Source organism: Hyaena hyaena, unplaced genomic scaffold (genome assembly GCF_003009895.1).
Source record: "Hyaena hyaena isolate Hyena2069 unplaced genomic scaffold, ASM300989v1 scaffold_213, whole genome shotgun sequence".
NCBI classification, from domain to species: domain Eukaryota; kingdom Metazoa; phylum Chordata; class Mammalia; order Carnivora; family Hyaenidae; genus Hyaena; species Hyaena hyaena.
Window position 1 is genome coordinate 2280638 of NW_024080843.1, and position 288358 is coordinate 2568995.

At 39.8% G+C, this 288358-nt stretch overlaps 4 protein-coding genes and 1 pseudogene across 9 annotated transcripts in view; 2 read left to right on the plus strand and 3 right to left on the minus strand.

Annotated features, from left to right (window-relative positions):
* Positions 1–52111: 52111 nt before the first annotated feature.
* On the plus strand, positions 52112–96425 carry KLHL24 (kelch like family member 24). 4 transcript variants are annotated; one of them, XM_039242328.1, is made up of 10 exons: positions 52112–52483; positions 59225–59355; positions 61091–61153; positions 65490–65590; positions 68081–69061; positions 80066–80250; positions 81622–81740; positions 85640–85828; positions 86800–86988; positions 91377–96425. In XM_039242328.1, exons 5-10 carry the CDS (start codon positions 68142–68144, stop codon positions 91575–91577), a joined length of 1803 nt encoding a protein of 600 aa, XP_039098259.1. In that variant the 5' UTR covers positions 52112–52483; positions 59225–59355; positions 61091–61153; positions 65490–65590; positions 68081–68141; the 3' UTR covers positions 91578–96425. The 4 variants fall into 4 exon arrangements, with proteins under 4 accessions (XP_039098259.1, XP_039098257.1, XP_039098260.1 ...); XM_039242326.1 differs by lacking the exon at positions 65490–65590; XM_039242327.1 differs by lacking the exons at positions 52112–52483; positions 65490–65590 and adding an exon at positions 52486–52560.
* Positions 96426–120499: 24074 nt separating this feature from the next.
* Positions 120500–234198, plus strand: YEATS2 (YEATS domain containing 2). Of its 2 annotated transcripts, none has more exons than XM_039242334.1 (31): positions 120500–120677; positions 142999–143116; positions 146949–147046; positions 147563–147655; positions 151222–151467; positions 153606–153721; positions 164050–164211; positions 170116–170227; positions 175883–175927; positions 178285–178465; positions 182725–182964; positions 184467–184625; positions 186240–186343; positions 187851–187958; positions 188561–188743; positions 197082–197340; positions 202090–202251; positions 203632–203834; positions 204621–204779; positions 208126–208302; positions 211010–211193; positions 217851–217979; positions 218446–218544; positions 223323–223425; positions 224137–224210; positions 226056–226135; positions 227276–227477; positions 228899–229125; positions 229992–230066; positions 230747–230820; positions 232462–234198. In XM_039242334.1, exons 2-31 carry the CDS (start codon positions 143017–143019, stop codon positions 232568–232570), a joined length of 4263 nt encoding a protein of 1420 aa, XP_039098265.1. In that variant the 5' UTR covers positions 120500–120677; positions 142999–143016; the 3' UTR covers positions 232571–234198. The 2 variants fall into 2 exon arrangements, with proteins under 2 accessions (XP_039098265.1, XP_039098264.1); XM_039242333.1 differs by lacking the exon at positions 120500–120677 and adding an exon at positions 124297–124337.
* LOC120238549 lies at positions 137247–137487 on the minus strand (annotated as a pseudogene).
* Positions 234199–236404: 2206 nt separating the features above from the next.
* Positions 236405–243118, minus strand: MAP6D1 (MAP6 domain containing 1). The gene is made up of 3 exons (XM_039242335.1): positions 242724–243118; positions 237983–238100; positions 236405–237465 (listed from the first exon to the last, which is right to left on the minus strand). Exons 1-3 carry the CDS (start codon positions 243098–243100, stop codon positions 237385–237387), a joined length of 576 nt encoding a protein of 191 aa, XP_039098266.1. The 5' UTR covers positions 243101–243118; the 3' UTR covers positions 236405–237384.
* A 3431-nt stretch (positions 243119–246549) lies between these two features.
* The window catches only part of PARL (presenilin associated rhomboid like), a 52330-nt gene continuing 10521 nt past the window's right edge, over positions 246550–288358 (minus strand). The window contains exons 2-10 of one of the 2 annotated variants that reach the window (XM_039242343.1): positions 285791–285986; positions 285166–285306; positions 282503–282551; positions 266950–267045; positions 265533–265682; positions 263790–263860; positions 250855–250956; positions 250618–250715; positions 246550–246877 (exon numbers count right to left, since the gene is read on the minus strand). In XM_039242343.1, coding sequence (XP_039098274.1) covers positions 246766–246877; positions 250618–250715; positions 250855–250956; positions 263790–263860; positions 265533–265682; positions 266950–267045; positions 282503–282551; positions 285166–285306; positions 285791–285986 — 1015 coding nt within the window. In that variant the 3' untranslated portion in view covers positions 246550–246765. The remainder of the gene's footprint in view (positions 246878–250617; positions 250716–250854; positions 250957–263789; positions 263861–265532; positions 265683–266949; positions 267046–282502; positions 282552–285165; positions 285307–285790; positions 285987–288358) is intronic. The other variant, XM_039242344.1, reaches the window with a different exon arrangement.

A 288358-nucleotide genomic window follows, 5' to 3' on the forward strand; every position in this document is an offset into this window, starting at 1 on the left:
GGGGTAGCGGTGTCTCTTTGAGATCCAGGGAAGACAGGTGTAAACCCCAATCCTGGGCCTATGGGAAAAGTCCAGGCTCTCCTGAGATGTCTGCAAATGATGTAGGGCAGGAAGGACTGTGCTCTCATAGCTCCTTCAGCCACTAATTCCCAGCCTCCCTGGCCATGCATTCTGCTCCTTTACCCTGGCCCTGGTGTGATTCACTTGGGACCAGCACTTGCACTTGGGACCCTGAGACGTGAGCACAGGCTGCTGTGGGGAGACACCAGCTGACACTCAGGCAGACAACCTGTTCTCAAAGGTCTCTCGGACACTCAGCACCAGATATATCACACCTCATCAGGGACATCCTGGCCTTGCTCATGCCTCTCTCTCTCCTCCTCTCCCCACTTTCCTGTCACCACCACACTCTAGGGCCAGATTCTCCACACAGCTTGAGGTGAGCCACTCAGCTCCTCCTTTCCGAGTCACCTCAGGCCCAACTTCAAGTAAACCCTTCAAGGGGCTCAGCTGAATAAACAGGCCATTTACTCTTTGAACAGAGGCCTTGACTTACAGTTGTTGTTATTTAACAACATTCACCATTCTTAAAGACAGTTGTGATTTCAAAGAGCCATTTCTCTTGGCCTTTTCTTTTCTAATGAATGATGCAATGGAAATCAGGTACTTGAACCTCCTTCTTCAGCTTGAATAAACAGTGGAAACCTTTTTTTTCCCTTCTTTTTATTGCAGGTGTTTAGTTTACGGTCAATGCATTCAAATTTTCCAAGCTTAGAATAAAGTTCCCGAATCACTAACCCACAGGTGGTTTAGCCCTACTGGTTTATTGTGCTAGCTACTTAGGCTAAAGACAGAAAGAGTTTTAGTATAAAATCTCAGTCAGGCCATGGCCTCAGATCTGACAGGCCCATTTGGTTGACAAGCTCTGTCTCAGGAATGCTGCCACACAGTGGCTCATGGCCTCCTAGATGTCTGATGGGCTACTCAAGGCAAAGGGCCAGGCTTGTTTACTTTCATAGCTTCTGCGGCTGACAGTCATTTTGCTTTTTCCTCTGATCCTTCCCTGCCATCCCTACTCACACATCAAAGGAAGAAAGGGGGCAGATTCTAATTTTCTACATTCTCTGAAAAAATGAAAAGGAACACTCTCTGATGTGTGTATATAGTCATACACATACATACATACATACATACATATGTTTGTATATGTACACTTTTTCATAGACTCCTAGAGTTGATCATAGTAATACTAAAGCCTGACAACATACCTAGAATTACCTCAAGAGCTTTTTTAAAAAGTCTGGTGCTTTGGCCAATTGTATTGCTACACCAATTGTATCATTAGAAGTAGGGCCCGGGCACCTGTAGTTTCTATGAGTTCTTTTTTAAACTCCCAAGAAGAAGGAGTTGGTTAAGCATCCAACTCTTGATTTTAACTCAGGTGATGATCTCACAGTTCAGTTCCTGAGTCTGAGCCCTGTATTAGGCTCCCCACTGACAGTGAGGAGGCTGCTTGGGATTCTTTCTCTCTCCCTCTCTCTCTGTTCACGTTCTCTGTCAATAAATAAATAAACAAATAAATAAACAAACAAACTCCCAAGAAAATCCTGAGGTAGAACCAAGATTGAGAACTCCATAAAGGCCTTCTAAGCCTTAACTATTCTAATCTGAATGGCAGAGTCTCATCACCCAGACCTACTGAATCAGCATCTGCATTTCAGTAAGATCCCAGTAATCTACCTGGTAGGTAGTAACATCACCATTTGAGAAGCACTGCTCTGATAGCTCGCTCATTTGATCATGAGGCCCCAAGAGACTAAGTTACTTCAGAGGTCATTCTGTTAACTGGAGACTCAAATGAGACCTCTTTATTACTAGATTCTTTGTTTTCATTACTTTAGTGGTTTTCATATTTAGCCAATAGTTAAGTATTCCTCAAAATATGTGTAATATGGTCTTTCTCAAGTTTATCAGAGCTCTCTCTAACTTGCCTTTCTTGTTTTTTTAACCGTAAAAGTTTTTAAAAAACATTTAAGACTTTCAGAGGCTTCCTTTTCTGCTAGTAGAGGACAAAACGGTTAGATGGCATGGCAAAAAATACTCCAGAAAGACATGGTGGAGCAGTTGCACAGAAAAGACAGAAGACATTTAACCAAATACTTGCACCTAAGCTGTGAATTAGCAGATTGCAAAAAGCCACACCAATGTTTATAGGACAGAGGTTGCCTATAAGCTAGCAAGAATGCATCCCATCACTCAGCTTAGAGGAGACACCAAAGCCTTCATCTGGCATCTGAAAAAGAGCACCTAAAAGAGGGGAGGCTGTTTATAGGCTTGCAAATTTCATAAGTGCCTTTCCTATGAGAACAGTCCATGCTACGGACAAACGAAATGAACAAAATTCCACAGATCCATATAAGACAAAGCTTTATTGTCAGGACAGCCAACTGTATCAGGAATCTCATCAACCCCACATTTCTACAGCCCTAGGAACTCGCGGGATTCCCCTTCCACCAGGTTCCAGGCTCCACATTCCATCTGTGTACCTGAACCCCTACTTCAAGCCCTCGCACCCCCAGAATCACACAGGCCCCTCATGGAAGGAGGACTCCCTCACAAACTTGCTGTACACAGCCTTCGTCTTGAACCAGTCTCCTTGACCCAGTTTTCATGCCTTATTCCATTCTGATTATGTATTTGTTTGGGAGGTGATTTTGATTCTCCACCCTGGCCACTGGACTCAGGCTGCTTCAAGCAAACAGCTCTCTGCCATCTGACCTGCCTATGACCCTTGTGCTCTGGCCCCTCTCCTGTAGTAGAACTACTTCCTGTCCTGAGAATGGCACCAGGCCACCAGGAATCCACTGTCCCAGGCCCAGGGGCATTTGCTCCTCCTTGGTTCCCTGTCCAACCCCCTTAAAACTTCTAGCAGGACCACACCCCAAGGCTGTTGACAGAGGCCTGAGAAGAGGCCTCAGGACTGTAGCCTGAGCACTGGCTGATGTGGCTTCACTGTCCCAGGGCTATTTCCTGCCCTAATGCCTTTGCAGGGGCATTTTCTGGCAAATTAATGCAGCTGCTTAGCTCTCCATGCATTGTATGCTTTCATGACTGTGACTCTCAGGAGAGACAGAATTGAGTGGTGTTTTGGTCCCTGCCTAACGAAAGTGATCCACATCCAAGGACACATTCCTTATGTGATATGCAGAGTTTCCAGCTATCTCTGGCAACGGTGAACTCAAATAGTAGAAAATGCCACTGCTAATAGCAAGGTTTACAGAAAAGAGACTCTGTAACTCAAAGAGGTCATACTATCAAGGCAAACGCCCCTCTGCAGAGACATGGAGAAATTTTTTTCCAGCTCTTTGGATGCCTGCTCTCCTGAAGCCAGCTGGAAGCCAGGCCCGGTTTGGGGCAACACCAGGAAAGGAGGCAGCAGCTGTTACAGGGTAATTAAAGTCAGGCAAAATGCAGAGGAGGCCAGAAAGCTGATGTGAGGTCAGGCAGGATACAGATCAGCTTGAGTCTGTAGCTGCTATTAGAGGCCAACAGACAGGCATGGCTCATCTAAACAGTGTCCAAAGACAAGAAAACTCTAACTTCAGGGATCCAGCAAAGTATTCCTTCATAGAACCCCACCACCAGATCCATTTCTTCACTCCCAAGCAGCTTCTACTGGGGGCTCCTTCAGGAAGGTTGAAGAATCCCTTCATGGATGATTTGACTAAGAGGAAATTATTTCCCTAGTTTGTGACACAATGGGTAGATGGGTGGACAAATGGATGGATGATGGATGGATGGATGGATGGATGGATGGATGGATGGAGAAAGAAAAGTAGGAACAGGTTTATTCCATAGATAGAACCAGCTGCAATTTAGGGCCAGGGTTTATCACCCTCCCCAAACTATCTCTGAGAACCACACTGACATTTGAGCTCCAGAAATGCCCCCACTGAGGCTAAGGGTATGATCTTTATGGACTGGTACCAACAGCAACAGTTATAATATTAGCAATCATTCTGTCAGAGAGCTGCTGCTATATACCAAGCATTGTATCATTTACTGCACTGCACAGGACTCTTGTGTGTTCTATGCAAGGTACTTTAAGAAGAGTGTTATTTTAGAGAATGGATGTGATAGCTCTTTTGTAATGCATTTCAAGAGGTATTTGTAAACACTTGTAATAATGGTTATAAAAGTGGTACCCACTTGGAACAAATAAAACAATACTATTTAAGTGGGAAAAAATAGTACTCTTGCTGTTACAAGTAACAAAACCCAACTCAAATTGACACAAGTGTGAAAAATGAAATTGTTACAGATACACAGAGATCACTTTGAACACATGCCCAGGAATGCTCCCAGACTCTCCAGGGCAGATACTATAAATAAACCAGTAAACATTCCTTCTCTTAACATCTGATTTATTATTTTTCTCAGACTGGCTCTTTTAGCTTCTTCATCCTTATGACAAAAAACATGGCTGCTACCACCACCCACATTCATATACAATTTTATCATCTCTTATGGCAAACAATTATCCAGTGCCAGTGCTTGAGGGGATAAAGAAGATGTCATTGGCAAACGGCTGGAAAACAGAGGCTTTGAGGAACCTGAATGACATGTGGAGTAATTAATATAGTCTCACGGCCTTTGGAAAATAGTTTTCCACTTGTCTATTGAGAAGTTGAACCAGGCTTAGATTGTCATTCCTTTGTTTAGACTTAATCTTTTAAGTCATGATTTAGCCTGCCACCTTTCACCCTGCTACTTCCTGGCAACCTCCTATCCCCTGGAATTAGATTGCCTTTTGTTTCCAGCATGGATCACAGAAACTTCCATGTCTTAAAATACACTAATAATATGCTGGATGTCAACCTTGACCCAAAAGAAATCACCTTCTTGCTTTACAGCATTCAGCTTCACTAAAAGACTCAGATCCTCTAAGGTTCACTATAGAGATGGGAGGAGAAAGGTAAGACAGGATTTTTCATTTTATTCTGCCTATGAAGTGTTTAGTACACTGAGCTGTAAGCAGAAAATCTCCCACCATAATGAACACACCATTTTTTTCAGGCCTTTTCCATGTATCGGATCCTTAAACCTGAATAACGTAACGAAGGTAATTATTCCTTAAATGGAGAAATAAAGATTCAAAGAGGTAACGAAGGTAATTATTCCTTAAATGGAGAAATAAAGATACAAAGAGGTTAAGTGACCTGGCCAAGATCATTAAGCCAGTGAGTGACAGAGATAGAATTCAAACCGATGTCTGACCAAGATGCTCATGTGTTTTCTGTCATACCATGGTGATCAAATAGTCATTGTCTTCTATTGCTATTTACAGTTTGAATTGGTTGTGGAGGAAGAGATGGAAGTTATAAACATAGGATGGTATACCAGAATTTCTCATCACTTCTGTGACTCACAGCACCTTATCCAAGCACCTTGGATCCTCTATTGGTTTGGTGTGCACTAAATAAGTTTTCAGCTTTATGAGGTCTTGAGGGTTCCAGTAGAGATGAGCACTCTGTCCCCAAGGAGGGAGGTCTTTACTTGGGCCCTCTGTACTGAAGGATCTGTTACTCAGTCTGACCATTACAAGGTGGAATGGTTAAAGTGTTGCCCTTTTAGCCATTCTAGTAGGATTTTCTGGGGGAGAGACTGCCCAAGCCTTAAGTTTCCTTCTCTATCATCTTCTGGCTGCAGAAAAGAGAAAACTAACACAGCTAACATCTATCTTCCCTGGACCATGAGGATACTATACCCCTTGTCCCAGGTAACATGGTGGAGTGGGGCAGTCGCCTCACCTTGCCCTCACCTTGAAAAACCTCAACTTGAAATAACATTTCCCCCTCTGAACAAACTTTAGGTTCCCTGTGCTTTCACTCTAGGCTCTTCTAATGCAGGTCCATCTGTTCCTTCAGAGGACACCTACCCATTGTTGGATGTTGTCCCTTTTATTCATTTATTCACTGAGTGTTTATTGAGCACCTTCTACCTTTCAGGAACTATTCTAGGTGCCAAGAATATTGGTGTGAACAAGATGGAAAGGTCTCTATCTTCATGAAATTTGCATTTGGGTAAAGGAACGAGAAAATAAAATAAGATCATTTAAATTTGTGTTAAGTGTCATAGATACAAGAAATAAAGTGATTAAATTATCTTAATGTTTATCTTTGAGAGAGGGAGAAAGAAAGTCAGAGTGCAAGTGGGGGAGGGGCAGAGAGAGAGGGACATAGAATCTGAAGCAGCCTCCACCCCCTGAACTGTCAGCACAGAGCCCAACGCAAGGCTCAAACTCATGAGCCATGAGATCATGACCTGAGCCAAAGTCGGATGCTCAACCGAATGATCCACCCAGGTGCCCCAAGAAATAAAGTGATTAGGTAGAGAGTAACAGAGGACTCAGGAGGAACCACTTTAGATGGGATGCTCAGCAAAAGCCTTCCCAAGGAGATGATATTTGAGCAGCGACACGAAGTCTGAGAGAGATCCAGCCTTATAAGTGCCAGTAAAAAAGCATTCAAGGCAGAAGGAACAGAAAGTGTGAAGTCCCTGAGGTAAGCAGAAGACTGGGCCATTCAAGGAAGAGTAGCTGCAGCACAGTGAACAAGGAGGTGCTCAATATGAACTCAAAAAGGAAGAGAAAGACTAGATCAGAAAGGCTTCTATAGACCATGATTAGGAGTTTTATTTTAGCTTTATGAAATAGGAAAATAATAGAGGATTTAAGGAGAACAGTAACATGTTTGGACTTAAATGCTCAAAATTCACTTTGGTGAAATAGAAAACAGACTAAACAGGAAGAGGATGGAAGAAGAGAGACCAGGTAGGAGAACTTGGAGCAGTCCAGGAAAAGCTGACGGTAACTTGGAGGAGGCAATGACAGTAGAGATGGAAAAAAGAGAACGGACTAGGGATTTTTCTTTGGGTAGAACTGATAAGACTTGGTTATGGGCTAGAAGTAAGGGATAAGGAAAAGGGGAAAATCCAAAATGACTTTTAGATTTGGGAGTTAAGCAACTGGTTGAAAGGTGATGCTCTTTAATATTATAGGAAAGAACTGGAGAAAAACAAATGGTGGAGATAAGACAGGGAACTCTGGGGCACATTAAGATGTCTATTAACAAGCAGCAAGTTGGTTTCATGATTCTGGGGCTCATAAAAAATTTTTGGGCCAGATACACATTTGGTACACATTTGGAAGTCATCAGCATAAAGTGGGTCAAAGCCATAAAATGGAAACGGATCACATATTAAGAAAATGTAGACAAAGACAATGAGAAGATCCAAGACAGGTCTTGGGCACAACTTCACTGCATAAAAGAGGAAAAAGTCTATCTTAATGATACATTGAGCAAGAGGGATGCACTTGGTATAATTAGAAAACCATTTTATTCTTTTCCTCCACTACCTGTTAAAACCACCCCATCGGTGGAACTTGTTCCCTGCTCCTTGAATAAAATCAAAGGCAATTCTGTGACTTCGGTAGACATTCTTTTTTTTATGTTTTATTTATTTCTGAGCGAGAGACAGTGTGAGCAGGGGAGGGAGGGTCAGACAGAGGGAGATACAAAATCTGAAACAGGCTCCAGGCTCTGAGCTGGCTGTCAGCACAGAGCCCAACGCAGGGCTCGAACCCACGAACGGTGAGATCATGACCTGAGCCGAAGCTGGACGCTTAACCGACTGTGCCACCCAGGCGCCCCTAGACATTCTTAATAAAAAGCAATCAGGTTACCTCTGGTAAGATACACACACAGAGAGTTTCATTTCAGTAAGTATTACAAGTGGCCCAAAGTAATAACAACTTCCAAATCAGTGAAGAGTTGAAGCTTCACCACCCCCTAGCTTGGGTGTGCCCCAATCTGGCTTCTCCAGTGGGAGAAGGCTATAGCTGGCTCTTTATTTCTCTCATCAAAACCTTCAGTCCCATTTCTCTGCTTCTGCTTTCTCCAGGGTTGAAGCAGTGTGGGGAGGGAGCAAAGGTATGGGACAGGAAAGATCTTAATTGACTTAAGAACTAAACAAAGCTACTTGGGCTTGGCAGGTATTTAGAGCTTATTCTTTATCTCCTGGCACTATTTTATCACTTTTTTGGAGCTCCATCATCTCAGGAAATCTTGCAATGGCTACTCCCTTGTAAATAAATGCATCTCCTAGGGCTGGTCACTTAAAACTTTCCCCTTACTACCCCAGAATCTAATGGTATATTTCCAGGGTTTGCTTGTTTGTTTTTGTGTTTTTCTGCAAGGAGCTCTCTAGGGCAGGATCTAAGAAAACCCCATGCCTACTCTCTATGTGTACTATATGAGGGAAGGTCTGAGCATCATTTGCCCAAAATTCTGGGAGAGCAGCCATCCCCAACACAGCATCACCTCTTTACCCTGCTATCAGAGGAGCTAGCCAGCCAGTCAGACTCCAGTCCTCTGTGTCCTCACTCTCCAAGTGCTCCCCAATAAAACCCCTTTCATTAAACTGGCAGAGGAGACCAAGCATCCCCACTGCCTCCCTACTGTGAGGGAAAACTTACATTGCAGATCTCTCTAAAGTAATTTTCTCTCCAACTTCCTATGCACTTTGGTCTCTTCAACTTCATTTATAAGTTTGGATTTGTAATCAGCTAACAGACATAAAGCCCACACTTAGCCACCTCCTTTGCAAGTCCTGGCTAATAGTCTCATTCCTCACTTTGACATATCAGAATCATCCAGGGCACCTGGGTGGCTCAGTCAATTAAGCATCTGACTTTGGCTCAGGTCATGGTCTCAGGGTTCCTGAGTTGGAGCCCCACATTGGGCTCTGTGCTGACAGCTCAGAGCCTGGAGCCTGCTTTAGATTCTGTCTCTCCCCTCTCTGTCTGCCCCGCCCACACATGAGCTCATCTCTCTCTTAAAAATAAATAAACACTAAAAATAATAATAATTTAAAAAAAGAAATATTGGAATCATCTGATTGTGATGGGAAGCTAAAGCTGAAGACAAAGATGGATCCTATTTTACAACCTTGTGTACCCAGAAAATCAAGAAAAAAAACACAGAGAGGGAAAAGAAAAACAAGATAACGTGATGGAGGAGAAGTTAAAGTGTACTCAAGTGGTCAAATGTTGCTAAAAGTGTAAGAAGATGAAGATAAAGAAATGCTCACTGAAATCTGGTTGCCTTGTGCTATTCCATTTCAGTGTAGTGTTGGGACAAGAGCTAAACTGACATGTTAGATACTTCCCCAGAATCTGTCCTCCACTTCTCTCAAATAGAATCCTGTGGCCAGCTCCAGTGTAAATTCTGATTGGTCCAAGCCAAACACTATAATCTACTTTCCTCTAGCAATGATATGTTTAAGAATGGGCATGTGATATAATTCTGTCTTAACAAAATGTGAGGGAAAGTTTTTTGGAGAATTTCTGTAGAGGCCTCTTTTTCCTTAAAAAGAGACATAAGAAAAAGACAGCTTCTTTTCTTCTATTGGCCATTGTCATTTCTGCATGTGACACCTAGTTCTGCAGAAACCATCTTGTTACCAGCCTGAGGATAAAGCCACCACCAGAGAAGGGCAGAGTCAAGAGAACTGTCACAAAGCAGAGCCAGAACTCATGCCTAAAGACTGCTCTACTGTGGGGTTCTTGTTATTTAAACTCAAAAATACTCACTTGATTCCCAGTTTTCTGTTATTTAATGCCAAAAGCATCCTAAAGAATAAAAAATAGGCTTAAGGGAGGTGAAAAGCTAAAGGCAGAGTGTAGGCAACTCTTTTGAGATGTTTTTATGGGAAGAAAGGCAGAGAGATGGTCTGACAGCTGACAGGGGATGAAGGATCAGTGAGGGCTTTTTGAAAGATGGGAAACATCGTACCCAGCTTGTAAGCAGATGGGAATGATCCAGTAGAAAAGGGAGTGGGCAAATCTGTAGGTACAAGCATCTTCCTGCTGCCTCACTTAAAATGCACAGCCACTCTGGGAGTCTCCCTCACTGATCTTGCTGATGCCCCAACAAGAAAGAGCCACCAATTCTCACACTACTATTTCTACTGTCTGACTCTAACTGCTCCCGTGCTCCCTCCCTGGCAGTCTGTTGGCAGAATCCCTCTAGTCATCTCTGAGCTCTTTCTCTGTCTGGAGAAAAGGCAATGGCTGATCTGTGAAGGGCTGGGCTCTTTAGGATGAACTGTGAGCTCAAGTGAAGTTGGCAGGAGCCCACCTTTTTATCTTCTTGAGGTTCTTCTCAAGGAAGGGCCAATCCTCCAAATTTTTACTTGCCCTCACATAGAGACCCAAGAGGCTAAGTTACCTAAGTACCTAGTTTGCAGTTATTTATTTATGCCCCAAGTTGAGCCCACCCCTAAGCAACACCTCACCCAGGGATTGCAGGCAGCTCAACTTGTCGAGCTTGTAATATAACTTGTTGTTACTTAACCCTCTCCCTCCTTAACGTTCCTACTTTCTAATTATAATTGTACAAAAGGGCACCCACGCCTGTTGGAGAATATAGTCTCTATCCTCAAATGTGGGAAGCCTCGTCCCCAAGGCAGCACTCTCTCCCTTTCCTAGCCACTTGAAGTCATATGCAAATGAACTTTCTATAGAACTTCTATAGGGCCTTTCCCCAGGGGAAAAGAAACATTCAGTTGCAGGCGGGGCTTGCACTATATCAGACATATATTTACTGATCAACTAAATGGTGGTCCAAAAGGGTATTATTATAAAGCATTTCCAGTAAAAATATAAAAACAATGCAAAGGACCAAGTCAAGAACAACGTTGATTTGCCTTTCTATTGTTTCCTGTCCAGAGTAATGATTTGTTCCGCATTTCACTTCCTCTACTCAGTTAGCAGTAAAACAAGATATGTAGCCTAAAACATGTAATATTCATGCTATAGGGTACAATTACCTAGAGTCATATAGAAACACCTGGTAAAGCCAGACAACTGGGTTTCATTTCCCTATGAAATTTCAACAATTCGTTAACCAGAATATTACAACTCACCAAGATATTTTAAATATCTAAAACCAGCTCCCTCTGTTAATTAAATTCAAAATGATTTACTAGTTCTTATTTTTATCATTTTTTTTGGGGGGGGGAGACAGCTCACTTGAACTGGGGAGGAGAAGGAGAAGGAGGAGGAGAAGGAGAGAGAGAGAGAGAGCGAGAGAGAGCGAGCGAGAGAAAGAGAGAGAGAGAGAGAGAGAGAGAGAGAGAGAGAATCTTAAGCAGGATCCATGCCCAGTAGGGAACCCAACACGGGGCATGATCCCACAACCATGAGATCATGACTTGAGCCAAAGTCAAGAGTTAGACACTTAGTTGACTGAACCACCCAGGAACCCTTATCACATTTTCTTACTAATGTAATTTTGGCTAAACTACAGACTGTGTTTAAGTAAAAAGAAACAAAGAAGCCAAATACTCACTTTTTAAAATCTCCACACTTACCTGTAATCACTGAGAGTAAAACTTTCCACTTAGAACAATAACTTAAATTAAGTCACACTTGAAATTTTCAATGATTTTGGAGTAAAGCATATTAATACTAAGTTTATGTATTTTCCAGGCTTATTATATTAAAGTCTGCACCTCTGCATACTTTAAGATTTAGCTGCCTCATATCCTTTTTTAGAATAAGGCAATTATTGGGGCATATAGGTGGCTCGGTCATTTGAGCGATTGATTCTTGATTTTTGCTTAGGTCATGATCCCAGGGTCAGGGGATCAAGCCCCATGTCAGGCTCCACACTCAGCGTGGAATGGGCATAAGATTCTCTCTCTCTCTCCCTCTGCCCCCCTCTCCTGCTCACATTCTCTCTCTCTCTCTAAAATAAAAAAAAAGTCTGGGTTGACAATAAACTATTTGAAAAAAAAAAAAAAAAAAAAAAAAATCTGGGGCGCCTGGGTGGCTTAGTCGGTTAAGCGTCTGACTTTCGCTTAGGTCATGATCTCGCGGTTTGTGGGTTCGAGCCCCAAATGGGGTTTTGTGCTGTCAGCTCAGAGCCTGGAGCCTGTTTCAGAGTCTGTGTCTCCCTCTCTCTCTGACCCTCCCCTGTTCATGCTGTCTCTCTCTCTCTCCTAGAAATAAATAAAAATATTTAAAAAAATAAAATAAAATAAGATAAAATAAAATAAAAAAAAGTCGGTTATTAATTAATTATTTTGTAATGATCTTTCTCTTGATGATGAGTTCTTGCAATGAACATCAATGACATATGATTATAAAAGACTTATTTGGGAGTTCTCCTTTGAGAATTGCCCTTTCTTATTGGCATAATTTCCATAGGTAAGTTCCTGTTGATTTCACTCTCCCAGACACATTTAAGTGGTCCAAGGATAGACACCTGGCCAAGCTGGGCTGATCAGATTGTCTTTTATGGAAATTTGGAATTGAATATAGCCATTCTAATCAGGCTGTCTGGATAATTAAGAGGATGGATGGGGGGCTGAGCAGACAGAAAAGCAAAGGAAAGAAAAGAATGAAGCATGCTTTCAAAGAGAATAGAAATAAAAGGCTATGGGGCCTCACAAAGAGAGGTAAAGAGGAAGAGACAGCCTGGTTTCTGGTGGCTTTCCAGAATCCGATCTGGTACCTCCTGGGGCTCTTGCTAGACCTTTGATTCTATGGAATACTTGTGGTCTTGTGTCTCTTTTTAGCTTATGCAAGTTTGAGGGAGTTTCTGGAACTCTGAATTAAGTTTTCTCTAAAATAACCACAAGGCCCTCAGGCCTATTAAATTATGGAGAATAATTGTCAACAATAATAACACTAAATTTCCACAATTTATGCTTGCTGAGTTCTTGGGTCTGTTCTTTCTTTCTCTGATGTGTTAAGCACCTATATAGACTGACTACTGCTTTCCAGTGTTTCTGACCACAACACACAGAGTGAAGTCATCAAAATGGTAAAATAAGAGTTTTCTAACATCTCCCCTCTACAGAACACTGACTCTGACAATCACCCATGGACAGGAGTGACTTTCTGGAAGTGCAGGAATCAAACGGAGAAGTTCCAGCACACTGTTGAAGCAAGAAAATATCGATGTTGGACACTGATGAGGGTAAGAGGAAACAGTTTCTCTTTACCACCTCTCCCTCAAGGCAGCACATGTCAGTGTCAGCCCATGATGTCTCCCACTGGGGAAAGTGGAGTGTGTGAGTAAATGCCCAGCATCCCCAGCTGTGCATGATGCCACCAAAGGGACCCACTTCTTTCTCACCCATCAAGAATACTGAAGAGTACTAATGACTGGCGATGAGAGAGTAGCTGATAGGCCAGCAGACAGGGCTCTTGAAGAGCATCAAAGGGACAGAGATTTTATTAATTGTGTCATGTACTCCATCAAAAAGCCCACCTATGAGCTCCTGGGCATGCCTCACCTGAGGCTCCCCCAACTGGTCCACAGGGACCCACAAAGCTCCATACCCCATGGCCAGCTCTCTGTGTGTGCTCAGAAGGGCAATGAGAGTGAACCTTTTCAGAGAGATAGTGAGCACACACAGAAAGCTGGCTAGCTCTGCAGGATTAGGTGAAAGCAAACAAACTTAAGCATTCACCACCCTAGGGAAAGCAAACAGAAGGCTATCAGGGCCCAGTCTGGCTTCGCACACAATCTTAAGAATCTCACCCACCCCCAAGAGGGAACAAGAAATGTGTATAAGGGATATCCATAGAAAAGATCTGAGAAAGCCTCAGAATCCTTAACAGGGCTGACAAAAGGTATTTCCAAAGCCAGTCAATAAAGACTGAAGGTGACTGCTTCTTCCGATGTGAAGACAGCAATGCAAAACTTCAGGAAACATTAAAAAAAAAAATCAAGGAAACAGAGGCACCTGGGTGGCTCAGTAGGTTAAGCACCCAATTCTTGGTTTCAGCTAAGGTCATGCTCTCACAGTTTGTGAGTTCAAGCCCCATGTTGGCTCCATGTTGACAGTGTGGAGTCTGCTTGGGATTCTCTCTCTCCTGTACTCCCCCACATGCTCTCCCTGTCTCACTCTCAAAAATAAATAAATAAGCTTAAAAAATTTTTTTTAAATCAAGGAAACATGATACTAGTAAAGAAGCACAATAATTTTCCAGTAAGTGATCCTAAAGAAATGGAGAACTGGGATTTGCCAATAAAGAATTCAAAATATTTGTTTTACGGAAGCTCAGTGAACTACAAGAAAACACAGAAAGACAATTCAACAAAATCAGGAAAATAATACATGAACAAAATGAGAAGTTTAAAAGAGACAGAAAAGAAAAAACAAAAACTCTAGAGGTAAAGAATACAATGAATGATGGGGCGTCCGGGTAGCTCAGCCAGTTAAGCGTCCTACTTTGGCTCAGGTCATGATCTCATGGTTCACGAGTTCCAGCCCTGCATCAGGCTCTGTGCTGACAGCTCAGAGCCTGGAGCCTGATTCAGATTCTGTGTCTCCCTTTCTCTCTGCCCCTCCCATGCTTGCACTCTGTCTCTTTCTGTCTCTCTCTCTCTCTCTCTCAAAAATAAATAAACATTAAAAAAAATTTTTTTAAAGAGTACAATGAATGAAATGAAAAACACAACAAAGAGCATCACCAGCATACTGGATCAAAAAAAAAAAAAAAAGAATCTGTGAAGTAGAAGACATGTCATTTGAAATTATACAGAGGAGAACAAAGGAAAAACAGAATGAAAAACAGTGAAGAAAGCCTAGGTGAACTATGGAACAGCATTAAGAAAAAATGTTCTTTGCATTGCTGGAGTCCTATGAGAAGAGAAAGAAGAGGGTAGAAAGATTATTTGAGTAAATAATGACTGAGACTTTACCAAACGTGGGGAGAGATTTAGACATACAAGTTCATGAAAATCATAAGGTTCCCTAAATAACATGGAAACATATGAAAATGTACAACATACTGGTAAAGGTAAGTATACAGTCAAATTCCAAATATTCTAATACTGTAATATGGTTATGTATTAACCATTTAACTCTAGTATAAAGGTTAAAGGACAAAAGTATTTTTAAAAAAGTAACTATGGGGCACCTGGTAGCTAGGTTAAGCTAGGTCAGGTCATGATCTCACGGTCTGTGAGTTTGAGTCCCATGTCAGGCTCTGTGCTGACAGCTCAGAGCCTAGAGACTGCTTCAGATTCTGTGTCTTCCTCTCTCTCTCTGCCCCTCTCCTGCTCACAATGTCTCTCTCTCTCTCTGTCTCTCAAAACTAAACATTAAAAAAATTGTTTTAATATCTAGGAATATATTTAACCAAAGAGCTGAAAGATCTCTACAAAGATCTGAAAACTATAAGACATTAATGAAAGAAACTGAAAAAGATATAAATAAATTGAAAAAGATATAAACATAATATTCACAGATTGGGAGAATTAATATTATTAAAATGTCCATACTACCCAAAACCATCTACAGATTCAATGCAATCCCTATCAAAATTCCAGTGGCATTTAGCACAGAAGTAGAATAAACAATCCTAAAATTTACATGGAACCACAAAAGACCCTGAATAGCCAAAACAAGCCTGAGAAAAAAGAATAAACCTGGAAGCATCACATTTCCTGACTTCAAACTATATAACAAAGCTATAGTAATCAAAAAAACATATTTTACTGGCATAAAAACAGATGCATAATATAAAATACAACAAAATCAGGAGCCCAGGGGCACCTGGCTGGCTCAGTTGGTAGAGCATGTGACTCTTGATCTCCAGGTCCTTAATTCAAGCCCTACCTTGGGTGTAGAGGTTATCTTTTAAAAAATCAGGAGTCCAAAACTAAACCTTACATATACAGTCAACTCATATTTGACAATAGAGGCCAGGATACTCAATAGGGAAAGAATGGTCTCTTCAATAAATGGTGTTGGGAAAACTGAATATTCACAAGCAAAAGAAAGAAATTGGACTCCTATCTTACTCCACTCACAAAAATTAACCTCAAATGTATTCAAGACTTAAATGTATGATCTGATTCCATAAAACTCCTAAAGAAAGAAAACATAGGGGGAAATTTCCTTGACATTGGTCTTGGCAATAACTTTTTGAATATGACACCAAAAGCACAAGCAATGAAAACAAAAATAAACAAATAGGACTACATAAAATTTAAAAGATTCTACACACTAAAAGAAACAATCAACAAAATGAAAAGGCAATCTATAGAACAGGAGAAAATATTTATAAACCATGTATCTGATAAGATGTTGAAGTCCAAAATCTATAAAGAACTCATACAACTCAATCAAAAAAAAAAAAAACAAAACATGAATAATCTGATTTTAAAATGGGCAGAGGACTCAAAGAGACATTTTTCCAAAGAAGACATTCAGATGACCGACAGGTACACGAAAAGATGCTCATCATTAGTAATCATCAGGGAAATGAAAATCAAAACCACAGAGGTATCGCCTCACACCTGTTAAATGTCCATTCTCAAAAAAACAAAAGGTGACAAGTGTTAGCACCATTGTGCACTGTTGGTAGGAATGTCAATCGGTACCATCACTATGGAAGACAGTATGGAGGTTCCTCAAAAACTAAAAATAGTGCTACCATATGATCCAGTAATGCCACCTCTGGGTATACATCCAAAGGAAATAAAATCATTATCTTGAAGAGATATTTGCACTCTTATGTTCATTGCAGTTTTATTCACAATAGCCAAGACATGGAAGCATCTTAAATGTCCATTGATCAATGAATGGATAAAGAAAATGGAGATACACACAAACATATATGTACAATTGGATATTATTCAACCATATAAAGGAAGGAAATGCTGCCAAATGCAACAACATCAATTGGCCTTGAGGGCATTATATGAAGTGAAATAAGTCAGAAAACGAAAGACAAATACTACATGATTTCACTTTTTGTAGATTCTAAAAAGGCCAAACTCACAGTAATGAGTAGAATAGTAGTTGTCAGGGGCTCAAGCTGGAGGAAATGGAGAGATACTGGTCAAAGGATACAAACTTCCAATTATAAGATGAGTAAGTTCTGGGAAGGTACTGCACAACATGATGATCATAGTTAAGATTTCTCTATTCTATATTTGAAATTTGCTAAGATCTTAAATATTCTCATAAAAACAATTGGTAATTAGGGTGCCTGGATGGCTTAGTCGGTTGAGTATGTGACTCCTATTTTCAGGGTTGCAGGTTGGACCCCATGTCGGGTGTAGAGATTACTTACAAATAAATCTTTTGGGGGCACCTAGGTGGCTCAGCTGGGTAAGCGTCTGACTTTAGTTCAGGTCATGATCTAGCAGTCTGTGAGTTTGAGCCCCGTGTCAGGCTCTGTGCTGACAGCTCAGAGCTGGAAGCCTGCTTCAGATTCTGTGTCTCCCTCTCCCCACCCTCTCCTCTCTCTCTCTCTCTCTCTCTCTCTCTCTCTCTCTCTCTCTGCCCCTCCCCAATCGCACTGTCTCTCAAAAATAAACACTAAAAAATTAAAGATAAATAAATAAAATTTTAAAAAATAAATGATCTTAAAAAGAAATAGAAAACAAGAATTTATTAAATAGAGTTCATAAATATTTTTAAAATTTGAAATGGAGAAAATCAAAATAAAAAAGTAAAGAAAAATAATGTTTAAGGCAAATAAAAAAGAATTAAAACTATAGAAATAAAAAACTACAGAAATCATCAATATTTGGTTTTACAAAATACTTAATAAAATTCAAAGTCAGCTGAATTTTGTAAGTAAAATCATAAATGAGAAAGAAAATCTTTTTTTAAGAACTACTATATTCTATTAAATGGAATGATCAACAAGAAATTTGTAAGTAGTTACACAGATATTAGTTTGCATAGTTTCTGATAAAAACTTTACTCTCAATCTTATCTTTGTTCCTCTTTATAATGTGTCCCTTTTACCAGTTTTTAAGACTGCTTTTTTTTTTCTCTTTACACTGGTTTTCAGCAATTTTATTATAATATGCTGTGGTGTGGTTTTCTTGACATTTGTTCTGTTTGGGGTTCTTTGTACACAAGTTTATTTATAGTTTCCATCAAATTTGGAAAAATTTTAGCCATTGTTTCTGCAATTATTTTTTCCTGTTTCTTCCTTTAGCCCCTCCTCACTGTCTTTCTGGGCTTCCAATTACACGTAAGCGAGACTGTTTATACTATACCACAAATCGTAATCACTCTATTCATATATTTTCCGTATTTTTTCCTCTCTGTGCCTCATTTTGAATTTGAATTACTATGATTTCAGATTTGCAAATTTATTTATATAGTAACTAATTTTATCTACTATATTTCTCATTTCATATATTTTTCATCTCTAGAATTTCCATTTGGAACTTTAATTTTGTATCTTCAATTTCTATCTCAGGTTTTCCCTCTATCTTATTGAAAATACGGAGTGTATTTATAAAAGCTGTTTTAACATCTTCTTATTCCTTCATGTCTGTTATTTCTGAGACTGTATCAGTTGATGACTTTTCTCTTATTTATGAGTCATGTTTTCCCACTTGGTTTTTTGTTTTGTTTTGTTGTTTTTCTGGTTTTGGGTTTTTTTTTTTGTTTTCTGGAGGTTTTTATTTTTATTTTTTATTTTTTGGATGCCTGACATGAATTTTATACCTGGGTGCTAAACTTTGTTGAATTTCCTCAATTAGTTTAGGATTGTGTTCTGGTGTAGTCACATAACTTAGCAGAAGCCAGAGCAACCTTTAATGTAGTCTAGGGCTAACTAATTCAGCCTTCCTGCTTTAGAAATACATTTCTGAGATGTCTACCTGATACCATGGATATTATGAGATCTTTCTACTCTGGCTGCTAGAGCACAAACTATTCCCAGCTCCATGTGAGGAATTGTTTGATTTACTGCTTTCTGGTGCTCTTTCCGTGGCCTCAGCAGTTTCCTCTTACAAACGTGTAGACCACTCAACCAAAGACTTAAGGGAGTCTCTATAAATATCCAGAGCTCTCTCTTTAAACAGTTTCCTCCTCTCCTTTACAAAGCCCACAAGCTCTAGCTGCATTAACCTCTCTGAACTCCAATTTATATTTATAGCCTGAAAGTTCCTTTTCCCTGCACTGAGCCCATCCTGGCAGTATGTTGAGTCACTTGTAAAATTCACCTCGTCTGTTTTCCTTCTCTCAGGGATCACAGATCTGTTCAATCTGCTGTCCACATTCCCAAAATGTTATATATTTTGTCCAGAGTTCTAGCTGTTTAAATCTGGAAGGTAAATCTAATCCCTATTATACTCTATCATGTCTGGAAGCAAAGTCAGCTCATTTCAACCAAAAACAGAAATGAGGAGCACCTGGGTGGCTCAGTCAGTTGCATATAGACTCTTATTTCAGCTCAGGGCATGATCTCAGAGTTCATAGGTCTAGCCCCGCATTGGGCTCTGCACTGTCAGGCAGAGCCTGCTTGGGATTCTCTCTCTCCCTCTCCCTCTCTCTCTCTCTTTCAAAAATGAACATTTTTAAAAACAGGAATCACTCCTTTTGTTTAATTCATGGCATTTGTTATTAGCACACAAAAAAAGAAAACAACAAATTCCAAGATGGCATTATGTATTTAGCAAATTCAAACAAACTACCTATATTGTGCTAAGACTATTCCTGGTGATGCAAGTCTTAATGTGATTCTTTGAGAGTTGTAGTTAAGAATAAACTGGGGGCGCCTGGGTGGCTTAGTCGGTTAAGTGTCCGACTTTCGCTTGGGTCATGATCTCGCAGTTCGTGGGTTCAAGCCCCGCGTCGGGCTCTGTGCTGACTGCCAGCTTGGAGCCTAGAGCCTGTTTCGGAGTCTGTGGCTCCCTCTCTCTATGACCCTCCCCTGCTCACGCTGTCTCTCTCTCTCTCTCTCCTAGAAATAAATAAAACATTAAAAAAAAAAAAAAAAAGAATAAACTGTTCCAGGGGCACCTGGGTGGCTCAGTTGGTTAAGTGTCCAACTTCGACTTGGGTCATGATCTCACAGTTTGTTGAGTCTGAGACCAGCGTCGGGCTCTGTACTGACAGCTGGGAGCCTGGAGCCTGCTTCGAACTCTGTGTCTCCTTCTCTCTCTGTTTCTGCCCCACCTGCACTCTGTCTCTCTGTCTCTTGCTCTCAAAAATAAGTAAAGATTAAAAATAATTTTTAAGGGGCGCCTGGGTGGCTTAGTCGGTTAAGCGACCGACTTTCGCTTGGGTCATGATCTCGCGGTTCGTGGGTTCGAGCCCCGCGTCGGGCTCTGTGCTGACTGCCAGCTCAGAGCCTGGAGCCTGTTTCAGTCTGTGACTCCCTCTCTCTCTGACCCTCCCCTGCTCACGCTGTCTCTCTCTCTCTCCTAGAAATAAATAAAACATTAAAAAAAAATTTAAAAAAAAATAATAATAATTTTTAAAAAAAGAATAGACTGTTCAGCCTTCAACAAACAGGAGAGCTTGGAGAATCTGTGTACAGAAACCAGTGAGACAATGACCCACACTTTCTGCCTATTTCAGTCAACACTTAGTCATGAAGTCATGAATCATGCAGCCGCCCTCTTGCATTTCATTACCACTAAAGATCTTTTATATCATATTTTTCTTATTTTTAAATGTATACTGTTTCTCCCTGTTCACTATGGAAAAAATTAGAACATACAGATAAACGAAATTAGGATGAACATTCACACAAACTTTAAATACAGATTGCAGGAGGTAACAATTAAAATACCATATTTCAAAAAACTAAAAGTCCTTGATGAATTTTAATAAAATAAAGCTAGCAAGAATATGATTATTTAAATAGACAATCATAATCAGCTGTGAGATGGGAGTATAATCAGGGAAAAAATAACAAATGAAAGTGAATCAAGATCCTAGAAATAGAGTCAAAATACCAGACCATAAGCACCAACTATACAAAATAATAACACAATGAAACATTAATTAATAAATCTTGGCAAATGGATTAATAATAAGTCTTTAATACCCAGTGTTAACTATTTAAAGCTGCAGATGTATTGACGGGAATGCAAACTGGTGTGGCCACTCTGGAGAACAGTATGGAGGTTCCTCAAAAAACTAAAAGGGGTGCCTGGGTGGCTCAGTTGGTTAAGCATCCAACTATGGCTCAGGTCATGATCTCACAGCTTGTGAGTTTGAGCCCCGCTTCGGGCTCTGTGCTGACAGCTCAGAGCCTGGAGCCTGCTTCTGATTCTGTGTCCCTCTCTTGCTCTGTCCCTCCCCCGCTCATTCTCTCTCTCTCTCTCTCTCTCTCTCTCTGTGTGCCTCAAGAATAAATCTTAAAAGAAATACTTTTAAACTAAAAATAGAACTACCCTATGATCCAGCAATTGCACTATTAGGTATTTACCCAAAGGATACAAAAATACAGACTCGAAGGGGTACATTCAACACAGAGGTTATAGCAGCACTATCAACAATAGCCAAACTATGGAGAGAACTCAAATGTCCCTTGACTGATGAATGGATAAAGAAGATGTGGTACATATTCAATGGAATATTACTCATCCATCAAAAAGAATGAAATCTTGCCATTTGCAATGATGTGGATGAAATTAAAATGTATTATGCTAAGCAAAGTAAGTCAATCAGAGAAAGACAAATACCATATGATTTCACTCATATGTGGAATTTAAGAAACAAAACAGATGAACACATAGGAAGGGGGTAGAGAGAAGAGAGGGAAAGAAACCACAAGAGACTCTTAACTATAGAGAACAAACAGAACTGATGGAGGGAGGTGAGTGAGAGATGTGCTAAATGGGTGATGGTTATTAAGGAGGGCACTTGCAGGGCACCTGAGTAGCTCTGTCAGTTAAGTGTCCGACTTTGGCTCAGGTCATGATCTTACAGTCTATGAGTTCAAGCCCTGCATTGGGCTCTGTGCTGACAGCTCAGAGCCTGGAGCCTGCTTCCAATTCTGTGTCTCCCTCTCTCTCTGTCCCTCTCCAGCTCATGCTCTGTCTCTCTTGCTCTCAAAAATAAATAAAACATTTTAAAAAGTTTAAGGAGGACACTTGTTGTGACGAGCACTGGGTGTTGTATGTAAGTGATGAATCACTGAAGTCTATTCCTGAAACCAATACTGCACTGTATGTTTAACTAAAATTTAAATTTTAAAAATAAATAATTTAAAAATTAAAAATAAAAATCCAGAAAAATTAAAATTAAATAAATAATAAAGTAGCAGTTGTGTTAAGGAATCAAATATTTTTAAATTTTTATTTTAATATATGATAGATAAATTTATGGCTATTAAAGAAAAATGAAGGGTGGGGTGCCTGGGAGGCTCAGTCAGTTGAGCATCCGAATTCAGCTCAGGTCATGATCTCATCGTTCATGGGTTCAAGCCCTGCATCAGGCTCTGTGGTGACAGCTCTGAGCCTGGAGCCTGCTTTGGATTCTGCCTCCCTCTCTCTCTGCCCTTCCCCTGCTCACACTCTGTCTCTCTCTCTCTTTCAAAAATAAATAAACATTAAAAAAGAAAGAAAAATGAGGAGCGCCTGGTTGACTCAGTTGTTTAAGCGTCTGACTCTTGATTTTGGCTCAGGTCATGATCTCATGGTTTGTGAGTTCAAGCCCCACATCGAGCTCTGTGTTGACGGTGCAGAGCCTACTTAAGATTCTCTGTCTCCTTCTGTCTGTGCCCCTCCCCTGCTCATTCTCTTTCTGTTTCTCTCTCCTAAAATAAACATTTTTTTAATATGAATATTTAAATCTTTTATAAAAGAGGTTTTAGCACCCATCACAAATTTAAATCTTTTAAAGGTATCATTATTGACTAGACTTTGGAAATAAATACACCCAGATATTGCACTGGCATTTCAAATTGGTCCAATGTCTCTAAGCACCAACTGGCAGGCTACAAAGCTGTTTACATCTCTCACCTAATCATTTCACTTCTAGGAATATAGCACTGAGGAAATATGCATTCTGGGCAAAAGCTTTTATAGTAATATGGTTTTGATAGTTCAGACAAACAAAACTTAGAAACCTTAGAAATGCCAAAAGATACAGCTACAGAAATAATCAAACTAAGATATTTTAACACGATGGAATACTATACAAAACAGTATTAACAAATTTAACCATTCATTAAGCACTTACTTGCTCTGTGCCAAGTAGTGTGCTCAGTGTTTTAAATACTCTATTTTGTGTTTGCATTTAATTGCTTAATAGTCTCAACATTAGATAGATAGATAGGTAGAAATAGAGAAATTAAGGCTCAAAGAAGTTATGTAATGGGCTCAAGTTTGCACTTAATAATAGCAGACAGACAACTCAGGTCTGTCTGACTTCAAAACCTTTCCGAAATTCCTTCCATTTTTATCGTGCAGTTGAAGGATCCAAATAGGGTAAACCCCATAGTTCATAGAAAAACTCAGAAGACATAAGCCTTTGAGACCGAAAGATGCAATAATCAAAATTATATTCCCTATTACCAGCCACCTATAGAGATCTTCCCATAAAGATCTGTAATTGTGATTACAATATAAATTTTCAGCACTGTACTCTTTAAGTGCCCAAATACTGGTGTTTTCATTGATGTAAGACCATTTCCAGTCAAAAGTTTCAAGCACCTGTCTTGGTCCTCTCTCCAAATCCTTTCTATCTTCTGTCTCCTTGACACCCTTTTCACAAACTCCTCCTCTTGTTCCATCAACTCCTGCCAGTCTCCTGCCTTCTCTCATCTCTTCCATCCATCGCCCATATGTCCCCTGCAAAGAGGCCAATCTCTCTGCCATGGAAGGAACCAAGTGCATCCCTCCAGAGTTGGGAAGGAAAATTCAAACCTGATGAAAGAAGTAGGCCCAAAGGCTCATTTCTGAGTGCTAAACTGAACAGAAAGATACTGAAGGGGTGGATCCAACTTCAGGAGACCACTGTTGACTGCTAATCCCCCCCTTTCCAGACAGAGGGGACTGAATCCACGGGAGCAGCCACACCAGGAGTAATCAGAAGAATGATATATAATAAAGTTAATTTTTCTTTTAATTTTTAAAAAAATATTTATTTTGGGGCGCCTGGGTGGCTTAGTCGGTTAAGCGTCTGACTTTCGCTTGGGTCATGATCTCGCGGTTCGTGGGTTCGAGCCCCGCATCAGGCTCTGTGCTGACTGCCAGCTCAGAGCCTGGAGCCTGTTTCAGAGTCTGTGATTCCCTCCCTCTCTGACCCTTCCCTGCTCGTGCTGTCTCTCTCTCTCCTAGAAATAAATAAAACATTAAAAAAAAATTTTTTTTAAGTCAAAGAACACAAACCTGGCTGNTATTTATTTTGAGAGAGAGAGAGAGAGAGAGAGAGAGAGAGAGAGAGAGAGGGAATCTCAAGCAGGCTCCACACTGTCAGCCTATCAGCACAGAGCCAAACTCTGGTCTCAGTCTCACAACTAAGAGATCATGATCTGAGCTGAAATCAAGAGTTGGACACTTAACCTACTGAGCTACCCAAGTTCCTAAACTTAACTGTTTTCTATTGAAATATAATGGATATGTAGTTTCCATGGGTTTTATTTTATTTTACAAATTCTGAGATAAATACAGAAATACCAGTGTTGCCATTATGCTGGCACTAACCTGTACATTTGTTGCTAATGAATTTAATTGCATCACCAATTATGAAGGGGCCCAGGATGCCTTCCCTATAGAGAAGGCATGAATTTAAAATGCAACTGGTGGGAGAAGAACCATTTATTTTTAAACGGTGTTATCAGGAAAAGCTTCACATACAGAATACTTCAGTGACTGATAAGTCCAAGAGGAGAGAGAAAATCTACCTGCATATACCTAGGACTGTCCACAGAAGAGAAACAGGACTTAATGACTTTTTTGTTTGTTTTTTAAATTTTGAGACAGAGACAGACAGAGCACGAGTGGCAGAGAAGCAGAGAGAGAGGGAGACACAGAATCTGAAACAGGTTCCAGGCCCTGAACTGTCAGCACAGAACCCGATGTGGGGCTCGAACCCACAGATGGTGAGATCCTGAGCCAACGTCGGATGCTTAACCGACTGAGCCACCCAGGTGCCCCAATGACTCCTAATCTCTGGAAAAGTGCACCTTGTAGAGGAGAAGAAATTCACACTCTGCCACAGCCTAGCTTAAGCAAAGGGCACACGCACGCGCGCGCGCGCACACACACACACACACACACACACTGGACTGTGCTCAAGAGGTACAAACAGGAAATGGTTTTTGCTTTTTCCTCCTAACAATGTCTTTCAACATGCCTAACTGGATCTCCTTTTTAAGCCCCATGGACAACCAACATCCCAGGAAGATCTGTGGAAGGGTTATATGAATAGCTTCTTTTGAGGACCTTAAAAAAAACCCAGTCCAAAGTAAACCAAAAAGAACTCACATCAAATTCAATACTTCTCCCCACTTCTCAGGTCTCATTTGTGGCTGGAGAATCCACACTGGGTAAGAAGGCATGTGTGGTCTGCAATTTCTTTCTCTTGCTACCTCATCCACCTCTCCTGGCTCCTGCAAGATTGGCTTGCGGAAAGGGAAACGGTTTTTTTTGTTTGTTTGTTTGCTTGCTTGCTTATGTATTTGGGGGTGGGGGGGAGCAGAGAGAAGGAGAAAGGGAAAGATCTTTTAACCTAGAATGTTGTGATCATTTGACTAACAGCGGGCTGATGTTTAAGCTTTAGGTCCCCCTTTTCTTCCTTCCCCTTCCCCTTCCTTCCCCCACCCCTTCCTGCCCCCTCCACTCCCCTCCCCGCTCCTCTCCACTCCACCGATAGTCCACTGCCACCTATTGTCCCCCACCGGCAGGAAGGTATTCAGAGACGCCAGGGCATGGAGGTGGGGTGCGGTATGCGCAAGCCTAGTGCATCGTGAGTGTCTGCGGTGGAGGCCATAGCCCTGTGGTGCCACAGGCTCCTCCCTTTGCCCCCCCCCCCCCCCCCCCCCCCCCCCCCCCCCCCCCCCCCCCCCCCGGACGCTTTACCGAGCACCCTGTGTTGCCTGGAAGTTCGTTTTCCCGGCAAAAAGGGAAGCGAACCCGACACACACGTCGGCCACACCATAGCTTTCAAAGACGGCCAGAGCGCCGCGTGGCTGTCTCTGCCCACCACCATCGCTCACAGCCGCGTGCAACCCGGCAAAGGTGACACGTGGTGCGCCAGTCACCTCGGCGCCCAGCGCGCGAGGAGATGACGAGGCACCGCCCGCAGAACCGGACGGGCGCGCCTACCTTACTTACTCCGGCCGCTGCTCGGAACCCCCCACCGCCGCGGCCGCCTGGGGAAGGGGCGGGTGCTGCGAAGAGGAAACCACGCCTGCGCTGGGCCGGCACCTAAGCAAAGACCTGAGGCGTTCTGGGTCACCACAGACGGCCGAGAGAAACAGGCGTCCCCGCCAAGGCGGCGCGCCTGGCTGCACGACCCTCGCCATCACACACCGCCGGGAGGTCAATAGAAGGTCTAGAGTCCAGGGAGAGCGCTGCGAGCGAGCACAACGCCCCCCCACCCCCCGGGCGGGGGTAGGCGGAGGGCGCCGAGTTTCCCACCCCCGCACACTCCCCCTACCGCCAACCCCACCTCCCCCTTCCACGGGCTGCCCATGCACCGTGAGCAGAGACGAGGGGTTGCGGGCTGAGCGAGAAGAGCTGCCCCATTCGCCTAAATGGCCTTCCCTCCTGTGTTGTGACTTAGGCCCAGCCAGGGAGTACTTGAAATCCTAGGTCTATAGAGAGGAAGCATTTGTGGGTTCTTCAGGGGCCCTGTGGTACCTTTGTAGTGCATGGTTCCCTGATGTGGGTGAGGCTCTCTGGGTAGTTTATTCTGATTCGCTCCCTGGCTCCACACCCCTAGAGATACCCACCCCACTTTGTCATACTCTTAGAGTCCTGGCAGATAGCCCTCTAGGATGGGACCCCATCAGCACAGCTCAAAGCCCACCGCTTACAGCTCAGTCTACTTGGCCAAGGACCTTACACATCTTCATGCCACCAAACTTGCCCTCTCTCCTTGCCCCTCCATCACCTTCTGGTCTCGCCTGCCTCTTACTTTCAGAATATTATTATTATAAATATTATTTCACTAGGACCACCCCTAACCCCCCACTACCCTCTACCTGGAACTCCTTTGTCTGTCTATCAGGCTTCCCCAAAACTCTTCTAGTCCCCAGCTCTGGCTCCAGGGAAACACAGGGGATGTGGTTATTTGTCAACCCATCACTTAATCACATCACAACCTCATAAGCAAACTCTGAAATAAGCCACCTTTGAAATCTTGCTTTCCTATGAGGCTGGAGGTGGAAGGCAAACAGATAGTCAAAGCACTATCTTCTGTTTAAGAAGCTCTGAAGGTATAATGACATTCTCTAGAAAGGGGGAGGTACTTATCGCCAGCTTTGGGAATTTAGCCAAAATTCTAAGACACTAGAAAAATTCCATTCCATATCCTTTAACATTAACAATTCAGTTCTGTTTCTTGACATAGTTGTTGGTTACTTCTGTGTATTCACACTGGGAAAAACTCATTGAGTTGTGTGTTTATGTTTTGGGTACTTGTCTTCATGTAAGCTATACCTGCATAAAAAGTTTATTTATAGGAAAGGATACTGAATCCCCTGTGCACTGAATTCTGTACCAGGCATTTTCTATATCTTATCTCATTTAATCAGACTGACTAATATTACTTAAGCACCAAATATATGTCAGCACATTATTACATTCTTTCTTTAAATTGTTATTGTGACATATAATATACAACCAGAATATGTTCAGTTTAACAAATAGTTATAAAGTGAACATGTAACCATCACCCACATCAAAAAATACATTGCCAGCACTCCAGAAGTCCCTCATATATCCATTCCTAATCACAACCCCCTGCAATAGTCTTCATGTGTGCATAATTTAATTTAATCCTTGGAGGAATCCTAGGAAATTAAAGTCAGTGGTTGTCACCTGAAAAATTCCAAGAGCTTACCCAGATCCAGAACACATTTGAGTTCCGATCACTCAGAGTGTAGAAACCTCACTGAGCACCTCAGACATTCAGTAAAGAATCCAAAAGGGTCACATCTTACAAGCAGGACTACACTGGTGCCTTTATATTATAGGCAACTGTAGACCTATAATAACAAAGCTTTAAAATAAGCTTCAAAAGTATCAAACTGATCTTCCAATAATTCAACTGCTTACTAGAAGAAAAGCCAGGATTCTTTAAAGGAAGAAAGAAAAACTACATGCTCAACAAATGTCAAATGTCCAACATCCAATCAAGTAATACAAGATATGCAAAGAAACCTTTAAAAAAGTTTAACTGTGACAAGGAGAAAAATCAGTTAAAAACAATTTAGAAATAACAGAGGGGATGGATTTGGTCAAATATGTAGGCTAAAACAACCAGTATAGTTATGTTAAAGTATTTAAAAGAAAAATGAGCATATTACAGAGAGAAATGGATATAAGAAAAACAAAAGGGAATTTCTGGAGATGAGAAATACAGTATCTAAAATAAAATTTACTGAAAGGGATTAACAAAAGATTAGACATTGCAGAAGAAAAGATCAATAACCTTGGAGACATAATAGTGAAAGCTATCTAAAGTACAGAAAGAGAAAAAGGAAAAAAAAAAACCAAACCCAGAGTCTCTGTGACCTATAATAGCAAGTAGTCTAACATATATATAATAGGGGAACAAGAGGAAAAAGTGAGAGAGTGACAGAAAAATATTAAATGGAGAAGTTGCTGAAATTTTCCAAATTTAATGAGAACTCTAAACTTACAGATCCAGAATCCGAACAAAACTCTATGCAGGATAAATACACACACACACACCCTACACACACACACACACACACACACACACACACACATTTAAAAACATATAAAAGCAAGCCATATCATAATAAAATTGCTGGAAAAAAGATTATAAGAAGTAAACATTAAAAGACAGAGAGGGGCACTTGGCTGGTTCAGTCCTAAAGTGAGAAACACGTGATCTCAGGGCCATGAGTTCAAGCCCCACATTGGGAGTAGAACTTACTTTTTAAAATTTTTAAATAAAGAATAAAAAGTAGAGAAACACACATTTTATCAGAGGGGGGAAAAATAGAGTGACCACTGACTTCTTATTAGAAACTAAGACATCTGTTAATGTGCTGAATATTTTTTTAAAAAGTTAACCTATTAATATCAACAGCATTTTTCATAGAATGAGAACAAATAATACTAAAATTTCAATTTCAGTTTCACTAAAGACCGTGAATAGCCAAGGCAATTTTGAAAATGAAGAACAAAACTGAAAGTATCACATTCTCAGATTTCAAGATATACTACAAAACTATAGTCAAAACAGTATGGCACTGGCATAAAAATAGACACATAGATCAATGAAACAGAAATAGAGAGTCCAGAAATAAACCCATGCTTATATGGTCAATTAATCTACGAAAAAAAAAAGTAAAAATATACAATAAGGAAAAGACTGTCTCTTCAATAAATGGTGCTAAGAAAAATGGGCAGCTACATGCCAAAGAATGAAACTGGACCACTTTCTAACACCCTAAACAAAATAAACTCAAAAGGGATTGAAGACATAAGTGTGAGACCTGAAACCATAAAACTCCTAGAAGAAAATAGGCAGTAAACAGGGGCACCTGGGTGGCTCAGTTGGTTAAACATTTGACTTCGGCTCAGGTCATGATCTCGAGGTTCCTGGGTTTGAGTCCCGCATCGGGCTCTGTGCTGACACCTCAGAGGCTGGAGCCTGCTTCTGATTCTGTGTCTCCTCTCTGCTCCTCTCCTGTGCACACTCTGTCTCTATCTCAAAAATAAACATTTTTAAAAAAATTTTTAAGAAAATAAGCAGTAATCCCTTTGATATTGGCCTTAGCAACATTTTCTAGATATGTCTACTGAAGCAAGGGAAATAAAAGCAAAAATAAACTATTGTGACTACACCAAAATATAGAGGTTTTGCACAGCAAAGAAAACCCAAAAATATAATAATAGTACTGAGTCAGCTGCCCCTCAACTCCAGTTTAAGAACAGGCAGAGCAGAACACATAACAACCTTTTGAAGCACATAAGGGACTAGAAAACTTTCTCGCTCTCTTAAAAAAAATAATAAATAGAAATATCATATGATCCAGTAATTTGGGGTGCCTAGGTGGCTCAGTCAGTTAACCATTCCACTCTTGATTTCACTCAGGTTGTGATATCATAGTTGGTGGGACTTAGCCTGGCACAGGGCTCTACACTGACAACCCAGACCCTGCTTGGGATTCTTTTTCTCCCTCTCTTTGCCCCTCACTCACTCATGAGCACTTTCGCACACTCTCTCTCGATATATATCAATAAACTTAAAAAAAAAATTAAAAAAAGAAAAGAAATCTCATATGATCCAGTAATTCCACTACTGGGCATCCACCCAAGGAAAATGAAAACACGAATTTGAGAAGATAGATCTACCTCTATGTTCATTGCAGCATTACTTACAATAGCCAAAATATAGACATAACCCAAGTATTCACTGAATGATGAATGGATAAAGACGTGGTGGTAAATATATACAATGGAATATTACTGAGCCATTACAAAAATGAGATCTTGTCATTTGCAACAACATGGGTGAACCTGGAAGGTATTACACTAAGTGAAATAAATCAGAGAAAGACAAATACCATATGATTTCATTTGTGTATAGAATCTAAAAAAAAAAAAAACAAATCAAATGAACAAACAAAAGCAGAAACAGACCCATAAATACAGTGAACCAAGTGATAGTTACAAGGTTGGCGGAGTGGGGACTGGACAAAATAGGTGAAAGGGAGAAGCACAGGCTTCCAGTTCTAGAATGAATAAGTCATGAGGATGAAAGGTGCAGCATTGGGAATATAGTCAATGGTATTGTAATAGCATTACAATGGTAGCTATACTTGTGAGCATAGCATACAGTTGTTGAATCACTATGTACACCTGAAACTAATGTAATGCTGTGTGTCAATTTTTTAAAAAAAGGCAAGAAGCACCTAGGTGGCTCAGTTGGTTATGCGTCCCACTCTTGATTTCAGCTCAGGTCATGATCTCAAAGTTCATGGGATCAATCTCTGCTGTCAATGCAGAGCCTGCTTGGGATTCTCTCTCTGTCTCTCTCTCTCTCTCTGTCTCTCTCTCTCGCTCTCTCTTTCTCAGTCTGCCTTTGTCCCTCCCCCATGGGTATGTGTGCAGTCTCTCTCTCTCAAAATAAATAAATAAATTTAAAAATAAAAAGGCAAGCAAAAAAAAAATTTCAAACTGGAATTCTGTATCCAGGAAACTCTATATTCTGTACTCTGTACTCTGAAAGTATCTTTACAAAATTAGGTTAAGTAGAACTTTTTTAGAGAAGCCAAAGCTGAGAGAATTTTCTACCAGTGGACCTGTCATATAATACATGTTAAAAAAAATTATTCAGGGGCGCCTGGGTGGCTTAGTCAGTTAAGCGTCTGACTTTCGCTTAGGTCATGATCTCGCGGTTTGTGGGTTCGAGCCCCGCGTCGGGCTCTGTGCTGACTGCCAGCTCAGGGCCTGGAGCCTGTTTCAGAGTCTGTGTCTTCCTCTCTCTCTGACCCTCCCCTGCTCATGCTGTCTCTCTCTCTCACCTAGAAATAAATAAAACATTAAAAAAATTATTCAAACAAAAGGAAAATTATACAAGATGGAAGCTTAAATAGACATAAAGAATAGAGAATGCCAAAAATGGTAAATATGTAGGTAAATACAAAATATTTTTTTCTCTCATATTTTAATTCTTATAAAATTCTTCTTTTTAGCTATTTAAAGCAAAAAATCTCCACAAAATATTGTAGAGTTTACAATACATGTAGAAGTAAAATGTATGACAATAACAGCATAAATGACAAAAAGGGGAAAATGGAAGTATACTGTTCTAAGTTTCTTACATTATACATGAAACAGTATAATATTATTTGAAAATAGACTATTCTAAATTAAAGATGTATATTGTAAATCTTATACCACTAAAAATAGACCAAAGAAAAGAGATGAAGATAATAAGCTTATTGTGGAAATAAAATACTCAACTTATCCAAAAGGAAACAGGAAAAGATGGGGGAAATGAGTAAAGCAAATGGGACAAATAGGAAATCTATGGTATACTGGTAGATTAAAACACAGCTATTTCTGAGGCATCTGGTGCACTCAGCACGGAGAGCATGCAATTCTTGATCTCAGGGCTGTGAGCTCAAACCCCACTTGGTAGAGATTACTAAAAATAAATAAACTTAAAAAAAATCAGAACACAGCTATATCAAATATTACATTAAATGTAAATTATCTACCACTGTACTTAAAGGATAGAGATTATCACATTGATAAAAAAGCAAGACTCAACCTTCAACTGTATGCTACCTACAAGAAGCTCATTTTAAATGTAAGCCTACAGAATTATTGTAAGTAAAAGGATGTCTCAACAAAGCTGATAAAGCTGTTTTTAAGAAAGTCAGAGGATTGGAGTGCCTGAGTGGCTCAGTTGGTTAAGCATCCAACTCTTCATTTTCAGCTTAAGTCATGACTTCAATGGCTTGAGATCAAGCTCCAAGTTGAGCTTGGTGCAGAGCTCAGAACCTGCTTGGGATTTTCTCTCTCTCTCTCTCTTTCTCTCTCTCTCTCTCTCTTCTTTCTGCTCCTCTCCTGCTTGTGCTTGCTCACTGTCTCTCTCTCTCTCAAGATAAATAAATTAAAAAAGAAAAAAAAAAAAGAGGGACACCTGAGTGGCTCAGTTAGTTAAGCCTTTGACTCTTGCTTTTGGCTCAGGTCATGATCTCACAGTTTGTGGAATGGAGCCCTATATTGGGCTCTGAGCTAACAGTGTGGAGCCTACTTGAGATTCTCTCTTTCTCCTTCTCTCTGGCCCTCTCCTGCTTGCACACTTTCTCTCTCTCAAAACAAACAAACAAAAAGAAAGTCAAAAGATTAAAAACATACCATGAAACATTAACCAAAACAGAGTTGGACAATGAAATGTCCTAAAATCAGATTTTATTGATGATTGCACAATCTAAAAAATAATAGAAAACAGTAACTGTACATTTTAAATTGGTAAATTGTGTAGTATATAAACAATATCTCCATAAAGCTGTTTTTAAAAAGGAAACCTAGAGTGACTATATTAAAATCAGATCGATTACACCTCTGAACCTTAGAATGAGATAAAGAGGAACATTTCATAATGAAAAAGCAATCAATTTTTCAAAAATACGTAACAATCCTTGATGTGTGTACAGCTAACATAGCTTCAAAATACATGAAGCAGGGGCGCCTGGGTGGCTTAGTCGGTTAAGCGTCCGACTTTCGCTTAGGTCATGATCTCGCAGTTCGTGGGTTCGAGCCCCGCGTCGGGCTCTGTGCTGACTGCCAGCTCAGAGCCTGGAGCTTATTTCGGAGTCTGTATCTCCCTCTCTCTCTGAACCTCCCCTGCTCACGCTGTCTCTTTCTCTTTTTCCTAGAACTAAATAAAACATTTTAAAAATTTTTTAAAAAATACATGAAACAAAACTAATTGAACTGAGAGAAGAAAGATAAATCTATAATTTTATTTGGAGGTATAAATTCTTCTCACTCAAATATTGACAGAACAAGTAAATAGAAAATCAAATCAAAGATTTGAACAACTCTATTGATTAACTAAGCCTAATTGACATTTATAGAACACACTACTCAATAAAAGAAGATATGTTCTTTTCAAGTGTACATGAAAGTCACCAAGATAGACCATATGTTTGAGCCATCAAACAATAATGGGACCACTAATGTTTTAAATCTTGTTTTTTGGGGGGCGCCTGGGTGGCTTAGTCGGTTAAGCGACCGACTTTCGCTTAGGTCATGATCTCGCGGTTCGTGGGTTCGAGCCCCGCATTGGGCTCTGTGCTGACTGCCAGCTCAGAGCCTGGAGCCTGTTTCAGTCTGTGNGGCTTCAGGCGAGTTAAAGCCAGAAATGCTGCTAGACATCCTACACACACACACAGGGCAGGCCCTGATGACAAAGAATTATCCCACCCCAAATGCCCATGTTGTTGAGGCTGAGAAGCTAAAAGTTAAGCTATTTGTCCGCAACCTATACTTTGGTCAGTTATCCAGCATCTAACACAGCACCGTGCCAGTCATAAACATTGAAAGCATACTGGGGCGCCTGGGTGGCTTAGTCGGTTGAGCGTCCGACTTTTGCTTAGGTCATGATCTCGCGGTTCGTGGGTTCGAGCCCCGCATTGGGCTCTGTGCTGACTGCCAGCTCAGAGCCTGGAGCCTGTTTCAGTCTGTGACTCCCTCTCTCTGATCTTCCCCTGTTCACGCTGTCTCTCTCTCTCCCTCCTAGAAATAAATAAAACATAAAAAAAAATTAAAAAAAAAATAATAATAAATCTTGTTTTTTGGATCAAGCAGCTTTTTGGGGGGGAAAGGGGAATTCCATAGTTTAATGAGGCATATATCGTGTCACCCCATCTATACAACAGAAAATGAAATTGCCAAATACTACAAATTTTTAGATATTTAAAGGTAAATGATGTTAAACACAAAAATACAACACTCCACCTACCTCCAGCAACCACTAATGTGATTTTTTTTTTTTTTGGTATGTATAAATTTGGGGGGTTTTTGTTGGTTTTGGTTTTTTAGATTCTACATGTAAGAGAGATCATATAGTATTTGTCTTTCTCCATCTGACTTATTTCATTTCACATAATACCCTCGAGGTCCATCTATATATAGATCAATCATCTTAATCAGAAATAGAGCCCTAAGTCCCTGCTCATTTTCTATGATTTTGGGTTCTTCCCTGTTCTCCATATCCCAGAGGGCAAACCAAGTTCCTCAGGTCCAGAACTTATACCAATAATTCCTGTAATGCTCTGCCTATCTCCCCGGCACTAAATTCCTAGATTTGTCTGGCCATTGGCCATTAAAACTTATTCCCTTTAACTGCCTCACTCTCATGAGTCACTAGGCTCTGTGTTCCAATTACCCAGGGTCTAGCTCACTCATCCATTCAACAAGCATTTATTGAGTACCTATTATGTACCAGGTACTGAGCAAGGCCCTGAAGATACAACCATGAACAGGACAGACATAGTCACTTTTCTAAAGTAATTACAGATATAGACAAGTAATAAGACAAATAATAAGACAATTACAGAACATTGTGATAAGTCCTATGAGCAAGCAAGCCCAGGGAGCTTTGAAAGTACAGGGGTGCCTGAGTGGCTCAGTTGGTTTGGCGTCTGACTTCAGCTCAGGTCATGATCTCGCAATCCGTGAGTTTATGCCTCGCATCGGGCTCTGTGCTGACAGCTCAGAGCCTGAAGGCTGTTGCGAATTCTGTCTCCCTCTCTCTCTCTGCCCCTCCCCAGCTCATGTTCTGTCTCTCTCTGTCTCAAAAATAAATAAAAACATTAAAAAAATATTTAAAATCACTATTAATGATTTCTCTCATGAGAAGATGGATCTAACTGCAAAGGAACTGGCAGAAGAAAAAGAAACTGCTTTTGAATTTCTCTCCTCTGCCTGACTAGACAATTATTTCGATGTTACTAAAGGCTCCAGAGCTGAAGAATCAAAATATCGTCTTTGACTCTCATACCAAATAACAATAACGCTATACTTAAACTACTTGTGAAAAACAACACATTTGAAAGATTGTGTGCTTCTTGGTATAAGTTTGTGACAGTTCATCATCATGCTGTTAGTATTGCATTCTAAATAAAATATATATTCAAATGAAAAAAATTAAAAAGTAAAAACGTTGAAATTTAAAAAAAAAAGAAAGTACAGAGGATAAATGTCTAGTTTGGACTTCGGGTTTAAGAAAGACTTTCTAGGGGTGCGTAGCTGGCTTAGTTGGTAGAGTATGTGAGCCTTGATCTTGGGGTTGTGAGTTTGAGCCCCACATTAGGTATAGAGATTACTTTAAAAAAATAAAGCATTAAAAAATACTTTCTCGAGGTAATAAAAATCAAATCTGAGACCTAAGGCCAGCACTTCTCAAAATGTGTTTCCAGACCAGCAGCAGTAGCAGCAACTGAGAACTTGTTAGAAATACAAGGTCCCAGACTCTTCCCCAAACCTATAGAATCAGAAATTCTAGGTAATCAGGCCCACCAATATTTGTTTTAACAAATCCTCCAGGTGATTCTGGTGCCTGGTAATGTCTGAGAATCACTGCTCTAGGCTGAGGAACAAAATGTCAAAGGCATAGAGAAAATGTGTAACCTTCTTGTCACACAAGTAATACTCCAGTTATGGGAATGATTCCAGTGCCTCATTTGAGATGGCAACTCCAGACCCAATCTAGCCCCTTCACAACTGAAAAAACAACAGGAAAGGACTATTATTTGTTAAATACATCACATACACCAGGCCCTATGCTTCATGTTGTTGGTTTGTTGTTGTTGTTTTTTTTAAATATTTGTTTATTTTTGAGAGAAAAGGAGCATAAATAGGGGAAGGGCAGAGAGGAAGGAGGCAGAGGATCCAAAGCGGACTCTGGGCTGACAGCAGAGAGCCCGATGCTGGGCTCAAAATCACAAACCGTGAGATCATGACCTGAGAAGAAACCAAGAGTCAGTCACCCAACTGACCGAGCTACCCACACACCCCCATTTTCTCTTTCATCTAATCCTCACCAAATCCCTGTTATTTTGCCATTTCACAGATACAGAAACTGAAGTTCAGACACATCAAAGAATTTTGTCCAACATCACTTAGCTAGTAAGTACCAGAACTGGAATTTGAATCCAGTTCTTATTGACTCCAGAACCCAAAGATTTTTCTATAGCCCACTGCTTCCAGGGAAAGGAATTCAAGTTTAAGAGATCAGGACAAGATCAGAACATGGGCTGGGCTCTTGACCAAACAGCACCAGATAGGGTAGAGGAAGGAAAGTCCAGTCTCTTCCTATGTTCCTTTCTCTCAGACTCTCCACTGCACAGAAAGGAGATGACCAACAGGTAAGAGCAAGGAGACAGAGGGGTGCCTAGTTGGCTCAGTCAGAGGAGGCTGTGACTCTTGACCTTGAGGTCATACATCCATCCCCACGTTGGGTGTAGAGATTATTTTTTTAAAGGCAAGGAGCACCTTGGTGTCTTAGTCGGTTGCGTGCCAGACTCTTGATTTAGGCTCAGGTAATGATCCCAGGGGGTGGGGTTGAGCCCCCATCAGGCTCTGAGCTGGGAGTAAAGCCTGCTTAAGATTCTCTCTCTCCCCCTCCCTCTACCTCTCCCTTGCTCCAGCATGTGTGCACCTTTTCTCTCTCTCTTTCTCAAAAAAATAATAAAATTAATTCAATTTCATTTTTTAAAAACCTGATCCAAGGCTATAGGGCTCTGACTTCTCTCAGGGAAATTTGAAATTTTCCTAATGCTGATGCTGTCTGTCCCCCAGCCTCCATTTCTGCCTTCTCCACTTCTGGTCCAGAATCTCTTTATAAACCAGGGAACCTAGCTTCCCTCTGATTGTTTACTGATCTGATACCTCAAATCCTGTCTGAGCCTGTTGACCCAGCCCTTGGCTTCCACCATGCCCCCCCCGCCCCCCCCCCCCCCCCCCCCCCCCCCGACTCCCTGCTCCCTGCCCCTGCTGGCCACCAACCCAGCCAGCGCCCTCACAGCAGCTCTCGGTCATGGCTTCAGCACACTTTTATAGACACAACATTTGTTAGCGAAGGTTGCAATCCAGAGGAGAAGTCAGATTTTATTTCTGGTGGTGACATCAGCAGGAGTTAGAGTAGCTCCTGGCTATAGTTAACAGCATAGAAACTAGCTCAGACAATTCCAGTGCTCTCTATTTTTGCCATTTCTCTTCGTCTGAACTTGCTGCTGCCTCTCTTTTCCCACCAAGCTTTGCTGTTACCATTAAATTTGTCTCATATAAAAGTTCTCTGGTAAAAAAAGAAAAAAAAGTTCTTTGATTCTAAATGGGGTCAGATCCACCGGTGGGACATTAAATGCCTCAGCTCCTAATGATTCTTTTTTTTTTTTTTTAAATGTTTATTTATTTTTGAAAGAGCTTGCATGGGGCAAGGGCAGATAGAGAGAGGGAGACAGAGGATCTGAAGCAGGCTCTGTGCTGACAGCAGTCAGCCCCCTCTGAGGTTTGAATTCACGAACTGTGAGATCATGACTTAAGCCCAAGTTAGATGTTCAACTGACTGAGCCACCCAGATGTCCCCAACGGTTCTTTTAATAAAATTTGGGTAATTATTTGCTGGAGGAAAATGTCTCCAGCAGCACTGCCCAGCTCCGTATTCTGCAGTGCTTTAAACTCTACCTCTTCTAGGCTGCAAATTCAGCCTAACCTTCCACTATAGGGCAAATTTCCCTTCGGGGCAATCTGAGGTACCTAGACCAATAATTAAGCCTTGTATATCCTAGTCTAGTGGCCGGTTCCATTCTGAACCTACTAAAAGAATGGGAATGACTTGTATCCAAGCCCCTGTCTTAAAACCTCAACGACCTTGATCCCCTGTCTGGGGATGAGCCAGCCTGGCATTCCACTAACTTGAAGGTATCTTATGGGATGCCTGAGTGGCTCAGTCAGTTAAGCAACCAACTTCAGCTCACAGTCTGTGAGTTCAAGCCCCGCATCAGGCTCTGTGCTGACAGCTCAGAACCTGGAGCCTGCTTTGGATTCTGTGTCTCCCTCTCTCTCTCTGCACCTCCCCTGTTCACACTCTGTCTCTTTCTCTCTCAAAATTAAAATAAAACATTTTTTAAAAAGATGTAAAAAAAAAAGGTAGTTATCTTGCAGGAGAGTCTTGTCTTCCTCAGATACTATCTCAAGAGCAGTGAGAGGTTCTGTTGTGAAATATTGTGAGCAGAGGTGAAAGGACTCAACCTGGGCTCTTGGGTCAGGTCTGGCCCAAGGTAAATAGGGTGGACTTTGGGTGCTAACCAAGGGGTGTCAGCCAGACCTCAATAGGCAGGGAACCTTAGAAGCTGATCCCAAGCCACTGGGTGCTGGGGCTCTGCCCTGTTTCCTGTCAGACTCTGAGATGGCTCCTAACTTAAGTTGGGCTTAGTCAGCAGAGGACATCTAGGATGACAGTTCAGAGGGATGGGATTAAACAAAGTCAGAACTTTCCTCCCCTCTGTTATAGTCTGAATTTCCTGGAGAAACAGAATGAATAGGGATAGATAGATAGATAGATAGATAGATAGATAGATGATAGATAGATAATAAGGAATCAACTCATACAATTATGGAAGCTGAGAAGCCCCAATATTTGCAGTTGGCAAGCTGGAGACCCAGAAGAGCCAATGGTATAGTTTCAGTCTGAGTCTGACCCAATGGCAGGGGAAGACCAATGTCCCATCTCAAAGACAATCAGGCAGAAAAAGTATTTTCTCTTACTTCATCTATTTGGTTCTGTTAAGGCCTTCAACCAATTGGATGAGGCCCACCCACGTTAGGAAATTCTGCTTTACTCAGTGCACAGATTCAAATGTTAATCTCATCCAGTAACACCTCACAGATAATACCCAGAAATGATGTTTGACCAAATATCTGGGCAACCCATGGCCCAAACAAAATGACACTTAAAATTAACCATCACCCCCTCCATGGGCCTCGGTTTCCTCAACTTTACAATGAGGAGATGGGTTCTGGTGATCTTCAGTTTTATTTCTGGTTCTATGAACTTACCAGAAGACCTAGCCCATTCTATAATCAGACAGGATAATAATGTCACCTGAAGATACACGTTATGAAAAGCAAATTAATTAATATGCATGAAAGTGTAAAGCAGTGAGATTATTATTACTTTTTGAGATTATTGAAGTGCTCTGTAAGATTATAAAATTATCATTGCTACTAATTATCATAATTATCATGCCGCTGATACCCATCATAACCTATAGTTAATGCCATTATTACTGTCAATTACATCTTGCAGGCCTACATTGTCACAATGTTTCAGCCATTATCTCAGTCATTGTCAACTTTAGTACCCTGTTTGAAAATGTAGGTTTCATTATTATTCAAGAATAGTGAGGGGGCACTTGGGTGGCTCTGTCAGTTAAGCGGCTGACTTTGGCTCAGGTCATGATCTCACGGTCTATAGGTTCAAGCCCTGCATCAGGCTCTGTGTTGACAGTTCAGAGCCTGGAGCCTGCTTCAGATTCTGTGTCTCTCTCTTTGCCTCTCCCATGCTGCTCTCTCTCTCTCTCAAAAATAAAGATTAAAAAAATTTAAAAATATGTTAAAAATTTTTTAATTAATAAAAAGTATAGTGAGGCCAACACATGAGCAGTTAACTGTCATTGAAAAGATAGTTACTCATAGTTCCCCACAAAGGGGGTACACCATGCCACATGGGGCCACATGCGGAAGCACTAGAATATATCAGGAGGTAGAGGAAGCAAGGGGAAAACATGACCCAGAACAGAAAGGAATAGGTGAGGCAGTGTAGTCAGATTTAGGATTGGCTAGTTCGAGTAATTTCAACAGACTCTAGAATTTTGGGGCTGTCTCTAGTAGCCACGCACCTAGCCCTGGAGTGATGAAGGGGTGGTGGGGGAATGGCCCAAAGGTGAGAGCCCTATGAGAAGCACTGGTTGGGATTTGGTCGGTTTACATATGAAAGATACTCTCCTAGTGAAGTTGTTTGCTGTCTGTAGGAGTTTGCTAACCCCAGGAGGGACAGCACCTTCTAGCAGGCAAGGCCCCAAAAGCACCAAAGTAGAAACACTTAATTAATACCCTTATTAGCCAGTACTTAATACATACCCTTAACAAAGTATTGATCTTTACCATCATAATTAATTTAATTGAAACTGAGAGTTCACAGTTAAGAGAGTTCTTTCTCTAGTCTTCATTTGTTCACTTGACAAGGATCCATTAAGCACATACTATGTATGAGACATTACACGAAGTCCTGGGTACAAAGAAGAAAAATAAACAGTGCTTTTAAGTGGGAGTAACAATATGAAACAAGTTAAAATGCCTGTGATAAATGTTATAAGAATAGAAAGTCCAGTAACAGGAGAGACACCAAACACAGCCTGAAAGGGACAAGATTCCTCAGTGCCATGTCCTCTACCCCACACTACAAACTTGGGGTGCTCAGGCTCAGAGCCTGTGGCAAAAGAACTGAATAAATTCTCCTTATCTTCTCCTAACAGCTCCTCCAATAAAGTCCTTTTGAATTAAAAAAAATTTTTTTTGAGAGTGGGGGAAGGGCCAAGGGAGAGAGAGAGAAAGGGAGTCTTTTTTTTTCCTAAGAGAGAGAGAGAATGCTCACCGGGAAGAGGCAGAGACAGTCTTAAGTAGGACCTGTTCCTATGTATAATATTAACTCAAATATGCAAAAAATATGTATAATAGCTATAGATACATTAATATATCATGACATGACATGAAATCCAGAGTTGGCGCCACCCAGGTGCCTCCTGAATAAATTTTTTTTAAGTTTATTTATTTATTTTTGAAAGCGAGATGGGGCGCCTGGGTGGCTTAGTCGGTTAAGCGTCCGACTTTCGCTTAGGTCATGATCTTGCGGTTCGTGGGTTCGAGCCCCGCGTCGGGCTCTGTGCTGACTGCCAGCTCAGAGCCTGGAGTCTGTTTCAGTGTGTGACTCCCTCTCTCTCTGACCCTCCCCTGCTCACGCTGTCTCTCTCTCTCTCCTAGAAATAAATAAAACATTAAAAAAAATTAAAAAAAAAAAAAGCGAGAGAGAGAGAGAAAGAGAGTGTGCACAAGTGGCAGAGGGGGCAGAGAGAGAGAGAGGGAGACACAGAATCTGAAGCAAGCTCCAGGCTCTGAGTTCTCAGCACAGAGCCTGGTGCAGGGCTTGAACTCACAAACCATGAGATCATGACCTGAGCAGAAGTCAGAGGCTTAACCGACTGAGCCACCCAGGCACCCCTTGAATAAAATTTTTGAACAAAATGATTTTCCCTTTCCATTTCTGAGAATTCATTATAAGAAAATCCTGCAGTAGAAGCAAAAATCTATATGCAGAAAGATGTCCATTGCAGAGTTATCAAAATTGGGGGAGGAAAAAAACTAGATGTAATATAATCCAAAACCAAAGGAGTAACTGAACAAAGTAGAGCACATCTACCAGTGCACGTTATGAAGCACAAAGAACTATAGAACTATATAATGGTTCACAAAGGAGCACAGACCCTAGAGTCAGCTTTTCTAAGCTTCAGCCTTTGTGCAAAGTAGTTACTGTTCCTGTTTCTCAGTTTTCACATTTGTAAAATGGGGCTAGCTAACAATAGATTGAATAAGATATTTCAAGTAAAGCATTTAACAAACATCTAGAGCAGTGCTTAGAAAATGTTGCCATTACTGTTATCATTGTTAATATGAAGCTAATTGGGTACAGTTAATAAAACATAGAATATGTTCCCAGTACAGTCTTAAGTGAAAAAAATATATGAAATACTATGTAAACAAATTCTGAGCCTCTAGAAATACATATGAAATGGTGGTATTGATAGCATAGTGACATTGTGAATTATATTTTAATGAAAGATTTTAATCTTATTGAAAACTTCCTTTTTACTAAAAAAGGAGAGGGATGAATATAAAAATAAAACTAGAAATATCAGGTAACACTAAAGTAGTTGTATGCTAGGAAATTCAAAAAACATCAAAAATAAAAATTGAATTCATGTTTGCAGAGTTGATGAGCTTTTATCACCCTAAATTTGGGGAGAGACATCTTTTTTTAGCATATAAAACTCCAACTGATCTCAATTATTTAGTAATAACTGCTGATGGAAGCTATTTCCAGGCTACAGGTCAGTGTCATTGGGACTGCCGAGAGGTTGAAAATCAAAACAGATCAGAGAGAAGGAAATAGAAAGCTGTATATTTAATGTTGATACATAAGAGTTTATTTTGTATGTATAGTGTTAACGTAAATATGCAAAAAATATGTATAAATAGCTGTAGATACATTAATATAAAGAAAAAGAAGTGAAAGATGGGAAATGTATTGATTGCTAAGAGTAGCTATCTTTGGGTTGGAAGAACGCAGATAATATCCAATTTCTTCTTTGTCCTTTCTAAAACTGTCTTCTAGGCATGTAATAGTTTTAAATTGGGGAAAAGGGAATTTTAAAAAATATTCGTTTCTTGTTTTTACAGCAAGGGATTTTTAATGAGAAGGTAAGAGTGCGAGCACAAGCCAGTAATGTCATAAATTCCCTAGTGCATGTGATTGTTTACACTAAAAAGTCCCTGAGTTGAGAGCTAAAAATAATAAGAGCTGGGGGCTGAATCTGGGGAGGCAATAAGTCCCACAAGAAAGGCTGTGAGTGGGGCAAACTGGAGTTCAGCACAGGACGGGGGTGACTAGGAGAAAGGGAAGGCTGGCTCAGGCTCTCCCTTAGGAGTGGGGACTGCATAGGGAGGAGGTGCTCAGCCAGGGGTGCAGCTTGAAGAGGTTTCGTGGGGAGCACTGCTTCATGAGTGGGAGAGTCATTTCGAAGGTCCGTTGGAGAAGCCACATTCAGTTTATCCTCCCCAATCTCATTAGCCTGTCAAGCAGGTTTTCCACTCCCAGACCTGGAACCTGATTTCTGGTCATGTGTAGCCTCTTATCCAACCAATTCCTTCCCAAAGAATGTTTTGTACCTGTAGGTATGTCCTAATTTGGGTGCTTCTTTAACTAAAAGAACTTTTCCAATGAAGTCCTTTCAATAAAGAAAAACACAGACTTTGAAAACTAGACAAGCCTTTGGAAACAGTTTAGCCAAATGCCTTCATGAGTGAAGGGCACTGTGCCTTTTAGAGATGAAACTGGGGCCCAAGGAGATTAGGTGATCTGTCCAGGGTGACTGGGTAAGGTATGGGCCCACCATGATCCTTCTTTTTTCTGTATATATATTTTTTCTTTTTCTTTTTCTTTTTTAATGTTTTATTTATTTCTAGGAGAGAGAGAGAGAGACAACGTGAGCAGGGGAGGGTCAGAGAGAGAGGGAGTCACAGACTGAAACAGACTCCAGGCTCTGAGCTGGCAGTCAGCACAGAGCCCGACGCGGGGCCCGAACCCACAAACCGGGAGATCATGACCTAAGCGAAAGTCGGACGCTTAACCGACTAAGCCACCCAAGTGCCCCTGTATATATATATTTTTCTATTATCCCATGTTGTTCCTTGTTAAACAGGAAGAATCTTTCTTCACTAGGATACATCAACACAAAGTTAGCTCCTGTCATAACAGGATTTATCATTATATCTTGACAAATAGTACTTACCATTATGTCCTGACTGAATAACATCCTTTATTGAGGCCTATGTGCTCTTTTTATAAGCTGTCATTTAATTCTCATAATAAAAAGGTATTATTAGAATGCATTTTCAGACAAAGCATCAAAGCAGTTAAATAAACCATCCACCATCACCCTACTAGCGGTAGCAGAGTCAGGATCTGAACCCAGTCCATCTGAATCCAAAGTTACCTTCTTGAAACTCCATGAAAACACCCTGATGTGTGTGTGTGTGTGTGTGTGTGTGTGTGTGTGTGTGTGTGTGAACACTATACTATATATTTAACTCAGCCTCAAAAAAAGAAGGAAGACCTGCCATTTGCAACAACATTGTTGAATCTGGAGGACATTATACTAAATGAATAAGCCAGACACAAAAAGACAGATATTGCATAATCTCACTTATATATGGAATCTAAAAGAAGTTGAAGCTATGGAAGCAGAGAACAAAATAGCATTACCAGGGGCTGGGGGCTGGGAAGATGGGAAGATGTTGACCAAAGTACAAAGTTATGGTTATGCAAGATGAATTAAGTTCTGAGATCCTAATGTATAACAATGTGACCATAGTTAACAATACTTTATTGTATTCTTGAAATTTCCTAAGAGGGAAGCTCTGAAGTGTTCTTATTAAAAAAAAAAAAAAAGAAGAAGAAGAAAACTATGGGAGCCTGGCTGGCTTAGTCAGTGGAACATGTGACTCTTGATCTCAGGGTTGTGAGTTCGAGCCCAACATTGAGCATAGAGATTACTTAAAAATAAAATCTTTAAAAAAATGGTAACTATCTGAGGTGATAGATATGTTAATTAGCTTGTTTGTAGTAATCATTTCACAGCATATATGTACATTAAATCATCAAGTTATATACCTTAAATATATGCAATTAATTTATTACTATTATGTTTTTAATTTTTTTTTTTTTTTGAGAGAGAAAGACAGAATGTGAGCCAGGTGGGTTAGAGAGAGAAGAAGGCATAGAATCTGAAGCAGGCTCCAGGCTCTGAGCTGATAGTACAGAGCCTGACATGGGGCTCAAACTCACAAACCCCAAAATCATGACCTGAGCTGAAGTTGGATGCTTAACCAATGAAACCACTCAGGAGCCCCAATATAATTTTTAATTATCAAATATATTCTAGTAGAAATTTAAAAATAATAAATAAAAATACCTTGACTGTCCTCCCCGCCAAAAAAAAAGAGAGAGAGAGAAAGAGGAGAGAGAGATATCCTGATGTAGCTGGTCTTTCAAGGAGCTGGTTTTTTATTAAAGCATCTTGACACTATATGAGAACTAAATTCCTAAAATGTATTAATTCTAAACACCTTCATAAAGCTACCAGGATAAAAAAATTTTACCCTGGACTTGTTTTCATTTCACTTGAGTGTGCAAAGTATTACTATGGTGTATTATTACTATAATATGGTAATATGGTAATAATATGGTAATGCTCTGCACACTCAAGTGGAAAAAAAAAAAAAAGGAAGCCAGGGTAAATTCCAGGGTAAAATTTCTGTAAAGGAGAAATGTTAGATACTCTCTGTGTTTTATTTTATTTTCCATTAATATGGTAATCTTCACAAGTTTTATATTATGGAACACCTACTCTGGTACTTGAATTAATAAATAAAAAGCAAGGTGCCCTCCAATTCCTTACTCATCTTCAGGACAAAGATCATTCAGAGTTCATCCTGAAAAGCATCTAAATTTAGAGATTTGCTGCAGGAGCAAAACTTTCATGTACCAGTAATAGAACCAGGCTGGCTACACAAGTTATGTCAGGCATGTGTTTGCGATGCTGTTACAAGCAGGGTCAAGAGTATTCTGTCCCTGTGCACTGGTGACCTAGGAGCCTTGCTGTTTCTAGGCCAGTCACAAAGAGATCTGGGCTGGAAGGAAAGGAGACTGCACAGTAGTGAGCACAGGAGCTTATTTGATCACATTTGTCAGGCAAGAGTTTTTAAAAATATTTTTGTTTGATTTGAAAAGTGTATATATGTACATAGTTGCTGTTTTTTCTTAATGTCAAAAACTTACTGAAAAAAAACATAGGTCTCCCTCAACCCCTGACCACTAGCCTCTTGATCTGCAACTCAGAGGAAATCACAGTTACGTGGCCTTTGAAGGTGGATATTTTAGAGCAGAGGCAATCTGCTTTCCTACATCTGGCAGTCAATCTCTTTCTTTTTTTAAATCTTCCGAATGCCCACTGGAAAAGACAAAAGAAGTTAGAGGACAGGACCCTGGTGAATGTTCAGAAAGGCTGCTTTGGCTTGTTTTTCATATATGGATAATTTAGAGGTTATAAGTTCTTTTATACTTCCTTTCTTTCAGTCTTTACCCCTCCTTATTTTTTTTTTCTTAATTTTTTATTTTTAGTGAGAGAGAGAAAGAGAGAGCGCACACCTGCACAGGGAGGGGCAGAGGGCAGAGGAGAGAGAATCTCAACTGCAGGGCTTGATTCCAAGGAGCCTGCAATCATGACCTGAGCTAAGATCAAGAGAGTCAACGACGAGCCACCCAGGTACCTTCACTCCTTCTATTCTTTTCTTTTCTTTTCTTTTTTTAACGTTTATTTATTTTTGAGACAGAGAGACAGAACTTGAGCAGGGGAGGGGCAGAGAGAGAGGGAGACATGGAATCTGAAGCAGGCTCCAGGCTCTGAGCTGTCCACACAGAGCCCCATTGGGAGCTCAAACCCACGGATCTCGAGATCATGACCTGAGCCAAAGTGGGCCACTTAGCCGACTGAGCCACCCAGGTGCCCCACCCTTCCTATTCTTAAAACAAAGGACACAGCATATAGGACTTAGCTAGAATTGGTGGGGGAGGGGACAATAATAACAACAGCAACAGCTTTGGTTGTTATTGAACCCTTGCTATATTCCAGGCACTATATATATATTTTGTTTTTCTCGTTTCATCTTCATAACAGTTCTATGGGGTAGGTATTTTTATCCTCATTTTCACAGATGAGGAAACTGGGAAAGAGAAAGTAATTTACTCAAGGATATGTAGCTACTAAGAAACAAAGATAAATTTTGACCTAGACTCTTCAACTCTGAAACCCCACCGGAAATATTTACATTTTCAGTCTTCACAGGCAGAAAAAGGACATGACTGGCAGAGTGCTGAGCATATGTAAGGAGTGAAAAATGGCATAGCACAAATTAGGGTGGTCCCTGGCCTGTCAGTGTGTGGGAACTGCTCTGAGGTCTGCATTAAAGTTTTGAGGAGGTTGCACTGTTCAAAATGAATGACACAGACAGAGGATCTGATGAGCAAGCCTCAAGTGAACCTACTAAAGTGAGAATTCTCAGGCTGGAGATTAGTGTGCCAGCCTCAACAGACACAGTTTCTTAAGAAACTGGATGGGGTCTTTCAAGAACAGGAATGGTCTGCTGCAGATATTCTTGGACAAGTCCAGCCCTTTCATACCTGTTGAAGAATTCCTGGGAAGGCTTCCAATCAGGCAAAAGGGAACCACAGAGGGACAAGACACTCTCAGAAACTGCAGTCATTTGGAAGGAGAGCAGTGCTAGGGACAGCAGAGAAAGATCAAGTTGGAATTATATATGCCTCTTAAATGTCACAGGGCAGCAAGAAACTGGAGATGGCATCAAAGTCCACTGGGGCCACAGCAGGAATTCTATATGGACTCACAGCCATCTGTGGGACAGATTGATGAGCAGAGCTTAGAGTGGAAAGAGTCATTTTTTAAACTGGCCTAAGCATGGGACCAGAGGCCACGAACAAAAGAAAACACTTTTCATATATGTTCATACCTTAAAGGGTTTCGCAGCAAGTCATGGGAAAAGGTCCTATGGTGGGGGGGTGGGGGGGAATGGTCCTTGGAGAATCAGGTTTACCTAGGGCAATCAGGGCAGGAGTAACTTATGACGAAACTTTTCCAAAATGTCAGGTTTCTTCTGGGACCAAAGGAAACATCTGAATTCTCACTACTGGGGAATTAATTAAGGAAGCAGAAAGGGAGGTGAAATCAGATGTCCTCAGGGCAGAAGAATGAAGAGTAGAGCAGAGACTGGCATCACAGAGCAGGGAGGGTGCAAGTTAGGCCTCAGCCCCCCGAAGTCAGAGCCCAGGAATCAACGATGAGGACCAGTCTCCTTTATCTGCACTAGTGTAGCAAGTTTGAGAACAGGATCACCAACTCTTGGCATCTCATTGACGTCAACCTGGGATAGTTTCAAGAACAAAGCAAGGAATGCCACCCCACCCACCAGCAGAAGCCAGGTTCGTTTCACCTGTAAGGAAAGACACCTTGTGGCAGACTGTGCTCATGAGGGGAAAACTCAGGGAAGGGGAGAGGGAGCTCACCTACCAGGTGGCAGACTTACCTCTTTTCCCAGATCTCAAAATGGAAAATTTTCCAGCTATATCTTTCCTTGTAGAATCCTAATGCTACTATGTTTGACCTTAAGCTTTAACTGGTCTAGTGGGACTAGACTGTCTGGGTTGGGATGGGAGTAAGACCTCAAGAAGACAATTCAAACCTTTCCCGGTAACTATATAGGCAGGGAGAGTCAGATCTCCGCATTCAAAGGGCTTCAGAGATGAGTCACATCTGACCTCACCAGAGAGGGAAGGTGTGGGCCTCAAGACTGGAGGAGACTCAGGTGCCAAGAGCAAATAGTATGTTGTGTTTACTCTCCCCTTCACTCAACACTCCAAGGTGGTATTGTGTAATAGACTTGCTAAGATGTTAAATAGTCTTTGGAGGAAAATGGGGTGGAGGTGGGGTGGGCCGAAAGCATTTTTTATTTATGCTATTCTCTGTCTTTTTTTTTTTAATGTTTATTTCTTTTTGAGAGAGAGAGCATGAGCAGGGGAGGGCGGAGAGAGAGAGAGAGGGACAGTGAGCAGGGCAAGGGGGCAGAGGGAGAAAGAGAGAGAGAGAGAGAGAGAGAGAATCCGAAGCAGGCTCTATGCTCAGCTGAGAGCCCTATATGAAGCTCCATCCCACAACCCTGAGATCATGACCTGAACCAAAATCAAGAGTCAGAACTCAAACAACTGAGCCACCCAGGTGCCCCTGCAATATTTTTTTCACTCAGATCCCTTTAACCTCAAGAAGTAGAGATCATTCCATCAGTTAACATATTGAACATCTACTAGGGAGGCTATGATACAAAATGAGTAAGACATGATCCCTGGGGCACTTGGCTGGCTCAGTCAGGGGAACATGTGACTCTTGATCCTAGGGTTGTGAGTTTGAGCTCCACATTGGGTATAGAAAATATTTTATTTTATTTTTTTTTAATTTTTTTAACGTTTTATTTATTTCTAGGTGACAGAGAGAGAGAGAGACAGCATGAGCAGGGGAGGGTGAGAGAGAGAGGGAGTCACAGACTGAAACAGGCTCCAGGCTCTGAGCTGGCAGTCAGCACAGAGCCCGACGAGGGGCTCGAACCCACGAACCGCGAGATCATGACCTAAGCGAAAGTCGGACGCTTAACCGACTAAGCCACCCAGGCGCCCCAGGTATAGAAAATATTTTTAAAAAATAATAAAAGACTTGGTCCCTGACCTCACGGATCTCAGTTTGAGAAAGACATGTAAATAAACATGGACAATTAACGTGTTAACTGCTGAGAAGGAGGTAAGGAAAGGGTGCGGTGGAAAGACAGAGTAGAGATACTTAGTTCCCTAGGACTCCTGGGAGGAAAAGCAGGAGTTAGCCCAGTGAAGTAATGGAGGTGGCATAAGAGGCATAGGGAGCAAGCTATGGATGCAAATGCCCTGGAGACAGAGGAAGTCCTTTGGGCAGCTGTGGGTAGTTCATTGAGGCTGGTGTTCAAGCTGCATAGGTAGACCCCAGGGTGCATCAAGAAGGATCTTGTATGTTTTGCCAGGGAATTGGGACTTTATAAAGGCAGTGAGAGCCATGGGTTCGCACTCCAGGAAAAACAAAAAGCCATAAGAGAGAAGAAATTGTATATTATTTGACTCTGCACTGAATAATACACAGTCTTCATAACATAAACATTAAATAAGAATTTAACCAGAAATTATAATATTAGAAAGATGGGGGAACAAGCATGGCAGCTTATTAACAAATAGCCATGTTATGTGAAAATATAGATACAAATAACCAGAATAGCTCATATAATTGTGGTTTGCTTCTAGAGACTGAGAAGTAGGGAAGGATGGGAGCTGGGACTGCTGTTTTACCACTAGCCTTGTGATATGTACTTGGTAAATGAGCTTTCTAGAAAGATAATTATGTACCTACATTAATATAAAAACTTTTTAAAGTATCTATCTATATTTAAGTATGTATCTGCAAATCGTAGCTTCACCACTCAATAACTGAGTGACCAGGGAACAACTCTTCATCCTATCTGTAGCTTAGTTTCTTCATCTGTAAGTTAGTATAATAACACCTATTTTGCAGGGTTATTATGAGGATTAAAGGATATATGTGAAGTGCATAGCACTGAGTCTGAAGCTTGATAATATTACTCAATATTTATTAAATACTTAATATATAAACTTAATGACAGGCATTTTCTTTCAAGTTTTTTAAATTTAAATAATCTTACACCTAAAGTGGTATTCAAACTCACCATCCTGAGATTAAGAGTCATGTGCTATTCTGATTGAGTCAACCAGGTGCCCCTGAGTATTTTTGGGTTTTTTTGGTTGTTTTTTTTTAATGTTTTATTTATTTCTAGGAGAGAGAGAGAGAGAGAGAGAGAGAGAGAGAGACAGCATGAGCAGGGGAGGGTCAGAGAGAGAGGGAGTCACAGACTGAAACAGGATCCAGGCTCTGAGCTGGCTGTCAGCACAGAGCCCGACGTGGGGCCCGAACCCACGCGGGGCCCGAACCCACGAACTGCGAGATCATGACCTAAGCGAAAGTCGGACGCTTAACCGACTAAGCCACCCAGGCGCCCCGAGTATTTTTGTTTTTAATAAAAGATGGAAAAGAGACCTAAAAAGCATGTTTAGAAGGTTTGGACACATGCCTTCTTTATTATTTCCACCTCTGGTCATTGGAACATATTCTATTATTTAACAAAAAGGCATGACTGTATTCATAAAGTATAGAAGGGAGAGAAGTTATTCCAATATCAGAAGCCAAAACCTAGTTAAATGTTTCAAATTATCAGGTGGTTGAAAAAAATATTTGCAGAAACAAAAGGACAAAATGACGTCTTTTGAGGTATCTATCTGCCTGAGAAAACAGAGATTTGTGACAACGTTGTTCACTTGCACATAGGTTTAAAATAAAAGGTGGGCGCCTGGTGGCTCAGTCGGTTAAGCGACCGACTCGGCTCAGGTCATGATCTCAGTTCGTGGGTTCGAGCGCCGCATTGGGCATCTGTGCTGACAGCCAGCTCAGAGCCTGAAGCCTGTTTCTGATTCTGTGTCTCCCTCTCTCTCTCTCTCTCTGACCCTCCCCTGCTCACGTTGCCCCCCCTTTTACTCTCAGAAATAAATAAAACATTAAAAAAATTTTTTTTAATAAAAGGTAAAGGTGCCTGGGTGGCTCAGTTGGTTAAGCCCCGCACTTCGCCGCAGGTCGTAATCTCTAGACGAGTTTGAGCTGCTGGGGTTCTGCTGACAGCTCGGAGCCTGGAGCCTGCTTGGGATTCTGTGTCTTCCTCTGTGTCTGCCCCGCCCCCCGTTCATGTTCTCTCTCTCAAAAATAAAATAAAATAAACAAACAAAAAAAAAAGGTAACCGCTAGCATTTGTTGAGTGATATGAACAGATTGGCAGAGAAAGACCGTTTCCCTGAGTTGTCTAGAAACCAGAGCTCTAGTCCCTTTCACCTCTCCCGCCCTCAAATTTCCAGATTGTGTTTAAAGGGGTCAAATAAAAAGATTTCTATGCCTCGGCCCACGCTCTAAGGTTTTATCTCAGTAACGCGCTTTTGCCTGCGGACGTGGCAATAAACAAATGACTCGGGTTTCTCACGATGCCCCGAACACGGATGTATTTCCGTAACCCGTTTCTACCAAAAACAAAGTGTTTCCGAATTTGCAACCCTTAGATTGGGTCTCCTCACACTTGGCACCGACACCCACCCTGTAGCGGGAAAACCAAGTGGCCCGGTAGGCGCCCCAGGAGTGGGAACTACATATCCCAGGGTGCTCCAGAGCGGGGGGCGCCCACTCGGATTGGCCAGGGGTCGGTGACGCTCAGTGTTTTGGCCCGGACGGTCACATGTTTCCTTTGTTGTGAGCTGCGGCAGACACTGGTGGTTGGAGGGAGACGCCGGCGCTGTGGAGAGAGCTGCGCCGCGGGCCGCTGAGGGAACGCGGGGGCTGCCGCTGCTGGCTGTTTCCAGCCGTCGCCGAGAGGTACCCGGGGTTGACAGCTCCGGGACTAGCCGGAAGGCGAGGAACCGGCCAGAGCCGGGAGCAGAGGGGCGACCGAGGTCGCGACCACTGGGGTGTCTGCGGGGGGAAGCCAGTGTTGGCCGGCGTCTCGCAGCCAGACGTGGGGTCTGAGGGGAGATTGAGGCTGGCGCTGCAAGGCCTCTGGCTGGGGTGCAGCGTCTCCAGGGCACCCAGGGGAGGGGGGGGGAGGTTCTTCAGTCCCGGCTCTGTAACGGCAGCTCTGAAGGGAGGGCACCTCCGCCTCTTGGCACTACCCTCCCGGAACCGCGGCGCTGCTGGCGCACCCCGCCGGGGGCGGGTTGGGAGAAGCATGGCCGCCTGGGCTGGGGGTAGCAGGTGCGGGTCACCCCTTCGCCTTGAGGGCAGGAGCAGCTGGCGGGCAGGGCTGGGCAGATGAGCCCCTGTTGCTGATGGGCTTTGTACGGGGCGCTGCTCTTTTTTAATCGAAGGAAGCACTGAGAATGCGAAGGTCTCAAGTCAAGCCTTTTCGTTTGGTGGGGGCCACCGTTGGTCCTGTCGGGGAGGCCTGACGGGGTCAAGGTGGGTCCCAGTGCAACGGGCCAGAGAAGCCCCATTAAAGCGGTTGCGAAATGTGCTCGGCACCGTCACCTGACCGTTACCCCCGCCCCCACCCCCTGCGAGCCTTTGTTTACCACGGATGGCGGCTGAGCCAGCGCCGGGAACCCAGCCCTGGAGCGACTGTCCCCGGGGAGTCGGGGCGGGCGGGGGCGCCGGCGTTCAGCCCGCGGAGTCCCCGCCTAACCTCCCCACCTTCCTACCAGTCCAGGACTCTGTTTCTTAATTTAGTTCCTAATGTCCCCGCCCCCAAATTCTGGACCCTTGGGCCAGACTGTTATCACAGCGGGGATTGGGCGCCGGCGGCTGCCTGCAGGCGGGACGGCTGGGCGAGTTCCGAGTGTTTATTGGCGGTTGTCTCGCCGCTGTGCCCCAGCAGCTCTTCCCCGCCCCCTTGAAGGTGATCTGGAGGACGCGCGGGAGCGCGCGCTCTCGCCTCGGGTGCTCCTGCGGCCCTACCGGGGCTAGTGACGCGCGTTCCCGCGCGGAAGGACTGGAGCGAGAGGCTGAGCCCTCGGTACTGTCCCTCCGAGACTGGCGCAGCTTCTGACAGAGCCTTAAGGCAGTTCTGGGACTGCGGAAGACCGCAGCGCGGCCGCCCTTGGAAGACCGGGAAATGAGCCCTTTCGCTAGTGTCCCCTTATTACCGAGGCGTTGGGAAGGAAGTCCTTATGCGAATTTGTGCTTGCTGGTTTTGTAAACAACGTATAAGTAGCTAAATAAGGACCATAACGCCATATTTTAGGATGCCTCCCTCAGCCCGAGTCAGTGACTGTTCACAATTGATTAATCACTTGCTTTCAAGCAGCATTTTAAAAATTACTTCTTAAATTTGCAGCTATAGCTTTTTAGGTCCATCAGCCGAGCTTGATTTCTATCAGGAATGTAAAATAGTTTGAAATCTCCCCGGTGTTGACTAAGATTAAAATTTGAATTCTACTTAAAAAACAAAACCAAAAAACGATAGCTTAAGGATATCGTCCTAAAAGTTAAGCGTCTTATATACCCCGGTTTACATTGTTTTCCTTGTTTGGAGGACTGTGGCACACTCCTATATTTATCCCCATTGTAATTAAAAATTTGATTGAATTACAAGTATGTTATTTTAAAATTGTGAATTAAGGGGCGCTTGGGTGGCTCAGTGGGTTAAGCCTCTGACTTTTGATTTCGGCTCAGGTCATGATCTCATGGTTGGAGGGATCTACCCCTGCTTAGGAGGGACACCACGGAGCCTGCTTTGGACTCTCATTCCCTCTTTCTCTGCCCTTCCACCCTTCAAATAAACATTTTAAAAGTGTAAATTAAGAAGACAATAATAAATCTACAAGAACAATTATTTTAGCTATAGTGTAGTATAGATATGGTTTGTCTAATTTCATGAATTAATAGGATACTTGACTTTTATCACATTTTCTTTCCTGGAAGTTTATAGGAATTCACCCAAGAGTAATGCATTTCTCTAGGAGGTAGATTGAGTTCCCTGGCTGAAGCAGAAATTGAATATGAACAGTTCTCATTTGTTATGCATTCTTAATATATTTTTAAAATTCAAGTGGACATGACTACACCAGAAGGGCAGCTTCTGAAATCGCACACCCCTCATCACTTGTGCGTTGAGGGCCTCTGACATATCTAAATAAGTACAGAATGCAAACCTCTAACCTTTTTTAAAATCAGCATTCAACAGCTTCCATATCTAGACAAAGCCAGTAACTTAGATCTGAACAGAAAAAAAGGAAATATTCTGAGTTAGGGCTATAAGCTTTAATATAATCTTTCTTGGCTTTTGTTCAAGTTGCTAAAACCTTAATGCTTTTTCAAAACACTTCCTTTTAACTTCCTTGTTTTTCTGCTATTTCATTAAAACCCAAAGGTCAAGACTATGACAAATAAATACTATTAAATGACCAGTTATTTTTGTATATGCTTTTACCTAGAAATTTGGGACATCCTTTTTCAATAAATAGGTATGGACTATATACTGAAAAATGTAAATAAAGCAGCCTCATAAGTATATCCATATAAATATATGAAAAATAGATTTTGTATGATTCTGATTGTGTTGTGACTAAAACAAAATGTGGTCACCTGACAACTATTGACATTTTAAAACCTTATTCTTTCTCCTGTTAAAAACAATACCCGAGCCTCATTGGTGGCTCAGTCAGTTAACCTTCTGACTCTTGATTTCAGCTAGGGCCATGATCTCATGATTCATGAGTTCGAGCCCCGCATAGGGCTCTGTGCTGATAGCACAAGCTGGGGCCATGATCTCATGATTCATGAGTTCAAGCCCCGCATAGGGCTCTGTGCTGATAGCATGAGGAGTGCTTGGGATTCTCTCTCTCTTTGCCCCTCCCCTACTCTCTCTCACGCTCTCTCTCAAAATAAATAAAGTTAAAAACAAACAAAAAAACACAATAGCTAAACTAACTTTTAATTTATGGATTTGTCACTCTGCCTAAATTCATCACCCAAGGCTTTACTCTGTACTGAGTAGTTTCTAAAAGTTATTCTGTAAATAATTTGTGTCACTACTCAGGTAAATAAAAATCACTGACTTACAAGTACTTTTATACATTGACAAATTGCACAAAATACTGGATCTCAAACCTGTTTGAGTGGCAGACCACCAGGTAGGGTCCTTGCAGATTTAATTTGCTTTTAAAATAAAATCATGCATTAAATACCTAAAAGAAACATGTTAGAATAAAACCAGATGACATTAAGTTTACATGTTAAGTCTAGTGAGAAGCATGAGTAGGCTCAATAGGGCAACTTGATAGCAGGTGTGATTTTATATGCATATAAAACTCACAAACTGTGATATCACGACCTGAGCCAAAGTCGGACGCTTAAACTACTGAACCACCCAAGCGCCTTAGCTGTGATGTTTGATAATTAACTTTTTTTTTTCCTTTGTGGGTTGGGAAATATTAGTAACCAAAAGGTTTAAAGCAAGGAAAAGAAACCAGAATTATGGGTTTTTTGTTCTGATTTGAGAGAAGATAGTATTCTTTTTAATTATAGAACCATATTATTAAGTCTGACACATTAAGCGCTGCTAAAGTTTTCATCCTTAGATACCTCTTACTTTTTTTCTCTCATTAGGGATAATCCCAATTGCTATAAACCTAGACAAAGAAATTTAAATGTTAGTTGGTTTCTGGTGTCTTATGGTGGGTAAATATGTTCTTGGTGGTTCCATTAAGAAATTAGAAACGTTAGGGGCGCCTGGGTGGCTCGGTTCATTAGGCCTTCAACTTTTGATTTTGTCTCAGGTCATGATTTCATGGTTTATGAGTTCAAGCCCTGCACTGGGCTCGGCACTGATGGCACGGAGCCTGCTTAGGATTCTCTCTCTCTCTGTCTCTCTCTGCCCCTCACCCACTCACATGCTCTCTCTCTCTCAAAATAAATACAGTTTAATAGGCGCATGGATGGCTCAGGTCAATTGAGCATCTGACTCTTGATTTTGGCTCAAGTCATGATCTCACAGTTTGGGAGTTTGAACGCTGTGTGGGGCTCTGTACTGGATATGGAGCCTGTTTGGGATTTTTTCTCTTCCTGTCTCTCTCAAAATAAATAAACTTTAACAAATAAATAAATAAACTTTAAAAGAATAGAAAAGAAATTAGAAATGTTGAAGATAATATCTTTATTTACTATTTCTTTTTTTAATTTTTATTATTTTTTTTTTTAATGCTTATTATTGAGAGAGACAGAGCATGAGGAGGGGAGGGGTAGAGAGAGGGAGAGATGCAGAATCTGAAGCAGGATCCAGGCTTTGAGCTGTCACCACAGAGCCCTACGCAGGGCTCGAACTCACAAACCGCGAAATCATGACCTGAGCTGAAGTCAGCCACTTAACTGCTTAACTGACTGAGCTACCCAGGTGCCCCTTACTATCTCTTGAATTGTTTTTCATTCAGCTATGTAAAATAAACTCCATCCTCTCTCCAGGAAGGAAGAAAGGAAGGAAGGAAGGGAGGGAGGGAGGGAGAGAGAGAGAGAGAAAGAAAGAAAGACTTTAAGACTGAACTTTAAATACTACACTTGTAAAACTTGCTTCAGGTCAGGAACCACTCACTGCTCCAAGAGTAAAGCTTTAAATTGAAATTTCAAGACTGTAAATTTATAGTTTTTAAAAAGTCATTAAATATAATGGTTCAAATAAATAAATTAGTTTTTAAGAATATAGAGAGGAAATATTTGACACTTATAAAAAGTACATGGAGGGTTTTTTTTTTTTTTAAGTTTTATTGGGGGGGGAGAGCCCATGTGAGTGGGGGATGGGCAAAGAAAAAGAGAGAGTCCCACACAGACCCAACTCCACAAATAGTGAGATCATGACTTGAGCGGAAATCAAGAGTCTGACCCTTAGCTGACTGAACCACCCAGGCGTTCTTCTAGTCATTTTTAAATAATGGGTTTACAATGTTGCACTTTTCTGGCTTTCCTTTTTTTTTTTTTCTTAATAATTTTTTTATTTTTTAATTTACACCCAAGTTAGTTAGCATATAGTGCAACAATGGTTTCAAGAGTAGATTCCTTAATGCCCTTTACCCATTTAGCCCATCCCCCCTCCCAGTAACCATCTGTTTGTTCTCCATATTTAAGAGTCTCTTCTGTTTTGTCCTCCTTCCTGTTTTTATATTATTTTTGCTTCCCTTCCCTTATGTTCATCTGTTTTGTATCTCAAAGTCCTCAAGTGAGTGAAGTCCTATATTTGTCTTTCTCTGACTAATTTCGCTTAGCATAATACCCTCCAGTTCTATCCATGCAGTTGCAAATGGCAAGATTTTATTCTTTTTGATTGCCGAGTAATACTCCATTGTGTGTATATACCACATCTTGTTTATCCATTCCTCTGTTGATGGAGATTTGGGCTCTTTCCATACTTTGGCTATTGTTGATAGTGCCGCTATAAACATTGGGGTGCATGTGCCCCTTCGAAACAGCACTCCTGTATCCCTTGGATAAATACCTAGTAGTACAATGGCTGGGTTATAGGTTAGTTCTACTTTTAATTTTTTGAGAAGCCTCCATACTGTTTTCCAGAGTGGCTTGACCAGCTTGCATTCCCACCAGCAGTGCAAAAGAGATCCTCTTTCTCCGCGTCCTCGCCAACATCTATTGTTGCCTGAGTTGTTAATGTTAGCCATTCTGACAGGTATGAGGTGGTATCTCATTGTGGATTTGTGTTTCCCTGATGATGAGTGATGTTGAGCATTTTTTCATGTGTCGGTTGGCCATCTGGATGTCTTCTTTGAAGAAGTGTCTATTCATGTCTTTTGCCCATTTCTTCACTGGATCATTTGTTTTTTGGGTGTTGAGTTTGGTAAGTTCTTTATAGATGTTGCATACTAACCATTTATCTGATCTGTCATTTGCAAATATCTTGTCCCATTCCATCAGTTGCCTTTTAGTTTTGCTGATTGTTTCCTTCGCTGTGCAGAAGCTTTTTATTTTGATGAGGTCCCAATCGTTCATTTTTGCTTTGTTTCCCTTGTCTCCGGAGATGTGTTGAGGAAGAAGTTGCTGCGGCCGAGGTCAAAGAGGTTTTTGCCTGCTTTCTCCTCTAGATTTTGAAGGCTTCCTGCCTTATATTTAGGTCTTTCATCCATTTTGAGTTTATGTTTGTGTATAGTATAAAGAAAGTGACCCAGGTTCATTTTTCTGTATGTCGCTGTCCTGTTTTCCCAGCACCACTTGCTGAAGAGACTGTCTTTATTCCATTGAGTGGTCTCTGTGAAAGATTAGTTGGCTGTATGTTTGTGGGTCCATTTCTGGGTTCTGTATTCTGTTCCATTGATCTGAGTGTCTCCTTTTGTGCCTGGCTTTCCTTCTTTTGATTTACTTTGCAACTTTATGTATCTTTAAAGATAAACCTCTTCTTATTTAGTCTTCTGGTTGTCTCCACTATGTTTTTCTTCACTTAAAGTTAAATTTGACAGAATGGAGTAGTGTAGAGCATAGTATGTGGCAAGTCACTACTGCTAGTTGTAGAGACCACATTAGTGAAAATGTTGGTTTCCTTTACTATTTGGTATTTATTAGTCTTTAAAGCTCCCCATTAATCCACACTATCTTTAAGACTGACTAGGAATTTCTTTCATTGTATAGGATTCCTGCACTCTAAAGGAAAATTAAGCTTGGTTGCAGCATAGCTACAGTCTAGATCAACTGTGATATTATAGCTCCTTTCAACTTTGTACATCGGCTTCCTCTATCCTTTGCCCTTATCTGTTAAAGTGGTAAGTATTACTTTAAAACCCTGCTCAAAATGCCGTAGTGAATTGCCTTGCCATTCTACTTCTTAAGGTAATGATTCTAGACCAAATCAGTCATGAGAAAATCTATTCCAATTTGTACCTGTGTTTTTTGCTGGTGAAACACTGAAAATTTGAATCTATTTTAGTGTCAGTTTTAGAGTTCTTTTTTGTTGTTGTTTTAACTAATTAGTTAATTAATTAAAGTAATCTTTACACCCAATGTGGGGCTCAAATTCACAACCCTGAGATCAAGAGTCACATGCTCTACTGACTGAGCCAGCCAGGGACCGCAACCCTGCAGAGTATTAAATTGGATCTGAATCCAGTATTTGCGACCCAAGTGCCAGACAGAGAGTAGGTGTTCAGAAATGTTTCTCCGTTTGACCTGGACCCCAACATTGGCTCGGGATCTTATTGTCCATTGGGAAAAAACACTTAACTTAGCTAGGATTAAAGACCCCCTAATTTGACCAGGTTGAAATATTTTTTACCAAGGGTACACACAATTTAACTTCTGGGAGTAAGGAAACTTCAAAATAACATTCACTTCACAATCACAGCATAATCAGGGCATAGAGATATGTGTTTATATACATATGTAGAAAAAAATCAACAGTCCATTTCTTCATTTTCATTATCAACTTTTGTTCTTTGCCTAAATTTATTAAGACTTTACAAGTTCTGTTTGTAGATATCTAGGCAAGAGACCAGAACCACTTGTGTTTAAGTGCTATTGCTATTCTGTGCACAGTTCAAGGTTCTAGTATGTTCTCTTAAGAGAAAATCCCTCTCCTCCCTCACTTCCACCAAAAGAAAAAAAAAAAAGAATTGTGTTGAATTAGTTGGTTTCTAAGGTACTAAGTTTTTAAGATTTAACAAAGCAGAAAAAATATGCATTTATGTACTAAAAGGTTTTAAAATAATTATTTGAGTTTCTATATGGATAATCTAGATAACTAAGGATTAAAAACTAAAATTTTTTTCCTGAATTACCCAGAAATTTTCTGATTTTCTCAAACTGATTCCATAGTTTTATAAAACTTAATGACTAAACTGTCAATCTTTGTTTTTTTAATTTTCTTTTAATGTAAATTTATCTTAGAGCACAAGTGAGCGAGGGGCAGAGAAAGAGGGAGACATAGAATCCAAATCAGGCTCCAGGATCCGAGCTGTCAGCAGAGTCTGACACCAGGCTCGAATCCAAGAACAGTGAGATCATGACCTGAGCCAAAGTCAGACACTCAACCAACTGAGCCACCCAGGCACCCCTAAACTGTTAATTTTTGTTAATATTGATAGGCCAACTCTATTATTTACTGGCTCCAAACTCAGATGAAACATCCATTTCAAGACACTCTTCAAATATCCATTGCAGAATTATCACAGGATATATATTTTGTCATTTCAGTGCCACCAATTAGCTTGCTGTTGACACAAATATTTGTTTACTCATGTTTCAAGAAACTTTACTCCAAGATAATATTGTCAAGTAAAGAAGTTGATAAATAAGGAAACTAATTCATATGTAAAACAGCATAAATTATTAATTTGTTTTAGGGCATTGTTATTCAGTAATGATTTTCTGTGCAAAACTTTTAAACTATGTGAAAGTCAGAAACTGAAATCTAAAACCTCTTTCAGTATACTTGTAAATAATGCCAACTATGCATGAAGTGACTATTATCTGATTTATATATTGCTGTTCTGTTTATTTTAGGTGTGGAAATTAAAACAACACAAATATTTTGGCCCGGGCTTTGATCAAGCAAATGCTAAAAAGGTATTTATAGTGTTTATAAACCACCTAAACATTGCTGTTAGAGAATCTAAACCATTTTCCTTTCTTTAACTAGGGACTACTTAGGTCAATCAGAGTAATGGGGAACAAATTCTATCCTCAAGATCATAAAGGAAGGCAGTGTCACTGTCATTTCTGTTAACAAATAAAGTATTTATCTACTCCTTTCAGTTCCTCCCTGATATCCCTAGCCCCTTTTCTACATTTTTCTCTAGTCTTACAAAAATAAGTTATCTCTCCTCATGTTTCTGTGACATAGGCCAAAAATATAACTTTAAATCTACCTAGCAATCAGGATCTAGGTCTACAACATGCATAAGTTCTACAGTTGGAAATAAACCCTAGAGTACCTTTATTTATTTATTTATTTATTTATTATTTTCTTAAGTTTATTTATTTACTTAGAGAGTGAGAAAGTGAGCAGGGAAGGGGCAGAGAGAAAAGGAGTGAGAAAGAATCCCAAGCAGGCTCTGCATTACCAGCATGGAGCCCAACAAGGGGCTCAAACTCATGAACCCATGAGATCATGACCTGAGCTGAAACCAAGAGTCGGGCTCTTAACCAACTGAGCCACCCAGGCGTCCCAAGCTTAGAGTACCTTTACCAGAAGACTCTTTCTCTTAAGAAAAGTCTTTCAAGTGAGAGTATAGCTTCAGGAGTAAAGATCCTGAAGAAATGAGGAGAAAAAGAAAGGGATACTAGCTTTTCTAGACAAATCATGTGACTCTGGCAGTCAGTTGTTGACATGGCAGTCTGATCACCCTTGTATTCACTACCTTTACCTAGATAAAACATCCTGTCATTATATTTCTTTGGAACCAACATTTTCCACTCTTGTTTTATCTAGAGATGCTTATTTTTTTTAATGTTTGTTTATTTTTGAGAGAACTTTGAGCTGGGGAGGAATGGAGGTGTGGGGGGTGGGACACAGGATCCAAAGCAGGCTCCACACCAACAGCAGGGAGCCAGATATGGGGCTTGAACTCATGAACCTTTATATCATGATCTGAGCAGAAGTCAGACACTCAACTGACTGAACCGCCCGGGTGCGCTGCATTGCTTTCTTAGTTGCTTACTTTTTCCTGAAAGGAATGATGATACTTTGATATTTGCTCAGTTTTTAGAAGAATTCAATCTGTACGTTATATTTTGTTTGCTTGATTGTATATGAGTTCATTTATTATAAATCTTGAACCTATGTTAGATACTCTACTTTCTGATGTGGTTAAATGTAACTTTACATTTTTAAACATTACGAGTTAAAATAAAATACTTTATAAAATGGGAAAACAACAGCTATTAAATTATACCTGGAAGCCCAAAAGATACACTTTGAAATGCATTTCATATTTCTAAGACTCTCCTGTGTGAATTATTTACCCTGTCATCAATAGGAACAGTTTACATTTTGTGTTGTGCAGACTGGTTACTGGGAAAGTTCTCAAAAAGTCTAGAGAAAGTGAGGATGTGCGAAAAGCCAGGCCAAAGCTGCTTGGAACGAAATAGCCCAGATCTGGGGCTCCTGGGTGGCTTAGTCGGTTAAGCGTCCGACTTTCGCTCAGGTCATGATCTCGCGGTTCGTGGGTTTGAGCCCCGCGTCGGGCTCTGTGCTGACTGCCAGCTCAGAACCTGGAGCCTGTTTCAGAGTCTGTCACTCCCTCTCTCTCTGACCCTCCCCTGCTCACGCTGTCTCTCTCTCTCTCCTAGAAATAAATAANGGGTTTGAGCCCCGCGTCGGGCTCTGTGCTGACTGCCAGCTCAGAGCCTGGAGCCTGTTTCAGAGTCTGTCACTCCCTCTCTCTGACCCTCCCCTGCTCACGCTCTCTCTCTCTCCTAGAAATAAATAAAACATTAAAAAAAAAATTTTTTTTAAAAAAAAAAGAAATAGCCCAGATCTATGAGATAGTTTCTCTTACATACAAAGCAGTAAACAAGTATCTTTTTGCTGTTGAATACTTTGTAATACCAGGTGATTTTATAGCTATTCTAATCCAGGATTTTCAGTTTTACCTTGGTGGAGGACGTTCTGTCAGTCAAAAGTCAAGGAACCAGCTCTGAGAATAAGAGGCAGAAAATAGCATAAGAAGACAAACCCTTCTTAATTCACTGAATTTACTTAACTCATTGAATCTACTGTTCCTAAATTTATCAGATACAGATATCAGATAACAAATACCTGTATGATTTGTATGATTATTGGATACAGAAAGCAGAGTATCTTTTCATTTTTCTTACTTGTCCCTTTTAGCCAAAAGGAAATTCTTAGTTCTTGCAGTGTGTTATTTTGTTTTGCATTTTGTTTGCATTCTGTTGCATTCTTTTTGCGTTCATTTAAAGATTGAGAGAACAAAAATGTAAAAGAACAGAAAAGGCATAAAGTTCAAGATTTTTGTTGTCATTGATGCCAGTCATTAGATCACAAGTAAAAAAAAAAAAAAATAGTTTGTGAATTTTTTTGCTCTGAAATGCAGTAAGAATTTAAATTAAGTAAGCAGATTGAAGATAAATTCTTGATTTGGGAAGCTTTAAAACTTTGTAAAGCATTAAGATCAAAACAAGTTATATTCCATATCGTATTTGTTTATGTTTATCATAATTGAATGGTTATCATTTGTGATATTACATGCTTTGAACTTTTTTCGGTTTCAACAACAAAAAACTGGCATTCAGGCACAGTAGTGATTTATCATCTACGGGAGATAGGTTTCTATGTATTGAACCATTACTGAAATAACTTCAAATTAATTGTCCATTTGGAAGTGATTATGTATTATAAGGGAATTTTTCAATTTTAACCCATGTATATGGACATGTGTTCATGGATGGTGCACACGTGCATGGGCAACCATAACCCAAGAAGTTGAATGACCTTCTGGGAGGCAAACATGAACGCTCTAGTCAGGAAAATCTCAAAAGAAAATAGAAGAAACCTCTCCCCCCACCTTTTTTTTTTTTTTTTGGTTCTTGATAATACATTTTAAAACTGATAATAAAATATTTTAAATTTCTTTTTAATGTTTTTATTTCTGAGAGAGAGAGAGAGACAGCATTAGCAGGGGAGGGTCAGAGAGAGAGGGAGACATAGAATCTGAAACAGGCTCCAGGCTCTGAGCTGTCAGCACAGAGCCCGACGCGGGGCGCGGGGCTCGAACCCACGAACCCTGAGATCATGACCTGAGCCAAAGTCGGATGCCTAACCGACTAAGTCACCCAGGTACCCCTAAATTATTTTAAACCTGTGTAATTTTATTCATTTAGGTATTAGAAATAACAAAATGAAGATTTTATTCTTAGGCAAATCTGTTACCTGAAACCTCCAAAGCATAATGAGATTTCAGCTTAAAATCTAGCTTTCATGGACTATAACATATGTGTAGACAAATATTCTATATTCTCTCAAATTTAAGAAAAGCTAATTTTACTGACTAAATATCTGGTACTTGACATTGCTCCAAAAACAGTTACTCATAAACATTCTCTCCGGTTTATTTTTACTTGTTTATGTAAATAGGCCTTCTACATCAGTTCCCATGGCTATAACTGTTTCATTACTTTATAAACTTTGTTATACAGTTAGAAAATAAATTGCATGTATATTTGAATACTTATATTTTTCTGTTCTTTTTTTTTTTTAACTTAAAAGTGAGGGTAAAGTTTATCCCTATCAGACTTTCACTTACTTTGTAAATAGTTCTTGCCTATTTAGAAAAATCTGTTTTAATCCTGTATATAAAGCCCTAAGGCTGAAAACCAACTTTTTTGTTAATTGTAAGTAACAACCTTATAAGGTTGTTAGGAGGATTAAATTAAATCTGCATGAAGAATTTAGAAAGTGCCAGGCACATGGCAAGCAGTTAAAAAAAGAGAGAGAAAGAGATTAGTGTTGTTCTGTTTTGTTTTTTAATGCATATAAGGAAATACAGCTCCCATGGTATTCTCAAACCGTTAATAGACCATTAATTAGTACACGGGGTTGGCTCTTAATTCTTCCTGATAAATTTCCAAGAACTTCCTCAGTTTTTGCCAGAATTCTCAGAGGGGACCAAAATGGCCCTTCTCCAGCCATTTTATGATTTTTAAAACCACACAATCCACATGAACACAGCAGGAATTTCCCTATCAGCTTACTGCCTCTGAATCCCTACCTGCTGATCCCAAATGAAAATAGTTACTCGTATCTTTATTCCATTTGAGTGATAAAATTGCTTGAATTTTTTCTGACTTTACCTGCAAAATTGGGAGATGAAGAGAGGAATGGAAAAGCAAAGATTCTGTACATGGAAACATCTAAGTGTCCTTCAAATATTGTTACAACCAGGTGCTTTTTCCTAACAATTAGAATAGCCTGGCCTACATCTGCCCAGGGAAAACTCTATCATCTGGACTTCAGGAAGATTAAATGCTAATTTATATGAAGAGGTAAGAAACATTTAGAAACCTAAGTGGGAACTGTGCTGTCCATACCAGTGTGGCCTCATATCACCTATACTACCTTATTATTTATCTTTGTGTGAATATGTGTCTCAACTATATTTAAAATAAAAACCTCAACAGCCATGTCTAGTATAGTAATACTTAGATCTCTGAAAGCCGTAGGTGTAGCACAGTATCCTGACAATGGTAGGTGCACAATAAGTATTTGTTGATGATAATAGACATGGAAGTGACAGAATTAAATCAACTCAGTGAGCAAGTTGATGAAAATTGGAAGCATCTATTGAATATTGTAACTGGAATACCCAGGTCATTAGAGTGATGGAGAAAAGAAAGCAAATAGAATAAATAAGAATATGAAAAAAAATAATAGAATAAGTTGCTTCTTGATTTTGATATTTCATATTGTCTTGCTTATGTCACATGATTTTAAAAATGGAGCACACTTTAATATGTGATGGAGTATACAAAATACAGTTCTTTTTTTTTTATTTTTTTATTTTTTTTACAAATAGTTTATTGTCAAATTAGTTTCTACAACAAAATACAGTTCTAAATGAAGATTGTTAAACCTTGTCTCAACTTTATTTGTGGCTTGCAAATGTAGGATGGCATTTCATTTTGGGGGTTATCTCTGATGTTCTTAAGCCTTCTTTATGATGCCATAGTTAGGTCTGGATGTCTGACTGTTAAAATTTTTCAGAAAGAACCTGGGACCTTCAGAAGGAATTCTGTGTGATGGGGTGCGTGGGTGACTCATTAGGTTGAGCATCCGCTTCTTGATTTAGGCTCAGGTCATGATCCCAGGGTCAAGGTATCGAGTCCTGTGTCAGCATGGAGCCTGCTTAGGATTGTGTCTCTCTTTCTGTCTCTGTGTCTGTCTCTGTCTCTCTCCTTCTCCCTCCTTCTGCTCCCACCGCTTGCATGTACTCTCTCTCAAAAAAAAAAAAGAAGAATTCTTTGTGAGATTATGAGGGCATGGGAATAGTTGAGTGTTATTCTGAGTGCTTTTAAGCCAATTACAAATACATTTTAGATCACATATTAACTTATGGAGATGTGAAAAGAGTAGCAGTATTGGGGATGTTTCTTATTAGCAAAAGAGAAAAGGGCATAGATACATGTGTTTTAAAAATCTGAAAACAAGGGCGCCTGGGTGGCTCAGTTGGTTGAGCATCCGACTCACAGTTCATGAGTTTGAGCCCTACATCAGGCTTTGTGCTGGCAGCTCAGAGCCTGCTTCGGATTCTGTGTCTCCCTCTCTTTCTGCTCCTCCCCCACTCATGCTCTGTCTCTCTCTCTCTCTCTCAAAAATAAACTTAAAAATAAATAAAACTCTGAAAACAAAGTATACATATTATAGTGGAAATTGGGGAAAATAGAAAAAAACAGAAGGTAAATAAATCACTATTTTGGCATATGTGTTTACTTTTTTCTAAAAAAAAGGTTTAGGTTTCCCTAAAACCACTGATACATAATTTTTTCTGTTTTTTTAGCATATATTTTATGCTCTGTTTTTCACTTATACTCTGATAAATACTTGTCCATATCACTAAATAGTCTACATAATTTTTAAAATTTTTTAAGTTTATTTATTTATTTTGAAAGAGAGAGTGCACACATTAGTGGGGGAGGAGCAGAGAGAGAATCCCAAGCAGCCCCACGCAGGGCTCAGACCCACAAACCGGTGCTGAAACCGAGAGCCGGACACACAACTGACTGAGCCACCCAGGTGTCCCTAGTCTACATAATTTTAAATGGCTGCATAGACTATCTTCCACTCTTAAGATGTATTGTGATTTAACTAATCTCCTATTGGAGGGCATTTATGTTTTTAAAGTATTTTCTATTAATACATCATTGAACATCTCTGTAAATAAATCTTACCACATATTCCTGATTATTTCTTTAGAATAGATTGCTAGAAAGGGAGTTGCTGGTCAAAGAGTATACTTTTTTTTTTCCTTCTAAGTAATCTCTACACCCAGTGTGGGTACTTGGACTTAGAACCCTGAGATCAAGAGTTGTTTGCTTTACCAATTTAGCCGGCCAGATGCCCCAATATACATATATTTAAAGGCTATTGGTAGATAAAACTGAATTCCCCTCTAGCAATACTATATTAAGATAATAAATATTTATATTAGAATTCTGAATGTAGTCAAATTCTTTGCCTTACAGCATTCTGACTTAACTCTACAGTAAGTAGATGGAACCCAGCTGTGTAATAGGGGAGACAGAGGTTATTAGTATTAATAAACTACAGAATACCTTTAGAGGGTTGGCTTAAGGAGTACTATTGCAAATTATACCCATAATGCAAAATTTTATTTAGCAGTTTTCATTAAAATGAATAGTATCCTATGCTCCATATAAGATATGTGATTTTGTTGTAGCATTTACATCAAAATGAAACTATGTAGAGTGCTGAATTTGTTATATGTTGAAATGTTTTCATTTTTTTTTTACTTGTAGCCACATAAAGAAGATACTTAACAGTCATTTCTCAACAATTATATAGTCAACTGATGTAACAATGGTACTAATATTGGGACGAAGACTAAACAGAGAGGATCTCGGGGTGCGTGATTCCCCAGCAACTAAACGTAAAGTTTTTGAAATGGACCCTAAATCTCTGACAGGCCGTGAGTTTTTTGACTTCTCTTCAGGATCATCCCATGCTGAAAACATACTCCAGATATTCAATGAATTCCGAGACAGCCGCTTATTCACAGATGTTATCATTTGTGTGGAAGGCAAAGAATTTCCTTGCCATAGAGCTGTTCTCTCAGCCTGCAGTAGCTACTTCAGAGCTATGTTTTGTAATGACCACAGAGAAAGCAGAGAAATGTTGGTTGAGATCAATGGTATTTTAGCTGAAGCTATGGAATGTTTTTTGCAGTATGTTTATACTGGAAAAGTAAAGATCACTACAGAGAATGTACAGTATCTCTTTGAAACATCAAGCCTCTTTCAGATTAGTGTTCTCCGCGATGCATGTGCCAAGTTCTTAGAGGAGCAGCTTGATCCTTGTAACTGCTTAGGAATCCAGCGCTTTGCTGATACCCATTCCCTCAAAACACTCTTCACAAAATGCAAGAATTTTGCATTACAGACTTTTGAGGATGTGTCCCAACATGAAGAATTTCTTGAGCTTGACAAAGACGAACTTATTGATTATATTTGTAGTGATGAACTTGTTATTGGTAAAGAGGAGATGGTTTTTGAAGCCGTCATGCGTTGGGTCTATCGTGCTGTTGATCTGAGAAGACCACTGTTACATGAGCTCCTGACACATGTGAGACTCCCTCTGTTGCATCCCAACTACTTTGTCCAAACAGTTGAGGTGGACCAATTGATCCAGAATTCTCCTGAGTGTTATCAGTTGTTGCATGAAGCAAGACGGTACCACATACTCGGGAATGAAATGATGTCCCCAAGGACTAGGCCACGCAGGTGAGAAAACTGTAAATGAGCTACAACATAATTAACACAAGTTTTTATTTGTTTAATATTTTTAAACCTCCTGAGTGAAATCTCTGTCATTTTATGTATTGTCTACATGTAGCTTTATGTGATTTAAGATTTGTTACGGATTATACAAATCATTAAAATCCATCCCCTGCCCAAAATACATAAATGTCCCTGCAAGTGAAGACTAGATTCAACAGTAACATTTTTTGTTACTGTTCTGAGCTATGAAAGGATATGGCACAGGGTCTTTACAACTTTGCACATCTCAGCATATTTCTGCGTATTTTTCTTAACCTTTATAGGGTCCCAAATCATCTCACTTTTCTTTCCAGAGGGCCTTTGGGTATAAAGTAGACTAAAGACTTTGGTAGACTCTTGGATTGCCTCTACATGTAAAAAACAATTGGCAAATTTATAGACTCCCTTTTTTCCAAACAGACAACTTGAAATATAAATGTGAAGTAAATAAGCTGGTATATATTGAGTGGATTCTTGGACATAAAACCCCTGTTTCAGATCTCTTCTCATTACCACTGTTACTATATTTAATGTCAATCTTAATGTTTACATTTTTTTCTGGTTATGAAAATTATATCATTAGAATTTAGAAATTTATGTTTAGAGGTGGGAATTCAATTCATTATTATATTTGTATCATCTTACAACGTGTTATTTCTGTAAAACACATGTAGATTTTAATTCATAAGCCATAGAAAAATAATATCAATGCCTTAATAATTGAAGGAATAATACTAACTGTGCCAAACTGTGAATAAACAAGAAATGGCTATTGTGAGAAATACTACAGTAAAGAATCTTTCTAATGTTTTTCTAACAAAGCTAATTTTTTTAAATTGTGGTAAAAAAAACATATAACATAAGTTTTCCTTCTTAACCATTTTTAAGTATACCACACAGTAGTGTTAAATATATTCACATTGTTGTGAAATTGGTGTTTACTTTTATTTGTGCATAGCATCTCCACTTTCCCTGTACATTTACTAGAACATAGTTCTCAAACCAAATTTTTAGATTTGATTTTGATTATTTTTGTTTTATATGTGATTAAAATTCAGCATATTAGGAGATAGCATGGCTTTAAAATCTACACTAGTTTGGATATAGTAAGATTTAATATCTTTCCTCATACATAAGGTGAGAGTGATGATATAAATAGTACTTACATAACTATTAAATGCAATAAGTCTTTTTTTTAAAATGCAATAACTCTTAAGGTGCTCATCATCAGAAGTGATGCATAGAAGTACTTAAAAATTATTAGCAATTATTATTTATGTAGTATAGTGTATGTCTGACCCACTTTAAGAAAACTCCCAGACTGAACTTTTTTGGATACAGTATTGGGTAATTATAACTACATAAAAATTAATGTAATATCTCTTAGGATTAGAGTGCACCTTTTTCTTCAAAGTCAACTCATTTCATGAAAAGTAATAATTGCTTTATAAGAAAGAAATGTAAAATACTTTCAGTTTTTTTTTTTTTAATTTTTTAAGGTTTTTTTTATTTATTTCTAGAGAGAGAGAGAGCGTGAGCAGGGGAGGGTCAGAGAGAGAGGGAGTCACAGACTGAAACAGGCTCCAGGCTCTGAGCTGGCAGTCAGCACAGAGCCCGACACGGGGCTCGAACCCACGAACCGTGAGATCATGACCTAAGCGAAAGTCGGACGCTTAACCGACTAAGCCACCCAGGCGCCCCTACTCTCAGTTTTTTAACAAAGGACAAAAACATACAATTTTATTATAAAAAATACTGATTTTTTAGGCTGTTATTTTATTTAAGGACTTTTATGAAATTTTGGCTGAGCTTAGAAATGTGAAAGGCCAAGGTTCTTCACTGGGGATGCCTGGGTGGCTCAGCCAGGTAAGCACCAACTTTTGATTTTGGCTCAGGTCATGATATTATGGCTCATGGGATCAAGCCCCACATCAGGCTCTGAGCTAACAGTGGAGAACCTGCTTGGGATTCTTTCCCTCTCTCTCTGCCCCTGTCTTGCTTGTGCTCCCTCTCTCTCTCAAAATAAATAAAAACAAAACACTGAATAGCTTTGGGGCTGTTTTAGAACTTTTCTGGATACACAGTATTCCTCTAAGGGAAAAATTGTGTATCTTTCTTTTTTTTTTTTTAATGGTTGATTTATTTCTGAGAGGGAGGGAGAGAGAGAGAGAGAGAGAGCGTGAGCAAGGGAGGGTCAGAGAGAGAGGGAGACACAGAATCCGAAACAGACTCCGGGCTCTGAGCTGGTTTTCAGCACAGAGCCCAATGCAGGACTCGAATCCATGAATCGTGAGGTCATGACCTGAGCCGAAGTTGGACACTTAACCGACTGAGCCACCCAGGTGCCCCATCTTTCTTTTCTTTTAGAGAGAGAGAGAGTGCATGGGGGTGAGGGGCAGAGGGAGAGAGAATCTCAAGGAGGCTGTCACTTAGCACAGAGCCTGACATTGTGCTTGATCCCATGATCCTGGGATCATGATCTGACCTAAAATCAAGAGTTAGATCCTCAACTAACTGAGCCACCCATGTACCCCAAAATTGTGTAATTTTCTAAATAGAATCCCCTGATAGCAGACAGAATGGTTTGGGGTCAGATAGAGTTATTAATACTTTTCCTGCATATCTCCTATATCCACATAAGATTAGAATTAGGGACCAAGGGATATATGTTGTTAAATCAAACTAAGTTATTTTATTAACATTATTTATAAAATATGACATAAATGAAATCAGACTACAGCCTAAAGATAATTAAGCTTAGAATTTAAATAGATAATTTTCCCATTCACTTAATTATTTGATTTGTAGAAGTGTATTTTATATCCAATTTTTAAGGGGATCAATCCATTTCACACAGTGAAATACATGTCTGTAAGACTGCAATGTCATCTTTATTTAGGGGCAAGTAGGAAAAACCAAACTATAGTTATATTGAATTTGCTGACTATTGTAAATGTAATAGAAGATACTTATTTTATGTAGGTATTACTTGAGCTCTACCATTACCTCCTGTTCTTTATATTCTTTCACTTATCTGTTACTGCATATTACTACTAATCACTAGGAATTTCATTATCTGAACAATGTGTATTGTTTGTACAGGTTCTCATCTTTCTGAGAAACTCCAAACTTCTTTCAAAGAGGAGTGATGTCTCCACTTCAAGTACAGTTCACTCCTCTGACTTCCGCTCCGGTCACTCTACTGAAACTTCTCTCAATCAGGTCATCACTGACCTTCTATTTGTTGTTAGCTTCTTTGCAGTCTTTATGCACCTTGATCTCTCATTAGGATTTGACATTATCAATTTTACTTTTTCCTGAAGCTTTCTCCTCCACAAGCTTCTAAAACACTGTTTTCCTTATGGTCTTCTGCTCCAGCTGCTCTTTTCCAATTTGATGTTCTATATCTGGTCTTTGAAATGTTGATAATCCCCTTGGTTCACATCTCTCTGTCTTGCCTTATATTACATCTTCCTAGGTTATCTCATCTGTTCTCTTGGTTTTAATTACCATGTATGCTATTGATTATCAAACCTGTATCTCCCGCCGAGACTTTTCTCTTTCTTTTATTCATCCATTCATTTAGCCAATTAAAAAAAAACAACTGTTTGTTTGTTTTTACTTCAGGATGCATCTTTAAAACAGTAACATAGGGGTACCTGGGTGACTCAGTCAGTTGAGTGTCTAACTTCACCTCAGGTCATGAGCTGAAGTTTTTTGTTAATTTCTTAAATGTTTATTTATATTTGAGCCGGGGCAGCATGATGAGGGAGGGGCAGAGAGAGAGGAAGACACAAAATCCAGAGTAAGCTCCAGGCTCTGAGCTGTCAGCACAGATCCGACGTGGGGCTCCAACTCACAAATTGTGAGATCATGACCTGAGCTGAAGTTGGATGCTCAACTGACTGAGCCACCCAGGAGCCCCAATAATAATTCTTTCATATTAACTAATACCCAGTCCATATCCATATTTCCCCAATCCCCAAACTGTTATTTAACGAACCTTGATCCAATCAAGGACCACTCATTGCATCTGGTTATTGCCGTGAAATCTTTTATTCTAGAACAGTTTCTTTTTCATGATTTTAACTTTTTGATGGGCAAGTTGCCCAGGAAAATATTCCACCTTCTGTTTTAGGTTGCTTCCTTATGGTGTTACTTAAGCTGAATTTAGCCATGTTTCCTAGAGACTGGAAGTTAGCTCTACAAGCTTCAGTTTGATGGAGACAAGTTAAATATTTTTGACTAGAATTCATCCTAGGTAATGTGTATATATTGTATGGCATTACATTAAGAGACAGAGCATATCTGATCATCCCACCTTTAGTGATGCAAAAGTTAACTCTGGATTAGGGTGATGACAGTCTATTCCTATCACTGTACAGTTAGGTTATAGTCCTTACATCAGCCAGTATTTCTTCAATGCTTATCCTGTGCCAAGTATTCTCTGGAGCTCAATCTATACTGAATATTCTACCTATATATATCCACATGTCTCTCAGATGAGAGAGAAGACTCCAACAAACATTATATTAGAAACAGTATGATAGGGTTACTCAGAAAGAGGATATGGCCCAATCTAAGAGCATGAAAGTTTTTGTAATCTACACTGCAAGCTGTAAAGCCCTGGTCGAAAAAACACTAGAGACCAATCACAAGAGTAAAGCTTAGGAATAGTTGTCTTTTTATTAATATATATTATGCAACTTTAAATCTCTGTGCTAGTACATAATACTGTGTCTTAATAAACAAGTACAAGTATCATGATGTGTTCAGAATACTGGCTTCAGAATCAGGCTTGGACTAGGATCTGACTCTACTTAAATAGTTAATTCCATGACCCGAGGCAAACATTTTCACTTCTCTATCAGTTTCCTCATCTGTAAAATAAGCCTAATACTATTTTGTAGTATTGTGAGGATTGGAAATACCATATGAAAAGTACATATGCTAGTATTTTTTACAAAATGCACAATAAAAATTTTTACTTGTTTCATGAATACTCAAAATACATTACAAATTGGTGCTATACTTTTACAGAATAGGAAATGTGGTTTGAGAGAGAGAAATGCCTGATATAGCTTACTTTAAGCATAATTGGTTCATGTCTATGGAAAAATTTGATGCTCTTTGCCACATTCCATTTTGAAGAATAGAGATAGCGAAGATTTAATAAGCTTATCATTTTGAGGTTGGAATCAGTTAAGTACTTTTCTAATAATTGTCTATCTTGTCTAATAATTAGTTACTATATAATGAAAAAGGAAGACCAGGTTCAAGTTCCTGTTGGAAACCAATGAGAAGACAAAATTTATGATTAAGATTTTGGGCTGGCGGGGGTTGCTGGGTGGCTCACTCAGTTAAGCAGCCGACTCTTAATTTTGGCACAGGTCATGGCCTCACAGTCATGAGATTTGGCCTCATGTCCAGTTCTGTGCTGAACGTGGAGCTTGCTTGAAATTCTCCCTCTCCCTCTTTCTTTGCCTCTCCCCCACTCACACTGTCTCTGTCTCTCTCAAAATAAATAAATCTCCTAATTTTTTTTAAGAAATAGTATTTTAAGGGCATCTGGGTGGCTCAGTCAGTTGAGCATTCAACTCTTGATTTTGGCTCAGGTCATGATCCCAGGGTAGTGGGATCGAGCCCTGTATCAGGCTCTATGCTGAGCATGGAGCTTCTCTCTCTAACCCCCTGCCTCTCTTCCCCACTTATGCTCTCTCTGTCTCTCTCTCTAAAAAAAAAAGTATTTTAAAATTCAGTGTTCTCAATTTTTTCCAGTCCCTATTAAGAATAATAATCTATTGGGGCGCCTGGGTGGCTTAGTCGGTTAAGTGTCCGACTTTCGCTTAGGTCATGATCTCGCGGTTCGTGAGTTCAAGCCCCGCGTTGGGCTCTGTGCTGACTGCCAGCTCAGAGCCTGAAGCCTATTTCAGAGTCTGCATCTCCCTCTCTCTCTGACCCTCCCCTGCTCACGCTGTCTCTCTCTCTGTCTCTCTCCTAGAAATAAATAAAAATATAATTTAAAAAAAGAATAATAGGGGCGCCTGGGTGGCTTAGTCGGTTAAGCGTCTGACTTTCGCTTGGGTCATGATCTCGCAGTTCGTGGGTTCGAGCCCCGCGTCGGGCTCTGTGCTGACTGCCAGCTCAGAGCCTGGAGCCTGTTTCAGAGTCTGTGTCTCCCTCTCTCTCTGACCCTCCCCTGCTCACGCTGTCTCTCTCTCTCTCCTAGAAATAAATAAAACATTAAAAAAAAAAAAAAAGAATAATCTATTATACTGTAGGTTGCGTAGTTTACCATTTTCTCCATGTTAGTTTGTTTTTATTTTTAACTCAAACATTTTTACATAAACATATACATAGAAGTCTCCCTCTACCTGACCCTTGATATATCAGTTCTCCCCAAAGGATATCCATTGCCAGTTTTTTGAACTCTTTAGAAATATTCTTTGCATACAGAAGTGAGCGTGTATATATATGCACACATACCTGCCTATACTACTGCCTATATACTTCTTTTTATACACTCCACTCTGCACCTTGTTTTTAATCACTTGTAAGTATCTTGGAGATTATTCTGTATCGGCACATATAGATCTTCAAGTCAGTCTGTTTAGAATATTCTCTTAACAATGGACAGGTCACCAAGTGGGAAGATTTTCAAAGGTTGTTTGGCAAGGATGGAATCCAAACAAAGAGAGTTAGTAGATCTTTAGAATCGGAGTCTTCTCAGCTAGTATAACTTGAGCAAGTCTCCACAACCATAAAAATATTCTTAACCAGAGAACCAGTAATGTTCAAGTTAGCTAACCTAAGATTCTTTTTCCCTTAGAAATAATTTGAATGGGCACAGGAAATGTTTGCCTCTATGATGACTATTTACATTTTCTTTTTTTTTTTTTTTTTTTACAAATAGTTTATTGTCAAATTAGTTTCCACATAACACTCAGTGCTCATCCCCACATGTGTCCTCCTCCATGCCCATCCCCCCCTCCCCCCCACATCCATCAGTCCTCAGTTTTTGTCAGCATTCTATTATTTACATTTTCATTCATTTACTTGTTGCTTCTATAACTGACCAATCCTTCTCTTTTGATATATTAGTTCTTTTTTTTTAGATATATTAATGCATTGGGTTTAATAACTGTCATACCTTATAGACTAGAGAACCATGTTGTCTCTCTTTTTTTTTTTTTTTAATGTTTTATTTATTTCTAGGAGAGAGAGAGAGAGAGACAGCACGAGCAGGGGAGGGCCAGAGAGAGAGGGAGTCACAGACTGAAACAGGCTCCAGGCTCTGAGCTGGCAGTCAGCACAGAGCCTGATGCGGGGCTCGAACCCACGAACTGCGAGATCATGACCTAAGCGAAAGTCGGACGCTTAACCGACTAAGCCACCCAGGCGCCCCCCATGCGCCCCCCATGTTGTCTCTTTAGGGTGTTAATTTCTAAAGAGAAATTTCTATTTTAGTTATTTTGTTTCTTAGATCAGTTTTCAGATATTTTTGAGCCTTGGAACGGTGAATAGATTATATTACTAATATCTTTCCCTATTCCCTTCCCATTTCCTGCTATATGAAAATACTGCTTTTCCTAGTGTACTTTTTAAATATGTTCAGTTATTCTTCCCATTAACCATTTCCATTGACCTCTTTTTGTTGATGAGAGTTAGTTTGGCAATTCACCTATCTCTGACATATTTGGCATTAATAATAAGTAGGTCTGTTATTTTAGCTGACAAGTCCTATACTTTGCTTTTTAAGGTTCTTAACTGAACCTGATAATACACATTTTGTTCATCAGGTTTAATATCCTATGGAATTATAATTATTTTATCTTTCACATAAATCAAAGAATGTAGTCTTTTAATCTGATCTTAAATTCATGGTAAAAGAAGATGACGATTTTTTAACAATAATTACCATAGTAAATTTGAAAAAAGAATAATTTGGTTGTCATACATCCCCAGGAACGGCAAATATTTGTTATTTTATCACAGCAAAATCAGAATTTTCACTTTAAAGCATTAATAAAATAAAAATAACGAATTAAACATTAATAAAATAAAGTAACATTCACTCTAAAAATTAGATTGAGGAGCACCTGGGTGACTCAGTCAGTTGAGTGTCTGACTCTTGGTCTCAGCTCAGGTCATGATCTCAGGGTCATGAGATCAAGCCCAGAGTTTGGCTCTGTGCTGGGCATGGAGACTTATTGGGATTCTCTCTCTCTCTCTCTCTCTCTCACTCTCTCGCTCTCTCGCTCTCTCACTCTGACTCTCTCTCCCTACCTCCCTCCCTCCCCCCCTTCCCCTCTCTGTCTCCCTCTTCCCTCCACTGCTCACACATACACACTCTCAAAAATAAATGCACACATACATAAATAGATTGAATTGGATATCCAAACTTCTTTTTTTTTTTTTTTAATGTTTTATTTATTTCTAGGAGAGAGAGAGACAGCGTGAGCAGGGGAGGGTCAGAGAGAGAGGGAGTCACAGACTCTGAAACAGGCTCCAGGCTCTGAGCTGGCAGTCAGCACAGAGCCTGATGCGGGGCTCGAACCCATGAACCGCGAGATCATGACCTAAGCGAAAGTCGGACACTTAACCGACTAAGCCACCCAGGCGTCCCTGGATATCCAAACTTCTATTCATCCTACTATAGTATCATCTTGAATGCCTTTTTGTTCTAGTTGCCATCATCAGCTGGAGTAACTTATTTCCTTTAAGGCTGTCATTTCCTTTCCAGAGATAAAAACTTTTCCAAGCTCAAGAAATAAAAATAACTTTTACTAGGTTAACAGTCTCTATATTGAGAACACCAGACTTGTCTCTAATTAAGTTAAAAGCCATTGGTTGCAAATAAGACCTTCCGTACAAACAAAATTACTAGTTTATTGATCCTTTCCAATAAAAAGACATTCCAGTAGACCTGAAATTATCCTTTATTTAGTGGGACTAATTGTCTTTGTGTGTATTATTTTTTTAGTGGGACTAATTGTTTTAGCCATTAGCTTTATATGCTATTTTCTCTTCTTGTCCCAAGGTACAAAAACAGACAATATATGTTTATTAGGCTAAGAAGTCTTGAAAAAGGCAAGCAAGGTTAAGCAAAGGGAAACTATAAAACAAATAAAATGCTATAAGGAAAGTATAAAACACAATTCTATAATATATAATAGTTATATTGATTTTACATTAAAATAATTGGGAATGGTTAAACCCCAATTACAGTATTTAGCAATTTTTGTTTTGATCAATAAATAAGGCTTTAAGGAATATCACATAGATTTGTTTTAGAGGTATTTTAAGTGTAATTTTGGGAAATGATACTTTTATGGAAAGAAAGGTAAGTCTCATTTTGGAATTATTTGGAAAATAGTATTGATAATATTTCAGTCCTTCCAATAATGTTTTACCATATACTAAATTAGGGGTATATGATTTGCTGGGTTGCTAAAATTAGTAATTTTTATTTCATCTATGAACAAGATTCTTTTCTACAATATATTTTCTGATTTTATAATAGAAAAGTATGGCTGGCATGGAACAGGTGAATGATTATCAGCTGGAAAAGCTATGAGTGAATGCAGCTAGAATATAGTATTTCTGTTAGAGGAACATACCAGTATTGCTTAATTTTGTTTTTTTCTAGTATAATTGTGAAATATCATACTGACCAAAACTACAAATCAGTGTTCTGATGTGGTCTATTTTCCCTCCACATTTAAGTTAAGAGAAGAAGGATTGTTAGCATTTTGCTTCATGAGACTTAGAACTGTAACAACCATAAAATTTAGGTACATTTTTCATTTCATTTCTATTTGTGAAAAAAATATAAAAGCCAAATAAAGTTAAAATTACAAACTATCTATTGAGCTTTATGAACAACAACAACAAAACTTGGATAAGCTTTTAGTTTTTCCTGTATGTGTCTTAAATTTAAACTATGAAATGTTTAACATAGGCCTTAGAATTCTCTTAGTGCTCTGAAGATTGTTTTTTCTGCTCTAAAAATAGTCTGTGCTCATTATCATCTTGAAAATTTATGTTGATAGAAGGAAGCCACACTATCCAGAGATAACCATCATTAACACTTTGGTATATTCTTTCTTTGGTATATTTCTTACATAGTATTGATGAGACCTTCTGTATAATTTTTGTCTTGCTTTTTTCTGTTAACATTCTTTGTTATAAACTCAGTACCTTTAGTGACTGCTTAGTGTTTTGATTTGGATTACTTTAATTTACTTAACTTTAAAAAATTATTATAGGGGCACCTGGGTGGCTTAGTTGGTTAAGCGTCCGACTTTCGCTTAGGTCATGATCTCACGGTTCGTGGGTTCGAGCCCCGTGTCGGGCTCTGTGCTGACTGCCAGCACAGAGCCTGGAGCCTGTTTCAGTCTGTGACTCCCTCTCTCTCTGACCCTCCCCTGCTCACTCTGTCGCTCTCTCTCTCTCCTAGAAATAAATAAAAACATTTAAAAAAATTATCATAAAAAATAGTCTCTGAATAAGTACACATACTCCTTTAAAGGATACTTACATTATAGTATGAATTCGTTTTTTTAGAACTAACAGTCTGATGAAAAACACCATTTTTCTACATTATCTTACCTTCGGGTGATACATAACTGAACTGCTGCAAAACTGCATTTGAAAGTCATCCTTATTAATACCAGGATTCCAGTTGAGTTAGGTAGGATCTTTAGACTGCTTTACAATTTTTAAGGCAAAACTCATAGAAAAAAGTACCCATAGAAATTTTCTTTGGAAAATGATGTTACTAAATCCCTTTCAGATGTTCTCAAAGTAAGTCATTGGCGGCCTGTATTATTTGGCACATGCTCAGAGAATAAACTGTTTATTTTATAATCATGTTCTGCTTTCTTAATGATAATGGTATGTCTTTAGTGTTTTCAACAATCTTGAGTGTATTTTATTACTTATACATTCCTATAATAATTATTTTAGGTCAACTGGGTATTCTGAGGTGATTGTTGTTGTTGGAGGCTGTGAGCGGGTTGGAGGATTTAATCTTCCATACACTGAGTGCTATGATCCTGTGACAGGAGAATGGAAGTCTTTGGCTAAGCTTCCAGAATTTACCAAATCAGAGTATGCGGTCTGTGCTCTAAGGAATGACATTCTTGTTTCAGGTAAAGAATTATTACTGTAGCAACTTTTAATTTGAACATACCTTGGCCGTTTTAAATAATAGTGCCTAAAAAGAAAACAATGAAAGTGAATATGCCCACTTTAGGCAGATCAATTTATACAACAAATAAAACCTAGAATGGCTTTTTGCTCTTAAAAACAAGCTCAAGATGATCTAGAATGATTTATAAGAGATCCACTAGAAAAATGCCTGTAATCATCATATCTTAAATGCTATCAAATGCATATAGAATATAGTATAATTTTTTAAACTTTTACCTGTTAACTTTGTTTTAAGGAACATAGTAGGGGCATCTGGGTGGCTCCGTTAAGCATCTGACTTCAGCTCAGGTCATGATCTCGCGGTTCATGGGTTCAAGCTCTGCGTCAGGCTCTGTGCTGACAGCTTGGAGCCTGGAGCCTGCTTCAGATTATGTGTGTGTCTCTCTCTCTGCTCCTTTCCCACTCCTGCTCTCTCGGTCTCTCAAAAATGAATAAATGTTACAAAAAAATTTAAAAAGGAACACAGTAAAGTATGCAAGGTGGAAAATTACCCATGTAATTAATTAAGCATCTCCAGTCCACCCAGATTTTCTGAAATTCTTCCCAAAGTTTATGAAACATGATTTTCCTTAAAGTTCTTAACTTTTTTTAAAATTTCTTTTTAACATTTATTTTTGAGAGACAATGAGAGACAGAGTGCAAGTAGAGGAGGAGCAGAGAGAGGGAGACACAGAATCCAAAGCAGGCTCCAGGCTGTGAGCTGTCATCGCAGGGCCAGATACTGGCTCAAACTCACAAACCGTGAGATTGTGACCTGAGCCGAAGTCAGAAGCTCAACTGACAGAGCCACCCTGGTGCCCCAAAATTCTTAACTTCCTTTGTGTGATGTTAACATCTAAAATCAGAGACAATAAAATGACAGACTTATACAAAGTATAACTACTGTATCAATGGTCCTAAGTCTGTTCATTGGTTAGTAATTTTACCAGCTTTGCAGATTACTATATTACTACATGGTGAACAATGTAACAACACATACTTTATTTTGTACAGTAGTATAGTTTTGAAAAAAATGGGTGATTTTTAAAAATCTTTTAAAAATAATTCTGTTTAGTCTTATACATTTGTAAAATTCATATTCTGCATTTTATTTAGGGCCTATAATTATTATTTTTCAATAATCGGCAAAGTTTAAATCTGCTCTGTGGAACTATTTTCATTAAACTTTAAGAGGGTCTTTCATTTATTGAACTGAATTCACAAATTCTTAGACTGGATGAGTAAATCCTATGTTTTAATTATCTATGCCTTAAGCATAAGTCCCTTGGTGATATATATATTATTGAGTGTACATTGTTTTGCATTTAAAGGTGGAAGAATCAATGGCCGTGATGTGTGGATTTATAACTCACAGTTAAATATTTGGATCAGAGTTGCTTCTCTAAATAAAGGCAGATGGCGTCACAAAATGGCTGTCCTCCTTGGTAAAGTAAGAAAACCACTTTTTATTACTATTGCTGGTACATTTCCAAAATAAATACCACAGTTGAATCCTTCATTTTACTCACTCTCTGGGTACTTTGGATTCAAATTGTATTTCCTTCCATTTCTAACCTCAGTAGATAAACTGCAGATATAAACAATTTGACACTGTACTTTTTGAATGGATATTTTGTTTTTCCAATTTGGAATTTGTGGCAGTGAAGCACATTTCTCTTTTCATGCCCCATTGGAGTCTGAATGCCTGAGAAGCATTGGAAAATAAAGGAGTTACATCAAGTACAAAAACAGGCCAATGTCTAATCCAAGCAATCATTTTCCCTTTACTGACTTTGGCAGTCAGGAGAAGCTACATTATCTAGAGTGATGTTATTTTATCTTTTTTCTTTATATAGTTAGGTACAAAAAATTAAAGTAAGTGTTAAGATAAATTCAGCAACATATTTTAAAGAAAACTGATTACTGACTACAGCTAATACATTTTTAAAAATATATAATTTGAGGGAGCCTGGGTGGCTCAGTCAGTTTAGCATCTGACTTTACCTCAGGTCATGATCTTGCAGTTTAAGAATTTGAGCTCCGCTTTGGGCTCTGTGCTGACATCCTGGAGCCTGCTTCAGATTCTGTGTCTCTCTCTCCGCTCTTCCCCTGCGCGCGTGCACGCGCGCTCACACACACACACACACACACTCTTTTTCTCTCAAAAATAAATAAACATAGAAAAAATTAAAAATATGTAATTTAGGTTCTGAACCATTCTTTGTCCTTAGAAACTTGAGAAACATTTGTGGTCTAGTGGTTTCCAAACTTTTTAAAACCAGCTACATTCTCTCTCTCTTTTTTTTTTTTTTTTACATTTTTATTTATTTTTGAGAGAGAGTGCAAGCAGGAGAAGTACAGAGAGAGGAGGACAGAGGATCCAAAGCGGGCTCCACGCTGACAGCAGAAAGCCCAATATGGGGTTTGAACTCACAAACTGTGAGATCATGACCTGAGCCAAAGTTGGACACTCAGCTGACTGAGCCTACACCCTCTCTTTTTTAAAGTTAAATCTAACATAAAAAGCCATTACTTAGATAAAAATACAGCAATATATCAAGGGCTCATTAGCTTTTCACTGCCTCCATCTCTGTCGGCTCCTCCAAAGCTACATCAAATTAATGAGCAGTCTGAGCAAAAGCAGCATACTTGCTTGCACAGGTTTTTATGGGGGTTTTTTTGGTGAGGTTTTTTGTTTGTTTGTTTTGTTTTAACTTTTAGAGAGAGAGAGAGAGAGAGAGAGAGGACAGCAAGCATGGACAGAGGAGGGGGCAGAGGGAGAAAGAGAGAGAATCCCAAGCACCCAGCACAGAGCCCAACACAGGGCTTGATCCTACGACCATGACCTGAGCCAAAACAAAGAGTCATATACTTAACCAACTGAGCTACCCAGGCACCCCCTTGCTTCTGTACTTTTGACTGGTTCCCTGATACTCCCTTCTAAAAAGATTGCTGCCTCTTAGGTCCTCCTATAGAGACATTTTAGAGCCACCAATGAGAAAACAGAACTGCTTTAATTGAAACAGGTGGTGGTGGAACCCTTCCCATTCAACCTCCCATCAGCCTTCGTGCCCTCTTCCTATTTCCCCATAAAGGCTTCTTGAAATTTCTATACTGTAGAATACTAGAGTTTCTCAAAACACAGTTTGAAAGCTACATTTATTCCTAAGGATATCGATCTGTTGTGCTGCTACTGTTGACACAGTCAATGAAACATTGAGGACCTTGAGATAGATGTAATGGAAATAAAATATTAATTCAACTTGGATATTTTCCAAAATCACTAGTTTGTTAGTACCTAGTGTATTATTTTTAATGTTTATTTTTGAGAGAAAGTGTGGGAGAGGGGCAGAGAGAGAGGGTGACAGAGGATCTGAAGCAGGCTCTGTGCTGATAGCAGAGAGCCTGATGCAGGGTTCAAACTCATGTTCAGATCATCAGAGCCACCCAGGCACTCCAGTACTTCTTGTATTATATATGGTTTTGGTAGCCATGCATCTAGAATAATAAAATATTACTGAAAAGGGGCAGCCAAAATATTCAAGGGGGTGGAAAGAAAAGAGATACAACTAAAAAATTGTACTTATTTAGCCTGGAAGTACAAAGGCCAATGAAAATGATTGATGTCTCAAATATCATAATGGATTGGTAAGCAATAATTTATTTGACCAATGTTAGTATACTTGACTTGAAGTTACCTAAAACTTAGAAGCAGTAACTCAAGAAATGAAAGGAATCTTTCTTACATAGCATGTACTCATGGAAAATGTCCTAAAAAATTACAATATAAACTGAGTTCAAACCTATTAAATTATTTAAATTTATAAATTGTCACTATTAAGGTAGGATGGTAAGGATGATTTAGAATATAGAATCTAAGGAAAGAACTTTAGAGATTATTTAATGTAACTTTTTCAATTTATAAAGAAACCAAATTCAAAGAGATGAAGTCACTTGCCCAAGGTTACACAGAAAGTGATAAAGCAGAGCAAAGCAAAGCTCAGATTTTCTTAATCTAGAGGCCTTTCAGCTTAATGCTCGTAACATGTGTTTAATTTATGCATGTAGGGGAATGGTATTAAAGTTTAATCCTCAAAATTACATATGTGATAGGTATTATTACTGTCTACATTTTTAAATTGAGGAAATTAAAACTGAATGTCAGAGAACAGGTAAACTGCCCAAGGTGTGCATTTCATGGCAATGTTAGGTGTGAACCCTGCCTCTCGACTTTAAAGCCATGTTCTTAATTGCTGCATTTTGCCACAGTTGCCATACCTTTTCCAGTTGGGTGATCTTGAGTAAATTACTTAACTTCTCTGGACTTTATGGTGTTGGGAGAATAAACCTACCAAGAGATCATGTTAACATAATGTGAGAAGTGCAAGATTGAAATACGAAATAGCATTGGCTGCTCTGGAAATTTGGAGGAGCACAGAAAGATAAATTGTGGACAGACTAGAATGTCAGTGTATTAAGTTTGGCCTTGACCCTTAGTCATCTATTGTTGAACTGCTAAAAGGAGTTGAGATATTTTAGGAAGATTAATCTGTGGTTGAGGGAGCACAAGAGTGGAGAACAGGAGATTAATTGAAAAGTGTAAAATGGTGTGGACCCTGGCTTAGGATAGTGGCAATGGGAAACAAAGGGAAAGGACCAAAAGTTTCTTGTGTATCTCATGATTCTTCATGGGTTATTCGGCATATAGGTCATTTAATAAATAGCTTGTTGATTAGTTCACCTGTCTCATAAAGATATTAATCTGCCTACTTTCCTCATATTTGTGAAAGCCCATTGAAATATATAGTATAGAGTTCATTAGGTGTCAGGTACTTTGCTATGCACAGTAAGTACTAAAATGAAGAAAAAGATAAGCCCTGCCTTCAGTGATCTCACAGTCTAGTATTCCTTACCTAATATTTTAGTTTTATAGCTTTATTACTTCGTAATAATCAAATATTTTCATTATCCATGAATGTGAGTATTTAACCAATCATGTAATTCTCAACGCGACAGTATCACCCTTAAGGGGGCGAAGATAAGTTCTTGGAGTGGAGGAAGAATTATACTCTTTCATATATAAAGCACAGATATATATACAGTACATAAATGGATATACAATACATCTGTGGTATTAAAACTTCATTGAAGGGGGCTATTATGAAAAAATGAAAAGTATTGTTGGTGGTAAGAGGGTGCTAATAAAAAGTTTCAGAAACTGAGCTAAATATATTGCAATTTAGTTATCAAGGGCTTTTTAAAGAGGACAGATCCCTTCATTTCTTAGTCAATTACTTAAAAATTCAGATTTTTGACAATTAAGATTTTTTTCATGTATTTTGCATATAGGTATATGTTGTTGGAGGCTATGATGGGCAAAACAGACTTAGCAGCGTAGAATGTTATGATTCCTTTTCAAATCGCTGGACTGAAGTTGCTCCCCTTAAGGAAGCAGTGAGTTCTCCCGCAGTGACTAGCTGTGTAGGCAAATTGTTTGTGATTGGTGGAGGACCTGATGATAATACTTGTTCTGATAAGGTAAGTCATGTTCTCTTATAGAAATTACCAAATATGTATACAAGAAGAAAAATACATAAAGCTTATCAAATAGCTAGGTAATTTTTAGAACAAAATGAGGAAAGGAAACCTCTGTAACATAGAGGACAGCTCAAAGTTGCTGCAGTTCATTGAATTCCTGGGATAAAAGAATATGTGCCATCCTGACACCTCAGAAAATACCGTGTTTATTCTGGAAATGTCTAATACTTAATCCTTTTAGCAGTTGTTTACTGACTTTTGTCAATCAATCCTTTTTTTAAATTAAATTATAATATAATGTCAAATGTTACATATGTAGAATTCGGTAATACAGAATTTGTGATAATTCAGAGTACACTGAATTGAAATTTACTTGTGTTCTTTTGGAGAAATCCTAAAAGCATAAAGAAATTGTATTTGAATTGATGCATAGTTATCCTATAGGACACAATTTTTTTAAAAATCTAGAGTGTTAATTTTATTTTTTGTAATGTTTATTTATTTATTTTGAGAAAGAGCTGGTTAAGAGCAGAGAGAGAGAGAAAGGGAATCCCAATCAGGCTCCACACTCAGTGCAGAGCCCAATGTGGGGCTCGAGCTCACAGACCATGAGCTGAAACCAAGAGTCGGATGCTTAACTCTGGGTGACTGAGCCACCCAGGCACCCCAACTGTTAATTTTAATGGAAATAAGTAAAGAAACTGACCATGGTAGCCTAGCCATTCATCCTGGAAATAATCTGTGTGTGTTACTCTGTTCTGCTTGATAGTAATAAATTTACATTTGAGAATTCTGCAGTTCAGACATTTCCCTATTAAGCTAACTTTTCCTAATTCTGTGAATTAATTAAAATAAATTAATTAATGGGATTTAATTTTTAATCTTTTTTCTATGCATCGTACGACTTTTTTATTAAGTAAATTTGCATTTTTGTTTAGAAGTTTTAATTAAATATTTCTATATATTACTAGGTTCAATCTTATGATCCAGAAACAAATTCTTGGCTACTTCGTGCAGCTATCCCAATTGCCAAGCGGTGTATAACAGCCGTATCCTTAAACAACCTGATATATGTTGCTGGTGGGCTAACCAAGGCAATATATTGTTATGATCCAGTTGAAGATTACTGGATGCATGTACAGAATACATTCAGCCGACAGGTAATAACCTAAAACAGTCCAAAAGAAAAATCAATCTACAAGGGGCCAAGTACATGGCCATTATAAATTTACTGTAATTTCACTGTTAATGTATTTCATGTGTGCTTGAATTATTTCATAACTTTTAAAACTCCACGTAAAGCATATGGTATGACCGTTTTGAACTCCTTCCAGGGAATTGTTTCATTGAAGTAACTTAATTTTTACCATCCCATGGTGAAGCAGCTGTTGTATTTGAGTTGGCGAGTGTTTTCCCTTGACCTTCTTCAGAAGCTACTCTAGTCCTCATCCCTATTTCTTATGTATTTTGAAAGAGAAGAAATGTTCCCAAACTGGTTTCTTTCCTTCTGTGGTTTTTATCATAAAAGAAATGGCTGTGCTCAGGTCTCCTTCATCCTGTCTGTACTCCTACTCCATCGCCACCCTCTGCCTCCCCAAAAGCCTTATCTCAGCCTTTGATTCATGGTTCCAACCTCTCTGTTTCTACCACCAAAATGCTTGATGGTTCTGATGCTGGAAGTCTGGCTCTACCTATACCACTCTAATAATCTTAGTTTCATTCGTATGCTCTTATTTTTTCTATCCAACCCTTAAATATGGGTTTTCCTTGAGCCTCTTTCCTTGAGCCAGTTTATACTCAGTTCCTGAGTGATCACATTTATTGCCCAGTACTGATGACTTCAAGTCTTTATCATCATTAAAGCCTCTCTCTTGTGCTCCAGATTCAAATTTCCAACTGCCTATTTGATTTTTTTTATGATGTTCTAAGACTTCAGACTTAAAACAGAATTCATCTTCCCTAACCCTACTTTTTCTTTTTCCAGACAACCTAGTGAATAAAAAAAATGCTTCTTCCTTACTCACAGTCACTGCACACCTGGCACCAGATATGTGGGTTTATTCCCACACCAACCAATTCTCCATCTCCAGCTGGGTGTCTTACAGTTCAATTCAGTTCTAACACTATCTATTTGGAGTTAGAGTCAGATTCTTCAAGTTAAGGGCTCAGTCCCCAAGACTGCCACTGCCTCAGACACCAACCACTAGTTCCAGATTGTCCCCAGTACTTTAGGCTGACTGGCTATAAATTAACACTCCTACAACCCCTCCTTCAATAATTTATGAGAATAGCTCACAGAACTCAGGGAAACACTTGCGTTCACTGTTTTGGGTTTTTTTTTTTATATTAAAGAATATTATAAAGGGTACAGATGAACAGCCAGATGAAGAAGCACATAGGGTGAGGTCCAGAAGGGTCCGAAGCACACAGGAGCTTCTGTCCTTGAGTTGAGGTGCACCACTGCTCCTCAGTCCAGAAGCTGTTTGAATCCTATACTTCAGGAATTTTTATGGAGGCTTCATTATGTAATCATTAATTTAATTTCCAGCCCCTGTCCCCTCTCCAGAGAACAGGGAATGGGGATGAAAATTTTAAGATTCTAATTATGGCATGATCTTTTTGGTGACCAGCCCCCATCCAGGAACCGGCCAATAGTCACCTCATTAAATCAAAAGACATTCCTATCACTCAGGAAATTCCAAGGGATTTAGGAGCTCTGTGACAGGAACTGGAGGCAGAGACCAATTTATGTTTTTCTACTATTCTTAGATTTTTACCACTTTCTCCTAAATGGAATCAATCCAGCATATCAGTTCTGTGTCTCCAGAGTTTTTCCCATTCTTCTCCATTCCTGTGGTTCCTGCTTCTGTTCAAGTTCTTATGAGGTCTTCTCTAAACAAGAACAGTAATATTCTAATTAGTGTTTAATGTCTTGCTTCTCTTAAGTTATTTCCCAACAAATCCTATTGTGTTTCTCCTCTGATGGAAATATACTGAATAAAATCCTAAAAGGTTCCCACTTCATTCTATTCTAGGCCTTCTGTTGTCTGACCTCTGCTTGCCTTTTTAGCTTCACTTTCTACAACTTTATCCCAATTACATTAAGAATCTGTTAACTTGCATTTGCCATACAGATCATACATGTTCTTGATTTGGTTCATGATGTCCTCTTAGGTTCTGTGTCTTTTCTACCTTCTCTACTTGTAACACTACTCCTCTTTCAAGGACCATTTCATGGTTACAACAAACTGAAGTTTCCCTCTTCAGAATTAATCTGATCTGATCTGTCACTGCATTTACACCTCTATTATGACAGTCATATATCCTGTTGTGAGTATCAATATTTATTTCCGTACCAGAATTGGATCTACTTGACAATACTGTTTTTTCTTTTCCTATGTATCTTGCATTAATTGGTGCTCAGTATTTATTAAATAAGTAAACAAATGAGACAGTGAAGTAACAAAGAAACTAATATTAAGAGTCTTAAATGCAATATCCCTAACAGATATAGACTGTAAAGATAATGAATAGGGATTGAGTGTAACCCCATTTTTCTAAAGTTGTTGACATTGAGATATAGTCTCTAATTAGTAATGTATTCAAAATAACATTGCCTCAGCTGATGAAAGTTATCTTCAGCTTCATGGTACAGAGATAATGTAATCTTCTATCACTTTTATTTAAATAAAATGAATGACATTTCTCTGGCTCAGTGTCCTCTCCTGGAAAGGACAGTCTCCAGCTCTGTAGAGGTGAGAGTGTGCCCTACCATATAAGAACCCATATTATAGTCGTATTCACCTGTGTGACAAGTGTTTACACTTATTTCTAAAATTTTTTAAAATTATTTTTAATGTTACTCATTTTTTTGAGGGGAGAAGGGGTAGAGAGAAAGGGAAACACAGAACTAAAGCAGCTCCAGGCTCTGAACAGTCAGCATAGAGCCTGACATGGGGCTCAAACCCATGAACCACGAGATTGTGACCTAAGCCAAAATCGGACACCTAACTGACTGAGCCAGTCAGGTGCTCCAAATTTGTTTTTTAAAGTAAACTCTGCCCCCGACATAGGGCTTGAACTCATGATCCTGAGGTCAAGTCACATGCTCTACCAACTGAGCCATCTAGGTGTCCTAATTTGTAAATGTTTTAATCAAAGCTAATTTATTGGCTTATTACAGTGAATATTTTAAAGTATAATCCATTTTCACCAAGAACTACTGTTCATTCAGAACTTAGCTATATACCGTATAAAATGGTAACAACTTAGGAAGATAACTACTAGCATCTAGTATAATGCAGGGCATACCATGAATATGTTTTTAATTACATGATTGAGATAAAACTAAGAAAAACAACGGGACAAACATGGCACATTTTTTCTAATTAATGAATAAACTGACTTTGGAAATTTCAAAGAAAAAACATTTAGATCAGAAATGTATTAAATCTATTATGACAAAGACAAGTCATTGAAGTCCGTATCAAGTATTCTGTATCAAATCTCTCAAAGTAAAAAATAATGAGATTCCTAGGATTATCTTTCCTCCTCAGTCTATTCTTACTAACAGTAATTTATTATTAGCTAATTTTTGAACTATCTGTGTTTGCCTACCCTTTTCATGCTGATCAGTGAAAAAGGAAAAATTAGTTGTGATTTCATGTTAGACAGTTATTTGACTCAGACTATTTTTTTAAATGCTTAGAATATTAAGTGGCAAAATAAAAGCTTAAAAAATGAGCTCTTTGTTTTGCAGACCTAATGGACCTAATGCAGCCTTTTTCTTTTTCTGTTCCTTACCATTTTTGTGCTTCCTGACTCTACATAATTCCTAAAAGCCACAACTTGCTATTTTAAATATATTTTGCTTTTTAACTCTAGTCAAAAACATCCTTTGAAAAATTTTGGAGTCTTTTCTAGGTTAATCATATTTGTTTTTTATAGTAATTATGTTTTTGACAGAGAAGAATAAAATTTAGCTAAGAGTCCCATTATGTGCAAAGTTAAAATATTATTTAGGGAATTTCTATGTGCCAGCCAAGTCCCTAATAACAGTGCTTTGCTAATTTGTTTATAGCTCTTTCTCTCATTCATGTATTCAACTTGAGAGTAATCCCATATGATGAATAATGTTCCTACTCCTTGGTTATGTTTAACCAACTGAGCCACCCAGGCACCCCTCCTTGGTCATGTAATAGCCACTTTCTATAATAATGGAGCTTCCTGTAACAGGAGAAGCAAGCCATGCTCTTCAAAACTATTATTGTTCAACTACTGTTAAGTTAAAACCCTTCTCTCACTCAGGCCCCACTCCACCTCCCACATCTTGGCCCCAACAAATAACATATATTTTATCTTAACATTTCATTCATGCAGAATTATCTGACACTCCTACATAGAGCTGGAATTGGGCAAAAGGGAGCTTATTTCATGTCTCCTTTTTTTTTGTCCATTAAACAAGTCTTATTTTTCAGTTTGCTACCAAATCCCTTACCTTCAAGAATTAATTTTTTTTTTTTTTTTTTTTTTGTATTTGGTTAAACAGGAAAACTGTGGTATGTCTGTTTGTAATGGTAAAATATATATCCTGGGTGGAAGACGAGAAAATGGAGAAGCCACAGACACTATTCTCTGTTATGATCCTGCAACAAGTATCATCACAGGGGTAGCTGCAATGCCCAGGCCAGTGTCCTATCATGGTTGTGTGACTATTCATAGATACAATGAAAAATGCTTTAAGCTCTAAAGCCAGGATACCTCACCCAAGAAGCCACACCAATCCAAGATGAGAGGTTTGAAAAACTCCATAGTGGGAACTTGACATATCTCCTTTGTGCCATGTACTCAAAAAGTAAAGATAATAGTGGTGGTGCCTTTTCCCCCAAAATAATCTTTCAAACTGTAATAAAGCCTTTCCTGTAATTGGGAAAAAAATTTTATTGTTGTTGAAAGTAATAGTGGTTATTGCTTGGGTTTTGAGAGTGTACCTTTGTAAGTATTTGTAAGAAGCTTATGTGGAGTAGGAAATCACGTCTGCCTGCATAACTTTTAGGAATTTGTGAATGGTTTCTTCATTTATGTATGTTTATCTGCAAGCTTATATATTCTTTATTTTGTCATATTATGTATAGAAAACTGCATGACTTAGGCTTCATTAAGGTTGGATCACATAATGCTTAGAGTGCTTAGAATGCATTCTAAGGGGGGAATCAGTTTCAAAATTCTTTTTCACTAAAATATATCCAACCTGATTAATTTTATTGAAGGTTTTTTCACTAATTGATAAAAGCGTAATAACAATTTGAGTGTCATAAAATACTGAATTATCATGACTTCTTAGAATTGTTGTCTTGTATTAAACATATTTTTGGAAGAACATTGGATAGAAGATAGAAAAGCAAATGCCCCTAAGATGGGGATTAAAATTATAGGTTTATTCCTAAGAAAATATTATATAAGACCATTGAAGGGGAAAATGACCACAGTGGCTCTCAAAGTATTTATATATCATCTCTAAATCCTCTAAGGAAGCACCTTTTCTTGAACCTGGCAAAAGAGTTGGAGTCCATATTGCAATATTATTTTGTGGAAAACAGGGACAGATTTTTCTCCCTTTCCCAGTAGGGTTTGACTTCATTTGTATGGTGCTTTGGGTGAGGTCCTCTTCCCTGGTTATCCTCCTTTCCTGTGAACAGGTAAAAATCCTGGCGTCTCCACTGGTAAGTTGCCTTTGAAGGATAAAGCAGGGACCACCTATCAGTGGGTCCATTTTTCTTCTAAAATTAGCTATCCAAAAAACTAACCGTGGTATTTGCAGTTTTTTAAGATACATCTTTCATTTGGTACCCATTGTGGAAAATACTGGTCAGTGTTCTCAAGCTTCTATACAACAAATAAGTTGCTTTTGTCTAGGTTTTTCAGCTCCAGTTTATAAGCTTACTAGTCTTCAGAGAGGAATGTAAAATTTTTTTCTAAGGCAAATTGAATGGCAAGAACTGTAGCATAAGTGATTACTGTTATTCCTGAGTAAACAGATATAATTTACAGCATTTTAGGGATGTTCCAGGGATGTTTCAGGTAGCCTGCTGGATTTCAACTTCCCAGGCACTATTGTCATCTTACATCATAATTATGTACTTCTTGTCACAGGATGTTGCAAATATGTGATTATAGTGTCACCAGATTTCTATTAAAATCAAGTTAGTGATCAGAAACCTAACATTGATAAACCACTTGTTTTCTCATCTTAGAGTGATACAGAGATTTCTAATAAACTATACAGTGTCAATGTCAATGCTTAGCTGGAATCTGAATTCTGAGCAAAGCTCTAAAGATCTTAGAAATTTTTAGGAAATTTTAATTTTTCAAGTCATAATTTGAAATGATATGTACCTTTTTGTGATAATTATCAGAGCAATTCAGGAAACAATTTTTATCATTTTAGTTGAAAGACAATTGTACATACAATTGGGATACTTTAATTTTACAAATGTACATGTAAACATCTACATCTGCAATATACCTTTTGTAGATAATGGAAATTATTTAGTTCAGAAATTCTTTGCAGTAGATGAGACAATGTATGAGAAAAGTGTTTTGCAAATGCTAAGGATTATACAAATGATACTTGTTATTTTCTTGTGTATTTGTAAGATTGTGCCCATAATACAGACACTTCACACAAAAAAGACTTTCTTAAGATAACTTGTATCATAGTACTTTTGTCTATTGTAAAAGTGTTAACTATTGACTTGTATTTCATCATACATTTATTTTTAATATCCATGTGTTCATTTTGCTAAATTTTAAATTAAATCCTATAAAACAATTTGTTTAAACATAGACTTCGTACCAATATTGTTTAATTTTTCTACATAATTTTAAACTAAGTAGGCCACCAAGAATTTAGCTTGAATCCTATGAAATTAACAATTTTTGAAATTACCCAACTGATAATTCAGTATTCTTTATCTTTCTTTAGTGATTATTGATAAATAATGGTGTTAGTATTGGTAAAATAAAAAAAGAATTTTTGGGTATAATTAGTATATCAAAATATCAAAAGGGATTCATAAACCAGATTGTGCCAGATTATATTCATAGTGTCATCACATAGTTGACAGGCTTTTTTTTGATAGGAGATGCTCACATAAGCTTTGGGTTAGTATGTATGTATATACATGTGTATATAGATAGATAGTATGGTTATGTATACACATATATACAAACACCCAAGAAATTGATCAGTTTTTGATGATCAGAAAAAGCACATAAAGTAAAAATTGGTTGACCTTGTTAAATTCAATTCCAGAAGATTTTTTTTATTTGGGCATTTCTATAATACTTTTTTACATTTGAAAGTACATGATGAGGAGCGCCTGGCTGGCTCAGTCAGTAGAGCATGCAGCTCTTGATCTTGGGGTCATGAGGTCAAGCCCCATATTGGGTGTAGAGATTACTTTAAAAAGTTTGAAAGTACATGATGAGTGTTAGTGTAATGAATTGCATACAGTCAGAATCTATGTAATACATAAAGTTTCATAAGATCAGAAAACAAATTGGAAGTAGAGACGAGTTTGCTAAACCCAGCTGTGATACCTCAGTGGGAAAAGGAATTCAAGTGTATGTTTTGTAGATCAACAGGAAAGTATAGTTGTTTTTTGTTCATGAACATGTGTTTTCCTATATATGTGTGAGCTATAAAGTGGTCTAAGTTTTACAACAGAAGAACTTTTTCTACTTTAATCTTCCCACTGACTACACAGGTATGAAATAGTAGTTTATTCAATCTTCAGTAACCTTTTTCCCCCTAGATGACTGAAGTATAGATATTTAGTCCATTTAAACCAGGTGTTAAGAAAAAAAATGATGTAAATACTCAGGGAGGGTATTAACTTGTCATTTTTGCCTACTTGGGGTGTTTAAAATGCCATAAATAACCTTCAGTTCATGATTTTAGAGTAAATTTAATTTGGTTAAGGAGCTTCACACAGGCAGTGGTTGAACATTCATTCTTTTATATTTAGAAAGATGAAAATGTTTTGTGGACTGATACATTTTCTCTTAGTGAATATGAATTGTTTATGTATCTCTACTGTCATACACCCTTTTGAAACTCAGGAAAGACAAAGGTTCAATTACACTACTTTTGTCAATATGCAAACCAGGTGTGTGTGTTTCTTTTCCCTGTTGTCTGGATATGGCAGATAGTTTTTTTTAAATTGATGTGAGAACGCATACATGAAAAGAGAGGGGTTGAATAGTTGTGTGTGCCTTTTGTGTCTTGAGATTTATATGTGGAAAAGACATCTCCAGCCTGTATTTTCAAAGAGAAGAGATAACTATTTATGTGGTGCCAAGTGATAATGTCTCTTAAAGGCTTCCTGTGGAAGCCTTTATTTTACTAAACTCAAGACACCAGTTAACCTCAACATGATTTTGGCCTTATTCGAATTTCTTATGCATTATTTTGAAACCCAGGTTTACATCACCTCACCCCATTATTCTTTGTAGTTAAATACATAAATTCGCTGTATCAAGTAATCAGAATGAGGGCAATTTGGTGGCCTTTTAAAAGGTTAAACTAGGTAGCTATACTTATTGTCACATCCAGTGCTAGACGCCAGAAACCACTTGAGCCAGAGTGTGAATTGATGATTCCAGAGACATTTTCAACATACTTCAGAGATTTTTTAATGTTTTTATGAATGTTTTACATTTGTGTGATTGCCTTAGATATTAAATTTACTTAGTGCTAAAGATGATCATCATAAATAATTTTTTTTAAAAACAGCAGTAGTCATAACTTATTTTATATATTGTTATTGTTCCAAAGAAAAGAATTTGTTTTAATGTTTTCAAAATAACTGCATCTGAATTTGTTTATGTGCCTTAAGTTCTCTAGTGATTTCAACTTTTTTTTCATTCTAAATAAAGCTTACCTTCAACGAGTTTCATATCTGTTTCCTACAGTAAATAAACTTCCCTTCTTAAATTTTTTAATGAGCACCATGCGGTTTCTTGGCTGAATGAGAATGTTAAGATATCTTGAGCGTTTGGAGTTCTTATTATATTTGGGGGTATTGTTTGTTACCAAGGTGCTTTTTAAGATATTCAGACAAACATCTAACATTGATTAAAACTTTGTAAAATATCATTTATAATATATACGTCTAATTTCAAAAATGTAAACATACTTATTTCTGTTCCATTCTTATGTACTATTTTTTTCCTCCTACAGACTTTTTCATTTATCTTTCTTTAAAAAAAGTTCTTATTCTTCCATTTCCCCATCATCTCTCCTCATAGTTTATTTAAATTTTTGAGAATTTCTGGAGCTAAGACAACACGATTATAGAGTTGAGAAAAAGCATAACATGCTTTCCATCTTGTACAGACCTCTAGCAGCCAAATGTCATTGGCTTTCAGTGAGAGGCTCCAGAATCTCCACAGTGAAAAAAAAATGCTTTGTACTTCTTTGTTCTCAATTCAGTTGTAGCACAATAATACGTATATGTCTTGTTTAAATATAGTTTGTGCATAATTTCTTTAATTTTTTAAAAGTTGTGTCTAATAAAATGTCTTTTAACCATTATTATTTGACTATACAGTTGTATTAAATTTTGTTTACCAAAAACTGTTGTTTTATTTTTAAATATTGATTGATTGGTTTTGAGAGAGACAACCTGTGCACATGCATACATGAAAACACAAGCAGGGGAGGGGCAGAGAGAGAGGAAGAGAGAGAATCCCAAGCATTCTCCACCCTGTCAAGGCAGAGCCCATCTCAGGGCTTGATCTAAGGAACTGTGATATGAGATCATGACCTGAGCCAAAAATCATGAGTTGGACATTTAATCAACTGAGCCATCCAGGTACCCCATTGTTTTATTTTAAATATATCCAAATGCTTGTGCAAAAAAAGGGATGGAGGAAAATTCATATTAATATATGTGAGTATTTACTGGTATTATAAAGTAAGATAGGAAAGAAACTAGAAAGATAAAAGATAAAAAAAAAAAACCAAAAACATTGGTGTATATGAGGAAAGGAAATGATGGCTGAGGAACAAGTAAAAAGGAAATGCCACTGCATACTCATATGTAATTATGTATAAATAGGCATATAATCGAGGTTTTATTCTAAACTACATGGAAGTGTTACCTATCCAAAAAATAATTTAATTACCAGAAGGTTGTCTGTAACATGTACACTCTAGTGTTTCTTGATTAGGCTCTCAGGAGTACCCCTGTAGTAATGTTAAGAGTAAAGGACTTAAGAAATTTTCTTTCAGGTGTCAAAGAGGGCATATTATTTACTGGAGAGGCAATGTCTCAGTTTACATTAACAAAAGTAAAATTCTGAAAAGATACGTTACAGAACTATATGCAAGGCTTAGTTTATTCTGCTTAGTTTTTAAATTGTGCCATCAAAATAAAATGGCAAGTTAGAGTGCTTCTTAAATAATAAATGTTAAAGCCTTTCTCTTTGACTCAGTTCCTTTGTATCCGCATCTGGAAAGTGCATGGGCTTCATCAGACGTGATTCCAACTAGTGCTCCACTGTAAAGCCATTTGATCTCTGAACCATACTTTCCCTTACTCTAGGCAAGGTCATGATACCTCACAGACTTATTGTAAGGAGATGAGCTACTACTGGGATGTGTGTTAAAGGGTGAACAGTTCTGGCACAGAAGAGGAGAACATAAATGTTGGTTCCTTTTCCATGCAGCTAGTTGGGGACAAAAATGCAATATGCAAAAGCAGAGAAGGAGGTGAAAAAATTACAAGTATTTGTTAGCTTATAATTGGAAAATCATGGACAATGGGTAAAGATAGAAGCCCCTTGTACTCACCTGCACTCTTGGGGCATCTGACTGACTCAGTTGGTAGAGTATATGACTCTTGATGCCAGGGTCATGAATTTAAGCCTCACTTTGAATGTAGAGCTAACTTTAAACGCCTGCACTCATAATGGAATGAGGAAAAATGATTTAAACCTGCCTTCTGCTTCTCTGCTATTAACAAGAGACTTAGAAAATCAAAAGGCATGGTTTTCCTCTTAATTTTGTTGGAGTCTTTTTTATTTTGATATATTTTCTAATCTTTTTACATATTTGGGGGACCTTGCTGTTTAGGGGGAGACTGCTCTTCCTAGAACTAGCTAATTCCTGGAAACAGTAACCAACTTGTCAGTGAGCCTACCTTTCACATATCGTCCATGCCCCCAACTACCTCCTTTAACTCACACACCAAGCCATTATTTCCCCTGCCCTAAATCACCCCAGGGCCAGGTACCAGACCCTGAGAACAGCTCCTCTGTCCCAAAACCTGCTGGAATTACTCAAACTAGCCAGTCTTAAACTGTATACCCTGCCCTGTCTTGACTTGACTTGACTTTCTCATGGAAAAGCCACAGGCTCTAGCCTTTGCTCTCCCCTCATTTTTTTCTGCCTCCTGACACTGGTGCTTCCCCTGTGGCCCTGAATGACATACTGTTTGTCTTGTTTCTAGGGGAACTTTGAGTAACATTAAACTTTTATTTCAATGGCATTAACCTCTCTGTACTGTCAGTCATCTTTATAAATTAAGACTCACAAATCATTATTATATGCTCAGCAGAGGGGCTTAATGTTTTAGTGAGTAAAATGGAAGAAAAGAGGGTTTTAAAAGAACCTATTTATTTGTTTGCACACGTACTCCATTCTACTCAAATTTGGTAGATGATGCCAAAGATGGTAGAGCTTTATAGGAATTCAGTGTCCACATGTGTACAGAGGAGGTAAGACAAACCAGAAAGCCACCCTTCAAGAAGCTTGCTAGCATGGTGTGGCAGCCATGGAAATGGGCCTGACCTACCTCCAACCACAGGGAGCATAACTGACCAAATAATGCCATAGCTGCTGGCTTTGAAATCCATCTTGCATTTGTGCTGAGGCCACATGTCCCACCAGCTGCTCCCAGCCAATGCCTTATGGCAGGGCTACTAAGACACATGGGTTCCTGAAAGGTCCCTTTTGATGGTGGATTTTGGTTCCATGACTCCCTTTCTACTTTGTCCAACCTTCATTAGACTGCAAGGTAATGCAGGATATTTATATCCAACCTTCTTTCCCCCTTTCCATCACTTGCATTTAGGATCTAATGACTCTCCATGTTTTCTCTCCCAGGGTATTTCCTTCCTTGCATGTTGTTATTAAAATCTTTACATATTTGATCTCATCTTCTCAGAGGACACGGGACTAGCATAGATAGAAAAAAGTCCCTTGGGAATCATTGCTCTAATGATAAAGTTAGCACCATGGAGCCATTCACTAAGCCTGGTTTTCTGAAAAGTCCTAGTGGTTACACTTAGACTAGGCTTAGTGGCAATATAATGTGAAAATAAATTTTAAAACCAACTGTGTTCAGTGTTTTTCAGATATACATGTATGTCTTTGGGTAAGATATTTAACTTTTCTAAACTTTGGTTTACCCCTTTGCACTTAGGCTTGGTTTGAGGATTAAATTAGAATGTAAAAGCATTCAGCACAATACTTGGCAATGGTGCTTAATCAGGAATGGTAGTAATTAATAGCTTAGAGATTTCATTCATTCACTTATTCATTTATTTATTTGGCAAACATTGGAGTCCTTGATGTGGATCAGGCAGAATATTCCCTGCTGGGATTGCATTAGTGAATGTGACAGTCCCTGTTTGTTTATTTTTTTAAGTTTATTTATTTTTGAGAAAGAGAGAGAGCAAGTGGGGGAGGGGCAGAGAGAGAGAGACAGAATCCCAAACAGGCTCAACACTGTGAGTATGGAGGCCAATGCAGACTCGAACTCATGAACCATGACCTGAGCCAAAGTCAGATGCTTAACCAACTGAGCCACTCAGGTGCCCTAACCAGGCTGACAGGGAGACAGACGTGTGAACAGATCCATTCTGTATAGCGTGATAGAGGTAGTTACAGTCATTCCACTTACTGAGAACTGTGTAAGTGGAATTAAAACTCATCATTTTCCAGAGTAAAGAGATTATGGTATCTTCTTTCCAATTGTGCCAAGCACTGGGAAAGGTACTGAGGGATTAATACATCAAACAAGACAGTCCCTGTCCTCCAAAAGTGTTCTGTCAAGTGAGGAAACGCATAGCATCAAGGAAGGGCTGCTTGCTGAGACAGGGGAATAGCACTACACTAATGCCCTAGTTTTTGTTTTGTTTTATTTTTAAAGTGGTCTCCACACCCAACATTGGCTTAAACTCACAATCCTGAGATCAAGAGTCTCATGCTCTACCAACTGACCCAACCAGGTGCCCCCTAATGCCCTAATTCGTTGCATTTTCCACTTAACCTGTAGCTTCCATATACCTACCATTCAAAATGTTGTTTATAGCAAATTTAACATCTAACTCATGGTCTGGCTCTTTCATTTTGATTTCTGCTGTTATCCCGGGTCATTTTAGCATATAGAGCCTATCCCTTTGCTCTCACCTCACACTACTTTGACTTCTAGTCAATAGATCTTCACCCCCACTCAGCCCATTAACTCACAAGGCCTTTGCCTTAGATTGTTCTGTCACCAGAATTATTCTTCCTATGAAACCTTTCCTTCTAAATCCTTTCTGTTTTTAGCCATGCCTTCCCTTCTTTCCTTTCTCATTCCATGACTTTCCTTGTGACCTTGTCAGATCTCCAATCTTCCAACATTTCTTCATGCAGGCCCCTGGGTTGCCCAATTTCCCTACCTGGCCTATTCCATAGTTTTAATGATGTTCCAACCACACTCACCAGCACTCAGAATCTGCTCACCCTTTATTCTCCTATCCCACTTTAAATCAACCCAATTATCTGCCTTTTCTGCTCCTACTCCCAAGATGCTGAGTACTGATAGAGAAAATCAATTCACTACAAACTGATACCTCTAAAATGTTGTCGTTGCCAGCCTCAACTGGACAAAGGCACTATTGGCCAACCTTCAGTTCTCTTACTTGCTCTTTTATGACAGCTCATTTCCCACTCTCCTGGAGTACTGTAATGTCTTCTCTTGTGTTCTCAGCAATTGATCTTGCCTTTTCCTTCAAAGACTTAAAGACATGAAGTAGAATCTCTCTCCACATCTTGCCCTCCCAGACTTATTTCCCATCCTCTCTCTTTCATGATTTAGGTATCTGCCCTCCATTCAAACTCTGAATCACACGTGTCCAGCATTTTAGGGACTTCCTTCTACCTCCCTCTCTGATTTTCGACTTCTTCCTCTGTGTACTTTCCCAGAGCATTTAAACACACTCTAGCCTCTCTCATTTTTAAAATCCTTTCTGCAGGGCTCCTGGGTGGTTCAGTCAGTTGAGCATCTGACTCGTGTTTTGGCTCAGGTCATGAATTCATGACTCCTGAGTTCACGCCCCACATCAGGTTATATGCTGACAGAGTAGAACCTGCTATGGATTCTGCCTTCCTCTATTTCTGCCTCTACCCCGTTTACACTCTCTCTCTGTCTCAAAAATAAATAAACATTTAAAATCCTTTCTGCAGTTCTCAATTCCCTTCTAACTCTACCTTCTTTAAAAAAAAAAAAAAAAAAATCTCTCCTATCAGGGAGCCTGGCTGGTTCAGTTGATAGAGCATGCAACTTTTGATCTTGTGCGAGTTCAAGATGCCCTATGCTGGGCAAGGAGATCACTAAAAATAAATAAATAAATAAAAAATTTAAATCTCTCCTTTGCCTCATTTCTTACTGCAATCTGGCTCACCCCACTACAGAAATCACCCTTGCTAGGAGTTCCAGTTACATCTCGTTGCTAAACTCACAACCCCTTAATTTATTTAACTCCCTATAAATTTGATGTTCTTAATTACATGTTTTCTATCTTGGCTGTAGTCATACTTTTCCTTTTACTACTCTATCATGTTCTCTTCCTCTACCTTTGCCCTAAATCCCCAATCAGCAGGCTTTCTTCTTACCTTGCTGATAATTATCCTGGGTAATTTTATCTACTTCTATAGCTCTAGTAATGACTCTATTTATTTTTTTTAATGAATATAATTTATTGTCAACTTGGCTTACATACAACACTCAGTGCTCATCCCAACAAGTGCCCGCTTCAATGCCCATCACCCTTTTTCCCCAGCTCTCTCTCCCACCTGTACCCACCCTTAGTTTGTTCTCTTCATTTAATAGTCTCTTGTGATTTGCCACCCTCCCTATGTTTGTATCTATTTTTTCCCCTTCCCTTCCCCCGTGGTCTTCTGTTAAGCTTCTCAGGATCCACATATGAGTGAAGAAAACATATGATATCTGCCCTTTTCTTTTTTTTTTTTTAATATTTTTATTTATTTCTAGGAGAGAGAGAGAGAGAGAGAGAGAGAGAGAGATAGTGTGAAGAGGGGAGGGCCAGAGAGAGAGGGAGTCACAGACTGAAACAGGCTCCAGGCTCTGAGCTGGCAGTCAGCACAGAGCCGGACGCGGGGCTCGAACCCACTACCGCGAGATCATGACCTAAGCGAAAGTCGGACGCAAAACCGACTAAGCCACCCAGGTGCCCCGATATCTGCCCTTTTCTGACTGACTTATTTCACTCAGCATAATACCTTCCATTCCATCCGTGTTGCTGCAAATGACATGATTTCATTCTTTCTCACTGCCACGTAGTATTCCATTGAATATATAAATCACATCCTCTTTATCCATTCATCAGTTGATGGACGTAATGACTCTATTTAATGACTTCTAAATCTAAATATCCAATCAATGTACTTGTATGCAAATGCTTTTTTTTTAATTTAATATATATTTTTAGGTAACCTCTTCACCTGACACGGGGCTTGAACTTACCACTCCAAGATCAAGAGTTGTGTGCGCTACCAGCTGCCCCAACCAGGTACCCCTACTTGTATCCAAATGTCTTTTAGAAATTTCTACCTGAGAGGCACCTGGGTGGCTCAGTTGATTTAGCCTCCAACTCTTGATTTCGACTCAGGTCATGATCTTACAGTTGGTGACACTGAGCCCCACATCAGACTCTGCACTGTTAGTGCCTAGGATTTCCTCTCTCTCTGCCCCTCTCCCATTCTCCCTCCCTCTCTAAATAAATAAACTTTAAAAAAAAAATTTCTACCTGAATCCTTAAGATGAGACTACTAGCACTGAAACTCTAGAATCTCTTTCTCCAAAAGTACTCACTTATCTTGTATTCTCTCTTCTGCAACAAATAGCAACAAAATTTTTGTTGCTAAAATTTTGTTGAAAAAATTTTGACTGTGTTTCAAAGCCAGAAATCTAGGACTGATTTTTTCTGTTATTTAATCATGCATTCAAATACCTATTGCGTACCTATCTTATGCCAGGAACTCTACCTCTTTGATATCTCAATCTGTCTATCTAGCCACTTTTTTATCCTCCCTACCAATCTCTTAGTTCAGGCCTTCATCATCTCTTGTGTGGAAGAGCCTCTCAAATGGTTTTCCTAAAATCAAAGTTGGCATATGACTGAAACCAACCCTATCTGAATAAGGAATTTATCAGAAGGCAGCAGCGGCTCACAGAATTGATGAGAGAACAAAGTATCAGACCTGGAAAATAGGTAGAAACTGGGACAACTCCAAAGAGTTATGAAGCAGGACACACTACAATGATCTTTAAGCAGAAAGAATCTGCATAGAACATCCCTGCCATCCAACATAACTGCTAATAGGTTTATGTTTACCTCATTTACTCCTTGATTGAAATCCTTGGTGGAATAATCAACTGATTGACAATTGACTGACACTAGTTCACACATCTAGCTGGCTGCTACGGGCCAGAGAGAGACATCTGAATTCTTTAGGGAGAGGAAGGCATTACTTCTTGCCAAAATAAATACAATATGGAATTCCCCCAATCTTGGGGAGGTGGGGGAGAACAGGGGAGAGGAATGTTTCATGAGCTTACCATTCTCTGTGAACTGCTTTTCTTCTCCTGGAATGCCTGGCCTCCAGCTATGTCTCCCATTCTCCGAAAGACCTTAGATTTAATTTCCTCAGGAGAGCTCCCATGACCACCCTCTTCCCACCCCAATCTGAGTTAGATGAGCTCTTGGTATCCCCATTACCACCTTCATATACCTCTGTCATGGTATTTTTCTATTTGACTCTTTACCTCCCTTTACCAGGTTATGGACTCTTTAAAATCAGGAACCATTTCTTATTTGATGAGATGCAAGGATCTAGTCAAGAATCCAGTTCAAGGAAAAGGATCAGCTTGGGTAAGGTGCCTTAGTAGGTCATGTTAGAAAGCCCCAGGTCACTGAAAAGTGAAAAGAGAGAAAAGAAGTTCAAGTCCTAGTGAAAAATGACCTAGTCTGAATTTGCCTAGAACTGAAAAATCTCATCAATATATGTTAAGTCATATTCCTAATGGTTTCCTAGCATCTTACATAACAGTGACTTTCTTTCCCTGACCTTATCATTGGGCTTTGGGTTTCTGTCTAAATTTAGGTTTGGAGCAACCCTTCCCTTGCTTCTGAGTTCCAGGTCAAATGCTGCCTCTTCTATAAAGCCTTTCTGGATTTTCCAAGTGGATTTATCCTTCTCTCTTTGAGGGTAAGGACCAAGTCTGTCTTTATTAACCTAACTCTATTCCTAGGACCTGGCAAAGTACCTGGCACAGAGTAGGTAATGAATGTTTACATGACTGACAATCACTATGGGAAGCATAAAGGGTAAGTTGAAAAACAAAGGAATAGAGAAGTTATAAAGCCTTCAAAATTATTTACTGGTCCCAGGTTCAGTTCACAGCTACTGCCTCTCACTTGTTAATGCTAACTGGAAGTCCTAATTGATTGCCACTCAATCTTCTATTCCTGACTTACTCTGCTACTGCTATCCCTACCCCCAACCTATATCCTATCCCCACAGCAGCAATGATCCCATTTTCATCAAAATCTTATAAACTACTCCCAGAATACTAAGCAGTTTTGCAGACCCAAACCCCAGCAAAACAATGGTAATTGGTGAAAATGATTAAGAAAAACAGCAACAACGTTTAAAGTCTCTGGAAATTGTCCTAAGGGTATATAGCAAGTGACGAAATATTTATTCAAGAAAATCTACTAAAATTTAGTAAGAATAGATAGATTCTGTAGCACTTAAGCCACCCATTCTCAACCTCATACCCTCCTCACCCCCAACTCAATGAGACAAAGCTACACTTCCAGTGGTTATGGTCAAGAGGGGGAGCTCACCCCAGCTGCCGATCAAGGATATCTTCGTGGGAAGGGCAGGTCACCAGCATTCCTCATCCCCCACATCCCTGTTGCCTAGCTTAATTTCCAGGTAAGTATTACTGAGAGGTCAAGGCACCCTTCAACCAGGCTCAATTGCATGTTAGAGTTTCCGTGCCAAAAAAGGCAGACCAAGCAGATCAGAGTCTACCACTTCAGCCCAGCACTCTGTAAAACAAAGTGTGGGGAAGTTCAAGCCCAAGGGGTCTCACAGTTCATGGGTTCAAGCCCTGTGTCAGGCTTCACGCTGATAGCGCAGAGCCTGCTTGGGATCCACTCTCTCCCTCTCTCTGTTGCATGCGTGTGTGCTCTCTCTCTCAAAATAAATAAACTTAAAAATTAAATTTAAAAAAAATAATAAAATGCAGTAAGCTGGTTCAAAATGGGCAAAAAAATTTGAATAGATACTTCTCCAAGGAAGATAAACAAATGGCCAAGTACATGAAAAGATGCTCAATATTATATTATTCATTATTAGGGAAATGCAAATTAAAACCACAGTGAGATAGTACTTCATATTCACTAGAATGACTATAATCAAAAAAAGATTCTTTTTAGTTTAAATAAGTTGAATTTTTTTAAAAAGTCAAATAATGACAGATGTTGGCAAGTATGTGGAAAAAATGGAGTCCTCATATGACTGCTGCTGAGTATTTAAAATGTCCAGCTCCTTTAGAGAATAGCCTGGCAGTTCCTCAAATTTTTAAACACAGAGTTACCATATGACCTAGCAATTTCACTCCTAAGTATATAACCAAAGAAATGAAAACCTGTGTCCACACAAGAACGTGTACATCAATGTTCATAACAGCGTTATTTATAAGAGCCAAAAGGTGGAAGCGACTCAAGTGTCTATAAACTGATGAATGGAGAAATAAAAAGTGGTACATCCATACAATGATGTATCAAGAATAAAGAGAAGGGAAGCATTTATATGTGCTACAGCATGGCTGAATTTTTAAACATTACTCTAAGGGGATGCAGGGTTGCTCAGTCAGTTAAACTGACTTCAGCTCAGGTCATGATCTTGCAGTGTGTGAGTTCGAGCCCTGTGCTGGGCTCTGTGCTGACAGCTCAGAGCCTAGAGCCTGCTTTGGATTCCATGTCTCCCTCTCTCTCTGCCCATCCCCTGTTCGCACTCTGTCTCTCTGTCTCTCAAAAAATAAAATAAAATAAAAAGTTAAAAAAAAAATTTTTAAATAATGACCTTTAAATAAATAAATAATAAAACATTACCCTAATCTAGGGCACCTGGCTGACTGGCTCAGTCAATAGAACATGTGACTTGATGTCAGGGTCATGAGTTCGAGCCCCACATTGGGTGTAGAGATTACTTAAAAAATAAAATCTTAAAAAATATATAAAAATAAAAACAGTATGCTAAGCGAAAGAAGCCAGTCACAAAGGCCACCTATTGTACAATTCCATTCCTGTGAAACATCCAGAATAGATATATAGAGGGAGATAGATTGGTGGTTGCTTGGAGTTGGGGTGCTGGGGGTATGGAATAGAGAGTGACTGTTGATAGGCATGCAGCTTGTTGAGGGGGTGATGATTCATTTTAAAATTGATGGTGGTGATGGCTGCACACTTCTGTGACTATATTAACAAGAATTGTGCACTTTAAATGGGGTAATCATGTGGTATATGAATATCTCAATAAAGCTGTCATATTTTAAAAATTCTTATAAACTCTCCTTCAAGAAGCCCATCCTACCCAAAATTGCTATCAGATTTGGAGTTGACAGTGAGAAAGTTTCTTCCCTGTTTTTTTAAAACATTTTTTTTAATGTTTATTTATTTTTAAGAAAGAGGGAGAGGGAGGAGGAGAAAGACAGGGAGACACAGAATGTGAAAAAGACTGTCGGCCCAGAGCCAGACGCAGGGCTCAAATCCACAAACCATGAGATCATGACCTGAGCCAAAGTTGGAAGCTCAATGGACTGAGCCACCCAGGCGTTCCAGTTCCTCTTTGTTTTTATCCTTGAAGTGTAGAGATTTTGCCTTGCTCAGCATTTCCTTACATGGACAGGAAGACAGACCTATGGATAGATAATTACAATGCTATGTGTGAAGACCTGTAACAGGGAGACAATTGGTATAGCACAGCAAGCACAGGGTTTTTTTTTAACCAGATGGTCCGAAGTTTGAATCCCAGCTCTGCCTACTACCGACCTCCACTTCCTTTACAAATTGTGGGTAATAATAACGAGCCATGGCACTGCTGAAGAAATCAAAGGAAATATTGTCATCAAACCATCTATCACCATGCCTAGCATGAGGCCCTGCCCAGCAGTGCCTCTCACACTTCTTCATGCACAGGAATCATCTGGGAATCCTGTTAAATTGCAGATTCTGATTCAGTAGGTCTGGGGAGAAGCCTAAGAGTCTGCATTTCTAACAAACTCTCAGTGATGTCCCTGGTTGTTGAGGACCAGTTTAAGTAGCAAGACTGTAAAGTACCCTATGTATAGCGTGCCAAGGAATATAGAGGAGGAAGGAGTAAATTAATTACTTCTTCAAGAAAAAGGCCTTGGGGCACCTGAGTGGCTCAGTTGGTTAAGTGGCCAACTTGGGCTGATCTCACAGTCTGGATTCAAGCCCTGTGTCAGGCTCCATGATGACATCTCAGAGCCTAGAGCTGCTTTGGATTCTGTGTCTCCCTCATTCTCTGCCCCTCCTCACCCCTCTCTTTCAAAAGTGAATAAACATTTTAAAAATTTTTTAAAAAGAAAAAGAAAACAGAGGATCCACGCTGGACTTTCCTTGAAGAATTGGTAAGGAAATTTGCCAGGAAGGAGAAGGACAGCTTGCATTCCAGGAGGGGGGGAGAGAATGAGTTAAGATCGTAACTTTCCATAGAAGTAGAAGGTGACTTTGGAAAGAATTTCAGGAATGTGGTGAGCAGCAGCCAGAAACTTGCAAGGTAGATTGTAAATGATCTTAAACCTTATATTAATGAGTTTTCATTTTAACTTAGGCCAGTGGTTCTCAAAGTATGGTCCTTGATCAATATCATCCCTAAGTTTGTTAGAAATGCACATTTTAGGGAATGGGTGCCTGGCTGGCTCAGTGGGTAGAGCATGTGACTCTTGATCTCAGGGTCATGAGTTCAAGCCCCATGTTGGTTGTAGAGCCTACTTAAAATGGAAAAAAAAAAATGCACATTTAGGGTCCACCCCAGACCTACTGAATAAGATACACAGGAGAAGGACCCACCAATCTGTGTTTGAACAAGTCCTTCAGGTGATGCTGATGCTAAAATCTGAAGAACCCGCTAGCCCAAGGTAATGGGGGTGGGGCACTGGGAGGCCCCTTAAATGGGAAAATGAGGTGGTTAGATTTGTGTTGTAGAAAGTCGGCTTGACAGCTGAGATGCATTCAATGAGGAGAGTAAGGCGGCAATGCAACCAGTGAGGAGGTGTGGGAATCCAGGGTAGAGAAAATGAGACCTGGCCCAGGACGATGGCTGAGGGATGAAAAGAGAGCTGGCCTAAGAATTAAGAAGGTATACTCAGTAACACCTGGAGACCAATGGATGAGACCTGTGAGGGTGAATGCAGAGTAGAAGATTCCAAAGTTTCTATCTTAGATAACTGAGTGGTTGGTAAGAAAATTAATTTAATTGTGGATAGGCTAAACTTAACTGCTTCAGGGCCATGCAAGGTGAAATGTCTTAAAGGTACTTGAAAATAAAATATTCAAGAAAAAAATGGCCCAGGTTCAGAACAGAGGCCTAAATTCGTGGTCTAGGTTTGAAACTCATTGGTATATACTGGGCAGTTCAAGTTGTACCTTTGGGGGAAATTATTCAAGAAATGAGAACAGACCAATGATAGAAGACCTAGAAACCTCAGTATTTAGGCATTGGCAGAGAAAGAGGAGGCTAGGATGGAGGCTGAGAATGAATGATCAAAGAAGTTGATGAGAATAAGGAAAGAAACACATTGAAGAAATCTCGTGTGTCATACAGGAATGTTCTTGGCTAGAAATAATAGAAAACCTGGCTACAAGTTGTTTAAACAAATGACATTTTTCTCACAAAGCAAGTTGGCGGTCTAGACCTGGTACAGAGGCTCAATACTATCACCAAAGGCCCAGATTTCTGCTTTATTTCTGTGCTACCATTTTTAAGGTGTTGGCTTATAATCTTATAGTTGAAGGATGGCTGCTGTACCTTCAGGAATCACATCCAAATTCAGAGGCACAGAGGGGCCAAGTCAAGACTAGCTACAACACTCCTCCTTCTTCGGGAGTCTCTTTTCATTCATTGAACTATGGTTTCATCTTGTTGGCTACTGAGTCACATCGTCAGTCCTGGCTTTAAGGGAAGGTAAAAATTTGAGTGTTCAACCTTCCAGCTTCTACAGAAGAAGACAAGGGATTACAGGTCCGGAATGGATGTGAAATCTGCCAAGTCGCTGTGTATGCCACCTAAAAGGAATGAGTTCTGGAAGGAGAAAGACAGGGTGACAAAGGGGAAAGAGGAGAGGCACAGCTTCTTGTGCCTTTGTTGTTGCATAAATAAATCTTTTATGCAAAATATAAACGTCAACATTGTACAAGCAGTATAGAGTTAAGGGTCAAAGAAAAGTTTTCCCAGCTATTATACCCAATACTACGGGTTTGGGTTTTTTTTAATTTTTTAAAAATGTTTTTATTTATTTATTTTTTTAATTTTAATGTTTATTTTTTTTTTTTGAGAGACAGAGCATAAGTAGGGGAGGGGCAGAGAGAGAGAGGGAGACACAGAATCTGATGCAGCTCCAGACTCTGAGCTATCAGCACAGAGCCCGATGTGGGGCTCGAACTCACAACCCTGAGATCATGACCTGAGCTGAAGTCGGATGCTCAACCCACTGAGCCACCCAGGCGCCCCTAAAGGGTTTTGTTTTGTGGCTTTGGTTTTTCACTTTGAAACAGATTGCAAGTGGGCACTTGGGTGGCTCTGCTCAGCTGGTTTAGAGTCGAACTCTTGATTTCCGCTCAGATCATGATCTCACCATTCATGAGTTAGAGCCCCGCATTGAGCTCTGTGCTGACAGCTCAGAGCCTGTTTGGCATTCTCTCTCTCTCCCTCTATCTCTGCTCCTCGCACAGTTCTCCCTCTTCAAAATAAATAAATAAACTTTAAAAAAAAAACCCAGACTGCCTGCATTTTGGGCCATGAAGACCCAAATTCATTCTATACACAAACTCTGCTCAAATTCTCCACTTGATCTTATCTACAATGAACACAATACAAAACAGCAGGTAAAATTCCGGCAGTTTCTCCTCCTTCTGTTCCTTTTATAAGGTGAACAATTCTTCTCTAGGACACTTGATCTTATCTACAATGAACACAATACAAAACAGCAGGTAAAATTCCGGCAGTTTCTCCTCCTTCTGTTCCTTTTATAAGGTGAACAATTCTTCTCTAGGACACTTGATCTTATCTACAATGAACACAATACAAAACAGCAGGTAAAATTCCGGCAGTTTCTCCTCCTTCTGTTCCTTTTATAAGGTGAACAATTCTTCTCTAGGACACTTGATCTTATCTACAATGAACACAATACAAAACAGCAGGTAAAATTCCGGCAGTTTCTCCTCCTTCTGTTCCTTTTATAAGGTGAACAATTCTTCTCTAGGCACTGTCCTGACACTATATGTTGCTTAGTTGGAGAACACCAAATCCGGATGAGTTTACTCTGAACATATGAATAATGCATTTTAAAAGCATAGAAGGAAAAACATAATGGTCATACAATGTATAAGAGTTTGGAGAACTGTTTGGAGAATAAAAGTTATTACCCACATGGTTCGTATCACTGTCAAGGTCAGTTTGTAGAAGATTGCTCTTCCCAACTAAAATCCCCTGCTCACTTGCATTGGAGAAACTGAGAACTGATTACAGGGGCAACATCCCAAAACCTGCCATTGTGAAGGCTGATTAAGATTTCTAATATCAGGATCAACAGGATAGCACTCTGGGCAGCAATTGATTTTTGAAACCTGATATATGCAACATTCTTTGTTTTGGCTCAGTCAAGGTCACCAGAGACCTCTTATTATATTTGGGAATGAGGGCTATTTACAGTCAGGATTATACCTCTTGATGAAGGGCATTTGGGGGCATTTCTAGAACAGATGGATCATAAAATAGGAAGCCAGGAAACATCCTGATAAAAACTAGCAGAGGAAAATACACATCAATACCATCAAGCAAATCAAAGGATATTAAAAATCCTCTAAAAAATAAGCTCAGCACCAGTGTCATTAGTTCTCTTTCATAACAGAGCTGTAGTGTGGAAGTTCATTTCAAAAACAATAAGCAATAATGAAAATGTCTCATTACTGTATTAACTGGACACCTAAAAGCTAATTAAGGATATACGGAAATGTAACCAAAATAAAAACCAGAAGTCTTCAGGCTTTAGAAACTTGACCCAGAAGTTTCTAAGTAGAACTATTTTCATGGTACCTGGGTGGCTCAGGCGGTTAAGTGTCCCACTCTTGGTTTCAGTTCAGGTCATGACCTCACGGCTTGTGAGTTTAAGCCCCACGTCAGGCCCTACGCTGACAATACAGAGGCTGCTTGGGATCCTTTCCCTCTCCCTCTGCCTCTCCCCTGCTCATGCACTCTCAGGCGCTCTCAAAAAAAAAAAGGGGAATCCCTGGGTGGTTCAGTCAGTTGAACGTGGGGGTCATGATCTCCTGGTTGACAAGTTTGAGTCCCGGGTAGGGTTCTGTGCTGACAGCTCAGAGACTGGAGCCTGCTTCGGATTCTGTGTCTCCCTCTCTCTCTCTCCCACCCCACCCCCAATTACGCTCTGTCTCTGTCTCGAAAATAAATGAACATAAAAAAAAGAATAAAAATATAATTATTTTGTACATTCGCCTTTTTACATTGTATTCCACCCAAACCAACTTATATTGGTTGGTTGGAAATTTTATATTAATTTTGCTTTACCTTTACAAGTAACTTTCAGAAATTTTTAGCCTATGCTCAGAGACTTCTTTAAAATTTTTTTTAGTGTTTTATTTATTTCAGAGACAGGAGAGACAGTGTGAACAGGGGAGGGTCGGAGAGAGAGGGAGACACAGAATTCCAAACAGGCTCCAGGCTCTGAGCTGTCAGCACAGAGCCCGACGCGGGGCTCAAACCCATGAACCGTGAGATCATGACCTCAGCCGAAGTTGGAAGCTTAACTGACTAAGCCACCCAGGCGCCCAGAGACTTATTTTTTTAAACAACAACTTTATTTAGATACACATTTTTGCAATGAACATTCGCATACAGAAATGTGTGGACATATGCTTTCATTTCTTTTCAATATTTGCCTGGGAGTGTAACTGCTGAGTCATACAGTAACTCTGTGTTTAACATTTTGAGGAACTGCCCAGCTGTTTGCCAGAGGCTACACTCTTTTGTATGAGAGTTCCAATTTCTCCACATTTAGAGGCTTTACTTTTATATGAAACAAACACAGAGGACCCAACCACCAGTTCCAATCATAGAAAGTTTCTTTTCAGGACAAATAAATATTCTTTTTTTTTCTTTTTGCATGAATGGAAACATGTCTTGCGTTATCTTCCCCATTCCCAAAGTTTGTATTCTGTGGTAACTGCACAATCCACATAGATTAGAAGCAAGTAAGGGAGCATGGCTGGCTCAGTTGGTGGAACTGTTGATCTCGGGCCCATCAACAGTTATGGGTTGGGTTATGATAGGGTCCAATAAAATCTACAAGGATGGGATGTAGTTTTGCCAAAATTCAAATAGGCCAACCAGAAACTTGGTTTCTTGTTTGGGGATAATAATTTATTTGTTTGTTTTTATTAATGATTTTTTATTCTTGGTATGCTTGGCTAGATCAGTGAGAAGAACATGTGACCCTTGTTCTCAGGGTCATGAGTTCAAACCCCGTGTTGGATGTAGAGATTCCTTAAATAAATAAAACTTTTTTTACTTGAGTTTTCTTTTTTCTTTTCTTTTCTTTCTTTTTTTTTTTTTTAATAAATCTAAGCAGCCCAAAGTTCATTTATTTTTTTTTCAAATGTTTTTATTTATTTCAGAGAGAGAAAGACAGTGTGAGCAGGGAGGGGTCAGAGAGAGAGGGAGACACAGAATCTCAAACAAGCTCCAGGCTCTGTCAGCACAGAGCTTGACATGGGGCTCAAACCCATGAACCATGAGATCATGACCTGAGCCAAAGTCGGACGCTTAACCAGCTGAGCCACCCAGGAACCCCATTAAAACTTTTTTTTTTTTTAAAGATGCTTTTAATGTTTATTTTTGAGAGAGACAGAGACAGAGAGAGAGAGAGAGAGAGAGAGAGAGAGAGAGAGCAGGGAGAAGGGGCAGAGAAAGAGGAACACACAGAATCCGAAGCAGGATCCAGGTTCTGAGCTGTCAGCATAGAGCCCCACACAGGGCTTAAACTCATGGACTGAAAGATGATGACCTGAGCCAAAGTCAGATGCTTAACTGACTGAGCCACTGAGGCACCCCAGGATTTTTTATTCTTAAGTAAGCTCTACACCCAACATGGGGCTCAAACTCATGACCTTGAGATCAGGAGTCACCCACTCTACCAATTAAGCCAGCGCGGTGTCCCAATAATCACTTACTTTTTTTTTTTTCCAGAGGTCCCAAGGAGGAAAAAGATTATTTATCAGGTCTAGGAACCCAGGACGTCTTGGTGAAATTATGATTACATGCAGAATTTGATCATTAGAAATAAAGTCTATTCAGTTTCAGTCTACGGTTCTCATAGCTAGTCTGTAGACTTTTAACTGCCTGATTGTAATTCCCAGGCACTGACTATAGTTTGCTTGAGGCTGTAAAGAAGTGAGGTTCTCATTTAAGAAGTCTAATCAGTATCTGCAACTTATAAGGGAACATGAGTACTTTAAGGGGTCTAGGGGTCTCACACATGTTAATTTTAGGAAGGGTGGGTGGATTTCCCCGGGAGTAGGCCAGGGTACCTGAATCTCTGGGCCAGAGATTAGCAACAATTTTCCACCTGAGCCAGCTTCTGCCTCAGGCAGAACGTTGAGTTCACCATCTTTTCAGGCTTTCCTTATTTTCCCTGATTGTTGCTTTCAGTCTGCCCATAGGGCCCCTTGACACCGGAGCCTTGCACAAAGCTGCTTGGCACTTCTCCCAGAGCGAGGCACCTCCAACTATCCTGGGTCAATGTCAATGCTTTTGGAATGTTCTTGACAAACCTCAGTAATAGTTTTTTTTTTTCATTAATATTTTACATTTAACATCCATAGCCACACTTTTACTGAGAAAGAGCCTGGCGAGCAACTTAAACCACCCACCTCCCTTTCCTACCTCTCCTTTTCCCACCTGACAGGCTAGAAGACCCTAAATTGACTATATTATTTTCCCAAGACTTGAAAATAAGTTTAAGCGGGGCGCCTGGTTGGCTTAGTCGGTTAAGCGTCCGACTTTCGCTTAGGTCATGATCTCGCGGTTCGTGGGTTCGAGCCCCGCGTCGGGCCCTGTGCTGACTGCCAGCTCGAGCCTGGAGCCTGTTTCAGTCTGTGACTCCCTCTCTCTCTGGCCCTCCCCTGCNGAGCCTGGAGCCTGTTTCAGTCTGTGACTCCCTCTCTCTCTGGCCCTCCCCTGCTCACGCTGTCTCTCTCTCCTAGAAATAAATAAAACATTAAAAAAAAAAATTAAAAAAAAAAAAAAAAAGAAAATAAGTTTAAGCATATTGTCAAAATCTCCCTGACCTCAGTCTAAGGAGATCAACTTTATCTAAATAAAACTGTTCAAAATTTAAAACTTATTTAAAATTTTAGTTGCCTTGGCTCATTTTAATCTTATATACTTGGGAATAAGAGATCATCTCCAAAGTATGATTGTATCAGAAGCATGGAAACATAGTTAAGAGTTTCTCATACATATTTAATCTTAATATTAACCTGTTTTTACCAGTTTTATCTGATCAGATAACATACACAAATTTCACAAATGATTTTTAAATTCTTACCCATAGAAGTTAGATATCTAAGGGCGCCTGTGTGGCTCATTCGGTTAAGTGTCCGACTTCAACTCAGGTCATGATCTCACAGTTTGCGGGTTCAAGCCCCGCGTTGAGCTCTGTGCTGACAGCTAGCTCAGAGCCTGGAGCCTGTTTCGGATTCTGTGTCTCCCTCTCTCTCTGACCCTCCCTTGTTCATGCTGTCTCTCTCTCAGAAATAAATAAAGCATTAAAAGTTAAAAAAAAAAGAAGTTAGATATCTCAATTTAATATTTTTAACTTTCTACTTGGTATAGAGAAATAATTTTTTAACATCAGAAAATGGCAGCGCAATAAAACAATTAAGGGCAAAGGATGCTCTGTATGGAATGAGGATGGGCAGAAAGACAACAGGGAGTGATGTGATCATCCCCTGCAGGCAATAGTGTTTCTCTAAATGGAACTGTAGTTTCCCAGCTGCATCCATGGCATGGCAGCTAAGTTCTCAGACCGTGGTGCCAGATGACCAGGGTGTGCAACCCACCCCCTACCACTTCCTAGCTGTCTGACAAGTTACCCAATGTTTCTGTGCTTTCGTTTTTTCTTTCTTAATAGAGAGGAAAAAGAAGAAAGTTGTTATTTAGGTTAAATTTGTGATGTGCTTGGAGAACTGCCTGATACATACATAGTGTTAGCTAATACCTAATTATAGCAAGGTAGGTCCAGGATACACAGCTTCTGATTTTTCATAGAAAGAAAACTCCAAGTTATTATGTGAAATTTCTCAATGTTTGGAGTGTTGGCTTGTTTAAAGCAAAGTGTGACATTGTAGGCTGTGATTGTGCAAACTCTCTAAACTGTACTTTTCTTAAAATTATATTTAAGTTGACATACAGCACAATATTGGTTTCAGGAGTAGAATTCAGTGATTCATCACTTACATACAACACCCAGTGCTCATCACAAGTGCTCTCCTTAGTACCCATTACCCGTGTAGTCCATCTCCTCCTACCGTCTTCCATCAACCCTCAGTTTGTTCTCTATTGTTAAGTCTCTCCTCCCCTTACCTACCCATATTCATCTGCTTTGTTTCTTAAATTCCACATATGAATGAAATCATATGGTATTTGTCTTTCTCTGACTGACTTATTTTGCTTGGCATAATACATTCTAGCTCCATTCATATCATTGCAGATGGCAAGATTTCATTCTTTCCGATGGTTAATATTCCATTATATATTACATATACATATTGTATATAATACACACACACAACATCTTCTTAATCCATTTATTAGTCGATGGACATTTGGGCTCACTCCATAGTTTGGCTATTGTTGATAATCCTACTATAAACATTGAGGTACAGATAACCCTTCAGATCTGTATTTTTATATCCTTTGGGTAAATACCTAATAGTGCAATTGCAGAATTGTAGGGTAGCTCTATTTCCAGTTTTTTTTCTATTTTCAGTTTTTTGAGGGATATCCATATTGTTCTCTAGAATGGTTGCACCAGTTTGCATTCCTACCAACAATGTAAGAGGGTGCCCCTTTCTCCGAATCCTCACCAACACCTGTTGTTTCTTGTGTTGTTAATTTTAGCCATTCTGACAGATGTGAGGTGGTATGTCATCGTGCTTTTGATTTGTTATTTCCCTGATGATGAGTAATGAGCATCTTTTCATGTGACTGTTAGCTATCTAGATGTCTTATTTTTGAGAAAGAGAGAGAGAGAGAGAGAGAGGAAGTGCACAAGTGGGGAGAGAGTCAGGGAGAGAGGGGTACAAAGGGTCCAAAGTAGGCTCTATACTGATAGCAGAGAGCCTGATGTGGGGCTCAGACCCGCAAACTGTGAGATCATGAACTGAGCCAAAGTCAGACTCTTAACCAACTGAGGCACCCAGGTGTCCCTTTCTGGATGTCTTCTTTGGAAAAATGTCTATTCATGTCTTCTGCCCATTTCTTAACTAGGTTATTTGTTTTTTGGGTGTTGAGTTTGATAAGTTCTTTATAGATTTTGGATACTAACCCCTTATCCAGTATGTTATTTGTAAAAATCTCCCATTTCATAGGCTGCATTTAGTTTTGTTGATTGTCTCCTTTGCTGTACTGTCTTTCATTGCAATCTCATCAGCTCTCACCAACTACCTGTTAAAAGTTATGTTGTCACCTGCCAGTTCCCCTCTGAGCCCCAGGGTCCTATGTACATATGCCTGTTTTATCTTGTCAGGGGAATACTTAAAATGTCCCAAAGGGAATTATTGATTCACCCAATCCCCAAAACACAAAATCTGTTCTTCCTTCAGTGTTTCTCCTCTCAGTAAATGGCATCACTCTCCACTATTTGCCAATGCCAGAAACCTGAGAGTCACCCTCTATTTTTCTCCCTTATAATCTTCTCCTCCCAGGCCTACCTCGACTTGTGCAGGTGCATTCAAGCTGCAGAGGCCTGGCTAAGGAGGGGCCTGAAATCCACCCTCCAGCTGTACAGGACTGTGTCTGCCTAAAGGATGGGTCAGTTTTTCTTTCTGCATTTGACTTAGCAGAGTTCAGTCTCCTCTCAGTTCATTACCAAGTCTCTTGGTATTTTCTCCACAATTCTTGAATCTATTTCCCTCCATCTCCCGCTGTTCAGTGTAAGCCATCCTCATTTTTCATCTGGGGGACTCAAATTGCTTTCCAACTGCCTAGCTGCTTCTTTGTTCACACACCCCTCCAGTCATCCCCACACATTAGCCAAGGTAAGCAACCTTTTTAAGAGGGCAAATAAAATACATCACACCCCTGCTTAAAACCCTTTAATGACTTCCTGTTGTTCTTAAGGCAAAGATCAAAATCTTAACACTGCCTCCTGTGTGATCTTGCTCCCAGCCTCCTTCCCAGTCATTCTGCTCTTGCTTAAGTAAGTTACCCTGGGCTTTCTTCTCACCTTATTGGAGGCATTATCATGACTAAACAGCTTCTACTGCCTTCAAGTTTCACTTAATGTCTTTTCAGGGAGGCCTTTTCTACCTCCATATTAAATTGCTCCCTCTGTGCTGTGCTGTCTTCACTCTGCCCATTTCCTTTATAGAGCTTATCTCTGTTACGGAAATGTGCACACTGAGTGCATAGGTGTAGAAATCTGTCGCTATGTTATTTCTCATTAAACGAGCCAAACTTTTTTTTTTCAGAGGCTGTCATTACTATTGGGGACTGGGCTAAAGTTCAGCTTGCCAATTAAAGTTATCTGGTCTCATTTGGGGTAAACGTTCAGTCAGTTTAAAATTGCAGTCCTGCCAGAACTTTCCCTTCCACACCTTGACTTCCCAAGATGGTCTGCAAGATCAAAGGGAAACTTAGAAGCAATGGCCAGAGGGCTCTCAGATCTGTGTGCAGAGCTAAGAACTGCAGCCTGGGTCTTCACTGGGTTCTACTCCCTAGTCACTCCTCATCACCACAGCCCTGAGGTTGTCAGCTGGCAACCTTGTGATGTATTGCTTCAGCACCTTGAAATTTAGATGTCTCGCCTTCTCACTCCCACCCCTCGAATCCCTGCTCCTCTCATCAGCTGACTTGGGAGCACTTTAGCTCTTGCTGGGGACTTCAGCTCTGCTCATCCTTGGGGTCTTAGTCACATTCTCCAGTCATTCCCTGTCATTCAGTCCACCACTGCCCCTGGCTTAGGATCACTTAGTCCCTGGCACATTGTTCAATCCATGGCTCTCAACCATGCTATTTTGCTACCAGGAAGCATACAGAAAAATCTAGGTTTCTGGCACACCATCTGCAAGGTGTGGACAACTAGCCATCATTCTCTCTCCCCTCAATACCCCTGCTCCTGAGCCCTGCTCAATGTGAGATGTTTGCCAGAATTGTTCAGCCTTCTAAGCTGGGCTAGGGGAAGTGGGTTTCTAACCTCATCCTAATCCCCAGTTAGCTGGACACTTCTATGCCCCTGCCTCATGAGGGGTTAGACCTCAAAAACAGGGGAACACTGACACACGCATGCTGACCTCTTACCCTACTTCTTTCTCTATGAAACTTTTTACCTCCCCAATTCCTATTCTCTCTTTGGATCTTAGCTTCAGGATCAGGGAAGCTTTTCTTGACCTTTCAGATCAGATTGTCTGTAAAGTTCACAAGGACAGGAACGGTTTTGTTCCTTTCTGAACCTTACTGCCTAACATAGTGCTTGGCAGACAGGGCCAGAACAAAGAACAGAAACACAAGAAAAATTTGCTGAACAAATATTGTCAATCTGTCTTTATCCCTAAAAGACCTTAAGCGGGGGCGGGGGGCATCTGGGTGACTCATTCAGTTAAGCTTCCGACTTCGACTTCGGGTCAGGTCATGATCTCACAGTTTGTGGGTTGGAGCCCCGCATCGGTCTCTGTGCTGACAGCTAGCTCAGAGCCTGGAGCCTGCTTCTGATTCTGTATCTCCCTCTCTCTCTGACCCTCCCCTGCTCACACAGTCTGTCTGTCTGTCTCTCTCAGAAATTAAAAAAGAAAAAATTAAAAGTCCTTAAGGTCAGGGGGCCAGGGGTGACATGTTATAAATCCTTCAATTTCCTTATCATGCAGAGCTTTGGAGTCAGTTCCTGGTCCTACTATTCATTCATTGAATAAATTCTTTTTTAGTGCATGCCACATGCAATGCACTGGGCTTGCTATTGGGGATAAAGGAGTCAGTTTTTAAAAACATTTTTATTAAACATTAAATACATAAAAAATTGATAACATATGAAACCATAAAAATTATAAAGTGAAATCTCTCTAAATTTACCACTCAGCTCCAGTGGTAAATCTTTACATAGTGAGTTGAACAGATTGAAGGGAGACAGAAACAGATCCCTGGAATCTGGTTGGGCGGCTACAGCAGTCTTGGACAGAAGATGATGGGGTGTGGGGTAGGGCGGTACAGAGAGAAAGAAAGAGAAAGGTGGGCTCAAAAGATATTTACGGGGTAAACTGGACTTGACAGATTGTCACTCACTAGTTATGTAAACTAGATAAATCTCAACCTTTTGGAGCCCCAATTTCTGCACCTGTATCATAGATTAGTAATTACTATTGTTATTTGTATCCCTAGCACCTAGCACAAAGCTTGGTACAAGATGATACACGTACACAAATCATAGCTACTGCTATTACTGTAGAAGCTTCATATATGCCGGCAGAATGAATATTCTGTCAAACTTGAGGCTGGAAATCTCCATTTTCTAGGGAAGGAAATGATAAATGATAAATGATGGTGCCTTTGCCAGAACAGACATCCATACTCCCCAGGCAGTGCGGCAACACCGGCCAGGATCAGAACCTGGGTCACAGCCAACCACAGCTCCAGCCGACCTGGCCTCGGCCCCAGCACCAGCTGGAGCCCTGGCCCCGCCCACATGTCTGCAAGTCCCGCCCCCAGGGCCGCGCGCGCGCCGCCGCCATCGCCACCGCGCGCGTTCTGCCCCGCCCCGCCCCTGCTGCTGACGTACGGGGGCGAAAGGGACGGGCGGGCTCCGCCGAGCCTTGTGCTTCCGCGGGCTCTGGGGTCGCTGGGGCCTCGTGGAGGGGCGGCTCCGCGGGGCTTCGCCCGCTTTCGCACATTCCTCGTGGCCTCTCGCGGCGCCCAGCGGGCCCTGCGCTTCGGCGGGAGACCGGGGCTAGGGTGAGTGTTGGCGGGAGAGGGATCGGACCGGCCGGGCGCGCGCTCCGCTCTCTCGGGCATTGTCTGGGCGGGGGCGGCGCGGGCACGTGCGCTCCCCTCCCCCACCCTGCCGGCCGCGCGGCCTCGGGCGGAGCGGGAGCGGGGGCGGGAGCGGGTGACTGCTGAGGGGAGAGGACCCAGGCTGGTTCCGGGGTGAGTGTGTCTGTCGGAGGAGTCTTCGAAGCGGGAACCTGGAATTTGGGTGTACGAGGGGTCCTTTTCTAAGGAGCACAGCGCTCTCTGAGGGGATGGGGGTCCCTTTAGCCTCAGTGGCCGGAGCTTTCAAGATGTTAAGCTTGGTGGCCTGTGATGGGATTGGAGATGAGATTTGGCTCCGGCACCAGCAAGTTGTGGATTTACCAGCAGGAACCGTGAAATCTACCTCCAACCTGTCGCCATCCTTACCGCCCTCCTCCCTTGTGAAGGATGAGTGGGATTTAGAAAGGTTGGAGGATATTCCAGGAATATGCCCGAGTTAAAGCACCAGACGTGCGAGACAGTGCGAGGTTAGGGAAAGCTTGGGAAAGTGAGTACTTGGAAGAAAGGCTGGTTCGGTGGGTTGTAGCCAGATTGCAGGAGACAATGAATGAGGTTTTATCATCTTTTTTTCTTTTGTGAGTGTAATTATGTTAAAAAATAGAAAGTGGAGGAGGAAAATAACACCAATAATCCCACAGCCCTGACACATCATTCTTACAGTGTTTATGTTTGCTAGTATTTTCACCTAAGTTTGTAACAGTTATAATTAGAGTTTACCTACAATTTCCCATTTTCTTTCTTCCTTAAGGTGTAAAAATGCGGTGTAATATACAGTATTCAGCAATATCCTTTCCCCTTAATAAGCAAGTATTCATCGTAGAAAAGTTTAAAAATACAAGCAAAATGAGGAAGAGTATTCATAGTTTTACTGCCTGGAGATATTATTGTGTGCTTTTGGTTGTGTATTTTCTTTCAAAGATAGGAGCATATATATATATATATATATATTTTTTTTTTTTACAAATAGTTTATTGGAGCATATATTTCTTAATTAAGTAAATTCTGTGCCCATAGTGAGGCTTGAACTCCCGAGCCTGAGAGATGAAGAGTCGCATGCTCAACCGACTACTCACTGAACCAGCTGCATTCCCAGAGAATTCTATGCTTTTTGGTATTTGTTTTGAGCAACTATGAGTTGGTGGTATTTTCTGAGAGGGAGAAGAATGGAACAGAAGCTTGAGGTGGGAAAAATCATGAGATCTATTTTGGGTGTATTAAATGTGAGATGCATATCAGTTATGAAGATGGTAGATTGAGGAGGTAGTTGCATGAACAAGTTTGGAGCTCATGGAAGAGAGAGCCGAGAGGTTAGATAAAAATTTGGAGTACTGGATACATAGGTGATATCAAAAGGTATAGACTGTATGAGATCACCAAGGGAAAGAGTATAGATAGAGAAGTGAAAATTGGCACTTGGTCACTCCAATACTTAGAGGTGTGGTAGAGGAAGAAGATTGAACACAGGGCAGAAGAAACAGCCAGTGAGGTAGGAAAAAACCCAAAAGACTGGTGTAGTGGAAACCAAGAAAAGTAAGTTCACAGAAGATAAAGAATTGATCCATCCATGCTTCTGAGATGTTTGGTTTTGGAGGTTGTTGGTTTGGTCACTGGTATGATTATTTTTTAATTTTTTTTTTTTTAATATTTAAGTAATCTCTACACTCAACAGTGGGCTTGACTCATAACCCAGAGATCAAGAGTCACATGCTTCACTGACTGAACCAGCCAGGTACCCCTGGTCATTGGTATTATTATTTTTTAAGTGCATGTTTGTTTTTGAGAGACAATGTGCATGTGTGTGCAAGCGGAGGACACTCAAAGAGAGGGGGACAGAGGGGCGCCTGGGTGGCTCAGTTGGTTGAGTGTCGGACTTCGGCTCAGGTCATGGTCTCACGATTCGTGGGTTCCAGACATCCGGCTCTGTGCTGACAGCTAGCTCAGAGCCTGGAGCCTGCTTCAGATTCTGTGTCTCCCTCTCTCTCTGACTCTCCCCTGCTCACGCTGTCTCTCTCTCTCAGAAATAAATAAAAAAACATTAAAAAAAAAAAAAAGAAAAAGAGAGCGGGACAGAGTATCTCAACCTGGCTCTGCACTGACAGCACTGAGCCCAGTGTGGGGCTAGAACTGACTAACTGCAATGTCATGACCTGAAGTGAAGTCAGATGTTCAACCAACTGAGGCAGCCACATCCCCCCTTCATCATTGGTATTATTATCCAGAGTTCTAGATGTAGGAGGTGGAAACTAGATTGGAATAATTGATTGCAGCTTGCGGAAGTGAAGATAATGAATGTGAATTAGAAAAACCTGGCCCTTCTACAAGATACCTTATTTCCATCTGCTACACAACTAAATTTGATACGTGAAAAATGGTGTCTTGTTTAGTTTTTCATTCCTTGATTACTAGTGTGTTTGAAATTTTTTTCACATATATTGGTCACTGGTTAATTTGTTTCTGTCCTGTGTGTATCTTTTTGTGTTTCTCATTTTTGGGAATTGATTGTCGAGTTCTTTTAGATGTTGAAAATGTGTAGTTTGTCATAGAGCTTGCAGAATTGCCCCCTGTAAGTATTTTTCCTTTCTGGAAATTAATGAGTTTATTTCATATGCTCCATCAGGAGAGATGTGGTTAATCTCAAGTTAATACATGGTTAACTGGGGAGCCTGGGTGGCTCAGTTGGTTAAGCATCTGACTTCAGCTCAGGTCATGATCTCACAGTTTGTGGGTTTGAGCCCCACGCCGGGCTCTGTGCTGTCAGCTAGCTCAGAGCCTGGAGCCTGTCTTTGGATTCTCTGTCTCCCTCTCTCTCTGACCCTCCCCTGCTTGCGCTGTCTTTGTCTCTCAAAAAAAACACTTAAAAAAATACATGGTTAACTTCTGTGTATGCTTTTTTTTCAATTGTAAAATACACATAGCCTAAAATTTACCACCTTAATCATTTTTAAGTGTGCAGTTCAGAGGTATTAAATACATTTGTAACAGTGTGCAACTATCACCACCATCCATCTCCATCACTCTTTTCATCTTGCAAAACTGAAAATCTATACCCGTTAAACAGTAACTCCCCATTCCTCTTTTCTTCTAGTCCCTGGCAACCACCAATCTTTCTGTCTCTGTGATTGATTTTGACTACATTAAGTACCTCATATAAGTAGAATCATACAGTATTTATCTTTTTCTGATGGGTTTATTTCACTTAGTATAATGCCCTCAGGGTTCATCCATGTTGTAGCATGTGTCAGAATTTCCTTCCTTTTAAAAAATTATTTATTTTAATATATTTTTTATTTATTTTTTTTAAAGTAGCCTCTATGCCCAGCATGGAGCCCAATATGGGGTTGAACTCAGGACCCCTGAGATCAAGACCTAAGCTGAGATCAAGAGTTGACCACTTAACTAATTGAGGCCACTTACGTTCCCCTATTTCAGTTAATTTTTATTCCAGTTAACAAAGTGTTGTATTAATTTCAGGTGTATGATACAGTGATTCAGCAATTCCATACATCACCCATGCTCATCAGGACAAGTGACTCCTTAATCTCCATCACCTATTTCACTCATCGCCTCACCTCCTCCGCTGTGGTAACCATCAGTTCGTTCTCTATAGTTAAGAGTCTGTTTCTTGGTTTGTCTTTCTCTTCCCCTTTGCTCATTTGTTTCTTAACAATTTCACATGTGAGTAAAACCATAGGCTATTTGTTTTTCTTTGGCTTATTTCACTTAGCATAATAACCTCTAGGTTTATCTATGTCCTTGCAAATGGCAAGATTTCATTCTTTTTTATGGCTAAATATTCCATTGTGTTTATATACACCACATTTTCTTTATTCATTTATTCATTAGTGGACACGGGCTGCCTCCATATCTTAGCTATTATAATAATCTGTAAACATAGGGGTACATGTATCCCTTTGAATCAGTGTTTTTCTTTTAGTAAAGAACATCCCTTATTAAGGCTGAATGATATTCCAGTGTATATATATCCCACTTTGTTTCCCCATTCATCTGTTGAAGAACACTTGGATTGCTTCCATCTTTTGGCTCTTGTAAATAATGCTGCTAAGACCATGGGTATACAGATATCTCTTCGAGTTTCTGCTTTTCTTTTGGTTTGTATATACACAGAGATAGAATTCTTGGATCATACAGTAATGCTATTTTTAGTTTTTTGAGGAACTGCCATACTGTTTTCCACAGTGGCTTGCATGTATGTTCATATATTCCCACCAACATTGTACAAGGGTTCCAGTTTCTTCACATCTTTGCTAACACTTGTTTTCTAGTTCTTTGTTTGTTTTTTACAGCCATTCTAATGGGTGTGAAGTAATAATCTCACTGAGGTTTTGATTTGTACTTTTGTCCCTAGTATTAGTGATGTTGAGCATCTTTTCATGTGCTTATTGAGCACTTGTATATCTTTGGAGAAATGTTTATTCAAATCTTTTGTCTATTTTCAGTCAAGTTTTTTGTTGCTTTGAGTTTTAGGAGTTCTCTCTATATATATTCTGGATATTGATCCCTTATTGGATATGATTTGCAAATATTTTACCTTTCTGTGAATTGCCTTTTTACTCTGTTGATAGTGTCTTAATGCAAAAATTTTTAAATATTTATGAAGCCCAGTGTGTCTTTTTTTTTTTTAAACCTGTTCTTTTGGTGTCCTATCTAAGAAATCTTTGCCAATCCAATGTTGTGAAGCTTTTATAGTTTTATTGTTTTAAGTCTTATATTTAAGCCTTTGATCCATTCTGAGTTAAATTTTGTATATGTTAAGGGTCTGACTTCATTCTTTCATGTGTAGATATTCAGTTTTCCCAGCACCATTTGTGGAAAAGACTATCCTTTCCCCATAGAATGGTCTTGGCATTCTTGTCAAAAAATCATTTGACCATATGCAAGGCTTTGTTTCTGGGCTCTCTGTTTTATTCCATTGGTCTGTTTATGTCGGTACCAAACTGTTTTTGATTAGTGTAGTTTCTAGTAAGTCTTGAAATCAGGAGTGTAACTCCTTTAGTTTTGTTCTTTTTCAAAGTTGGTCAGGGTTCCTTGAGAGTCCATATGAATTTCAGGTTGGATTTTTCTATTTCTGCAGAAAGTGCCATTGGGATTGTGATAGGGATTGCATTGTAGGTGGCTTTGGGTATTACTTTTAAACAGTATTTTTCAATCTGTAAACATGAGATGTGTTTCCATTTAGTTATGTTGTATTTAATATCTTTCAGCAGTGTTTTGTAGTTTTCATTGTATTACTCTTCCACCTCCTTGGTTAAGTTAATTCCTAAGTACAGTTAAGCCTTGGACACCATGGGTTTGATACTACAGATCCACTTATATGTGAATTTTTTGGATACAGTTTAATACTGTGTGTTTTCTCTTCATGATTTTAATTTTTTCTCTATTATAAGAATACAGCATATAATGGGGCGCCTGGGTGGCTTAGTCGGTTAAGCGTCCGACTTTCGCTTAGGTCATGATCTCGCGGTTCGTGGGTTCGGGCCCCGCATCGGGCTCTGTGCTGACTCCCAGCTCAGAGCCTGGAGCCTGTTTCAGTCTGTGACTCTCTCTCTCTCTGACCACGCTGTCTCTCTCTCTCTCTCTCCTAGAAATAAATAAAACATTAAAAAAAAAAATACAGCATATAATACCTATAATATACAAGATAATTGTTAATTGTTACAGTAAGGCTTCTGGTCAACAGTAGCCTGTTAGTAATTAAGTTTTGGGGGAGTCAAAAGTTATAGGTGGATTTTTGACCATGTGGGGGTTGGTGCTCCCATTGCCTACATTGTTCAAGGGTCAACTGTGTTTCATTCATTTTGATGCTGTTATAAATGGAATTGTTTTTGTAGTTTACTTTGCAGATTTTTCAGTGTGGATAGAAATGTAACTGATTTTTGTGTGTTGACTTAGTATCCTGATGCTTTGCTGAGTTAATTTATTCTCACAGGTTTTTTTTGTGGAATCTTTAGGGTTTTTACATATAAGAGCATAGCACTCCATATTAAAAAGCTTTCATATTCATTCATTGGATGCACTGTAATTTGCGAGAGAGTACATCCAGTTTTTATTATAAAATATACAAGAGGAGAAGTAACATTTAAATTGTAGATCTGTAAGTGCAGCTCATATATGAGAGTAAATTGAGAGTAGTTTTTTAGGGTAGATTCTTAGAAAGAGGATTCTCTTATTATTTAAACAGATTTTTATTTGCATTTTGTTTTTTTAATAATTTTTAATGTTTATTTTTGAGAGAGACAGAGACAGAGCATGAGTGAGGGAGGGGCAGAGAGAGAGGAGGAGACACAGAATCCAAAGCAGGATCCAGGGTCCGAGCTGTCAGCACAGAGCCTACCATGGGGCTTGAACCCACCAACCGTGAGATCATGACCTGAGCCTGACGCCCAACCGACTGGGCCACCCAGGCGCCCCTTGAATTTTCATTGCCAATCCTTAAATTCACCCCCATCTCCCTACCTTTAATCCTGTCCCCCTTTTATCCTGTTTTCTACACTGCTACCAAGTGGTGGGTGAGGGTCAGTGCATTTTTCCCTTAGAAAACAAGGCTTATGAAGCAAATTGTTTCTGTAACATCTGTTCTTTGGGAGTTAGAAAAAAGTTTCTGAAGGCTGGCATGGATTTCATGGTTGAGTTGGAATTTGATTTCTTGAAAGGTGAATAGCATTTCAGTAAGCAAGAGAGAAGGTAGAGGTGAAATATGAATCCATTGAAAGGTAATTGTGAGATGTTCAGGCATGTGAACTTTGATGACTGCAGGCAAAGAGAGGTAGAAGAACTCGTTCTCCAGCCAAGGATTGTTTATTCTGTTTATCAGAAGAATGAGCTATGGAGGTGTGTGGTGTGGTGTGGGGGTGGGGGGAGACCTGTTATGTGTTGGTATTGAAGGCTGAGGGTAAGGAGAATGCCAGGGGGAATTCATCTGGATTTGTATGTTTTTAGTCATTGAGTTAATGAATATGTTGGTGATTGTTCTCTATTTAGTTTCTTTTTTTTTTTAATGTTTTTTATTTATTTCTGAGAGAGAGATAGAGAGAGCGAGCGAGCGAGCAGGAGAGGGTCAGAAAGAGAGAGAGACACAGAATCCGAAACAGGCTCCAGGCTCTGAGCTGTCAGCACAGAGCCCGACGTGGGGCTCAACCACGAACCATGAGATCATGACCTGAGCTGAAGTCGGACCCCCAACCGACTGAGCCACCCAGGTGCCCCTCTATTTTGTTTCTTAAAAATTAGTCTGAGAGTGTATATACTTTTAAAAATTAAGATATAGTCACATAATATAAAATTCATCATCTTAAAGTGTATAATTGAATGGTTTTAGTATATTTACAAGTTTGTGCAGCCGTTACCAACATCTAATTCCAAAGTATTTCCATCACCCCAGAAAGAAATCCATACCTATTAGCACTCAGTCCTGGTTCCCTGACCTCATCCCCTGGCAACCACACTTTGAGTCTATGGATTTGCCTGTTTCTGTACATGTCATATAAATAGAATCATATAACACATGGCCTTTAGTATCTGGCTTCTTTCACTTAACATGGTACATTCAGTCCATCTGTGATGTAGCATGTGTCAGTACCTTAGTATTTTTTACTGTTTAATTCTCCTGTCTGAATATACTACATTGTGTTTGTCCAGGCAGTGATCGATGGATATTTGGGTTGTTTATACTTTTTTGCTATTGTGCATAATGCTGTTATGAACATTTTTATGTGTAACTTTTTGTGTGAACATGTGTTTTCAGTTCTCTTGGATATATACCTAGGAATGGAGTTGCTAGGTCATTTGGTAAATCTGTTTAACAAAAAAAAATGTTTTTAAAGTTTATTTTGAGAGAGAGAGAGAGTGCGGAGGGGCAGGGAGAATCCCAAGTAGGGCACAGAGCCCCATGTGGGGCTCGAACTCATGAACCATGAGATGACCTGAGCTGAATTAAGAGTCAGACGTTTGACTGACTAAGCCACCCAGGCACCCCACTTTTTTTTTTTTTTTTTAAGTTTAGGGTTTTTTTGTTTTTGAGTAATCTCTACACCCGAGTTCAGGGCTTGAACTCATGACCTGAAATCAAGAGTTGCATATCCTTCTAGGTGAGCCTGTCAGACACCCCAGTTCTGTTTAACTTTTAAGGAACTGCCAAACTTTTCCACAGCAGCTGCACCATTTTACATTTCCACCAACAATGAATGAAGGATCCTTTTATCCTTTATATGTTTTTTTGGCAGATTATATTCTTAAAGTGTCATTAAGGTAAAATTAGCATCTACAAACTGCACACAATTGTAATTTGGGAGGTTTCAACTTATTTATACATCTATGAACCGTCACTACAATCAAGATAGTAAACGTATCATCCCACAAATTTTCTTTTTCTTTTTTAAATGTTTATTTATTTACTTTGAGAGAGAGGGAGAGAGTGTGTGTGAGCAGGATAGGGGCAGAGAGCGAGCGAGCAAGCGAGAGAGAGAGAGAGAGAGAGAGAATGAGAATCCCAGCTTCCACACTGTCTGTGCAGAGCCTTAACACTGGGCTTCCCCTCCCAAACATGAGATCATGACCTGAGCTGAAACCAAGAGTCAGACGCTTAACCGACTGAGCCACCCAGGCACCCTGGAAATTACTTACACTTTTAAATGTCTTTGTATTCTCCTCTCTGTTCACTTTATACTTTTTGAATATCTGAAATATTTTATGATCGAATTTAAAAGTACTACCAATTCATGTCCTCCCTACCCCAAACTAGTCTTCCTAATGTTGATTACCCAACTGACGGCTCTGCTCCTTTGCAAATGTGCCTATAGCATGCACTCACGTACTTGGGTAAGTATAATCTGTAAATAGATTTTTGTTTAAGGTTAATATATATTGGATTTGTCTTTTTTAATATTTTATTTTTTAAGTAATTTCTGCACCCATTTTGGGGCTTGAACCTACAATTCCAGTATCAAGTTGTGTACTCCACTGACTGAGCCAGTGAGGCACCCCTATCGTTGTTTTTTCTGATTTTTAAAAAATTTACATCCAAGTTAGCATATAGTGCAACAGTGATTTCAGGAGTAGATTCCGTAATGCTCCTTACCCATTTAGCCCATCCCCCCTCCCTCAAGCCCTCCCGCAACCCTCTCTTTGTTCTCCATATTTAAGAGTCTCATGTTTTGTCCCCCTCCCTGTTTTTATATTTTTTTGCTTCCCTTCTCTAATGTTCATCTGTTTTGTATCTTAAAGTCCTTATATGAGTGAAGTCATGATATTTGTCTTTCTCTGACTAATTTCGCTTAGTGTAATACCCTCTAGTTCCATCCACGCAGTTGCAGATGATAAGATTTCATTCTTTTTGATTGCCGAGTAATACTCCATTGTGTGTGTGTCTGTGTGTGTATACATACATATAATGTGTGTGTGTATATGTATATATTTATGCATATATATATACACACACATACACCCCACATCTTTTTTATCCATTCATCCATCGATGGACATTTGGGATCTTTCCATACTTTGGCTGTTGTTGATACTGCTGCTATAAACATTGGGGTGCATGTGCCCCTTTGAAACAGCATACTTGTATCCCTTGGATAAATACCTAGTAGTACAATTGCTGGGTTTTAGAGTAGTTCTATTTTTAATTTTTTGAGGAACCTCTATTGTTTTCCAGAGTGGTTTGACCAGTTTGTATCCCCACCAGCAGTGCAAAAGAGACCCTATTTTTCTGCATCCTCACCAGCATCTGTTGTTGCCTGAGTTGTTATTATTTTTTATAGTGACTTTTGAGATCTAATTCACAAACCGTAAATTTCACTTTTTTAAAATCATTTTTTAAATGTTTTTTTTATTTATGAGAGAGAGAGAGAGAGAGAGACAGAGTGAGCAGAGGAGGGTTAGAGAGAGGGAGACACAGAATCTGAAACAGGCTGTCAGCACAGAGCCTGACTCGGGGCTCAAACCCACGAACTGTGAGATCATGACCTGAGCCAAAGTCAGATGCTTAATCGACTGAGCACCCAGGCGCCCCAAATTTCACTCTTTAAAGTGTAAAACTCAGTGTGTTTTTTATTTTAGCAGATTCACAAAGTTGTGCAGCCATCACTATATCTAATTCCAGAAAATTTTTATCAGTAGGTAGATTTTTATAATGAGTTTTTTAGACTAGAGGGTGTTGACTTAAAGAAAAACCAGTTTCTAAAAAATGTCTCCTCTTTTAAGTTGCTTGTTTCCGTTTTAGAATCTCAGCTTCACACAGAAAAGCATGAGACTTATCCCCATTAGTGAAGTGTGCAAGATTTGACTCAGTTTATATATTCTGAGTTTGACCCAATCTTGATCCGGTCCAGTTCCTTCCTGTCTTTTTCAACCTGTAATTGTAGATCAGCTTTGTTTCCTTCTGCTTCTTTTGGGGGAAAGAAAAAAAAACCTTTTAGGGTGTCACAATTGAAACAGGATTCTCATATGAATCAGCTATCATTTCAGACTATTCCAGTGATCTTTGTCTGAAAGTGACACCGGGGAAGTCACTGGAAGGTTATATATCCTCCCTTGTTTCTTTTTCTCTCTTTTTTTTTAAGTTTGTTTATTTATTTACTCAAGCAATCCCCAGCTGTCTGGCCTCAAACCCATGACTCTGAGATCACGAGTTACGTGCTTCTCCAACTGGGCCAGCCAGGCACTCCTTACATGGTCTCCCTTCTGTCAACTTAAGAATTTGCTTATCTCAAAACCTTTAAACAACTCATGTAACTCACTCTGTCCAGAGAAAGTATGTTGAAGTCCTAGAGTAAAGGAAGGGTAAAGCTTCCTAAGGCCAGCTCTCCAGTTGTTGCAGTAATGAATAGAAGCACTGGCACGGATAATTTAGAGTAGTTGTTTTATTCTAGATTCTCTTTCAGGTTGCTTTGCACATTGGAGACAAAGTATTGGCCTGTGTGAATCCTGGGGCTGACCTTTATAGCAACTTATGTGGACTTTAGCAATTTCATTTATAATTGGAAAGTAGGTATTTTTGATCTGGAAATATATAGTACTTAAATAATAACTTTTTTTTTTTTTTTAGCTCAACTATCTAGCTTCTCCATGTTGCTAAGCTCTTTACATGTCATACTGAGCGATATCCCAGGGCACACGATCAGATCATGTTCCAGGGACTTTTTTTTTTTTAAGTAGGCTTCATGCTTGAACTCATGACCCTGAGATCAAGACCTGAACTGAGATCAAGAGTCAGATGCTAAACTGACTGAGCCAGCCAGGTGACCCTTATACTGGGAATAGCCCATGTTAGTATGATGCAAAGAACTGACCTCCATCAGCTCCCCACCATTCTGGTCTGTGTAAAATTGTGATCGTTTTTACTTAAAAGACCTCCCCCCACAGTACCAGATGAGTTGAAGAAACAGTGATTATGTTGACCAAGAAATGAGAGCGTATTCAAATCGTTTTGTGTAAAAGATCAGGCTTGGAATAATTAGGATACAGAGTTTTTGTCAGTACCAACTTAAAATGAGAACAGAATCTTCTCCCTTTTAGATTTCCCTTGATCTGAGTCTTTTGTATAAGCTACTTCAGATTGCTTGTATTGTGGGGAAAAAAAGCATGATTTTGGGAGAAAATTATTTGTGTCTATTTTCAGTTACCTATGTCAGTGGGAGATGACAGTTCTTCAGAAGAAAAAATTTAAATTGACATTTAAATATATTTAAGTTTTTTTTTAGTACCCAACATGGGGCTCAAACTCATGACCCAAAAATAAGAGTTGCATGCTCTTCCAACTAAGCCAGCCAGATGCCCCTTTATTTTGATTTTTTTTGATAAGACTTCATGCCAAATGATTTTTCTCAGTATAGGCTTTTTTTTTTTTTAATTTTAGAGAGCATCTTAAGCAGGCTCCACGCTGAGTGCAGAGCCGATGAGGGGCTCTATTCCACCACCCTGGGATCATGACCTGAGCCAAAGTCAAGAGTTAAATCCTCAACTGAGACACCCAGGTGCCCTTAAAAGCTGCTATATTTAATTCCAAATATATATTTATGAAATGGATCATGCATATTTGGATTACTGAAAGTCAGTTGCATTAATATTCTCCTAAAGGTTCAACATTAGACAAGTGCATTGCAAGTCACCTTGCTTCTGAATCTCCTAAATATCTTATTTATTGCTGGTAATAAAGGCTTCTAGGGGCACGTGGGTGGCACAGTTAAGCATCCAACTCTTGATTTTGGCTCCAGTCATGATCTCACAGGTTTGTGAGATGGAGCCCTGCCTTGGGCTCCACACTGATAGCATGGAACCCGCTTGGGGTTGTCTTTCTCCCTCTCTCTGCCCCTCTCCCTGCTCATGCAGGCGTACAGACGCGTGTGTGCACGTACACACACACACACTCAAAATAAGCATTAAAAAAAAGCTTCTAGTTATTTTTCTATTTTTTAAATACCCTGCTGGATTGGGTTTGTATCTGTATTCACAAATGAAAACTGGTCTGTCATTTTTCTCTCCTGATGCCTTTGACCACATCTTCTTAGGTTTAGAAATATTGTGTCCTGTTTATTGATAATTTTAAAATACTCTTATTTTAATTTTCTCTTTGAGCCACCTGGGTGGCTCAGTTGGTTAAGTGTCTGACACTTGGGTTTGGCTCAGGTTATGATCTTGTGATTGGTGAGTTAAAGCCCCACATCAGGCTCTTTGCTGGCAGCGTGGAGCCTGCTTAGGATTCTCTCGTGCTCTCTCTGTCTGTCTTTCTCCTGATTGTGTGTGCATGTGTGTGCGCTCGCTCTCTCTCTCTCTCTCTCTCTCTGTCTCTCACTTTTAGAAAATAAATAGAAGAGTATCTTGTTTCCCATATCATAGTGAGTTCTTGTTAATGATTTCCTGTTTAATTTTATTAGGATCAGAGAATATGGCTGTAACATCTCCATGTTTTGTAATAATTGTGACTTTCTTCATGTTCTATCTTATGATTTAATTTTAATGAATTTTTATGGGTATTTTAAATAGCATTCTCTGTTGTATTCAGACCGGTATCTGTTATACCTGGCTTGTGAATTGCATTATCTATATCATCTGTATTTTTATGTTTTCTTTTTTGATCTTTTAGATTTCTGAGAGACATTTGTTCAGATTCCTCTGTAATGATTGTGATTTTTCTTTAATTGTCCTAGTATTTCTGGTTTATTTTGTAGTTTTTGATATGTTGTTTGATGTCTAATTTATGGCATATGTTTGTGATTGTGTCCTTTAGTAGTAACATAATCTTTATTATTTTAAATGTTTTCTTGCCTTAAATTATCCTATTTGTTATTAATAATGCCATGCCAGCTATCTCTTCATCTGCATGTGCCTGTGTATAATAACTTTGCACATCCCATTATTTTAAAAATTTAGCTATTTTGGAATAGCTTTGGAAATGTAGCATTATCAAATAGATTTGTAAGTATTAGGCAAGAATGATAAAAGTTACCATAAGCTGGTAGTTATGTTCCCTTGGGTATTTATATTTTGGCATGTATTTAAGTTATACCTTTATTTATTTGACAAATAATTTATTGAGAGCTTCCAGGAACTTTAGAGGTGGAAGATGGGGAAAGCTATGTTGAATAGTATGATTAGGGAAGGACTTTGATAAGGTGGGCATTTGAGCCTGGGCTCTAGTAAAGCTCATCTGGGGGAAGAGCATTCCAGGTAGAGGGAACCTGAAGTCCAAAAGCCCTAATGAGGGGCACCTGTCTGGCTCAGTTGGTAGAGCATGTAATTATTTCAGGGTCATGAGTTCAAGCCCCACGTTGGGTGTAGAACTTACTTAAAAACAAACAAGTAAGGGGGCTAGGTGGCTCAGTTGGTTAAGCGACCTACTTCGGCTCAGGTCATGATCTCACCATTCTGAGTTTGAGCCCCGCATTGGTCTCTGTGCTGACAGCAAGCCTGGAGCCTGCTTCGGATTCTTTGTCTCCCTCTCTGCCCCTCTCCCCTCATGCTCTGTCTCTCTCTCAAAAATAGACATAAAAATTAAAAAAAAAACAAAAAACAAAAACCCCAAGAAAAGATTGAGGCATATTTGAGGAACAGAAAGAAAACCAGTGTGTCTTGATCCTAATGATTAAGGATGGTGGGGCACCTGGGTGGCTTAGTCGGTTAGGTGTCCGACTTCGGCTCAGGTCATGATCTCACCGTTCATGGGTTCGAGCCCCCGTTGGGCTCTGTGCTGACAGCTAGCTCAGAGCCTGGAGCCTGTCTTTGGATTCTGTATCTCCCTCTCTCTCTCTGACCCTCCCCTGCTCACGCTGTCTCTCTCTCAAAAATAGATAAAAAAACATTAAAAAAAAAAAAAAGGGATGGTGAGGGGGTAGGGTCCAATTCATGTAAGATCTTTTAGGTCATGTTAAGGAGTGTGATTTTATTCTGAAATAAATAAGTTGTGGAAGCCATTGGAAGATTTTGAGTAGGGGATAACATGATAAATATTTTTATAGCCCTTTTGTATATTGAGCTGTAATTTATATGCAGTGAAATGCACAGATTTTACGTGTACAATTGTATGAGTTTTCACATTGCATATGCCATGCAACTCCATACTCTTATTGAGGTAAAAAGTTTTCTCTTACCCCAGAAAGCTCCTTTATTCCTCTTCCCAATCAGTCCCCACCACTAGCACCTGAACAACTACTCTCTTTTCTTTTACCATAGATTAATTTGTCTGTTCTAGAACTTATAAGTGGAATCATTCACATATGTATTCTTGTGTCTGGCTTCTTTTACTTACCAAGATGATTTTGAGATTCATTTCTGTTCTTGCTTAGATCAGGAGTTCATTGGGTATACAAAGTTTGTATACCCATTTTTCTGCTTTTTTTTTTTTTTTTAAAGTAATTTATATGCCCATTGTGGGGCTTGAAATCACAACCCCAAGATTAAGAGTTGCATACTCTGTTGACTGAGCCAGCCAGGCTCCCCTCCAGTTTTTTTCCCCTATTTTGTTTGTTTTTGAAATGTCTCTGGCTAATGGAGAAGAATGGATTGTAGGTTTTCTCATTCAGACATTTAATAAAGGAACGCTGGTTGTCTTGTTTACAAAGGGGAAAACATTTTGTGTGAAATGAAGAATTTAGAAAGGATAGGGCCAAAGAATGATAAAGTCATTATTAACATCTTAGGAACATCTGTCTGTGTAGAGGCAGGTGGAAAATGATGGTACTGCTCCTCCCTGGCTCCCCTTTTAAATCAAATATGAAAAATTTCCTTCAGTGAGTGCAAAATTCAGTGGTTCTGATGAGATTCAAATGTATTAGGATCGTAGAATTTTATATTGAGAACATACCTAATAAAGTACATGGCAGATTTTTCAAGGACCTTATTTATAAGATTTTACTTTTTTCTCTGGAATTGACCACATCTTGTAAGATTATTTGCAAGACTGGATTGTAGGACTAGGTCTACTCTGACATGAGAACTAAGACCTTTTACTAAGAATTTCTAGTGACTGTATTACATTATTATATTTTTAATTATACAGTTCCATTAAAAATTTTTTTTTCTTATTTAAAGATAGAACATTACAAGGTTTAGTTTTGCTTTTGGTATTTAACTTTTTTCAAAAAGTCAGACTTATGTTATTTGAACAGGTATGATAGGGTAGTTTTGCTTTCTTACATTGTATGTAGGGAGAAATGTATTTTTTTTTAAGTTTAAATTGACAACATTTACTTATGTGTGTATGTATATATATGTGTATGTATATATTTAAGTTTATTTATTTTGAGAGAGAGAGTGTGTGTACAAGTGGGGGGAGGGGTAAAGAGAGAGGGAGAGAGAGATTCCCAAGCAGGCTCTGTGCTGTCAGTGTAAACCTGTATGTGGGGCTTGATCTCATGAACCCTGACATCATGACCTGAGCTGAAATCCAGAGTTGGATGCTTAACCCATTGAGCCACCCAGCCCCCCCCCTTTTTTTTTTTTTTTGATATAAGCTTTACACCCAGTGTGGGGCTTGAACTCAAACAACCCCAGGATCATGAGTCACATGTTCTATCAACTGAGCCAGTCAGGTGCCCTGACAATGTTTACCTTTTTCTTTTTTATCGAACATGTGTTTATTGCTGGGGTGCCTAGGTGGCTCAGTTGGTTAAGTGTCTGACTTTTTTTTTTTTGAAACTTTTTTTGTAAGGTTTATTTATTTTGAGAGAGAGAGAACACACAGGCAGGGAAGAGAGAGAATCCCAAGCAAGCATCGCACTGTCAGTGCAGAGCCCAACGCAGGGCTCAAACTCACAAACCTTGAGATCGTGACCTGAGCTGAAATCAACAGTTGGATGCTCAAGTGACTGAGCCACCCAGGCGCCATCTGACTTTTGATTTCAACTCAGGTTCTGATCTCAGGGTTGGGAGTTCAGGCCCCGCATTGGGCTCTGCACTGAGTGTGGAGTCTACTTAAAAACAAAACAAAATGTGTTTATTGGGATAGTGTTCCACTCATCTTGGTTCAGGGTACTTTTAGTGCTGCTTCCGTCTGAAGGAACAACTTCCTGTAGCCTTGCTCTTCCTCCTGCAAAGGACAGTAGAGCAGCCAACACATAAACTACTGTTTGTGCATGGCCAAGAGGATGGTGATTTTGTAGCATCCTCGGGACTTCACATCCATGATGTAGGAGTTGAGTTTCTGCACCAGGAGCTTCTTGTCCTTCCTCTTCTCTTCCAGGGACAATGAGTAGAGGAAGTCCTTTGCGAGGGGCATGTTCTTGTGGAGAGGTCCTCCTGGATGGAAAGGCCTTTACTTTTTATGAGTCTGTTTTCAGTGAGATAGAAATTCTAAATTAGAAGGATCAGCATTATGTATGTTTCTCTATGTTTCTGTATTTGGCTTTGGTCCCATGGTATGGAGAAAATCCTTTCTCACAAATTATAAACAGTAACAGATTTTTTTTAGCAGTTCACATTTACCATCTCCTTATTCTTTTCAGTTTCATCTGATTTAAAACTTAAGGAGGGTTAGTAGGACACTTTGTTTCAAAGTTGAATCTGACAATATCTAGCAACTGTTCATATTTTCTTTTCATAAATCTCAAAGACAAGAATCCAAAACTTAGTATGACCATGGGCATTTGTTACACATTCCGTTCATGTATTTATTACATCATGGTGAGAGCATGCCTCAGCAGTTGTGCCTAGCCTTAGCTAGCATATACTTCAATGTGGCATGTGTATACTTTAGGATTGTTCTTGCTAGACAGAAGCAGACCTGAATTATTAAAAAGTGCTCTGTGTGGACCTAAATCTTCCTAAACATGTTTATTGGAGGCTCAAATCTATGTCCAAATATGACAGGAAAAGCTTTATTACAAGGGCTGCATGAAATATGAATAACCTTGGCAGCACAAGTTAACTCATTGGTGGTTTCTTCTAACCCAGCCAACCCCTCTGCAACCAAATTCTTCTTTTTTTTCCCCCCTTCTGTTTTCCCAGTTTTAAAGCAAAAGCCAAAAGAGAGTTTTGCTTTTATCACTTAAGTGAAGGTGAAATAAAATACTGTTTTCTTCAAGGATCCCTAGCTTTTCTGGGGGAGGAGCCACTATTACTCTTGGGAAGTAGGAGGAGACTATTCAGATTATGAAGTCCATGGAATGGATGAGTGAAGATGATGCTGGACTGACTTATCTTTACAGAATAATCCCATAGGGCTCTGGCAAAGCTGTAGGAGACAGGTGGTCACTGAGGAAATGGTGTGGTGCAGAAATAGATTTGGAGATCTGCTAGGATGTGTCTGTCTCTGATTCTAGGTTTATTGGAGAATAGAAGGTATGTTTTTTCCCAACTGTATTAAAGAAGGAATGAGGTTTATTGATTTTTAGGAATGTATGCTTTTTTTTTTTTCTTTTTTAGAGTGTATTCTTTATGTAGTGATCCACGATTTTTTCAGGTTGTCTAAAACTAGTTGCAGGCTGAATGCGACCTTATTCTTATTTTTCAAAGAAATGTTTTATTATTATTATTATTTTAGTAAGTTCTGTGCCCAGAGTGGGGCTTGAATTCATGACCCCAAAGTCAAGAGTTGCATGCTCATCCATCTGAGCCAGTCAGGTGCCCCATTACTCTCACTTTTTATAAGGTTTAAAAAAAAAAAATAGTGGCATCTGGGTGGCTCAGTTGGTTAAGCATCTGACTTCAGCTCAGGTCATGATCTTATGGTTTGTGGGTTCGAGCCCCATGTCAGGCGCTGTGCTGACAGCTAGCTTGGAGCCTGGAGCCTGCTTTGGATTCTGTGTCTCCCTCTCTCTTTGATCTCCCCTCCTCATGCTGTCTGTCTGTCTCTCTCTCAGAAATAAATAAAACATTAAAAAATAATAATAAAAACAAAAAATAATAGTCAGATTCAAGGCCTCTGTAAAAGTAAAGATTCATTTATATTCTGGATTAAAGTACTTATATAATGATGGTGAACAAACATTAAGTGGCTTGATTCAGGATGTTTATAACTGCTAGAGATTTTAGAACATTTTTAAGCTTAGTGATATTACACAAGGTAGCAATTGCAGGAAAAATGATCTCTTAGATCTAGGATTTAAATATATATCATTACATAATGGGTCTCTCTCCCATCGGATTTAAGTGACCATATCTCTGAGATGGATGAAAGAACTGGACTAAGCTGAGAAACTTTTTTTTTAAGAAAATATTTTTAAGTAATTTTTAAAAAATGTTTTACTTATTTATAGGAGAGAGAGAGACAGCGTGAGCAGGGGAGTGTCAGAGAGAGAGGGAGTCAGACTCTGAAACAGGCTCCAAGCTCTGAGCTGGCAGTCAGCACAGAGCCCAATGCGGGGCTCGAACCCACGAACCGCGAGATCATGACCCAAGTGAAAGTCGGATGCTTAACCGACTAAGCCACCCCGGCACCCCTTTAGGTAATTTTTATATCCAGTGTGGGGCTCAAATCCACAACCTTGAGATTAAGAGTTATATGCTCTTAAAAAAAAAATGTTACTTGACCTAATTTTTTAATATCCGAGCTGTTCCCTTAAATGTGGAACATCTACATTTCAAGTATTTTACACTTGTAACTGTCAAGACTTAAAAAGTAGGTGGGTTTGTTGCAGGCAGTGAGATAAGGAATCCTTTCACAGTTTCTTAAGTTTAAAATGAGGGCTTTTCCGAGCCCTGCGTAGGCAGTGAAAGTGAGACCCGGCGTGCTTGCCCAGGAACAGACGGGCGGCCCGCCCAGGTGACAGGATCTCCTAGGAGGTCACAGCCCAGGGAACGCGTTCTCTTCCTACAAGATCACCAAGCACCTGGCTAAGTGCGCCGGAGGAGGGACTGAACAGAAACTTCCTTTTATGATTCAACACAAAGCTAAAATGGTTAAATATTATTACTGTGAAAATTGCTTTCTTTTAACAAGAGATCAGGTCCCTCCTTCAGCTTTGCGAATTTTTAAATAAAATCATACTGACCTAAAAAAAAAAAAAAAAAAAAAAAGAGTTATATGCTCCACCGACTGAGCCAGCCAGGTGCCCCTAAGCCAAGAAACTTGTAAATTGTTATTTCTATTTTAACTTTGAGTGAAAAGTTTTTGAGTTAATATTTTTATTAGTTTTATTTTAAAACTTTTTATTACCTTAAGGCACCTGGGTGGCTCAGTCAGTTGAGCGCCCAGCTCTTGATTTTGGCTCAGATTGTGATCCCAGTGTTGTGGGATCGAGTCCCACATCATGCTCTGTGCTGAGTGCAGAGCCTGCTTGGAATTCTCTCTCCCTTTGCCCCTCTCCTCCATTCACACTCTCTCTGTAAAAAAAAACAAAAACAAAAACAACCCACCCTTTATTACCTCAGTAAACACATATTGTGTGTTTTTGCTTTTAGTTAGATAAATAACCATTAGTAGTGGAACAGAGATCTGGAAATCAGGGAGCTCTCTCTTCTGTGTCATAGATTAAAGCTCTAAGGGCAACTAATGTAACCACCCTAGACCTGTTTTCTTATCTGTATACTGAATTCAGTAGGCCTTTGCTGCCCAGTAAGAGGGCTTCACTAGGCACAGGTGGTGCTAAGCCTTTGAAGTATGGCTAGTCTAAATTGAGATGCACTAGAAGTGTAAAATACATCCTGGATTTTAAAGACTTAGTACAAAGATAGGAATGTAAAACATCTTATTGCTAATTTGTTTATATTGATTACATTGTTGGAATGAATATTTTGGGTACATTGGTTAAGTAAAGATAATAAAATTAATTTCACCCCATCTCCCCCCCCCTTTTTTAAAAAGTAATCTCTATGCCCATTGTGGGGGCTCAAACTCATGACCCCAGAATCAAGAGTTGCATGCTCTACTGACTGAGCCAGCTAGGCTCCCTCTTTTTCGTTAAAAAACATTTTTTTAAGTTTATTTGTTTGGAGAGAGCGAGTGAACGGGGAGGGGCAGAGAGAGAGGGAGAGCGAGCCCAAGCAGGCTCCTAGCTCTCAGCACAGAGCTCAGTGTGGGGCTCCAACTCACAAACCATGAGATTATGACCTGAGCCAAAATCAAGAGTCGACGCTTAACTGACTGAGCTACCCAGATGCCCTTCTTTCCTTTTTTTTAATGTGACTGCTAGAGAATTTTAAATTCTACACATGGCTCACATTATATATCTTTTGGACAGTGCTGGTACAGACAGCATTTCCTAAACCAACTCATGAAATATAAATAAATGCTCTATGAAAGAGTTTGGAAGAGGAACGTGTCCCTTAGAACTTTTTGCAGTGATATAAATGTTCTGTATTTGTACTGTCCAATATCGTAGCTACTTGCTTCTGATGGCTACTGAGTACTTGGAATGTGGCTAGTTCTGAAATTGAAAAATTGAAATGTGGAAGAAAGGAACTGAATTTTTAATTTTTAATTAACTTTATTTTTTATGTTTATTATCTTGAGAGGTGGGGGGAGAGAGTGAGAGAACAGCAAGGGAGAGGCAAGAGAGGAGAGACAGAATCCCAAGCATGATCTCACAGTTTGTTGTGTTGGGGCCAATGTGGGTCTTGAACCCAACAAACTGTGAGATCATGACCTGAGCCGAGATCAAGAGTTGAATGCTTAACTGACTAAGCCAACCAGGCACCCCAACTTTGTTTTAATTTTGTTTTTTTAAATATTTTTATTTCTAGGAGAGAGAGCGAGAGAGCGTGAGCAGGAGAGGGTCAGAGAGAGAGGGAGATACAGACTCTGAAATAGGCTCCAGGCTCTGAGCTGGCAGTCAGCACAGAGCCCGACCTGGGGCTCGAACCCACGAACTGCGAGATCATGACCTTAGCGAAAGTCGGACGCTTAACCGACTAAGCCACCCAGGCGCCCCTGTTTTAATTTTTTAACTTTTAAAATTTTAATTAATACCAAATAGCCATATATAGGTAGTTGCTAACGTATTGGGACAGTGCAGATCTAGAAGATTTATGGAATTGTTTTGTTCAAAGACTTGTATTTGTAGGACTTGTTTACCATATGGAAAACTTGCTGTCTTAATATAAGCCTATGTGTTTATTATGAAAAATGATAAATGGTCAGTAACAATATTATTGAGTACCTGTTATGTAGCAGGCATGTTTAAGTACCAAAAAGAGGATTTGTATGATATATTATTTATTGAGGGCATAACTATATATATTACTCATTTTTTTAACAGTTAAAAAATTTATTTTGTTATTTTTTTAATTTTTGAGAGAGTGGGGGAGGGGCAGAGACAGAGGGACACAGTCTGAAGCTGACTCCAGGCTTTGAGCTGGCAGCATAGAGCCCGATGAGGGGTTGGAACCTGCAAACTGTGAGATAATGACCTGAGCCAAAGTCGGACACTTAACTGAGCCACCCAGGCACCGCTCATATTTTGTAATATGCTGGATATATTGTAAATTCTAAGATGCTATTTGGGCTTTACCATGTTTTCATCAAAGTCTCATTCTTTCCTTTCTTTATGGGTGCCCTTCTTTGAAAAACTGGCCCCTTTTGAAAAATCTGAGCAGTGTGCTGCCTTGTTAAAGGATTTTCTCTTGAAAGGCAAACCTACCCTTTGTAACAGATGATGATGACTTTTTTCTTTAAAAAGTTAACTTGAAGTTAGCTATGCTTTTGGCTTTAACAGAAACATGTACATGTTTACACAGAAACTTGTGAGTATCACCATTATGTAATATTTACTCTCTTTGTATGTTTGTGTACATATATTTATAAGTACTAGCATCAGGTAGTGTTGTTTATTTATTTATTATTCCTTCACAGTGAAAAACGAATGTCATCATGTCTGGAATCAAGCGGACAATCAAAGAAACCGACCCTGATTATGAGGATGTATCTGTGGCTATTCCAAATAAGCGGCATAAAGCAATTGAGAATTCAGGTAGAAATTCACCTGCCTTAGGAAATTATTTATTTCTTTGTTGAGATATGCATCCCTGTAAAACTTACAGGAACTAAAATAAAATGCAATTCCACTACTGTGTATAATTTGAAGAGGGATTAGTTAAATGCTCTGTTAATAGCAGTATGCCATTTGTGGTGTAAAAGGCCAGGAAGACAATCAGGTAGACAGTGAAGTGTCAGTAATGAGACTGGCTGTGAGTTTTGGCTATTGCTCTGTGTTAGATCTAATCATAAAGTCTTATAATATGTATACTTATGTATACAGTGTGGTAGATGATTATAGGTGGTACATTGGGTTAAGTTTTTTATTGTAATTGTTGCATATTTCAGTGTCTATTGGAAAGATGATGGTCTCATCAATCTGGTCGTTTTGTGACTACTTTTGCTTAGGATGAGGCTAAGAAAGTTTAAAAATATGATTTAATTATGCTAATTAGGTGTTTCATAGGGTTCTAAGATGTGGTGTAGGTAACTTAAAGGTGGTAAAGAATGATAAAAATTTGAAAAATAGTGATCTAGTTTAACCCCTGCACTTAGTTGCTAGTAGTTAAGAAGCATTAAATTACTTGCCCATGATCATATAATTGGTTGAAGAGCAAATCATCAACTGTGTGTAGCTACCCAGAATGTTTTAAGCTATCTCAGAAAAAGTTTTATTTTTGTTTATTATAATTTTCTTAATGTTTTATTTATTTCTGAGAGAGAGAGACAGCGCGAGCAGGGAAGGGTCAGAGAGAAAGGGAGATACAGAATCTGAAACAGGCTCCAAGCTCTGAGCTGGCAGTCAGCACAGAGTCCGATGCAGGGCTTGAAGCTACTAACTGTGAGGTCATGACCTGAGCCAAAGCTCTACGCTTAACTGACTGAGCCACCCAGGCGCCCCTATCTCAGAAAAAGTTTTAAATGTTCATTTTTGAGAGGGAGAGCATGAGCGGGAGAGCATGAGCGGGGGAGGGAGAGAAAGAGGGGGACAGAGGATCCAAAGTAGGTTCTACGCTGACAGTAGAGAGCCCAATGCGGGCAGAACTCACAAACTGCAAGATCATGACCTGAGCCAAAGTTGGATGCTTAACCAGTTGAGCTACCCAGATGCCCCTAAATTTGACTTCTTCTTTTTTTTTTTTTTTTTTTTTTACAAATAGTTTATTTAAATTTGACTTCTTAAAACAAATTATTGCTGAAATTCATTACCATTTATTTAGATAATAAGTGTATGTAAGTTAACATTTACAGCTGGGTAAAGAAGGCAACCAAGTCATAAAGTGTCGTAGCTCCACAAAGATTAGTGTTGCTAGAGTTGAAGTGGTGAAAGAAAATTCTTGTCTCTGAGTGCAGTCAAGTCATATGTACCCTAGAAAGTCTTTGTGGACCAAAAATTATTAAATTGAATTCCAAATAATGAAACCATTTCATTCACTGTAGCCTTTCCCTCATTCAGTTGAATTTTATTTATAAGGAAAAGCCACTTCCTTTCAGTAATAAACCAAATAAATGTGAAACTTCTATCCCTTACTCACATGGCATAATTTTTTTTTAAAGAAAACTAAGAGTAGGAAAAACTGATTGCTTTAGAAACATCATAATTTCAGTTTAAATCTAGTGCAGGTTCCATCCAAATACTCAGCCTAAGCAGGAATGGTTTTTTCTTACTGAGAGACAGTTTGCTGTTCTTCCTTTTGATGTCCATACTCTGCCTAATCCCAAGCCATGTTTTTATTTTTCAGAATTTTTCTCAAACTAGATTTGGTAGGATGTTTCCCTTTGCTTATATTGTTTTGTATGTTGTTTGTGTTTTTATTTATTCCATGAAAGAGATAATGTAGAAATGTTTCTCTCTGAGGAGCTTATAAAACAGCCTTCAGTGATCACAGTTTCTGACTTTCAGCCTTCCTTAAGAGTATCTGCTGGTTTCTACAAAGACATATATATAGCAATACTAGAAAATACTCTATTTTACGTGATGAGAAATATTAGTCATTTGCCTCCATACAGACATTTCCACAAGAATGTTCACTTATACCATTACTAGTATACACTGATCATTGAAGTTCAGTGGCAACATTGAAGTTGCCAATTTAATGGCATGTTTTACAGTGAGAAAGTGATAATGGCCATCAGAGTATCTAAATCTCTACAGTTTTTCATATACTCTAAAGCATGGGTGAAGATCATTTTTTCATATTATAAACCCCAGAATCTTTTTGCAAAATTCCAGGTTTTTCTTTCTTTTTAAAGATTTTACTTTTGGGGCGCCTGGGTGGCTTAGTCGGTTAAGTGTCCGACTTTCACTTAGGTCATGATCTCGCGGTTCGTGGGTTCAAGCCCCGCGTCAGGCTCTGTGCTGACTGCCAGCTCAGAGCCTGGAGCCTGTTTCAGTCTGTGACTCCCTCTCTCTCTGACCCTCCCCTGCTCACGCTGTCTCTCTCTCTCTCTCTTCTATAAATAAATAAAAACATTAAAAAAAAATTTTTTTTAAAAATAAAGATTTTACTTTTAAGCAATCTTTCCACCCAAAGTGGGACTTGAACTTACAACCCCAAGATCAAGAGTTGCGTGCTCTACTGACTGAGCCAGCTGCCCCCAAATGCCAGGTTTTTCAAGCAGTCATTTGGCTCTTTTTTCCCCCCTTGTATCTGATATTTTAGACTGAGTTGCATATTGAATAGTCATCATCTGAATTTTGTCACCTTTAGAGGCATTTTCTTTTGTTTTTGTTGCCACTGTTTTTTAAAGTTTTTAAAATCCCTGTTAGTTAACATACAGTGTAATATTAGCTTCAGGAGTAGGAGCATTTTCTTACTTTTGAATTCTTTCTTTGCTTATTCCTTTAGGTAATTGTGGTCAGAAAATGCTGAATTGCTTGCTAGATCCTTCTGTACAGAAGGAAGCTACATGCCTTTTTATGAACTGCTCTTATATCACAGACTGCCTCCCCTCTAGCTAACCAGTTTGCCCTTGGACTATGGTTTTTCACATGTCACCAAATGTTTCTCCCAGAGTTTTACTAGATTTCTTTTTTTTCTCAGTAATTTTATTTTTATATAATTCCAAACAGAATAATTGTAAGGAATGCTTTTATGTCTTTTATCCAGATTAATTTGCCAATTGTTTATGTTTGCCTCATTTGATTTATCAGTACCCTCTGCATACAAATGCATGCATTCAGGTATATATGCACATCATTGTTTTTAAATCATTGGAAAATAAATTGGACACCTTGTAAACACAGGTGTTATTTCCTAAGGAGATTCTCTTATGTTGATCACAGTACTGTTAACAGAAGCAGGAAATTTTAACATTCATTCATTACATTATGTAACCTGTAGTCCATATTCAACACTTGAATAACTAACAGGGACCTATTGTCCCAGTATTGTATTGTATAACTATTTTCCCCTCTCCAGGATCCAGTCCAGGATCTCACACAGTGCATTTTGTTGTCATGTCTCTTTAATCTCCTCAACCTTTCTGTCTTTCTTGACACTAATATTTGAATCATATAAGCCACTTATTTTGTGGAATGTCCTTCAGTTAGGTTTGTTTGATGTTCTCTGTGATTAGATTTAGCATTTGTGGCCAGAATACCATAGAGTGATGTAGACTACTCATTGCATTATGTCAGAAAACACATGAGGTCAGTTTGCCCCTGTATTAGTGATGTTAACTTTTCATCATTGCTCAGGGTGACAGCCACTAGGTTTCTCCACTTAGGAGTCACTGTTTCCTGGGTTTGTTCTTTTGCATGCTGACTTAAATCAAGATGGTCAGTGATTAACTAGACCTTGGATTATTTTATGTTCTTTTTGCAGCTCGAGATGCCGCTGTGCAGAAGATCGAGACTATTATCAAGGAACAGTTTGCACTTGAAATGAAGAATAAGGAACATGAAATTGAAGTCATTGACCAGGTATAATGGTGATAAATTTATAAAAATAACAAAGCTATTGCAAAAAAATCTATACATGATGAATTGAAAAAAATCTATTGTTATAAAATTATGGTTTTTCCCCACTGCCATTCTTTTAAGGAATGTTCTCATTCTGGAAAAAAGGCTTTTTTTTCCCCTATAAATAAAATTGGAGAAAAACATAACAAAAAAATTACCTGAAATTCCATCCCAAAAGATAATTCCTCTTTGTTCTTGTGCACAGTATTTTTGTGGATATTTCTTAGTGAATATGCATATATATACACACAAATGTTCATATTAATATGTCTATATTCTCTTGCAAACATTGGCTTTTGTCATACTTTTCAATCCTTTGCCAGTTTGATAGGTGGAAATGGTCATTTTTATTTGCTTTTCTTTGCTTATTAGAGAAGTAGAGCCTTTGGTCATTTGTGTTTCTTATTTTCTGAAAATTTTTATAGTGTATCTCTTCCGTCATTTCCATTTTTTTAATGAGTTAACATTTGTTTGTAGCGATTGATTGAGGCAAGAAGGATGATGGATAAACTTCGTGCCTGCATTGTTGCAAACTACTATGCTTCTGCAGGTCTTCTAAAAGTTTCTGAGGTAAGTCTTCCTCATATACAATCAGTTGTGGCCATCCATATTTGTTGGAAGGAGGGGAAATCAGTGTTGATGTGAAATTACTGCCTTTGAAATATATCTTGTATTGGCCTTTGGAATTTAAGAAGCCTAGCCTACCTTCCTGGGAAAATACATAAACTGTCAATAATCCCAAGTAACATTTTTTCCTTTTTATTTAATCCTTCTCCAGCTAATATTCAGCACTGTTGCTAGGATTTGCAGCTACAAAGTTGAATGAGACCCTGTTCTTTCCTTATTATTCACTTGATTATGTCCACTTTGGAGTAAATTATAGGTAGATTGATTTTCCTAATGAACAGCAATTTGTAGTTTCAGTAAATGTACCCTATTCGGGAAGCCCTGATTTTTTTCCCCACTCTTTATGAAAGAGTTCAAATACACTGAAAAGGTGAAATAAACACCTGTTTATTCATGCTTAGGTTCAGTAGTTTAACATTTTGCCATCTTTTGCTCTATCTGATTTTACTCTAGAACATTTGAAAATAAGTTCCAGGCATCATGACACTTCACCCCTAAGTACATAAATCATGTACTTCCTAAAGACCTTCTTCTATAACTTCCTGATATTATTTGGTAACTAGTCCATACTCAGATTTTCCCAATTGTCCCCAAAATATCTCTTAAAGATTTTTTTAATGTTTGTTTATTTTTGAGAGAGAGAGAGATTGAGAGAATGAGTGGGGGAGGGGCAGAGAGAGAGGAAGACACAGAATCTGAAGCAGGCTCCAGGCTCTGAGCTGTCAGCACAGAGCCCAGTGTGGGTCTCAAACTCATGAACTGAGATCATGACCTGAGCCAAAGTCGAACAGCCACCAGGTGCTCTGTCCCCAGAATATCTTTTTTTTTTTAAGGTTTTATTTATTTTTTGAGGGAGAGAGACAGCGTGAGCAGGGGAGAGTCAGAGAGAGAGGGAGACACAGAATCAGAAGCAGGCTCCAGGCTCTGAGCTGTCAGCACAGAGCCTGATGCAGGGCTCGAATCCACAAACCGGAGATCATGACCTGAGCCGAAGTCGGATGCCCAACCGACTGAGCCACTCAGGCGCCCCCCCAGAATATCTTTTAAAGCTGGTTTTTTGACATAGGATCTAATCAAGTTTCATGGGCTACATTTGGCTGTTTTGTTTCTGTAGATTCATTTTGTCTAAAATACGTCTTTCACCTTTTCCACATGATGCTGACTTATTTGAAGAGATTAGTTCATTCATGTTTATAGAATATCCCACATTTTCAGTTTATTAATTTTTCCCTTGAGTTATTCCTTCATTCCCTCTTTTTTTTTTTTTTTTTTTTTTTTTTTGCAAACTGGTAGTTGGGTATAAAGATTTTACTAAAGTTAGAGATTTTTGGCAATAATACATCATAGGTGATTCTGTATATCTCATGATTATATCATATCAGGAGCTCTAGTAATCAGGTCCTAGTAAAGATACTAAGTATAACCGCTTAGTTAATGGGATTGCCAAGAGATTGGACCAATTATAAAGGAATGGGGTTAGGGTTGAACTGAAGCAGAAGTGTTTCTTCTTTGACAGTTTGATAATTTCAGCATAACTTTTCGTTTTCATTTTAAAATTTCTTTTTCGTAAGTTTTCTCAGAATTAAGATCATTCTCTTGGATAGTACTGGCTCAGTGAGAATGGTGGCAGGGCTAGGGAAGGTGTGACAGCATACTGCTTTCTTTGCATTGTTCCCCATGGTTTTTACCAATAGGAGGTACTGTATTTTGAGTTTCATGTCATCTTGTGGAGCTTAGAGAACCTGGCATTGGTGGTACTTTTAATGTTGTCTTGGAGAAATCTGGAGCATTATTTGAGTTTAATCTTAGATGTTAGATCGTGGTTTCTTCTACTTTAGGAGTTTCCTAATACGTATCATTAGAGTCTGAACTATTTTTTAATTTCTCTTTTTCTAAATGTTTATTTTTGAGAGAGTGCATATGTTAGCTGGGGAGAGAGAGTGAGAGAGAGGGACACAAAATCCACAGCAGGCTCCAGGCTCTGAGCTGTCAGCACAGAGCCCGGACATGGGGCTTAAACCCACGAACCATGAGATTATGGCCTGAGCCGAAGTTGGACGCTTAACCAACTGAGCCACCCAGGTGCCCCTGAACTGTTTTTTTAGAGCTGTCATAACAAAGTACCACAAGCTTGGGGGCTTAAAACAGGAGGAATTTATTATCTCATGATTGTGGAGGCTAGCAGTCCAAAGTCAGGGCATTGGCTGGACCATGTTGTCTCTGAAGGTTCTAGGGAAGAATCCTTCCTTGCCTTCACCTACCTTCTGGCAGTTGCTGGTAAACCTTGGCATTCCTTGGCTTGTGGCTACATCAATCTAGTTTCTGTGTGTATCTTCACATGGATATTTTCCCCCTTGTGTGTCTTCTCAGTTTCTCTCTGTCCACATTTCCCTCTTATTAGATAGGCCCTAATCCAGTATGATTTCATCTTAACTTGATTGCATCTGCAAAGAGCTTGTTTCCAGAGTCACATTCATATTCACCACAAATTCAGGGTGCATATGAATTTTTGGGAGACACTCTTCAACTCAGGGTGGATTTTAATGTCGTCTCTTATAAGCTAGCAGTTGCATGACACAGGGCTTATAACTACTGTGTCTGAAGAGCTGGTTGTCCATTTAATGTTTTGTTGCCTTTTTTTTTTTTTTTTTTTAAAACCATTAACAGTTCTGAACTGTGTTATTTGGTGGTCTAGAAGTGCACTGATTTTTTTTTTTTTTTTCTGTTCTGATTAGGATTTATTCAAGGATATTTGGGTGTATTTTTGTCTACTATGATCTGCTATTTAATTATTTTTAGTTTGCTGTAACAAAATACATCACAGCTCAAAAAAATACCCTTTATTATTGAAATTCAACAATTTTGTTGCTTTGAAGCCCTAGTCTCTGTCTCCTTTTCTCTCACTAAATTATGTTAATAGCACAGTTTTTAAAAGCTGGGCTTCCTAGGAACTGTAGAGTGGATCATATTATGACAGAGTACACTGTATTTTGTATCTAAGTAACAAGATACACAAAAATACTCCAGGCTTCAGTACTGGTCTGATAGCAAATATTATATGTAAGTATTAATCCTTTTAAAGCATTCTGTACTGCATTTTACTCTATGTAGGAGCAATTTTATATACACATTTTAAAAATCTTTATATATCTTACAGGAATGTTTTATTTAGAGCAGTTGATGTGTTTGTGTTAAAGCATTGTGAGACTAATTTTTTAAAAGTCCAATCTTTCTATATGTTATTACCTATTCACCTTGATTTTTCATTTACAGAGAACTTGCGTCTTTAGCTTTTAGTGTTAGGACCTTCACATAATTATTTATCACTTTTTAGTTTTTGTTTTGTTGACTCAGACCACATTAAGGAGTTTGGACTTGATTTTACGGTATGGGGAGATTTTGAAGAATTTCAAGCATGACCTCTAAAGAGATAAGGGTTTTAGAAAGATTAAAATTTTGCTTTTGTGGATTTGATTAAAAGTTTGACTTGCTTGCTTTCATTTTTGCAGGGATCAAAGACATGTGATACAATGGTTTTTAATCATCCTGCCATCAAGAAATTTTTGGAGTCACCATCTAGGTCATCCTCTCCTGCCAATCAGAGATCAGAAACACCATCAGCCAATCATTCAGAAAGTGATTCTTTATCTCAACACAATGACTTCTTATCTGACAAAGACAATAACAGCAATATGGATTTAGAGGAAAGACTCTCAAACAACATGGAACAGAGACCAAGTCGAAATACTGGAAGGGTATAGTTGGATGGGAGGGAGGGAGTCAGAGAAGGGAACTAGTATTTACTAAGTATGTATTATTTCATTTTCCCTTCATAAGAACCCTAGGAAATAAGTTAATTATATCCCTTTTGGAGATGGGGAAACCATCTCGAAGAGGTTAAAGTTCTATTTGCCCACAGGTATCAGAACTGAGAATTAAACTGAATCAGAACTGTGCACAGCACAACTCCTAGATGCCATCCACATAGACAATGAGAGAAACCTTTAGGAATTGGCAATTCTGTGACCTTGTCCAAAGTCTTTCCATTCTGTCATGTTTTATTTTCTCTTCAGCATTTTCCTTTGTGGAACTTTAATGCTTTAAAAACTGGGGGAAACTTGACAATAAATAGAATTGAAAACCATTTATTCCTCTTTGATCCTGCCAGTTTCTTATTTGAGTTCTCATATCAAGCTGCTCTGAATTTCTTGGTATATATAATTTTTGGCTATGGAGCTCTTACTGGATGATTTTCCTAGCCAGGTGTTCTGTGGTAGAGGAGATCTCCAGGTTGCTTTTCACATAGACATCAAGGATTTGATTTATTTTTGATAAAAGTCAGATTTAAAAAATTTCTGATTGTGAATCTGTATTCATTGTTGAAAATTTTAAACTACAGGAAAGTAAAAAAGAGTAGAAAAGTCATTTATGATGCTGCCACACAAAAATGAAAACTCTTAGTGTTTGGATTTACTTGTTTCTAACCACTATTATTTCTGAGCAAACACTGCATTTGTGTGTGTGTGTGTGTGTGTGTGTGTGTGTGTGTGTGTGTGTGTTTTAAGATTTTATTTTTAAGTAATCTCTACACCCAGCATGGGGCTTTAACTTACAACCCCCAAATCTACCGACTGAGCCAGCCAGGCACTCCTTTTTTGTTGTTTTTTTTTGTTTTTATATGTATGTGTGTGTGTTTTAATGTTTTATTTTTGTGAGAAAGTGTGGGGGAGGGGCAGAGAGGGGAGACAGAGGATCTGAAGCAGACTCTGTGCTGCCAGTAGTGAGCCTGATGTGGGCTTGAGGTCAAGAACCATGAGATCAAAACCTGAGCCAAAGTCAGAGGCCTAACTGACTGAGCCACCCAGTGCCCCTGTTTTTTGTTTTAAATTAAAAAAAAATTAGGTAATACTGGTCATAGGATTTAAAAACTTACCATCTTGTATGTAATATACATGCTCATGTTTATGTAACAAATATTTAGTGTTTACTATGTACCAGGTTCTTCTCTGAGAACTGTACAAAATAATCATGTGACACAGGTACTGCTATCCTTAATTTTATTTTTTATTATTTTTTTTTAATGTTTATTCATTTTTGTGAGACAGAGAGTGCGAGTAGGAGTTGGGTAGAGCTAGAGGGAGACACAGAGTCTGAAGCAGGCTCTAAACTCTGACAGGAGCGAGACCCATGTTGGGCTCTAATCCACGAACCTTGAGATCATGACCTGAGCTGAAGCTGGACGCTTACCTGACTGAGCCTCATAGGCACCCCAGATTTTTATCTTTGAGTAATCTCTACACCCAATATGGGGATCAAACTTACAACCCCAAGATTAAGAGTCACATTCTCGACTGACTGACCCAGCCAGGCACCCCTGTTATCCTTATTTTATAGATGAGGAAATCGTGATAGAGAAGTCAAGTAATTAAACAAAACTTTCCATCTAGTAAAAGGAAGAGTAAGGATTTAAACCTTGGCAATCTATAGTCAAACTTTAAATTAATCATGTCTATGTTATTTCTCATTGAAAAAATTTTAATATAATAGGTTGAAAAGAAAGTAAATCCCATTGAGCTTTTCCCATTCCCATTTCCCAGAAGTAACCATTGTAATAGTTTCTTGTGTATCCTTCCATATCTTATTTGCATATACAAAGCAGAGATGTATGACTGTTAAAAACATACATATGTATGGAGTTACGTGAACAAATATAAACTAAGGCAAAAGATATAGTGAAACTACTCTTTATTGCTCTGAGAGGTAGGACAAAGCCAGAGAATTTGGTAATAAAAAAAATCTGAGTTATTCCATTCATACCTTCTGTGATTTTGTGGTTTCTGCCTATTGGAAATTGTCCACATTGATAGTGAACATTGATTATGATTTCTTTCAGGACACTACTAGTATGACTGGCTCTCACAAAACAGAGCAGCGGAATGCTGATCTTACAGGAGATGAGACTTCACGACTTTTTGTAAAGAAAACCATAGTAGTGGGCAATGTGTCCAAGTGAGTATCCAATTGAATTCTCTGGTTTTCAGCTATCTATTTATGTTAATACTCTGGCATGCTTTTATTATTATGGTATTACTGTAGGAGGAGGCCTTAAGGATTTTCCCCCCCATACTCTTAGTTGTTTTACAAGTAAACTGAGGTCTAGAGACTTGAAACTCTTGCCTCAGAGTGTCTGCTAATCTTTGACATAGAGTAAAATTGTGCTTGGTAAAAATTTTTAAGACGTGAGCTTTTATACAAATGGAGTGGGTTTTTTTTTTTAAGATTTTATTTTCAAGTAATCTCTATACCCAACGTGGGGCTCAAACTCACAATCCCAAGATTAAGAGTCGTACACTCCACCAACTGAGCCAGCCAGGCACCCCATATAAAATGGTGTATTTTATCAAGCATGTTAGTGTGGTTAAATTTGGAAGAAGTTTTGACTTTTTCTGATCTGTGATCTAGTTCTATCCTAAGGGGCCTTAGCTAATTGCTAAAAATATTTGTTGCTCAAATTGAAGTGTCTTAAATTTTTAACAAAAAATTGCAGAGCATGTCTTGACAGAATTTCTGCAAGCTGAGGGGCTAGCTCTTTAACTATGATAATGATTACATATATGATTATGTGTTATCTATGGTTATATACATGATTATATATTATAATTATGATCCCATGGTATCTTGTGGGAGCACCATCATTTTTGCCAAGTATTTAGGAATGGATGGCCATACATCTTCAAATACCATAAGAATGTTATTTCCTCACAAAGTCTTTATTTGCCCTTCTCCTCCCTCATGAAGTATATTTTCCCTGTGCTTTCTTGTCATCTTTATCGTATAATCATTTCCTATTTTTACATATTTTTCCCAAATCAGACTGGAATCTCTTTAGGGTAGAAAGTATATATTGTTTGTTTTGTACCTTATAGCAGTTGGTTTTCAGTAAATATTTGATTGTTGAATAAGTTGATATATTTATGAAAATTGTAATTAGATTCCATTATTGAAAGTAAGGGATTCAGGCAGACAGTAAATATTTTGGGGGGAATTTAGATTGGGGGGAAGTCTTTCAAATCCCAGTTAATGGATCACAGATAGCAAACAAGAAGTACATTAAAAAGTCTCAGGATAATAAAAATAACGATGTCTAATGGTCTCTGTGATGGTATCTAAATGGAGACCTAAGGGGGCGCCTTGGTTAGGTGTTTAGTACTTGATTTTGACTCAGGTCATGATCCCAGGGTCATAGGGTTGAGCTCTACATTAGGCTTCACACTGAGCATGGAGCCTACTTAGGGCGCGCGCTCTCTTTGTCTCTCTCTGTCTCTGTCTCTCTCTCTCTCTATCTCTCTTCCCCTCCCCTCTGCCCCCTCTCCTGCACTCAATAAATAAATAAGTAAATGGAAGCATAAAATATGATTAAGGCAGTTAGATTTCTGTTTTATAGATGATTTTAGAGTGAGCATGCATTTAGGTAGGGGAACTAATACACCATATGAAGTGTTACGAATTGGGTTCTTCAAACTGAGGGCTGATGTGGGTGGGGAGGAGGAGAAGGGGGGTGATGGGCATGGAGGAGGGCACTTGTGGGGATTAGCACTGGGTGTTATATGGGAACCAACTTGACAATAAACTATTTACAAAAAAAAAAAAAGAAGAATTGGGTTCTTAACAAGAGTACAAGAGGAAAGTCCTAAACTGGAAATCTAGATAGACCCACCAGGCCACAAGAATACTGGGGAGAAACAGTCATTGATATTTCAAACAAGTACATTTAATTTCAGGTTTTTGGATCTTTTAAACACCAGCTAGAACTAAAATACTTGGTAACTGTGGTTAATTATGGTAAAGAGGGAATGATTGACATGAGAGCTGTAAAGTCCTTGTTTGTTGTGGAAGAGGGAAAAATTATTGATTTACTTTAGACTTGTTAAGAATGCTTGTTAATCTGAGATAATAACTAAAAGAGCAGACATAGAGATATGTTTATTTATATTTTATATATTTATTTTTTAAGGTTTGTTTATTTTTGTGAGAGAGAGCAGAGGAGGGGCAGAGAGAGAGGGAGACAGGGGATTCAAAGCAGGCTCTGTGTTGACAGCAGAAAGCCCATTGTGGGCTTGAACTCACCAACCGCAAGATCATGACCTGAGCTGAAGTCTGATGCTTAATGGACCAAGCCACCCAGGCACCCCTGTTTATTTTCATTTTCTATTTTTTTTTAAAAGGCTCCACATGCACCATGTGAGCCCATCATGCAGATTGAACTCATGACCCTGAGATCAAGACCTAAGCTGACATCAACAGGTGGACCCTTAACTGTCTAAGCCACCCAGGCTTCTCTAGAGATTTAAACTTTAAAAGTAGTAAAAAGAAGGTGGGGAAATTGAATGAAAAAAGTTGAAAAAAACCCTGATTCCAAAAAAGGCAAGCAGGGTCAGGATGAGGGATTTGATGAAGCAATAAAACAAGGCAAATAGTGTAAAATAATTTAGTAACAACAAATCTGAATATATCAACAGTTATAAAAAATGTCTAGGGATTGAGTTACCTAGTTAAAAGATACTGTAGATAAAATCATCTAAAATTCAGTTCTCTTTTATCAGTTACACATCTAAATACAGAAAGATTGAAAGTAAGCAAACAAGTCAGATTTAGCTGGCAGATACTAACCAAAAGAAAACCAGTGTAGCATATTAATATCAGGGAAAATAGAATTTGAGAACAAAGGCACTCATAAAGGTAAAGAGTTATTCAATAATGTTTAAAGTTCTATTCAACAGGGAGATACTAGATAACAGTGTACTAGACAACAATCTTAAAGTGTCCAAACCAAAACTGAGTCACAGTAGAAATTTCTAAACGCATTAGTATACTGAGAGATTTTATGCACCTCTCTCAGTAATTTGATCAAGCAAAATACCTATATGAATATAAAATATTTGAACATCAGTTAACAATGCTTGATCTGATATACACACATAAACTATTACATGTAATATTTGAGCAAGGAACATTTATGAAAATGACTACAGAATAAGCCATAAAGCAAGCTTTAAGAAATATCGAAGGACTTGTTCATACCGACTTTTTTTTTTAAGATTTTATTTTTAATTAATCTCTACACCCAGCATGGGGTTTGAACCCAACCCTGAGATGAAGAGTCACAAGCTCCACTGACTGAGCCACCCAGGTGCCCCCAAGACTACTGTTTTTGAGCACTGTTACAGTAAAGTTAGAAGTCAAGGACAGTAGGGTGCCTGGGTGGCTCAGTCTGTTAAATGTCCGCCTTTGTCTCAGGTCATGATCTTGTGGTTTGTGGGTTTGAGCCCTGCGTTGGGCTCTATGCTAACAGCTCAGAGTGTGGATTCTGTCTCTGTCTTTCTGCCCCTCCCTCACTTGTTCTCTCTCTCAAAAATAAATGTTTAAAAAAAAATGAAAGTAGGATAAAACTAGAAAAGCTTTATGTCTAGAAATTCACACCACTTTCAAACAATTCATAGGTCCATGGAAAATCACACTAAAATATTCACAACTAGGATAAGACTAAAGGAATACAGGGAAATGTATAGTCTTAGATGTCTGCAGTAGAGGAAAAGCTTAAAATTTATGAACTAAACATCTCAATTAGATAGATTGATGCACTGGGGGAAGCAAAGAAATCAGAAAAAAAAACACCCATATGCAGAAATGTGATGAAATTAAGGAAAAAAGGTATAGCTACAAATGCTATCCTGTGAGGTAAGAAATAATGCACATCTTTATGCCAATACATTTGAAAATTTAGGTGAAATGGAGAGTTCCTAGAAAAATACTGCTTATGACTCAAGAAAGGAAGAACCTTGAATAGTCTTTGAACTACTAAGTAACTTTAATTAATTAAACTAAATTAAAACTTTAATTTAACTGATACTTAAAACATTCCAATCACAAAACCAAACCAAACTACTAGACTTAGATTGCTTTACAGGCTGAGTGAACATGTAATTTCAGTTGTATACAAAATCTTCTGGGGGCGCCTGGGTGGCTCAGTCGGTAAAGTGTCCGACTTCAGCTCAGGTCATGATCCCACAGTCTGTGGGTTCGAGCCCCACATCAGGCTCTGTGCTGACAGCCAGCTCAGAGTCTGGAGCCTGTTTTAGATTCTGTGTCTCCCACCTTCTCTGACCCTCCCCTGCTCATGCTGTTTCTCTCTCTCTCTCTCTCTCTCTCTCAGAAATTTAAAAAAAAAAAATCTTCTGGGGAGGGCATCTGGCTGGCTTAGTTGGTAGAGCATGTAGTTTTTGAACTTGGGATCATGAGTTCGAGCCCCGTGTTGGGTATGGAGATTGCTTAAAATAAGAAACAAAAAAAAAGTACCCCCCAAAAACCCAAAAAATCTTCTGAGGAGAAACAGATAACACTTATCAGATTGTTATGAGAATCCCCTAACTTTTTAATAAAGACAGACAGTTCATAAGAAAAGGAAAATTATAGGACATTCGCAGTTGTTAATAGAGGTACATAAATACAACAAAATCATCAGGAAACTGAATTCGGTAAGTACAGAAGTGATAGTATTCCTGCTCAAGAAATGCAAGTTTGGATTAACAGTAGAAATCAGTATAACTTGGCCCACTGCATTATTAAGGATAACCATAGGCACAGATAAATGTATAGAAGGCTGTGACCAGGGTGCCTGGGTGGCTCATCAGTTGGTTGAGTGTCCCAGGGTCATGGGATTTGGCCCCACATTGAGCTTCACACTGAATGGGGAGCATCCTTGGGATTCTTTTTCTCCCTCTGTCCCTATTCCCTGCTCATGCTCTTATCTCTCTCTGTCTCTGTCAAGGGGGCCATGACCAAATTTTCCAACAAAATATAATAAGGAGTCCCCATGAAATAAAGGGAGGGCTAAAGATACTAGTTTTATCATGGTCAGGACTTAAGGGGATGGTTTGTTTTGGCTTTATATAAATATAACATATATTTATTTATAATGTTTTGTTTATTTTTGAGAGAGAGACACTGTGAGCAAGGGAGGATCAGAGAGAGAAGGAGACACAGAATCTGACAGGTTCCAGGCACTGAGCTGTGAGCACAGAGCCCAATGTGGGGCTCGAACCCATGAACTGTGAGATCATGACCGAAGTCAAAGTCGGACACTTAACTGACTGAGCCACCCAGGCATCCCTCTTAATTTATTTTTTAAAACTTCATTTATTTTGAGAGAGAGAAAGCATGACAGTTGGAGAGAGGCAGAGAGAAGGAAAAAGATAGAATCCCAAGCAGGTTCCAGATTGTCAGCACAGAGCCCAGCACAGGGCTCGAACCCGTGAATGTGAGATCATGACCTGAGCTGAAACCAGGAGTTGACGCTTAACCGACTGAGCTACGTAGGTGCTTTTGTTTTGGCTTTTAAAAGGCAAGAGACCAGTTGCAACCTTCATGGCAGTATTCTAGCACCCTGAAACCTGAATGAAATCAACCCAAAGACTGGAGAGTCCCTAACCCAGGAATAAAATAGACCCATTTCTATCTATCTCATGTATTTACTTGGAAAATCAAAGTTGATTTTTTTTAAATTGGATGATCTGAAAATAAACTTTAAGAGAATGCTCCTTAGAAATCAAAATAAATAAATAAAAACATTTTTTAAATGATTGCGAAAGATTCACTTTGATTGGTTAGGTGATAGAACTATTAAGTCTTGCTGGAATTTAAATTTTTTTTTTTTTTATATTTTTATTTATTTCTAGGAGAGAGAGAGAGAGAGACAGCGTGAGCAGGGGAGGGTCAGAGAGAGAGAGGGAAACGCAGACTCTGAAACAGGCTCCAGGCTCTGAGCTGGCAGTCAGCACAGAGCCCGACGCGGGGCTCGAACCCACGAACCGCAAGATCATGACCTAAGCGAAAGTCGGATGCCTACCCAACTAAGCCACCCAGGCGCCCCCAGATAGCACTTTGATAACTCATTTTCATTTTCTTTGCATATATACACAGCAATGTGGTAGTTCTGTTTTCAGTTTTTTGAGGAACCTCCATATTGTTTTACATAGTAGCTATACCAATTTATGTTCCCACCAATAATTGGCCCTTTTCTCCATATTCTTGCCAACACTTGTTATTTCTCATATTTTTGATGACAGCCATTCTAACAGGTATACGATGATAACTCATTGTGGTTTTGATGTGCATTTTTCTCATGATTAGTGATGTTGACCACCATTCCATGTACCTGTAGACCATTTGTGTGTTTTGTTTGCAAAACATGTATTTTAGTTCCTTTGTCTATTTTTAAACAGATTTTTATGGGTTTCTTTCTTTCTTTTTTTTTTTTTCTCTTCAACCATATGTGAGTTCTTTATATATTTTCAATATTAACCTTTTTTCAGATACACAATTTGCAAATGTTTATTTTTCATTCCCTAGTTTGCCATTTTGTTTTGCTGGTGGTTTCCTGTCCTGTGCAGAAGCTTTATAGTTTGCTGTAGTCCCACTTGTTTATTTTTGCTTTTGTTGCCTTTGCTTTCACTGTCAAATCCAAAAAAATCATTTCCCAGACCTGTCATGGAGCTTACCCTTATGTTTTCTTCTAGGAGTTTTAGGATCTCAGGTCTTTTTCTTTCTTTTTCCTTTTTTGTTTTTTAATGGTATTAGGTCTTAAATTTAAGTCATACATCTGTTTTGAATTGATTTTTATGTGTGGTGTAGGATATGGGTCTGGTTTCATTCTTTTGTATTAGTTGTCCAATTTTCCCAGCACCATTTATTAAAGAGACTGTCCTTTCCCTATTGTATATCTTAGCTCCTTTATCATGTGTTAATTGACCATATGCATAGGCTTATTTTTGTGCTCTCATCTAGCCCATTGATCTATGTGCCTGTTTTTATGCCAGTACCATACTGTTTTATTACTGTAGCTTTGTAATATAATTTGAAATCAGGAAGTATGCCTCCTTTTTTTTTACCCTCAAAAAAGAGGCTATTTGGGATCTTTTATGATTCCATCCAGATTTTAGGTTTGTTTTTTTCTATTTCTGTGAAGAATGCTGGTAGCATTTTGATAGGGATTGCATTGAATCTATAGATTGCTTTGGGTAGTACAGACATTTTAACAGTACTCTTCCAGTCCATGTGCATGGAGTATCTTTTTATTTGTCTGATTCAGTTTTTTTCATCAGTGTCTTACAGTTTTCAGTGTACAGGCCTTTCATCTTCTTAGTTAAATTTATTGCTAAATATTGTATTGTTTTTGATGCAGTTATAAATGGGATAATTTTCTAGATTCTTTTTCTGATAGTTTGTTAGTGTATAGAAATAAAATTGACTTTTTTTAATGTTGACTTTATATTCTACAAACTTACTGAATTTGTTTATTAGTTTTAACAGTTTTTAGGTGGAGTCGTCAGGGTTTTCTGTATATAATAGTACATTATGTTTAGATAGTGACAGTTTTATTTTTTTTTAGTTTTTTTTAATGTTTTATTTATTTCTGAGAGAGAGCGAGAGAGCGAGTGCGTATGAACAGGGGAGGGTCAGAGAGAGAGAGGGAGACACAGAATCTGAAACAGGCTCCAGGCTCTGAGCTAGCTGTCAGCACAGAGCCTGATGCGGGGCTTGAACCCACGAACTGTGAGATCATGACCTGAGCCGAAGTCAGACGCTTAACCACTGAGCCATCCAGGCACCCCGAAACAGTTTTATTTCTTACTTTGCAGTCTGGATACCTTTTATTTCTTTTTCTTGCCTAATTGCTCTGGCTAGAATTTCCAGTACTGTGTTGAATAAAAGTTGTCAGAGGAGGTATCCTTGTCTTGTTCTTGATCTTAGAGGAAGAGCTTTAAATTTTTCACCATTATGGTGTTAGCTGTGGGCTTGTCATATATGGGCTCTGTTATTTGGAGGTATGTCTCTTTTATATCCAGTTTGTTGAGAGTTTTTTCAAGAATAGATGTTGAATTTTGTCAAGTGCTTTTTCTGCATCTTTTGAGATGATCATAGGAATTTTTTCTTTTTTTGTTAATGTAGTGTATCACACTGATACTTGTGTAGATATTGAACGATCCTTGCATCCCTGGAATAAATACCACTTGGTCATTGGGTTTTGAGTTTTTTTTAATTTTTTAATGTTTGTTTATTTTTGAGAGAGAGAGACAGAATACAAGTGGGGAATGGGCAGAGAGAGAGGGAGACTCAGAATCCAAAGTAGGCTCCAGGCTCTGCACTGTCAGTACAGAGCCTAACACGGAGCTCGAACTCAGGAACTGTGAGGTCATGATCTGAGCCGAAGTCAGACGCTTAACCAGGCGCCCCATGATCTTTTAATGTATTGTTGAATTTTGTTTGCTAAAATTTTGTTGAGGATTTTTTTCATCTATGTTTGTCAGTGATATTGGCCTAAAATTTTCTTGTAGTGTTTTTGTCCGGCTTTGGTATCAGGGTAATGCTAGCTTAGTAAAATGCATTTGTAAGTGTTCCATCTTCTATTTTTTTTGGAAGAGTTTGAGAAGGCTTGGTGTTCTTCAAATATTTGGTATAAATCATCTGATCCTGGAATTTTCTTTGTTGGGAGGTTTTTGATTACTGGTTCAGTCTCCTTACTAGTAATTGTTTTGTTCAGATTTTCTGTTTATGATTCAGTCTTGGCAGTGTGTATGTTTCTGGGAATGTATCTGTTTCTTCTAGGTTGTCCAGTTTGTTGACCTATAATTGTTCATAGCTTTTAAAAAAACACATTTTATTTATTTACTTTTAAGATTTTATTTAAAAAATTTTGTAATGCTCACTTAGTTTTGAGAGAGAGAAAGAGACAAAAAACACGAGCAGGGCAGGGGCAGAGAGAGACCAAGACACAGAATTCAAAGCAGACTCCAAGCTGTGAGCTGTCTGCGCAGAGTCGATGCAGGACTTAAACTCACAAGCCATGTTCTCATGACCTGAGCTGAAGTCAGACTAACTGACCAAGCCCCCCGGGGGCTCCTTAAGATTTTATTTTTAAGTAATCTGTATGTGGGGTCAAACAACCCTGAGATCAAGAGTCACATGCTCTACCAACTGAGCCAGCCAGGTGCCTCTGTAATTGTTCTTAGATTTATGATCCTTTGTATTTGTGTGGTATTGGGTTTTTTTTTTTTTAAGTTTATTTATTGTGTGTGTGCGTGTGTGAGAGAGAAAGAGATCGCGCATGCACGCAAGCAAGGGAGAGCCAGAGAGAGAGAGGGAAAGAGAATCCCAAGCAGGCTCCACACTGCCAGCATACAGCCTGACATGGGGCTCAAACTCACAAACCAGGAGATCATGACTTGAGCAAAACCTAGAATTCAACACTTAACTGACTGAGCCACCCAGCAGCTGTGTGGTATTAGTTGTAACACCTCTTTATAATATTATTTGAGTCCTTTCTATTTTTTTATTGGTAAGTCTAGCCAAACGTTTGTTTATTTTGTTTACCTTTAAAAAAATAGCTGTTTACTTTCTTTTTGTCTCTGTTTCTTTTGTTTCTACTCTCATCTTTGTTATTTCCTTTTTTCTACTAACTTTGGGCTTTGTTCCTTTGCTATCTTTCTTACTGTAAGCATTTATTGGTATAAATTTCCTTCTTAAAACCTCCTGCTGTGTTCACAGCAGCACTCTCAATAGCTAAAACATGGAAAGAGCCTAAGTGTCCATCAATGGACAAATGGATCAAGAAGATGTGGTTTATCTATACCATGGAATACTACATGGCAATGTAAAACAATGAAATCTGGCCATGTGTAGCAACATGGATGGACCTTGAGGGTGTTATGCTGAGCGAAATAAGTCAGGCGGAGAAGGACAAATATCATATGTTTGCACGTATAGGAGGACTAGGAGGAACTTAACGGAGGAACAAGGGGGAGAAGAAGGAGGGAAATAGTGGGGGAAAGGGAGAGAGGCAAACCATGAGAGACTCTTGAATGCTGACAAAAACTGAGAGCAAACCATGAGAGACTCTTGAATGCTGACAAAAACTGAGAGGACTGATGGGGGGGGGGGGGGGGGGGGTGATGGGCATGGAGGAGGGCACTTGTGGGGATGAGCACTGGGTGTTATATGGAAACCAATTTTACAATAAACTATTTGTAAAAAAACAAAACAAAACCTCCTGCTGTATCCCTTAAGTTTTGGTATGTTGTATTTCTATTTTCAGTTGTCTTAAGATATTTTTTTATTTCTCTTTGATTTCTTCTTTGACTCATTGGTTTTTCAGTAGCATGTTGTTTATTCTCGATATATTTGTGAATTCCCCGCTGTTTTCTTATAAGTTATTTTTAATCTTGTTTTAAGTAGGAGTTCAATGTTTTGTTATTCAGGTTTTTTCCTTTTTTCTCATCTAGGTACATACCTCCTGATAAGAGAGAAGAAAATGACCAGTCAACCCATAAGTGGATGGTATATGTCCGAGGGTCTCGTAGAGAACCCAGCATCAATCATTTTGTCAAGAAAGTTTGGTTCTTTCTTCATCCCAGCTATAAACCAAATGACCTTGTGGAAGTTAGGTGAGTACAATTGAGTAATTTAAGAAGTACAGATTTACTGATGAGGAAATAGAGTGTTTTAACTTGAGAAAATCCCTTTAATTATTATGTTAATAATATTTTACTTAGTTTTGGCCTTTAGTCACAATATACTTTTAATTGTGTTTCCTTCATGCAGATTACGGTCTCTCTGTAAGGGTACTATTTCCTCCTGTCAGGAGTACATTAGTGGATTCTCCTCCTTTCTGGAAATGCTGAACTTATTTATATAGATAGAGATAAACATAAACATTTCCTGTTTTTTTTTTAATATCAGAATATAACAGAAATAAACATAGGAGTATAACATTACAGAAATATTTAATGTTCCAAGTTCCCATGATCTCATCCTCTCAAAAGTAACCCCAGTGATATTTTTCCTACATATATTAACCTAGTCCAGTTGTTGTTTGCTATTGTTGGTATTATTATTTCACAAGGATGGATTGATTTTGTATGTACAGATTCTGAAATTTGTTTCATTTAGGTATCCTTTACATCTTTATGTGATATTGCATATCATGTATACACATTCATTCTATGAATGTATTGTAGAAGTGGTTTTGGTTTATTATCAGTGAAGTCTATATCTTCAGCCCTCTTCAGAACTTCCCTTCACTCGTGACTCTTAAACAGAACATGGCTGTCTCTTAAGAACACTGCTTCTCTGGGGCGCCTGGGTGGCTTAGTCGGTTAAGCGTCCGACTTTCACTTAGGTCATGATCTCGCGGTCCGTGGGTTCGTGCCCCGCGTCGGGCTCTGTGCTGATTGCCAGCTCAGAGCCTGGAGCCTGTTTCAGTCTGTGACTCCCTCTCTCTCTGACCCTCCCCTGCTCACACTGTCTCTCTCTCTGTCTCCTAGAAATAAATAAAAACATTAAAAAAAAAAAAAAAAAAGAACACTGCTTCTCAGAACAGCTTTCAAACAACAGTTGATTTTCTCTCTCATACCATATACCATTAGGTCCATGGGTGGGGTGTGTGTTTTTCTTGCACATAGTATGTGGCTTCTAGATCATATTTTCCTCTTTTCTGCCTAAAAACCCTCAGCTCCTTGTTGCAGACATCTCCTAATTTCCCAGTTACTCCCTCTTTCAAAACAGTTTTAGCTAGTGTCCTGATGTTTCTTCTTGATGTCATTCTCAAGGACTTTGACGTGGAAGTAGACAATTCACCCAAAATCCTAATTATTGATTAGGAAATCACTGATTTCCTCCCTTTTTAAATGAAGTTATCATGGTACTGATATACCATAGAATCTAGGTTAAGGAGAGACGGAAATTATATAAAGAGCAATGAAAGGTAGTGAAAATTGGTGTGGGTAAGAAGTGGAATTCCCAGTGGGTCAAAAATAGTTGGATTAGGAATGGAGCTGGAAAGATAGGAAATTATAGTTGGTCAGAAAGGCAAATCCTTGGAGATGGGATTTTTTATTTTCTTCATACGGATGATAGTTGTCCTGGTATCAATGATCAGCCATCTTTTCCTTACATTTTTTTTTTTAAGATTTTTTTTTTAATTTAAAGTTTATTTTAAGAGAGAGCAAGAGCATGAATGGGGGAAGGGCAGAGAGAGCGAGAATCTCAAGCAGACTCCGCATTGTCAGTTCAGAGCCTGATGTGGGGCTCAGTCCCACAGACTGTGAGATTGTGACCTGAGCCAAAATCAGGGGTCGGACATTTAACCAGCTGAGCCACCCAGGTGCCCCAACATGTATCCTGGATTTAATTGTAACTCTTTATGTTCTTTACAAGGATCTTAAGATGTTTCTTGCATCAGGTGTCTAAAGTAATTTGATGAGTAGGGGAGACTTAGGGTTAATCTTCCCTCTAGCTCCTAAGCAAATGTGTTGCTCATGTACTCTGAATTTCCTCATCACAGTACATTATTTGTAGATTCTCCTCTTATAAGAAGCATCTTTTTGACATTTGGTTCAGTTACCATGACCATCCTTAGTCCGCTTTCTAACAGCTCTGATAGTAAACTTTGCTTTTAGGTACTGGGCTCAGGATTTGATGCAGGGATTGCAAAGATGAAGAACACATGGTTCCTTCCTTTGAGAAGTTTAGTAGAGTATTCCGGTCCTAGTGCATGAGTGACTAAAGTTTGTTGTATCTGTTTCATTTAGCTTGAACATAGGAGCTCTTTAGAGCTACACTAATATTGTGACTCACGTAAGTAATTAAAAATTTTCTAATGACCACATTAGAAAAGTAAAAACCAAAAAGCAAAACCAGATCATTTCATGTGGTAATGCAGTCTTAGGCTGTTTTATTAGAAGTAAAGTAGACCTGCTATACCCTGCATTCTGACAATATCTAGCCAACTGTTACGCATTTGGAGGAAAGTTGTCTGGACAGTAAGGAGGTCTGACACCACAAGGATGTGGACAGCTAGCAGTTAAAGTGTGGGCCCTGGAGCTTGTTGCACGAATTTGAATCTCAGCTCTCCTACATATTTGCTGTGTGACCTTGGAGAAGCCAGTTATTCAACCTCACTATGTCTCAGAAGGTATATTTCATAGTGTGGTTGTAAAGATTAGATAAGTTAATAGATATGAAGGGCTTAAAACAGTGATTAGTTCATAGTAAACATTTAATTGTTTGCTTCTGCTGCTGTCATAGGGGATAGAATATATTCATCTTAAAAAGAAAAACGGGAATATTTTAGGTTTTTTGGGTTATGTGGAGAAAGAATTTGTGACTGCAAAAGGCATATAGTAGATCTAACATGTAGGAGGAAGGTGAAATATTTTTATAACAGTTATTCAGACAGTTCAGACATGGAGTAGAGAATCTCATTAAGTACTGAGTTTTAGGTCACTAGAAGTGACCTTGAAAGACTGGTTGTCTAGGAAACAATCCATAAAACTAGTAGGCAACCGACAGAATGGGAAAAGATAGTTGCAAATGACATATCAGATAAAGGGCTAATATCCAAAATCTATAAAGAACACATCAAACTCCACACCTGAAAAACAAGTAATCCAGCAAAGAAATGGGCAGAAGTCTCCAAAGAGAACATCCAGATGGCCAACAGACACATGAAATGATGCTCAGTGTCCTTCATTAGGGAAATACAAATCAAAACCACACTGAGATACCACCTCACGCCAGTCAGAGTGGCTAAAATGAACAAATCAGGAGACTATAGATGCTGGCGAGGATGTGGAGAAATGGGCACCCTCCTACACTGTTGGTGGGAATGTAAACTAGTGCAGCCCCTCTGGAACACAGTGTGGAGGTTCCTCAAAAAATTAACAATAGAACTCCCCTATGACCCAGCAATAGCACGGCTAGGAATGTACCCAAGGGATGTAGGAGTGCTGATCCATAGGGGCACATGGACCCCAATGTTCATAGCAGCACTCTCAACAGTAGCCCAAATATGGAAAGAGCCTAAGTGTCCATCAACTGACGAATGGATCAAGAAGATATGGTTTATCTATACAATGGAATACTACATGGCAATGAGAAAGAATGAAACCTGGCCATTTGTAGTAACATGGATGGAACTTGAGGGTGTTATGCTGAGTGGAAATAAGTCAGGCAGAGAAGGACAGATACCATATGTTTGCATGTATAGGTGAATTAGGAGGAACTTAACCGAGGACCATGGGGGACAAGAAGGGGAAAAATAGTTGGGGAGAGGGAGGGAAGCAAACCATGAGAGACTCTTAAATGCTGAGAACAAACTGAGGGCTAGTGGGGATGAGGGAGAGGGGAAGGGGGGTGATGGGCAAGAAGGAGGGCACTTATGGGGATGAGCACTGGGTGTTAATATGGAAACCAACTTGACAATAAACTATTAAAAAAAAAAAAGACTGGTTGACCATTTGAATTAATTAGTTGGACAAAGAGTTGTACTCCATGCTGTATTTCTAGTAGAGCCTCCCCCCCTTTTTTTTTTTTGAACCCAGTATTCTATGATTTTCATTCTTGGTCACTGACACATTTCACCTTCTATAAGGAATCCAGAAATAAAGTCTGGGGGAAGCAGTCTTTTTGTGTGTGACATACATATATCTTTTGAAGCTTAATTTTGCCATAGGTGATGTCTGTTGGTAAGTCTTATGTTCCTTTTTTTGCTTCAAAGAACATGGTTAGGGAGAAATTTCCTGTTAAAAGTGTTGTTCCTTTTTCCTGGCCTTTATGCTGTTTGTGTGTCTTCTCTGGCAGCAGTCCTTCCTGTTCATTCATGAGAGTTTAGCCAGTGTATATCAATTGAGGAACACTGCTAATTTGCAATACTGTTGTAAGAGAACTTCAGCATACAAACAGTATAATTGACGCATGTTGAAAAATGAATTTAGGCTGTCTACTTAGCTTTACTGGAATTTAAATGACCAAACATGTCATCAGTGGAACTTTAATTATTAAGTTCACCCTGCCTCGACCCCACTTCATCCCTTTTCAAATTACTGTCTCAAGTCAGCCTTCTTATTTGACCCCAAACTTTTAAATTTCTGTGTGGACCTATATTACCAACATCATAGCTACTTTACTTACTAACTTAGCTGGTGTTCAACTGGTTTCTCCCATCCAAGGCATTCTAGTTTTCTTTCTCTCTGGTTTATAATATAGCTATTGCTTTTTCTCCTTTCCACACTACTCTCATACTCAGGGATTTGTCCTGTCTTGAGCCTTCCTGGTAGCCTCTGGTTGTGTGCTTGATAATTCAGACCTGTTGTTAGACTTCTCTCAGGGTGTGTTCTTGGACTCTGCCGTTAACTGAATTCATGTCTCTTCTTAGTTTTCAAAAAGCACATCCAGCTGAATGTTCCTTCCTCCCTGTCATCTTGGCATCTTCTCTCATTATAGTAATTCCAAGGCAGTGATTCATAATGAACATTTTCATTTTAAAGCATTCTTTCTCCCCTGTTAACTTAAACCGTATTATTTTTTTTTAAACCGTATTATTTTTGAGTACATGAAGTTGTCTCAGTTAAGTTTAAAATATTTTTATATGGAGGCGCCTGGGTGTCTCAGTCGGTTAAGTGTCTGACTTCGGCCCAGTTCATGATCTCACGGTTTGTGGGTTTGAGCCCCGCGTCGGGCTCTGTGCTGACAGCTAGCTCAGAGCCTGGAACCTGTTTCAGATTCTGTCTCCCTCTCTCTCTGACCCTCCCCTGCTCATTCTCTCTCTCTCTCTCAGAAATAAATAAAACATTTTTTTAAAAAAGTAAAAAAAAAAAAAATTATACGGAAAATTCCAAACATATTCAAAAGTAGAGTATCTTGAACCCTCATATACCCAGCATTAGTTAACAATTTGCTAGTCTTTTTTTATCAGCTTTCCTTTTTTTCTTTCTTTCACAAATTCTATTTTGACTAAAAATTGTCTAAACCAGTTAGCATTCACACTATCCACTAAAATTATAATCACTGTTTGGGGAAGATCATAATGTGAACATTTGATCCTTTAAATCAGGTTAGTGTACAGTTTGAAATAAATTGTCACTCTCAGATTGAGCATTTGTGATTTATTTTGTTTTTGTCACAGTGGAGGAATAAATATGAATGTCTGGGGTAAGGAACATATTCCTCACAGCCTGTGTCTGTCAAGTAGCGGTCAAGGATTCTGGCTTCTAATATGTGATATCCATCAAATCACCTTGAATCCATGTCTGTGAAAATAATGATATTGGATTATATACTATAAATAACTTAGCTTTAACTGTTCAGTAATTAAGTTTAATGTAGGTTTGAGTTCAGTTTTTCTTTTAGCATCTTAGCAAAATTCAGCATACTGATTTAGCTTCAAATGAGGAAATGTAAATGATTGTCAGAGGCTCTGAATTTCTAACGTACCCAATATGAGAAAACTTTTCCTGTCTAGAATGAGAGACTGACTATGGCATAATGCATTAATATCTGCTTTTCCCTAGAGAGCCTCCTTTTCACCTCACCAGAAGAGGCTGGGGCGAGTTTCCTGTCAGAGTTCAAGTTCACTTTAAGGACAGCCAGAACAAACGAATAGATATCATACATAATCTGAAGGTATTGTTAACAAAACACTGCTTTTCAGAAATGAAGTACCTCTTCTTTTTTTTTTTTTTAAATTTTAGAGAGACTGTGTGAGGCGGGGTCGGGGTGTGGCATGGGGAAGGGAGAGAATATGAATCTTAATCAGGCCCCATGCCTGCTTAAAACTCAGTGTGGAGCCCGGCTCAATCCCACAACCCTGGGATCATGACCTGAGCTGAAATCAAAAGTCAGACACTCAATCAACTTATCTTACCCAGGTCAGGCACCCTTGAAGTTCCTCTTTTTGTTTGGAACATTACTTAAAGCAATGGATTAGGCCTTGAGAGAAGTGGCTAAAGACAGTGGAAGCAGGATTAATGTTTTTGATTGTGTTATTCATACTGCTACAAGACTCCTTTTTCTCTGAAGGTTGGGGGAGCGGTTGCATTATAGCAGAATGTATATTCTTTAAAAAGATGAACTGGTCAGATAATCAGAAGACTTGAGTCTCTGATCAAAGCTCACTGTTAACTGTGTTACCTGGGACTAAGTGAAAAAAATTTTTTTTTAAATGTTTTATTTATTTCTCGGAGAGAGAGAGGGAGTCACAGACTCCGAAACAGGCTCCAGGCTCTGAGCTGGCAGGTAGCACAGAGCCCGACGCGGGGCTCGAACCCACGAACCGCGAGATCATGACCTAAGCGAAAGTCGGACGCTTAACCGACTAAGCCACCCAGGCGCCCCTGAAATCCTTTTTTTAAAAAAAAGCTATTTACAGGACACCTGAGTGGCTCAATCAGTTAAACATCTATCTCTTGATTTTGGCTCAGGTCATGATCTCATGGTTTGTGAGATCAAGCCCCATGTTGGGCTCTGAACTGAGCATGGAGCCTGCTTGGGATTCTCTTGCCCTCTCTCTCTCTCTCACACACGATAAATAAACATTTTAAAAAACCTATTTACTTTTTTGTGTAAAATGAGGCAAATACTAAGCCTTATTTCATAAGGATATAGAATATGTTTATCTTGGAAATATTAGGACAGAAGTGAACATGTTTTAGAAAATTTAAAGTACTGTACAAAGTTGTAATTTTGTATTTTAAGAACTCCTTCATTGGTATATCCACATTTATTCAGCCATTGTAAGTTATATTTTATGAAGTGTTTTCTATACCTGGAGAAAAACTACCAACTATAGTAAGTGAAAAGCAAAATGTATGTATAGTATGAAGGTCAACTGTGATTTTAAATAGGTGGAAAAAACACAAAAGAAATATACCAAAATGTTAGCATAGTTGTAGTAATGACATTGTGGGCAATTTCTCCTGCCCCTATTTTCTGGTTTTTGTTTTTGTCTTTTTCTAATTTTACATAATCATGTTTAACTTTTATGATTGGAAAACCATTTTTAAAAAATGTTTACTAGTTCCTCTGTGTAATCTCATGTAGAGTTTCTCTACATAAGATAAAATTCTAATATTAAACTTCTCCCAAAGCATCTTTACTTTGTGGTTTACCACATTATTCCCATTACTGGCTCCCAAAATTGAACTAAATGAATGTCAATACATCTGCAGAATTCCCTTTTAGTTCCTTTTGTTTTACAAATACAACCTTTTCTTTCCTTTCCTTTCCTTTCCTTTCCTTTCCTTTCCTTTCCTTTCCTTTCCTTTTTTTTTTTTAATGCTTGTTTATTTTTGAGAGCACAAGAGACAGAATGTGAGCTGGAGAGGGGCAGAGAGAGAAGGAGACACAGAGTCTGAAGCAGGCTCCAGGCTCTGAGCTCTTAGCACAGAGTCCTGACGTGGGGCTTAAACTCACGAACTGTGAGATCATGACCAGAGTTGAAGTTGGACACTTAACCAACTGAGCCACCCTGGCACCCAACAAATACTTTCAACCTTAAGGCTAAAATTCGGTTTCCATTGGTGATAGATAGCACTGTTAAACTTTGTGTTTAAGTTATTTTTGAGAGATTACTCTAAGACTAGATTGCTTTATGACCTAGGAGAAGAACTGAAATGAGATAAAACACATACAGCCACTTTGTTCAGAGAGGGGCAATATATGGTCCCACTTAATTAGAGGAAGGTCTAAAATAGTTGCTTTCTTTTTATTTTAAGCACTGCACATACCATCTTATACTGCACTGGGCCCAGCCCTAATTTCTAAAATAAAAGGAATTGTTTACATAGTTCTCATGTTATTATAATGTCCCTATCACTTAGAGTTCCTGGTGGAAATTTGAGATACAGTGTTTATATTTTATTCATTCATTCATTCATTTAGAGGTTTTCATTAAAAAAAATTTGTTTCCTAATGTTTGTTTTTGAGAGAGAAAGAGAGAGACAGAGTGTGAGCAAGGAGGGGCAAAGAGAGAGGAAGACACAGAATCCAAAGTAGGCTCCAAGCTCTGAGCTGTCATCACACAGCCCAAGGCAGGGCTTGAACGCATGAACTGTGAGATCATGACCTCAGCTGAAGTCAGATGTGCAACTGACTGAGCCACCCGGGCACCCCTCTATTTTCATTTATTTTTGAGAGATAGAGAATGAGCTGGGGAGGGGCAGAGAGAGAGGGAGACATAGAATCTGAAGCAGGCTCCAGGGTCTGAGCTGTCAGCACAGAGCCCAATGCCAGGCTCAAATTGTGAACTGTGATACTGTGACCCGGGCCCAGTTGGATGCTCAGCCAACTGAGCCACCCAAGTGCCCTGAGGCACAGTGTTTTTAAAATGACAATATTTAAGTTTTCTTATCAGCTTTTCTAGGAAAGTTAATTTTATTATTTGTTATGTGTTGATTGGCCTTCAGGCCTTGAACACCTGTGTTGTGACCATGTGATCTTTGTTTATACTGGAATGTTTTCCCTTTTATTGCTTTGCTAAATCTCATAGCCATCTTGGATTCTTCCCTTTTTATCCTAAATATTTGTTCATTTGCAGAACATTATTCTTTCTTCATCATCTTAGATTCTACCCTTCACCTTTCCTGCTCTTGCCGAGGCCATTATTCTACTGTCTCCTGATTAACTTCTTTAATTCTAATCTGTCTCCTTTACCCTAAATCCATTCGTCACACCATCAGATTAGTCTTACTGAAATAGGAAAACCATTATGCTATTCCTCTCTAAGAAACCTTCATTGAATTCCCTTTACTCAAGTTCAGACTACCCTGACTACTATTCAGGGCTCTTCATATTTTGACTCCACACATTTCTCCTAAATTATCTCACACTAATCCCCTGCATGGACATCCTACTCCAGCCAGATCAGTTATTCATGTCCCAGAAATGCCCTGGACCACCTTCTCTTGTGTCTTTTTTCTTTTTTCTTTTTTGTAATGCTTGTTTGAATTCTTTCCATTCTTCAAGTTCAGATTCCTATGCAACTTTTCCTGACTAAACCTGTAGTGATCTCTCTGTGTTTTGAAATGCTGCAGTACTTAACCATCTATATTTGATCCTGTAATAATTACATTAAGTACTAAATACTCAAGTATTAGAGGTATGTGAAATTTAAAGGTCCCAGAATGTAGGAAATGCCCACATCCTGCATTTCTGATGTGCCATCACCATGGAGCACAGCAATTCCCAAAATAGCCCTTTTATTCATTTTGTAAATAAACTTTTGGAAGATTCTTTCATAAATTTAAGTAAAATTGCACTTTTTTTTTTTTAACCTTGATCTTCTTTGTCCTAGTTTGATTTCTGAAATAGCACAGGATGGGACTTAGTGTTGTTTATAAGAACTCTAAAAATGTTCAGTGACAGCCTTCATGGCTCTTCTTAAATCGGCTCTTCTTAAATCATCTCCAGGCAGAACCTATTCTTTTTTTTTTTTTTAATATTTTTATTTATTTCTAGGAGAGAGAGAGACAGCATGAGCAGGGGAGGGTCAGAGAGAGAGGGAGTCACAGACTGAAACAGGCTCCAGGCTCTGAGCTGGCAGTCAGCACAGAGCCCGACGCGGGGCTCAAACCCACGAACCGCGAGATTATGACCTAAGTGAAAGTCGGACGCTTAACCGACTAAGCCACCCAGGCGCCCCAGGCAGAACCTATTCTTGTAACATTCCTTGTACACTGTGCTTTCTAATTTCTCTTGCCATTTTGTTAACAGTTTTCATTTATCAATATCTCTCATAGAGTATAGTCCCAAGAATGAAACATAGGCTACTACAGATTACAGCGAGACTATTATTTCCATGCTGTGGAGAATATGAACATAAATTAAACAAAATAGGAACGGAAACTAAAAAAGGAAAAAAAGAAAATGGAATAGCCTAAAATTGACCACATCCTTTTAACAATCATACAATTGGCAAAGGTTTAAGTATTAAAACTCTAGATCTCCTCCATCGAACTAGTATGAATCCACCCTGTGTTGCCTTTTCTGTTATGAAACTAGATCTTATGACTGAGTTGTCATGTCCGTGTTGGCCGCTAAGGACCTCAGCCAGAACTTGAAATACACTTTTTGCAAGTCTTAGAGTTTTCTATTTACTAATTAGTAAATCATCTTTCTTTTTTTTTTTTTCCCCAAACGTAATAGTTTTCCACCATTGATCTTACTGTTTAATGTTTATATTGATCAGTTCCACAGATTTTTTTTTTTTTGGGGGGGGTGGGTGTTTGAGTGCTTATTGGTTCAAGCAAAGCAAAAATGTTGAGGAACAAATTGTTTATGTTAAACAAAAAGTTTTTCTGATTTTTATTTATTTTTATAGAAATACAGTTGACATATAGTGTTATCTGAGTTAAGGTATACAGCATAGTGATTTGACATTTCTGTACACAGTGCTCAACTTGATGAGTGTAGTCACTGTACACAGTTATTATAATATTATCAACTGTATTTCCTAAGCTGTACTTTTCATCCCTGTGACTTCTATAACTGGAAGTTTGTACCTCTTAATCTCCTTCACTTATTTTGCCCAACACTGTATCCCTGTCCTCTTTGGCAACCACCAGTTTGTTATCTGTATTCATAGGTCTGTTTCTGGTTTTTGTTCGTTCATTTGTTTTGATTTTTAGATTCTACATATCAGTGAAATCCTATGGTATTTGTCTTTCTCTGATTTATTTCACTTAGCATAATAACCTCGAGGTCCATCCAAATTGTTGCAAGTGGCAAGATTACATTCTTTTTTGTGACTAATATTCATGTGTGTGTGTGTACAGTTTTTTTTAATGAGATAAAATATAAATAAAATACAGGAATAAGAACTTAGCCTTTTTGTAGGTAAGTGTAAATTTTGTTTTTGTTACATTTTTTTACATCATCTTTGTAAACACCATCTAAATGGCTATGTAATACTTGTTGATGGTTCAAGATTTACTTAAGCATTCCTCTAAAGCTGGACTTTTATATCTCCAGCTATCACTAATGCTGTAGTAAACATCTTTTTGTGTAAAACTTACTCCATTTTTAGATAGTGTTTAGAATGTTTTTAGAAGTGTATAGTTTATATTAAACATACAATGACTACCTATATGCTTGAGGTTGTTTTATTAATTTTACTCATGCCTCCAATTAAGAGGGTTTTTATTGAACTGATGAATAGAAATATTATGAAAAAATAGATCCTGTGTTAGGAAGACGCGTGAAAGGGGTTTTAGATGAGATTGTATCCTCAGATTTATAATTAAGCCTAGTGAAACTAAGTACTCTTCTTTTGTCTTTCAATAGCTGGATAGAACTTATACTGGCTTGCAGACTCTTGGAGCAGAGACGGTAGGTTTTTTCCTATAGTATTATTTGGGAATAAGTAGAATGAAAATTGATCTTCATTTCTAATTACGAAAAAAATGAGTGCCAAATTTTTTAAACAGTTTTTCTTAATCCCTTTTAAAATTTTAAAACAGTGATAAAAGTGCACATAAAATGTATCATTTTAGCAATATTTGTACAATTAAGAGGTATTAAATATACTCCCATTTTTATGCACATACTGCTGTCATCCATCTCCCAAGCTCTCTCATCTTGGAAAACTGAAACTGTACCCATTTACATTAACTTCCATTACCCTTTCTATTCATCTCCTGGCAGCCACCCTTCTACTTTTGGTCTCTGTAAAGTTTTGACTACTCTAGGTATCATATAAGAGGAATTATACAGTCTGCTTTTTTTTTTTCTTGATTGGCACATTTTACTTAGCAGAATCTTCTCAAGGTTCCTCTGTGTTGTAGCATGCCTCAGAATTTCCTTCCTAAAAAAGGCTGAATATTATTCCATTGTATGTATATACATTTTGTTTATCCAGGTATCTGCTAATGAACACTTGAGTTGCTTACATCTTTTGGCTATTTGAGTAATCCTGCTAAGAACACCATACATGGGTGTATAGATATCTGTTTGAGTCTATGTGTTCAGCTCTTTTGGATATACCCAAGACAGTGGAATTGCTAGATCATATGGTAGCTCTGTTTTTTGTGGGGGTTTTTTTGGAAGATTTTTTTTTAAAGTAATCTTTACACCTAACATGGGGCTTGAACCCACAGTGCCAAGATAAGTAGTTGTACAGTCCACTGATAAAGCCATCCAGGCGCCCCATTGTAGTTCTGTTTTTAATATTTGAGGATAGCCACCCTTTCTATAGCAGCTGCACCATTTTACATTCCCACAAATAGTGCACAATGGTTCCAGTTTCTCCACATGTTTCCCAGCACTTACTGTTTTCTATTTTTTTGATAGTGGCCAAACTAACGAGTGTCAGGTGGTATTTCCTTGTGGTTTGCATTTTCCTAATGATTACTGATGTTGAGTATCTTTTCATTGTTTATTGGCTGCTTGATGTCTTCTCTGGAGAAATGTCCAATCAGATCCTTTGCCCATTTTTGAATCAGGTGTTTGGTTTTTCGTTTTTGAGTTTAAGGAGTTCTCTCTATATTCTTGATATTAATTTCTCATCAGATCATTCTGTGTATTATTGCCTTTTCTTTCTGTTGATTGTATCCTTTGATGCACAGAAGTTTTTAATTGTGATGTAGCCTAGTGTTTGTTTTTTCTTTTGATGCCTGTGCTTTTTGTGTCATATCCAAGAAATCATTGCCAAATCCGGTTCATTAAGCTTTGACCCTATATTTTCTTCTAAGTGTTTTATTGTTTTAGGTCTTATGTTTGGGTCTTTTGAGTTAATTTTTGTATATGGTGTGAAGTAAAGGTCCACTTTCATTCTAATGCATGTGGGTATCCAGTTTTCCCAGAACCATTTGTTGAAAAGATAGTTCTTTTCCCAGTGATCTTGGCTTCTTGTGAAAAATAATTTGGCCCTACATATGAGGGGACATTTTATTCCAGTGGTCTGTATGTCTTCTTGATGCCAGTACCAAATGGTTTTGATTACTATAGTTTTGTAATAATAAGTTTTGAAGTTTAGAAATGAGACCTCCAACTTTGTTCTTCTTCCCAATACCCTTCCTTGCACTTTGTTGTTGTTGTTGTTGTTATTCATGCTATCTCAGCAGTAGCCATTATAGGTAGAATTAGCTAATTAAGCCTTATTCTGTTTAGAGAAACGTGCTTTGTTGTATCAAAAGATACTTATTGAGCATGTATTATATAGGAGACACTGGTCCTGTACTAGGGATACAGAGAGATAGCTGCTGTTCTTAAGGAGTTATACTCTTGATTGTGTTGCGAATGGGAAGAAGATATATAGTAAACAAAAAGAAATGAGATAATTTCATTTAAAATAAGTGTTATAAAGAAGAGAGTAGCTGGGGGATAAGGGAGTTGCTTTAGCTAGGTTGGTTAGGAAAGACTCTGAGAAGGTGACATTTGATTGAGACTTAATGATGAGAAAGGGTCAGTCTTACAAAGATTTATGGGGGAAAAGTGTTCTAAGGCATAGAAATAGCAAATAGAAAGGCCCCAATAATATGATTGGTTTCACTGAGTTATCTATCTATTAAACCAAACTAGATTACATTCTGGGATAAGCCCTTTAGTTCTTAGATTGAAACTGCCTTTGAAGTATGATTAAAAATCATTTGTCACGTCTCTTAGAGTACTACGCTCTTAGACAAGTTTGGGGCTTTCTGTGACACTGATGATGGATTCATGAGCCCAATTGTTGCCTGATTGTGTAGGTAGTGGATGTTGAGCTCCACCGACATTCTCTTGGAGAAGACTCCATTTATCCTCAGTCTTCCGAGTCAGACATCTCTGATGCCCCACCATCTTTGCCTTTGACCATTCCAGCCCCAGTGAAAGCTTCCTCACCGATAAAGCAGTCAAATGAGCCAGTACCTGATACTTGTGTGGAGAAAGGTAATATATTTTTCCTTAAAGGGAAATGAATTTTTCCTTGTACAGAGGAATCACAGTCTCTGGGGCATTCCTTTCTCTCATTTGTATAATATGATATTGAACTGCTGCCTATAGAGATTGAGGAGTGTATGGAAATTAAATTTTCCATAAGTAGGCATGCTGCCTCTACCTACACAGTCCAGTTGTGAAAATAGCCAAATCCTTATTCTTCTTAGGAAAAATTTTTCCATGAAGCTCTACATGCTTTAATAACATAAAACTCATTAAAAGGCATTAAATGTTAATTTGTTAATGATTTTAATGGTTTCATATATTATGTTACAGGAAGACTTTTTGGTTGTATGTCTAGTTGTGTGAACAGAAACTGAATGTTATCTAATCTTATTTAAAGTGCATGTAACAACTGACACCATAGAAATACAAAGGATTATAAGAGGATATTATGAAAAATTATATGATAACAAATTGGATAACCTAGAAGAAATGAATAAATTCCTAGAAACATATAACCTCCCAAAACTGAATCAGGAAGAAACTGAAAATTTAAAAAAACCAGTTACCAGCATTGAAATTGAATCAGTAATCAAAAAATGCCCAGCAAACAAGTCCAGGGCCAGACAGCTTCACAGGTGAATTCTACCAAACGTTTAAAGAATTATTAATACCTATACTTCTCAAACTACTCTAAAAAATAAAGGAGGAAGGAAAGCTTCCTGAGGCCAGCATTCTCTGAGGCCAACATTGCCCTGATACTGAAACCAGATAAAGACACTACAAAAAAAGAGAACTGCAAGCCAGTATCTCTGATAAACATAGATGCAAAAATCCTCAACAAAATATTAGCAAATCAAATCCAGCAATTCATTAAAAAAATTATTCATCGTGATCAAATAGGATTCATTCCTGGGATGCATAGGTAGTTCAGTATTTGAAAATCAATCAGCATGATACATCACATCAACAACAGAAAGGATAAAAACCATCTGATCATTTCAATAGATGAAGAAAAAGCATTTGACAAAGTACATCACTCCTGATAAAAACCTTTAGCAGAGTAGGTTTAGAGGGAACATACATCAACATGATAAAGACCATTTTTGTGAAAACCCACAACTAACATCATACTCCATTCTCCTAAGGTCAGGAACAAGATAAGGATGTCCACTCTCACCACTTTTATTCAGCATAATACTGGAAGTCCTTGCCACAGCAATCAGACAAGAAAAATAAATCAAAGGCATCCAAATTGGTAAAGAAGAAGTAAAACTATCACTATTTGCAGTGTGCTGCATGGTACTATATATAAAAAACCCAAAAGACTCCACCAAAAAAACTACTAGAACTGATGAATTCAGTAAGGTCACAGGATACAAAATCAATATACAGAAGTCTGTTGCATTTCCACACACTAGTAATGAAGCAGCAGAAAAAGAAATCAAAGAAACAATCCCGTTTACAATTAACCTAAAAGAATAAAATACCTAGGAGTAAACTGAAGGAAATGAAAGATCTATACTCTGAAAACTATAAAACATTGATGAAAGAAATTGAAAATTACACAAACAAGTGGAAAGATACTCCATACTCATGGATGGAAGAACAAATATGTTAACGTGTCCATACTACCCAAAGCAATTTAATGCAATCCCGTTCAAATTACCAACAGCATTTTTCATAGAACTAGAACAAACCCAAAATTTGTATAGAACCCAAAGAGCCAAAGTAATCTTTTTTTTATTAAATTAAAAAAAATTTTTTTTAAATTTTTTCTGAGAGAGAGCAAGAGAGAGTGTGAACAGGGGAGGGTCAGAGAGACAGGGAGACACAGAATTCAAGGCAGGCTCCAGGCTCTGAGCTAGCTGTCAGCACAGAGCCCGACGCGGGGCTCATGGCGAGATCATGACCTGAGCCGAAGTCGGACGCCCAACCGACTGAGCCACCTAGGTGCCCCTGAAGCAAAGTAATCTTGAAAAAGAAGAATAAAATGTGTAGTGTCACAATCTCAGGTTTCAAGATCTACTACAAAGGAGTAATAACCAAAACACTATGGTACTGGGACAGCAGTAGACACATAGATGAATGGAACAGAATAGAAAACCCAGAAATAAACCCACACGTATATTGTCAATTAGTCTTTGATAAAGGAGGCCAGACTATGCAATGGGAAAAAGACAGTCTCTTCAACAAATGGTGTTGGGAAAACTGGACCGCAGCATAGAAAAGAATAAAACAGGACCACTTTCTTACACCATACACAAAAACTCAAAATGGACTAAGGACCTAAATGTGGGACCTGAAGCCATAAAAATTGTAGAAGGGAGTCCAGGCAATAATTTCTCTGACACCTGGAGTAGCAACACTTTCCTAGATATGTCTCCTAAGTCAAGAGGAACAAAAACAAAGTAAACTGTTGGGACCGCATCAATAGAAAAGCTCTGCACAGCAAAGGAAACTGTCAACAAAACCAAAAGACAACCTAGAGAATGGGAGAAAATACCTGAAAATGACCTATCAGATAAAGGGTTAGTATCCAAAATATATGAAGAACTGATACAACTCAACACCATAAAAACAAATAATTCAGTTAAAAAAAATGGGCAGAAGACATAAACAGACATTTCTCCAAAGAAGACATATAGATGGCCAACAGACACATGAAAAGATGCTCAACATCACCCATCGTCAGGGAAATGCAAATCAAAACTACCAGGGGATATCACTTCACACTGGTCAGAATGGCTAAAATCAACAGCACAAGAAACAGCAAGTGTGGGTGAGGATATGGAGAAAAGAGGACCCTTGTGCACTGTTGGGAGGAATGCAGCCATTGTGCAGCCACTGTGGAAGAAAACAGTATGAATTGTCCCTAAAAAATTAAAAATAGAATAACCATATGTGTGATGCAGTAATTCCACTACAGGGTATTTACCCAAAGAATGCAAAAGCACAAATTTGAAAAGATACACGCAGCATTATTTACAACAGCCAAATTAGGAAACAGCTCAAGTGTTCATTGACTGATGAATGGACAAAGATGTGGTATATATGTACAATGGAATATTACTCAGCCATAAAAAGAATCTGACTTGTCATTTGCAACAATATGAATGGATCTAGAGAGTATAATGCTAAGTGAAATAAGTCCGAGAAAAACAAATACCATGTGATTTCACTCATTTGTGGGGTTTTAGAAACAAACAAACGAAAAAAAGACCAACAAAAAAATAGACTCTTAATTATAGAGAACAAACTGATGGTTACCAGAGGGGAAATGGGTAGGTGGATGGATGAAATAGGTAATGAGGATTAAGGGTGCACTTGTCGTGATGAGCACTGAGTAAAGTTTAGAGTTGTTGAATCACTACATTGTACACCTGAAACTAATATAACACCATGCATTAAACCATACTGGAATTAAAAATACAATATAAGATTCATCATCAGCCAATGTATTTTGATTACGGTATTTTTTCATTTAATAACTTAAGTATATCATTAAATCACTTTTATTATAAGATATAAAACTGGTTCTAAATGGCATCAATCTCTAAGCCTACATTTTAATGTGATGTTAATATTTTAGTCCTTTTATAAATTTTAACTATTCTTTAAATTTTAGTTGCACCTTCTTCATGGGCATTTAGCAAAATAGGGCATTATTAGATTAAGCAAATGCTTTTTTCTTCTTTTTTTTTTTTAATGTATATTTTTGAGAGAGAGACACAGAACATAATCAGGGGAGGGGTAGAGAGAGAGGGAGACATAGAATCTGAAGGAGGATTCAGGCTCTCAGCTGTCAGTACAGAGCCTGACATGGGGCTCAAACTATGAGCTGTTAGATAATGACCTGAACTGAAGTCGGATGCTTAACCGACTGAGCCACTCAGGCTCCCCTAAGCAAATGCTTTCTTTTGAGTTTTTCTTTTTTTCTAAGTTAAAGTTTTTCAGTTTGTATAAAAAATGGCAGAACGTAATACACTTAACGTACTTTTTATATTATTCATGCTTTATAGTTAATATTTTCTAAATTTTGAAAGAAGCATTTTAGTAAAATGATTCTAAACGTGTTAATTTACATTTCACCCAAAAATGTATAAAAGACTCATATACACTGTCAATTGTGTATTTTCTCCTAGTAAGTGGTGTAAAAATGATTGTTGAAATGATAAGGGATTTTTATCATTTCATTCTTTATCCATGATGCTAAGGTTTTATTTCTAAGCAATTTATGACTTATTTGCTTGTTTCATTTCAAATAGGGTTCCCAGCCAACACTGAAGCTGAGAGGCACACTACATTTTATTCTTTGCCATCTTCATTGGAACGAACACCCACCAAAATGACAACATCCCAAAAAGTTACCTTTTGTTCTCATGGCAATTCAGCTTTTCAGCCAATAGCATCAAGCTGCAAAATTGTACCACAAAGTCAGATTCCTAATCCTGAGTCACCTGGAAAGTCCTTCCAACCCATCACCATGAGCTGCAAGATTGTTTCAGGTAGATAGATGATGTGTATCAAGTTGATGTGTATAAAAATTGTTGGAATGACAAAAACAAAGTATTATGGCTTTTTTTAAAGTTCTTTTAAGTAGGGTTTTTGTTTCTGTAACAAGTGAGTTATTGATTAGCAAAGCTGTCACAAAGCAAAAACAGAAGAAGTTCTTTCATATGAAAATAGTTACAAGGAAAAAAATGAAGTTCAAAGCACTCAAGTTTCATCTCCAAGAATTGTGCAGGTAAAATGTTTACTAGGATGTAACCAGCTAAGGATGTACCTTCAGCTAAGGTAGCAAAGTTTCTGGATTATATATGGAAACCTGAGTGACTAGTAATAAAAAAAATTTAGAGGCCTTTTGATGTGGAGTTAAAGTTTCAAAGGTGGGAATTGGCTTGGGATTGAAAGGTCTTTTATACTCTCTAACCACACTGGAAAATTACTCATTCCTGTTATCAGTGGGTAGTTCTGAGCCTTCACTTTTACTTTACTTGTCCACTGTCTCATGACAGTCTCGTGTTAGGTAGGCTTCTAGTAGGAATATACTTTATGGTCTTGGCTGTACCACTTCAGAAAAGACATGAAAGAGAGTCTGTAGAAATATCTAGGCAGTGGGAGGCCTCTGTATATGAAGGGAAAGAAAAGGAGTCTTCAGTGCTAAGAACAGACAACTGAGCAGAAATATCCAAGTTTTTGAAATTCATGAAAGGAGAAAGACATATAATTTTATCTACAAGTTAGAAGCATTTTGGAGCTTGCTGCTTCAGAGGTGAAATAGGCTGACATATAAATTGGTTTGAAATTTAGAGAAATTCATGGATGACAAATTTTCAGTCGATAAAAAAAACCATTGAGGATGTTTAGTGATACATGGGTAACCTTTGAGAGTGTTCTATGGAAACAGGTATCTCTGGATTGTAGCTCCGACATAGTATTGACAGACTTTTGGGTGGACGAATTTCATATTTTCCTATTGGAGATTAATTATAAATCAAGATTCCTGCCTGGTTTGTAAGTCTAGCTGTTCACTTCTTTCCTCTAATTTAGTGTCTTTGAATATAACCATTATTTACAACAATCTGCCCAAGTTGTTAAGAGTTTTATTATCTAGGGATTAAACGGTTCCACACTGTTAAATAAAGCGCTGCTTTTTGAACTTTAATGTGCCTTGGGATGAGTGTATAGGGGAGAATCTTGTTAAAGCACAGGTTTATATTTAGTGGGTCTGGGCTAGCACCTCAGAATCTATTTTTTAAAAACTCACTGCTGATGCAAAGATGTGAAGAGGGAAATACACTAACCCCCGCCTCAGCTACACTGCTGCTGTTGGTCAGTTGCTGAAATATACAGGCCCATTCTCTTTTCCCATTTAGCCCTGGTAGCTCTGCCCCTGTTTGCCCGGGTAGCCCTGCCCCTCTTGCATTATCTTCAGCATCTTCTTAGATGGATTGAGTATACCTCTTAGGCTTATTTTGTTTCTCTTTTCTCTTTTTTATTAATAAAGGTTCCCCCATATCCACTCCAAGTCCATCACCACTGCCTCGAACCCCAACTTCCACTCCAGTCCATGTGAAGCAAGGCACTGCCAGCTCTGTCATTAATAATCCCTATGTTATCCTGGACAAGCCAGGGCAGGTTATCGGAGCCACCACTCCCACCACAGGTGTGCGTTTGATCTGTATTTGTGCGATCCACAAGGTCTGATCTTGGGTAAAGATGAAATCTTAGTGTGGACTTAGTAGCCATGTAATAGAAGAAAGAAATCTTCATCTATAAAAAAGAGGCGGGGATCTGGAATAGTAACTCCAGTGCATTTTCTCTGAAGGAAGGTTTACTTTTCGTAGAAGTTATATTTTTTGGGAATTTACTTGTTTTCTTTTTAATTTCTAAAGAGTGAAAGTGAGGTATAATTAATTTTCAAAAAAAAAGTTGATTTTATTTTTATTTGGAATATATTCTTTTTGGGCCTGCAAGCAGTGTAGTTATTTTCTAAATTAAACTTTAGGACAAGAGTACCTTTGTGGACTATGTATGTGTTTCACTAGTCAAGTAAAAGTAATCTTTACCTTTCTGTGAATAAGGTAAATTTTGTGTGTGGGAGGGAAATTGAACTCTGCAGTTACAAAAAGGAACCTCTGATAGGAAGAATAAGAATTGGGTTCGTTGTGTTTGTCATCATAATCTATAACTAGAGAGTGCTTTTCAGGTTTTTTCCTCAGTATTTTCACTAACATTATTTTATGTAATGCCTTCAGTTAAACCATGTAAACACATGCGTCTATGTATAAACTTTTCTGTAGCTTTAAGAGAAATAGTGAAAAGAAAAGTGACCATAATGAGGCTGATTTTTTTTTTTAAACATAATTGATTTTAACACATGAATGTATGTTGGGTCTTTCTGGGTACTTTTTTGGAAAAGTTAGGCCCTTTAACAGTGACTATAATTGTGGAATTCCTTTAAAAAGTGCTGCTTTCAGGGGTGCCTAGGTGGCTTAGTTAAACATCTGACTCTTGATTTCAGCTCAGGTCATGATCTCATAGTTCATGAGTTTAAGCCTCACGTGGGCCTCCACACTGAGCATGGAGTCTGCTTAAGATTCTCTCCCTCCCTCTTCCTATGCTCCTCCCCTACTCCTGCATGTTCTCTTGCTCTCCCAAAATAAATAAACTTAAAAAAAAAAAAAAAAAGTGCTTCTTTCAGAAATTACTTAATAGCCTTTTGAATATGTTTAGAGATGCCAAATAGGTATTCTTTGAGGATGTTTAGTTTTAGGAATCAGCCAAAAGTCTTTGCAGGCAAGTTTGGTAAATGGAGCAGGTGATCAAATACCACTTTGTTCTTGATTTATTGTTGACTATAGATAATGAGACTTAGTGTTATCAGTCCCTAAAGGCAGTTGTACAGATGGAATATAAAATGTTTAGTGTTAGCGGCACTTTGGAATAGGTCTAGCCTCCTGAAACTACTTCGATGGAGCTAGCGTTCACTTGAATGCACACATACTCTAAACAAGTTGCAGAGTATATAATGTTTACTTACTTATTACTCTTCTACATGTCCTTACTAGCTTCTTGTCTATTTTTAGGTTAATGAGTTGGTCAACTTCTAGGAAGAATCTCTAAGTACTTTTTCTATAATAATTTCATGGTTGTGAGTTTCATCCCTTGAAAATGAAAAATATTGGGGGAAAAAGGGAAGGTTGGTGGAAAATGCCTTAAAGTTACATTTTGTACATTTTACTTTGTACTTTATTTTTAAATCTGCCTTGCCTATCAGGAAGTCCTACAAACAAGCTCTCTACTGCTTCTCAGGCCTCCCAAGGAACAGGTTCCCCTATTCCTAAAATTCATGGAAGCAGTTTTGTAACATCTACTGTCAAGGTAACACTCTTAGTGCATTATTACACTTGGCTAGTTTCTAAAGACAGTAAGTTCAAGCTTAGCAAGAATTTCAGTAGAATTTTCAAGCTAATGAGAATCTTGAAAGACTATCTGGTTCAGACTCCCCTACCTTTCTCTTGACGTTTTCCGAGTGTAGAAAGTGTTTCTAGACACTTGCATCAGTTGGACAGTTGGTATCTATTTGAAAACTTACTATGATGAGATGGCAGCTGTTTTGAGGGGGGAGGGGTCAGCTTTGTTACAAATTTTTCCTTATGCATCTGGCAGTATACTCCTTTTCCTATATTTTTACCAACAAGGAGTAAATCTATTTTTCTACATGTCAGCCTTGTAGTTACTTGGAAATAATTTTTCCACAACTTTTCTTTCTTTCTCCCCTCCCCCCACCTTCTTCAGAGTAAGAAGGCCTTTAAAATTAGAACTTCAGATATGATCTGACTTGTTCAGCTTAGAGTGCTAGGTATCTGGTCACTGTTTAGCAAAGACAGCCCCTACCATTAGGTTAGTTATTCAGCTTATTTGTCATGTTTGTGGCTGTCTAGAGACTGAGGGTGAGAAAGAACTAGGAATTCGGAAATTATCTCCTACATGACTAGTGCTAACACATTTCTTATATGTGGGCACTTTATGGTGATAATGATACTGAATAGTTTTCTGGTCCAATGTGACATTTTTCTCTGAGTTCATTGCTGCCTGTGAGCACTGTGTTACATGAATACCTAAATTGTAATAATTGCCTTGAAGGCTGTAATTCTCTGCCAGTCTGTTTTTTATTGTTGGTTGATCTTTCCATTACACAGTTAAGCAGTGTACTTAACTTTGTTGCTTGTCCCTAATTTGTGGCAAATTGCCTCTGAAATTTACAATTTGTATTTCAGAATTAGAGACATATGACAGTAATTTTGAATGTTGATCTATGTTGCTTTTGTATTTATTAACTCTTTAAGTTCTTTTTGTTGTCTTTTTAAAAAATCCTTATTGAAATATTTCTGCCTGTGTTGGGTATTTGGAGTAAAGATAACAAATCAAGTTGTGTGAGTACTATTGAAAGGGTATAAGTAGTAAAACACTCTAATGACCTGCTTCATGTATTTATTTAGTTCCTAGGCTCTAGGGATAGAAAAGAAATAAAGTACACTGCCGGTCCTTCTTTAGTGGATTACAGTATGGCAGGGGACTAGACACGTACACCAGTGAGTCAGTCAAATGTTAGAGGCATTTGATAGGAGTCTTTCCAGCACATGAGGAGCACAAATGAATAGGTTCTTGCCAGGTTATAGCCTTTCCTTGCTATTGGTTTCTAAGACAATATTAAGATGCAAGTGTGGAGGCTTGGAAGACTCCAAAGAGTTTTGAGCTTTTAGGTTTTTTTTTTTATGGTTATGTTGCTAGAGGATGTCACAGATTTATATTAAATATAAATGACTGGGATATCTGAAATCACTTATTTTATGTAATTGAACAGTGTGTATTTTTACATACACAGCAGGAGGATTCTTTGTTTGCATCTATGCCACCTCTTTGTCCAATTGGAAGTCACCCTAAGGTTCAGAGTCCCAAACCTATAACAGGAGGACTTGGAGCTTTCACAAAAGTGAGTATTTATTAGATCATTATCCCATGAGTTGATATGGTTTTGTTACATAGTAATTTTTGTGGCATACTGAAGTTGCTTGACACTACTTTACAACGTGTTACTTTTTAGTATGCCTTAATTCTAAGACCAGATCCTACACCTGCAACATGCTTTCATTTATTTAGTAATGTTCACAGAGCAGCCTTTGGAGTCCAGCCAGAGAGATGGATGGGTGTGTGTGTGTGTGTGTGTGTGTGTGTGTGTGTGGTAACATGCTTTCATTTATTTAGTAATGTTCACAGAGCAGCCTTTGGAGTCCAGCCAGAGAGATGGATGGGTGTGTGTGTGTGTGTCTGCTGTTTGCCACCAAAATCCAGAACAAATGGACTAGGTTGGGTTTGCAGAAACACAGGATCAAATCCAGATCCTACTTTTGGTCCCTTTGATAACTCTTATGGGCTATATTTAAGCAGTATTTTTTTTTTTTTTTAACTCTTCTGGTGGGGTTTTTTTTTATAGAGCTTCATTAATCATTCATTCCTACAAACTGAATAGATTCAGATATTAGTGGCTTTTTTCATGGAATGTTTATTTAGTGTCATTATCATGTTTTTTGATAGGTAATCATCAAACAGGAACCTGGTGAAGCCTCTCATGTGCCTGCAACAGGAGCTGCCAGCCAGTCACCACTCCCTCAGTATGTGACTGTGAAAGGGGGTCACATGATAGCTGTGTCCCCTCAAAAACAGGTCCTAACTGCAGGGGAAGGGACGTCCCAGTCACCAAAGATTCAGCCCTCCAAGGTTTGTGTTGGGTAGGGATGGAGAGGCCAATATGTAATTGAATGATATTTGCCTAAATAATAGGCAGGTGCTGACAGGATTCAAGTGATAGGGTTGCTGATTCCAGAAAAACCTGTAGATGGAAACCCTGTTGGTAAAGCAAGTCAGCCAGTGTTAAGCCCATCTGCTCTTGTAGTAATCTTTGACAAGAGCAGGGACGTGTCATGTAAAGGGCTCCAGAATAGTTGAAGAGTAAAGTGAGTAGCTGACAGGACCAAGGTCTGCTGTTTTCTTTATTTCTGGTAGGCAAGTTCTACAGTTTACACATCTGATGTTCAGGCTGCATGACACTTTACGGATTCTCGACTCTCCCCCCCCGCCCCCGATTCTTGACTCTTTAGAGAATTTGTTTTCTTATTTAGAGGTGTGAGGAATTAATATATTGAGAGAACTGTAAAAATGTCATGTAGATTCATGTTTTCCTGCATTAGTTGTGCTTATGAGTGCCTGTGTATGTCTACTTCTCACTTACACACTATCTGTAATTCTCAGACAACCTTGCAAGGTAGATACTCTCAACCCCATTTTACAAACAAGGAAGCTGTGGCTCTGAGAGGTCAGGCAGCTTCCTCAAGAGCAGATAGCTAATAAGTGACACAGGATTTGAACCCAAGTCTGCTGACTCAAAATCTGCCATTGCAGAGCTAATTAAAATTTGTGAGCCATTGTCTGGAACCTAAGTATGCTTTTAGAACATCCAGAGTTAAATTATCTCATTTTGGGGGCAGATATATATTGTAAAGCTATCAAGAATATTACATGAAGTGCTTGTTTTTCAACTTGAAAGCCAGTCTATCTAGGGATAGATGAATTGCTTCGAGAGGAGTACTTTAAGATAGAAAAATGGTTTTAGACATTTTGATTAGTCTAGATAGCTAGGTACACATGGATTGAGACAAAAATTCATGTTATGTTTCTGAAATCTACAGATTTTAGGATCTGTAGCTTTAGAATCTAGTTCTAAAATTTATAAGAATCCATTAACCACTTTCCCAAACTTAACTTGTCATGACTCATCTGATGATTAAATATATAGATATTGAGGCTTAACTTGGTTTCAGTGTCCAACTTCAGCTCAGGTAATTATCTTGTGGTTTGTGAGTTTGAGCCCTGCAATGTGCTCTGCACTGAAACCCGTCTGGGATTCTCTCTCTTTCTCTGCCCCTCTCCCACATGTGCACACTGTCTTTCTCTTTCTCTCTCTCTCTCAAAATAAATGAATTAATTAACTTTATTTTATTTTTTTTTATTTTATTTTTTTTTTATTTATTTCTAGGAGAGAGAGAGACACACACGGCGTGAGCAGGGGAGGGTCAGAGAGAGAGGGAGTCACAGACTGAAACAGGCTCCAGGCTCTGAGCTGGCAGCCAGCACAGAGCCCGACGCGGGGCTCGAACCCACGAAACGCGAGATCATGACCTAAGCGAAAGTCGGATGCTTAACTGACTAAGCCACCCAGGCGCCCCGAATTAATTAACTTTAAAACACACAAATAAAGATACTGAAGTCCCTATCTCAAACACTCTGAATCACAATCTTCTTCGGGGTGCTAGGAATCTGTATTTTTATTAAGCTCTCCTGCTGACTCGTGATTAGGCAAATTAGGAACCACAAGGCATCATATTTGACTTTGGGGCTCTCTAGCTAGAATCATTAAGACAGGCACCCCCAACTGCTTCCCAATGCTCCCTCTGTTGTTTTGGCCTTAGGGGTAAGCCTTTTGGCAAAGTCCTTTGTGTTATAGTTATCTGGGCTTTCTACTCAGACACATTGTATATGTTCTTCAGAATCTATTTTGCTTCACCAAAGATACATGGAATGGCTGATTGAGGTTTTTGAGTCAATATAGCATTACTATTTATGCTCAGAAGCTCTGAACAAGTTAGTTTTGCTTTTTTACACTTTGCATTTTGCAAATCCACTCCTCCGTGTTGCTGAACAACTGTATTGGCTTTCTTGTCACATTGCCACCTACCTAATGGCAATGTAGGACTAAGAAAAAATGGACGGGTCTGTGCTAGAATGTCCTGAATAGAGTTTAAAGGCACTTGAAAAGAAAAGGCACAGGAGAGTGTGAAAGAAATGTGCAAAATCAGAAGACCATGAGAAAAGACATTTCCTGTTTATCTAGGAAATTTAGGGCATGCTTTGGACTCCAGATAAGGAACTGTCTGCAAGTACAGACTGTCCCTGGTTATTGCTGAAGTGCCTGCCCAGAAACTATGCCAGAAAGCAGAAGGGTGAGCAAAAGCCTTTGCTCAACTTTGGCACAATAGAAATACAGCTTATCTTTTTTTCATGAAAGTAAAGAGGTGCTGTTTTTGCCATGAAAAGGGACAGCTGAGTACTTAGTGGGTTCATGTGAGAAAGAACCAGTGTGGCATAAAAGAATGTGAGCTTTGGAGTTAGAGCCTGTTCCAGGTCTCAGCCACTCATTGCTTGTGTGACCTGGGCAGGTTTATCTTTGTAAACTTGGTTTTTTCATCTAGTAAAAGGGAGTAATACCCTCCTCCGTCTTTCAGAGTTGTAGGAGAATTAGAGCTCATTGTACATGAAGGACTTAGCACAGAGCACATGGTCACTAAATGATAGTAGCTTAAATGATTAAGGACAAATCATGTGTAAATGTGCAGGAGTATGTACCATGGTAGTTCTTATCACTAAGTACTAAATTGTAACTGGCCATACTTTTCAGTGTATGGATAGAAAATAACATACACAGAATCCTCACTTTCTGGTTGTTAAATTCTGACTTGCAAAGGTCTGTAGAGAGCACAAACAAAAACATTGATTGAATGAATCAAAGCATGAATCAAAGCAAAATATTTACAACAATATAGAACAAAGGGGAGTCTGCTTTGTGAAACTAGAAAGAAGTTAGGAATGCAGAGAGAAGTGTTGTGAATGGGAAGAGTTCAAGTTCTAGGCCAAAGTGTTATATTGTTAAAAAAAAAAAAAAAAGAAAGAAAGAAAACTAATTTGGGGTTATAGTGGCCTTCTTAAGAGTCTTTCTTATGATGTCGGGAGACAGCTGTGTGTAGGATTTTCCCCAGTAGAATTCCAGACTTCCTCATTCTCTCCTTTTTCAAACAAATTAGGGGGGAGTGGGGGCAGGGCTCATCCTGTGAGTGGTATGCTCCTAATAGATACTCTCTGCTATCAAAACTGCCCTCCTGTGGCCTACTCGGGATACCACATTTCATTTAGTTCTTGGAGAGATTAAGTATGTCATATTTCGGAAATTTTGAAGCAGTTGAGTGAGAATAGAGGTTGGTACGAGATGGAAAAAGCAAGTTAAGATGCATGGAATTTTGGAAAAGAAAATAGGTCCAATCCTTGTGTTTTCCTTTAAGATATTTTGCTTCTTTGTTGGTTTAGGAACATAAAGATAGATGATGTGTAATTTAGTGTATGCAGTGAATTATTAAGTTTGATATATTCAGGAAGTGTAAAGACTCTTAGGAAAAAAGTTTGACTACTGTAACAGGAAATCCAAAAACCTGAAGCTTAAGTTTTTCTCTCACACGTAAAAGACCAGTAGGCTTTCTAATATGTTGCCTCCACAGGCATCAAAAATTTAGACACTCCTATCTTGTTGCTCTACCATTCTCAAAATTTGGTTCTCCGCTTGTAGGCTAAGATAACCATTTTATCTCATGACACAGTGTTTGCATTTCTGGCCAACAGGAAGAGAAAAGGAGGTGTAGGGAGGCATAACCCAAAAGTTGCACTCATCACTTCTCTTCCTATTCTTTTAACCAGAAATCAGAAGACCACCCCTAGGCTGAGAAATAATCTGTGTAGCCATGTCCATGTAGCTAAAAACTGGGGGCTCCCTTCCTATGAGAGAGAAAACAAGAATGGATATTGGGATTCAGCTGGCACTTTGTGCCATATTCCAAAAATGTTTTCCTATATTAAGAAACTTTTTTTTCCATAAATACACAGGGAAGTTCTTGATTGGGGTGCCTGGGTCACTCAGTTGATTGAGCGTCTGACTCTTAGTTTCAGCTCAGGTTATGATCTCATGGTGGTTTATGGGTTCAAGCTCTGCATCAAGCTCTGGAACATGCTTGAGATTCTCTCTCTCCCTCTCTCTCTCTGCCCCTCCCCTGCTTGCTTGTATGCCTGCTCCTTCTCTCTCTCTCTCTCACTCTCAAAAAGTAAATAAACTTTTTTTTAAAGATGATCAATAAGAAGAGTATATACTTCCACATCCATAGGGGGAGTGACTATGCCCAGCTCTATGGCCACAGCAATACTCTGTGTTGCCTACAGAATGAGGCTTATATAGTCAGAAGAGAGAGATTTGAATAATCATTAAGGGATTGTTTTAACCAAACCAGTATAGCTGGGAGGATTTTTCTTCTCCATTCTAAGTTAACTTGCTTCTGGGGTTCCTGGGCGGCTCAGTTGGTTAAGCATCCAACTTCAGCTCAGGTCATGATTTCACAGTTCGTGGGTTCAAGCCCTGCGTTGGGTTCTGTGCTGACAGCTCAGAGCCTGGAGCCTGATTCAGATTCTGTGTCCCCTCTCTCTCTACCCCTCCCCTACTCATCCTCTGTCTCTTTCTGTCTCAAAAATAAACTATAGGGACGCCTGTGTGGCTCAGTTGGTTGAGCTTCCCACTTTGGCTCAGGTCATGATCTCATGGTTTGTGGGTTCGAACCCCACGTTGGGCTCTGTGCTGACAGCTAGCTCAGAGCCCTGGAGCCTGTTTCAGATTCTGTGTCTCCCTCTCTCTCTGACCCTCCCCTGCTCACGCTGTCTCTATCTCTCTCAGAAATAAATAAAAACATTAAAAAAATTTTTTTAATTAAAAAAATAAACGATAAAAAATTTAAAAACTTGCTTTTTCCTCACTGGTTCTTTGAGTCTTTGTTTTTAGTTCCTTTCCATCCTTCCTTAAACTTACATAAAAGTGGAGAGACTTTTATAATGAATCCCATATGCCCATTACCCAGTTTCAATAATCATCAACAGTTTGCTAATCTTACTTCTTTTCCTAGGATATTTTAAAGCAGACGCCACTTATCATATACTTTAATTTCTGTTTGAGTCTAGGATTTAAGATTAAGGGCCCCTGCCCTAGCTGAATGCTTACCCTTCTGGCACTCTCTCCATTGCCTCTCCATGTAGCCTCACAGATTACTGTTCTTCAGTTAATAATAACCAGTGTCACGAGTAGTAGCAGCTGTCATGTACTGTTCATCACGTTGGCTAGGCATTTGATAAACTTATCCTCATTTATGCCTCATGATCTTATCCATATTTTATAAGTTAATTGTCTAAGGCTAAAGCTCAGAAACATTAAATAACTTACCCAGCTACAAACTAATGGAACAAAACTGGGAAACCAGGTCTGGCTGCGTATAAAATCCTGTACTCTTTGTTCTTTATTACACTGTGGTTTATAACACTATTGATTAGCGGACCGTTTTCTTTGTATCAGTCATATTGTCCAAGTATGTGGCCTGTGTGTTTTACTGTATACACATTCTTTGAAAAGAAACCATGTATGATTTAATAATTGTTTAACTTTAAAAAAACCTTGCATTCATCAATTGCATGTTTATCATTTTGTTCTACTTCTTAGGTAATCCTGTTATTTTTAGTTTAGAAAGATTCTAAAATTTCAGTAAAATACAGAGGATGTAATCAATACTCCTGTATCTTCCACCCCAAATTTATGTGTTCATATTTATTTCATCTCATATTTTCTCCTAGTAAAACAGGACAAAGTTGAAGTCTGCTTTCTTCTTCCCAAAAGCAACACTATCATGAATGTGGATGTGTAGCTTTCCAGTTCATACTTTTTATTGCATAAATCCATAGTCATAAATAACATGTAATGTGTATTTTCCAGATTTACATAAAATATATTTATACTCCTATTTTTCTGCAGCTTCCCTTCTATTCAGGATTTGTACTGCCAGTCTGTTGATGCTGATACATGTAGTTCTAGTGTATGCTATCCCTTTGTCTGTCTCATACCACCGTTTATCCATTACTTTACCTGTAGACATTAAGCATGTTGTTATATGTTATAGGCATTGAGTTTGTTGACAGTTTTTTGTAATTATAAATAATGCTGTCTTGGACATTATGTTCCCTTGAGCACATGTCCAAGATTTCTCTAGGATATATTTATAAAAGTAGAATTGTTACAATATGTGGTATGTGAATTTTCAATTTTTAGTAGATATGCCAGTGCCTTTCTGGACCATCTGTACAAACTTGCTTTTCTTTCAGCAGTGAACAGATGTTCCTTCTTCCCCATACCCTTTAGCCACTTCCTGGTGTTATCAGACTATAAAATTTTTGACTCCAATCTGATGGGTGAAGAATACTTATACTTTATAATTTTCACTTTTAGAAGGTAGATCTTTGGGTATTCTTTTAATCTTATAAAAGATTTTTCATTTAGTTTCTGGTGAGAAATCCTTTTTTATGAAATAAAGAACTGGGAAATGGGAAACACTGCCCTAATTTGCCATTAATTGAATTGTTTCTTGTAATTTAACACCTCTATTGACTTTGTCTTAAGAGTTCTGTAGTATTTTCTTACTTGAAAGAGTTTACTTTATAATATTTTCAGAAACAGATGTTTTCAATTTTCATAATTTGGGTATTGGGGACTTTTTAAAAACTTCAACTATATATTCTTCTTGCTTAGCCCTTTAACCAAATGTTTACCTTTAAGGAAAGGAAAAATTAGAAGTATATAGAAAAAGATGACCTTTCTTTTTTATTATTTTTTTTATGTTTATTTTTGGGAGAGAGCGAGAGCAAGCAAGCGTGTAGGAGGGGAGGGGCAGAGAGAGAGGGAGACACAGAATCTGAAGCAGGCTCCAGGCTCTGAGCTGTCAGCACAGCAGGGCTTGAACATACGAGCCATGAGATCCTGACCTGAGCCTAAGTTGGACGCTTAACTGATGGATCCATGCAGGTGCCCCAAAAAGATGACTTTTCTTAAAAATCAGTTGGAAGAAGGGACGCCCGGGTGGCTCAGTCGGTTAAGCATCCAACTTAGGCTCAGGTCATGATCTTCTGGTCCGGGAGTTCGAGCCCCATGTTAGGCTCCGTGCTGTCATAACAGCTCAGAGCCTGGAGCCTGCTTCAGATCTTGAGTCTCCCCATCTCTGCCTCTCCTCCATTTGTGCTCTGTCTCTCTGTCAAAAAATAAATAAATAAAACATTAAACAATTTTTTTAAGTAAAAAAAATCAGTTGGAAGAAGTGTCACATATACTATATAATAAATGACATGAATTGTTAGGAGTTCTAGAGATGAAGAAATAGTCGTTTCAGTGGGGATAACACAGAGTGGTTACTGGAAGAGGTGATCTTTAAGAGTTTGTGTTGGAGTTTCTAGTTTACATACTTGAATGTTTACTGCACACTTTTTCATAATGTGAAGTTTAAAATTACCTAGATATCCACACAGTAGTGAAATGTTTATTACATAGATATGGTGTATCTATTCTATATTTTAAAATGTTTTGAAAAATAACAACATTGGAAAATACTTGTAATCTGATGCTGAATTTAAAAATTACAGAACTGTATGTGTGATCCTGATCTGTGCTTTAAAAATGTACATTAAGGGGCACCTGGGTGGCTCAGTTGATTAAGCAACTGACTTTGGCTCAGGTCATGATCTCGTAGTTTGTGTGTTTGAGTCCCATGTCAGGCTCTGTGCTGACAGCTTGGGGCCTAGAGCTTCTTCAGATTCTGTGTCCCTCTCTCACTGCCTCTCCTCCACTCATGCTCCATCTCTCTCAAAAATAAATAAACATTAAAAAAATCTTTTTAAATGTACATTAAAAAGAATTAGAGCAAATATATTAAAAATATCAAGAGGTTGTTTTGAGGGCACCTGGCTGGCTCAGTTGGTAGAGCATGCAACTCGATCTTGGGGTGGTGACTTTGAGCCCCATGTTGGGAGTAGAGTTTACTTTAAAAATAAATTTAAAAATAGGTTATATCTGGAAAAGTAGAATTTTTTTCTTTATATACCTGTATTTTCTGAGTTTTTTTATTTAAAAAAAAAAACACATAAAGTAAGTTCTAGATAATAGCTGGGGTTAAGACAAAACCTATAGCCTTTTATTGTAATACTGCCCAAAATGTGAGAAAAGTTGTTCACATCTATCATAGGTAGCATTCCTAGAGGATTAAAGTAGATTAAAGTCATAGCTAGGACTTTGTTCTTTGCTAGAACAGTGACTGTTCTGTTCAAAGAGCCCTTGAAAGGACTGAGAAGAAGCACTGCTGAATTCTCCTTTCTATTTTCACAGGTCGTTGGGGTGCCAGTAGGGTCTGCTTTACCTTCAGCAGTGAAACAGGCTGTAGCAATCAGTGGTGGCCAAATCCTTGTAGCCAAGGCAAGCTCTTCTGTTGCCAAAGCAGTTGGTCCAAAGCAAGTTGTGACCCAAGGAGTTGCCAAGGCAATTGTGAGCGGAGGTGGAGGAACTATTGTTGCTCAGCCGGTACAAGCCGTAACCAAGGCTCAGGTCACTGCCTCCGGTCCTCAGAAGAGTGGATCCCAGGGTTCAGGTAACCGATACTGTTTGGGTGCCCTTTCAGCAGCAGCTCTTACTAAACTGTTCTTTGCTAGTGATTTTATTAGGAGTTTGGTTCTAAGAAAACTTTTTGGGTCAGTGCTATAAGGAATATATACAAACATGTTAATCTTCATGTAACGTTTTATGTAGAGGTCTGTAAGTAGTTTCAGAGGGGTATGTGTTTTAGCAAGAGTAATGGAAATAGAGGGTATTTCTTGATACTACTTTCAGGTCTGACAGATAATTTTCATTTGACCTTATCTCCACTTTGGGTTGTATTCAGACTTAAAATCTTGGGATGGTCATTTGTCAGCAGCATTTTGATATACTTGACTAATGTACTCTATATCAAACAGAAGTTTAACACCTTGCATGTGTTTTAGGCCTTGATGTGTTGTTTCTATGAGGGCATGAAAAAATAAACCTAAGACATTAGATCTATTTACTAATTTTTGAAGGTCTTGAGGCTGAAAAATTGTTGGCAGTGAGTTAGAAGGGTAAAAGGTAGCAGATGTCTGAATCATTATGTTGTGCACCTGAAGCACATGCTGTATGTTAATTGTACTTGAATAAAAAAAATAAATTAAAAAAAGAACTTAAAAATGAAATAATAGGGGTGCCTGGTTGGCTCAGTTGGTACAGCATGTAACTGTTAATCTCAGAGTTGAGTTTGAGCCCCATGTTAGGTGTAGAGATTACATAAAAAATAAAATCTTTAAAAAAAAAAAAAACCCTAAATAATTCCAGAACCAAGTTTATATATTAAAAATAAAATAGGGGCACCTGGGTGGCTCAAGTGGTTAAGCCACCAGCTTTTTTTTTCTTTTTTGTTTATATCCAAGTTAGCATACAGTACAACAATGATTTCAAGAGTAGATTCCTTAATGCCCCATACTCATTTACCCCACTCCCCCCGACCCCCTCCAGTAACGCTCTGTTTGTTCTCCATATTTAAAAGTCTCTTACGGTTTTGTCCCCCTCCCTGTTTTTGTTACTTCTTCTTCCCTTCCTTTCTGTTCTTCTGTTTTATATCTTAAAGTCCTCATATGAGTGAAGTCATATGATATTTGTCCTTCTCTGACTAATTTCACTTAGCATTGTACCCTCCAGTTCTATCCACATAGTTGCAAATGGCAAGATTTCATTCTTTTTGATTGCCGAGTAATACTCCGTGTGTGTGTGTGTGTGTGTGTGTGTGTGTGTACGTACGTGTATACACACACCACATCTTCTTTATCCATTCATCCATTGATAGACATTTGGGCTCTTTGCATACTTTGGCTATTGTTGATAGAGCTGCTATAAACATTGGGGTGCATGTGTCCCTTCGAAACAACATACCTGTATCCCTTGGATAAATACCTGGTAGTGCAATTGGTGGGTTGTAGAGTCATTCTGTTTTTAATTTTTTGAGGAATCTCCATACCAGTTTCCAGAGTTAAGCTACCAACTCTTGATTTCGGCTCAGGTCATGATCTTATGGTTCATGAGTTCAAGCCCCACGTTAGGCTCTGCCTTAATAGTGTGGAGCCTGCTTGGGTCGGTCTCTCTCTCTCTCTCTCTCTTCCTCCTCTTTGCCCTCCCTTCCTCTCTCTGCCCCTACTCCCTCAAAATAAATAAACTTGAAAAAATATAAAAGATTCAGAAGAAAGAAGAAAAAGAAGGTAGTAGATGTCCAAAATAAAAATTCCAGAGGTAATGAATTGCTGGTGATGACAAAGTCCATTTGTGGCATTAAAAATGAGTGCTTGAGATAAATTGAAAGATCTTCGGAGTATAGAAAATGAAGTACCTGAGAAGCTGGAGAATTAAACAGGTCATCTACAGTGCTGTCACTGAGAGTGACAGTTGTTGGCATACAGCAAGACTGAGTCAGGAGTCGGTCTTTAGCAAGTGAAGGGAAGTGACTAGGGGTTCAGTAAATGAAAGTAGAAAAACAAGGGCTTAGGTGGCAGAGTCATTCATGATCCTAACAGGAGCCAGCAGGCTTTTCTTCTGGAATGAGGGGGGATAATGGTTTGAAAGCCAAACTGGAGAGCAAAAAGGCTTTTCTTCTAGTCCCGACCTTCATATACTGAGGTAAGATTTAAAAAATGAAGAAACAAACAAAAAAACCAGCTTTCAGCCAAGGGGCTGCTGGAGAAGTTCTATCTTCAGAGGACTCAGTGTTTACTTACCACAAAAAGACACTAACATTGAAAGAGGTCGCTGAATGGGCGCCTGGGTGGCTCAGTCAGTTAAGCATCCGACTTCAGCTCAGGTCATGATCTCACGGTGCGTAGGTTCGAGCCCCACATCGGGCTCTGTGCTGACAGCTAGCTCAGAGCCTGGAGCCTGCTTCTGATTCTCTGTCTCCGTCTCTCTCTGACCCTCCCCTGCCCACGCTGTCTCCCTCTCTCTCTCAGAAAGAAATAAAACAAAAAAAAAAAAAAAAAAAAAAAACAAAGAAAAACATTTTAAAAAATTAAAAAAGGTCGTTGAAAGAGGTCGAGGTTCTAAAGGGTGTAATGACTGCAGCAGGAATTCCTGGGGGCTTGGTGAAAGAGCCGGGGGGAGGAGGGGCTGAAGTGGTAGGCTCTCAAATCAGGACTGGAGAGCAGTGTGGGGCTGGACTTCCAGGTACTGGTGACTAACCAGAGAGGTTTGCTGAGATGCACAGTGGTGTAAAGTGGGATTAGTTCTGGCAGTAGTGGAGAGGGAGGGATGGCACTCAGTTTTGTTTTTGTTTTTTCAATATTTAAGTTTATTAGGTTAGATCCAGCTGAAAAAAATCGTGAATAGAAACATGTTCAGAATGATATAACCAAATAAAGCACAGATATAGACAAGAGGGTAAGAATCACAGCACAGAAGTTGATCTAACATAACCTGTAAGTGGAGTTACAAAGGAAAGGATAGGGAAAAAAGCAATATTAGAACAAATAATGACTAAAAAATATCCACAACTGATAAATGGTCATTAAACTATAGACTCAAGAAGCCCAGCATGTGCAGAAGGTGGACACCCACATGAGAGAGGGGACAGCAATGTCAAGGAGACGGATTACATGTAGGTTCAAGGCAGATCAAAGAAATCTCTCCCCTGTTAAAGGAATTACAAATATGAAAAGGGAGAAATCCAGAACGAACTCTGCTGTGTTGGACTACAATTAGAGATACTGGTGTGAACACAGATTACTTAGCTCTCTCCACTCAGAGGGACATCTGGGCATACATAGCACCCAGACTAGCTTCTAAATATTATTCTGCAATAAAAAGGAACAGGACTCCTGGGAGAAATGGCTGATTCTAAGACTGAGGCAAAGAAAGTAGATGAGCCTGGAATATCTCTGTACTAGAAAACAAGGAGGTGGCACTCAGTTTTAATATCCGTCCCTGATGTTTTGGGGCAGCTTTCAGGGTTCTTCGTTCCCCAAGCCTTGCACAGTGAAGTGGTAATGAGGAGGAGGACTGGTCCAGCAGGCTGGAGGAGGCCATGGGAGTCCTTTGCCGGGGACTCACATGGTTCTGTAGGCTTCATTTTGTGGGGATTTGGATTCAAGAGTACAGAAATTTTGATGTGTAAGTCTCCATTTAAGAATCTCATTTAGGGGCACTTGGGTGGCTCAGTCGGTTAAGCGTCCAACTTCAGCTCAGGTCATGATCTCACAGTTCGTGGGTTCGAGCCCCGCGTCGGGCTCTGTGCTGACAGCTCAGAGCCTGGAGCCTGCTTCAGATTCTGTGTCTCCCTTTCTCTCTTACCCTCCCCTGCTCACACCGTCTCTCTCTCTCTCTCTCTCTCTCTCTCTCTCTCTCTCTCTCTCTCTCTCTCAAATAAATAAAACATTAAAAAAAAAAAAATCTCATTTAGAGGTTTACAACCCTGTGCATCGAGAAGTAAATTCTAAGGGATAAGTGAAAGCTCTTTGACATAGGTGAGACTTTAAAAAGATGAATTATAACTTCATAGTATATGTGCCAGTTGTTGACTGTGGCATTTCTTAGTTCTTAGAAAGTGAGAGAGGTTACAAGTCTTGTTTCAAATCAGTAGATTCATTGATCATGAGAAATTGATTAAAGGGACTTTAAACAGATGGGAGGAGGAAATATGTATTCATCCATAAATAAGGTGATTATTTTATTGACTGTCCAAACCACAGTACTTTTGAGGGTAAAAAGAGTCACTATTAATCATGATTGGGACATAGGTGTAAAAATGGGACACAGATGTAAACTGGAACTGATCTGGGGAAACTGGGACGTGTGGTCACCCTGTTTATGTACAAGTATTCCTTTGTAGTTTAGAGCAAGCTCTTCTAGTATATAGATTATTTTTCAGTTAGCGAGATCTTTAAGACTATCTGCCTTTATTTGTGTATTTAAGAAAACTGTGGAGGGGCACCTGGGTGGCTCAGTTGGTTGGGCGGCTGACTTCGGCTCAGGTCATGATCTTGCGGTTTGTGGGTTCGAGCCCGGCGTCAGGCTCTGTACTGACAGCTCAGAGCCTGGAGCCTGCTTCAGATTCTGTGTCTCCCTGTGTCTCTGACTCTCCCCTGCTCATGCTGTCTCTCTTGGAAGTGAATAAAACATTTTTAAAATGTTTAAAAAGAAAAGAAAATCGTAGAGTTTACTGTTTGGTGTTTTCTAGTATCTTATTACTCCATTTTAATTTTGGAGGAAGCATTGACCTCAGATCAAATTTATCATAACTGTTTTTCCTCTTTTTTTTTTTCCCCCCTTCTTTTTCCCTTTACCATTTTAGTAATGGCAACATTACAGCTACCAGCCACTAATTTGGCCAACTTGGCAAATTTGCCTCCTGGCACTAAACTCTACCTTACAACGAACAGCAAGAACCCTTCAGGAAAAGGAAAACTGCTGCTGATCCCTCAAGGAGCCATCCTGCGAGCTACCAACAATGCTAGTTAGTCCATCATTAAATCTTTGGTTCTTGGGCCTCTGGGTATGTTCATTTCACCCACCAAGTGTTAGCTCTCACCTGTTTCAGGAAGCATTTCCATAGCTCTGTGTAATGGTATGATGGTAATATTTGCCCACATGGATTTAAAACATACATATAGTTTAACTAGAAGTGGGTTTAAATGATCATAGTCCTAGGAGGTGATACTACTATTTCGAGTTTATCTACTCAGAGTTTGGGATCAGGAACAAATTACATTGGTGAGGTGTGGCTACTGAACCTGTCCACGTGAACTATAAACAACAGTTTTTCCTTTTCAGTGATATCTAGATATGTGACACCTGTGGAGAAGTTAGCTGAAAGCCTGTATTGGAGGGGATAGGGCTAGGAGTGGAATCAAGTGTCTCTGCCTGCCATTATTTAGATGTGCACCTTAAATTTGCTTGGTTTGAGATGGAAAGAGAAAGAGAGTCAGCCTTAGTGTACAAGCCTTAAAACCCCAAGGAAATTAAGTGATTTATCTAGATTTACAAACTTTTGTCTTGACATAGAGAAAAACAGTTTGGTGTTGGAAAGGAAAAAGTAAAGGGAATTATTTCCCTCTCAATCAGAAGTATAATTGGTATAATAATTAGGTTCACTAAAAATTAGCCACTTTTGTCAAAATGTAGTGTGTGAGCTAGTTGCCATTTTGTTTACTGACTATAATTGGTGATTTCTGCTCTCTCACCCTGGCATTTTTCCCTCCTACCTAAGCTGTGGTTATAAAAGATCTATAAGAAAAGGACAATGTGAGTATTCCAAAATTCACCTAGAGATCACTTAGGTTTTAGTCTGTGTATATTATATGTCACTCCGAGGGAAGTAAAAAGAATCCAAAGGCTTTAAAGTAGAATTTTAAAAGAGAAAAAAAAGAGGCCCTGGAGTCATTATAAATATGTAAGAAAATCAGTTTTTTCCAGGGCAGAGGGTGACAGAAACGGTAATGTAAAATTACACTAAATTCCAGCACTTTCACTGAAATCAAATGAGATGCCAAAATGTTTAGAAGCACTTCTCTGAGCACATTCCAGTCAGCTAGGAAGTGTCACTGTCAAACTTTCTTGATGTCCCACAACTAAGTCAAAACTCTTGTTAAAGTTAAGTTCTTCATTGTACTGTGTCAGCTGTCCTTCATTTGGAAGTAGATCATTTTCAGTCTTCAGTTCAAGGACATTCTCCTGACTCTTGTCACAGAATAGATATATTACAGAAAAGAAGGGAGAAAATAGGAGAGGGAAGGAATGTTGCTGTAAGGGAAACATCCCTCTGGGCTCATCTGTTTTTTATGTTAAGCCTCTTACTACTTTTTCTGATGTTGCTGTCATTTCATTGTATTTTCAGACCTCCAGTCAGGCTCAGCTGCAGGCGGTGGTGGTGGTGGTGGAGGCGGCGGTGGCGGCGGCGGCGGCGGCGGCGGCAGCACCGGTGGTGGTGGCAGCGGAGGTGGAGGAGGAGGGACAGGGGGACCTCAGAGCCCCGCAGGCCCTGGAGGGATATCCCAGCACCTGACTTACACATCTTACATCCTGAAGCAAACTCCTCAGGTCTGATCATTATGACTGGTAACTTTTAAATCCTTTAGTTACTTAATAACTGCCTGTAATTATAGTAGATTTATCTCTACATTTCTGGGATCAGGAGTCAATGCTAACATTTTAGTCATGTTATAAATCTACATTATTTTGGGCTTGTTTTATTTTGAGACAAGAGGTCCTAGACATTCAGAAAGACTTAAGTAACTTTTCCAAGATCTCTCTGCTAAGCCAGTCTAGAATTTGGATTTAAACCCAGATATTTCTGACTCGAAGGATTTTTGCTATGCTTTTGCCTCCCAAATCCATGAGGTAGTAGTGAGTAGTGTTCATTTGCAGTTGGAAATTTTCTCTTGGAAGGGAGTAAACGAAGAGATACTATCAAGTTAAAATATTTGGAGTTAGGTTGGATTCATCATTAGGAACAAATTTCTACTTTCTTTCCCCTCATTGCTAAAGTCTTGACTCCTCTTTAAGGTCATGGGATTTCTGTTCTTGATGTTCTTACTAAGGATGGGTAGTATGAATCTCAAAAATTTTGAATCCAGATTTAAAAACTAGGTTGTAAAACTTGAGTTTTCAGACAGCCTGCTCCATAGCTACTGAGCAGAGTTCCAGAAGTGGAGAGAGCTGTCGGGAGGGACAGCAGAGCTGTTCCTTGCAGTTATTTTGGCTGAGTTGCAGAATTCAAGGGGGGGCTTTGTAGCTTGTAACGTGGGACCTTGTGATTTAACAGGTCAGGACAAGTCACTTGAACTTAACAACTACTGAGTAGGTCTTTATTTGTTTCTAACATAGGGCACATTTTTAGTTGGTCAGCCGTCACCCCAGACATCTGGAAAACAGCTGACTACTGGGTCAGTGGTCCAAGGAACGCTGGGAGTCAGCACATCTTCTGCGCAAGGACAACAGACATTAAAAGTCATCTCCGGACAAAAAACCACTTTGTTTACCCAGGTAAATACGCACATATCCCCAATACAAGGTGGTCATTTATTTAAACTTTTAGAGCTTATCCCTTTCCACAAAGAAATTAAGGTTGCATGAGAAAATGAACAATAAAATAATATAGAAAAAGAAGAATAAAATCTTGAGATTTGGGAAAATACAAGTAGAATGAGAAGATAAGGCCAGAGAGTTATTAGATACGCAGTTATGTCCTCTATAATTAATACAATTTGTGGAAGCAAATCAGAAGCATGATCAATTATAAAATTCAGTTTGTGAGAGAGAAAAAAATACCTACATAATATTTCTTTAGAAGAAACAGAGGTTTTCTTGATACTTCATTCTAAAGTTTCTCTGGAGGAACTTCATATGGGAGATTCTGAATAGTGTAATAGGTGTGACAGCCACAGTATCCATGTACAGTTGATCCTTGAACAACACAGGGGTCTTGGGTGCCAACCCCACACAGTGGAGAATCACCATGTAATTTTTGACTCCTCCCACACTTAATAGCCTACAGTTGAGCAAGAGCCTTACCAATAACATAGTCTACTAGCACACATTTTATGTGTTGTATGTATTATATACTGTATTCTTACCATAAGATAAGCTAGAGGGTATTTGTTACTAAGAAAATGATTAAGAGGGCACCTGTTGGTGGAGCATGTGACTCTTGATCTCATGGTCGTGAGTTCAAGCCCCATGTTGGGGGATAGAGATTACTTAAAAGACCTTAAAAAAAAATTTTTTTTTTTTTTTTTTTTTTTTTTTTTAGTGTTAAATCAGCCCTGCATTCCTGGAATAAACCCCACTTGTTTGTGACATGTTATCCTCTTTTACTGTATTGTTTGGTTTCATTTGATAAAATTTTGTTTAGAGTTTTTGTAAGGATTATTGGTCAGTGGGTTTCTTTGTAATTCCTTTCTGATTGTGATATCATGTAAGTGAATGAGTTAGAAACTTTTCTCTCTAAAAAAAACTTTCCCTCATTCACTTTTTGGGGAAGATTTTATGTGATATTGGTATTATTTCTTCCTTAACTAGATTATGCCAGTGAGGCCATAATGGCCAGAGGTCTTCCTAATTAGGAAGGCTTTTAACTACAATTTAAATTTATTTAGTAGATACAGGGGCACCTGGGTGGCTCAGTCTGTTGAGCATCAGACTTCGGCTCAGGTCATGAACTTGCAGTTCGTGAGTTCAAGCCCTGCGTCGGGCTCTGTGCTGACAGCTCAGAGCCTGGAGCCTGCTGCAGATTCTGTGTCTCCCTCTCTCTCTACCCCTCCACCGCTCGCACTCTGTTTCTCCTTCTCTCAAAAACAAATATAAAAAAATTTTTTTAATAAATAAATTTATTTAGTAGATACAGAACTATTCAGGTTATTTGTTTTACCTTGAGGGAGGTTTGATAGGTTATAGCTGCAAAAAGAAATTTTTTCCTTGATCATTTATCTTTCATATTAGTAATGTTTGGTTTCTTTGAGTACTAATTTCCCTTTGGTCAGATCCACTTAGTATTTTAAACAGATATGAGGCCCCAAAATTCTTCAGGCAGTTGTTTAAAACCTTAGCTTATTTCAGGGCACCTGGGTGGCTCAGTCGGTTAAGCGGCCGACTTCAGCCCAGGTCATGATCTCATGGTCTGTGAGGTTGAGCCCCATGTCAGGCTCTGTGCTGACAGCTCAGAGCCTGGAGCCTTCTTCAGATGCTATGTCACCCTCTCTCTGCCTCTTCCCCACTCGAATTTGTCTCTCAAAAATAAACACTAAGAAATTAAAAAACAAAGACGTCAGCTTTAAAAAACAAACCCATTTCTTATGTTGCAGCTGGTTCGAGCCCTGGGTTGGGCTCTGTGCTGACAGCTCAGAGCCTGGAGCCTGCTTCAGATTCTGTGTCTCCCTGTCTCTCTGCGCCTCCCCTGCTCCTGCTTTGTCTCTCTCTCTCTGAAAAATAAATAAAACATTAAAAATAAGAAAGTTTATAAGAAACTGACAAATGGTTTGCAAAGTGGTTGTACCATTTGACTCTCCCATAAGTAATATGAGAGAGTTTCAGTTGCTGTTTATCCTCACCAACATGGCAGACTGTCATCCTTTCTTATTTTAGCCATTTTTGTGAGTATGAAGTGATACCTCATTGTGGTTTTAATTTGCATGAGGCTACAATGGCTACTGCTTCCAGATGCTAATCATACTAACTGTATGACCCTGGTAAAATTACTGAGCTTAACCTCTTCATCTATAAAATGAGACTGAAATCTACCCTATAAAGTTTATGAAAAGATTCAGTGACATAAGATACATAAAAGTATTTCTGCCATTATTGACACACAGTCCTCGGGACTGATAAATAGTATCTATTTGTGGGGTGTATTAATTTTGGGCAGTAAGCAATTATTTAGGCCATGGGTCAGTGAACTGTGTCCAAGGTGTCCTGTTTTTATAAATATTTTACTGGAACACAGCCACATTCATTTCATGCTATAACAGGGGGAGTTGAAGAGTTGAAACAAGGACCACATGGCCTACAATGCTGTAAATGCTTATGCCATTCACAGGAAAAGTTTGCTGAGCATTGATTTAACCCACTAAAACTATAATTTGTTGAATGGTACTACATTAGTTGAGCAATAATAAAATGCTAAGGTACTAGCCTAGAGCACTTACCATTTTTTTTTTTTTTACAAATAGTTTATTGTCAAATTAGTTTCCACATAACACTCAGTGCTCATCCCCAAAGTGCCCTCCTCCATGCCCATCCCCCCTCCCCCCCCATTCATCAGTCCTCAGTTTTTGTCAGCATTCAAGAGTCTCTCATGGTTTGCCTTTCTCCCTTTCCCCCACCATTTCAGCCCTTCTTCTCCCCCTTGTTCCTCCGTCAAGTTCCTCCTAATCCTCCTATACGTGCAAACATATGATATTTGTCCTTCTCTGCCTGACTTATTTCGCTCAGCATAACCCCCTCAAGGTCCATCCATGTTGCTACACAACTTACCATTTAAATCTGGCCCATATTGTTTAGATTTTCATGTTTAAAGATTACATTTATATTTAAGAGCGTTTTGGACTCAGTTATTTTGATAATAAATGACCTGGTATCTTTGAAGTCACTATTGCCAAAGAGTGACTTGTAAGTGCATTCATTTACTTGTTCTACATTAGAGGTAAAGCAACATTTGTATGTAAACATCATAAACTTGAGAGCTTACTGGAAAGGTGCACAAATGCCTCATATGTTTTTGATTAGCAAGACTTTCTTGGATGTGCTTTAATTCTTGGGGCCTGTGTAGGTAAGGAATAAATTGTGCCTATAAACCAGAGCAACGTTATTACTTCAACCTATTTTGTTTCTGCAGGCAGCCCCCGGGGGACAGGCATCGCTAATGAAAATATCTGATAGCACACTGAAATCTGTGCCAGCCACCTCACAACTCTCAAAGCCTGGAACCACAGTGCTGAGAGTGGCAGGAGGGGTTATCACAACCGCCACCTCCCCAGCTGTGACCCTCTCAGCAAATGGTCCTGCACAGCCGGTGAGAATTAGCACGACAGTAGAAAACTGTAATGAAACATGAAAGTATTAAGTATTTAGCAGGCATGACAGTGAGCCGTATTCTCTTCTTTTAAAAAATTGGAGAGTCACTGGGGTGGCTCAGTCAGTTAAGCATCCAACTCTGATTACGGCTCAGGGCATGATCTCAGGGTTCATGAGATCAAACCCCGTGTTGGGCTCTGTGCTGACAGTGCCTGCTTGGGATCTTCTCTCTCTCTCTCTCTCTCTCTCTCTGCTCCTGCCCTCCTCGTGCACTCTTTCTCAAAATAAACTTTAAAAAAAATTAAAAATTTAAAAATTGGAATATAATTCACATGCTATTTAAAGCATACAGTTCTGTGGTTTTTATTATAGTCTCAAGGTTTTGCAACCATCACCACTTTGTATTTTAGAACATTTTTTTAAGCATTCCTGAAAGAAACTCCATACCCAGTAGCAGTCACTTCCTATTCCCTCCTTCCCCTAGTATTAGGCAACTACTCTTTCTTGTGTCTGGCTTCTTTCTCCTAACAGCGTTTTCAATGTTCATCCAGGTTGTAGCACGCGTCAGTATTTTTTTATACCTGAACAGTCAGTATCCAATTTTATGGCCATACCACATTTTGTTTACACATTTATTTTACTTTATTTTTGAGAGAGAGAGACAGAGAGAGACAGACCGCGTGAACAGAGGAGGGCCAGTGAGAGAGGGAGACACAGAATCCGAAGCATGTTCCAGGCTCGGAGTTGTCAGCACAGAGCCTGATGTGGGGCTCCAACTCGGGAACCGTGAGATCATGACCTGAGCCAAAGTCGGATGCTTAACTGACTGTCACCCAGGCGCCGCTTGTTTATGCATTTATTAGTTGAAGGATATTTGGGTGGTTTCTACCTTTTGATTATAATCAGTAATGCTACTATGAACATTTATGTTCAAGTTTTTGTGTAATGATAGATTTTTGGTTTTTCTGGCTACGTGTAGGAAGGAATTGCTGGATCATATCATAAATTACGTTTAACACTTTGAGGAGCTGCCAGCCCATTTTTCTCAGGCAGCTACACCATTTTAGACTCCTCCCAGCAATGTACGAGGGCTCCCAATTTTCTACATCCTTGTTGACACTTGTTCTTGTCCGTTTTCTTGTTTGTTGTTACATCCGTTCTAGTGGGTGTGAAATGGTATGTCACTGTGGCTTTGAGTTGCATTTCTCTGATAGCTGATGATATTGAGCATCTTTTAATGTACTTAATATCCATTTGTGTATTTTCTTTGGAGAAATGTCTATTCAGATTCTCTGCCTGTTATTATTCTGATGCAAATCTCTTACCAGATTTGCAAAAATTTTCTCCCACTCTGTGGTCTGTCTTACCACTTCCTCGATGATACTCTGAACCACAAAACATTTTAATTTTGATGAAGTCCAGTGTATTTATGTTATTGCTTATGCTTTTGGTATCATAAGAAACCATTGCCAAATCCATTCAAGCCAACATTTTCATCTAAGAGTTTTATACTTTTAGCTCTTATATATAGACCTTTGATCCATTTTGAGTTAATCTTTATATGGTATGACGCAGAGGCCAATCTACATTCTTTTGTACTTTAGACAGCCAATTGGCCTACCAACATTTAAAGTCTGTTTCCCCTTTGAATTATCTTGGCACCCCAGGGAATTTTTTTGAAGCTGATTTTGCTTACTTTTTAGGCTTCATCTCCTACAACTACTACCTCTCTTATGCCTGTTACCACTCTACTTTGCATGTAGTTCCTTGAACATAACCATGTTCTTTCATGCCTCTCTTTCTGCCTACTACCTTCTGCCAAGAAAGATTCTTTCATTTCCCCCTTTTCCTATCTTGAACCTTGAAGATTCCCCTAAAGTGCCATATTTGTACATGAAGCTTTTCCCAATATTCTCCTCTCCCTACCCCTAGGCAGAAATAATAATTTTCCTCTCTGTTGTTGTTGTTTTTTAAGTGTACTTATTTATTTTGAAGGAGAGCATGGGTAAGGGAGGAGCAGAGAGAGGGAGGGAGAGAGAATCCCAACTAGGTCCATACTATCAGCACAGAGCCCGATGTAGGGCTCCATCTCACGAACCATGAGATCATGACCTGAGCCAAAATCAAGAATTGGATGCTTAACCAGCTTAGCCACCCAGCCCCCCTTTTCCTCTCAGTTTTAATGGTGCCTTGTACCTATGCCTACTATACCATCCATCACAGTCAACCTGTTTTCCTTGAGGGCTTTTATCTCTGGGCTTTAGGCTTTAACACTGTGCCTGCCATGAAGTAGATGTTGGTTGAATGAATGTGACAAATATTATAGTGATTTTTTAATAAAGCTTATTTTATTCCACTTTTATATTCTGAGATTAATGTCCTATTTTATTTGGTATTGAAATACCCTTTTATAAAGTGATGTAATAGGTCATGAGGTTTGGTTTGTTTTTTTTTTAATGTGGTAACCCAGTGATACCTCCTTGTTTTATAATTTTTAAAGTTTTTCTTGTTTGTGAAATCTTTAAAAGTGTAGGAAACACTGAACTAGAGAGGCACTCTTTTTAAATGTGTGGTATTTAATCGGTTGGTAAAATAATAGCTAATAGATAACATGTATTGAGTATGCTACCTGCCAGTTACTGTTCTGAGTAAGTTACATTGCTTTCTTCTTAATTTCTATTATTCTCCACCCTGTATGTGAGCAGTCGGAAGGAGCAGCCCCCAGTTCATCATCTGCTGTAGGCCCTGTAATAAAAACTTCTGGGCAGCAGCCAATGTGTGTGAGCCAGGCCCCCATGGGAACTTGCAAGGCTGCCACTCCCTCTGTCATCAGTGCCACGTCCCTGGTGCCCACACCAAACACCATCTCTGGAAAAGCCACCGTATCAGGTCAGTTGTATCATAATAATATGATTTCTCTCTCCCTTCCGTGGGCTAGAATATTTTGGTCTTAAACAGTATTTTGTATTAAGTTAAAAATAATTAACTCAGCAACATTTTCCATATAGCTGCTTTTTAGATAATTTATTTAAAATCTACATGAATGGGGCGCCCGAGTGGCTCATTTAGTTAAGCATTGGCCTCTTGATCCTCAGTTCAGGTCTTGATCTTAGGGTTGTGAGTTCAAGCCCCACATTGGGCTTCACACTGGGCATGGAGCCTACTTAAAAAATAATAATAAAACCTACATGTAAATTTTTAAGTCTGAGGTGGTTTCATTGATTGAATAATAATTTTTAAGTGATACAATAAAACGTTAGCCATCTGGAGCTCTGGAGTGTTTTAGTTGCTTTCATAATGTAATTTTGTAGAGACCTGAGAGTTTACTCTCCTTAAAGTAACACTTTCTTTCTTTTTAAAACATCAGTTTTAAATGAAACATGTTACAAAACTTCCATTTCTTTGCTTTTGTAAACAAAGTATATAAAATAGCCTTGATGACTCAAAGTCATGACAGTTAACATTAGTTATTATATTGGGTAGTGTTAGAGGGACATGCATGAGGTCTGGTAAGATGTATATTTTTGTGCCAACACTAAATGGTCCCAGAAGTGTGTGTCTTTTACTTCTTTGGTTAACGTGTAGCACAAATCCTGGATCCAGGTTGCCTTAGTTAAAATAACTTGCTTCATTTTCCTTGCTGTAAAATCAGGTTGATAATAATACCTACCTCATACAGTTGAGAGGTTGAAATAAGGTAATATCTAAATGCTTAGAATGCTCTCTGACATGTAGTAGCTATTGTGTAAATAATCACTGCTATTAGCATGGTTAGTGTTGTAGTCCATATTCCTTTTCATTTTAAGATCCAAAAAGCTGTGAAAACCAAAGGTGTTTTTTTTGTTTGTTCGCATAACTAAGTTTAGTCTGAAATCTGACCTCCATTGGCAAGCTATTTATGTGATTTAATATGAAAATTTGTGTTTTGCCACAAAAATACTAGTGTGCTTGACTCCATTGTGCAGCCCCGCATGCCCAGGGACTGATAGGACATACAGCGTTGTCTCTCAGTTTTTCTGCTTGTTTTTCTGCAATCCACTACAGACAGATACTTCTGTAAAATGCACTAAGAATGTCAGCAGGGGCTCTTGGGATGGCATTAGTCAGTTAAGCGTCCAACTCTTGGTTTTAGCTCAGGTCATGATCTTGCAGTTTCATGGGTTCAGGCCCCTCATTGGGCTCTGCACTGGCAGCACAGAGCTTACTTGGCACTCTCTGCCCCTCCCCCACTTGTGCTCTCTCTCTCTCTCTCTCTCTCAGATAAAGAAATAAACTTTTTATAAAAATTATTTTAAAGTCACCAGCAGTGTCACAGTGTTACAAAAGTTTCTAAGTACTCTTAGTTTCTGTATTGTCTTGTTATAGATTGATAACAGGTTATCAACCTGTACTGATACACAGAAAAAACTGAATGTCACTGAGATACATGTCACACACGCATGCATTAACATACATTAATACATGCACACACACACAACCTTAGTACCTTTGGATCAAAGATTGTGGATGTTGTTGTTCTTATGGTTGTTACTACTACATTCCAAACACAGCTCCAAACCAAGCCCCTATGTCCTGTTGTTTTTTTGGATAGTTCAAGACCAAAAGGTTAAGGCTGGTCGATTTTCCCATGACTTCCACCTACCCACCAGTTGCCATTGACGAAGTTCTAGTATAGGTAGTGCTGTTTTCTGCTCATGGAATGTTCGCAGGCACTGTGTTAAGACTGGAGTAGAAATTAGAGAAATAAATGGTTGCTTTCATGAGAAATAAATGCCCTCCCCTTTTCTGAATAAGTGTTTTACACGCAGTAAATGAAATCTTCCTGCTTTAAGTTCTCATTTCCTTGGATGCTGCTGATGAAATTTTCTGTATATGTTTTCATAAAGTAATCAAACTATTTACTGCTGCTTATTTTTTGTGTATATGTCTATGTTTATTGAGGTATAACTATTAATTTTTTAATTCAATTTTTTGTGTGTATTATGGACTGTTCTGAACAAGGTCATTATTATAACTGGAGTAGAATGAGCAAAGGAGTCAGAGTGATAGGGGCCAAATCCCACAGGGCCTGTGTAGGTCATTTTAAGAACTTTGGTTTTCAGGGGAGTCTGGGTGGCTTAGTCAGTTGAGCATCTGCATTTGATTTCAGCTCAGGTCATGATGCCAGGGTCGTGGGATTGAGCCCTATATCAGGCTCTGGGCTGAGCATGGAGCCTGGTTAAGATTCTCAGTGTCTCTGTGTCTCTTTCCATCCCTCTGCCCCTCTTTCCTGCTTGTGCGGTCACTCTCTAAAATTAAAAAAAAAAAAAAAAAGAACTTTGACTTTTACACCAAGGGAAGCCATTGGAGGGTTTTAAACTAAGGAGTACCATGATCTGCCTTACCTTTCAACAGAATCACTTGCTGCAGCATTTAGACTAAACTATGGGGCACACAGTAGAAGCAGAGAACAAACCAAGAAGTAGACACTAAGTAAGAAAATTCAGTGATATGTCAGGGAGTCCTTTCAAGGAGTTCCAGAAAGAAAACAGAAAAGAGTGGGAAGGAAATGATCCCAGAAATGAAACGGTTTATCTCAGAATTGAAGGGCACAAACTTCCAAGCTTAAAAGGCACAGTGTCAGGCACAGTGAATGAAAGGTGGCTCACACGGAGGCTCTGTTTCTTCATGAAATCAGAACATGAGGGAAAGGGGAAGGTCTTACAAGTTGTGAGAAGTAGAAAAACTCAAAAACTACATTATCACTGGGCTTCTCAGCAATGCAAGAAGCCATGATCACTGCTTTTCAGGATTCTAGGGGAAAATTACTTTCAGTTGAGAAATCTGTAGTCAGGCAGATTGTTATGGAGAGTGAGGGCAGAAATATTTTCTCACAGGCACAGTTCTAAATCTGTTTCCTATGCACCCTGTCTCAAGACATTACTAACACGTATATATTTTATCAGAGTGCAGAGGTGTAGACTTAAAGGAAGAAACAGCCCAGTATAGAAGGAAGGCAAAGGGAATTCCCATGGTAATGGTGAAGAAAGTTCCCAGAATGACCACTGAGCAGCAGGCCTAGAAAACAAAGTGGAGCAGATCAGAGCGCTTCAGAAAAGATACCTCTTATAAAAATGGAACTATAAGAGAGATTTGACTGTAGGGAGAATTATGTAAATGGGTGGTTTATGGCATTTTTGAAGGAAGTGGGAAGACTCAGTGGGATGTTGAAAGAGAGCTAAGCAACTGAAAAGGAGGAAATATTAACACCAGAGAACAAAATGGAATCACAGTGTTACCGTATTCTTTGAATCAGTAGAAAACATATTGGTGGACAGGCAAAGAGAAGGTTGCAAGTGCATTAAAATGCCCATATCTACACTAATAGTAAGTCAGTCTGTAACATCAAAATGTTACACCAAAATTAATCAAGGCCTATAGTATACACATTCTTCTAAAAATACTGAGATATGTGTTAAAAAAAACAAAGGGCCAAAAGGGTTGAAAGTGGGCGCTGCCAGGGAACTACATGAGGATAGGGAGGTGAAGGGAAGGGCAGCTGTATTTAATTAAAAGCCTTTTTGGCACTTTTTTACTTTTCAGCTGATAAGCTTGTAATACTTTGATAAAAATAAGAATTCAAAGATATGAAAAATCAGGTCATTGTGTGTTTTTTAATAGTTTATTTTTTAATTTACACCCAAGTTAGTTAGCATATAGTGTAACAGTGATTTCAAGAGTAGATTCCTTAAAGCCCTTTATCCATTTAGCCCATCGCCCCTCCCACAACCCCTCCAGCAACTGTCTGTTTGTTCTCCATATTTGAGTCTTTTCTGTTTTGTCCTCCTTCCTGTTTTTATTTTATTTTTGCTTCCCTTCCCTTATGTTCATCTGTTTTGTATCAAAGTCTTCATATGAGTGAAGTCATATGATATTTGTCTCTCTTTGACTAAATTTGCTTATTAGCATAATACCCTCCAGTTCCATCCATGCAGTTGCAAATGGCAAGATTTCATTCTTTTTGATTGCCGAGTAATACTCCATTGTGTTGTATATACCACATCTTTATCCTTTCCTCTGTTGATGGATATTTGGATTCTTCCATACTTTGGCTATTGTTGATAGTGCTGCTGTAAACATTGGGGTGCATGTGCCCCTTCGAAACAACACTCCTGTATCCCTTGGATAAATACCTAGTAGTGCGATGGCTGGGTTAAAGGGTAGTTCTACTTTTAATTTTTTGAGGAGCTTCCATACTGTTTTCCAAACTGGCTACACCAGTTTGCATTCCCACCAGCAGTGCAAAAGAGTTCCTCTTTCTCCGCATCCTCGCCAACATCTGTTGTTGCCTGAGTTGTTAATGTTGGCCATTCTGATTGGTGTGAGATGGTGTCTCATTGTGGTTTTGATTTGTATTTCCCTGATGATGAGTGATGTTGAGCATTTTTTCATGTGTCGGTTGGCCACCTGGATGTCTTCTTTGGAGAAGTGTCTATTCGTGTCTTTTGCCCATTTCTTCACTGGATCATTTGTTTTTTGGGTGTTGAGTTTGATAAGTTCTTTATAGATTTTGGATATTAACCCTTTATCTGATATGTCATTTGCAAATATCTTCTCCCATTCCATCGGTTGCCTTTTAGTTTTGCTGATTGTTTCCTTCACTGTGCAGAAGCTTTTTATTTTGATGAGGTCCCAACAGTTCATTTTTGCTTTGTTTCTCTTGTCTCCGGAGATGTGTTGAGGAAGAAGCTGCTGCGGCTGAGGTGAAAGAGGCTTTTGCTTGCTTTCTCCTCTAGGATTTTGACGGCTTCCTGTCTTACATTTAGCTCTTTCATCCATTTTTGAGTTTATTTTTTGTGTATAGTATAAAGAAAGTGGTCCAGGTTCATTTTTCTGCATGTCGCTGTTCAGTTTTCTCAGCACCACTTGCTGAAGAGACTGTCTTTATTCCATTGGGTGGTCTTTCCTGCTTTGTGAAAGATTAGTTGGCCATATGTTTGTGGGTTCATTTCTGCGTTCCCTATTCTGTTCTATTGATCTGAGAGTCCGTTGTGCCGTCATTGTTCTTTTTGAGGGTATATCTCAGTACAAACTTACTACCTAGGGGCACCTGGGTGGCTCAGTCAGTTAAGCACCCAATTTTGGCTCAGGAGATGATCTCCTGGTTGGTGGGATCGAGCCCTGCATTGGGCTTTTTGCTGACAGTGCGGAGTCTGCTTGGGATTCCCTGTCTCCCTCTCTCTTTTCCTCTCCTGCTTTTGTGCGATCTCTCTCTCTCAAAAATAAACAAACATTAAAAAAAAGAACTATGTGATTTGATACTCATCTGTTCCAAAGATTTTCATTTAAGGCTTTGTTTCAGAAAGTATTTAAGATTATTACTTGCCTTTTACACATATATACTCTCCGCTTTCCAGTGTCTGAAAATATCTTTAGCCTCTAAGCTGTTCTTTTTCCTAATGCTATTTTGAAGTGTGTGACAGCATGTGTTTGTGTTGTATCTTACGTGCTGTTTCACAGTAACAGCCTTTTCTTGTTTTTACTGACCTCTGAATGCCTCCAGTAGTTGAATAGTGGAAATGGGAATATGGAAGTTATATACCCTTAAAGGAAAATGGAAGAAGGTTACCCTTTCGAAAATGACAGACGGGCGCCTGGCTGACTTAGTTGGTAGAGCATGCAGCTCTTGATCTTGGAGTCGTGAGTTTGAGCCCCACATTGGGGGTAGAGTTTACATAAAAATATTAATAATAGGTGGAGAATATCTGGTGTTTGTAAGATGAGAGCTGCCCAGAAGTAGGAAATTAGAAGGCATGGTGCATACACAGATTGAAGTATTTGTTCTATAGGGATGGTGTGAAGGGGATGCAGATAAACTGGGACGAGCTTAAAATGGATTCTGAATACTTTGAAACTAATTTTGGAAACATTCTGTGGGCAGCCAGGAGGCAGAGTAGGTTTTAAAGTAAGAAAATGACAGCTATCCAAATACAAAATTTTATATCCAGTTTGTATCTGTCACAGCTATACACAAAACACAGAAATTGTCATAGAAAACAAACATGGAAAAGAACTTAGAATGTTAATACTGTTGTCTCTGTGGTTGTTCTTTGCATGACTTTTTCTCTCTTTTTAATGTTTTATTTATTTATTTTGAGAGAGAGACAGACCAATGTGGGGACTTGATCTCACAAACTGTGAGATCATGTCCTGAGCTGAAATCCAAAGTTGGATGCCCAACCAGCTGAGCCACACAGGCGCCCCTACTTTCTCTCTTTTTTTAATTAAAAAAATTTTTTTCTTTTACTTATTCTCTTATTAATTTTGCTTTGCCAAAAAATTTCTGTTACTTCATGATTGTGGGGCAAAAATAAATCGTCACGGTCACATTATTGTTTCATTGTGAAATCTGCCACACCCACTGCCTCCTGCTTCCAGCTCTCTGTTTACTGAAGAATTAGATGTCCTAAGAACTTCCTCCTGTGAGGAAAGGTGAATGCTGAAGAGGGCAGGACTTTCAGGAAGCATCTGATCTTCAGCTTGGCCTTATCTTCCAACTTATTTTAGGATTGCTAAAGATTCACTCCAGTCAATCCAATCCCCAGCAGGCTGTCCTGACGATCCCCAGCCAGCTCAAGCCACTCAGTGTAAATACATCTGGAGGTGTACAGACTATTCTGATGCCTGTGAATAAAGGTAAGCCCTTCACCCATGGGTTGCGGTTACCACCAGGACGTTGAGGGGGACAGCGAGGCGGTCTTCCCTTTAGCCATCAGAGTTGTCCTTGGCCCTTTGAACTCTGGAGCACCGTATACCACAGGTGACCCCTCGGCTTCGATATAACTCCCCCTTTCTGGAGTTGAGTAGCAGGGAAACATTTTAGGTGTTTAGGAGAGTTCCAAGCTAATTGGACTTTTATTTTCTTAGTGACAAGCCCCTATTTCCACAGTGGAAAATAATAAAAGCTCAGCTACCCGGGTACTAATAGTAAACAGCCTACCTACCTTGTCACATCACTGTAATAAATAAGGACTTTTTTAGTGTTGTACTGAAATTGTTCTTGTGCCCTTAGTCTAAAATGGGGCCATCACTTTGGAGTTAGATCATCGTTGTTAGAAAGATTTCTGTATTTCTTACATCCTCTCTCTTTTTTCCCTGTTAGTGGTTCAGTCATTTTCTGCCAACAAATCACCTACCATTCTGCCTGTAGCTGCCCCAAGCCCCATTGTCCCCAGCTCTGCTCCAGCAGCTGTTACAAAAGGTAGGTAGTTTCTCACAGTATTTTTGCCCAGAAGTTTCGTGCAAGACATTACTATAATCCGGGTCCCTTGAATTTCCAGTATCTGTGAATCAGTCCCTTCAGAATCAGTCCCTACTTACTGAGTATTAATATAGTAGATCTGATATTGAGGGGAAATGCAGAGATGTTTAAAGCATCATTTCTGTCCTCCAAGAACTTACAATCAGGCTGAACTGAGTTGTAGATAGCAGGCAGCGATTGATAATTGCAGGATAGGTGTGCTGGAAATGTGAATGTGAAGGGTTTCCGTCTAGGATGTCTGGTCAGGGTTGGTGGGGTGTGGAGTGGGTATGGAGGGGTAGGACTTTGTGCAGGGCATGGATTGTACCCCAGACTTAAGAAGAGTGAAGCATGTTAAGCTGTGGAGAGGGGAGAGGGCATACCAGATTGAGGGAGCAGTAGACTGAAATGGGGGACTCACCTAGGGTGTATAGTTGTGGTAAAGGAGCTTTAGGTGGGGCCAAACTTTGGCAGGTTGGCAAGGGGGACATTTCTGAGTAGATTGTAGTAGATATACTGAGTAGATTGAGATCATGCAGTGGGTTGAAGCAGCACATTTTGATATCTGTAACATCTGTAATAATGATAGCTACCATGGGTTAAGAGCCTGAAGGGCACCAGGCACCATGCTGGCTACTTTATATATGTCACTAATTGTCACAGTACTTTAGGATAGCTATTATGCCCATTTTGCAGATGAGAGTGAAGTTTGGAGATACTAAGTATCTGCTTCCCAAATCTTGAAAGTTCAAAAGCAGTGCAGTCAGAATTTGATGTAGATCTGCTTTTCAGGCATGCCAGAACTTTCACGGTAGTCTTAAGGAAAGATAGATTTGTATCTTAGAGCATGACCAACTAAAACAGGGATTTGCTGATTACAGTTCCCTGCCTGGTTTTTAAATAAAAGTAATTGGCACCCAGCCATTCCCATTTATTTGCATATTATCTGTAGATGCTCTGCCACCTCAGAGTTAATCAGTTCCAGCCAAGGCCATATGACCCACAGAGCCTATAAAATACTTCCTAATTGGTCCTTTATAGGAAAAGTGTGCCAACCTCTAATCAAAAGATACTGATAAAAGAATTGGATTAGTCTGGACCACTATTTTTCTATAGTAGTTATATTTCATAGGCCTTCCTTATGCAGATTCTGATTCAGTCCATTTTTTTTAGGTTTATTAATTTATTTTGAAAGAGAGATAGCGCAAGTGGAGGAGGGGCAGAGAGAGAGGAGGGGAGAGAGAATCCCAAGCAGGCTCCATGTTGCCTGTGCAGAGCACAACACGGGGCTCAAACTCACGAAACTATGAGATCATGACCTGAGCTGAAACCAAGAGTTGGACGTTCAACTGACTGAGCCATCCAGGTGCCCCTGACTCAGTTAATTTTGGACTGGGGTCAGAGCATCTCTGTTTTTGTTTTAATTGTAAAATTTTGTATATTGAAATGCAAAGATACTTACCATACCATTTGGTCAGTTTTGTTACAAGCCCACGTAATTCATTTTCCGTTCAAGATACAGAAATTTTCATCACCCTGTGCTCCTTCCAGTTAGCTTCCAGCCCCTGTAGGCCCACTGTTCTGATTTTCCTTAGAATAGATTAGTTGTGTCTATTTTTTTTAACTTTATATGAGTGGAGGCACATGCATTCTTCTACATGTGGTTTTATTTATTCACCATATTTTTCAGATTCATATATATTGTTACCTGAATAGTATTCCACACTGTAGGAATACATCATAATTTGTTTATCCTTTCTCCTGTTGGTGGACGTTAGGGTTGTTAACTCTTTGTCTATTTTCATTTTTTTAGTAGAATAGCTGTGTCAACATAAAAATGCTAATAGTATAATTCTGTAGTTGTTTGAGGGCCAGATTCATGTGCATGTACTTGTACCTGTAGAACTGGAACTTTTTCTGAGGCTTTCCTTCTGTTTTTTTTTTTGAAGTCTTAAAATCACTAGAGAGTGGGGGAATATGTATTGCCAACAGTGAAATTAAATTAGCAAGGTCATTCAATATAAGTCAATACATAAAAATTGAATTTTTATATAGAAATTAAGTGCTAACAACCTACTAAACAATTCTAAGAGAAATTTAAAAATCTAAATAAGTGGAAGGAGGATATACCATTATAAACATAATAAATTATAAATACGGTTGACCCTTAAACAACACAGGTTTGAACAATGCAGGTCCACTTATACACAGATTTTTTTCAGTACAGTGCTGTAAATGTATTTTCTTTTCCTTATGATTTTAATAGTTTTTTCTCTAGCTTATTCATTATAAGAACACAGTATATAATACATACAACATGCAAATATGTATTAATCAATGATGTTATTGGTAAGGCTTCCAGTCAATAGTAGGCTGTTAATGGTTAAGTTTTTGGGAAGTCAAAAGTTACACATGGGTTTTTGACTGTATGGGGGCTTGGCTCTCCAGTCCCCCAAGTTGTTCAAAGCTCAACTAATTTCTTACAAATATGATAAATTATGTTAACTTACTGAAAACCTGATGTGTTATCCTTTCTCCCCCCCACCCCCAAATGACTTAACAGAGTCAATTTAGTCCCACTCAAAATGCCTAGAGGTGTGTGTGTGTGTGTGTGTGTGTGTAGGAATGGACAAGCTAAATCTAAAATGTATGTGGAATTGCAAAAGCCTAGAAAATATATATATATATATATATATATATATCAATATCAGATATATATACACACTTTAAAGCTACAGTATTGAGATAGTGTTGTATTGGTTCAAAAATAGACAGAATAATGGAATAGATAAGAGAACCCAAAAATAGACTTCCAGGTATATGGTCACCTGATTATGACATTCAGTAGGGAAAGGATGTTCATTACCATACATAATGCTAGGTAAATTAGATATATCCATTTGGGAAAACAATGAACCTTACACGATAAACAAAAATTAATTTGAGTTGGATATAGACCTAAATGTGAAAGGTAAAACAGTAAAGCATGTAAAAGAAAAGAGAATATCTTCATGACTTTGGATAAAGGTGCTTTGTAAACAGAACATGTAGGAAAACTACCCATAAAAGAGAAGATCCATAACACTGGGAACCTCACTTCATTACAGGGACAAAATTAAGAGTAAAAGTCAAGCCACATACTCAGGATAGTGGTGATTGATACATCTAAGAAAGGAGTCATAACTAGAATATACATATGCAGACCATCTAAAAGTCAATATGAAAAATACGGACACTAATTTTTCTTTAAAGAACAGTGAACAGACACTGCACAGAAGAGGATATCCAGGTATCATAAAGTTATGAAAAGTTCAATGTCATTAGTCATCAAGAAAATGCAAATTAAAGCCATAGTGAGATGCTGTTATATCACCAAAATTTAAAACACTGGCCATTCAAGTTTTGGCAAGGTTGTGACACAGCTGGAACTCATATGCCCTGTTGGTGGGACTAGAAATTGATAAAATCATTTTGGAAAGCGGTTTGACATTCTTTAATAAATCTGCCAAACTGTAGATTAGATTCTAATAAACCTTACATTTAATAGATTAGGTTTCTAATTAAATTGGATTTCTAATAAGTCTTATTAGATTCTAATTAATAAATCTACATCTGCCCTATGTTCCAGCAAATACACTTCTAGGAAATGTACACTTATGTCCATCCACCAAAAGACATTCAGGAATGTCCGGTTGCATTGTTGTTTTTAATAGCTAAAAAGATGCTGATGCAAAGGATTATGTGCAGTCTGATTCCAGTTATGTGGAATCCAAAGTGGACAAAAGGTGGTTATCTTTGGCAGGGAGGAACTACCAAAAGCATGGTTGAGGACTAGAAATACTCTATTATCTTGATTGGAGTGGTGTACATGGGTGTAGACATGTAATTGAACCATACCCTTAATATTTGTACATCTTATGCAAGCTGTGCATCAATAAAAAGAGAGATGTATCAAGATGTATTTGTTGATCTCATTTGTAGATTCTTATTATATAGGAAGGTACTGAAGGGTGTTGAGTACAGAAATGACATTAAAAAGGTCACTTAGGAAAATTTTCTGGTCCGGATGTGCAAAGTGAGTTGAAAGGGAGGATTGAAGGCAAGGGAGCTGATGCAAAAGCAGAAAGTGTGTGGTCATGGTGTTTTGATCAAAAAGCCTGCAGAAATACAGGAGACACATGCACCTGAGACCTTGCTATCTTCCGTCAGTAGATTTAGTAAGATTAAAGCCTAATGTGACTGGCTTCGCTATTTCCAAGGACAGCAGATCTGAGTTTAGCTTTCGCCTTGTGTCTCAGAACACTAAGGTAATGCTGAAAGTTGATCAACTTAGCTGGAGAGATGATATCCAAAAGCATATTAGAACAGGCCAGCATTGTATTTTAATGTGACAGTTCGTGTGTGTGTGTGTGTGTGAGACAGAGAGAGAGAGAGTGAGTGTGATGGGGGGATCTCCCATAGCAGTGTGGTTGGCCCTTTAAGAAATACATAAAAAGCCATTTTATTGCCTTGTCATGAGCCTGGAGTTGCTCCCCCTGAGACCCAGGGTAACAGTTCTTCCCTTGTCTGCTGATCCTGTGATGATGGGCGCCATCTCAGCCCCCTGGCTGTGTCCCTGCAGCAGCTGGTGTGGCAGTTTTCCTCCCTGAGTTTCAGTGGAAGAGCTTTTGTTTCTGCCTGCACGTGTCCTTCCGTCATTGAAGACTCACAGCTCTCTTTTTGTTGCTCTTCCCTTGTAGTAAAGACTGAACCAGAAACACCTGGGCCAGGCTGCCTCTCTCAGGAGGGTCAGACACCAGTGAAAACAGAAGAAAGTTCTGAACTGGGAAACTATGTCATTAAGTAATTATTTCTGTCCTTTCTAAGGGAGTTGGGATTTTGGTGTTTTTATGATACTTTTTAAAACCCGTATCTGTGACAGCTGAGTATGTGTAGAGTTGTGTGTGTATAGAAGTAAGCCCCTTGATGGGTGGGGACCTTATGTCCATGTGTAGTGAACAAGTGCTACCACTTGATGCATAGCTCAGGAGTCCTCAGTTACTACACTGATGTCACCTAGGGGTGAATTTGTTGCCTCAGAAACCTCAGGTGGTACAGATCTTCTCCCTCCAGTGGAGCTTGACAGTGTGTACTTTCTTTGCTGAATCCTTGGGTATGAAGTTTCTGTGGTGTCATTACTCAGATGTGTATACATTTTATGTCTGAGTATCCACATACCTGCCTAACTTAAACAGCTGCCTTTTCACAGGCCATACATATAGAAATTTTCTGCTCTAATGGCATTGAATTGCAAAAGGTATGTGATTATTTAATTTTAAAATATAGACATATTTGCATAATTTGCCATTCCTGGGGTCTCATCTGGTTTATGTTTAGAAGGCTATCCATGAAAGGAAAGACCTGCCCAGCACAATTGGTTATGTTTTAATTCTCTTGGAAAGAGAATATATACATAAATTCGTGTGTGTGTGTATGTGTGTATGTGTGTATGTGTATGTGTGTGGCTAGAAACTGCAGTGTGTTTACTACCTTAATCTTTTTTTTTATTCTCAGGATAGACCATTTAGAGACTATCCAGCAACTCTTAACAGCAGTAGTAAAGAAGATTCCCTTAATCACTGCAAAAAGTAAGATAATCGTACTGAATATATGGATGCATTTTTAAAGCTGTGAACTACTTGGGATATTGAGTCAACCTAAATCATTTCGTAGTGTAAATTAATACTGATGTGGTACTTATCTTGGGAGATTTTAGTTACAACTGTAGCTCATTTGCAGGATTTTAGAATTCATAATGTCTTGGTCAACTAACTGGTTGGCCTTTTACTGTTTCCACTGTGATCTGTGGAAGGAATTTTTTACACTTACTGTTGTATGTAAATCTGTTGTGTATATAATTAAAACTGCATTAGTTTTTAATGTTTATTAAGGCAGATTAGCCTTTGCCTACAATGTGCCAGACTCGGTGCAGGCTCAGTACATTTACTGTCTCTTGTGGGATAGGTGGTATTATCTCCATTTTACAGATGAGAAAACTGAGAATAAACAAGGCTAAGTAACTTAACTCAGAGATCACTAGCAATAGGTAGTGAGGGAGGATGCTAACCTAGGTCTGTTTGACTCTAAAGCCATTAATCTTTTATCCCTCACTATCCCTCAATTTGTACAAATGCACAATCATCAAGACCCCCAACATTGAAGTCTGTTCTATCACTACCCATTGTTAGCAAGACTGAAAAACTTACCTCTCAGTTCTTTGCACAGAATCACCTGCCTTTAGGGGGCAGATAGCCTGTTGATACTCAGGCATATGCTCTCGGGCAAGATAACTGATAACTGCGAACATTTAAACTTCTTTGTTTGTTTGTTTGTTTGTTTATTTTTTTTTGAGAGCAAGAGGGAGGAGGGTGGAAGGGGCAGAGAGTGGGATAGTCCCAAGCAGGCTCCATACTGTCAGCACAGAGCCCAGTGTGGGGCTTGGACTCATGAACTGTGAGATCATGACCTGAGCTGAAATCAATAGCTGGACGTTCAGCTGACTGAGCCACCCAGGCACCCTGCAAACATTTATAGGGAAGGGATGAAATATTATATTACATTCATGGGAATATGAAAATGAGAGGCCAAGTACAGCCTGCCCTGCTTATTTTTTTCTAACAGCAAAGAAATTACCTCTTTTTTTCTTGGTTGAAGTCTGGGGGTCATTCTCAGGTAGTTCAAAGGAAACTTTCAGGGACATTTTCCTAGCCCGGCAGAAAAAATTTAGAAATCTGGTTTTTATTTATTTTTACTTAAAAAATTTTTTTTAGTGTTTATTTTTAAGAGACAAAGACTGCATAAGCAGGGGAGGGGCAGAGAGAGAGAGGGAGACACAGAATCTGAAGCAGGCGTTAGGCTCTCGGCTGTCAGAGCAGAGCCTCACGAGGAGCTCAGACCCACGGGCTGTGAGATCATGACCTGAGCCAATGTCGGACGCTTAACCGACTGAGCCACCCAGGCGCTCCGCCAAAATCCAGTTTTTAAAAACTTAGATACAAATACAGCATATTAGAGCTGGACAGCAGGTCAGAAACTATCTGTCCCAATGGTCTCATTTTACGGATCAGAGAACTGAAGCCCGAGAGGTGCTATAGGATGCCTGGCACCACTTAGTGAGTTCACGGCAAGGCCGGGGCTAGACCTCAGACCTCCTCTTCCTGGTGCAGTGCCGTCTCCACTGGTTGTAATAGGCAGTCTCCTGCCATGAAGCTTGCTCTGCCACAGAAGCCGATTTCCCAGAGAGGGGTGTTGTTTTGAATACACACCAATAATAAGAGGTCTTCTCTTTTAAGAAGCAAGTGAATTTGCCCAGTAAGGAACGTATATCCAATAAATAGGTCTAAAGAAATGTTGGAACATACCTTTTGCAGATAAGGTGTGATTTAAATCATAGCAACTTTATTCATAAAGTTTGGTGGATATGTGCATTCTAGGTGAAGATGCCAGCTGTTTTTCTGCAAAGTCTGTGGAGCAGTATTATGGCTGGAACATTGGAAAAAGGAGGGCTGCTGAGGTAATCCTGTGTCTGCCTATTGGCTGTGTGAGCTGCCACTGAGAGCCTGGGAAGAAAAGAACCAGAACACATGTGCATTCTGGGTGCTTCCATAAACCTTGTCTTGTGGAACAGTGACAAAATTTGCAGCATATTTTGTTAAATATTTAGTGGTAGAATTTTTTCTTTCATTAAAAATCTCATTCTTTAAACACTTGGAGCTAGCCTTTAAAAGGTCTACTTTTTTATCCTGCACTGGTAAAAATTTCTGAAAATCTTATATGAATTTCAGTATATTAAAATGAAAGCAGATATTTGTTGAGTACATCCAGTGTGGTAGCTCCTCTGCCAGATGGTGGAGTTTATAAGAGAAAGTGCACATGTGAAGGCATGCTCAGGAAGCTGCGAAAAAGTCAGTGTGATGGGTTTGGGGAAGGCTGAGGGGAAGTATGAGACCGTAGGTTGAGACCAGATGAAAAATCTAGGCCAAACCTTGGAGTTTCAGTATTCCTTCATAAACATCTGGTAGATGTTCTTTTCCTTCCTTAAAAAAATTTTTTTTGGGGGCGCCTGGGTGGCTTAGTCAGTTAAGCGTCCGACTTTCACTTAGGTCATGATCTCGCAGTCCGTGGGTTCGAGCCCCGCATCAGGCTCTGTGCTGACTGCCAGCTCAGAGCTTGGAGCCTATTTCAGTCTGTGACTCCCTCTGTCTCTGACCCTCCCCTGCTCACGCTGTCTCTCTCTCTCCTAAAAATAAATAAAAATATTAAAAAAATAAATTAATTAAAAAAAATTTTTTTTTAACATTTACTAATTTTTGAGAGAGAGACAGAGCGTGAGCAGGGGACAGGCAGAGAGAGGGAGACAGAATCACAAGCAGGCTCCAGGCTCTGGCCTGTCAGCACAGAGCCCGATACAGAGGGTTGGAAACCACAGCCCTAAGATCATAACCTGAGCTGAAGTCAGACGCTTAACCAGCTAGCCACCCAGGCGGCCCTCCTTTACTTCCTTTTAAAACTTTTTAAAAACACAATCAGATTAAAAAACAACAACAAAAAGCAATTCTGAGAAGTTAAGTTAGCATGGCAATTTACAGTTGGGTGATTTACTTGAATACATTTGCTAACTTGAAATTGATGGTTCAAAAAAAATTTTTTTAAGTGGCAAAGAGCAATGACAATGCGAAAAGTCTTACAAGAAATACTGGAGAAGAATCCGAGATTTCACCACCTGACTCCCCTTAAAACGAAGCACATTGCTCACTGGTGTCGCTGCCACGGCTACACCCCACCTGATCCCGAGACCCTGAGGAGTGATGGGGACTCTATTGAGGATGTGCTGACCCAGATCGACAGCGAGCCAGGTACACCTTCAGTGGGGCTCATTGGGCATCGTCTCAATAGCCCGAGAGGTGTTTCCATGGAACACGCTCTCACCTCTTCAGCCTCCATGGTCTTGGACCAGTTCAACCCCAGAGAACTTGAAGAGCTGCCTTGAAGAACAGGAGCGTTTGCTCACCTATAGCTGAGTGTCCCCAACATTGTGCCCCAGCCAGGAATGTTCCAGCTTGTGACATATAGGCAGTTAGCACCATTTCTTCTTTGAAGACGTTGCTAACCCACCCCCTTTCATCCAGATAGAACTGACTTCTCCTTCCTTTGTGACCTTAACAACCCCTCATAGACGAGTCTACCCAAATCTCTTTGAAGGTGGAGATGCCGCGTTCTCTGGTACTTTATCTCCAGGCCTTGCCAGGAAGTGCAGCACCCAGCAGCGGAGGCTCAGTTGGAAACAATAATGTTGCAAATGGGATGAATTGTCTGTTGGATGTGCTGTATGGGGTGGGAGCAGGGCATAAAAGATATTTTGAGTTTCACCTTCATAAGAAGGGCTGTTTCCCCCTCCCAGCCCTACTTGTATAGAAAAGCAGAAGTTCCACCACCCGTCTGAGGGAGTCGGGGGCCCAGGGACAGTGTGGGGGCCCTTTGAGACGCGGCACAAGTTCCGTGTTTTCCATGAGGCTTTCCGGAGAGCCCTCGTGCAAGACGACCTTCCTCTGAAATCCAGCAGCACTTAGTGTCAAACCTTCATAGTTTGTCAGAAAGAAATATCTCAGCTCTTTGGAGGACAGAAACCTTATTGATTACCTCCGTACTCATTGGTAGCACAGTACTTTACATAGACCAGGCTTTCTGCTAATATGACTGATTAATTTGTAAGTACCCAGTCAGTGAAGCAGAAGAAGCCAGGACCTGGTGCCCTGCCACCACCCTGCTGGGCACCCCTAAGCCCATCTTGTGCCTGGTCTGGACCTCACTTCCTTATGAAGTGAAAGGTGTGCCCTGGAAGGTTCCCAGGTCCTCTTCTGGCTCTCAAGTTCTAATACTCTTTGTTAGACTCCGTAAATCAACTTATTAAAGAGTAAAATGTTAACAGTACTTAACCTCTGAGCAGTGAGAGGTGCTCACGTGGGGTGATTTTTATTTTCTTCACTGTGCACTTTTAAATTTTCCAGATTTAAGATATGAAAACCAGTATGGTCATTAGTATTTGGGGGTTGAGGGGATGGCCTAGTTTTTGGTGGCTTAAGTCAGAAGTATGTGTCTATTTCGTCTTCAGTTGCAGTCACATCACATTTACATTAACACAAGATGTCAGTGTCCGTGCTTATCTGTCTCATGAATTACTAGTTTTCAGTTACAGATCCATAGAATTCTAGAACCTGAAGGGAGACCAGCTCCCCCGCTATTTCTCCCTTCCTAAGACTCATTTCTTCTCATGTAGAGTGCCCGTCATCATTCTCCTCTGCGGACAACCTCTGCCGGAAACTGGAGGACCTGCAGCAGTTCCAGAAGAGAGAGCCAGAGAATGAAGAGGAAGTCGATATCCTCAACCTCCCAGAGCCATTAAAGATCGACATCAAAAAAGAACAGGAAGAGAAACAGGAAGAAATGAAGTTCTACTTGCCACCAACACTGGGTTCTGAATTTATTGGTGACATCACACAGAAGGTAGGGGCTGTGGCCTCAGGTGTTTCTAGGTCACACACCAGGTGCTTCATGCTCAAACCCTCAGACTCAGAAACCGACACCAGGCTTTCCTGATAAAGTAAATGCATGAGTTACTTTTGCCTGACAGACTTGGAGTATGCTCTCTGGGCGTTTCCTTTGCCACATCTGGGCAGGAAAACTGCGTGTGGAAAGGTTGCTTGCTGGCCATGGAGCTGAAACAGAGACATTTAGGTGTAGACAGTTTTTTACTTTCATCTTTGTTATCATTTGCCTCAGTAGAGGCGCCTCTCCCTCCTGAGGCACACCGTAATATTGCGTGGGTCACCTTGCCCTGACATGTTATAGCTCCCACGTGCCCTGCCCATGGTGTGGGTGTGGCGGACACACTACCCTGTGGTGCCGGAGAGTTCTGTCTCCATCTCTGTGGAGCTCAGCAGCTCTTCAGCATCTGCCACCTGTACTTGGGACCTAAAGTGGAAGACAGTGTTTGTTTTCATTTACAGGAGAAAATGCAAAATGCGGCAAGACACAGTTTCCAAGTATGTGTTCATCACCTTGTGCAGATAAGGCCTGAAGTGTGATTCCAGGCTTTTCTATGTTTTGATCCCACTATTAGAACTCATGGCAAATTCTGACCATGATATTCATGAAGGAGATTTGGGGGTAAAGGCAGGATTATAATAGCTCCTTTAACAAAGAGAAATAGGATAGCATATTCTCCCAGTTGTCCCATTTTGTGTTACTTCCCATGAAAGGGTTATTCTTTCAACTGGACATCCCTCTGGGCAGCCAAGAGGTGTGCTTGCTTAGAGAGAGGTTGTTGTTAGTGTAGAAGAAGGAACAAATGCTTTCTTCTGCTCTTCCAGATTGGCATCACCCTGCAGCCCGTGGCCCTTCACAAGAACGTGTATGCGTCTGTGGTAGAGGACATGATTTTGAAGGTTGGTGCCTCCAGCACTGCGGTGCCAGTCAGGCAGGGTCGTCTGGGTCCCAGGCTGTTTTCAATGAGGGACAAAGGCAGAAATGGAACAGAGATGATACGTTTTAAGATTTTTCATCTTATTCAGGCTTAACATTTTCTCTCTTTTCCTACTCTGATTTTTAAATGAACTAAATCATGGGTCTTCTGAGTGTTAGAGCGTCTACAAGAGTTTTTGTGCTGGTGTCATGCTCATGATACTTCGTGCCTTTTGAAGCTCCCGAGGTGAGAGTGCTCTCAAAGCAGAGCCTTGGGTTTTCTCCACATGTCACAGCAACAGAGAAATAATCACAGTTGTGCCATCCCTGGGCAAGGGGATGACAAAATCGCTTCCTTACCTGGCCTGAAGCTGCTCCCTTCCTGCGACCCCTCTCGCAGCAGACATGACTCACCTGTTTTCCTTAAAAATAATGTCTGATTAATGAATGTTACCCCCATTCCCCATTCATAATTTCTCAAAATCATGGCCTCTATTTTTGTAATCTAATATTCGGTCTATTATTTGAACCTTCAGTTTTTTCTTAAGGACTTTTGGTCCTGAGATACAGTTGTTTCCAAAGTTTTGTGTATGGGACGGGGCCAGATGTGTCCCTTCTTAACAGCAGGTGGGTGTCCATTTTTGAACTGCCTCTTCTGTCATAGGCCACAGAGCAGCTGGTGAACGACATCCTGAGACAGGCTTTGGCCGTTGGATACCAGACAGCATCTCACAACAGGTACTCCTACCTCTTTAGTCAGTGGTACCAGTTAACAGATCTTTGCTGACAGTTCAGTTGCCCATTCAGAGGTTTTATACTTAGTGAAATCAATCCAGTTAGAGATGGAGGTGTCCGTGCGTGGGACATTCTCAGAGCCAGAAGGCTCATGGGTCTGTTTCTCATTTTGAGAGACTTCCTTGTTGTGAAAGCTCAGTGTTGCCCCAAGATCTGTATCTTCCCAATCACTACTTCAGACACACTGTTCCAACACTACAGGGTTGAACTAGTACCAGCTCTTTGCAATTAAAGATAACAATATCGTCCATTATGTGTTAGATGTTGGGGTCAGACATTGCATATATTACCTGATTTGTTTTCCACTGGAGAACTGTAACTCCATTTTTAGAAGTCAGGAAGCGGGGCTTTGAAAGTGAGTATTCCCTGCCTCTTCTGGCACGTACATTATAGAATCTACATTCACCTCAGACCTCATTGGTTCTGCAGCCCACAGGCTCACCTTTGCTGCTTCCCCCATTCTCACTGATTAGGACACTGAGTTTTGCCATTTTCTTAGGCTCTGAAGAATGGCAGACAGGCCTTTCTTTGTTCCACACCTTGGCATTCCTTTCAAAGGAAACAAGTATTTTATACCAGTATGTATGCTTAAAGCCTGTCATAAATTTGTAAGATTGTATCAGAGTGAGGACATGAAGAGGCCTAGATCAGAGGACTGTTAGGTCAGACTTCACAGGAGTATAATACATTGGGCAGGGTAGAAGACGTCTTTAAAAAGAAGAAACGGGACGGGGCGCCTGGGTGGCTTAGTCGGTTGAGCGTCCGACTTTCGCTTAGGTCATGATCTTGCGGTTCGTGGGTTCGAGCCCCGCGTCGGGCTCTGTGCTGACGGCCAGCTCAGAACCTGGAGCCTGTTTCAGTCTGTGACACCCTCTCTCTCTGACCCTCCCCTGCTCACGCTCTCTCTCTCTCTCTCCTAGAAATAAATAAAAAACATAAAAAAAAAAAGAAGAAACGGGAAAGAGGAGTTCTAGGAAAGCTCCTTTTCCGACATCAGGTCCAAGAGTGGGCTGAGTGCCTTCTGTGGCCCCTTCTCACGGCCACGGTCCTGGCTGTGCAGATGCGGGTAGCCTGGGTGCTTTTGATGAGAACATTTAACATTACACTCACCCTGGCAGGACTCTGTCTCCCATCTTTCCGGAAGATGGAAACATGGGCCCGCAGTACTGTGATCCTTTGACGTAGGTCTTAGTCTGCTAAGATTGAATTACATAAACATCATTCTGTTTTGCTGTCCTAAACTTTACTTCCTTCCCAGTCCTCAGAGTCTTTTTTCCCCATTCAACCAAGTTCTTGAAACCCATCTCATGCCTGTGACTGGGAAGTCAGATTTGAGCCCTAAAGAGGGCTGGCTGTGAAGAAGGCAAGCCAGTCTTGACCATAATGAAAGAAATTAATGAGGAAGGAGAGCAAGCAAAAGAACGCACTTGGCCTCTCCGCACCCCACGCGGCCCTGAACCTGGTGTCAGCACTGTCCTCTTCCAGTGGGGCCTGTGTACAGGGCGGTCTGCTTGATAAATGGATTGATTCAATTATTAAATGCTTGAGAAAATTGCACCTAATATCCTTTGTTTTTTTTGACAGGATTCCCAAAGAAATTACAGTGAGTAACATCCACCAGGCCATTTGCAACATTCCTTTTCTGGACTTCCTTACAAATAAACACATGGGGATATTGAATGAAGATCAGTGAATGAACGAAGATGCCCCTGGAAAAGCAGGATGTGAAGAAATAGCCGAAGCTTTGAACTGTAATGTCTCTTCTCCTTGGGGAAGGAGGTTATTTTCTGTGTGCCTCAGACCATTATGGCCACCAAACCATTGTCTCCACCTAATTCACTGTAACACCAGAGGGTTCAGTCCCAGATAAATCCCTTCAGGACAGAAGGTTGTTTCCTGATTCTAGAATGGAGCTGTGAGTGGATGTGTGCTCCTTCAGCTGGCATTTGCTCACTCTCTGTAAAGAAGAGTCTGAGAGCTGGGCCAGGCCATGTGCAGTGGGTCCTCCTCTCCTCCGGTCATCAGGGGGCACCTTGGGCTTGAGCCTAGGCAGAGAAGACTGTCAATCTAGAAGTTTTCACCCATTCTGAGGTTACAGGCAGCTCCAGCAGTTACCTGGGAACCTCTGGAGATGGATTGGGCTTCGGCACTTGGTGGCCGTGGCCTGGAGGACCCTGTCAGCTATAGGAATCCTTAATGCCTGTGGAAAACCAGAAGGCCAGGGAGCCTGCATGCCACACAGAAGTCTTTGTTCATGGAACACAGGAACATTACTACAGCCAGGGTCAGAGCATGGTCCAGGGTTAGACAGATTCCCAGCATAGGTCAGGGAGACGTTTGGTGTAGTCAGGAAGCTCTTAAATATGTTAGGAATCGAGAACACCCACAAATCCCAGGAACTTGGCAGACTTGTACCAGCTTTGCATACATGCGGGGCAGAGAGCTGGTCCCACCCCGTTTGTGGTATGTAGGAGCCACTGTGCCATGCTGAGTGGCCAGTGGGCGGGGGGGGGGGGGCAGCCTCTGGGGTAGGTCTGCTGGGATTGTACATCCTGACAGTGGATTCAGTGTCCTGTTCTTTCCCATTCAGCTTTTTCGAAAAAGAAAAGCGTTTCAAGGAAACACTGAGTGCCTTAAGGAGAAATGACTGGCAAAGCCGAGAGGCAGGAATGTCAGTACTCAGACGCGGTGAGAATGGATTGGAGCCCTCTCAGTAGAGAGGGGAACAGAAGGAAGGTTAGCAGTGCCCTGCGTGATGTCCAGTCCCATTAAAAATACCCTGCCCTACTAATCTTCCTAACATAGTCTGTGTCGAAGGAAAGGGAAGAATTTATTCTCAAACTTATCCAACCAATGTAATTCACATTTTCATGAGTTCATTAGGTGTTTGAGTCAGGAACGGAAGGCAGGGTGGTGACTTGAAAAATCTGCACTTCTTTATTCAGCATCTGATGATTGCAGATGCAGAGGGAAATCTATTCGGTAAGATTTGGGCAGGCCCGGGCTTAGTATAAACAATAGATTAGTCCATAAAGGCTCAGATACTCTGTGCATGAACTACTACAGGCGAGGTTAGTGGGCAAGTGCATAGATTTATTCAGCAGAGGACGGTGACAGCTACAGGATGGAGGTTTTGATCCAAGTGGCAACAAGTTCACTTAGTACATGTATGAAAGCCTAAGGTAATTCTTTTTCAAATGAAATATTAAATGATTTAACAGTTTCCATATGTGTTAATGTTTCAAATGTATTTGTATCATAATGTGTAACATAATTGTGTAACAAAAGTCTACAATAAATCTTTTAGTATTTGGGATAGGTTCTTCGAAGTTTGAAGCACTGCTCTTTGGTAGGAGTCTTATATTAGGAAGAACTGTAATGGGGAAGAGGTATAGGTATTTGTGTGTTTACATTAATTCTTCCACTTCTTCGCAACAAGAATTTGCAGCTCTGCAAGATAAAGGATTATAGTTACATAAAAATCTGAAAAAAAATGTAGAAGCTGCATGTTGACCGTGGAAGTAATTACTTCTGACAGCTTTGAGGCAAAGGAAAACTACCTAATTGAGCTCGGAGCCTCCTCAAAGCCAAGGCAAAGAGGGAAAACAGCTCCTGTCCTCTAACAAAGAAGCACACTTGGATTTTCCGGAAAGATAGGATTGGTCCGTGCTGAGGTCTGGAAGAAGTTCCTCCTGCGACACAGTCCTGCCGTGACCATCTGCTATCAGAATGGCTAAAAAAATTACCAAAGATGCGGAAATATTTCAGGACCGACCACTTTTTACATCCACCCTTAGTAAAAACTGAGGGCTTTGAAAGCTTTGGTTCTTCAAAGGCAAGAAGTTCTGCAGGGAGAAGAACAAGATGGAGTCCAGGTACGTAGCTTTCTTGGGACCAGACTTCACTTACTATCAACTTCTAGGGAAGTGTCTGGAGGAAGGAGAAGAGGGACAGTGCTGAGTCTCCTGTCCTCTGGGTCTCAGCCACAGTTTTGACCGAGCCACAGGACAGATATTCATGTCACAGGCAGGACCTCAGTTGGGGACCCCATCTTACTGAAGCCTGTGTGCACAGGGCTGGCAGAGTTGACCTCACTCAAAGGGCAGGTTCCCCTCTGCCCCAGGGTGGGCTGCAGGTTCCAGGTTTTCTCAAAAGCTGCTTCTTGGAGTTTGGCTTAAGATCCTGGTGTTAGTACTGGTATGAGAGTATTCCCATTTGTGATGGGTTTTTCTGAAGCACCACGGAGCAGAGGCCGGACCTTGGTCTCAATTCAAGTGAGGACTGTTGGGGGGCCTCCCTCTGGCTGGGCCTCACAGTTCATCCTCTAGGCTGATCAAGGTGGCTGCTGACAGTGCTAACATTGGTTATGAAATCATTGATTTTGAACTTTCTTTTGGCTGAAATTAGCTAGCAGATTGAACTTTTTATTTTTAAAAACATCGTTTTTACAGAATTACAAAAATGCTTATTAGGTAGAAACTTTAGCAAATATAGTAAGGTGTAAAAAAAATTTGTTACCCATAATTCCCCTTCCCAAAGATAACCTTAGTATTCCAATATATTTTTCTGTCTTTGTCTATTTTTGTACATATGTGTATGACAGAGACTACGGTCTCAGGTGCTCTGGAAGGCCATTCCAGTCACATGATGGTAGGCTTTACTGAGACCTAGCGTAGGTGAAGTTCCTTCTTCAGCACCCCAATCTCCTAATAATGAACTATGTTGAGGAAGATGATCGAGTTGGGGGGTTTTGTGAAAAGCTTTCTGTTTCAGTGCATTCCAGAAAGGTGCCTTGGGCATGCACTCTGCCTTCCAGAGGCCAGCGAGGTGGTGGGTGGCAGGTGCTTCGGCTGCTGCTGCAGTGCTAGGAAGGGCAGGCAGGCCCCTGTTACACCGCTGAGGTACCGCCCCCGGGGCCGGTGGGGAGGGCGGGGTGTCCCATGAAGTACCGCATCTGACACCAGTGTGGATGGCTGTCCACAGGGAGAGTCCCTAGGATTTGCAATCCTCTAGGGAGCCACCAGCAACAGCCATGACACCCTAAAGTCCTTATCACCAAGATGAAAAAGACCTATGAGAAGGTGCTCCATGTTTATAATTAAAACAGTGCATTTTCACGTTTTAGTAAAATCTGATTGTATGGTTAGTCTCTTCATTCCCCACAGAACGCAGAGCAGCAGGCAGTCTCTTCCCTTAGAAACATGCAAACCAATGAAGTCTGAAATAATGGAACTCTTTGTGTAAGCATATGGTTTTGCTTCTGCCTTTAAAATGATTCAGAGCATTTCCTTTGCAGGACTGAGGGGAAGGCTGTGCCAGCCAGAGCTAGCCCCTCCAAGGGACCAGGCCCCCTCCAGCTGTCAGGGCTGTGAAACCTGAGTGCCACCGGCTCGCCAGACAGAGCCCCTCGGGGCTGGAGAGGGATAAAGATCCCAAGGGACACCCTTGAGTTTCCTTTACCATAACTTATCCTTAGTTGTGCCCCCTTAATCTCTAAAAAGGGACAGAAATTCCTTCAAAGAGTTGTGCCCCCTTAATCTCTAAAAAGGGACAGAAATTCCTTCAAAGGTTTGACCACCAGCTGTGCAAACCGGCCACGCTGGCTCCCTGTGGCCACAGGGGCTGGGACTTAGCAGAGAAAGGAGGCAGCTGCCTCCTCACAGCTCCCTGTGACTGTGAGTGAGAGCACAGAGTGGGTGATTAGGGGCTGGTGTAGAGGACGCTTAAAAGTCTTTCAGGGAGGGAAGCTAATGCCACTTCTTCCCCCAGAAAGCTCCCAATCATAAGGGAAAAAACTGGAATAAGTAATAAAATATGGAGCTCCGAAACCTCAAGGTAAATGTCATTCATTCGGTAGTTTAAGCACTCAGCACAAGAAACCTTTCGTTAAAATACAGGAGCCTCTTGGCCCTAAATTCTTTGAAATTGAAACCATGTGATAACTGTTCCTTTTGGAAATGTCATCCTGGTTACTCGGCATCATCGTGAGTCACATGCAAGTGATTACCTAAGATTTCTTCTACAACCTGAATGAGTGGGGCCATTTGTAGGAATATCCAGGGACAGTACCTTGGGTGACCATAGGTTACAAAGTTACCATGCAGCCTGAGAAAACATCGTGGACCTTACTGGTTTCTTTCAAGCACCCGTTATGTCCATATTCCGCAGCCCTCATGGACCACAGCAGAATTGATCCTTAAGTTCTTCAGATTTAAAAACTGAAGAGTAGCCAAAAGAGGCCATTAAAAGATCCGAAGCCTTCTATACTCCTCTTGAGGAATGAGAGGAGGTTTGAGGCCCAGAGCCCAGCTGTATGGGGCCGTGTCCATCTGGGCCTCCGCTTTGCACGAGGCCTGCAGCCAGGGTGGCAGTGGGGTAGAGCGGTGCCCAAAGCAAGATGGGCCCTTCCCCTGGGACAGCAGGGGACCAGTCCCAAGATCTCACCGCAGTCCCCATCTCGGCAGCAGTGGGTTCTGGCTCCACCATGGCCCTCTCTTTGGCAGGCAGTCACACATTGAGGATCCGGGGAGCTGAAGCCTGAAAGATGGCTGATGGGTTAGGGGTGAACTTCTTCCTCCCCTCAGGGGCCTGAAAAATGAAATGTGGCCCCATATTAGTTAGTGTGCCTTTCCCTCAACTTTCCTCTTCCCCCAGCTCCAGGAAGAAAATCCACTCCTTCCTTCCATCCTCCAAAGGTTGAGACTGCTGACCTAAAGGTCCAAGGGGGAAACATCTGCCGGGGGACTTTCCATTCTGCTCTCTGAGGCCTGAATCACCTCCCTTCCATCTTGTCTTTCACACAAATGCTAGGGACTTGGAAGGCCCACCGCCAGTGCTCAGTGGTAAGGGGTAAGATGGATTTAGGAGGGGAAGGGACACCCAAGCCAGCACTAGGGTGACGCCCACCTGGCTAGCAACAAAGTACCATCTTGGTTCTCTGTTGAGTGATGACTGGGTGCTCAGACAGTGCTATCCGTAGCCATAGTGACATTTTGCACCATCAAAATCTGACTCAATCCCTCGCCTGGGAAAAAGGCCTCTGTTCCCACACCCTGTGCAGCCTGGAGCCTAGCTCCTTGCCTCACAGCTCCAGTTTCAGGCTGACCTGGAAGCTGACCCCAGGGCTGCCGTCCCATCCGGAGCTGTGGCTTGTGAGGACTGTGGCAGGTTTTGCTTTTGTGGATCTCGACGGCTTCACTCCAGTCCAGGCCTGGAATTCCTGTCTGTGAACAGAGAACAGAGGCCCCCCCCTTGCACAGGTCAGTTATCCCTCCTGACTCTTGAGGGGCCACTGCCATTGCCCTGTGCTTCCTGGAATGCCCCAGGCCAACCTCCACTGCTAAAATCCTGCTTTGGATCCTGATGCGAGCCCCAGGTATGTGCCGGGCAACAGAAACCACGTCCCAGCTCTTCCTTATGTGCTCCCTGTTTGGTCTCCAGGCCACGTTAAGGGGCCCTAGACACCCAGAACCCTGGACAGTCACCAGCAGCCCACTGGTGGCCCTTACGTCCGCAGGACGTGCCGGCCTACGTGGTGCCCAGCACAGCAAAAGTCTTCCATACCTGGTTACAACGAAGGAAAAAGAGGATTCAGTATCATGTTTACATTTTAATTATTTGTCTTATGAACTCCTACAAAAACAGGACATACTGTAGTGGTGACTCAAAAAACTACAAGCTGGTATGGCTTTTGCATGGCACCGTGCACATGGGCACGTCTGCCTGGATGCAGGAGGGAAGGTGGTGGGGAGGCCGGGGGCCGGCTCCCAGGAGAAAAGTGACCAGGTGGGCACAGACTCGCTCCCTGTTCCCGGAGTTACAGTTTTTGACAAAGATTTAATTCCTCAATTCCTCTGCACACACACAAAGCCCTATTTCCTTCAATTCTATCAACTCCCCTGCTAGACAGCCCAGGAAGGCAGAGACCTCCTGTGTCCATAGAAGCACCTGGCCCAGGCGGTGTTCGGTAGAAGAGTCCAGCTGCTGGCCAGGAGCAGCACCCACATGTGAGCTGGGTCCATTTCTTGTCTCATCCCAGAGCCCTGGCTGGGTTTCAGGCCCAGAGGTCAACAAAGCTGCCTGTTCTTGGCAGCACCACAGCTGGGCACCACTGGGCAGGCCGCTCGTGTAGGGAACAGCTGTGCCTGTCCGTGGTCAGCACTGGGCGGTGCCAGGAGGCGAGCGGGGCCAGGGCCCGATCACATCACTTTTGCTTCTGAAGCTGCAAGGTTCCAAAGACCAGCTGCCCGAGCCATCTGTTTCTCCTGGGGAAGCGGGTCCTCCCCTGGGCGGGCCCTTCTGTCCCCAAACTGAGCTGAGCATTGGGCCTGGCAGCCTAAGCCTGCCACCCCAGGGTGGCTGCAGGAGTCCCAGCACAGAAAGTGACCAGAGCCAGGAGTGAGAGTGATGCCCATGGCTGCTCCTGGAGCAGGACTGGTGCAGGAGACCAGTGAGAAATGACTGGGGGATGGAGAAGGGACCTCAGAGACAGGGCGACTGCCTGGGAGAGAAAGAGGGCAGAAATAGCTCTGGCAAAGAATAGAAACACAGCCGCATATGCCGTGCGCCTCCCCTGACCAGGCTCCACTCCCATCCAGCGTGGTTGGGCCTCAGTTGGACCCTGGGGGAGACAGTCCCACTGAGGGTCAGGGGCCATCTTTGGTAACACCAAGAGCCCTGGGTGCTTCCACCCAACAGGGCTTGAAACCCATTCATTGCTCTGAGCCTCAGTTTCCTCATGAAAAAGGCTACTGATCCACGTGTATGAGGTTATGATGAGCCTTTGTGCTGGGCACTTCGGTGGTTAGCCCTTTGACTCGCCCAGGCAGGAAAGAGGAAGATGACGGACTAAAGAGGTCGTGTAGAGTGGGTAGAGCTAGAACCTGGGGCAGAGGTGGCAACAGCACACTAGAGAATTCCAGAGGGGAGGCTCTGGGAGCTGCCCAGGAGAGACCCAGGCTGGCTGTGAGAGCAAGATCCTCTGCACCCGTCTGGCCAAGCAAGTGAGGGAAGTCAGCTTTCACAGGAGGGGCAGGGGTTGGCGAGTGGCCACAAATACTCTGGTATCTTTGGATTCCCTGGATCTTAATAGTCTCACTGAATTTCTGCAAACCATTCACTCAGATAACACCTGTCTTATGAGGAAGAGTCAGGATGGAGCTGCACCCACCAAGCCCTAGAGTTGGGAGGTGAGGGGTGCCAGAGGTCACCTGGCATGGTGTTGGGGGAGCCAAGTTCAGCGGTGGTCCTGGGTCTTGGCCAGAGTTGGGATATGGGGGTCGAGGGAGCCAAGCCCTGGCTATTTCTGTTTTACAAACAAGGAAAAGGTCAGAGAGACCAAGTGACCCACCAAGTTTATACCCCAGGGAAACAAGAACTCCAGTGAGTCCCAATCCCTGGCAGTACCTTTCTACCACTGCAGGACTCCTCAAGAAACTAAGGGAGATTATCTCCCCAAGGGAGATGGTCTATGGGAGGGCCTGAACCTGGGGCCTGGTATGGGGCAAGCAGAGAATAACAACTTCTACCTTTAGTATTACTGGAGCTGGGAGGGCCCAGCAAGACGTTCAAAGTCACCATCCACTCAAGACAAGAGAGGGGCCGCTTCTCAAAGCCCAGTCTTTGCCTGAACATTCCCAGTGAGAAGGACCTCAGCACCCGTGGGGGCAGCTCACACCATCCTCCTTCCGTGTGAATTATTAGAAAGCTCTTCCTTTCCCTGAGTTGAAGCTAGCTCCCCACAGGCTCTGCCCCTGGTCCTGTTCCAGGCCTGGAACATCAGCCATTCAAAGGGGCTGCACCCCCCGACCCTCTGGCCTTCCAGACCTCTCATCCTTCAGGCCCCTCCAGCCGCGCCCGGCACATAGCAGTCAGAACCATCCACAGCCCGGCTAGGGCCCAGCTCCGTGTTCGCTCGTTCCCCTGACCCTCCCCTGTGCATTTTAGTAGCTTGGCTAGAGCACACACCAGTGAACACGACCTATCTGGCAACTACCATTCCCCATTAAGTTCCTGAAAAACTGCATGCCCAGGAAGGAACCTCTGGGGAGATGGAATGTTCTACACATCTTGAAAATCACTGTATGGAAATTCTGCCTTAATACCTTTGATTTTAAGAATAATAAAACCAGGGTGCCCGGGTGGCTCCATTGGTTAAGTGCCTGACTCTTGTTATCAGCTCAGGTCATGATATCAGTTGGTGGGTTCAACCCCTGCGTCAGGCTCTATGCTGACAACATGGTGCCTGCTTGGGATTCTCTCCCTCCCTTTCTGTCTGCCCCTCCACCACTCATTCCCTCTCAAACAATAACAAACCGAGGGAAAAAGTTAATACCTTTTTGCCCCTTTATTTCCACAGGTAGGAGTCTATACTAAAGAAACTGATAAAAAGACAGCTGGGATACTTATCACAGAAGTTAATTTTTCTCTAAAAAACTTTTTTTGAAAGGTAATACGTCTACATGTTTAAAAATAAACAGTTCTTCAGAGAGTGAAAAGTCACTCAGTGCCCTTCCACCCGGCAGCATCCCTTCCTTCTCCCTCTTCTGTCTCTCCCCAGAGGTTCCTGTTTTCTCACACATCCATCCAGAGATAACCTATGCTTCTTTGAGCAGATAAGTATATATCAGTACCCTTTTTAAACACACAAATAGGCACACTGTTGTGTGTGCGCGCGCGTGTGTGTGTTGACATATACCCACACAAGATCTTCCACTTGAAGTACATTCTAGGCCTCCCAGTAGTAGCCCATCCTCTGGGCTTAATTAACAAGCCCCTACATCAGTAGGACAGTGGGATTGTTTCCATCTTCTACCCTACAATGTTACAACGTACCTTACATTCCTTAGCTCCCACCCCACCTTCAAGGATACTTGGATGGAAAATGCCTGGAAATTAAGTACTGGATCAAAGAAAGTGTTTTTAATGGTCCCAAATTAGAAACATTGTAACTATTCAATGATCTGAGAGCAGATTGATAACTGGACATACATATCAATACGTGGATAAATGTATATATCCCCAGGGTAAAATACTGTACATCTGTTAAATTCATGCTGTAAAAGAACATCTAGTAACATGCAGACACCCAAAACAGATGGAAAAATGTGTACAGTAAGAATCTAACCACAGAGGAATTACAAATGGATATACACTCAAATGTTAAGGATTAGAACTACCAGTTTGGGTGGGAGTAAGGGAATAATAATTTGTTGTATTTTCTACAATTTCCAGTTTTTCTATGGTGAGTTTACATTATTTTTATAATACGAGAAAGAAAAAAGACCTCTGTTGACCAGAGGCAGAGCTAAGGTGGGGGCAGGGTGGACCCACAGATCTGTCCTCGGAGAAAGCTAAGTCAGTGGCTCTGGGTCACTCAATGAGATCCCTGGAGAGACACCTACTGGAAGCCCCGTGTGGTCCTCACCAGTACGACCACAGTGCACTGGCCGAGGGAGCTCGGGCCGTTGGCCCGCACGCACCCTGCCTATAGTTAAGCCGCTTGGTGAAGTTAAAGCAGATTTTAACTCAGTCGAAGGCACGGCTTTCTGACACGGCTGCCCGAGAGGAGAGCGGGCTGTGAGCAAGGTAGTGAGCTCCCTGTCAGCAGAGGTGCTCGCTCATTCACTCAGGCTGCTCAGGGAGCAGCGAAGGCGACGCCTCCGGTGCTCTGGGACCAAAAGGGATGACCTCCGAGGCCGCCGCACCTCTCGCACCTCCCGGAGCGGTGGGTGATGGGGCTCCAGGTGCCTCCTCCCTCCCACCCAGCCTGGTCCCCCTGGCTCTCGGCCTGCTTCCTGCCGCGGCCGGCCCCGACTCCATGCGCCCCCCTGCCTGCAGCCCCATACCTGTACGACGTGGTCACCGCTGCAGCCGCGTCCGCGTCGCCGATGGGGAGCACGTAGATGCCCCGGCTGGGGCCCGCGGGAGGCCTGCTCCGGCGGCCGCTCGCAGCGGGCCCGCGCCCCTGCGGTGCATCTCGGGGCCCCGCGGGTGTCCACACACCGAAGTCCCGCTGGTACTGAGTGAGTGGCACGTCCCGGCCAGGGTCCCGGGCGCCTGCAGAAGACGGGCCCCTGCGCGAGGCACCACCGCCCGGGCCCGGCTCGTCGCTCTCGAGGTCCGAGTAGTTGTGCAGGGTCAGCGGCACCGCCACGTCGGAGCGGTCCAGCTGGTTCCAGCGCCGCGCCAGGCAGCAGAGGCGGCTGATGCAGGGCCACGCCATGCCGGCCCCGGGCCCTGGTGCCCGCCGCTCGGCTCCCCGGGCTCCGGGCCGCACCGCCCCCGCCCGGCGTCCCCGCGCCCGCGGCCCTCCCCGCGCCGCCGCAGCGCCTCCCCCTGGCTTGGGGGTGGCCGTCCGGGGAGGGGGAGGGCTCGGTGACAGCGCTTGACCTGGGCCGGAGCCAGAGCACAGCCGGACGGGCGCAGAGGCGGGGAGGAGGCTGCAGGAGGAGAGTGGGGGCAACCGAAACTGCCTGGAGGAATTTACTAGCGTCCAACTTGAAGGTCTCCTAATTTAATCAAGTTCCCTGTAACGCGGTCTTCTCAATCAGACCTGGTTTCACACAGAGCAAGGGCTGGGTGGCAACGATGCCTCGCTGCCCGGCCTCGGCCAGCGCGGGTGCAGTCTCCCCCCGTAAGGTGTCGGTCTCGCATGTGTGCTTGGCGGCTCCGCGGGGAGTTGCGGGCGGCGCACAGGACAGAGGTGCCGCGATGCAGGGATCGCGGGGCAGACGTGGGGCCATGCTTCGCAGAGAACATGTGGCTATTTGAATCAGCCAGTGAGTCACTACTTGCCTTTACGGTGCTAAATCTGTAACCACCAATCCAGTTTTCATTGAGAACTGACATTAGCCCTCCATTGACCTTTCCCTAGGTTCTAAAATCCCTAATTTTAAAGCACAGCAATAGAGGATTTAGTATTAATAAAGCTGCCAACAAATCTTTGGTCATTGTGCTTTAAAAATTCTCTTCCCTCCTGTGCAGGCATTCTTTTTTTATTGCAGAGCAAAGTTTGGGTAATCCCTCAGGCTAAAGGTCAGTCTGTTTAAAGCACGACAGGGCATCAGAAACAACTCCGGGCCACACTCAGTAGACTTCCTGAGCATTTGACCCGTGACCTCAATGTGCACTGCAGACCAATGACTAATTAAGCTACTGAAACGGCATGAATTACCCACGGCTCCATCTCAAGCACACACTTGGACACCATCCAGTCCGCGCCGTAGAGAGAGAACTGCAATACGGCCCTGACTCCTCCCAAATCATCTCCTCTCTCAGCCTCCAGTCACAGCAGGTGATGGGGCAGCTGCCCTACCAGGCCATGGCCCAAGGAGGGAGGGGCACACAGGAGCCACTAGGTGTGTAACTAGCACTTACACACCTGCTCTCCCTGGGCAGGGCAAGCTGTCTTTGTGTCACCTCCGTGCTCCAGGGCCCAGGGTTAGCCAGTTGGGACATCTGGTGACTACAGTATTTCATCCTGCAGGAAAAAGAAAAAAAAAATAGGTAGCTCTTTTTATTCCTTCGTTCATCACACAACAAAGAGCACTTCTATGTGCCTGGAATAACGCTGACCCGACCCCCCCCTCGCCCCCCGGAGGTTTAGTGTAGCAGGGCAACAACAGAACTGGATTCAGCCAAGTGGAAAGAGGGCAGGGAGGCCGGCCTCGTCACTTGTGATGAGGGACATTGGGTCAGGGTGGAAATGCAGGGTAGGGGGTTGGGAGGTTCAGCAAAAGGCAGGAGAGGTGAGGCCGGGAGAGCCTCAGGAGCCACACTTAAAGCTTTTCATGGGGGACAAATGGGAAGGACAGAAGTGTTTTAGCACTGTGCGGCCAGATGGAGACGCACAAGGAAATTTTAGAGACCGGCTGGAGAAAAGTCTCAACAGTCCAGATTAGAGACAAGGGGCTGAACTAAGGCGCAAGCACTGGGAATGGAAGGGGCATGGGAAGAAGAGATGACGGAAGGAAATCTAGAATGGCTCCCATGTCTCTGGCTTCCAGTTGGTGAGACTGCCCATTAAAGCCAGGACTGAGACCTGAGGTGCCTGAGCAGTGGGGCCCCAGCACCTGAAACCATACCTGGCACGCAGCGGATGCACGTACTGAGGAGAGGTGGTCCGTGGGCCTGGAGCTCAGAAGACAGCTCATGAAGAAAACTGAAGGCCAGGGAAGTGCAGGGAGAGGAGAGCTGCATTCCTGGGGATACCACACTTACCGGACCAGTAGGGGAGGCACAGCCCAAGAGGCACTGGAGCCAGGCGAGCATGGCCTTGGGGTGCTCACATGTCAGCAGAGAAGCCAAAATGAGGAAACACCCTAGTGGGCCAAGAGCAGAGACCACTGCCAAAGCCGCAGACACTAAGACTGGCACTTCCAGAGCTGGGCTCTGACCTTCACAACACTGCTCTGGGAGAAAATGGCACTTAGGCTGTTCAAATGCTCTAGCATTGAGGTATCTTATACACAGAGAAGTGACTTAAAGGATTTGACCTTCTCAGTGTTGCTTCCCTAACCATCACAAAGCAGGAAGAGACAGGTCTTCATGACCTGTGCGCCTAGTCTGCCCACAGCAAGACATAAATTTCATTTTGGACTCCATATAGAATGTCCATGTGATCTCAGCCTCCCATCCCAACTCTGAAAAATGCTTCTTGCCTCATCTGTAGGTCACAGGGTTGCTGGCGTCATATATTCAGAAATGTCAAAGCACAGCAGTGTGACCCTGCGCAGCTCCCACACACGGCCACTCTGGTTCCTTACTGGCAAAATGAGGGTTGGGTAAAAAAACAACTCTCTCCTGGAAGTGATATTAGAAGAGAATCCTTTCTGCCTGGTAATAACCAGCACTTCATACTAGAGAAGAATCTGGGGAAAAAACATAAAAGAATCGCCAAATCCTGGACAATTCTGACGTGCGGACACATGCTGCCATTCAGCTCTCAAAATCATGCGAGGCGGGCACGACTCACGCCTTTCCTTAAAGCCCGACGCTCCATGCCCAGCACCACACAAGACAGATGGCTGTGCTCCTCTCCTGTGCAAGGTCGAGATTTCATATCACCTTTTGAGGCCAGTGAAAGACTGAAAACTCCCCTGTAAATCTTCTCAGCAAATACTTTTAAATTCAAAAGGCATTTCCTAGAAGTAATTTTCAATCAGAGGGCAGTAAGAGTTCTACTATAGAGAAGCTGTTCCGATGACCACTATCTTTCAGTAAGATGTTCAAAGAAAGTAGGTTTTCAAACCTAAGATGCAGTTAGGCTCAGATTCAAGTCTGAATTTATCCAAGATAGTTCCTTCTAACTCTTAATTTAGCTACAATTTTAACCTAGAAAGCAAAGCCTAAAAATAGCTTTGTGTATATGCCACTCACTACCAGAAAACATTACCTTTCTTGGGAAAATTTAGAAAATACTACAGCTGTTGTTTCAGACCAAGCCAGACAGAAGATACTTTTTTTTTTTTTTTAAACCTGTTGACCAAGCAAAGAAAGGGGTAGGTGAGTAAGCAGAGATGAAAGAAGGCCAAAGCACAAACACAGGCATTTCTGAGGATCAGGTCTTTCCCTGTGCCCTCCCGCCAAGTTCACGACTCAAACTATGTCAAATGTAAGCACAGCAAAGATTCCGGGGCAGTGTTAGCACTCTCCAAAGGGACATACACCCTCTGTTTACAAACTAGAGATATAAACCTTTATTTCACAACTTTGTCATAATTCACTTTCTAGTAAGACATGTGTTGAGGACAGTTTAAAATACTGGGAAAGACAGATGCTGAGTGTCTTCCAGGCAGGAGCAAAGACGTGTTCACTCCAGGGCCGACGTGTTCCTGGGGCTCTCCAGGCAGCATGGGCCACACACACCAGTATCATCCAACCCCAGTTTTACTTGGAGCCACCTCCTTTTTTGGGGCCGTTAGTCCTCATTTCGTGCCAAATTTTCACTAGAGGCTCCCTGTTCTTCCAAATGAGTTCATGACCATAAGTAATATACCATCTGGAGAAAAAAAAAACAAACCAGGTTCAACATTCAGAGTATGACATACAAATGTTAAGTACAATGACAAGTTGACATTTAAAAAACAATGTCACTATCATTTACCATCTTATTAAAATAGGTAATGAGTTTATTTGATGGCAATCAATGATTTATCTTTAATATGGAACATGTAAAAGGTCAAAGTGGGATGGGTCTATGTGTGACACACTACCTTTGATTCACCACTGCAATTAAGCCTCACCTCCTTTCAAAAAAAGCAACTGGTTCAGGGGCTAACAGCTTTTAAGTGGTTGATCAAGGACTCACCTGAAGGTCAGATGAATTCTAAAACTGGACTCTTGCTTCTACATGAAGTGTACGAAATGTCAGAATTAGAGTTCACTAATGATGGTTTTAATGCTTTTAAGTTTACTTGCTTCTCATCACCTTCCACCTGGCTACACGAAGGGTCATCTCCTGATCCAAATTCTGCCCACCTCTTAAAATATAGTCCCAATCCCCATACTGATGTTAAAAACTGCCTACACAGCAGCCTGTGAGGCACCAACAGGTTTAGTAACGTAACTTGCCCAGCCCAAACAACGAGGGACCACCAGAACTGAGACGACAATGTAAATCTGCCTCTGAAAGCTATGCCCCGACCACTGCCGCAGCGTCCAGGGGGCGCCCTGCCCTGACCACCGTTGCAGCATCCAGGGAGCATCTGCTCTAAGTTCAAGGACACACAACTGAGTGACCAATGAGAAGGACCTGCCGTTAGAAGCCCAGGGGCCTAGGTACTGCAAGACCAGAAGCTCTACCTGGGAGGAAGCACAGGCTAGAAGCATAACTCAGGAGAATCTACCTCGTCGTCTCCTAGGCTAGTGGAAAGCTGAGGGCTTCCTGAAGGAGGTGGGGCTGATGTGGAATGGCTGTTTTTGAAAGCTACAATGACTGAAACCTTTATTTCTGCCCTGTTTTGCCCAGATTTCATGTTCCCTGAGGCAGAGACCAGATTGTGTTGATATCTGCATCTCCGCAGACACATGACTAAAAAAATGCTCTATTTAAATGGCTTAGATTAGTATCAGAATAGCAGTTCAATGTTTCGATTTTTTTAATGTTCTGAGTATGTTTATTATGGAGTACCTGAATCTTAATATTCACCAAATATAGTCAAAATATGAACATGAAAATGGTCACCATTAAAACTTTGAAAAACAGGGGCGCCTGGGTGGCTTAGTCGGTTAGGCATCCGACTTCCGCTCAGGTCATGATCTCATGGTTTGTGGGTTCGAGCCTCGCGTCGGGCTCTGTGCTGACAGCCAGCTCAGAGCCTGGAGCCTGTTTCAGATTCTGTATCTCCCTCTCTCTCTGACCCTCCCCTGCTCACGCTGTCTCTCTCTCTCCTAGAAATAAATAAAACATTAAAAAAATTAAAAAAAAAAAAAACTTTGAAAAACAAAGGAAAAAAAGACCTGTAACAGTCATGTTACAAAATTCTTTCAGACTTAATCAAATTCAGTGTGAAACTTAGAACAAAAGAAAAAGGATCACCTAAGATTCAAATGCAATTGTAAAACTCTTGCAAGAAATGAAATCATTTGTCAGGAACTCTCCATTAATAAAGTATCTTCCCAAATCTCTGTAACCCACTTATTTCAAGCATAGAGTCAAATACTTTAATATTACAGGTAAACTATTTTGATCCTACTTGGAAGTTCAAATATAATTGGTCATTTGGCTAAATTAAAATTAGGAAAACACTTTAAAATGACTGAATTCTGGGGCGCCTGGGTGGCTCAGTCGGTTAAGCGTCTGACTTTGGCTAAGGTCATCATCTCACTGTTCGTGGGTTCGAGCCCCGTGTCGGGCTCTGTGCTGACAGCTAGCTCAGAGCCTGGAGCCCGTTTCAGATTCTGTGTCTCCCTCTCTCTCTGACCCTCCCCTGCTCAAGCTGTCTCTCTCTCCCTCAGAAATGAATAAAACATTAAAAAAAATTTTTTTTTAATTTTAAATAAATAAAATGACCAAATTCTAAGTTTGTTTTTGCTTTTCTTTTTCATTTTGCAGCAGCCTCACAGCCTAGTGCTCACTCTGAAACTCCGCTCTGCAAGGACCAGCTGTGTGACCTCGATCAGTTCCTTTCTTCAAAGCAGTTCCCTTTCTGTAAAATGGAACTCCTCACAGGACTTCAGAGTATTAAGTCAGGACTTAGCTTGGGCTCACAGCAAATAGCCAATGGATGTAGCTATTATTACAAAAGCATAAGGTGAAGACCTTAACATCTGGTGAGGGAAACAGAGTCAAGGAAACATGCAGGAAGAAACTAACGGAATCTTTACCATTATTAAGGATTTCTAAATCCTTTGCTTTATAAGTCTAGTTAAAGATGTCAAAAAAGATGAATTCTGGATATGACTGAGATCTAGTAAATGAAAGGAGCTGGAATTAGAAACAGCAAAGAGAAAGGATTCCTTTGCCTTTCAGATTGTGGACTTTAAAATACATTTGATCCAATTATTGTCAGAATGGAAAAGGTCATCTAATTATAGTTCAGAAGAATAAAAACCTGCTGGGGAGGAAATCCTTTAAGTATACATGGGAGGATCCAGAGAGATAAATGTAGAGTTCATAAAACAGAACCCTTTTTCCTAACTCTTTATGTTTCTCATACTGTAATACCAGGTCAGTTTCTACTATTTATAATGTGCTGTTAAAGCTAGAGCTCGCATATGCTATTCTTTAATCATCACTGAAAATTATAAATGGCATAATGGCATTTAGTTCCACCGCCTACTGGGCAAAACTGCTCCACTTAGAATAGATTTTTTCCTTTTTCTCTTGTTTTAAATTAAAGAACTTCAGTTTTCTATTGTCATGAAAGAAGGTAAAAAGCAAGTACCGGCAAAAGGCAACATTTACACAGGAAAAGATGGTCTATCAGGGAAGCCAGTGTATCAGATAGACAATTACTATCCTGGTCAGATGGGCCCCCAGGAGTCCTGAGCAAGTTCTGTGATAGTCACTCCAGCACTACTAGGTTTTAGGCAAAAGTCCATGGTCTGAAGCACAAATGGAAGATCCGTGAACACAAAGCGACTGTACTCAATCTGGTGTAACGGGATAGGAAGGGCTTTGGATCTGAGCTTAACAGGGATCAGCTCTGTTCCCAGCTGTTTGACCTGGGGAAGACCACTTCTGGGCCTGTGTCCCATCAGTAAAATGAAAGTAGTAACACTAGATATAAACCACTAGCTGAGATGAGCCCGCCATGTAACAGGTGCCTAGTAAGTGGTCAACACTAGCTTATGATCCCTGGCCTCTACTCGTTCAGAGGGCACACAGCTACACACTTGCTACAGGCAGAGTGACAGGCAGGTGAGTGATGGAAGGAGAGAGGAGGCCTGTGGGGAAAGGAGAGGACAGGACACACCAGCAGCTGGGGAATGGTCTCCAAGCAGGGCTAGGAATCCTGGCTGCTCACGAGTTGGGGTGACCTGAGGTTAAGGGCCAAGTAAAGGCACAGTCTCTCTACAAACAACTGAGGCTGGGGCAGGATCAATCCTCTCTCCTCCCATCTCACAAGGTGAAAGTGGGCAAGGCCAAAGCAAACCATGTTGAAGTTTTCTCACCCTCTCAACCTGGCCTGCCCCTGCTTCCATCGCAGAGTTAACTGCCTTGCTCTGCCTTCCTAAAATGAGGGGATGGAGAGTACCTAAGGAGGCAGTGTAGCAATCAGTTATATTCAAACTTACATTCCAAAGAGAGCTCCCCCAAGATGTGCTGCATGATCAAAAAATTTCCATCCCAGGATCATTCCTGCTGTATCCATGGCAATAATGGCTTTTAGGGCCTGAAAGTCAGCAAAAGAGAATAGAACTGGTACAACTTTGATTCCTTCAGCATTGACATTTCTAATTTAAGGGCAAGAATTCAGTGAATGTAAAAATATCACCACTGTCCCCTGCACTTTACTTCATAAAAATACTCACATTCCCTGCTGTGAATGTGAACATTGGAAGGAAGATAATGGCAAGCCTCCCATCTGGGATCTTCGTGCACACAGCAGCAAGGACGGTCATGATAGCGCCTGACTACGAATGAACACACGTGAAAATGTCAAACTCTGAACGTGCAACCGTTTAGTGACTACAATCTAAAGTAGCAAAGCTTTTTCCTGAGAGTTTATAAGTCACACATTTCTAGGTGAACACAAAGCTTAAAAGCTTTTCAGTTTAACTCAAGTATAAAATATCAGGCAAAGGGGTTCCAGTCCATTGCACACTTAACAACCTGGAAAGAACGAGATGTGTAGTGAACAGCATGTGAATGCTTAATGAACTTCAGGGACAATGTTAAGCACGATTATGCATGATTTAATAACTATGAAAGAAATTCTCAAATTCCCACAAAGCAAAGCCATTTCAACCAGAGTGTGCACACCTGAATTTGCCCAAAGAAACCCACACGTGGAATTTCTTCCATGTAGAACGCTTTATCTTAAAAAAAAAAAAAAAAAAAAAAAAATCTCATGAAATTTGCATCCTACTTCATAATAAAACTAAGCATTTTCTTTAAAACCTTTGAGCAAATGCTCTGCTCCAGGAAAGCATGCCGTGTGTCTCATGGCTCCGCAAGACCCATCCCTCACAGCATCCTCCCAGGGACACACATGCACCTGCCTGAGAAACACTTCCTCCAACCACCTCAGATGAGACCATAAAAACCTCTGTCAGGGTACCTTGCTGGCCAGCTGGTAGAACATGCAACTCTTGATCTTGGGCTTATGATTTCAAGCCCCACATGGGGCCTACAGCTTACTTAAAAAAATATATAGGGGCAACCTGGTGACTGTCAATTAACCTGATGACTGTCTTGATTTTGGCTCTCATTGTGATCTCATGGTTTGTGGGTTTGAGCCCCATGTTGGGCTATGCGCTGGCAGTGCAGAGCCTGCTTGGGATTCTCTCTCTGCCCCTCCCTCACTCGCTCTCTCTCAAAATAAACATGAAAAAAATCTAAATGTCACAACCTTATGATCATCCATTTATTATAGCTGAAATTATAATGATTATTAAAGTACTATTTATTTAGAGACGAACAGTGAGAGAAGGGTGGAGACAAAAAGAGGGAGAGAATCCTAAGCAGGCTCCAGTCAGTGCGGAACCTGACACAGGGCTTGAACTCACAAATCATGAGATCATGACCTGAGCCAAAATCAAGAGTGGTACGCTTAAACAACAGAGACACCCAGGTGCCCCCTGGCTGTATTTTTTAAAAATCATGGGTTTTTCCATGATGCTCCATAGTCTTCATAAGCTAAATGTATAATTGCTAACAAATAATGCTAATTTAAACTCTCTTAATGTTAGACATGTTCCCACTTCTAGATGGTAGAATACTTGAAAAATTAGACCATTATCCCTAGTTAATATTAAATCTTACAATAATCATTCATCCAAATACTTGAGGCCTACTTTGTATCAGGCACTATGTAAATGTTGGGGATACAGAGAGGAACGAAACCCGCATCTTTTCCTTAATGGAGCTTACAGAGGAGAAGTTAACAACAAAACAAAATCAGCTATGATGGTAAAGCAGGGCATGCTCTGGCAGCACATAGAAGGGAGAGCTGACAGAAGCTGAGGCTTCATAAGGACATCATGTTTTGTATGAAAGGGTCACCAGGCACTGTAGAAGGGGAGATGAGAAGTATTCCAAGCAGAAAACCAAGTTGAACCAAGCCTGTGTGTGGCTAGAGACAAGTGGGAGAGCAAAGGGAGGCTGGTGCTTTAACTACATTTGTCTGCTGCCAAAATTCTCAGTTCTTAGTCACTTAATAAAAATAAGAAAACTGAGGCACCTGGGTGGCTCAGTCAGTTGAGTGCCACCTTCGGCTCATGTCATATCATGGTTTATGGGTTGAAGCCTCACAGCAGGCTCTATGCTGACAGCTCAGAGTCTGGAGCCTGCTTTGGATTCTGTGTTTCCCTCTCTCTGTCCCTCCCCTGTTCATGCTCTCTCTCAAAAATAAAATAAAAAACATTATGGGCGCCTGGGTGGCTCAGTCAGTTAAGCATCCAACTTCAGCTAAGGTCATGATCTTGTGTTCTCTAAGTTCAAGACCCACACTGGGCTCTGTGCTGACAGCTTGGAGCCTACAGCCTGCCCCTCCCCCAATGGTGCTCTCTCAAAAATAAAATGTAAACAACAACAACAACAACAAAACAAAAAAACCTCCAGGGTACCTGGCTGGCTCAGTCAGTGGAATGTGTAACTCTCGATCTTAGGGTTGTCAGTTCAAGCCCCAAGTTGGGTGTACAGATTACTTAAAAATAAAATCTTTAGGGGGCACCTGGGTGGCTCAGTCAGTTAGAGTCCCAACTCCTGGTTTTGGCTCAGATCATGGATCTCGTGGTTCGTGGGTTCAAGCCCCACACAGGACTCTGCACTGACAATGCAGAGCTTGCTTGGGATTCTCTCTTACACTCTGTCTCTCCCCACTTCTCTACCCCGCCCCCAAAATAAATAATAAAACCTTAAAAATAGTAATAATAGAACTTCCATGAGGGCCATTCTACACAATATCTTCCCACTATTCTTCAAAAGTTTCAAGGTCATGAAAGACAAAGACTGAAAAAGCATCACAGACTGGAGGATACTGAAAAGACGTGATAATTAAATGCAATGTAGTATCCTAGAACAAAACAAAGAACATCAAGGAAAAACGGGAAATCCAAATACAGTCTACAGTTTAGTAGTCCTATATTGGGGCGCCTGGGTGGCTCAGTCAGTTGAGCATCCAACTCTTCAATTCAGCTCAGGTCTTGATTACAGGGTTGAGGGAGAGCCCCATGTCAGCTCCACACTAAGCGTGGAGTCTGCTTAAAATTCTTTCTCTCCCTCTGCCCCTCTCCCCTGCTTATTCACTCTTTCTCTAAAATAAAAACTAAAAAAAAGGGCTATACCAATGTTAATCTCCTAAGTTAGATAAGTTATGGTTATAGAAGACATTTAACATTAGGGAAAACAAATGAGATGTACTGTACCAACGATCACAGCATTGTTACATTCACCACTGTAACAACAATAACAGCAAAAACTGAGTCAAGCTACAATAATCAATGGATGCTATTTCAGGGGGGTAAGGGGGGTTGATGATCAAGAGATCACAACACTTAGTAAATCACAAACTATCTTCTCACACACTACGCATTAATTTTAAAAGGTAAAGGAAAGCAGTAACTTTATAGTAGAGAAGCTGGATAACAACCAGACCACAACTGGACATTACTGCCTCCCACTGTGGTACCTAGGACATAAGCCCACTCATGTAGCATTCCAACTAAAAACACACAGTAAGAATCTCATCATGAGGAAACAGACACACCCAATAGATGACCATACTATAAAATAACTGGCCTGTATTGTTCAAAACTGTTAATGCTATGAAAAATTTTAAAAAGCTGACCAAAGGCAACAAAAGCAAAAACAGACAAGTGGGACTACATCAAACTCCTAAGCTTCTGCACAGCAAAGGAAACCATCAACAAAATGAAAAGGCAACCTACCAAATGGGAGAAAATATTTGCAAATCCTATCTAATAAGGGATTAATTTCTGATATATATAAAGAGCTCCTATAACTCAAAAGCAAAAAAACACAATCCAATTTAAAATGGGCAGAAAAAAATCACCTTTTTCCAAAGACATCCAGATGGCCAACAGACACATGAAAAGATGCCAACATCACTAATCATCAGGGAAATAAAGACCACCACCTCACCTCTGCTAGAATGGCTACTATCGAAAAGAAAATAACAAATGTTGGTGGGGATGTGGAGAAAAGGAAACCCGTGAATATAAAGTGGTGTAGCCACTACAGAAAACAGATTGAGGGTTTCTCAAAAACTTAAAAGGAGCATTAACATGAACCACCAATTCCACTTCTGGGTATTTATCCAAAGACACTAACTAAAAAAGGTAAATATATCCCCATGTTCGTTGCAGAGTTATTTACAATAGTCAAAATATAGAGAGGCGCCTCAGTCAGTTAAACGTCCGACTTCGGTTCAGGTCATGATCTCACGGTTCGTGGGTTCGAGCCCCGCGTTGGGCTCTGTGCTGACAGCTAGCTAGGAGCCTGGAGCCTGCTTCAGATTCTGTATCTCCCTCTCTCTCAGACCTTCCCCTGCTCACGCTGTCTCTCTCTCTCTCTCTCAGAAATAAAACTTTTAAAAAATATTTAAATTAAAAAAATATGGAAACAACCAAAGTGTCCAACAATGGATAAACAGATAAAGGAATATTATTCAGCCATAAAAACGTAAGGAAATCTTGCCATCTGTGACAACATGGACAGACCCTGAAGGCATTATGCTAAGTGAAATAAGTCAGGGAAAGACAAATACTGTATGATCTCACTTGTGTACAGAATCTTAAAAAAAACAAAAACAAAAACAAAAAAAGCCAGCCCATGTATGGAGACAACAGACTGGTGGTTGCAGAGTCGGGGGTGGAGAGGCCAAAACGGGTTAAAGGGGTCAAAAGGTGGAAACTTCCAATTATAAAATAGATAAGCCAGAGATGCAATGTACAGCATGGTGCCCATAGTTAAACAGTGATATGTGAAAGCTAAGAGAATAGATCTTTAATGGTCTTATCACAAGGAAAAAAATTTTTGTAACTATACATGGTGACAGACTTACTGGTAACTAAGTTAACTAGACTACCTCAGGTGATCACTTTGCAATATACACAAATATCGAATCATTGTGTTGTATACCTGAAACTAATACAATGTTATGGCAACCATGGAACTTATTTATTTGTTTTAAATGTTTTATTTATTTCTGGAGAGAAAGACAGCATGAGCAGGGGAGGGTCAGAGAGAGAGGTAGACAGAGAGGCAGGCACCCCCACAGGAGTTTTTATAAGAGTTAAAACTAGAAACAACCCACATTAAAAAAATATATATATAGAGTGGTGCCTGGGTGGTTCAGTCAGTTGAGCATCCGACTTCGGCTCAGGTCATGATCTCACGGTTCATGGGTTCGAGCCCCGCGTCGGGCTCTGTGCTGACAGCTAGCTCAGAGCCTAAAGCCTGTTTCGGATTCTGTGTCTCCCTCTCTCTGAGCCTCCTCTGCTCATGCAGTCAGTCGGTCTCTGTCTCTCTCTCAGAAATAAACATTAAAATTTTTTTAAAAAGAACAAAAAACTAGAAACAACCCAAGGTCCATTGGGTGAACAGATATACATATTCTGGCATATCCATACAATGGAATATTATTCACTCATACAAAAGAATAGAATGATACACACAACTTCCTAGATGAATTTCAAAATAAATTCAGAGTAAATGAAGCCAGAACAATAACAAATAGGAGTATATGGTGGATGATTCCATTAATATTAAATTCTAGGAACTAAGTACAAATGAAATTATCATGACAGAAAGTAGAGAAGCTGCTGCCCAGTAAGGGGGTGAGAAGCAGGAAGGAGGGACAGAGGACCGAGGAACACCCACTTTCAGGGATGACGACTATGTTCATTATCTTGATTCTGAGGATACATGGGTATCCACATGTCAAAGCTTTCCAAATTATAAACTTTATTTTTTATTATTTTTTTAATGTTGTATTTATTTCTAGGAGAGAGAGAGAGAGAGACAGCGTGAGCAGGGGAGGGTCAGAGAGAGAGGGAGTCACAGACTCTGAAATAGGCTCCAGGCTCTGAGCTGGCAGTCAGCACAGGGCCTGACGCGGGGCTCGAACCCACGAACCGCGAGATCATGACCTAAGCGAAAGTCGGACGCTTAACCGACCAAGCCACCCAGGCGCCCCTAAACTTTATTTTTTAAATGTCTCTCTCCCTCTCCCTCTCTTCTGCTCCCCTGCTCATGCTCGCTCCCTCTCTCAAAACTAATTCTAAGTAGGATGTTAAAAAAGACACCTCAAGAGAAGAATGGTTTTTTATAAAAGGTGTCCTATAACTGATTACCCCTATAAATTAAAGGTCCCTAAATTTTTATACTAAAAATGCTATTTCTGGAAAAAAAAAAAAAAAAGCATGTCTTTATTTTTTAGTGTTTATTTATTTGGTGGGGGGGAGGCAGAAAGAGGGAGAGAGAGAGGATCTCAATGCACAGCCCAACAAGAAGCTCAATCCTAGGACTGTAAGATCGTGACCTGAGCAGAAATCAATGGTTAGACCTCAACTGGCTGAGCCATCCAGGCACCCCTAGCATCCACGTCTCTTAACCACTGTTTGTACGAAGGGTTGCTTCAAAACACAGGATTATGTGACATTTTAGTAATTGCTAATACTTTAAAAGTGTTAAAGAGTCCCAGGGATCCCAGATATCCCAAATCCCTAATACACAGTTGCGAAGTGACCCAAATAGGGAAACTAGCTCAGGATGCATTCCCAGGAATGGGCTGGGGTAACTGCAGGATGGAAAGACAGCACGAGTATCCCTTGGAAGGAAAACCAAAGATCTCAGTGACAGTAAGTGGACAAAAAAACCTCAAAACAAAACAAAAAAAAACCCACCTAGTGCTCTCTATGTTAACTAACCTGGATTTAAATTTATAAATAGAAATATTTAAACATAATATTTTTTAAAAAACCCTAGTGCTTGGGCTGAAAAAGTGCAAAGAGCAACAAGGAAACAATAACCTCAACTGTATAGTAAAGGTGGGTGTTGGTGGTACCTGCAATTATGCAGTGGGGTTAGGGGTCAGAATTCTATCTTATTTTTTTCATTTTTAAGTAGTTCTATACCCAATGTGGGGCTCAAACTCACAACCTGAGATCAAGAGTCACATGGTTCACCAACTGAGCCAGTCAAATGCTCCCAGAATTCTATCTTCTATATTTAAGATCAACTGTCTATTATATACAGGACCACACTAGCTTTTTTATAAGTCTAACTGTTACATACAAGGTTCTTCCAAAATCCTGCCTTCCCTTAACAGGGAGATTACTGGTCATATGGAAACACATATATGCACATACACAGCCTCCATAATTTGTTCACCTTTCCCTGGTTCCCTACTCCAAGTCCTAAATGGGTTCACAGTAAATTTCCAGGCTATCAGAAGCACCTCAGAAGACTGCTGGCTTATTTCCCCACAAAACTTGCTGGGTCATGGTACAACATGTTATACTGGCCATATCTGTATTTATTCTGAAAGATCTGTTCTGCCTGGAACATCAACATCTGCCCCCCAAAACTATCAGCATATGCTGTATTAAGCACAGTAGAGGTCACTGTCACTAAGAATTGTAAAGTTGGAGTGAACGGTAGCTCATCACCTTCCAGGCTTTATTGCATATGAGCAACTCTAGTATCCTAGGTTTATTTGAGTTTATTTATCAAAACCTAAAAATGTCAATTCAATGAAACTCTAAGCGAATCAAGCTGAAACCTTATTTTCTGAAAGGAAAAAAACCAATGAAATTACACTTTCCCCCAAATGAGGCCAACAGAATTACTTGATGTGAAAGAAGAACATTGAAATTCTATGAGGTGCCTCTAGATTACTTCTCCATAGATGATTACTATTCTTCATCTAAAGTGCTCGTTATAGATATTTTAGTATGAAAGAAAATTCTCATTACTGTGCATTTCCGTGGAAAGCCAGTTTCTCTATATCTTATTGTTCTTACACATTAAAGATCGAAGGAAGTTCCACTGTCCATCTAGAAATTTCTCAAAGTGACCTTTACCTACACAAATATAAACATTTATGTATCTGAATAAATCCCAACTTCCTTTTTTGACAAATGTTTGGGCCTACCTCCATGCACAGATTATTTTTTTCTTCCCTTCTCTCCTTCCTTCCCTCATTTTTATTTATTTATTTTGACAGAGAGATTGCAGAAGGGGCAGAAAGAGGGACAGATAATCCCAGGCAGCCTCCACACCAGCAGCACAGAGCCCAACGCAGGGCTCAAACTCACAAACCACAAGATCATGACCTGAGTCAAAATCGAACACTTAACTGATGAAGCCCTTCTTCTTTCTTTTTCAGTTTTTATTTTGAGAGAGAGAGAGAGAGAGAGAAAGACAGAGAGAATATCTAAACTTAGCATGGAGCCTGACATCCATGGCATGGAGCCAGAAATCAAGAGTCTGCTGCTCAACCAACTGAGCTACCCAAACACCCCTATTTTTTTATTTTTTATTTTTTACTTTTTCTAGTCAGGGGCATTTACGAATACAGTGAACACGAACCATTTCTCCTCAGAAATATTTCACATTCATATATATTTTAGGTACAATTTCAGATATCAGAAACCCCAACTCACATAGACTTTAGAGATCTGCCTCCTTGGTTACAGGTGAAGATCTTTTATTCTCCACTAACAATTTATGTACACTGGTTATGTACTTACAGTCAATATATGCATATAATTTTACTTATTTCATAAGTAACCAATTTTCATAAACAATTTTCTATATCTATATAATCTTTGTATCATATTGTTTACATGTATGATTTTTTTTGCACCATGAATTTTAAATGAATTTGCTCTAAAGGGCTTTGTTCTTCCACAAGTTAAGGACAGCCAAAAACCTTGGCACTACTTGTAGAACAAATAGAAGATGACTCTGAAAGGCTTAGAAAGAAAAGCAGAGCAGCTAGGAACCTTGAGATCCAGGGAATGACACACTGGTGAATCCTCTGGGTTTTCTTTTGGCCTCATACTGCTCAGTCTTGGCTCTGGAGAAGCTCATCACCTGGAAATCCCCAAAATCCCTATGAACTCAGATACAATAGGTCTATTCCCCAAGCCCCAAAATGTTCTCTAGCCAAAGGACCAAGAAAGGGTAGCCTAAAAAGACAGTCAGCTTTTAGATAATAACCAATCTACTCCAGCCACACAACAGAAAAGGCTGTGGCCCAATCCTTGTCAACAAAGGCTGAATGGAGAGCTGAGACTTCTACCCTTGCAGACTCCAACGAGGCAGCTGACAGGGTAGGGTCAGTGACAGTCACGCGGAACAAGGCACCCTGTTCCTCCTAGCCAGGAGAGTTCTACAAAGGAGACTGAACTTCCAGAACTCCAAAGTCCTGCCCCCTGGTAACCAGAGCTCTTGTCCCTTATGTGTCAAAGGAGGCTGCGTAAAGAACCTGGGCTTTCACCTTGCCAGTAATGGTCAACCTTCCCCTCGTTAGAGCAGTGTCAGGGGCAGTCTCATGAACAGATGTAAGGAAGATTCAAAATCTCAATATCCAAAATGTCCAGGTTTCATTTAAAAATCACTCAACATACCAAGAACCAGAAAACCTCAACTTGAATGAGGAAAGACAACAGACACCAACAAGATGACACAGAGATATTAAAACTGCGTGACACATATTTTAAAGCAGCCATCATAAAAATGCTTTAATAAGCAGTTACAAACATGCTTGAAACAAGTGAAAAAAACAGCACAGAAACAGAAAGCCTCCAAGAAACAGAAGATACCAAGAACAATGTAAACTTTACAACTGAAAAATACAATAACCTAAATAAAAATACTCAATAAATAGGCCCAAGCAGAACTGAAAGGACAAAGAAAATAATCAGTGAACTTGAAACACAGTAGCAATTATCCAATCTGGACTACAGAAAGACAGGGACCCTAGAGATTATACTAACATCATGTCATCATTGTTCCAAAGAGAAAGGTGAGGCTGAAAAAGCATTCAAAGAAATAACAGGTGAAATTTTCCCCAAAGACATAAACCTCTAGTTTCACGAAGCTGAGAAAACTCCAAACAAGATCAACATAAGGAAATTGGTGACAACAGGGTCACACTTCTGAAAACTAAAGACAAAGCAAAAAATCTTCAGGGATCACCACCACCTTACCTATAGGGGAAAAGCTATATACATATTTTTTTAATGTTTATTTGCGTGTGTGTGTGTGTGTATGAGAGAGAGAGAGAGAGAGAGAGAGAGAGAGAGAGAGAGAGAGAGAGAGAAGGGGGGAGGGGCAGAGAGAGGGAGAAACAATCCGAAGCAGGCTCCAGGCTCTTAGCTGTCAGCACAGAGCCCGATGGGGGCAGTGAGATCATGACTTGAACTGAAGTCCAGCTATTTGAACAACAAAGAATTTCTCTTCAGAGACTATAGAAGCCAAAAAGAAACGGCACAACATTTTTCAAGTGCCAAGAGGTCAGTCTGGAATCTTTTATCCGGTGAAAATATCCTTTAGAAATGAAGGGGAAATCAAGACATTATCAAAGAAAAACTTAAAGAGAATTTGTCATACCTACCTAAAAGAATGGCTAAAGAAAATCCTCTAAACAAAAAGGAAATGACAGAAGACTCTTAGAACATCAAGAAAGAACAATGGACAAAAAAGAAGAAAAATTATGCATAAATACAATAGTTTTTTTCCCTCCCTTGGAATTTTCGAAATGATGTTTAATGGTTGAAGCATAAATGGTAATAACAGTGGCCAATATTCTAAATGCATGCAGTGGAAATATTTAGACAGTTATATACTATAATTTGGGGAGGACATAGGGATGAAAAGGGAGGTAAGGTTCACCTCAAACTGGTAAAATGACACTCCCACCAGTAGACTGTGATAACTGAAGTACAGATAGTGGAGCAGCTACTAAGAAAGTTATACAAGAGTTATACTCCCAACACTACAGATAAATGAAAATGGAATTCCAAATGAATCCATTCTAGTGAACATTTTATTTTACTTCCAATGCTATAATTAGATACTAAAGATCCTTTCCCGACTTAGAAAATTCACTTTAAGAATAGGTTAAATCAGTGATACTTAAATCAATGAAGTTACAGTAAGCAAGTTACCATATGTTAAGTAAGCTACAATTTGGCCTATGATATACTACAACGTCAAGCAAACAACGCTTCTCTAACATTTTAACAAATGCTGTTTCCTACCACAAAAACTTCATTGATCTTTAACATCTAAAGATTAAGGGTTACATTTCACAGAAAATAAATTTTTAAAAAGCAGATTAAAGTTGCCTACCAATAACTACTAAGAAACAATCTTTGTGAGATTCAGAATATGCAGAGCTCTAACTAAACAAAACCCTTACCAAAATCCAGTATTTTTACTCCCTAATGTCAATATGGTAACTGACAAATATTCTAGTAGTTCCCTTCATCCTTTAACAAAAAATTATGATGAAGCCAGTAAAACCAATACTTCACATTTTCTAACACACCTTTGTCAATCGTATTTTTTTCTAGATTTCTCATCAAAAATATCATTATACCTGGTGATTTAGTTGTCTTTAATTTTAACCAAAAAAAAATGAATGAAAATATTTGGGGATAATAATTTTATTCTGACATGGCTCTACAGAATTTTGATGACCGAACAGGAACTACCACTACCACATTTCTTAGCACATGCTCCTTACTATGCTATGCCACCTAACACACTTGCACTGCAGATCAAAAAGAGATGTGTTAGCCCCATTTTACATAGAAAAACAGAGAGGGTTGGTAGTATGTCCTAGAAATCACAGATAAGTGGCAGAGCTGGATTCAAACCCAACCTAATTCCAAATACCATCTGTCACATTCTTCTCATCTTGTACTTTAGTTTCTTATCTGTACAATGAGTAACCCCTGTAGCACATCAAAATGCCCTCCCGGATCCTCTCAGTTAATGAGAAAAGTACCTACACTCTCAGAAACCCCAAGTCCTCTAGAGAACACTCAGCCCTTTTAGTGTGTATTAGATATGTATTTAATGTTTTCTCCAACTAAACTCAGAGTCCATTTCTGATTCATCCCAGTGGTCTTCGCTGCCTTCACATAACAGGTGCTTAGGCTAAAATTATACCAGCACCAAATCTCGTACATAAAACATTCCTGAAGGAAAAAAGGAGGGCTTAAAAATCATGTAGGTGATAGGACAAGAGATAGGTCTCACTAGGAAAATTAAGTATAAAAAAAGAAAAATGAAGTATGCACAAATATGAGGAACACACACATTATGGGATGATTACATAAGAATTCTCTTCCAAACTGAACCTGGTTTCTTTAAATATGAGACTCCCTATTTGACTGTATTTAAGTGCATTAGCATTTAAATATGTACAAAATGAACATGTAGTCTTTAGAGAGGTGTTATGTAAAGATTCCCATGTGCCTAGAAATCTGCCATTAAGCTAAAAAATAAACAAAACACATTTTTTTTTGTTTTAAGTACCCATAACAGCTCCTCAAGAAAGGAACTGTGATCGTCTTGCTCACTGGCTATATCCCAAGTTTCTAGTACAGTGCCTACTAGTCTCATCTGCCCTATTTGAGTGCAAATAGTGACTACACAGAGGATATAGTACCAGATTCAAATCTATAATTATTGAGAATTTTCCAATGCTAGATTAGGCGGTCTAGTTTGGGGACTGGATACCCATTGTTCCAACTACCTCCTGATTTGTAGTCTGTTCTACTAAGTACAGTATATATAAATGACCTATGGTTAAAAGCTATAGCCTTAAGTTTACAAGACTCCATAAATTCTTTTTTATTCTTTAAAGTTTATTATTTTGAGACAGAGACAGTGCACCTGTGGGAAGGGCAAATAGAGAGGGGGACAGAGAATCTCAAGCAGGCTCCACACTGCCAGCAAGAAGCCCAACACAGGGCTTGAACCCACGAACCATGAGATCATGACCTGAGCCGAAATCAAGAGTCGGAAACTCAACTGATTGTTTAAAGGCTCTATAAACTTTAAATTAGACACAGATTAGTTAGTAGTATTTTTTCAGTGTTAATTTCCTGACTTTAATCATTTTACTGTGGTTCTGTACTTAACAGTTGGGTAAAGGGTATATAAAAACTCTGTAATAATTTTGAACTTTTCTAGAAGTCTAAAATTATTTCAAAATGAAGTTAAAGACTAAGTTAAGAAAATTTACATTACAAATACTTACTGCACCAAGTGATGGTCCATATCTTCCTGTGGCCACTTTACACACATAACTGACAAAATTGGAAATAACGCCTGAGAAATAAGTCACATTTCAATAATTTTAGTGTAGTATTATAAAAAGGGTTTCCATTTCTGATCTCCACCCCACATAGATTAACAATGTCCTATTTCTACCTGGTTCAGTACAAGGTGCAGGCATGAATACTTATCCGATCACTTCAGAAAGTGTGACCAACTGCACAACTTACTGAGTGACACAGAGTCCTTTACTTTAACTCTCAGTTCTCACTTCCCTCATCTATAACATAAAAGAGCTAAGTTCCAAACTCACCAACTGTCAGGGAATCCTCTGGGCTGCACTCCAAACACTAAATCAGATTCTTGGGAATGGGACCAGGGAATTTACATTTTACCCAGCTTGCCAAATGACTCTGCTGCAATCTAGACTAGATGCTCTTTTACAAGTCCCTTTGGCTCCAATGTCATCTAAGCTGAATGTGGCTCATTTTTAAAAACTTCCTATAGAGCAGGAATTAATGGTACCAGAAATAGACCCATGTGTACTTACAACAATACAACTAGTGCTTTAGGAAAAAACTACACACTTCTGGCACAGGCCAAAGATGTTGCTTAGTTTCTAGTTTTCAAGAACCAGATACATGGGTGTTTAATTAACAATGATTAAGTACCCTTTTGGGGCCTTGTGTAGATGTGTCTATTTAATTCTTTCTACAACCCCTTGTCAGAGAGGATCATTATCCTCAAAGAGGTGTATTACAGTCTTTTCTGCAATATCCCACAGCAAATAGAAAAATAGGATCTAATGAAACTAGGTTTTCTGTCTTCAAGCTCTCAAGTGCTTTTCTTTCCCCATACTATAGTATCACTTCCGGATACACTGTTTTTAAATAAAGGGATTTCAGGGATACCTGGCTGGCCTAGTGTGAAGAGCATGCAACTCATTTGATCTCAGGGTTGTGAGTTCGACCCCCATGTTGAGTGTAGAGACTACTAAAAAAAAAATAAACTTAAAAAAATCTAATAAAAAAATGAAGGGATTTCAGAAATGAATTTTTATGCCACGTGGTTTTTAATTCAGTACATTTTGCAAACAGAGAGGTAAAATTTAACAGACCAATTAATTGCCAGTTTAGTAGCATCTAGGAACCTGGAATCCTCTACTACCATTTCCTAGCTGAAATAAGGAAACGATGACACCCCCAGGACCACAACTGGAGTGGTTCCAGACTAAGATATACACTTGCAGAAAAGAGAATAAACTCATTCTTGACAATCTTAATACAAAGCTCTGATCTTAAGCTTTCTGGAAAATGAACACACTGTGGGAAATGAGCCTAAGATTATTTAACAAAGATCCAGATGATTGAGATAGCCAGGAAGTCTGGGAAGAACTTATCTATAAAACGTGGGCCTGAGCTAAAGTAGCGAAGGCCTAATGAGACAAAAATGACATGCTTAAATTCTACACTACATCTTAACTCCCATCTCTCCTAATATAAAACTAAACATACCTGAATAATTAATCTAAGAAATCAGCAAAACGAGAAGCAGGAAGCCAACAATCCAGCCAGCCTGCAGTGTCCTTCTCTACCACAGTGTGTACAATTCTTTACATACAATCCTCATATGCAGAATACAGCTATGATCCTTCCCTTTGTTCCTCCTCCAGATTGGCTAGTGTGCTTGTAATATGCCAAAAGATCCTGAGATTAAAGCTTATTACCTGCAGATAAGTACACTGCCATGAACTGTTCTTGACCCAGAATGTTCACAATACTGGAGGAGAAGCTCCACAAAACATACATATTTGCGGCCATATGAAACAAGGAGAAATGACTGAACGTTGACAGCAACATTGGAGAACAAAGGACCTCTACAAGAGATAGAAAAACAGTCTGTTAATCATAGGACACACAGCCATGACCTAAAAATTATCCGCGTTAGAGTTTTTTCATTTTTATTATGAAACAGCTCAAACACAGGAAACAAAAACAGAGCCAGTTCAAAAGCTTAAATAAGATGCTTTAAGCTAGCATTTTTCAAAATGGTAAAGAATTATCTTAAATCTCTCTTTTCTACTTAGTAAGCAACCAATAAAAATTCTCAGTTCAGGGGCGCCTGGGTGGCTCAGTCGGTTGAGCATCCGACTTCAGCTCAGGTCATGGTCTCACGGTTCGTGGGTTCGAGCCCCACGTCGGGCTCTGTGCTGACAGCTCAGAGCCTGGAGTCTGTTTCAGATTCTGTGCCTCCCTCTCTCTCTGATCCTCCCCTGCTCATGCTGTCTCTCTCTCCCAAAAATAAATAAAATATTAAAAAAAAAAAAAATTCTCAGTTCAATGAAAGCAACTTGTCCTCATGGCAAAAGTTAGTTAAAAAAAAAATTAGTAAATTATTTCAATTATAGATATAAAGTTGTATATATAATAGTCTCCTCAAAGAGTGAACTTGTGGGGCACCTGGGTGGCTCAGTCAGTTGAGCGTCTGACTTCGGCTCAGGTCATAATCTCATTGTTCGTGGGTTCAAGACCTGCATCAGGCTCTGTGCTGACAGCTAGCTCAGAGCCTGGAGTCAGTCTTCAGGTTCTGTGTCTCCCTTTCTCTCTGGCCCTTCCCTGTTCAGGCTGTCTCTATCTCAGAAATAAATAAAACATTTTTAAAAAATTAAAAAAAAGAGTTAACTTGTAGTGATCACGGATCTTATGTCATTAAAAAATACATATCTACTGGGGTGCCTGGGTGGCTCAGTCAGTTGAGCATCCAACTCTTGATTTCAGCTCAGGTCATGATCTCACAGTTTGGGAGATCGAGCCCTGTGTTGGGCTTTACATTGACAGTGCAGAGCCTGCCTAGGATTCTTGCTCTCTCCGCCTGTTCCCTGCCTGTGCTTGTTCTCTCAAAATAAATAAACATTAAAAAAAAAATACTTATCTACTATGTACAAGGCACATTTTAGGTACTTGGGACATAACACTAAGAGAGATGAGGTCCCTTTCCTCGAGGAGCTTCCCGTCTATTTTCTGGATTTTGCTTATAATTAATTGTTGACCAGTAACTCAACCTCTGTATAGCATTTCAATTAACACAAAGCTTCTTTCTTTCATATTACCTCTATCTCAAAATAAAGTCATAAGTAAACTTACTTGAGGCTGGGTTGGATGTGAAATATCTGATCATTGTCCGCTGTAGAGAAGGTACTCTCCATAAACAGAATACAAAAACATTTGCAGCTATGATACCTACAAAATAATGATTTACAATTTAAAGAGGTTAAAAATTGGAAGAAAGAAAGTCTGATCAAAAGTCCACCTGCCTAAGATTTTCAACCACAATTATGTAAGAATATATTCTTGGGGGGAGAGGGTGAGCTAAAGGAAAGTGAAATCAATGTTTTTAAGTATCAAACTGTTTGCATTTGTGTAGTCAGAAAATTCCTGGAAAATTACAAATGCTCTAGAAGCTGACTTCCCTCACTCAAATCCTTATTGTACTTCTTTTTTAATGTTCATTTATTTTTGAGAGAGAGAGAGAAAGAAAGAGGAAGAAAAAGAGAGAGAGAGAGAGAAAGAGAGAGAGAGGAAGGAAGGAAGGAAGGAAGGAAGGAAGGAAGGAAGGGAGGGAGGGAGGGAGGGAGGGAGGGAAGAGAAAATGAGTGGAGGAGGGTCAGAGAGAGGAAAACACAGAATCTGAAACAGCTCCATGCTCTGAGCTATCAGCAGAACCCGATGTGGGGCTCGAACTCACGAGCCACAAGATCATGACCTGAGCCAAAGTCGGATGCTTCATTGACTGAGCCACCCAGGCGCCCTCTTATTTTACAGTTTACACTCTTCTCAATAAACAATATATCCATAATTATTGTTTGAAAATGGCCAAGCTAAAGACCAGTAATGTACAGAATTGGGTTCTTTGGCCAAGACTAGAAAAGCTCTATTACATTGCACACTTCTTTTTCCACAAGGAATAATATACCTCTTAAACTTCTGCAAACACCTATGTATCATCTGGCCAAATAAAAATCCACTTGTCTGAGAAAAATACATGTTAGATAAGAACTCAGGAATAATGTGGAATTTTGCAACTGCTTTTGAAACTGTTAATATATGGGAGCTGGCGGACTTTTTTTTTTCTGCAAGAACAGATACTGCTACAACTACCACTAAACTGAGGTTTATTATTTAATGATAGAATTAACTTTTCAGTCACATTTTGGTGAACAAAATTATTCTTAAAAACTATAAACTTTAATAAACACACCAACTGCAATGTACCATAACTCCACGATCATATAGTAGGCACTCACCTGCTTGAATTAATTAAAGGAATTTAAACATTTATTCATTCTTCTAGTCTCTTTCGGCAGTAGGCAACTATCCCTTTCAACTCTTTCAATGACAGTAAGCATGGATTCCAGCAACATTCTGGTAAGAGGATTTATTTTAGAAGATATTCATCATATAATCCCCACCAGCTGCTACATCTTTGGCTCTCAGCTATCGCCTGGCATTACTAGTCTCTCCAGTTTTTCTCTCCCATCTGAGAGTTAGTTAGGAAAGGAAGCTACCATTTTTCAGATTCTAAGACATCTTCCCTTTTTTAATATCTGTAATCAGGATGCATCTTACACCTTGGTGGTATGTCATAGATGAGGTGTAAATATTTTTTCTTCATGGCACATGAAATGGTGCTTTATTCTATTTAACTGAATTGATTCCATCAATTTTATATTATGTCTTACTAGTGGGGACGGACAGCTCTCATACACCTTCAGTAAATAACTAGAACTCCTTCAAAGATGGTGAGAAGAATAGTATTCACGAAAGGATGGGGGAAAGGGGTCATAAGCAAGGCAAGCAAGAGTCCTATGCATACCTCCCAGTGAGGAGGAGCCTGGAACCCTGGGCAAGAGGTGGGCAAAGGGAGGATGGAGGCTCCCAAGATAGACGAACAGACCCTAGAGGGTTTATCCTAAGAAAGTGAGCAGGGATTTATTTAAACATCTTTATCCCAGAAAATTCTCTGAGGTCTAGATGCTGTACATAGTGATTGGTATCTGGGGATAAAGAAGAACTGAGAAGAGTTTGGCCCCAGGCTTCCATGATCATGAAAATAATTGGGGCCAAACAGTTTGCTCCAATTGTGGTACAATCCAAAGAAAGCAAACTGGGGTCCCTGATCCTGCCTGCTAGGCTGAAAAATGGCAACAACTACTCTGCATGTTCCACAGGCTACTTTCTGACACCAGTGATATAAGGCACACAATTCTGGAAACTGCAAGCAGCACAGCACCCTGGAGTAGAGAGTATCTCTGGCTGAAGAGATTACAACTAGGGAAAAGACTTTACAAGGGGAAAGATAATCAAAGATATCAAGGTTAATAGTAGCCAAAGAGTTAATACTGCCAAATTCTCAACCCAAAGAAGACTTTTTGGTAAATTAAGACAGAATATCAGCACCAGAACACACCTGCAGTCTACGGTTAAGAGGTTAAGAATCCCATCAGTAAGCAACTGAACACACACATCCAAATTATGTACACAAATCACTGTAATGCATTCTAAGATACACTAACAAATTTAAAATGAGAAAAGTAAAATGCAGTTATTTGCCTTTGCCATTTTGAAGGCCAATTAGATGGAAAAACTGAGGCTCCAAGAGATACAAATTTTTAGATAGCCAAATTCAGTGGCCAAGCCACAATTCTTAATCTAGGACTCTATTATACACAGACATAGGTAGCCAACAGATTTCTTTTGACTTTGGTCACTCTAGGATTTCAGATCAGACAAAGGGCTCCTTACATAGGAAACAGCAAGTTGGTCCCCAGAAGCCAGTGACCAGGACAGGATGTGTGGTAATCCTAGGCCTGAGGTAACACTGCACACTGCCTACAGGCATGGGTTAAGGAGTCCATCTGAACTGACTCTGTCCTACTTACACTCCAACTTAGGCAAGAGGCCCCTAACCTCTCAGCCTCAGTTTTCTCTTCTACATGTGAGTGTTTTCTCTTAAACATGTGACTGTGCTGAAATGAAAAAGCACAATTAAATGCAGCAGTCACATGGTGAAAACCCACAAATGAAAAATATAGTAGAAAGGGAATAGTCTTTCCCAGTCTGAATCCTAGGTATGACACTTAGTAGAGCTTTGTGGTCTGAGGCATTTCATCCCCTTCACCTCAGCATTTGTAAAATGAAGGTAAATACTTCTTATACCTTACAAAAGCTGTAGTGAGGCTTACACAAAATACACCACATGCAGCTAGTATGAAGAAGCTGACAACAGTTCCCTCCTTTCCCTGAGAAGCAGAAGTGCTTAAGGTCTTTGTATCTCCATTTAGAACGAGCATCACTTGCTTCCTCCCTCCTCAGTCAACTCCAGAACAAGCTCGATATTGCTGATTTAAGAAGACTGCTGCTGCCTCAACACATACCTTTACCAAAAGGAACACAATGGGTTACATCAATGAAAATAATGAAGTAAAGGACCTTGAAAAATACTCCCCTTCACAAAACAACAAAAAAATTGGCAAAAATCTGTTAGAAACAACTTTTTCACAACGCTGGAAACTAGCTAAAGGCTTGCAGCAACTCAACATTTAAGTAAAATGGCTGAATCTCCAAGAAGAACAGCAAGTTTGGGGCACTTTAACTTGCCCAGCTCCCACCCTCCGCTTTCCAGCTCTAAGTTGAAGCTAAAAGCTATGAAAACAACCCACATTTCTTGTACAGCCTAGCAAGCACTAGAGGTAGCACAATGTATCTGGAACTCTTTCAAAGCCTCCTTCCAAAGAATTGTTATCATCTGACCTATCTGAAATAGTTCCCTGCAACCCCCCAACTTGCAAGGCTGTCTATATGTGACTCATCTTGGAGCTCAAGTACACAATTCCTTTTCCCAGGGGGCACTTGTCAAAAACAATTACAGGCAAGTGTTTTAAGTCCATGGCTGCCTATGGTGGGGGATAATATATGGAGTAAACAAGAGACCAAACAAAAATCTTAAAAGGAAAGGCTGAGGAGTGAGATGTCCATAGAAGCTTATAAAACCTCAATATATTTCTGGGATCTTGTACACCATAAGCCTAATAAATAAATAGCCTAATAAATAAATAAATAATAATAAAATAGACTTTAAAACAAGAGGTCACTAGACACAAAGAAGGACATTAACAATAATAAAAGGATCAACTTGATATATCCATCAAGAAAATATGATAATTATAAACATATATGATCCTAACAAAAGAATCCCAAAATATATGAAGCAAAAACTGAACTCAAGAGAAAAACAAGTTTAAAAATAACAGTTGGAGACTTCAATACCTTATTTGCAATAATAGATGAGATGATCAACAAGGAAACAGAAGACTTGAACAGCACTATAAACCAGGTAGGCCTAACAGATATCTATAAACACTCAACACAAGACCATACATTCTTTTCAAGAGTACATGTGACATTAACCAGAATAGACCACATGTTCTGCCACAAAATTTCTCAATAAATTTTTTTTCCTTTTAGTTTTATTTATTTATTTGGGGGAGGGAGGAGAGAGAGGAAGAGAGAGATTCCCAAGAATCTGTCAATGCAAAGCCTAAGAGCACAGAGCCCGAAGTGGGACTTGATGTCACAAACCATGAGCTCATGACCTGAGCCAAAATCAAGAATTAGATGTTTAACCAACTGATCCACCTCAATAAATTTTAAAACACTGAAACTATACAATTATGTTTTCTGATCACAATGAAATTACAAATCAATAATACATGGGGAAAAGTCACAAATATGTGGAAATTAACACACTCCTAAATGCCCAATGGGCCAAAGAAGAAATCATAAGGGAGATCAGAAAATACTTTAAGATGAATGAAAACAAAAATGTAACAGGGACTGAACCATGTTCTGCTAAGATTCATATGTTTTAGCCCTAATGTGATGATGTCTGGGGAATGGGGACTGAGAGGTAATTAGATTTAGATGTGGTCATGAGGGTGGGACCCCCATGATGGGACCAATTTCCTTAGAAGAGAGATACCAGAGAGCTTGCTCTGGTTCTCTCCGCCTGCCAAATGAAGACACAGCAAAAAGGTGGCAGTCTATAAATCAAGAAGTGAGTACTCACCAGGAACCAACCATGATGGCACCTTGATCTTGGACTTCTACCCTCCCAGATTATGAGAAAATAAATTTCTGTTGTTTAAGCCACTATGCCAAAAAGTCTATGACATTTTGTTATGACAACCAAGCTGCTAAAACACTACAACTCAGAGGTACAGCAAAAGTATGCTGTGAATGCCTACATTAGAAAAGGAAAAAGATTTCAAATCAATAATCTAACCTTCCACTTTAAGAAACTGGAAAAACAGGGGCAGGTGGCTCAGTCAGCTGACCTGATCTCAGCTCAGGTCATGATCTCACCATTAGTGAGTTCAAGTTCCACATAGGGCTCTCAACTGACAGTGCAGGACCTGCCCGGGATTCTCTCTCCCTCTCTCTGCCCCTCCCCCACTTATACTCTCTTACACTCTTTCAATAAATAAACTTTAAAAAATAAATAAAACTTAAAAATACTTGTGCTTTCCACAATAGCTAAAACATGGAAAGAGCCTAAGTGTCCATCAACGGACGAATGGATCAAGAAGATGTGGTTTATCTATACCATGGAATACTACATGGCAATGAGAAACAATGAAATCTGGCCATGTGTAGCAACATGGATGGACCTTGAGGGTGTTATGCTGAGCGAAATAAGTCAGGCAGAGAAGGACAAATATCATATGTTTGCACGTACAGGAGGATTAGGAGGAACTTGACGGAGGAACAAGGGGGAGAAGAAGGGCGGAAATGGTGGGGGAAAAGGAGAGAGGCAAACCATGAGAGACTCTTGAATGCTGACAAAAACTGAGGACTGATGGATGTGGGGGGGAGGGGGGATGGGCATGGAGGAGGGCACTTTGGGGATGAGCACTGAGTGTTATGTGGAAACTAATTTGACAATAAACTATTTGTAAAAAAAAAAAAATACTTGTGCTTCATAGAACACTATTAACAAAGTGATAACTCATAGAATAGGAAAAAATATTTGTAAATCATCTTATCTAATAAGGATCTAGTATGCAGAATACATATAGAATTCCTACAATTCAATAAAAAGATAACTCAAAAAGTAGGCAAAGGATTTAAACAGACATTTCTCCAAATAAGAATGGACAACCACACACAAAAAGATGCTCAGCATTACTAACCACTAGGGAAATGCACGTTAAAACTAAGAAATACCAAACACACATATCAGGATGGCTATTTAAAAAACCTAACACCCATTAGGATGGCTAAGAAACAAGAAAAGAGAAAAGGAGAAAAAAAAAAAAAGAAAATCGGTATTAGCAAGACTATGGAGAAACTGAAACTCTTATACCTTGCTGATAGGAATGCAAAATGGTACAGTCACTCTAAAAATTCCAGTCCTCAAAAATTAAACATAGAGGGCACCGGGGTGGCTCGATCAGTTAAGCATCCTCTTGATTTTGGCTCAGGTCATGATCTCACAGTTCATGACATTAAGCCCCATGTAGGGCTCTGCACTAACAGCATGGAACCTACTTGGGATTCTCTCTCTCTCTCTCTCTCTCTCTCTCTCTCTCTCTCTCTCCCCCCCCCCCTTTCTGCCCCTCCCCTGCTCAGGCACAAGCACTCTAACATTAAAAAAAAAAAATTAAACACAGAATTATTATATGATCCACCAACTCAACGTCTAATTATATACCCCAAAGAATTGAAAGAAGAGACTCAAAATAGAGACTTGCACACAAATGTTCAGAGAAGCATTATTCATGATAGCGAAAGGTTGAAACAACCCAAATACCCACTGGCAGATGAACAAAATGTGATGTACATATACAATGCAAAAACAACTAAACCTTAAAAAAAATAGAAAAAGAAATTCTGATACGTGCTACAATATGAATGAACCTTAAAAACAGTATGCTAAAAAGCAAAAGAAGCCACACACAAAAAACATATAATTCCACTTATAGGAGATATAGGCAATTCACAGTGACAAACAGAATGGTGGTGACCAGGGGTTAAGGGGAAGGGGAAATGGGAAATTATTTAATGGGTACTGGGATGGGAGAATGAAAAAAGTTCTGGAAATGGACAGTGGTGATGTCTGCACAACACTGAATATATTTAATGCCACTGAATTGTACACATCAGAGCTAAAATGATAAAGTTTATATCATGTATATTTTACAAGAAGATACAAAAAATGTAGTTATTGATATACTAGAAAAAAAGACAAGCATTAAATGGAATCCTCATACTATTCTTAAAGAAACGTAAAATGGGGCAGCCACTTTAGAAAACAATTTGGCAGGTGCCTAGGTGGCTGTCAGTTAAGCAGCCAACTTCACCTCAGGTCACAATCTCATGGCTCCTGAGTTAGAGCCCCAAGTTGGGCTCTGTGCTGACAGCTTAGAGCCTGGAGCCTGCTTCAGATTCTGTGTCTCCCCCTCTCTCTGCCCCTCCCCTTTTCGTGTTCACTCGCTGTCTCTCAAAAAAAAATTTTTTTGACAGTTCTTCAAAAAGAAATTATGGGGAAAAGTAGATATCCACATGCAAGAGAATGAACCTGGGACTCTTACACCATATATAAAAACTAAAAATGGATTGAAGACATAAACATGAGCACAAAAACTATTAAAACACCTAGAAGAAAACACAGGGAAAAAGCATTAACACTGGACTTGGCAATTATTTCTCCAATAGGATGCCACAAATAATAAGCAACACAGGCAAAAATAGACAAATGAGACATCAAACCTAAAAGTTTGTCCAAAGTACACAATAAACAGTGAAAAGGCTATCTACAGAATAAGAGAAAATATTTACAAATCATTTATCTAAAAAATACATTAAAAAAAAAAGTCCTATAATCAGTCAAATAACCTGATTAATATAGGCAAAGAGGGCACCTGGGTGGCTCGGTCAGTTAAGCATCTGACTCTTGATTTCAGCTCAGGTCATGATCTCATGATTCATGGGATCAAGCTCTGTATGTATGGGGTTCTGCATGGACAGCACAGAGCCTACTTGGGATTCTCTCTTTCCCTTTCTCTTTGCCCCTCCCCCACTCGCACACGTGTGCACGTCTGTCTCTCAAAATAAATAAACTTTTTTAAAAAGTCCCTTAAAAAAATAAATAGGGGCACATAGGTGGCTTAGTGGGTTAAGCAACCAACTCTTGATTTCAGCTCAGGTCATGATCTCACGCTTTCAGGAGGTCGAGCACAGAGCCTGCTTCAGATTCTCCCTCTTCCTCTTCCAAGAAAATTTTTTTTATGTTTTATTTATTTCTCAGAGAGACAGAGAGAGAGAGACAGAGACAGAGAGAAAGACAGACAGACAGACAGCATGAGCAGGGGAGGGTCGGAGAGAGAGGGAAACACAGAGTCCGAAGCAGGCTCCAGGCTTTGAACTAGCTGTCAGCACAGAGCCCAACGCGGGGCTCGAACCCACGAACTGTGAAATCATGACCTGAGCCCAAGATGGACGCTTAACTGAGCCACCCAGGTGCCCCTCCTCTGCCTCTTCTGTGCTCACACTCTCTCTCAAATAAATAAACCTAAAAATTAAAATATAAATAAAAATAGGCAAAGGACTGGAATAGACATTTATCCAAATATAATACTCAAACGGCCAACAAGCATACAAAGAGATGTGCAACATCACTAACCACTACAGAAATACAAATTGAAACCAAAATGTGTCACCTCACACACCCATTAGGATGGCTACCATCAAAAAAACAGAAAGGAAGTGCTAGTGAGGATGTGGAGAAATCAGATCTCTTGTGCACTGTTGGTGGGACTGTAAAATGATGCAACCACTATGGAAAATAGTATGGAAATTCCTCAAAAAAATACCCTAAAAATAGAACTACCATATAATGCAGCAATTCCACTTCTGGGTAAATATCCAAAAGAACTGAAAGCAGGGTCTCAAAAAGGAATTGCACATCCATGTCCACAGCAGCACTATTCACAATAGCCAAGAGGCGGAAGGAACCCAAATGTCTATCAATAAGTTAATGCATAAACAAAATGTGATATATACAATGGAATAAAAATATACAGACAATAGCCTTCAAAAGGAAGGAAATCTTATCACATGCTACAACATGGATGAAACCTAAGGACATGCTAAGTGAAATAAGCCAGTCAAAAAAGATAAATACGGTTTGGTTCCACTTAAATGAGGCATATGGTCAAATGTGTAAAAATAAAGTGGCATGATGAGGAGGGGGAAAAGGAGAAATTGTGTTAATTGGCATAGAGTTTCAGTTTTACAAGACAAAAAAGAGTTCTGCAAGTATTTCACAACAACGTAAACATACCTAACACTACTGTACACTTAAAAATGGCCCACATGGTACATTTTATGTTTTTATCACAATTTTATAAAGTTAAAGAGTACCACATGACCCAGTGATTCCACTTAAGGTATATTAGCAAAAGAAATGACAACATGTCTACATGAAAATGTATACACAAAAATCCACAGCAGCATTATCATACTAACCAAAAAATGGAAATAACTCAAATGTCCATCAACAAATAAACAATATTATGGAATATTCAGCCACAAAAAGAAACGAGGGACTGATACATGCCACAACATAGGCGAACGCTGAAAACATTACAAGTGAATGAAGCAGACACAAAAGGCCACATATGTGATTCCATTTATATGAAATGTCCAGAACAGGCAAATCCATTGAGAAAGAAAATAAATTAGTGTCTGTCTAGGGCTGACGGGAGGAGGGGAATGGGGAGTGACTGTTAACAGGTATGGAATTTCTTTTCAGGATAATGACAATGTCCTGGGATTAGATGATGATAGTTGCACGACCCTGTGAATACAATAAAAACCACTTGAGCTGCATACTTTTATATGCCAAATTTTAAGATATGTGAATAATATCTTGATTAAAAGTAATATACGCTAATTTGGGAATCACTGTTTGGTTCAATAACCTCAGTCTATTTTCCTCCTTAGACCAAGGAAGGTAGTACAACCTTTTTTTCCTCTTTTCCTAAAAAAGAACCCACTATCCCACTTGGGGTATAGTAGCTAAGTAGAGGATCCCCTCTGCTGATGAGGTGGGCCAGCTTCCCACTCCACAGCTTCTCATCAGAAGGAAGCCAGACCTGGCCAGTACAGACACTGACTAGTATATACATCCAGGACAACCAGAGAACTGAGCTCAAGTGGCCCCCACCTCAGATTCCCTGGGAACCAGGACTATAGGCACAGGGATCATCCTGTTGGCTACACAGTGACTACAATTTCTCTTCCTGGGCACTATGGACAAAACTAGTTAAGGACTGGTCTCACAGCTTCCAGGAATCAACAGGAAATCCAGAAACACCATCCATCTTCAATCCTCCTACTGGGCGGCAAACAGAAACCGATAGGGGTAGATGAAAAGAACAGGGCAAATTCACAGTAAGAGAGACAAAGACTTTTACAAACCACAAAAGGGGTTATTTCTCTGCACCCTCCCTGTAGAGGAGAATATGTAACCTCCTCTGTGAGCAACTTTGAGAAATAAAGGACTTATTTAAATTCTGTATGTTGATGGAGGATGTTTAAATTGGTATACAACTTCAAGACAAGTTGACGATACATTCAATTTTAAACATAAATATTCTTTGACCCAGCAAATCTATTTCCAGTAGCTCTCCTAAAAATTAACTTGCCAAAGTGTGCAAATATCTCTTCTAAGGATATTCACCTTATTATTCATGGACTTTAACCAACTTAAATATCCATTAATAAAAGACATGCTACATAGTATTCATTTCCATGAAATACTACAATCTTATTAAAAAATAACATTCTGAGCCCGGAGTGCTGGTAATTTCCATTTCTTGATTTGGGTGCTAATTACAGTGATGTACTCAGTTTGTGAAAATTAGTTGTACATTTGACATGTGCATGCTCTTTTATGTACATTATACTTCAATGAAATATAAAGAAGCAATAGACCTACTCGTACTGATACAATGTCCTTTAAAATATCAAGGGAATAAAAAAACAAGGTGCAGAGAAGTATAAATGTCTATATACAAACAGATGTTTTGATAGAACATACAAGTTTAATTAAAAAGGAGTGGTTATTATGGGGAAACTGCAGAACTGGAAGCCTACAGCAGAAAGATTTATTTTTCACTTTATATATTCTTTACCACTATTTTAATCTGTTTACATGCACATTTATTTTACAACGACAAAGACTAATCAAAGCCAAAAAGGGCTCCCTTTTATCCCTGAGTGCCAGCCTACCATCTTGGGGCAATTTGCTGCAATTTGGGCTGTCAGTAAACACCCAAATCCCTGGGATGGGAGCAGGAAATGTGGTTTATCAGTAAGGTAATTTAGTGATGATCTGCTATAGTTGAAGTGAAAAGATGTAATAAAAAGCAATATTATTTAAACTAAGAATGGAGTGTGTTCCTTCTCCAGCCAGAGCTGTGTGATAGAAGTTATTTAACCTCTGAGCCTCAGTTACCCATTCTGAACAATAAGGATATCACTAATAAGGCACTAACAATGAAGACTAATAAGGATAATAATAGTATATACGTAAAGTACCTACCCAAGTGCTTGAAGCCTAAGTGGCACTCAACCATTAGTTTTTTCTTTACCTTATAAAAATAACTTGTCTGAAGACTGAGAAACCAAGAGTTTCAGGAAAAAGTGACAAATTAAAAGGTGAAGATTAACTAGAAGACCAAGTAAACATGGTCTTCTGAGAAACTTCAGGAGCAGGGAAGGAGACCTTAGTCAAGGAAGCATAGCTCAAAATCTTTGAAAGGTATAAGAGGAAAGAAAATTGAAACTAAAAAATAAAGTAGTTCTAGCAGAAGCAGAAAGCAAAGGAAAAACAGACTTTAGGGGCACCTTGTTAGCTCAGTTGGTTAATAAGCGTCTGACTTCAGCTCAGGTCATGATCTCATGGTTCATGAGTCTGAGTCCCACATCAGGCTCTCTGCTGTCAGCACAGAGCCTGCTTAGGATCCTCTGTCTTTTTCTCTGTCCCTCCCCTGCTTGTGCACACACTCATGCTCTCTCTCTCAAAAATAAACAAATGTTTAAAAAAAAAAAAAAACACACACTTTAGAGGTCGGGGCAGAAGGGTCAAGGCCCTAGGGTAGCAGTACGTAAACTCTGGAGCTGACAATAGATATGAACTAGTAAAGAAAATGGGGCACTGCTTTCTTGAGTTTTCTCTTCCCATTCTCCTTCTTCCTGTCTCCTCCTTCATCAGATACAATAATTTAGTAGGTTTCTCTCTCTCAGCTTTACCAAATAGTAAAGTCAGCATTCTGCTAAGTTAACAAGAAAACCTGGCAGGTGTCTGAAAGCTAGAAGGGTAGGGGAAATACTCTCCTTGGGGGCTGCCTAGGGACTTCAAATACAGGCTTAAAAGCCTTGCAGATCAAGGCAACAGAACAGGAGAAGAGCTTAAGTGTAAAAAGCATCAGGCACAAGTCTAACCTGAAGAATGTTATCTGATGCTCCTACAAGTACCAAGTGAACATACAAAAATTGTTCAAAGAAATGTGAAGTTTGGGGAGATATTTCTGTATAATAATTATGATTAATACCAAAAAAATTTTTTAATCCCCAAAATAACCAAACAGGGAGGGAAAAAAAGGAGCAAGACCAATTTTCTAGCACACTTGAAAAAGGGATTCCCAGAGACAGGCTGAGATGGAGTCAAAACCAGGGATTCCAAATGGGACATCATAACTCTTAAGATAAGGAGGCTTTTCACCTCACCACTGGACTCTACCTTAACAATAAATCACAGGTATTTTTTATGATTTGTTCTCATCTAAGCCTATGAATCAAAGAGATATGGGGAAATTTGACATACTCCTTGCTATCTCAAGCTTGGGAACCAAACATTTCCTATGCCTCAACTATGTGCCTGAGCTTCCTATATCCAAAATCTTGCCCTCCAAACTTAGGAGCTCATTAGATTCAGACAGCAAGGAGTCCTTATGTGAAATGTTCAATGTAACAATCAGACTTCTTTAATCTACCAGAGCTTTCATGTTGCCACTATCCAGGAGTGAATACTACAAAGTAAAAAAGCACACTGGTCTCAAAGAACTTTGAAATTCTCTAGGTCAGTGGCCTCCTAAGAACTTCTCAAGTTCTTTCAAAATACAAAAAGGAAAAAAAAAAAAAACCACTCAGAGCCTATCTGCTATCCAAGAAAGAGAGTGGTACAGAGTGAACCTGTCACCCCATAAATCAATCCTCAATTAAAATCAGGAGCTAAGCCAACCTCACCTAGGATCAGCCCAGAGGAAGCAACTGGGAGAGCTAAGCAAGGTAAGCTGGATGAACTGGCACTTGTGAAGAGACAGGACAGAACTGTAATCAGGAGAATAGCACACAAACAGGAGAATCTTAGTATATAGTTAATTTATTATGTAGTGCTAACAAATGTTGTAAAACTAGAGTCACTGCTACCAGAATAATGATTTCCTACAACAGAAGTCTGAGGTGACACTGAACAGATCAAAGAGCATTTCCTCAGCCTTTAAAAGTCACTTAGACAACCTCACAATAAGGATTTGGCATGACTGCTAATGTTTATGTTGTTCAAAAAACTATACATTCAAGCTGCTAGTTAAGATTAAAAACATGTCTCTCCCTACTGCTAGATCCTATGTGCCAAATAAAAGATTTGACTAAACGATAAAAAAGAAAGCTGGGGGAAATTCTGATTTTCAATTATCTCCAAATACCAACTTTTTTGAATAAGCTATGTACTGGCATGAGAAATATTTTATTTTTTTAATATCCTGAGAGAGCACATGCATGAGCAGGGGGATGGGCAGAGAAAAGGTGAGAGAGAATCCCCAGCAGGCTCCACGCTGTCAGCACAAAGCCCAACATGGGGCTTAAACCCACAAACCGCTAGATCACAACCAGAACCAAGAGTCAGATGTTTAACCAACCGTTACTTTCAGGAAACAAGCAAACAAACCAAAAACCCCTGTTAATCCTAATGGAAAGAGATGTGCTAGTACACAGCTATCTTTAAAGGTATCATATTTATTAAATCTCACTGACTAATCAACTCTACAATATGATAATATACTTTTGAAAAATCTCAGTCCTTTGATTCAAGAGCCCATTCAACATTCATTCACTTAAAGATTTTCATCAAGTGCCTTTACTGTGTGGAAGACATGTGGTAGTTGCTACAAAAAAATGAAAAAAAAAAAAAAGAAAGAAAAATCTCATCATTGTCCTTAAGGATGCTGCATGTACAATTACATAAGGCAGGCTATGTTATAAATGATTAAAAAGTGCAATGAGTTCAAAAAAATGAAAGTACTTCTGTTATTAGCAAGACTCCCTGAGTCACTGAACTCAGGAAATTCCCAGACGCTTCTGCCTAATGGTCACTTTCATCTTTTAGAAACTAATGAACTGCTGTAACAGGAGCAGAAACATGTGAGGGGAAAGCCTTAGCAGACGAATCACCAAGTACCTACAGAATATTCATCTCAAGCCCTGATGAAAGAAGCCTGCTTACCCCTGCTCATAGAGGCCTGGCTTCGGAAAGTACTCCCCAGTCTCCTTATTTGTACAAATAAGGATAACTCTTTGAGGCAACTCCACCTGGTGTACTCGGTTATAGCTCAGCAAGGAGCAGACCCACTTCAGTCCAGTAACACCTCCTACGGGAAGAAATGTCTGAACCATAAGCTTGAAAACCGGTTCAGGTTCCAACAAGGTGACAGAAAACAAACCTTCCAGAAAGAGTCCAAAGGAAGAAAATAAGCACCTTTTCCCCACTTAGGTAGGTTAAAAAAAATTAAGAGTACCATTAAGACTAACCATATTTGAGAAAAAGTATTTTGCTATTTCTGTAGGAAGATCTTTTTCCTACCTGTACAACTGTTAAACTTTCAAATCCATTTCTCCAAATTTCTCAGGTAACTAAGTCCATAAAATATTACACAAGTGTTACCTTGAAAAGCCAGCATAAAAATTTACAAAGAACAAAAACTAAATTATCACGGTGACATGCATGGCATGCTTACATTTATTTAAAGAGGTTTTATAAACAACATGGTACAGTAAAGAGAAAATCAGCTTTAGAATGAGACAGACCTGGGTTTTGAAGCTTAGCTCTACTACTTACTAGCAGTGTGACCTTTGAAAAGTTCCTTCTCTGAAAGCCATTCCTTATTGGTAAAAAGGGAGATAACTACCCGGTAAGCAACCCTGTGAGGTAGGGAGAGAATGTGTATAAAGCATTCTGCATAAAGAAGGTATAATCAATATCCCCTTTAATTTCTTTAACAGGGAAGTAATAAATACTCATAACCTATTTCACAAGCTAGGATTCTACAACAAAGATAGATTATTTCATCAGTGTCCTACTACATCAAAATTAGAAAGCAAGTGACCCAGAGTATCATGTATACCATTATGCCACACTACTTTTTATACTATTACATTAGCCTGAAGGTACAGAGACTCTGTCTTCTAAACCACTGATGAGCAGAGTACAAAAGCCATTGACTGTGACATACTGTTACCTTTTGGTTTGATTTCTCTTCCCTTGAATGGCTAAAACGTGTAAGCTAACACAAACCTGTCACAGTCCGCTGGCCATCACTTAGGTTATTCCACCACTTGTTAATCTAAAACAGAAGGAAAATTGCCTATCACCATATGGTAAATACTTTCAGGCTAGGAAAATGAAAAGCCAGAGAGAAAATGCTTTGTGCATAAAAAGATTCCTCATGTGTAAAAATACCCATAAACAGGGACACCTGGATGGCTCAGTCAGTTAAGTGTCCAACTTCAGCTCACAGCATGATCTCATGGTTCCTGAGTTCAAGCCCTGCCTTGGGCTCTGTGCTGACAACTCAGAGCCTGGAGTCTGCTTCGGGTTCTGTGTCTCCCTCTCTCTCTGCCCCATTCCCGCCTGCACTCTCTCAAAAACGAATAAACGTTAAAATGAATTTTTTTAATTACCAATAAACAGACATAACAAATATGTGGCAAAACAGAACACAGGTGCTTTACAGCTAGCCTACATTCTCTACACAGAGCAACTGCCTAGCTCTGTGACTTCAGACAAATTACTTCTAAACTTGTTTTCTGACATATGAAATGCAGACAGTAAATAGACACATAACAGTACTGTTGTGAGAAATAGCAGTAACAAAGCACCTAGCACACTATCAGATATAGATTTTATATATTTGATTTTATATATTTGATATAGATCAAGCTTAAATGATTATTCACCAAGGTCCAATCTACTTTTAAAATCCTAACCAAGAATATTTTCTAAAATTACCTTTTAAGGTATGATAATTTGAGGTTTAGAAAAAGGGAGACACATATCAAAATAAGCCTAGGATTTGCTTTACAGTCATCAGTGGTGGGTAGGGAAGGGAAACAAAGTTAGCTTTGTGTCTATAATCACTGAAGACGAATGACAGGGGTTCATTATACTTTTCTTTTATACTTGTTTGGAATTTTTCCGTGACTCAAGTTTTAAAGTAAAAAAACATTTTTTAAGTATATTTATGTGAGAGAGAGAGAGAGAGAGAGAAAAGCAAGCATGCATAGAGGGGGGGCAGAGAGGGAGAGAATCCCAAACAGGCTCTGCACTATCAGCACAGAACTCAACGTGGGGCTTGATCTCACAAACCATGAGATCGTGACCTGAGCCGAGATCACGAATTGGAAGCTTCATCAACTGAGCCACCCAGGCGCCCCTAAAAACATATTCTAACTATGAAATTGAACCATATCTTAGGTATACCAATACAGAAAGAAACCCAAATGTAAAAAAAAAAAAAAAGTTACAGATCAATATGTATATTGATCCATATACAATTATTCCATTTTTGTATTTATAATTCAATTGTCTAGGAGTTTTCAGACCTTACTCCCTACAATATATAGTGATGTAGGGGTTCCCTGGGCTTTTGCTCCCTGTGTTATATTTATGTATTGTTTTAATTTTCTTTAAAGGGCATGGATTTTATATTTTATAACCTATCATTTGTTTACCTAGTATAAGCAAATCCATCTTTGGAAAAGATTATGTATATTGCTTGTGTCACTTTTCACCATTCTAAGAACCAACTGGGCCATCAAATCTTTGTAATACAGACATGTGATGGAAACCTGTAGCATTCTGAGGAATCCAGAATTACGGAACAGGTCAGTGTTATTATCTTCTCAAACACACTGTACTGAATAAATCACTGTTAGCTATTGTAGCTTTCACCTGCAAATATTACACTCACTGTCCTTCTGACACCACGCCTCTCTAAACCAGGTAAGACTCGTGCTACTTGCATGTCTATGGGGAAATGAAGAATGAATACTTCTTTGTACCTTGAAGAACCCCGAGTTACCATTAGGAGAAAATTAAGAGGACATCAACCTTCTTTCCCAAGTAGAGGCACACATGTCACACACACAAAAAACCAAAGGTGCTTGAACACTAAATGAACCTGGGATCCACATATTAATTTAGGGCCTCAGTGCTCAATAAGTATTGTCAAGAGACATAAATATGTTTTATTTGAAAGGCAGTATTTGTGTAAAAAAAAAAAAACAAATCAGTTAAGAAACTGAAAGAGGGTCACCAACTTACATATGAAATAATAAAAAGTTCTAAATGCTTTATATTTATACTCTTTTCTTGCATCCTCATGCCCTGAGCAGTTAGAAATACTCCACAGCACGTACTTCTCAAAGGTATATAAACATCATGTCAGCGAGCTTCTTAAAATCCACATAATAGTGGTGCCTGGCAGGTCTGGTCAGTGGAGCATGTGACTCTTGATCTCAGGGTTTTAAATCTGAGCCCCACGTTGGGTATAGAGATTACTGAAAAATAAAATCTACATAATATTTCTACAGCTGAGGCATAAATGTTTTGAAAACCTGCTTATGATTCTAATATGTACTCTAAAACAATCCAGCAAAGTGATACAAAACAGTAGCCCGTAAACTTCAGTAAGGCTGAGAGAGACACCCCAACATTAATTTTTAGCAACTTGATTTTTGATACACATGGGCAGAGGGACAAACTTCCTGGAACACTGTCAAGTACACTATTACCCGACATACAAAGTGTAAGTAAATACCACAATGAAATGACTCTAAAGAATATTAAGTTCACTAACTTCATATTTACTGATCTAAGGGTGGTCAGTCACTAAAAACATTTCACAAATAACCAGACTTCAAAACTTATGATCAACTAGAAGAAAGCCACATCTTTACCTCCTTTCTGAAGTCTCCTTCCTTTTGTGGTCTTATGCTATCCAACCAATCAGCTTTTATACCATCAAAGTAACTCTGGACCCTGGATTTCAGTGATTCATATTGCCAAATGGCAGCTGATCCAAATGCACAGCCTGTAAACTACATAAAATTAATATATCACAAAATAAATTCAAAAGAGAAATAGATCTACACGTAGTTCCAAGGACAATATTTCATTTTCATTGCTTCTTACAAAGCAACAGAACATCTGGTACAATGAAACTTACTAGGTGAAAAGAACCTTTAATTGTTCCCACATTTTATTAAGTCCACAGTACCCTGGGGCCTGTTTACAGCCAGAAATTTTCAAACAAAATTCAAAGTATCAACTTAGTATCACATGAAAAGTTACCCCAAATAAGAAGCCCATAAATTTCTTATCCAGGGCTTACATAAGTGAACTAGATTCTAATAGTAATTATTAAATTCATGTTCTCACGAATGTAATCATTCATGACCCCAGATACCCAGATCCTTTAAATCCCCCTCCACTTGTCTTTAAGATCAACCAAATAGGACAAACAGTACTTCAACGCTCCACCAGCAGCAAGATAGGTAACTCCTAATTAACAGGAGCACTTACCCCAACAGTGAAAAACAAGGGCTTTACAAGGGTCCTTATAGGATAGGGAGAAGGATAAAAGACTGTTTCTTCTACAGGAGGAATCAAAGCACTTCTCTTGTATGCTTCACCACTTGTTCCGGGGTCTGATCTTCTAGGTTCAACCTTCCTGGGTGCTTTTCTGAATCCACATTTTTGCTGAATAAAAAAGTTAAACCTTTAAGAGGAAAATAAGAGATTAGCAACAGCACTGTCCTGCAAACATCAACCTCTACGAGCCTCACCCCTGGCCTGCCATCCTCAACATCTCGGTTCATTCTCACTCTGAAGCCCCAAGGGAGGCAAGATACCTACTCCCAGGTAGAATTCAAAGTCAAAACACTGAACTATGTGCCCTTCTGGAAAAGGGGGCACAAAAACTACAACAACTTTAAAGGGAACCCGTTTAGGTGGTTACTGTTTATCAATCAGCAAAATCATCTGCATCTTTCTCCACAGAGTTTGCAGTCAGATAAAAAGCTGGAGAGCTCCAAGCTGTCAGTATGAATTTGCACAGAATAGCTTTGCTACTTTAAGTTTGGTCAATTTCCAGAACAAATCTTTACATATGAATATTATTCTTAAAGTCACTCCAAATTCAATTAATTATTTTCTTTTATAGAAGCACTAATCATTCTAAGTTGATGGATTTTTCCCTACTTCTCTCCCTATATATTTCACTCAGTTCTGGGGACACTTCACCAAATGTTTTCTAAATGGTTTTGTTGTTTGACTCCTCAGCTTGACCTCAAAACATTTGACACTACTGGTCACATTTACCAACCCTGCCTAGTTCAGGTAAGACTGCCTTCCCTATATTTCAAATTCACTTTTCTCATGGCTCCTCCCCTTTTCCCCATCCCATAGTGACAGATATACTCAAAGGCTCCAACAGTACCTCTACACACCCTTCATTCAACCCATACAAATTCATCACAAACTGCTTCCCTTTTGTAAAACTCTAACTTCTCCTAAGCAGACAACTAGAGTGCCCTTCCTGTTTGTTCTCATCATACTCTAAGCATACCATCTTTCTAGACTTCAGACAGGCCTTCCAACACTCGGAAGAAAAAATATATTTCTGTAATCTGGATGACTTCTACATAAATGATTCAAATATATTTCTTTAGTCTTACTTCAACCTTCTTATATTGTATTTCCAACCATGTATTGAATATTTCCATTTGGATATGCTCCAAATTACTTTAAAACCAATATATTCAAAAGGAAACTCCGCCTCTATAAACAGCTCCATTTTCTGACATCCTCAATCTGTTAAAAATTAATCTTTTAATTTACATCCAAGTTAGTTAGCATATAGTACAACAATGATTTCAGGAGTAGATTCCTTAATGCCCTTTATCCATTTAGCCCATCCTCCCTCCCACAACCCCTCCAGTAACCCTGTTTGCTCTCCATATTTAAAAGTCTCTTATGTTTTGTCTCCCTCCTTGTTTTTATATTATTTTTGCTTTCCTTCCCTTATGCTCATCTGTTTTGTATCTTAAATTTCTCATAAAAGTGAAGTCCTATGATATTTGTCTTTCTCTGACTAATTTCTCTTAGCATAGTTAATACCCTCTAGTTCCATCCATGTAGTTGCAAATAGCTGACATCCTCAGTCTTTTGGAGGAACCATAGCTTTCAATCACTGAGGTTAAAAAAATCAAGATGTCATTTTGGAGTTCTCTTTCTCCTTTATTCTTTCCACCTATTTAAAAAACCAACTCTGTCAAATACAAATATTTTTTTCCTAGTCCCTCACCTCATGCCTGAATTACAGCAACATCTCACTTAACTCCAAACATCTTATTTTAACATGTTGTTCTTTTCTCCTACCACTTTTTCTCAAATATTCAACAGTTCCTCAAATGCCTTCTCACAGGGCCAAAAATCTCTCCCTAATTCCAATACAACTAGATAGTTCATCCCTTCTGACCTGAATACTCTACTATTTTCTAACAGGTTTCATTGCTTCCAATATTGTCCCACTACTCCAATTCATCCTCCACATTTTATTAAGCACAAATGTCATTTTCCTGCTCTAAACCCCACAACAATTTTCCATCCTTCCACCAAACTTAGCAATGCTACTGCGTTGTTCTGGTACCTCCCTTTCTTAACACATTTATGCCCTCCAGAAGTCAGCTCATTTATCTCCTCCAGGAAGCCCCAGGTGGGGGCCTCCTTTGTACTCCTAGAGTCCCAAAGCATCCTTATAGACTCTCTTACGTATATCAACTACTGCCTCTACCACAACGGGACAATTTTGTATTCACTGTACCTCTATCACTAAGACCAGCCCGTAACAAAGAAAAGATCAGTAATTATGGTAGAAGAAACAGGTCAAGAATGATTGTTAGTTCTATTACGAATAACTGAAAGGAAGATGGTAGTATTCACCAACACAAGGGGAATCAGAGGCACCAAAATAGGAAACTGGAAGACAAAACATGAAGAATTCCATCTTGGGCAGTGTTCAAAATGCTTGTGGTCATGGCAGCTCTATTCTAATAGCTAAAGAACTGGAACTTCAATTTCCATTAAAAG

Excerpts from the sequence above, each read along its gene's own strand:
- MAP6D1 (XM_039242335.1), bottom strand. The coding sequence starts at position 243,100 with ATGGCGTGGCCCTGCATCAGCCGCCTCTGCTGCCTGGCGCGGCGCTGG. Across the intron at positions 238,101-242,723 it reads GCGGTGACCACGTCGTACAG|ACAGGAATTCCAGGCCTGGA; the intron begins GTATGGGGCTGC and ends CTCTGTTCACAG. Across the intron at positions 237,466-237,982 it reads GCCCTGGGGTCAGCTTCCAG|GCCCCTGAGGGGAGGAAGAA; the intron begins GTCAGCCTGAAA and ends TTCATTTTTCAG.
- YEATS2 (XM_039242334.1), top strand. The coding sequence starts at position 143,017 with ATGTCTGGAATCAAGCGGACAATCAAAGAAACCGACCCTGATTATGAG. Across the intron at positions 178,466-182,724 it reads TGATACTTGTGTGGAGAAAG|GGTTCCCAGCCAACACTGAA; the intron begins GTAATATATTTT and ends CATTTCAAATAG. Across the intron at positions 197,341-202,089 it reads GAGTGGATCCCAGGGTTCAG|TAATGGCAACATTACAGCTA; the intron begins GTAACCGATACT and ends TTACCATTTTAG.
- KLHL24 (XM_039242328.1), top strand. The coding sequence starts at position 68,142 with ATGGTACTAATATTGGGACGAAGACTAAACAGAGAGGATCTCGGGGTG. Across the intron at positions 81,741-85,639 it reads TGGCTGTCCTCCTTGGTAAA|GTATATGTTGTTGGAGGCTA; the intron begins GTAAGAAAACCA and ends TTTTGCATATAG. Across the intron at positions 85,829-86,799 it reads ATAATACTTGTTCTGATAAG|GTTCAATCTTATGATCCAGA; the intron begins GTAAGTCATGTT and ends ATATATTACTAG.